The following is a 202467-nucleotide window of genomic DNA, read 5'->3' on the forward strand; positions in this document are numbered from 1 at the left end:
AGCGCCCATGAGCCACAACTACTGAGCCCAAGTCCCACAACTACTGAAGCCTGCGTGCCTAGAGCCCGTGCTCTGCAACAACAGAAGCCACCCAATGAGAAGCCCATGCACCGCAATGAAGAGTAGCCCCCACTCGCTGCAACTAGAGAAAGCCCGCGCACGGCAACAAAGACCCAACACAGCCAAAAATAAAAGTAAATAAAATAAATAAATTTATTTTTAAAATGAATATGCATCCTCTTTTTAAATAGGAAGTAATTATCCCTACTCTTAGCTCCCCGGCCTTTAAAATATTTATTCAGGAATAACATGGAATTAATAAGTTTTACATAGATTACTAGAAGCCTGGTGAATCTTCTAGATGGTTAGAAAAGACCATTCCTAACTTCCTTTATTTTATACACGGCATCTTAGTCCAAAATATATTTTGGAAAGAGTATGTGCAAATCAGGAGTCAGATTAGGCAAACCTTGAAAGCAGATTTATAAATGCTCCCACCTTGTCTTTAACAACCAGTGCTTCACGTGAGCCATCCATGCCTTCATTCTCTGGGAGACCATCTAAAACCATTCCAACAGTCAGAAAGCCTTAAAAAGAAAGAAAGAAAATGCTTTTAAAACAACAAAGGGCATCATGCATATTAATATATAGCAAATGACGTTTCTTGTTACCCAAGTCTAGCTATCACGTCTGAGAGAGGAACTTGTCTTTTATCCAACCATGTTGAGTTTATCTGTATAAAAGAAATAGACCTCTTCCATGAAACGAGAGTATTAAAATACATAAAACACACACACACATACACACACACACACACACACACACACACACACACACAGTCCATATCACGCCCAGTAAGTTTTCTGTTGTGTGAGAAATCAGATGTCAGAACTATAGGTTATTTTATCTTAAGAATGTAATTTTTTAATCAGAAAAGTATAATCTAGCTACATAGTCTTTTTCTGCATTTTTATTACAGTTTTATTATTCATTAGAGCCAATTTCTCTTTTCCACAAAGGATCTTTTTCTCATTTTGTACATGTTTAAAAGGAATATACATCAGACAAAATTTATTGTTTAGAAAAAAACTTTTATGAGCACACTATTTTTAAAAAGTATAATATACCTTATGGGGCAATCAGTCACCTCTGGAATACTGTGGAACTTTTCACCCTGTAGGGTCAAAATTGAGCTAATAGTAAAAAGGAATTCTAAAGTCTTATATACCAATATTCAGCATTGATATGTGATTTTATAATAATATTTTACTACAGTTCTTTGATGTCCCAAGAGTTCACAAAACTGCAAAAAAAAAAAAAAAAAGAAAGAAAGAAAGAAAGCAAAAGAAAACTCAGGGTAAAATCCAGATTTGGCGAGGCCAAAAAACTGACTGCAATCCCCACCTCAGCCCTCACTGATGTGACATACAGGGTCTGTCTGAAATAGGGAGAGTAACTCAGTAATTTCTTTCCCCCAAAAGGTAAGGCGAGTATACACCAATAAAAAGCTGAGAGTAAGACATGTGTGCTGCAATAAACTACCCTCGAGTATATGGAATGCTAAATATTCTTTTTTTACTGAATAATCTGGTTTCTTTCCCAACTATATAGGGAAATATGTGAAAGAAAGTGGGCAAAGAACAGACTAAGATCATGTTTCCATTACCCTCATAGTCTTGCTTCATTTTCCTTGAGATAAAGCTAACAAGTAAATACTTTTCAGAAGTTACACTTTCTCATCCAAGGTAACCACCTGACTTTATTTTTCTCCAAAATTGTTTTGAGCCCCCATTTGCCCATCCGTGCTCAAGCTAGTTTTCCAAAAAGATTTTAAGAAGAGTTCCTGTTTGTTCTTAAAGCTAATTGCAATTTTCAAGTATTCTTATCAACCAAATGTTATTGAAAAGTACCGTGCTAATCTCAATAAGTAGAGGTAGTGTTATAATTTATTAAGCCACCCTCCCAATCCCCCCCTCCAAGAAGAAGATAAGGAGGGAAGATTTAATTACGGAGCTTCCACTACAAAAGGAGAATGCGTACTGATCTTTATTCATTTTTGGTTTTTTTTAATATTTACAGAAGGATGACTATATCATTGTGTTAAGGGATTTCTATTCTTGGACTTTACTTTTCAACACTTTTGTGCACATGTTGTTTAATATCTTTTATTTGCCAAAAGACACTACATTGAGTAACCCATTTTCTGCTCCCACAATCCCAAAATATTATCTTAAATGATGTGTAAAGTTCTCCCCTCAAGGACAGTAGCTATTTTTTTTAAGGATGAAAGAAAATACAAGAATTACAGTACAGTACAACCCTCTGATTCCTTGAAGACTCTAAGCAGGACCCTTGGCATACCTGAGTCAGTAGAGTTTCTAGTGGCGTTCAGCCTACAGAACCATCAGTACACCATCTTCAGGAATCTCCACAGTGAGAAGTCTGCCAGGATGCTTCTCTATGTAGTATATCAGGCAAAAAGAAAAATATGTTCATTCACCTTCACTGTGCAAACTCCTTTAGCAAGATTTACATATGAAACACTAGATGTTTTTTAATTACCACCTCTGAACTCAATAACTTACTACTTTTTATTTTGGGATATTGGATTGAAACCTAACTAGAAGCGTTACCAGGTCATTAGGTTTCTTCCCAGCTACAACTACTCTTCTTAAAATGAATGATAAATAGCATAATTTATTTCCCCTAATTCAAGCACCCGACTTTCCACAAAACTTGGGTTCATTTAACAGGTTTCTTACATTTGTGAGCCCAGATAAAAGCTCACATGATAAACTTGGTACAAGTAGCTTAAAGAGAAATCTTAAGACTGCAAGAAAAGCTTCCTTCAGTAGGAAAAGAATATCCTTTCTTAAGGGTAAATTGAAATTCCTAAGACCAATGTAATCCACAGTTAAAACAATAAAAGGTTAGAAGTTGGCACTGAGAATGTTTCTTTTGTATATGTGTAGAACACACACATACAGAAAAAAAAATATTGAGATAGCCTAATTTGGACTTTTTTGCTGAATTGGGCTATTCTCAGTCTGAGTGAGTTAGCACTTGTTGATCAGTGTAGTGCAGGTGCCTACATTACCACTGCAGTGTGTACATCTACCAGAAGAACTTCTGGATTTACACACGTCGTGGGGCAGAAACAATGTGCACTAAATTTTTAAGCCGCCATCTGCTGACTCTTCACCGACAGAGGTCTGACTGGTTTTTCTTCCTTTCAATTTCTTTCCCCGCATCAGGTTTGTTTCCTGATTTACCTGCACTCTAGAGCTGGACCATAGAGGTCAACTCTGGGTCCGCTTTCTACCTAAACCCAAACTTCTTCTACAGCATCTCTGATGAGTGGTCAGCCAGTCTTTGGTATTAGGGCATTGGTAGAAAATTAGAAAGAATGATAGCATGAAGGCCAGTTTGGGGACGAGAGAGAAAGTATGAAATGGGAAGAGGGAAAAGTGTATATTGAAGAGGAGGAAAACTACTGACTTAAGAAGGGAAAGCAGTCAAGTAACACACTGGCTGAGGGGTTGCACATCCCTGCAATGTAAAGATTCTAACCTAGCTTCTCGCAGCAAATCCACTGTGTGTGTGTGTGTTTTGTTTTTGTTTTTATTTACTTGGCTGCATCAGGTCTTAGTTGTGACGCTCAGGCTATAAATCGCGCGGGCTTAGTTGCCCCTGGGCATACGGGATCGTAGGTCCCCGACCAGAGGTTGAACCCACGTCCCCTCCATTGGAAGGCGGGTTCTTAACCACTGGACCACCAGGGAAGTCCCACATGTGTGTGTTTTTCAAGTACATCAAGGATGCCACTGAATGAGGTTTGTCTCTGTATGCTCTCTTCCACTTTCTGATTCCAAGCCAAAATGCTGGGCTTTTAAAGGCATACAAAATGCCGAGGAATTCCACAACTCTAAGTCCAGACATCACTGGTGAGTCCATTTCACCCTCTAGGAAAAGGTCCTTAAAAAGCTAATAATTTACTTCAGTAATGGCAGAAAGTGGTCCAGAGGCTGAGATGAAGTCCAGATGGAGGGGAACTTAGGAATTACTTAAGATATATTAACCAATTATTTGGAGCTTATTTGGATCCTGATTCAAACAAACTAAACAAAACTAGAGCGGGAGACATTTGGAAATTTAAATACTGACCAGATGTTTGATGTTATTTCTATGTGTTTGCTCTTTTTCATAATATGGTTGTTTGAAATGGCATCTTTCCATTACTGCATGCTGTTTCCAGTAACAACACAAGAGAAGAGAACGAAAAGAATGTGAAGGCTTGGGTGGGTCACAAACGATGGACATGCAGAGTCTGAAAGGCAGGCTGAAAAGCCAGGTGCCCAAACCTTGACATTTATCCAAGTGCTACTAAGGATGGGCCTGAGGAGTTTCTCGGGAGAGGGGTTGCTAGACCATAATGCGAGAAACTGGAGTTGCTAGTTAGGAGGCAGGGCAGGATCTGTGAGAGGGAATGAGGGCATGCTTGGGGGTGGGGGGCTTTCTAATCAGGTCACAAGAGGAATGAGAAGAGGATACTGCTTTCTCTCTGCATACGAAAGTGACAGATCAATTAAAATGATCTTCACTTATTCGTTGAGATAGGTTTGTTAAACCAACTTAACTTCATTATCTTAATCGCTAGCTGCTGCAGATGAGTGCATGTGAAGGAATATAAAAGATTTTCATTAAAAAGTGTTGAAAACTTCTAAGGTAAAATGGTGTGTTGAGTCAGAACACAGAATCTTTTGAGATAAATAAAAATAAAAGAATTACATTATGAATTTTAAAAAGTGACAGATTATCAAGAATATATTGAAAGGCAACTGTGTGCCTACCACACTCCTGGGCATTATGGAACATTCCAGAGAAATACAAATCCCAGAATTTAGCTCATGAATCAGCATCAGAACATAATCGCCTGAGTAAACTATTCACGTAAAGTAGTTAGTTTGGTGACAACAGTTGACAAAAAAAAAAAATCCACTTCTGGTAAAGTCAATAGTTACTGTTTGAAGAATCATAAATATACAGGGGTAGACAGGTTGTGTAACATCTCCAAGATACCTAAAGAAAGTGAAGAATGGGTGAAAGCAAAGGAGGAAACATGACATCAAACAAAAGAGAGAGAAAGATGCAGACGACAAAGGACAAACCAAACCAAAACTAACCTCGACAAACACTTGCCCTCCCCCAGGTCCTTCTTCCTCGACCCCAAAACACCTAAAATGACGCAAGGCGAAGGAGAAGGAGCCGACCTCGCCCTGGTTCCGCCTCAATCCGGTTACCGTTCAGCAGTCCCGGAGCGGAGGCCCAGGCCCCGCCCGCGCTTGGTCCCCGGCGTCCCCGCGCTGCGACGCGGGCTCTCCATCCACACGGAGCGGCGCGGGCCTGTCCCCCGGGGAAGCCGGGATCCCGGCCGGCGCGCCGGGAGAGCCCCTCCCGGGCTGGGATCAGCCCCCGGGGCGACGCGCTCCGTCCCCGCGGTCGGCTTCCCGGGCGGGCGCTCTGTGGGCAGGGCTGCTGGGGGCGCGCTGCGCTGGGACCCCGCGCTCCGCCCGGTCGTTCGCGCTCCCAGGCGCCGCGCCAGCGCGACCTCGGCCTGCAGGCCTCCGGCGTTTCAGACTCACCGGCCCTCGGCGGGATCTGCCGTAGTCCACCCAGAGCCTCTGTCTCGTGCTGAGACCCCCCAGCCCAAGGCCGTGCCATTTCCCTGCTTTGCCCACTGTTCGCGCAAAAGGTCAGGATGGCCTTCGTGTCCTCCGCATCCTTCACCCTCCTAACGCCGGCAAGGGCCGTGGTTTTTACCTCTTTTGCGCCCTTTCTTCTCAGGCCTTTTACTCCGTTTCTGTTGCAGCTGCCTGATCCCAGGCCACCGTCCCTACTGATCACCCTCCTCCGGTCTCAAATCACCGCAAAGCCACGCCAGGATGCAGTGACCCAACGTAAACGCGACTCTGATCGCCTTCTTCCCAGCTTAAAACCTTTTGGTGGCTCCTGGTGGCCAGCAGCATTAAAGGCCACCCCCCTTGCGTGGTTTCAAGGCCCCTCAAGATCTGACCCCTGTGCTCTCCGCAATCTCACCCCTCCTTCTCCTCGCGCGCTCCAGAAGAATTCCAGACTCCTTCTCTGCGATGTTCCCCACCCCCAATGCCTACCAGGCTTATCTGGCTAATTTACCACCTTTGTGTTAAAAAGTCGCCTCTAACATCACGTCCTCCAGGACTGCCATCCCAGCCAGCAGGGTGAGACGACCCTCAGAGCACCTGCATGTTTCTCTCCATTGTAGCAAACATCGCTACTCCAGTTACGTAGTTACCGGTTTTCCCCACCCCACTCCCAGCAGTTCATCACCTGCTACTTTGTACCAGGCACGGGGCTAAGCAGGTGTTATGAATTATTTAATACTTACAACCACCCTATGAAAGAGCTTCTGTTATTCCCATCATACACATGCAGCATAGGCTAAGAGCTGAAGAAATGTGTCTCATCTCGCATGGCCAGGATGCAGGGGACTCAGGCGTCCATATTTTTTAAACTTACACTCCCGGTGATTCCCGTATGCAGCCATGATTGAGAATCCCTGTGTGGCTTGTGAGGTCTTTTAGGACAAGGGGGCCATCCATGCTTCTGGACCTAGCACAGTGACTGAGACGCAGTAGGTGTTTGTGGAATGAATGGAGGTTTTATTTGATCCTCTACACCAGTGTAGGAGGCAGGGCCATTCAGAAATCGTAACTGCCTTGTTTTTAGATGTGCAAAGAGATCCAGAAAGTCGAGTGACTTTACAGTTCATAAATGGCAGTGCATGTTCCAGACTAGGAACATCTGACTCCCCTGGGCTCTTTTCACCATCGTAGCTTTTTCTGGGACAGCCTCCCAAAGAAAGATTTCCTTTTGATTCTTCCTGGAAAACTTTGGTGATAAGAGATTCATTTTCACCTCTGATCAGATTTAGAGCATCTGTAGTGCCAGAGTACAAAGGGACAGGGTAGGTTCTGCTGCCAGAAAGAAAGAGGAGTAGCAACCTGAGCAACGTCGCTCTTTGATGTTTATCCTTAAAAGGAATTGCTTCAGTTACTGGAGTTATCTCGAGATCATTCCAGGTCATCTGGAATATTATTCCAGGTGGTTCTGCTAAGCCTCTAGGTTGAAGGATTTTTAAGTGAAAGAGTAACATCAGAATTGGATTTACTGAACACACACACATACGCACACACACACACACACACGCACACCACCAGCAACAGTGCAGGGGATGGGTTGTCAAGGGACAAAAGCAAACACAGGAAATGATGTCCATAGCAGGGTTGTTAATAACAACAAAAGGCTGGAAACAACCACCATGTCTAATGGCAAACAGAATGGTTCAATTGTGATGTTCACACAATAAATATTATACATAAGTGGAAATGAGTGAGTTATACCTTGTGTAAAACATGAGTAAATCTTGGAAGTATTACAGAATTACAGTCGTATGAATAAACAGCCAAAGAATGTAGGAAGAAAGCAGCCACCAAAAATGTAGGAATAAAAGATATTAGAGAGCATTCAGGCTCCTTATTTGTTAAACAAAAATGTGATATCCATGTATACGCTTGCATACAATATATGCAATCTATTTCACAGATATTTGGATGTTTATAACTCACAATGCCGCTACGAGCACATGTATATGCATCCTATATAAGCACATTATACAACTGGTGTACAATGGACTGTGAAACATGATTGATGGCACAAATGTTATTACTATGGAGGTGATTGCATCTTTAAAATAGAGTTTAGCAGTATGGAGCTTCCTCAAAAAATTAAAAACAGAACTACCACGTGTTCCAGAAATCCCACTTCTGGGTATATATCCAAAGGAAATGAAATTATTATCTCAAAGAGATATCTGCACCCCCCCATGTTAATTGCAGTATTATTCACAATAGCCAAGATATGGAAACAGCGTAAGTGCCCATCAACGGATGGATAAAGCAAATATGGTACCTATATACCAGGGGCTATTATTCAGCCACCAAAAAGAAGGAAATCCTGCCATTTGTGACAACATGGATGAAACTGGCGGACATTATGCTAAGTGAAATAAGACAGAGGAAGAAAGATAAATACTGTATGATCTCACTTATTACATGTGGAATCTAAAAACGTCAAACTCAGACAGTCGAGTGGTGGTTTCCAGGAGCTGGGGAGGAGGTGGGAATGGGGAGAGGTTGGTCAAAGGGTACAAACTTTCATTTATGAGATGAATAAGTTCTGGGGACCTCACATACAGCATGGTGGTTCTACTTAATAATATTGTGTTGTATACTTGAAATTTGCTAAGAGAGTAGATCTTTACTGTTCTCACCACACCAAAAACAAAGAAAGAAAAAGATAACTATGTGAGGTGATGGATGTATGAGCAAATTTGTGGTAATCATTTCACAGTGTGTATATCAAACTATCATGTTGTACACCTTAAATATATATAATTTTTATTTGTTAATTATACTTTAATAAGTCTGGGGAAAATAAAAGAATTTAAAATAAAAAATAAAATAGAGTTTAAAGATAAAATAGATCAAAAAGTGATGAGAATGACTTAGTTAAATGAAATGGCCCCTTCTTTTTTCTAGCAACATTTCAATGAGTTCTGTCAAACGAGTAAAAAAATAGCATTTCTTAGATTTGGGGGGAAAAAAACTGACATTAGGTAAAATAGTAAGTAAAATAGGGAGAAGTAAATAGGAAGTGAGCAGATGATATAACCTTATGTCTTTTGACATTTTCCAGCTGCTCCTTAGTGACAAAAGTTAAAATCTATATTTGTAACTGTAACAATATATACTATGCCAAAAAGCCTGAGTCATATGAAATGTCCCCAAATAAAATTTCATTTGTAATATAAGACATTTTAACCATTCTTCTAAATGAAAAGAAACTTGATTTAATTAGAGATCAACTAATTAATATATTTGTTATCTAACTCCTAGGTAATTTCTAGGAGAAATTACCTAGGAGAAATTACCTAGGAGAATTACTCCTAGGTAATTTCTCTTACAAGTAAGAGAGACTTATTGTTCTCAAAATTCAAGGAAAATTGTGTCTCTCTTAACTTTCCTCTCAAATAACAAGAATTATGAAAAGGGTGACCCAGAGGGTAGCTTCTTTTAAAGTTTTGACTGAAATGAATGTTAAGTTTATAGATAAGCCATTATCTGAGTTTTGGTATTGCCAATATCCAGCACATTAAAGTTATTTATTATAAGCCTTCATGTTTCCAAAATAAAATGTCTGGCTTTTGCACACCACAGCAGGCATCCACACTGAGTGAAAATAATAATAATAATAATGTTTCTCAGGCTGAAAAGCTCTGTTTATGAAGTTGGAAGCTGATATTTCTGTTTTATGTTCAGTGGCGCCACTTTGCCTACATTGCCTGTCTGCAGTCTTCTGGTTGAGGACCTCTTTCATGTAAAAAATTAATTCAAGGCAACACCCCTAACGATGTCAAAGCTTGCTGTGAAATATGGCATATATAGAACTACTTTCAAGATTTTCAGTGAATCACCCATTACCTATCTGTGATAATGGAAAACTCTCTTACCAGGTGATTATGACATTTGGCTTCAGAAGCTGAATACATTTTATTGGTACCAATTAATTCTAACAATTAGGTTACAGTTTTCATAGCTTAGCTATTATTGGCAGAATTGTCGTCATGCTCCACATTTCCTTCCGTAGGATCATATAGATCCTTGTATACTGGGTCGCATATCATGCATTAAAAACAACTGAGATAGGCAGAGAAAATTATTCAGGGACGGCCGGTCAGCATTCCTAACAATGTATACATCAAGCGATTAGAATCAGTGGCAATCATGTAAGCAGAAGTGTTACCTTGACCTCATGATTAAAATAAAGCCCCAAACTCTTAAGCATGTCATGGTAGCCATGAGAATGGGGCTTGAAGAACTCCATCTACAGGGAACCTAGACCGGAGCCCCAGCAGCTGCACTCTGAATTCCATCGCTGCATTTGTGCCGTGGATTCACACTTCCCTGGGCAACTTTGACACAAGGACTTCCCATTTGTCCAGCTGAACCTTTCTTAGACAGCACGGCAGTTGGGATGCTTTCACCCCACCTTACTTCCCTTTCTGCTTCACTGGGGTCAGACTTACACTGCAGTCTGATGGATCTCCCAGCCTCTTCTGCCTCCTTCCCAGTTTTCTTTCATAGCACTTCCTTATTCACATCCTTGTATGTTTAATCCCAACCTGTCATCTCTTTCTTGGAAGACCTGGACATATGTCTAGAAATATCTGTTGGGTATTCAATTAAAAGTGTAATAGTGAAGAACATTTGTATTCTATTACAAGTTAATCACTAAAGAGATGTTGCCTATATGCTTAAATTACACATCGTGACCCGTATCTGGGAACCCTGCCTCCCAGGTAATGAGCATTAAGCTAAAATACCTTTGTTTAGCTCACAGCAAACATCCTGACCAGGCCCACCTGTGAATGACTGCAGGGAGGAAGAACTAAACACATCACATGTGGAGGCTGATGGGAACCAGGAAATGTTTGACTTTTCTCCCTCCCCTTTTGGTATAAAAGATGCCTGAATTCTAACGCAGGCAAGATGGTTCTTTGAGACGTGACTGCGTCTGCTAGCTGTCTGATGAAAGTTGCTATATTCCTTTGCCTCAAAAAGGAATAATGTCAACTCATCTCTCAATTTATTGGCCTGTCCTGCGGCAAGCAGTACCAGCTTGGACTTGGTAACAAATGTTGGCAAAGCCAGCTAGAAGCCTTGCTACTCAGGGCCAGACAGCCCCAGTTAGGGAATTTTGGGGTAAGGCCCAAGCAGCTCCCAGGACCACTTGTCCTGTGGATCTTCCCTTCAAAATTCCCCAAAGTGCCACCGGCTGCCCCAGCACTTGGCAGTGGGAGCAAAGAGTTGTCATCTGGGAGCTGACGAGTTCCATACAGTAGGGTAAGTTACTCCAGTGTGTACAGCCAGAAACTTTGTGTCCTCTCCATTTGGGTTTTTTTCTCCAGAATAAGTCAATTTTTCCCTAATTTCAGCAGGTTACCCTGTTACAGAGAGGAAATAGTTGCTGGACTTTTACCCAGTTTGTGTACCAGTTTGTTTGTTTCTTTGGATGCTAGCATTTGTGTGTGCCTTTTTGTTTGTTTGTTTGTCCTGTATTTGTGTCTTTAAAAAATGGGGAATGTTTCAATATCCCTGAAGAAAGTCCTTTGAGGCCCATTTTGGATAAGTGATCTGATTACAGCTACGAACTGATGAGTGAGAGGAAGATGATGTTTTATTGTAAGATTGTGTGGCCACAGTACTTGTTAGGGTCTCCACAAGGGGTTTAGGCAGGGTTATCTTGGGACCCTGTGTGCCGTGTACCGTCAGCCTTGCTGTGTTAATTACGTCATCTGTGGCTTCCTGTGTCGTTTGTATATGTAAAACCCCAAGACCAAACTTGAGGATTTATTTAGGGTTTCCTGTTTGTCCTTTGGGTATTTTGTTCCATTTTGTTTTGGACCATTTCTCCAGTTACAGCCAAGTCAGTTTTATGATGTTTAAAACTTCTACTGATGTCAAATGGAGGAAAGGAACAGGACAAAAACAAAAAAACAACCCAAAAAACCTGTCCTTGTTTGTTTCTTTTCCCAGGGAGAAAAGAAAGATTCCGCTAGGCTCCTAAGATCAATAAAAGCCCCATCCCAGAATTCAGCCCGGTTTGTTGATGGCAAGGCAAAAAGGCACACTTCGAATAGTTAGAGATGACCAGTTGCTATTTGTGGTTTTCCAGTGGCTTTTGAATGGCTCTATAGCTATTCTGTGAAGAGGTGGAGAAGAATGATGAAATCCTTTATGTGCAAGCTTTTGTGCCGTTACATCAGGGAAAATAAGAAAGGGAAGGGAATGGGAGTGAGGATATATCGCTTCAGACCTTAACTCCTCCAGCCGAGCTGACTGTCTCAGCTGCTCTGGCCGCTGTGCCAATATATCTACCCCTTGCACCACCTCCCCTTCCTATCCAGCCCCAATTCCTGATACTGGGGCTCAGGACTCCACTCTCCTTCTAGGGAACAATTAGAAAAGCCTGTGTTAATTTCTGGGGCACAGGGACCTGATCTGGTATTGCCACCATCTAAGATCCAACAGGGCACCCAATTTGGGCCAGGAGCCACTCCCAAAGCAGGCCAATTTCCCTTACACTGTTATCTCCTAGGGGGCTTAATGTAAATGGGCAGCTGGCTGGTTTTCTCAGGCTTCTTTAATTGGGAGAGTTGCAACACTCCTTATAGACAGGATCCTCTACACCTGAAGCTCACTTGGCAGTACACACAGCTGAACCAAATTGGGACCTCAGGGAGGGAACAATGCCCTTATTAGAGCCTTACTTGTTAGTTGGCAGGGCTTTGAAAGGGGGAACCAAAGCAAAAGAGTTTGAAAAAAATTCAAGGAATTCAGCAAAATAAAATGAATACCCCTCTGAATTTTTGGAAAAGATCTGTCGTGTCTAGACATTATACCAGTGCAGATCCTGAGGCCCCTGAACATACTAAAATGGTAAATTTGACCTTTTTGGAGGGCAAAGCGCCTCAGATATCAGGAAAAAGTTGCGACAATTAGATGCTGCTTTTGGAATGAACCCTTATCAGTTGGTAGATGCTGCTTTTAAAGTGTTCAACAGAGAACAACAACAGAATAAAGAAGATGTCAAATGAAAGGACACTTTTCTGGCAGCATCATTGGATTCCTGGAAGGCAAGTAACCCATTGGGGAGGGAACACTGTAAGGAAGAAGGGAATTGGAAAAAAGATCTCCCTAGGCTAAAACATAAGAAGAAACAAAAAGAGAAAGACAGGAGCCTCTCATTCTGGTGAATGAACAGACCCAGGGGCTTCCTTGGGCTTGAGGTGCCCAATTTCAATTTCCCCACAGGAGCCCCCAGTAAAATTGACAGTGGGGAATGAGCTGATTAACTTTCTGATAGACATCACCCTGAAACATAGTTTCTTCTTTTTTTTTTTTTTTTTTTTTTTTTTTTTGGTACGCAGGCCTCTCCCTGTTGAGGCCTCTCCCTGTTGAGGCCTCTCCCGTTGTGGAGCACAGGCTCCGGACGCGCAGGCTCAGCGGCCGTAGCTCATGGGCCCAGCCGCTCCGCGGCATGAGGGATCTTCCCGGACCGAGGCACGAACCCGCGTCCCCTGCGTCGGCAGGTGGACTCTCAACCACTGCGCCACCAGGTAAGGCCTGTCCAGTTTTTGTTGTTGTTGTTTTGGGTTTTTTTTTTTTGCGGTACGCGGGCCTCTCACTGTTGTGGCCTCTCCCGTTGCGGAGCACAGGCTCCGGACGCGCAGGCTCAGCGGCCATGGTTCACGGGCCCAGCCGCTCCGCGGCATGTGGGATCTTCCCGGACCGGAGCATGAACCCGCGTCCCCTACATCGGCAGGAGGACTCTCAACCACTGTGCCACCAGGGAAGCCCCATAGTTTCTTATATATGCCAGAATGTCCAATCCCTCTTTGGGGCCAAGATCTCCTTTGTAAATTAAATGCTCAAGTAATAGAATACACATGTTCTTCCCTATTACAGTTCCCCACTGTCAGTGATCTATTCCACAAGTCTGTGGGAAGGGGGATGAAGGCCCTACTCTGGCTACTTCCTGTTGAAAGGGGGCAACAAATATTCCTTAGAATCTTTAGTCAATAGTACAATCCTTTTTCTTTTTTTATCTACAACTACTTTAACCTGATGAAATCCCTGAGCATTTTGTTGTCTAGTTTCTAATCTCGGGGTTTGGGTTCCAGTTCCCAATACATATACTAAATTCCTGTGCTATTTATTTGGACAAAATTAAATAGGTCGACCCTTCTCCAGCTACATTACCATCTCAGTATGTTTAAGCAACCTTAAGTCTTAATAGGTTCACAAGCCCATTTTTCCCCAGGCCTCTCGGGAGTTGAGTCATTTTCTGATGATGGTGGTGCTGCTTTAGTCCATGGCTTCAACCCAGCTAACTTGACAGATGAGAGCATGGTAAGTAATACCACATGTGGTCCTGTCCACCTTGCAGTCAGCTGATGTTCAGGCCCTTTTTCTCTCCCGGTTTTCAGGAGGACTCAGTCTCCAGGTCGGAAAGGATGTAAGGCTGCTTCAGTTGGATAGGCAGATCTGCTGGAGGCAAACTCATGAACAGAGATTGGTATAGTGTCCAGAGTTTTAACATAATTGGCAACTGCTAGGTCTTTTGAAGACTTTATAGATTCTCCTGCCCAGGCAGACACCTGGAATGGCCTACCATACAATATTTCAAAGAGGCTTAATTTAAGCCTGCTTCTGGGAGCCACTCTGATCCATAGCAGGGCAACTGGCAAGGCCTTATCCCAAGTTAAATTAGTCTCTTGACATATTTTAGCAATGCTCCTTTTTATTTTTATATAAAGTTATTTATTTTTGGCTGTGTTGGGTCTTCGTTGCTGGGCGTGGGCTTTGTCTAGTTGCAGCGAGCGGGGGCTATTCTTCGTCGCAGTGCATGGGCTTCTCATTGCGGTGACGTCTTATTGCGGAGCATGGGCTCTAGGCACGTGGGCTTCAGTAGTTGTGGCATGCAGGCTCAGTAGTTGTGGCACATGGGCTTAGTTGCTCCGCGGCATGTGGGATCTTCCCAGACCAGGGATCAAACCCATGTACCCTGCATTGGCAGGTGGGCTCTCAACCACTGCACCACCAGGGAAGTCCAGCAATGCTCCTGTTTAATGTATGATTCATTTTCTCAGTTTTTCCTGTGGAATGCGGTCTCCAGGATGAATGTAGTTTCAATGCCTTAATGCAAATCAGGGGATAATTTCCTTAAGGAAGAGCTTTAGCCTCTTCAGAGACTTTCTGTCTGGTGGCATATGCTTCCACCCATCCTGAAAAAGTGTCCCTATATCAGGCATTTGAGTAAAGTCTATTTGCCAGTCGTTGGTGGGGCAGCTTGCTTTGTGTTGAGTCCCCCTCTGGGGAGGTCTGATGGCAGTCTTTGGGTTATTTTAGCCCTAGAGTTTGAATTTATCACCAGTTGTTCTTTCATGAACATACAATTTGAAATGTTTCTTTAAATCTGGCAGTCCCCAAACCAGGGCCCAGGCTAATTTTGTTTTTATTGTTTCAAAAGGTGTTTGGTGTTCTTTAGCTCAAGTAAGGGACTCAAGATCATGTCCCTTTTAAAGCCTTATAGAGGGGCTTTACCATGAGCCCATATTTCAGGATCCAAATCCGACAGAATCCTGCCATTCCCAGAAACCCGCTCAGTTGTCTGTGGGTCTTGGGTGTTCCCAAGCCCGCAATCTCCTTTTTTCTGTCAGGCAAAATATCCCACTGTCCCTGGCACAGGACAAAGCCCAGATATGTGGCTTGTTGCTTATGTATCTGGATCCTTTTCTGGGAGACCTTATATTCACGATAGTTCAGGGTTCTGATGGTATTTTGTAGACATTTATCATATGTAGGACTCAGAATCCTTCATTCAATATGAAATTTCTAAGGTCCCTAGCCAACACTTCCCCAAACACGGTAGGGGAATTCTTAAATCCTTGAGGCAGGACTGTCCAACAATACTGTTGGGCTACCAGTGTTTCTGGGTCCTGCCATGCAAAAGCAAACAGCTGCTGGGATTCTTCTGCAGTAGGAATGCAGAAAAAAACATCTTTCAAGTCCAGAACTGAGAACCAGCTGCACTCTCCTGTAATAGTTGTGAGCACAGTATACAGATTAGGCACCACAGGTGCAAGTCTTGGACGACTTCATTAATAACCCTCAAGTCTTGGACAAAATGATACTCTACTGAGTTTGGCTTTTTGTGCTGCACAGGGACCTGCATTGTTTAATCAGTCCTGTTTTCAAAAACTTTAAGAATTGGCTGAATTCCCTTTTGGGCCTCTTGCCTCGGAGGCTGTTGTTTTAGATCAGGTGTCCCAGTGTCCCTTTATTTATCTATCTATCTATGTATTTATTTATTTTTGCGGTACGCAGGCCTCTCATCGTTATGGCCTCTCCCATTGCGGAGCACAGGCTCCGGACGCGCAGGCTCAGTGGCCATGGCTCACGGGCCCAACCGCTCCACGGCATGTGGGATCTTCCCGGACTGGGGCACGAACCCACATCGCCTGCATTGGCAGGCGGACTCCCAACCACTGTGCCACCAGGGAAGCCCCCAGTGTCCCTTTTTAAATGCGATCCGTGTTGGCCTTCCTTGGAGTGCTGTCACCACACACTTCTGGACTTAACATTTCCTAGGCCTTGGGGTTGGAGGGGGGGGGAAGATATGTATATATCTGTCTCCTTTTCTGGGGATTTCATGGGCACCATCTGTAGGCTTACCTCATGTTCTAGTGGACTCTGATGTCAAGCTGTACTGGCGAGCAGTACCAGCTTGGATTTGGTAACAAGAGTAAAGTGATTGGGCTTCCCTGGTGGCGCAGTGGTTGAGAATCCGCCTGCCGATGCAGGGGACACGGGTTCGTGCCCCGGTCCGGGAAGATCCCACGTGCCGCAGAGCAGCTGGGCCCGTGAGCCATGGCCGCTGAGCCTGCGCGTCCGCAGCCTGTGCTCCGCAACGGGAGAGGCCGCGACAGTGAGAGGCCCGCGTACCAAAAAAAAAAAAAAAAAAAAAAAAGAGAGAGAGAGTAAAGTGATCTATGCCAGACTGGTGAAGTTTGTTAAATCCTAGTTATCAGAAAATGATTATGGGTAGTCCAAAAAGGTCTTTGTGGTGGTCGGTATACTGGCCTTTTATAATAAGACCCAACCTTAGGCAGAATTGCCTTTAGAACCAATATTATAAATCATATATGGAAATCACTCATTAATCCAGTCAATTCATTTGGTGGGGGGGGGGTGCAAATTACTTAATATCTGGGTGTTTAGTTTCTCCTAATTTAACATAGGAATAATAATTGTACCTACCTCACAGTTGTGCATTCTAAATGAACTAATATATATATAAATAATGTATATTGACCCAAGGGTTTAATCGCCACATGTTAACCATCATTATTAATAGCAGCATGAGCTTGGCACTTGAGAACATGTAGTTTGCAAAGACAGCTAGGATAGAAAATTTACACTTAAGTGAACAAAGAGTCAGAAAAGAAATGGTCAGAGTGTTTAGAAAAGCTAAAATTGTTTATTCAATGGCATATCTGAAAAGGGGGAGGAGAAACTTGTTCCATTTGCTCCAAGTTTTACACTATTTTTATGTAGCAAACTTTATTGTAGCTTGGTGTCCAGTGAAATAACTAATATCACTTATTTTGTAAAACAATATGGCTACTCTGACCACTATGAGAACTTATTAGCATTCAATTGGTTCCTTAATAATAGTAAGAGAAATATATTCCAGATGATCTTTCAAGTGGTCTTAGTAAGTGAGGGGACTGGTTAAGGTTAAAGAGGAAATAGGTTGCCATGGGGATTAGCAAAATTAGTGACTCATCTGAAAAAACAAAACTGGGGCCTCAGAGTCTTTAGGATACAGCTGTAACCAGGAGCAAAGTGGGCATATATGTTCATTATTTCTCTGGGATAAATATGGCCTCTATGGTTTAATAGGGGTGCCCTTATATTATGAGAACACCAGAAAGTTTGATGAAATTATTTGTTTCACAAGTCTTTGGGTGTGGGAGTTTCAGCTGAGTATATGAAGTCCTTTTCATATGACTTTTAAGATTTTGCTTAAAGATTTCACATTAAGTGAAGTTACAGGTTAACTTTTAGATTTTGTCCAGTAGAGTTAAATATCATTTCTGTTCAATGGAAAACAGAACTACAAAGTTGTGGTATTGCTCTGTTAAACATTAACCAGTTTTGTATCTAACCCAGCAATTTTATTTTCCTGTGAGTGGGCCATATTTTCTTACTTTTCATGCCTCAATTTTTGTTGAAAATTGGACATTTTGAATATTCTAATCTAGTAACTGGAAATCAGATTCTTCCCCCCAGCTCCCGGGGTTTTTTGTTTCTGTTTGTTGAATGTCATAGTTGTTTGTTTAGTTAGTTTTTTAAACTATTTTTGTAAAGACTGTATTCTTTGTCATGTGTGGCCACCGAAATCTCCGTTCCATTAATTTAGGGGTCAGCTATTGATCTGACAGATTTTCTTAAACAATTAGGGCCCTCACTCTCCCCCACAAGATGTACCTCCCAGATTAGCTTTGTGTTGGGACATGGACTCATGATTTAGGCAGCCTGTTCACAATTCTGCCATAGCCTTTACTTTCTGTTGTGAGGAGCCTAAAGGTCAGACACAGGTGAAAGTTTAGCATCTTCTCAGGTCCTCTCTGAGCATGCATGTGGCCCTGGCATGCATATTACCTCCTAGACCATCTAGTATACATAGAAGTTTTTCAAAGCCTTTATACTCCCATGTATTATCTTCCTTCCAAGCTTTTCAGTCTGCCTGCTGCTTACCCCATCTGTTCTGCCTTGTTTCAGGCAGCTGTGGTTAGTACATTTTTCTTTAAATCCTTTTGACAAACGCCACCCAGGGGGCCACTTCAGCCCTGCGAAAGTTCAGAGGTAGCTGAAACAAAGGCAAGCCCCTGACCTGATCCTTCCAGGAGCCACTAGACCAGTCAAAACACACAACTGCAATTTTTTTAGACACCACATTACAGGGGCCCTCTCAGTGAGCCCTGAGGGAACTCAGGATGGAAACAAAGAATGCCTGCCATCTAGCAGTCAACTGCTGCAGCCACCCCAGATGGCGTATCCTGAGGTGACTCAGGATGAGAAAACATATGATACTGGCCCCAGATAGCTGAGATGCATGTAGAAGGAATGATTTCAGTGAGGCCAGACTCTTGCATCTTCTGATGCATAAGATATCTGGTTTTGTTTTACTAACAGTAATCTTTTGATGTTCCGACTACCTGGTCTTTTGTTGCAAAAACTCCTATATATCCAGGCTCCCCCCTTGTCTCTTCCGAGCAGTCTCTCAGAGTTATCTGAGATGCAGTGTCCAGGGCTTAAGTCCTCAATTTTGTCCACTGAATAAAACATAACTCAACTTTTAGGTTGTGCATTTTTTTTTGGTCAAAGGTTTTGGTGACTAATTATGAAGGGACTCAGAGAGGACTTCTCCCCTTTGCCTGAACTCTATGGGGATCTGGAGCCTTGGTACCAGCAGAGGCCTCTTGTGCCCATCCACCTCCGTAGAGGTGAGTTCGTGTGAGTTTGTCCTGGTTCTAGCATCTCCCATTATTGGTTGGTAATCCTAAGTTTTATTTGGTGGTGTTAAACTCCTCTCTGGAGGAGTAGGTTATCCTTGAAACTTAGTTTCAAGAAGAGGTACCTGGGTTATCCTCAGTGAAAGGCACTGGGAAGATTTCACTCAGTTTAGACACTGAGTGGTTTATCCTCAGTTGAAGGACTGGGAACACTTTGCTCAGTTAAACACTGAGTAGGGTTGGACTGAGTTATTAGAGGGAAGACGGGCCTCTTCTTTTTCCTTGAATTGACTACACTAGCGATTTTATTTTGACAAACCAACCTCTGAATGGGGAATAAAACTTTCAAAACAAAAGAAAAAGGAGCGACATATTGCCAGCCTCCAATTAATACCCCAGCCAAATTTATGTATGTACAAAACCTTCGAGTACTGGGCTTCCCTGGTGGTGCAGTGGTTGAGAGTTCGCCTGCCGATGGAGGGGACACGGGTTCATGCCCCGGTCCGGGAGGATCCCACATGCCGCAAAGCGGCTGGGCCCGTGGGCCATGGCTGCTGAGCCTGCGCATCCGGAGCCTGTGCTCCACAACGGGAGAGGCCACAACAGTGAGAGGCCCGCGTACCACAAAAAACAAAAAACACCCAAACTTTCGAGTACTTACTTAATTGGAAATTAAAGGAAATCTCACTCTGAAAATAAGGGAGCTCTTTTATTGCATATACAGTTAAATTTAGAAAGCCAGCTTGATAAAAATATCTTTTCAGATTTCTGACCTTAAACAAAAGCCTTGTAGGGGGACCTTGCCTTTCTCCTCCTGTGTCTTTGAGATGTAAATGTTCTACCTGATCTTGTGTGTGCGCGCGCGTGTGTGTATTGAAACCTCGACCTCTGCCATATTATTTTTGGGAGTAAACTTTCTGGGTCTTATTTAGGTGGTATCCTCCCCACTGTCTTATGGGGAAGCCTCTTGCATCCTATTGGTTTGAATCACTATGAATATATATCTCATTAATAGCCAAATGATGGATCCTTTAAATTGGAGAAACTTCTAAATTTGTAAATTTTTAAAGAGCTCTCATTATAAACAGCAGCTTTATTGGTACCTATAAAAAATCAAATTAAAGGTGGAAAAAAGAAATCTAATGGTTAACCTAAGAATTTCCTTAGTTTAACACAAATTTTAAAAAACTGGTTTGGGAAGCTTTACTTGCAGTCTTTGCTTTCCCTCAATGGGTATTACAGATGCTAATAAAAACATTAAAATAATTAATGTTAACAGGAAAAAAAAAAGTAAGGAGGGCTTCCCTGGTGGCGCAGTGGTTGAGAGTCCGCCTGCCGATGCAGGGGACACGGGTTCGTGCCCCGGTCTGGGAAGATCCCACATGCCGCAAAGCGGCTGGGCCTGTGAGCCATGGCTGCTGAGCCTGCGCGTCCAGAGCCTGTGCTCCGCAACGGGAGAGGCCACAACAGTGAGAGGGCTGCGTACCGCAAAAAAAAAAAAAAAAAATGTAAGGAAAGCCTAGATATTTTTTTCCCAACAATGTAGAAATTTTAAAAAGATTTATCCCAAACAGATAAAGAAATCTTTAGATGGTTATTTGAAATGGGATAAATAAAATGAACATTTATGGGATTAAAAAACCAAGGTTTTGATACTACAGCACCTAAGGGTAAATGAGCCAAAAGGGATCCCCTACTGGTCCCCAACATTAAAGGCCAAACAAGTCTGCTCTATTTACCCCAGTTTAATATATAAAATTCTTATAAGTAAATTAAATGCAAATAAGAAGAGCTTTTGGGTGAACTCTTTCAAAATAATTATGTTTTAAACATGTCTACTTAAAATGATCTCTCCAGATACTTGGTAACTTAAAATTCTAGAGTTACACTAATTTAAGTTAAATGATGGAAGTTTATTGAACAGCTAGATCATTTCCCCAAAATATAAAATACTGAGACATCAGTTACTAAACAGAGAAACTAAAGGTATTTCAGACTACTAATGAATATGTTTGGTGCTATACTGAGGTGTTCTCTATAAGAAAGCAAATGTTTTTAGAAATTGTCACTGGTATTATGTTCACAATCTACAGAATGCTAATGTAAAAGAGTTAATAATTGCTTGCTTCTTAGTTTTCACTAGAAATTAAGGTTTGTAAGAGTTGAAGATTCTAATTTAAACATGTAATTAAAGCTAATAGAAATAATAAGGAAACATTTCAGTACACAGTAGGAAAGTAGGATGTGTGTCTTCAGTATAGAAGGTATGAGGAACAGAATTGCATTTTATTAAGGGAAAAGAAAGTAAGTTTAGACCTGTTTGTTTTTGAATGGAAAAATAAGGGACAAACTAATGGTTACAGAAAATGATGGAAGGTTGTGGAAAGGGACCCTGAGAAAGTTTTAAGCATGGTCAGGATTAGCTAAATTTAGATTGAATTTAAATTAGTAAATGGATCTTGTTAAAGGTAAGCTAGTAAAAGACTGGTATTTGATTTCTCTCTTGTTTAGGAGAACAAAGTTTCTTGAGTGTTCCTATTTGATAACAGATTGAGCTTCCATGCCCTTAAGTGATTTGTATTTGATTTTTGAAATCTTTTTATTATTTTGGTTAAATGAATAAGTATTGTTTCACAGTGTCCTATGATCCTATTGTGTTTTAAAACTTTTTAAACAAAACTTCCCAAATATCAAATTCTAACTAAAGTTCTTTTAGCCTCCAACTTAACTCTAGGATGCTTTGAAGGAACCCTGAGACATCTCAGAGAGGAATGTTAAATTAAATAGGCTTATTTGATATGTTAAATTACTTGAAAAACATTGCCAAGTGATTGGAGGTGAATCTTAGTTTATAGTGTATGGATAAATGTCATTAATATAGATATTCCAAAATTTATATGGAACTCCTAAAATCTCATATATCTTGAAATAATGTAATCTTAAAATGTTGTATGTCACAGAAATATCCAAGTTTCTTGCCAATTTTATTGTAGTCAAATCTTTAACTATGCCATTTTAAGGTTTGACCTTTATAGACAATCATTATTTTACACTGATGCTTTAAAAAATGAAGATCTTCAAGAAGACTCATAAAAGCGCTTTTAAACAAATATAAGTTTCTGATAGCCTTTAGATAATACCACTGAACTAAATAACAAATGACAAAACTCTAAGGGAAAACCTGATGACTTCATTCAGATACATAGGAATTAATTACATGGGACTAAATGAACTGATAAATATGATTTGTAACTTTGTGACTCTTGAGAAATACACTAGTTTTTAATCTCTGATTTTCAGAAAAAACTTTCTTCTTCTGCTATGACCTACAACAAGTTGATAAAGTATACCTTTGTAAACAAAGATGGAACGTTTATCTTTTTCTCTCTACCTGATCCTTCCAGAATTTGGATTCTCCAGCTGGCTCTCCTGTGGGCTTCATGGCTTCTTGCAACTGGATTACAACTAGTTATATTAATCATTGTTTTAATTTTTTCTTTGTTTTCAAATTGTTTATGCTTTGTGTCTCCTAGCCTCACTATGATTTTATTTAATGTTACTAGCGGTATTACTTATATCTTATTTTATAAGGTTATCTCTTACATTACACAATGTGTAAATAGGCCTCCAACAAAATTAATGATGGCTAAACATCTTGAGGAAATAGATCATATGTATGACTCATAAAATAATCATAATAGTGTGATTCTAGGTATGGGAAGAAGCGACAGGGGAAAATATTTCCTGGATAACAATATACTAGTAAGACAGGAACCAGAGAATTTTTTTTATTGGAGTATAGTTGATTTACAATGTTGTTAGTTTCTGCTGTGCAGTAAAGTGAGTCAGTTATACATACACATATATCCACTTTTTTTTAGATTCTATTCCTATATAGGTCATTACAGAGTATTGAATAGAGTTCCCTGTGCTATTCAGTAGGTTCTTTTAATTATCTATTCTATATATAGTACTGTGTATATGTCAATCCCAATCTCCCAATTTATCCTTCCCTCCTCCTTCCCCCCGCCCTGTAACCATAAGTTTGTTTTCTAGGTCTGTGACACAATTTCTATTTTGTAAATAGGTTCATTTGTACAATTTCTTTCAATCTCTAGGTCCATCCATGTCACTGAAAATGACATGATTTCATTCTTTTTTATGGCTGAGTAATAGTCCATTGTATATATGTATCACATTTTCTTTATCCATTCCTCTGTTGATGGACATTTAGGTTGCTTTCAAGTCCTGGCTATTGTAAATAGTGCTGCAATGAACATTGGGGTGCATGTATCTTTTTGAAATTATGGTTTTCTCCAGATACATGCCCAAGAATGGGATTGCTGGATCATATGGCAGCTCTATTTTTAGTTTTAAAAGGAATCTCCATACTGTTCTCCATAATGGCTGTACCAGTTTACATTCCCACCACTGTCCAGGAGAGTTCCCTTTTCTCTACACCTTCTCTGGCATTTATTGTTTGTAGACTTTTTGATGATGGCCATTCTAACTGGTTGAGGTGATACTGCATTGTAGTTTTGATTTGTATTTCTCTAATTATTAGTGATGTTGAGCATGTTTTCATGTGCCTCTTGGCCATCTGTATGTCTTCTTTGGAGAAATGTTTATTTAGAACTTCTGCCCATTTTTTGATTGGGTTATTTTTTCTTTTGATATTGAGCTGCATGAGCTGTTTGAATATTTTGGAGCTTAATCCCTTGTCGGTCGCTTCATTCGCAAATATTTTCTCCCATTCTGTGGATTTTCTTTTCATTTTGTTGATGGTTTCCTTTGCTATGCAAAAGCTACTAAGTTTAATTAGATCCCATTTGTTTATTTTTGTTTTATTTTCATTACTCTAGGAGGTGGATCAAAAAAGATCTCACTGTGATTTTTGTCAGAGAGTGTTCTGCTTATGTTTTCCTCTAAGAGTTTTATAGTATCCAGTCTTACATTTAGGTCTTTAACCCATTTTGAGCTTATTTTTGTGTATGGTGTTAGAGAATGTTCTAATTCATTCTTTTACATGTAGCTATTCAGTTTTCCCAGCACCACTTATTGAAGAAACTGTCTTTTACCCATTGTATATTCTTCCCTCCTTTGTCATAGTCTAGGTAATCATAGGTGCATGGGTTTATCTCTGGGCTTTCTATCCTGTTCCATTGATCTATACTTCTGTTTTTGTGCCAGTACCATACTGTTTTGACTACTGTAGCTTTGTAATATAGTCTGAAATCAGGGAGCCTGATTCCTCCAGCTCCATTTTTCTTAAGATTGCCTTGGGTATTCAGGGTCTTTTGTATTTCCATACAAATTGTAAATTTTTTTTGTTCTAGTTCTGTGAAAAATGCTATTGGTAATTTGATAGGGATTGCATTGTATCTGTAGATTACTCTAGGTAGTATAATCATTTTCACAATATTGATTCTTCCAATCCAAGAACACGGTATATCTCTCCAACTGTTGTGTCATCTTTTATTTGTTTCACCACCATCTTATAGCTTTCTGAGTATAGGTCTTTTGCATCCTTAGGTAGATTTATTCCTAGGTATTTTATTCTTTTTATTGTGGTGGTAAATAGGATTGTTTCCTTAATTTCTATTTCTGATCTTTCATTGTTAGTGTATAGGAATGCAAGATATTTTTGTGTACTAATTTTGTATCCTGCAACTTTACTGAATTCATTGATGAGCTCTAGTCGTTTTCTGGTAGCATCTTTAGGGTTTTCTATGTATAGTATCATGTCATCTGCAAACAGTGACGGTTTTACTTCTTCTTTTCCAATTTGGATTCCTTTTATTTGTTTTTCTTCTCTACTATGTTGAATAAAAGACGAGAGGGTGGATATCCTTGTTGTTCCTGATCTTAGAGGAAATGCTTTCCGTTTTTCACCATTGAGAATGATGTTTGCTGTGGGTTTGTCATATATGGCCTTTATTATGTTGAGGTGTGTTCCCTCTACGCCCACTTTCTGGAGAATTTTTATCATAAATGGATGTTGAATTTTGTCAAAAGCTTTTTCTGCATCTAATTGAGATGATCATGTGGTTTTTATTCTTCAGTTTGTTAATGTGGTGTATCATATTGATTGATTTATGTATGTTGAAGAATTCTTGCATCCCTGGGATAAATCCCACTTGATCATGGTGTATGATCCTTTTAATGTGCTGTTGGATTCAGTTTGCTAGTATTTTGTTGAGGATTTTTGCATCTATGTTCATCAGTGATATTGTCCTGTACTTTTCTTTTTTTGAGATATATTTGTCTGGTTTTGGTATCAGGGTTATGGTAGCCTCATAGAATGAGCTTGAGAGTGTTCCTTCCTCTGTAATTTTTTGGAATTTTTTGAGAAGGATGGGTGTTAGCTCTTCTCTAAATGTTTGGTAGAATTATGTGAAGCCATCTGGGCCTGGGCTTTTGTTTGCTGGCAGTTTTTTTAATCACAGTTTCAATAGCAGTACTTCTGATTTGACTCTCCATATTTTCTATTTCTTCCTGAAATAGAAAAGAAACCCTCCTGAAACGTTGAACCTTTCTAAGAATTTGTCCATTTCTTTCAGGTTGTCCATTTTATTGGCATGTAGTTGCTTGTAGTAGTCTCTTATGATCCTTTGTATTTCTGTGGTGTCAATTGTAACTTCTCCCTTTTCATTTCTAATTTTATTGATTTGAGTCCTCTCCCTTTTTTTCTTGATGAGTCTGGATAAAGGTTTATCAATTTTGTTGATCTTCTCAAAGAACCAGCTTTTAGTTTCATTAGTCTTTGCTATTGTTTTCTTTGTCTCTATTTCAATTTATTTCTGCTCTGATATTTATGATTTCTTTCCTTCTACTAACTTTAGGTTTTGTTTGTTCTTCTTTCTCTAGTTGCTTTAGGTGTAAGGTTAGGTTGTTTATTTGATATTTTTCTTGTTTTCTGAGGTAAAATGGTATTGCTATAAAATTCCCTCTTAGAACTGATTTTGCTGCATCACATACGTTTTGGGTTGTCATGTTTTTGTTGTCATTTGTCTCTAGATATTTTTTGATTTCCTCTTTGATTTCTTCAGTGATCCATTGGTTGTTTAATAACATATTGTTTAGCTTCCATGTGTTTGTGGTTTTTTACAGTTTTTTTCCCCTGTAATTGATTTCTAATCTCATAGCATTGTGGTTGGAAAAGATGCTTGATATGATTTCAATTTTCTTAAATTTACCAAGGCTTGATTTTTGGCCCAAGATGTGATCTATCCTGGAGAATATTCCATGTGCACTTGATAAGAAAGTGTACTCTGCTGCTTTTGGATGGAATGTCCTATAAATATCAATTAAGTCTATCTGGTCTAATATGTCATTTAAGGCTTGTGTTTCCTTATGAATTTTCTGTCTGGATGATCTGTCCATTGGTGCAAGTGCTGTAAAGTCCCCCACTCTTATTGTGTTACTGTCGATTTCCCTTTTTATGGCTGTTAGCGTTTGCCTTATATATTGAGATGCTCCTATGTTGGGAGCATATATATTTGTAATTGTTATATCTTCCTTTTGGATTGATCCCTTGATCATTACATAGTGTCCTTCCTTGTTCTTGTAACTGTCTTTATTTTAAAGTCTATTTTGTCTGATATGAGAATTGCTACTCCAGCTTTCTTTTGATTTCCATTTGCATGGAATATATTTTTCCATCCCCTCACTTTCAGTATGTATGTGTCCCTAGATCTGAAGTGGGTCTCTTTTAGACAGCATATATATGGGTCATCTTTTTGTATCCATTCAGCGAGTCTGTGTCTTTTGGTGGGAGCATTTAATCCATTTACATTTAAGGTAATTATCGATATGTATGTTTCTATTGCCATTTTCTTAATCGTTTTGGGTTTGTTTTTGTAAGTCATTTTTCTTCCCTTCCTCTTTTGTTCTCTTGTGGTTTGATGACCATTTTTAGTGTTGTGTTTGTGTTGCTTTTACTTTTTTGTGTGTATCTATTGTAGTTTTTGGGTTTGCTGTTCCCAAGAGGTTTTGATTTAGCAGTCTATATGTATACAGAAGTGTTTTAAGTTGCTGGTCTCTTTCCCACCTAGAGAAGTTTCTTTAGCATTTGTTGTGAAGTTGGTTTGGTGGTGCTGAATTCTGTTAGCTTTTGGTTGTCTGTAAAGTTTTTGATTTCTCCACCAAATCTGAATAAGAGCCTTGCTGGGTATTCTTGGTTGTAGGTTTTCCCCTTTCATCACTTGAAATATATTGTGACACTCCCTTCTCACCTGCAGAGTTTCTGCTGAAAACTCAGTTGATAACATTATGGAGATTTCCTTGGATGTTATTTGTTGCTTTTCCCTTGTTGCTTTTATATTTTAAATTTATTTATTATTTATTTGGCTGCACCACATGGTATGTGGCATCTTAGTTCTCCAACCAGGGATTGAACTCATGCAGTGGAAGCACAGAGTCCCAACAACTGGACCACCAGGGAAGTCCCCCCTTGTTGCTTTTACTATTTTTTCTTTGTCTTTAATTTTGGTCAGTTTGATTAATATGTATATTGACATGTTCTTCCTTGGGTTCATCCTGTGTGGGATTCTCTGCTCTTTCTGGACTTGAGTGTTTCCTTTCTCATGTTAGGGACGTTTTCTTTATTATATCTTCAAATATTTTCTCAGGACTTTTCTCTTTCTCTTCTCCTTCTGGGATCTCTATAATGCAAATGTTGATGCATTTAATATTGTCTGAGAGGTCTCTGAGACTGTTTCCATTTCTTTTCATTCTTTTTTCTTTATTCTGTTGTGTGGCAGTGATTTCCATCACTCTGTCTTCCAGTTCACTTATTCGTTCTTCTGCCTCAGTTATTCTGCTGTTGATTCTTTCCAGTGTATTTCATCATTTATTGTATTGTTCATCTCTGTTCTCTAAATCTTCTAGCTTCTTGTTAAACATTTCTTGTACTTTCTTGATCTGTGCCTCCACTCTTTTTCCGAGACTTTGGATCATCTTTATTATCATTACTCTGAATTCTTTTTCAGGTAGATTGCCTATCTCCTCTTCATTTAGTTGTTCTTGTGAGTTTTTATCTTTTTCCTTCATTTGTAACATATTTCTTTTTGTGTCTCACTTTCTGCGTTTGTGGTCTCCTTTCCACAGGCTGCAGGCTTGTAGTTCTTGCTTCTGGTGTCTGCTCCCTAGTGGGCAAGGTTGGTCCAGGGGCTTGTGTAGGCTTCCTGGTGGGAGGGACAGGTGCCTGCCCTCTCGTGGGTTAAGCTGGGTCTTGTCCCTCTAATGGGCAGGGCCTTGTCAAGGGGTGTGTTTTGAGATGGCTGTGAGCTCAGTATGACTTTAGGCAGCCTGTCTTCTGATACTTGGGGTTTGCAGCGAGAAGAGGTACAGGAAGAAGCCCAGCACCCAGACACTGTGCAGACAGTAGGTCCTCATGTCTCCACCACCCAGAGAATTTTAAATTATCAACCGGGCCTAATCCAGAAATTAGCCCCTGGAATGGCATATCAACAAAATCTTCGGGGACTTCCCCAGCGGTCCAGTGGTTAAGATTCCACCTTCCAATGCAGGGGGCCTGGGTTTGATCCCTGGTTGGGGAACTAAGATCCCACATGGATCTAAGATCCCATGTGCCGCATAGTGCGGAAAAAAAAAAAATCTTTGCCTGATCTGGGATGAATTTCTCAGTGCCATGGGACAAAAATTGTTCATGAAATGCCTCCCAAACATTGGTTGATTTTATGATCATGAGGGAGCACTGTGAACTAAGAATGCCACCTGCCATATCAGTAAACAAAGGCAGCCATTAAGCCACCACATTACAGCTGCCCTGGCAGTGAGCCCTGAGGGAACTCAGGATGGAGGCAGCATGCCCCCCCATCTAGCAGTCGACTGCTGCAGCCACCCCGACGGTGTACCCTGAGGAGACTCAGGGTGAGAAAGCACAGGATCCTGGCCCCAGATAGCTGAGATGCATATCAAAGGAATGATTTCAGAGAGCCCAGACTCTTGCATCTTCCCATACGTAGAAAAGCACTAAATTCTGAAACTTGCGATGTCTGGTTTTCTTTAATCTTTTGATGCTCTGACTACCTGGTTTTTGTTGCAAAAACTCCTATATATTCTGGCTCCTCCCTTACCTCTTCTGAGCAGTTTCTCAGCTGAGATCCTGTGTCCTAGGCTTAAGTCCTCAGTTTTGTCCACTGAACAGAACACCGTTCTCAACTTTTAGGTTGTGCTTTTTATTTTTTTTCAGTTGACAGCGTTTATGTTTGACTTGTTACTGACTAAAGTTGTAGAAATGAAGCTATAAGATCTGTGTTTCTGTCTGTAACCAACCAAAGCCTCTACTCTCTTAAGTATGAAATGGTTTCCTACTACCAGAAAGTATTAATAAATTGAACTGAAGCATCTCTTAAAGGACTTCAAAGGAGCTCTCTTCTGATTGGTTTATAGAGATAAATGTGTTTTTATAAACAATATTTCCCAAATTCACAGAAAATAGAGAAACTAAATTTCTAGTATTTTAAGTAAGAGACATTAAAAAGTCTTACAGAAGCAACAAGCTCACAAATATTTTAAGAATTTCAATTATATAATTAAGATGAATCTTTGGACAAATTAAACTTATTTAGTAACTTTGGTTTTAAAAAAATGGCTGTCTTTTCTATATAAATATGGAGTATAATGCAAGAATATTTTGCTTTTTTTTTTTTTTTTTTTTCCCCAGTATGCAGGCCTCTCACTGTTGTGGCCTCTGCCGTTGCAGAGCACAGGCTCCGGACGCGCAGGCTCAGCGGCCATGGCTCACGGGCCCAGCCGCTCCGTGGCATGTGGGATCTTCCCGGACTGGGGCACGAACCCGTGTCCCCCGCATCGGCAGGCGGACTCTCAACCACTGCGCCACCAGGGAAGCCCTATTTTGCTTTTTTTAAAAATGAAAACTGGGTCTGCTATCTCAAGAAGAGACAAGTTAATCTGAAGCCCCTGAATTTCTCATGCTGGTCTACTGACTAGATAAGCTAACACTATTCTTACATAATATTTGGAAGAGCTAAAAACATAAAATATGTGTTCAAATTAATTGAATCATAATTCTGACAAATGTTTTTGTAACAGTAATTATGTTCTGTAGTATGTCAGCTTGAACGTAATTTCCAAGATCTTCAGGTAACTTAAAACTTTGGACTAATATTAAACGGAATTAATGGTTAATCATTGGGTACCTATTTAATTATAAAATTCAATACTGAAATATTGCTAAGCATAATTTCAAGTTTATATACTTCTTATATTTATATACTATGGAGTGGCTATATTTGGGTCATGTATTTAATGAACATGTTTATTTTTGCAATTTTAATATTTAGAAGTTATGTGTATTCATGAGTTTGTTATTCTACAAAAATGCTTGCACCTGACAGTTTTCAAATTACTTTCCTTCCAATTTTCTCTGAAATCGAATTTACTTTGGTTGAAATTTGTAATTCATGTAGGTAGTTGAGACCAAGAACAAATAGTGACAGAGAAATAAAACTGAGTATCAGGATAATGGAATGAGTTTTTCTAGGACAAAGAGTTTTGTCCTGAAGTGTCTATTTGTTCCAAAATATGAAAAACAAGTATGTACACGTAGCAGAGAGAATTAAGAGCCTGAAAAGAAACTATAAAGTGCGTTAAAAATTTGACAGTTACCCTCCCTTTGATGCACTTATTCAGGTGAAGAGGGGGAGGGAAGAGCTTGTAAAACCTTTATTGCTAAGTATTATGTCAATACCAAAGTAGAATTTGGTTTTCTGTTACAATAATCTTGTTTTCAAAGAGCTTGAAAGAAGACTGAGTTGCTCTTTAACTTCTAAATAATCTGCTCAGATTCCCCATATCTCATCAGAGTAATTTGCTTTGCTTTGACTTTATGTCCTTTTTATTAAAACAAAGGCCAAAACAAGGAACAAACGTTTTCCACTTGCCAAAGATCTAAGTTTTCTTAAAATAGTTCTGCCTTCTATATTTAAATATTTTATTTCATTTTTAATTAAATGGGAAACCAACTATTATTCTCAGGCACCCATGATTAAATTTTCTCAAACTCTTTTGGCTTTGCTTTCCCAAGACTGGACCTTAAATAAAAATTTCAGGATGTGTTTTACACTAAAACTATCCTTGAGATTCTTTAGAGGGCCCTTGGGAAAATCACAAACTTTAGTACTTTTTATTACCAGTAAACAAATATTTCAACTCAACTCACAATTTATAGTGTGTTGCAACAGCACAGTTGTAACTAAGGGTTCAGAAGATCTCATAACTACAATCAGGTCATGGCCACAAGGCACAGGTTGCCTGAAAGCTACACATTAAATGGTATATTTTCTTTAGGGACTAAATAGAAAAGCCAAGATTGAGTCATGAGTGAAGACAATATACACATGAGAAATAATCATAAATCATTTGAATTGAATTGGACATTGCAGATTAATCAATTTTTTTAACTTTACAGATGAGGAAAGTGAAACTCAGAGATGAAATGACTCAACTCCACAACCCCAGTTCATCCTGTTACACTGTGTTGTCAACATGTCTAATATATTAGACAGAAAGGTACTAAATGAATCTTTTCCACTATTTTTTCCCCAAACAAAACCAAAAAGAATAATCTATATATGGTAAAACATGTTAAATGCAAAAAGATTACAAATACAAGGTATTCTATTGCAAAAACAGACATTTTGAGCTTTGGCTTTTAATCTTATTGTTCTCAAATAATGGAAACGCTTAGCCTAGAAGATAAAGTTGATGTTATTACAAAAGAGAAACTAGTAAAAAGTGGTTGCTAAAAATAATTTTTTTCTTTGCTGGTTCTCCTAAGTATAAACTAGGTATTAGTATCAGCATACTTTAGAAAGAAAAAAGGTACCTGGGAATGCTTACCTGCTTTCCTCAACTTAGAAATTTATTTTATACAAAGTCATTTAAACAAATTTCTTAAGGAGAAATGATCACTAATAGCTACAAATTCACAAATTATCTCATGTGCTTAATTGGAGTTTTCATTTATCGTAGCCTTATGCACTCTTTATACTAAAATTGAGATTCTCAGGATGTCAATAAAAATGTATACCAATCTGAACAAATTTCTAGAAAAACAGCAATAGCCTTATGAATCTCATTTTGTATAACTGCGTAACAAATGAAACGTTTTCATCGTTCTTCCATTTAATTTTCCCAGAAATTTCACTTCACACTTTTGAGAAAATACTTATGTAAACTGTTTCTTTGAAATATATCTTAGAGAAGTCTGAATATTGAAGTATTATACCCAGTACAGTAACTTATGCATAGCAGCAAATCAATATAGTTTTTAAGTGTACACATTGAAAAGCAAATGACATTTTTAACCTTTGGTTATTTTGGACTTGAGTTACATTAGGGTACCCACAATCCTTTAATTAGCTAATGTATTTCAACATTTTGCCAAGTAGACAGGGCACTGGAGACACTACTGTACCACCATTTACATAATACCTCTTGAAATTATGTACTTAGTGCTTTATGTGTTACCAAAAAACATAAAGAAATCATGAGGCTCTACAAAATAGCTTAGAAAAACAAGTTTTCTATTTATTTAAAAATAAGTTTGTAGTTACTACATTGCAGGGACAGGAATTCTTACACATACATTCTAGTTTGTATAAAAGGATTCAAAGAATTATGCTTCAAAACTAACATAGAAAGTGTCCACCTAACAGTAAAGAAAGGTCCAATCAATATGTACAAAAACAAAGGGCACTGCTATTCTGGTGTGAGACTGCCGTTTATAACATGATACTCCAGGTTTCCAGAAAGAAAAAAACCAAAAACCTCAATAAAGCTAAATAATTAATTTGTTTTTAAACTCTGTTACTTATTACATACAACAGATTTGCTTGTGTTTAACATTGTTTTCTGTACAAAATAAGCATTTTAATTTGCAAATGTGTCAGTTTCAACATTAACTCTCTAGGTCAGTTACTTTTTAAAATTGAGCTACATTCTACACGTCTAAATATCGTGTGACAGGATTTAACAGTTTTCTAAAAGATCTTTAAATAAGACCCCATCTTCTTGCAGTTTTAATATGGTCCAAAAATGTAACTTTGTATTTTGTCGCAATTTGTAGCCTTTCAATCAACACGCACAATCTTAACAGTAACAAGCGTGTGTGCATCTGCCTCATAGGTGTGTGTACTATATATCGTCTCAAACCTATTTTCTTAGCTCCTTAAATGTAGAAACTCATAGCCACCCACTATTATGTATTTGGTTTGTGCCATATAAGGTTAATTTCCTGATGATTTTATCTGCATTAAAAAAGTATTTCAACACAGAGCTATCAAAACTAAAAATAATATATATTTATAGCTCATAATATTTTCTAATTGTTTTATTACAGTGTGTACAAGGTTTATATCTGGAGCGTCAAAAGCGGTACTTACAGTCTTCTGACTCAATGTGACCTCTTCTTGGGTATTGTACATAGTACAAAATGACCTTCCATCTGGAGTCCTTAGCTCAGTATAATTAAGAACAAAAATAGCTTCTTAGTAAATGTAATATTTAGTTCAAATCACTTGGAAATTTGGGAAATGAGGGGAACTGCAAGGAGGGAAGTGAGGAAAAGGTATATTTTCTGACTTTAGTAGGAAAATAAATTGTCGCCTAAGTTTAACTAAACCACTTCTCAACCTGTTTAAAAACAAAACCAAAAAAAACAACTAAATATGGGTGTAATTCACAGAACATAAAAGTACTTCCCCTATTATGACTTTTAAAATCATATATTTCCTGCATATGAGAAAAATTATAGCCCTTTTAAACACTCAAGTATCTTGGTCCTTTCAACCTACTCAACAGTAAATTTCAGGTGGACAAAAACATTCAGAATAACAATTTGTTTTCATTAGGTAGAAAACAGTCAAAATTGCTTCCAGTTGACATCTGAGAGAGAGGTATGTTTGCATGTATAAAATGGAATGCTAGAATTAAACGCTATAAACTGGAGAAACTAATTTATATTACAAATCATATTTCAAAACATGTAAATGTTGCTAATATATAAGGTAAAAATGTTATTTGAATACTTTTGTTAAAATGTCTGATTAATCTACTGCACTGCAGATAAGGGACAGTTCTAGATGTTAACATACATGCTGCACAAGGATCTTTTTGCTGATCAGTGTATATTACATCATTTCCAAGTGATACTAGATTCAACCAAACTTCGTGTCTCAGATGTGACCTAAACATGCTCACAAATATTCTATACAATTATTCTACTTAAGGAGGAAGATCGTTGTTACAATGCTACCAAATAGTCTTCAAATTTGTGATGTTGTACAATAATAAAAACAATGAAAGCAAGGCCAAATCTTTAGTTCATGAATATATGCAGAGAACAGTCCAATGCCACAATAGCAGATTGCAAAGAATAAAATTTTTAAGAAGTATGTCTACTGCCCAGAGTTACGAGATTGTAATTAGACTGACTGTTTAATCTGCTGATTTGCAACATTTTGTAATTTTATAAGATTTGATTGGGACTTGAGAATGTTGGGGTGGAGGGAGAGAATATTAGGGTTAGGTACTTAAAAATACATAAACTGATTTACATTTTCTACGAATGTAATAACAAGTTATATTTCTGAAACTTTCAGGAAACTTAAATTCTTTTATTGCTCACCTAAAACAACTGCCAACATTTCCTTTTGACCTATAAACAGTATATATATGGTGTTACTGTCTCAAAGAAGGTATTTTCCAAGTGGTAGAACAAAACTATGTTGATGACTTAAATTTCTCAATGCAACTTTTGCAACGTATAGAAGCTAAATTATAAAAAAATAAAATCTAGATATATCTGGTTATTACTAATACATTTTTAAGTGTTTCAATTATAAAGAATCTGATCCAAGTCATTTCTGCCTTACTAAGTAACCAGTGTCTAATAATATCCAAATAAGGTCATAAATATATAGTGTCTTTAGAACAGGAACAATACATTTACTTGTTGCAGGTAAGATGGTAAATACTCATTTTTTTGCTCATGAGTTAGAATTAATACACCCTACTAGCGGTATATTTCACTCTTAAGACTGTGTACGCTCTTCCTTTTCCTGTACACACCTTAAAACTGTACACATACTTTTTTTTTTACAAAAATGGATTTTATAGTCTTATTTTCTAACACAATGCAGATAACATCAGGAAATTACATGTTTCAAATAGACTGCCTTCAAAAGCAACATATTAATGACTTAAATTTCAAACATACACACTATTATTTTCAATACTGGTGTAGCTGAGAGACTCATTTTACTATACAACCAAGCCATCCATTTCTGCATTATGAAGAGTTTAACTATTGAATTTTAATTATATAGTTAAATATATTTGTTAGAAAAAAATAAATATACAAAAAACCTGAAAAATTTGAAATTATTTTCAACTGCAAAATCACAGCAATCCAGTTAAGATCTGGAAAATGGTTTACTTAATTCCATAGGAGGATTTCTGTACAAATTTAGTTACAAACAATCTAAAAAGCCCAAATGCATCACTTTCCATCCTTTTTCAAGACAATCAGATGACAGCTAACATTTATCCCTACCAGAAATATTATAGAAATAATTATGTAATGTATTTTGCCAAGGTTCAATTAAAGACTTTATTTTTCTATATCAGGGTCATGCTGATACATATATTCCCCAGCCTCGCTTTTTAAAAATGTAGTATCCGAAAATTTTGGCTACATTTTTGTACCATACCAGTCCTCACAAAATACTACATTCTTTAAACTTCTTTAAAAAAAAATGGACAATAATCTTTAAACAATAGAAATGGTATTTATGTTGGTTTTTAAGGTATAAAATAACTAACTGTACCATAAACAAATAAATAACTGCTTTCCTTTTCCACAGCAGTACATATAGCAATACATTCTCCTAAGTCATATAGTTATCATTTACAATAGACAACTTAATTTTACTAATGATGCAAAAAATAATAGAATACAAGGCACAATCATTAAATGGAATTTTTCTTTAGGGTGTATACTGACATACCAGCGTGATAAGGATACCGTAAAAAGTGCAGAAAAAACACAATGTGCAATGAGACCACTGTATAAAACATGATTGCATAAAAAGTGATTTGGCCTATTTTTAAACCTTTAATAATTGAAAATAACCAATCTTCCCCTTAAAATTAAACTATAAAGTATGACATTTTAAAATTATTTTTATTCTACCACTATCTAAAAAATCCTGAAAAAAGAATTTATACCTGGGTAATAGTATATAAGTATGTGTTTGTATATATATTTAATTATACCCATTTATCAATATATACACATACACACACAGACACATTTCTTTGTAAGTCATTTTAGCCTATTAGATATGTCTAAAGTTTAGAAATGACATTAATCCGGATTAACAAGTAAACATCAAATCCCATACCTTTTTCCTGTATTTTCCTTGAATCCTTTAACCACTTAAACATTTTCTCTAAAACATCTCTGTCAAAGGACCCACCAGTGCATTATTTTCTACTATTAGTACCAAAAAAAGATACACCTCAGCATAACTCTTTAATAACTTGCTCTTTAGAATAATATATAGCCTTTCCAATATTGAAAAAGTGTATGCTGTCCTGACAGTCAAAAACAGGCTTTCCACTGCACTGATTCTCAGTCTTTGGCACAATAAACAGAGATTGAGTGATTGACATAAGAATCAAGGTCTGAAAAATTAGACAGTCAAATGTTTTCCAATGTGGATATGTTTCCTTTGCATCAGTACATTTTCTCTTAAGTTTGGCAGAAATGGAATACAGCAAAAGCCTCCTCTAGATTCTTTGTAGATGAACATTCTATAATTAAAATTAAACTTTTCAGGGTATCAAATGGTGGGAATTTTATATTTACCTTTAGAGGAAACACATTTCTTAATTTACTGCTACTCTGGTAACATCTGTTCTCCTAGGGACAAGACTTCTGTATCAACAGAAATGTACCTGGCTTGGTCAAAAATAATTCATTTTAACATAAAATGCTCTATCACTAGGAATATTATGCTCCTTAAGAGTATAGCAGAACTGTCTTCTTCAGAAATAAATTGGGAATTCATTATAGAGCCTCAATTTCCTTTGTTTTGAACAGTAAATGAAATGAATGTTGAAATGCATAACCTATCTAAGGGCAATAAATAGCAAACATTTAAAATATATATGTATATATTTATATATATATATATATTCATTTAAAGAAGTGAAGTGTCTTGTAAGTTTGTTTGTTTTTTTTGCAAATCAAATCATAACATTCCCTAATCCGTCATAGCAGCAAGGAAGCAGAAGCCATAGTTCTACATACTCCTTAACTGTACCTGCTTTATAGATTTTGAAGTAAAATATTTTGGTGCAAGTTACCAACCAATTAAGTTAGCTTTTGCTTTTTCAGTCAACTTTCGGACTCGTCCTCTACTAGAAGTTCCAAAAGTCAAAGAAGTGTCTTCAAACAACAGCTGCCTTTGCTCCTCTTCAGAGTCATCCTCGTTATAGAAGGCTGTCCTTCGACCTTGGTTTCTAGTTCTCATGTGAGGTTCAGAGCCTTTAAGTTCCTCAAACTCTTCTTCCTCATCCAGGGGATCGTCTGTCTTTTTTCGGTTACTTCTCCTTAGCATTTTAACACTTGTAGGAACTATGAGATCTGAGTCTAGTTTTTGTGTCTTCATCTTCCTTTTGGGTTTTCTGCCTCCACGACTCTTTTTCTGTAACAAATCCTCCTTTACAATATTAGTTTCAGAAAGAAAATTGCAGGTTGAAGAAGGAACTACTTCATCTCTGATGGGATGCATGCTATTTTGCTCCGAATCTTCGGGCTTTGCATACTGTAGCTTTTTGGGCTTCCTACCCCTCTTCTTGTGTGTAACTTCACCACTGCTGGTATTAACATCCACCTTAGGTTTCCTTCCAGGTCCTCTCTTCACAAGCTTGGACGGCTGCCCTCCGTGGCCATTTACTTGAATGCTTCCGGGTACAAGAGCATTGTTTTTACAATCTGCTGAAAGGGAACAACAGTGCACTTAATATATGGAACTGCTTTTTTATTTGACCCTCAAACCAATCAATAAGTCCACTGCTATACTTATACGTAATGACATAATCCTAAATTTTTTTTTTTTTTTTTTTTTGGTGGTACGCTGGCCTCTCACTGCCGTGGCCTCCCCCGCCGCGGAGCACAGGCTCCGGACACGCAGGCCCAGCAGACATGGCTCACAGGCCCAGTTGCTTTGCGGCATGTGGGATCCTCCCGGACCGGGGCAGGAACCCGTGTCCCCTGCATCGGCAGGCGGACTCCCAACCACTGCGCCACCAAGGAAGCCCATAATCCTAATTGTTTTTTAACTAATATGAGAAAAAGAACTGACAAAAGGCTAACGGTTTAATGATATTATTTATCTTCTATTTAAAACTCACAGAGGAGAAGCATCCTTAATGAAGTCACTGATGACTTGACAGGAGGGAAATGAAACTCAGAGCAAATAAATTACTTGTCTAAATTAATACTGTAAATTATGACAGAGCTGGGATTAGCCAAGGTTTCTTATTCCTAGTACCTTTACTACACATTCTAATGTACGAGCATTGTTTTCATTACACAAAATGACCCTGTTTACTCGTATGGAACTTCACCACCACAAAGCACTTTGTTTCCCTCATTAACACAGAATTTTTCTGTCTTCCTACCTTCAAGCAGCTCCATCATGGAAAATAATCTTAGCATAAAATCCATGACCTTTAAACTTGGTAATCGGAATAAATAAGCATTATCATCCCCCTCTACTTTCCTCTAATCATTTTTTTCTATTACAGATGGAGGAAATAGGGACTATCAAGACTGGAATGATTCTAACTCTTATTTAATCCTCTCTTGGATGTGATGATGATCATGACCTTTCTGATATCAGAGAAGAATTTATAGTCTAAATATTTCCTTATGTTCCTCAGAAGTAAAAAGGATCTCCTTTCCTACTAACTCCTATGCAAGGGGTTTGGAAGTACATCTACTGGAATAATTTATAACAGTTCTCCATAAACACTACCATGGCTTTGATATTCTTCATCTATCCTTTTTACAAGAGTAGAAATAAGTTACTCTTGGTCACAGAATTTTTAAAAAAGGGTTAAAATAAAAAAGCAACTAAATGGCAGTTTTCTTCACAGGCTCTTTTTGGAACAGTCCTATCTCCTTATGTAACTGAATGGCAAATGACTGATTTATAATCATAAGCAATACTGACTGCACATATCAATCAAATCCACTATGTGTGCAACTATTATCAGGATTAAAATCCCATTATAACAAACTCCACGATAAAGACCATTATGCTTTATTAAAAAATAAAAAAATTCTGAAGATTAAATTCCAAATCTGTACAATCTGGACATCATGATGAACTGCCTTTCTATGGTTTAAAAAAAAAAAAAAAGCCATTACCCTTTCAGATGACGAAAAAGATGACAAACACGCATTACCACTAACTTTTTTTTTTTTTTTTTTTTGCGGTGCACGGGCCTCTCACTGCTGTGGCCTCCCCTGTTGCAGAGCACAGGCTCTGGACGCACAGGCTCAGCAGCCATGGCTCACGGGTCTAGCCGCTCCGCGGCACGTGGGATCTTCCCGGACCGGGGCATGAACCTGTGTCCCCTGCATCGGCAGGCGGACTCTCAATCACTGCGCCACCAGGGAAGCCCACCACTAACTTTTTCCTCCAAAATTCTGAAGTTTTTTGTTTTGGTTGTGATGGGAGATCTGCAATGCAGTATTTTACAGGAAATCCATAAAGAGATGGAAAGTGCTGTTAAAGAGAATGCTTCTCAGAGAAGGAGTCTCTGAGCCAATAGCAGAGGAAGAAGGCAAAGCCCTCATTTCCTGACCCCACAGTACAAATGACTTTCTTCAGATTAGTGGTTTTGAATAATGACGAGGGGAGGGGTGCAGGGGAGAAACATGTCTGTGCATAAAGTAGTAAAAGTATTTTCTAACAAACAAGTACCCTTAACCTGCCTGAGGATTCTGTAAGATTCTGTATATCTTTGAATTTGTTTCACATTAAGACTACTGGCAAATAAACATCCAGTTCATATACCCTACAAAAGTTCCACAGACTGGCTTCAAGGACTCCAGGAGCTCCTTGAAATGGTCCAAAGTTTGTGTGGATATGCCTACGTGCATTTTTTTAGGGGAAAAAAACTACAGGGTTGGCCAACTTTACAAAGCAATATATAACCTAAAAAGGTTCAGAACTAATGCAGTTCTTTTAAAAAGGAACTCGAGTTAAAAAGAAGTTTTAAAAATCACTCATCTGGACCTGTACTATCCAATGAGGCCACTACTAACCACATGACCACTGAGCACCTGAAATGTAACTAAGCGATTGAGGAATTCAAGTTTTAATTAAGTTTAAATTTGAATATGAAGAAGTGTACATTTTGAAACACTGATGACACACTTGAAATAGTATTTTGGATATAAAGGAGTAAATAAAATACAGTATTAAAACTGATAATTTCACCTGTTTGCTGTTACGACATGTAGCTACTAGAACATATGTCACTTGTAGTATATTTCAATTGCACAGCACTGCTCGTTTCTGATAGTTAATTCAAGTGCCAATATTTATGATAAGTCATCATTAATGGGTTACATAGTAGCTTATTATATTTCTATACTGTACTGGTATTCCTATGTATTTGTAATACTCAAAAACTATGAATCAAATTGGCTATTGGACCTCCCCTATCATAATGCCAGAACCAATTCTCTATATACATTTGATTTCTCTAGGATTCAGGACTAACAGAAGCAAGGCCAATATACCATTCAAAACTTTGAATTCAGTTCAGAAAGGAAGCAAATGTAAAACACTCACATACAAAATTATTTACTTATTTATTCAAACACTGATTGTCCACTATATACTAAGTATAGGCAATTAAAAAATGAGCATGGGCAAGCACAAGAGCTCAGATTCTACTGGAGATAGACAACATAAAAAAAGAATAGTTCTATCAACATTATAAGGGCCACAAAAGGCAATGAACAGGAAACTATTAAACTAGTAGGAAAAAAGAAATTCCAAAGAAGGAAGAAAGGACAACAATATTTAGGGACTTCCAAGTGGTTCAGGATGGCTGGGACATCAAAGGGAGACAGAAAAGTAAGGACAGCTGAATGTTAGACAACAGCCAAGCAATGAAGAGTCTTGTATAACAGGCAAAAACATTCAACTCTGATTCCACGTATGATTCAAAGGCAGGGAAGGATCTTAATTCTCTCTGTGTGTTTGTCTGTGTGCACGTGATCAGAAAGGTCACTTTGACTTAAATGTGGAAGATGGACTGAATAAGGTAGAGTTGAGAACTGAGGCAGGGAGACCAGTTAGGAGAGTGCGACAGTCCATGGAAGTGAGAATGGAGAGGAGGAAATGGATCTCAGAGATGTTAAGGAGGCAGAAAGAAATAAGTAGATTTGGATGATGATTTTAAACTTATAGAGGTGGGAAGATCCCAATATCATTAATCAAAATGAGGTCATTTCAGTAGAAAAATTAAATTGTGAGAGGTTTCTGGGGGGAATACTGAAAAGGAAATGGTCTAGACACTCTGGAAGTCATGACGAAAAATGCTTATTCTTGAGCTGTCTGCTGTCAAGAAGCCATAATTATTTTAACATGTCGTAGGGTGTATTTCATCAGTTACTTGCTTCATCTTTCAAACAGAAAACTTTTACAATGAAAATGTGAAGACAAAAGAACTTTGGAAGCATAACTCTAAGGGGTCAAAAGTTGTATGCTAGAATAGATATCTGGCTATAGACAATCCTAATTATTATTTAAAGGTCAGTGTGTTGAATTTTGTGATATAAAAACAACTCAAAAATTTTTCTAAAGAAGTGCTATACTGCGTTAAAACTAAATTCAACTTTATTTAAACTTCTTGGATATACTTTTCTAGGTTTTGTAATACTGAAGTTAAAAACTACTAAATTTATATCATAAAAGCCTCTGATTTTAGAATATGCTTTTATTTTTCATAGGACAGAAAATGCTTTTATTTTTCATAGGGCAAGTTTTTCTTGGCTTCTAAAATTTAGTAACAATACAGTTTGCTTTTGGCACAAAGCTGCATATCAGAAGATGTCTCAGTAAATATATCAACTAATACAGAATGTGTGACTTTTAAATGAGCAACCTAAAAAGTGGATATAAATAATATTTCCAATAGAACCACCATTTGTTAAGATCTACGGTACCTTGCTCGATGACAGCTGATGACTTTGAGAGAGCGGATGTCTTTGAGAGCACAGACGATTTCATTTTACGTTTGGCTGGCTTTTCCTTTTCCATGTTTTCTTTTGTAGAATTATTCCTAGTGGCATGACTAAAATTGGACTGACCAGGACTTGAAAGAGTACTCAAGGTTTTGGAATGTTTCATGGAATTCTCTAGAACTAAAACACACATACAAAAGATTAAAAGCTAAGAGTTAAATTATTTAACCTTAAAACAAGCAAGAAGGTTGGGATTACTTCTAAAGTGAATTGTTTGAATTAGCCAACAGGATAAAACCTGGGGCGATGCTTAAAGCTTCCGTAAGAAATCTACTTTCAAAAAGGAAAAAGGCGTACATAATAGTTTCAGACCTTTCAGAAGCTGTCCAGTCACTGCAAGATTATGAAGGGAAGTGCTGGCAAACTGCTAGCAAGTCTGGGTTCTACGATTTAAATTTAGGCAGTTTGGATCAGAGTTGCCATTTTTGAGCATTATCCTATACTGACATTCCTAAACCTCAATATTCTTTTCCTTATCAAAAAAAATTAAAAGAAAAACGGGCAAAAACAATAAAGAAAAGCAAAACCAACAGTGTCTGATGGAATTTACTAAATCTAATATATTCCATTTGGCAAAGTAAATGCTTAAATTACAAAAGTCATTATATATATATTTCAATTTAGAAACTGTAGCTGATTCTTACTTGTTTTCCCTGGCACTGCAGATGTGTTAGCTTTCGAAATAAAAGTCTTCGCTGCTGAAGAAGTGGATGGTTGCTCACTGGTAACTAGATCCGCAGCCACTCGATTGCTTCTGGTTCGAACTACAGAACTGGATTCCGTTTTACCATTTATCTGAGCAGCACTGTGCCTTGGTGGTATTGATCGTGTAGGTGCAGAGAATGGAGAGGTAGCAATATCTGACTTTAACTGGGGTTTTAAGATCCTTTTTTTCCGTTCAGGGCTGAAAATAAAATAGTATCATTAGTCATTCTTTTAGCTCTATGTGGATGAATAAAACAGTCTTATAATACTGTTGGATTCAATATTTGTACTGTTATGAAATATGTTAAAATATGAGATTTGTAGTGGATTTCATATGGTTGTGAGCCTTTGAAAAGTGAATATTTAGTGAAGGATCGCTGTAAATGCTATAGTTATATGACAGAAAGCATGATGCCATCACTATCCTAAAAATGCTGTTTTACTGTACAGATTTAGCAGTTTGAATTTAAGCACTTACACTAGTATAGCTTTAGTTAAAAGATTAAAAATCCTCCACATCATAGGAACTTGCATGTCAAATATATCATTCTGCAATATAGGGAATAGTAAAGGAAGTATTAAAAAACACCAAGTTCCATCATTTAGATGACAAACTTATAGATCAGTTGATGATATTTAAAAGAAATCAAATACCTTGATGCAGCACTACTGGAAACAGAGCTGCTTCTATTTCTTTTCCTCCTCCGTTTGGTTATTGTACTTCTTTTATGAAAACGAAGGGCAGATTTATAATCTGATAAAACTGAACTAATGTGTTCTTCAAAGAAAGCGGACAAGCGCAAACTCATGCTGTAAATCTATGGAAAGAAAAAAAACTGTTCAAACATTCCTGAAAGGAAATGCCTGTTCCTTTGAGATAATAATTTAAATATTTTTCTAACAAAAAGTTTTTAGAATTTAAAACATTGCTTTTTCTCAATCTCTTTTGACAAAGACTAAAACTGAAACATTATTACAATTAAATTATTTTTGTATTTCTTGGACAAAGAAAGGTAAATGATATTTATAGTTTTACTCATTTTTATGACTCGTATGAGCATTATATGGAAAAAAATGCTCCTTTCCACTAATGCAGAAAACAGCTGGAAAAGTTAAGCACACGTACCTCTAACACATATCAGGACAATGTGTACGTGATGTCTATTCAACTACACTACCTTCAAGAAAAGTAACCATTCCTAAACATTAGTGACATTAGTGTTTTTTCATAGAAGGAATAAAACAGAAAGATGTGAATTCCTTTTTCCACTAGAATACCATTAAGAACCTAATAGAAAGTTTATCAATTTTGTTTTAAATTTTAAATAAAAGCAGCATTTAGTTACTCCACATACTTTTCTACTAATTTCATTTCATTTAAACAGAAAAGAAAGCAATTCAATTATATACCCTTGATCTTTTGCTTGGTGTATATGCTTTGGAATTACTAAAAATAAGTCTGACATCTTTACATAACTCCATTGGTGACTCATAATTCCCAGCCTCTAAAGTCTCTCTAACGGTAGCAAAATCCATTGGAGTGTCAATGATGTCTCTGTAGTCCTAAGAGAGGGAAAACAGGTCATATTAATAATATAATAATAATAGTGCATTACTTCTCATAACAGGGATTCACATTCAATTTCTGTGATGACTGCAAGTCCTAGAACTATTAATAATCATTCCTCGTTTCCCTCATCAAGGCTCCCTTTATTCCCGAAGTCATTTTTATTTTTTTCATGTCCTCTACCTTTTACTGCAATCAACACAGGATTTCTCTCATTCAGGAACCTATAAATTCTGCTTTTTTTTCCTTCAGAAAGAGGTAAAGGGTAGAGTTGTGTTTGAAAAAGGAGATTAAAAGAATATCGAAAAAACTCAGTTCCACAACTACAAGTTTGATATAAAAAACCCAAAACTTTATACTACCCATGAACTCTAAAGGCTGCTAATTCATTGAAACATAATTGTACCTTTAAAATTAAGAGATAAAAACAATAAAAATATGTTAACATCCCATGTACGTGAAGGTCTGAATTCTAGTAACCTCAACTGCAGTACTACAATTACTATAATTGGGAACTCTGTAGTAATCAAGAATTATGAATGTAAGTATCTGTCACAAAGCCTTTGCAGTTCATTCCACGGAGGAAAAGTGCAGTCACCCAAAGTCTCCACCTAATCAATTGTATATTGTATATACAATTGTATAAGATAAAGCAATAAAAACAGGCAAATGAAAGGAGAAAAAAGCAACAGAATAGGATAAAATGATCCAAATATGGTATCTTTAAAGGAGTAAATAATACTATACCTTTTCCATAGCCCCAGAGTATGTAACTGTATTTTTCGAAATACAATAACTTGACTTTGCCCCATCAAGTTTAAATTATGATCAAATATGTTTGACCATAAAGCAAACAGTATTACTGCCTTTGACAAATAGGGACAGTTTTATTTCTTCCATAACAATCTGCAATGCCCTTTATTTCCTTTTCTTGTCTTGCTGCACTGGCTAGAATTTGCAGTACTATGTTAAATAGCAGCTGTGAGGATGGACATTTTTGCTCCACTCCCAATCTTAGGGGGAAAGCATTCAGTTTTTCATGATTAAGCATGATGTTAGCTATAGGTTTTTAAACAGATGTTCTTTATCAAGTTACAGAAGATCCCCTTTATTCCTAGTCTTCTTAAGTCTGTTTTTATTATTAGTGGTGTTCTGTTTTCTTAGATTATGTATTTGTCTTTTTGGCATCCACTCAGCACAGGGCCAACTATATTAATTTTCTTATTTTTGTATTCTTGATACTGTGGCATTTTGGGGACCAAACAGACCTAAGGAGAGACTGCCCCCTTCCAAGGGCTTAGGCAATTCTTAGAGATGGCAAAGGGTTGTACTGGGAATACAGCTTTCATATGTAAACCAATCATGCCCTTAAGCAACCCTCACACACCAAGCCAGTATTTCCTCTGCCATGAATCATCCCAGGGTCAGGTATCAGACAACCAGAGACCACCCCTATGCCCCAAAACCAACTGGAGTAATTCAAAGTAGCCAGTCTTAAGCTGTTGACTATGCCCTGCCTTGCCTTTCTCATGGAAACCTCAGTAAAGGCTCTGGCCCAAGCTTGTCCTTTGCCCCTGGGTTTTTTGGCTGTGTTGGGTCTTCGTTGCTGTGCGAGGGTTTTCTCTAGTTGTGGCGAGCGGGGGCTACTCTTCGTTGCGGTGCGCGGGCTTCACTGTGGTGGCTTCTCTTGTCGTGAAGCACGGGCTCTAGATGCGCGGGCTTCAGTAGTTGTGGCTTGCGAGCTCTAGAGTGCAGGCTCAGTAGCTGCGGCACACAGGCTAGTTGCTCCGCGGCATGTGGGATCTTCCCGGACCGGGGATCAGACCTGTGTCCCCTGCTTTGGTATGCTGATTCTTAACCACTGCGCCACCAGGGAAGCCCCCGCTCCTGTCTTCTGCAACGTACCTAAGACCCTGTGCTTTCCCCTGTGGCCCTAAGTGGTATTTGGTGAACCCCTCTCTGGGACCTTAAGTGTAATACATTTCTTTCTTCCAAGACTCATTCTTGTTTCCTCCTGTGGCCACAATGATTACCACACCATACCCAACATGTACATTCTTTAAAGAAATGAGTACTGAATTCTGTCAAATGCCTTTTCTGCACTGATATGATCATGTGATTTTTCTTCTTTAGCAATGAATTATTGACATATTGACTGATTTCTGAATACTGAACCAGCCTTATATCCCTGGGAAAAAACCCACTTGGTCAGGGTACAAAATCATTTTCATATATTGCTGAATTCTATTTGCTGATATTAAGAATTTTTGCACTTTCTTCTTTTGTACTGTTTTGTCTGGTTTTGACATCAGGGTAACACTGGCTTCATAGAATCAGTGTAGAAGCATTCTTTATCTTGAGGAAGAGACTGTGTAGAATTTGTGTTAGTTCTTTAAACATCTGGTAGAAGTTTCCAGTGAAGACTCCTGGGCTTAGAGATTAAAAATAACATACTTGGGCTTGCAAGAAACAAAAGGAAATCCACACGTTTCAAAAACAAAGAGAAATGAAAACCAGAGCACTTTAGCATTAGCTCAGTTCTTCTAAGAGGTTTTTTGGATGGTAGGGTTTGAATTAGTCCTGTTTATCACACTGCTGGAATTAAACATTTATCTTCTACATTTAAGATTACATGTTTCTTGATTTTTAAAATGACAAGTCATTTATGATATTTATCTATTGATGAAATTTCTCTATTTTCATCATTGCAAATTAGAACACATACATAAAAAAACAGATAATAAAGACTTTGGTGATACCACATCCAGGTCATGATCTCTTATAAAACGTTTAATTTTAATTGCAAACCATGAATGTTATCTGATATACAATCTTTAGTAACTGAAAAAAGGAATAAAAAAAAATCACTTGAAGTGAAATTTAGATTGCTAAGACTGCACGCAAAAATAAATACTTGTAACATGTTTACTCAAACTTTTTACCACGAATTCCATAAAGATCATAAATTGGCATAACCTACATATATAGTAGTGCCACCTTACATTTATATATAGTGCTTCAGTGTAAAAACTATTTTAATGTTGAATAAATAACTAGTAATATTCTCATTCCACTTCTATAACCCTGTAAGGAAGGTTAGAGACAGGTATAATTATTCTTGCTTCCCAAATAATTTCCATAGTAAATTCACAGAATTAGTGTGGAAAAGAAAATAGTAAATATATACTCAGATATAAAAACTAAATAACTTGCTCAAAACTGCAGAACTGGTAAGAGGCAGAGCTGGGACAATAACCCAATTCTTTGGAGTCTTAGTTCAGGGTTACTTCTTTTCTACCACACTGTTCAATTTAGATGCTCTATGTAGCCAAATGGATAATGAGAAGGTGTATGAAATAAAAAGAAATAAACTATAATCATAAAAATAAATAGTAAACTGTCATGTATAAGAGATGTATATGTATTTATATATATATATCAAAATCAAACTGACAAATAAAGAAAGTATTTTCAAAAATACTTACTGGGGGACTTCCCTGGTGGCGCAGTGGTTAAGAATGCGCCTGCCAATGCAGGGGACATGGGTTCTCGAGCCCTGGCCTGGGAAGATCCCACACGCTGAGGAGCAACTAAGCCCGTGTGCCACAACTACTGAGCCTGCACTCTAGAGCCAGTGCGCCACAACTACTGAGCCTGCGCTCTAGAGCCTGTGCGCCACAACTACTGAGCCTGCGCTCTAGAGCCTGTGCTCCACAACCAGTGAGCCTGCACTCTAGAGCCCGTGAGCCACAACTACTGAGACTGCGCTCTAGAGCCCGTGAGCCACAACTACTGAGCCTGCGCTCTAGAGCCCGTGAGCCACAACTACTGAGCCCGCACACCTAGAGCTGGTGCTTCACAACAAGCGAATGAGAAACCTGCACCTTGCAACGAAGAGTAGTCCCCGCCTGCCGCAACTAGAGAAAGCCTGCGCGCAGCAACGAAGACCCAACGTAGCCAAAAATAAATAAATAAATTTAAAAAAAAATCTATGTGCAAACACATTAAAAAAAAAATACTTACTGGATATTCAAGAAGATCTACTGGCTGGCGGAAAGGCTCAGAATCTTCACACTGAAATATGAGATTTAACAATTCTTGACACTGTTTCTTCCATGCTTGAATATCATAAGACTGTGCTCTGTTACGTAATCTTCTTCTAGGCTGATGGTCCTAAAATTAAAATGTTCAAATAATATTAATAATACATATAATAAAATTTTTATTTTTAATCTTGGATAATTAGGTAATATACAGTGATTCAAATAAAAGAAAACATCATTCACCTAGTTCTGAAAACCATGCATTGTTGTGATGGAAACTGATTTGGAAGTTAATACTTAATCTGTCTTTAAAAATAGTAAGAGTAAAAAAAAATGCTTAATACATTTTAATTCATATAAGGCACTTCTGTTAAAACAAAGAACTTAGTACCTTCCTCTTCCGGGTAGAAGTTCCTGGCACATCAGTGTCTTCTTTTTCTTCTTCCTTTGAAGAAAGAATTTATCAGATTCATAAAATATTCTAGGTTTCACTATATTCTATAGTTTTTTAATACCAATTATCTCCTTTACATTTTGGAAAACCCATAGTATATATGATGCTGGAACACTTTACTGACTCATTAAAAAGTCTCCCTCCACCCACCGTTTAAAAAAAATTATAACAATTCTGAATCATTTTTTTTTAAAAAGTTAGCAACAGCATTAGGCAAAAATAATTTTCATAACAGCATTCACCTGAAAACTACTGTGTGTAAATTTCTTTTTATATATGGAACATAACCAATGTAGTAATAATCATAATGAAATATTAAATACCTCAGAGTCAGACAAAACTTTCTTCTTCATTGAATTGTAGAGTGGAATTATGTTATAACAAGTCTGATCCCTAAATAACAAAGAAATGTTAGTATACAAGACTGGAGTCATGAGATTTTTGTCCTTTAAACCTGTTAGTAAAACAAGATTTTAAGATAAAACTTGAAGCTGAAGGCTTCTTCATCAGTTGACTCCAAAACCCTATGGCACACACATCTGCCCCTGCCCCTCCACTCTATGTGAAGCCTCCACTCTGGCCTATTTCATTACACCAAGCCCAATTCCCATCTCCCAGGTTTTGCTCAGTTCACTACTGGGCCTGGAATGCCTTCCTTCATTCTTCAGTCTACAAGGAATAGCCAGTATACCTCCTGTCTTCTAATTCCTTCTTCCTTTTATTGTTAAATGTAGGCATTCCCTAAAATTTTGTCTTTAGCCATCATCTTCTATACCTTTTGACCAGATAATCTTATATATCTGCAGTTTATCTGTGTTAGTGAACTCCAAATTCCTATAATTTGGTCTGACTCTTCTCCTGAGATTCCTGACACCATCTAAAATTCTGCATGTCTAAACCTGTTGTTTTCCACTTTCTCCCTTTTCTTTTTAACTTTTTTTTCAACCATTCTTACAGTAATGCATGGTTTTTCACTATTCCTTCCCTTGCCTCCTCCTTATAAACCCAATCATTGGACAAGTTCTGTGATTCTACCTTCAAAATCTCTTGGCATCTGCCTCTTTCTCACTTCCATAAAGTAAGCCTCCATCACCTCTTACTTGGTCAGCTGTAGAAGTCAATCTGCAGTCAGTTTAATATTTTTAGGGCAATTTGCATCATGTTATTCTCATGTTAAAAACATTTCAACAGTCCCTTGCCTTTTGTCTCCTCCCTATCTGTTAACATTAGACACTGCAGTCAAATTAATATTTTTAAGGCATAGCAAGCACCATGCTATTCTCAGGTACAAATATTTTCGATAGCTCCTTGCTCCCTGTGCTCATATTTTAAGTATAGTTCCTCAGATCAGCATTCGAGGTCCTCCACGATATGGTCCAAACTCGAGTTTAGCACACTGTATCCCTATTACTTCAGCTCATGTACTCTCTACTTCACCTGATTTCAGTTACTCGATTCCCTTAACAAATATTTACCTTCCTCCATCATGCCATTCCTCATCCCTGAACTGCTTTCCTTTCATCTAACTTCTGAATCAGTATCTACCTTGTCCAGAACATCTTAACATACTTCTCCCTGTACCTGAAATCCCACCCTTATAGCCAGAAGTGACCCTATCCCTCATCTAAGCATTCATACAAACTCCTTTTACTTTTTCCTTATATTATAGTTACAGATTTATCTACCCTACAAAACTGTATTAAGAGGATAATTATGCATTTCTTTCTATCTCCAAGTATCTATTACAACACTTTGAATATAACCATTGCTTGAAATTTGGCCAAATAACTTAATTAAAAAGTACCATTACCAAAATTTCAAGATATACTAGACATCTTGAAAAGTAACACTAGCTAAAAATGGTTCTTAACAAATTGTATACCTCTAAAAAATGCCAGGGATTTACTTTTAGATATATACAATGTAAATGTTTTATTATTTTATTTTAATCTGTTCTTATAAGGCATTTCAAAGTAACTATTTGAAAGAAATACAATTTCACAGATTATTCCAAATGTAAAAATAATTGTTTCATCTAAATTATTTCACTAAAATATGAATTTACTCTATCATGTGATTCTATTGATTCCTATCTCTTTGGAAAAATAGATGTACATAACATATATAAAACACAAAATTACAGATTAAAAACTTTATAGTTAAGATACTATAAACTTTTACAACCAAGTATATAAATAGTTTTCTGAGGATAACTAATTTTTATTATCTTATTAATTCTTGATTATCAATTTTACTGAAAAGCAGCAAAAGCTTAGCAATAACAGCCCCGAAACCAGTTGGAAGGCAACAGTTTTCTTTAGAGAAATAAGGTCGAGGAAGGGCATAAAGTTTACCTTACGAATTTTCTTTGGTGGTTTATTTATATTGCAATTACCTACATTCCTTAGCAAAACAAACAAACAAAAACAAACTCACCTAATACCAAGAAAAGGGACCCTATGATTATGCTGAGTAATGAGAATGAAGCTGGAGGTGTTTAAAAAAAAAAAGCCTCAATAATCCCTTCATGTAAAAATGAAAGCTGAAAATAGGTGAATACTTAAATTATAAAATACCCAATTCTCTTAATGAGAAAAAATTATCCAATATAAATAAACTTCGTATGAATTCAGAGCTGTATTTCGTAGAAAATATACATATGATTCATTCCTCTGGCTTCAATTTAGAAGACTCAATTCATTCTATGAATGCATAAAATCCTAAGACAAGGAAGTAAAAGTCCTGCTGTCTTAAGAAGTAGTTATCATCACTCTTGGTATGGGATTAATGAACGAGGAAGTAAACTTGACTTTGAAGAAGAAAAACCTTGAAAGTTAAATTCATTTTCCTGCTGATGTATTTGAATACTTGTTCCAAAACTTGATAGGGGCAATACAATGTTAAGATGAAAGGTTCTCAAATCAAATGGCAGACACTCATTTACTGTGAAAATTAAACAAGTTAACCTCTAAAAGATTCAATTTCCTTAACTGTAAATTCCAGATAATGATCTCTCCCACCTGTAAGATTTTTATCTGACTTAGAAGAGCTAATTTAGGTAAAACATTATACATTCAGTAAAAGCTTGCTATTATTATTATTATCGAACATTGGATTTAGAGAAAGATCCCTATTTTCTTACTTGAATTGCAGAACACAACTGTAACACAATCTCTTTGACTCTGTAATTATTATCAGCCAGTGAACTAAACGCTGCTTCTTTAGACAGACATACGCTTCCTATTTTGAGTGGAACTATGCTTATAGCACAGCACGTGACATGATGTATAATAAAAAATGATTGTACTCTACGTTTTGGCATTTTACATTTTAAAATACTGCCATTAGTTATTACAGTAATATAATTAAGTGTGGAAAAATACTCACTTTATAAAATGTAGAAGAAGATCAGTCACAAATTTAGCAGATTTCACAATAGGGCTTCCAGGCTCATTAAACGTTCGTGTATTATGCTCTATATACCGAACTTCCCACATTAAGGAAGAAACCCGCCTTTAAACAAACAAAATGCATAAGTCTTATTAATCTCTTTATACTTAGAAATACACACACACATTTTAAAACCAAGACATTCAGACTTTTTTAATTGCAGTCTTAAATCAATTACAAAACTCACACCTTAAAAAGCTGTTTTCAAAAAAACAGAACGTCATTTGTGTTGGGCGGGTGGAAAAGAGTAGTAACATTATGTACTGGCATAGAAAATGTCTGAATTTGACACATTAGTCTATCAACAGGGCCTTCTTTTAGGGAGAAAGACTATAAGGAGAGTAGCAGGAGGAGAGAAACAGTGGAGTTTTAGCTTTACATAGTCCTTTCATGTATGGTGTAATTTTTTGGTAATAAGCATATCTGACTTTTACTTAAAAAAGGAAACCAAGCAATTTCAATCTAATTCTATTACTGGTAATCAAATGACATTTAAAAATGAAAAGCTAACAGCATGCTTATGAGATACAAAAATATACAAATATGGTGAACATGTTAGTTTACTAAGAAACCTAACGAAATGAAAATTAATTTTTTTTTTACACTAAATAGACAATGCAGTTGATCCTTGAACAATGGGGGAGTTAGGGGCACTGGCCCTCCTTGAAGTCTAAAATCCGAATACAACTTTAGAGTTGGCTCTCCGTATCCAAGGTTCCGCATCCATGGATTTAATCAACCATGGATCATGTAGTACTACAGGTACGTATTTATTGAAAAAACAATCCGTGTATAAGTGGACCCGTGCAGTTCAAACCCATGCTGTTCAAGAGTCAACTGTACTAAAATTTTGGTGTTTTATTATTTTATTTCAGTAACTAAAGAAAAATCCAAAGGCAGATTCTAGAATATCATCCAACTTAAAATGATACGGAAGAAAATACTCAGGAAATGTTACTGATTTTTGAACAGAAAACAATTATATGGAATTTTTAAAGAATTATATATAATTGTGGATACAGAAGCATATAGAAAAGCTTCTGTGCATTTCCAATAGCATTCACAAGGCTCATTCTAATAAAAGAATCACAGGCCATTTTCAGAGTACCCTATAGAAACTGTGTGTAAGATAAGGCATGAGGATTTAATATCAGTAGGGCAAACTGACAGCGGTTTAAGACTGAACTAGAAGTATCAAAGAGGAAAACTACAAACTGTAAGAAGCCTGAAGCCAATGAGCAGAGGAGAAGCAAAAAAGCTCGAAACAGTGAAATAGCACATGCAGGCATCATTATTATGAAATAAGAACATAACTCAGGTCTACAACTACATTATTTAGTTAAAAATCAGGCAGTTTCTAATTTATGTAAGGACTCTGTTCCAAAAGATTTTTTTCCTAAGTTGGTTAAGTTGGCTAAGCTAGGCTAATGCCAAAAAGCCTAATTAAGCTGTAATGTATATTGAAATACAGTACACCTTAGCAATTCTCATGTTGAGCAGTATTTCTATGAGAAAGTATATTTTTAACAATGGTGAGAGATGGCAGAAGTTTATCTTTCTAGATGTAGTCCAACTATTAGTGTGTAGAAAACAGTTCTTTCTCTCCCTTTTATTCTCCCACGTCTTGTTCCATCTCTGAAGCCCGGGGTGTAACTCCTAAGGTTTAACAACTTAGGAGCTTAGAGAGAAATAAGGATATAGTTAAGAATTTCTTCTCCATTTCCTGTCTTAAAACCTTTAACGTTGAAAATGATTTACTTAAAGAAGTGTGCTTCGAGAGGAAGATGGCTGGGAGGCACAAATCACAGGTGATTTCCTCCTCATCTCAATGCTTTTGACAAATATTAATGAAGCAGCAGCAGAAATACCTAACGAGATCAGAACGTCAAGTCCAATGCCTTAGTTTTCTTTATTCCAAGTGTTTCTCGGTGAAGTGACTCCGCCCAGCAGGAGACATTTGGCAGTGTCTAGAGACATTTTTGGTTTTTACAACTAGGGGCTGCTATTGGCACTTAAGGGTAGAGGCAAAGGATAGCCCCTCATAATGAAGAATTTTCCAGCCCTAAATGTCCGTAATGCTTTTGTTGAGAAACACTACCTTAGTCAGTAAGGAATAACAAATGGTGTTTTCAGCACCAGGCACACACAGTATCAAATTAGAATTACAATCTAAGTATTAAAAAGAACTAAAGGCACATTTTACACAGAAAAATATGAATACAAAATATGATTAAAAACTTCCCTAAGGGGCTTCCCTGGTGGCGCAGTGGTTAAGAGTCTGCCTGCCGATGCAGGGGACACGGGTTCGTGCCCCGGTCCGGGAAGGTCCCACATGCTGCGGAGCGGCTGGGCCTGTGAGCCATGGCCGCTGAGCCTGCGCGTCCGGAGCACAGGCTCCGCAACGGGAGAGGCCACAACAGTGAGAGGCCCGTGTACCGCAAACAAACAAACAAACAAACAAAAGCTTCCCTAAGTTAAAATAAATAGTAATGTAAAGAACTGCAGTACTATAAAACTGATCACAAAAATAAAGTTTTAATGCAATTATTATTTAAGTTAAAATGTTGGCCTGCTAATAAGCAAAAGTCATAAGAAATGTGAAAGCTAAAAGTCTGATTTCATTACGTGAAAACAATGGACTTAACCTCACTTTTTGATAAGACATTTTAGGCAATAAACCTACAAAGCCTGCCCAACATTAGAACTCAATGTTTACAAAAATTGTTAACCAGCATACGCAAATTAACTGAAATTGCATCTTTATAAAACTCTAGTTATATTTCAAACTAAGCTACAACTATAAAAAGTACCCAAAATTTTCTTAATTTCATTCTTCAGAAGTATTCATAAGCTAAATAAATAAGAGAACACACAATTTTTAATATTATTCTATGAAAAAATCCATGAACAAATATTTCAATGGGATATCTAGGAGAAAATAAAATATGTTGGATTGTTTCATAAAATATAATACAAAGACAGTGACCATCAATTCATATTTGTCTCTAAGTGTGGTCTATAGACCAGCAGCACCAGCATCACTGGGAACTTGTGAGAAACGCAATCTCAGGTCCTACTCTAAACCTACTACCAGATTCTACATTTTAACAAGATGCCCAAGGTGATTTGCATGCACACTGAAGTTTGAGAAACACGGCTAGAGAGGATCAGTAAAAGGGTGAAAGAATCACTTAGCTTTCTTTTGTTAGTAGCTACAGCAAATGGTTCTAACCTGTAAAACCTGTTTTCCAGTCTTTGTTTAATTGTACTTAAATCCGTTGGATATGCCACTACAGTGCAATACATGGGATAGGCTTGCAGATCCACAGGAGCCACAAATGCTGAAGCAATATCTAAGATAAACAAACAAATACGTTTATAAATTTATTTTTGTATTGCTTAAAATATTTCAAAATTCTGCTTGAATTAAGCCTTAAGTTCTAATCCACATAACCATTAGTCTACCACTATCTTCTGATAGAAAATATATACAGTTTAGCTAACACATAGTCTCACTTTTTATTATGTCTACATTTATACTGCAAAATTCTAGGAGTATTTATTTATGGACTCCTTAGAAGAAAAGAGATGACAGACAATATATAAAACTGACTTATTAAAGAACATCTACATGTATTTCTATAATTAAAACCAGGCCATTCCTGAATCTATGTTATGTGTTTGACAGTAATTGTTTTGACATAATTACTAAAATTACCTAAGATAGTATCTGAGACAATAATTAAGTGTTGCCCATATTTTAAAAGACTTCAGATGAAAATATCATCCAACATGTGTCTCCAATATCTTCAGCTCTTATTCATGTTAATTTCTCCCTTAGACTCTTTAAAGCTCATTCCTTACTGAAAGTCTAGGTTAATACAAACCACCACACTAGTTTAGAGTTATTTTGGGCACCAAAAGTTCAGATAATCATGCTTTGTGGTCATTGTTCTTTTTCTGTTTTTTTTAAATAAAGCAAAGCAGTTCATATACCTTCTCCCTTCCCTTTACAAATATTCTATTGTGTATACGTATATCAAGTTAAGAGGAAAACTGGTACAGTTACCCATATAATTCAGCTTTCAGCCCTCCTCTTTCAAGTCGCATCATGTCAGCGTGAGTATGTGAAGGATTTTAAAATTAGGTTCTGGAGGATCTAGGTTTTTCAACGGTACCCCTGGTGTTTCTGGGGTCCCTTACTCTGAAATTCAGCTAGAGCAACCTCATTTATAACTGTTTTAGATATTTAAGCCCTGCGTAAAATCGCATTGAAAAAAAAATACCAGTTAAAAATGTTTGAAAACAATGACATGGTATTATGGAAAAAAGTTTTGCTTGAATAATAGTATTTTTCCTTTGCTTTCTGGCAACATCTTCTATCTATATTCATGTGTTACTATTATTTACCTAGTGTCATCAACTGGTTTATTCCTGTAACAATTCTTTCACATTCTTCATCCCTGGGATTGGAACCCCATTCACCATCAAGAGGCTTATAAATCAATGATCTGCATTCAACATCAGTTAAAGGAACACTGGTACCTAGTTCTTCAGGAAATACAGCTGAAATACAAAGAAAGAAAACAGATTTAGTGAAAATATGTGGTAATTTACTAATATTTAGGTTACCTTTAGAAATCAGAGTTAATATTGTTATAAAGTATAATTTTGTAAATGGTAAGTATATTCTTTATTTTCATTAAAGGAAAGTATGTTTCAAGGGTCAATAAAATTTATTCTTTAAAACATTAATTTCATAATTCTCTAGATAAGCATATAATTACTTCTCCAAAATTATACCTGACAACTTGCTCTATTATCAGTTACAGGTGAAGGAGAAAGTATTCCTATAAAATGATGCAAATTTAAAAGTTTTCTGAATCATTTCATAATGTATAATCTCCATGTTTACTTTGATAAAACACACAGGTGAAACTGAGCAAAAGTGGTATTCTTTCAGAAATGCTTCAATCAAAGGCTCAGTTTTTTAAAATGTGGGAACAGAGAGAATTATGAATACTGACAGATGATTCTTACACTTTTTGCTCTTAAATGATGAAGGTATGCTTTCTGCATGCCTGAATCTTTAACAGAATCATTAGGGGGTCGTGGTGACATAAAATCTACAAATCTGTCAAGCAATTTTTTCTTTGAACTAGACTTCATGAGAGAAACATTTTGAAATATGCTATTATTTGTTTACAAAATTTCTCCTCCTCCCAAAATGTAATTAAACTCTATAAGTGCCTATGTACGTGTATCCAAATAGAACAAAAACAACAAAAATCACCCCCTCCACATAGCAATATATTCAGGTAGGAGACAAGTAGTATATTACTGTCACTAATTCATTTCAAGAAATACCCCAGGCATTACAACATCGATTAGCTTCATTTCTCTCATATTCACAATAGTCTGATGTGACTTCAAATTCAAACCTTCACAAAGGAGAGAACTAAAACCAGAAGAAAAGCCATGTAACACATTTACAAGTTGATTAAGATATTTTAAACAGCTCTAATTTAGCAATGAGATGAAAAAGACATTATTGGTATTGGTATCGCAAAGTGATAATTTCTAGAAAGTACTAGTTTTGAACAAAATCAGCATGACCATTTTCTCATTTCTAAGATTTACCAGATTGGGCTTAGTTTTCCCACATTGTCTTTTCTCTGCTTTTTTAGAATACAATAACTAGTGAGGAACTCCATTTATAAATGACTATTTCTACTATGTTACAAGTCAGGCTTTTTTTCTTTTTGTTTTTTAAAATCTTTATTCTTACATGATAGTAAAAGTAACATACTATTAAAAAAATCAAACAATACAGAATAATGTAAAAGATAATTTGTGGAAGTCCTCATATCCCCACGCTTTATAAATGACCATTATTAATAATCTGGTATATATCCTTTTAAACCTTTTTAGGCATATACAATTGTGTGTGTTGTATTTTTTTAAAACTGAAACAAACATGGACAATGAAATAGAAAGAAAATGCAATCTCCAGGCTTCAGCCACATTGGTCTTTTCTCAGTTCCAGGAAGATGTCATATTCACTGCCTAAGGCTAACTCCCAAATCCTAAGGCAATGCATCAGGCCATATGCAAGATGATGGTTATTATTATTAATTATAATTACCTACTCACTGAACCCTTACATGTGTCAGGCTCTATAATAAGTACTTTACACATATGATATCATTTAATCCTAATAGCAGCCCTATAAGGAAAGTATTAGTTTACATAGTTTCAAAAGCTGAATCCTAAGAATCTGGAGTTTTGAGATTTAAAGGAACTTGTCAAGATGGCATAGATAAAAGACAGCAGAGCTAGGATAGGAATCTAAGTCTTACTCAAAAGCGTGAACTTTAAGTATTACACTGTATTCTATGTATTCTGCTTGGAGTTACAAAAATATCTTTGATCCCAAGTGCTCATCTTCTAGAACAGCGGTCCCCAAACTTTTCGGCACCAGGGACCAGTTTCATAGAAGACAATTTTTCCACGGATGGGAGGTGGGGTTGGGGGGTTGGGGGGGGACTGGGATATGGCTCAGGCAGTGATGCGAGCGATGGGGAGCGGCAGATTAAGCTTTGGGCCTCGCCTGCCACTCACCTCCTGCTGTGCGGCCCGGTTCCTAACAGGCCACGGACCAGTAGCGGTCCGCTGCCCGGGGGTTGGGGACCCCTGTTCTAGAGTGAATAATAATTAACAAATCAGTATCATATTTTGCTGTAATTATTTTCAACCTTCCCTGTTAAATTACAAATTCCAAGTGGGCAAGGATTATGTCTAATTTTTTCACTGTTATGCCTCCCCTACCTCCAGGGTCAATAATAGGTAATAAATATTTGTGGAATGAATACTTTCTACTTGGTCTTCATTAAGAACTCTTTGTAGTTGCAAGTTAGCAAATCAGATTTTTATTTAAGAAACTAATTCCATAATACAGATGCAAAAAGCTTAACATACACTTACCATTGTTAGGTATAAGCTCCATATCCCAAGGACTCATCTTTTCTGTATCTCCATTGTCCCAGCTTAAAGGAAGGAAAACCTTTATATTAAAAAATCTAAATATTGCATTGCAATTTTAATAAAATCACCTTGTAAAAGTAATTACTTCAGTGTTTAAAAGTAGTATCTTTATCATTTTATTAATAGGCGGGGAAAACATTCAAAACAAGTTAGGCTGAACAAAAATACAATACTTCCTTACCAAACATTATAACACTGAAACAAACTATCAGGGTACTCAGGCTGAAGAGGTTCCTGGCTTTCAATTGTTCCAAACCACCAGGCATCATCTATGACTGATCTGAAACGGTCACCTGGACAAGAATAAAAGCCATCTCATTACTCTGAAGTGAAACACTGTTGTTGTTACTCCTCTTTCCTTTAAGATACTTAAATTGCCTGTATGATTTTAAAAGACCTACGAAAAATGACCTACACACTCCAAAATAAATAAGTAAATATATAAAATCAGCAATACTGAGGGAAAAAGTTATTTAATAAGCACACCTGAAGTGTGACTGACTTTTCAGCACCATTTTTTACATTTTATTATGGTAAGGAGAAATTCACTCTTATCTTAAACATTTTTACCAATCTAGCACATCATTAGGACTATGCACAAATTTTTCATTCAAATAAAACCACAGATAATTTCTTCCCCCCAAATATTTATAGTCTATCTTGAATTCTTACTTTCTGTAGGGAAGTTCCTCTAACCAACAATTAAGAGTCCAGCCTAAAAACAAACCAAACAACAACAATCCAACCTGCTTTCCTTTGACTCAATCACCCTTAAGTTACTAACACTTATCTGTACACTCACTTTCCCTTTCCTATAGAAACAAATAAAAAAGAAACGAAAACAACTAATCTTTGTAATAGTTTTGATCCAAGACTGGTTGAATCTGTGGAGGCAGAACCCATGGATACGGAGGGCCAACTATATAGCATAAAATGTATTTAAAAAAAGAAAAGAAATTTAATGACAGAAAGCTGGAGTCGGGCTAAATTAACAGAACACAACTGCATGTTGTTGAGTTATATATATGTGTATATATATACTCCGAGTGGGTATGCACTGGGATCAAATTTAGATTCAAATTCAAGCATTCTAACGGCCAATGTTAAGAGGGAAACATGATCTATTACTAGACTAAGAGTAATTGCTCCTCAGATGCATATTAGTGACACTACCCTTAGTGAGAAGCTAATACATAATTTAATAAACAGCATTACTGACACCTCCGACACCTTACAGTAAACATAATAATGAGTTTCATGAAGCTATTTCTTACAATCCTATTGTACCTAGACTGATGACAGTACGCTGAAGAGGAAGAACTGGATAATGTGTGCCTGACCACAATGAACGATACTGCAGGCTAATGACAATAAAGTTAAGCAAGGAATAGAGTCTACCAGAGCAAGCCTTAAACATACCTGAGGACAAGCTGAAGTAATTATTATTGATGTAATTTTAAATGGCAGTTGGTAGATACATGTAAATATCTTCAGAAATAGAAGACTAACTAGTATTAACTTTAGAAGAAATAGTAATCTATAAATTTAGGGGAGAAAAATGATAAGATCCAAATGATAACATTCTGATGTACATCCATTTGAAATATCTCTCTGATTTGTCCAATACTTGCCGTATTTCTTTGCTTAGATTGTCAGTGCATTTCTAGAATGTTCTCCTGGACTCTGACTGCTAATATTTGTATTGGCGGATGCGTGTCCTCAAAAATAACAGATGAAATTGATCTTATCAACTAACACATGTAAATAATTTAAAAAATCATATGTACCAAAGGCTTACATCTAAAACCAAGAAGAACTTTTAACTCTTTCTTCTTGAATTTACTTACGGTTTTCTAAATACTGAGTATATAGCTATTTCTTCACTCATCAATTTTAGACATTAAGTATTGGTCTCTCTCCATATAATTGTATATAAAGGGTATGTGCATTTAATTTAATTTAATTTAATTCAGTTTTCCTCTGTCATGACTACACTGTATAAATATTGTTTGCTAATGAGCCAAATAGCACACAATTCCTTTCCTATATAATTTTGTATAACTGCTTCATTTTCTTATGGTTGCTTTTCTCTGAATTTATGATTATGTCTTCCCACATTCTCTAATAGCTCAAACTATAAAACACTCTTCAATATATAATTTCCCACAAAGTCAAACATCTTATACAATTTATCCAATTTCACTTTTTTTTCCCTGATGATTTCACTCTTAGAGGACAATGTTTTCTGGACTGTTTGTTTTACAGACTTGCTAAACAGATGCTATCCTGAGACTTCTGTTGACTGTTATTTGGGAATTCCTTTTGTTGCTTTCCTGTTCTGAATTTCCTGTCTCCTGCAGAGATTCCGTGTCTTTTTCTTTTCTCCCTTATTTGATGGAACACATCTTTCAAAGCTTCCAGAGAAACGGTACATGCGATGTAAATTTTTTTCTGTAACTTGCATGTCCCTAATTTTAATGACTTGCATTTCCATAATTTTTCTTTTTACAGCACACATGTAAATCTCTACGTTTACCAAGACCAAACAAGAGACAACAAATCACCACACAAAGGCCTTCCAATGGCACTGGAAGAGGGATGAAATGCCACGTCAACTGATGTGCTTTTTCAAGCCAAATAAGCCATAGGGGCACCAGAGTCTACTCCAAGATGACACAGTGGTCCTGTCTGAAATTTTTAAAAGGAATACTCTAGAAAATAGCACATCCATCTGAACATAAATTAATGCACCTTAAATGCCTGGAGACTTCTAAGGATTTTAGAAGTTTTTCTGAGTCTTGATTACAATATTAGCTTTAATTTTAACAGAGTTAACCAATAAAAGAAAAATGTCAGTTCAGTTTTAGTCCCAGTCCAAATTATTAAACATTTTGAACTGGAAGACTACTTTTGCTTCAAGTTTGAATTCTGTCATTAATTCCTTTGGATAAGAATTTAATTCAGCACATAAAACAGCAGAAGGAATAGCTATAAACAATCTTATACATAGTTAAGAAATATAAGAGAGAAAATGTCTGGAATTTCAGCATCACCTAAATTAGAAGTATTTTCATTCTTAAAAATAAATAAATTCCTGACACAATATCTTACTTTCTTATTAACATCCCTGCAAATGGCAATATTTCTGATTATCTTTACCTAAATTATGAAAAATAGTAAGTCACTTATTAGATAAAGCAAACATTACAGCTTCTAAATAAATTACCCACCTATATTCCACCGCCTATATTTTGCATCATCAAATTGTTGTCTCAAGACTAGGAAATCTATAACATCAGGCATATCATGGTACCTAAGTACAAACAGAAACACACTGATTAGGTCATATACTTACAAATATCTAAAAGGCATTCAAATTTATCTGGATTTTGAAAAATAATCTACAATACTAAGAAACTATTGCCTCTTTCAACAGTCCTTACTTCATGGTAAATGATCCACCGGTCAGTTTACCAGTATCAGGATCCAGAAAAGCAAGTTTAAGGCAGCAAAGGGTAGGCAATCCCACTTCATACTTTATGCCAACTATTTTCATCAGTTCTTGTTCCTGAGGAAGATACAGAAAATAAGAAACCATCTTCACAAAATAAACTGCTAAACATAATAAAAAAAGTTATCCATTTTAATATTGATCTAGGTGATTACTCTGTATGTATATGTAAAAATCCACTGAGCTGTGTACTTATCGGTGTACTTTATAGTATGCAAGTTATATGTCAATTTAAAAAAGAGAAAACAAAAGAAAGAGAAAAAAGAAAAAGGAAAACTTTATCGAAATAAGAGTTTTCTAACACAGTTCCAAGGACATGGAAATAATTTTAAACTACTGCTGATAAACCCAGAAATACTTCCAAATTTACAAAGATGAAGTTTGCCTTAGATGTTAATGTTGTCCAGTTCTCACCATAATTACATTTTATTCCCAATTTATAAACTACTGGAATATGTAAATTCAATCTTATGTTTCTTTAGAAATTAAACACCTTCTACTCCCCAGATTGTTCCAATTAGAAAAGGTATCTTCATGATACAGTTTCTTATAGTGAAAATAGTAACACTCAATACAATTTCCTCTATAATCGCATCTTTTTGGACTATTAAATTATAAACACCATACCCGTAGTTCCATTTTATGCCATGGCTGTTTTTTGGGATTGATACTATAAATTTTATTTTTCCGGGCCATTTCAACATACGCTTCATGTCCTTGTCGGAAATAATAAACCTAAAAAGTAAATAAAATCACAATTTTAAAACTTGTATGTGTTTCCTTTGACGCAAGATGCACGGTATCAGCTGAAACTGCAGAGGGAATTTAATGTCCCTTAAACTAAAAAAAATTCTAGTATTTTGATTTTTTTTTTCCCTTCTTTTCCTCAAGCTGTCCTACTGTCACTTAATCATAACCATAGTGTTCTAAATAACATTAAGAGGTTAGGATAAGCAGTTATTTTTTGGCTTTTTGGTTTCACCATTTTATTTTTGGATTCAAAATAAGTTAATTTATGTTGCATAATAAAGTCAGTTGTAACTAGGGGTCATGTTTAGTTGATTATTCACCTACTTTTATAGCAAGCAGTTTGTACAAATGCAGGAAACTTTAAAATGAAAAATATATTTTCATATATATTTTCACATATATTTTGTCATTATAAAGAGAGCAAGGCATATATTTATCCTCATTTATGGAGGTCAAATTTAAGTGACTCCTGACTACCACGCTGGAGAACCGGTATGTGAATACAGCAGTCTGACCCCAAGTGTTCTTCCCATGACACTTCCCACGATAAATAGTTGAGCTTGTTAAAAAATGCTGCTGGAATTTCAAAAAATGCTATTAAGTTCTTAGCAATATTTTGCGATACCCATTAGCTTATACACATTCATTCTATTCATTAATATCATTATTGCTCCAGCTGCCTGGAACTTTAGAGTTACTTATTACTCTTGCATTAAAAAGGTTTTGTTTTCCTTTTTTTTTAAAACTGTCAACTGCCACCTGTCACTTTCTACTGTTAGTGTGCTCTGCTAAAGAAGCCTCTATTTTAACTCCTAACTTATTACTATGAATCTACTGAACACCAGATAACCCTGCCTCTTAACATTTACGCATAAAACAAGGAGACATGAACTCCTGAGTGGAAAAGTTTGGTCTAATCTTACATTTTCATTTCAAATTCACAAGAACATAGTCCAAAATGATGGCCAACCACCATATTTTCTTAAAAATGAAATGATATTTCGAATATAATAGATTTTAAGATCTAAGGAACATATTATGAACATTATAGTTATTTAAATAAAATACTTCTATGAAATAAAATTAAAAATAAAAGGCTGAATTTTGTTTTTCCTTTACCATATAAATATATTTTAGGAAAAAGAAAACTGGCCATAAAATCCTCTTATTAAAAAATATGTATTAGCTTTTAAAATGTCAACGAAACCTCTATTCTCTTACAATATTTAATTTGCTATTGCTATTTTTACAGTAGCCTCAAAAAAGATTATCAGTAAAGCTTTCCTCCTAATTTTCCTTTTTCCATATACAGCTACAAATATGTAAAATGAGATACTTTATAAAACTGCTGCAATTTTCTGGAGTTCTGTTTCAAGAGCTATAAAAAGTATTTAAAGTTACTTGAATGAAACAAAGGTATTTTTTAAAAGCTAAAAAATACCTCATCACCCATTTGTGGCACAAATGGACATCTTCGGGGGAGAGTATCTGTAATCCATGTTGAAGGTAACCATTCTTCTAATGTCAAACCATTTTCCGTTAGTTCTCCCACAGCCAATCTCTAAGTGTAAAACAATATAAAGTAATATTATCATGAAAGCATTAATCTATCAATCTGCCCTTTAAAATAACTACAAAGGTAGTTTGAAAAATAAAAGGGGAAGGGATCTTTGTACAAAAATGTGTATTAAGTATTAAAAAGCTTACTCTGGGAAGATGGCAGCAGTGGCAGTATAGTTATATTCGATTTCTCCAAATCACTCCATAAAAAAAGAACTAGATAAACCAAAGCTCTACAGACAATATTCAAAACAAAACTAGGTGACAAGATATTCCCATAAACACCAAAGTATAAGCTCTGTCTCCTTTCTTTCCTCTCAAAATTCTAGCAGTTTCATCAACACTCCATGTAACAGACTGAAGCATATTCGATATTTTATTTTAAAAAATCCTAGTCATAAGCGTGTTAGTAAGAACTAACTAAGATATTCTCATATGGGCTGAGCAGTGCCAAGATACAGAAGGCTAACTGCTTCCATGGGCTGGGCATTATACTTCCCCATAGCCCAAGAACATTCCTTTACTCCTTTTAAAGTAGCCATTTCACACACAAGGTTCTAAAAAAAATTTTTTTTCAGATTTTTTTTTTTTTTCAAACAGAATGCTGTCAAGCCAGGTTTCTTACTTTTGTGAATAGGCCTTTGCGAAAAATTTAAAATTTTCCGGTCACCTACAGGTGGCCATCATAGCCTGGATATTGTTACCTTAGACTTTGGAAAAATGGACTTTGAGCTGAAACCTAACATATGTAAGTAGAGACAGAAACTTCATGCAGCTGATTAAAAATGTTTTGGTTCAGTGTTTGTAAACTAAGATTTCTAAATTTTATTCTCTTGCGTTTGTTTAAAAAAAAAAAAGGTGGTTATAAGGTAGTTATCACTGTGAGTTAATGAAAGTTCATGAAAAGGAAAAAGGTCATAATGGGTGTCGAGAACACCATCTGCAGCAGGTATGCTATAGTTGCTACTTAATACTCATTTTCCTATTAACTCTCCTTCCTATTAACCACCTTTGTATTTCTCAGTTAAGCACATCAGGAGAACTCTCTCTGGAGAGTAAGGGAGGAGTAAAGGACTTTGGCATTTACTATACGTGAGATGGATCCATTGGAGAATTTTAGGCAGAAGAGTGATAGGATCTGACATATTTTAAAAGGATCACTCTGGATGCATCACAGCAGGCATCTGCAAATTATGGCCCATGGTCCAAGTCCAGCCCACTATCTTCTTTTATAAATCAAATTTTACTAGAACAAAGCCATACCCATTCGTTTATGTATTGTCTGGGGCTGCTTTTAGGCTACAATGGTGGAGTAGCTGGCCCTCTACAGAAAAAGTTTGTTGATCCCTGCTTTAGAAAACAGAGGCTAGGGGGATGAGGGAAGAGAGATGGAAAGCTACTGCAGTAATACAAGTGAGAGTTCACGGTAGCTGACACTAGCATGATAGCAAAAGTGGTGAAAACAGTCAAGTGCTGAATGTATTTAGAAGACAGAGCCATGATAATAATTCCCTGATGGACTGAATGTGGAATGAGAGAAAAAGGAGAATTACAGGGTTTTGGTGTAAACAACTGGAGTTGTCACTGCTGAGATGAGGAAGGCTGAAGTGCAGCATGTTAGAGGGGAAAGCTTAGAAAATAAATTTTGCTATGTGTTAGATTTGAGATGTTAAGCCACATGACATGTGAACAGTTATTTTATCTACATGTAGTTACTGAGTAGCCACTACTGTTATGCACTGAGCACATCACAGAGTGAGATCCACAGATCATATCAGTCTTACATATGATGAGGTGTTCAGTTAAAGTGCTTGAAAAAGGTTTCCTTTGACTTAGTAAAAAAGGAAAAAAGGTAGGAAAAGTCTAAAAATTACTTATTCCAGCCTCAATATGAACTATTAATACACTAAGGCAAGCATTTCTTCCCAGAATGTCGATTAGGATAGCTAACAACTCTTACCTGAAGCCAGGTAAGTTGGATATTAAATAGAAGTAATCATATTTATAACTGTAAGACTGTGGCATAGACAAGAATCATTATGATAAACATTATGACAATTCCTCAACAATTCTTGGGGGACCTAGAAGTTTGGTTAAAGTAGATTTCTGTCAGTTAGTACTTACAACCACTTAGGGGATAAAATGCATTGACATGTCTCTAAATTTCCAGCCTCATGAATTGCGATTTCTTTAATTTTGGAGATACAGGTAACTGATTTATTTCCTTTCTATCCATGGATATTCTTCTAGGCCCATCTAAAATCTTATTTCTTCTGGAAAGCTTATGTGAAACTCTAAGATAAGATGGCCCCATTTGGTTTCTGAGTTATTATCTATAAAATTACTTTGCCAATCAAACATATTTTATCATGTGATATTTATTCCATTTTTTGGGGGGGGCGGGATTCAAATAACTTGTTAGTCACACATTGTTTCTGGAGCAAGTACTACGTCTTACACTTCTTTTTATCCACTGTATTGCTTTATAAACTGCAGGCACTAGATAAAAATTCATCGCTCTGATTTCCAGAGTTCCTAACAGCATAAGGGATATATGTCAGATAATATCTGAGATAACTTTACTGTATCTCTCGAGAATTCTATTTTTTAATAAGCATTTTCTATATTTGCCTAACTGGGTTGTTTCTTCTTCTTTTTTGCTTAATTCAAACAATCATATGGAAAATATTTTCATTTTTTTCATAGACGCAATAAATATCAACTAATTAATGATGTCTCAGTTACTTTTCAGCCCTACAACTCTATGCGTAAGAAGGGAAGTATTGTGTTTACTTGAGATAAGACGACTAAGGAATAAGAACAATTCTATCTACTGTTAGATTCACTGATAGGCTGACAACAAACCATGTGAACAAAAACCAAATTACAGGGAGTAGCCTGTAACATCCTAACCTTATGCTTTTTAAAATCTGTCCCACATAAGTTTAGTGGCAGACAGACCCTGGGGTAATACTTTAAGCAAAACAGTGAAATGAAAATATGCCAAACAGTAACAGTGGATCCAAATGTAGCATGTGTGAAGGAGCCTGAGGTATTAGTTTATGGATAATCATCAAATAAAAGGGGACCAGGTGAAGTAAACTGCACTCCTGGGATAAAAGAATTACGTGAGGCAGCACTGCAAACCTCAAAAGTTCATCAAAACTGTCTTGAGATGAAAAAAAAGTTTACCTCATTAGCCAGATACATGACTAAATCGGTTTTACCTGTCTACTATGTAAAGTAATAGGTCAGACTACATTTATCATCACTGACAAGGAAGAAGAGAAATATTGTGGCTAATGTGTGGTACTCTCTTTGGTAAATATCCCCTAGACAAAGGCAAAGGAGGTGACAAAAAGGATAGTAGGCTGAGGAATGCAGATTAAAGTAATCCATAATTATAAAGCTGAAACAAACAAGTGCTCAATGGATGCAGATAAAATAAACACTTAAGACAGAAGTAGTCCTAAAATTTTTCAAAGCTCTCTAAAGATAAAGACCCTACTGTCTCCCTAGTATAGTATTTAATTCTACAGATAACAACTTCTATTTGATTCTAAAAATGGCAGAGGTTTTAAAAAAATCTCCATTTGTTTAACCAAATGTGCCTCGAATTTATAATCTTCTGGGGAATACAAAACGTGTCCCTTGTATTTCATTTACTTTAGAGCAAAATTTAAAAAGTTCTTGTTTTTAAAGAATTCCGACTCCGTAACAGCTAACAGATATTATTCGCATAACATTCATCTCTTGCTTTTTCTGATCTGTCTCAAAGTATCCAGACTAAAGACGTAGTAATCAAACCAGTACTACTGACCTAAGGACTAGTGATGGCTCACATGCTCTGTAAATTAATGAAGGCTTGTTACCACAGCAGTATGCAGTAACAGTTAGTAAGGATGGTTGAAAAGTAAAGGCAATTAAAAGACTAATAAACTGTGTGTTTTGTAGCATTATTTTTTTTACATAAACAAATCCCACTGAAGTCTCAAGAAAAATATCTGCTCATGTTATACGATTAAGTGCTCAATATTTACAATATGGTAATTCTACAAGTAAATACTCTCACATGCTAAACATTTAAAAACTTGAGGAAACTAAAGAGATCTTAATATATTTTATTTTACTACTGCGTACTTCTGAGTTTTTTCTATTGCTCTTACACCTGAAAAATGTTTATGTTCATCAGCTGCACTTTTAAAATGCGTGCTTTGTTTTTATAGAAAACATATATATATATAAATCAACCTTTTGTTTTCTTTCTTTGGGCTTCTTTTTCTTTGGTGATACTGGTCCATCTTTTTCTTCATTTACTTTCTTTCTTTCCTTTTTAATCTGTTTTTGCTTCTGTTTTTCAGATTCTTCTTCTTCATCTGAACTGCTTTCTGCTTTCTTGGTTTTATGCTTAGGAATTTTCTTTGGTGGCTGCAGATTAATTCCTGCATCTGCTGTCCAGTCAGAATAATCACTGGAGTAGTCACTAGAAGGAAAGAAAAGATTTAAAAAATACACAGACAAGATACACTTTTAAGACTTTGTTGTATGAAAACGTAAAGAAAGATCATCATAAAAAGTAATGACAGAACAGTACATACTAAATGAACTAAAAATATTTCCTAACTTTCAACTCATCTTCTAAATAGTTTCTTAGAAGTCTGTAGGCTTAATTTACTTAAGTATCTCCAAAAATTTTTAAGATAAATAAGGTCGTAGTGCTAGTTAAACAATGAACTTAAGTACCTTCTATGATTTTAGCAAACATACAGATTTCTGAGTGCTGCACGTGTTCAAAATATTGTGGAGTATACAAAAATGAGGAGCACAGCATCACTTTCCTCAATTCTAGCAACAACAGAAAGATAGCCCTAGATAGCACAGGAGGTACTGTCACTGAGGAAGAAGCATAGGGATTCCTTTTTGAGGGGAGGTGGGCCCCCTGACACGGGAACGCCCATGGTAGAGCCCTGATGCCTTCATGGTAGCTAGATACCGAACTGACAGGGCCAGAAGTCCTCCTACCCAGCGGGAAGACTGATCCTGCCAACTTCGCACGGCATCTCCAGTGTACACCCTAAGTGTATCTTATGCCTCAAAGCAAAGTAAGATTCAGAAAAATACAGGCCTAATATTTTATGTATCACTACCAATCGTGTTTGCCATTGGCTGTATCTCACTGGAAACTCAAGCTTTCTTTTCAGTTCACCTTCAACAGACCTAAGTTTTACTAAACTGATGTTGCAAAAATAAAGAATCCAATTATGTTATCTTCTGTTTTAATTTTAGTACATGAGAATATTTCATTACTTGATTTTATAGTTTTATAAATATAATTACCTTAATGGAATCTAAATTATACTGTGTTAAAATCAATAATCAGGTTGCCTAGATTTACTGATGTATATCCTCACTCCTCTAAACATATTGCTGATAACACTGAAGGCATATTTTTCTGGAGTTTTATTCTACTACCTTGTCCCTCTGGTCCAAGTGTCCTTTATGGGTAATTTACCCATTATCTCCCTAAGAATAATCATCACAGATAAGAATCAAATAATTAAGGTGTTTTCTAGTATGATTTCATGACTTCATTTTAAAACTTAAAATGATTTTGAAGAACTTAAATAAAAAATATTTCTGACACTACTCTGGATATGTGGGAACACATCTGCAGGGCAAATAGCCACCTAGGCTATCCTCAACTTAGGAGCATTTATTTACTCTAACCCCAGCCATGGTCACTGTAAATGGCACTCGCCAAATACTCACTGTTGTTACTCTCTGGAGCACTCAGCTCTTACAGAAAATCTGCTGCCACCAGCATGGACTACAAACCCCAGAGGTCTATGTACTTTACAACAATTTCGCCAACTGCTGAAGCCAACACTGCTTTTTCAAAACAAGAACCTCTATGTTGTTTCATGGTCTGAGATACAGGCATACCTTGTTTTTACTGTGCTTCATAGACACTGTGTTTTTTACAAATCGAAGGTTTGTGGCAACTCTGTGGCAACAAGTCTATCGGTGCCACTTTCCCAATAGTATTATTTTCAGATTAATGCTGTTTTTAAATGTTTAATTATTTTTTTTAGACGTAATGCCACTGCACACCTAACAGACTACAGTATAGTGTAAACATAACTTTTATATGCACTGGGAAAACAAAAATTCACATGACTTGCTTTACTGCAATATTCTCTTCATTGTGGTGGTCTGGAGTCAAACCTGAGATATCACCAATGTATGCCTATACTCTATTTCCACTGCTGAGCCAAAAGAAAGTGAGCTTTTCTTCTACTGTCTTCTTTCAAATACAGAAAACCACCAGACATAACAATGAACACTTGCATATCATTACTGGGAGCAACTACTGTGGAAATAGGGAAGTCCATGACAAAAAGAGGTAAAGAATTCTTAAATACAGGCTCTTGGTTTCTTTGGCAATGTTAAGAGCTAGTTCTGCCAGGGAATAACTATCAGGGGCTAAACATAATTACCATTCCCAAAGGCTCTACTTCTTGCTACTGAGACCTCGCCAAGGTCAGCCAAGGCCATTAAGCCCTGTAACAATGTGAATCACCAGTAAGTAGAAGGAGCTGAAGGAATTCTCGCTTACGTGATCAAATGGGGTGGGAACAACAGGAATAAGGGAAAGTTTATTCTCATTGCTGGAAGAAAATATTATTAGCATTCAACAAATTCCATTAAAAAAAGTTAACTCTACAAAATCTCATTACTTTCATAATTTAATGCATAAATCTTTCTCAAAGCCAGTAATGAAGCTAGCTTGTGGTTCAGTATTACAAATATAACAGCATTCAGAAGATAAAATATCAACTAAGAAAAAGTTAAAAGCATCATTTTGTAGATCCAGTTACAATATCCAAAAATTTTTTTCTACTAGCGAAAACATGTCAAAGGAAATCTAAATTTTGGACAACTACAAAAAAACTCTGAAGAAAGATCAACTTTAAAACCAAAGGGACTCTGAAATATGTTTCTCATAGAAAAGAATTTAACATTAAGAATCAAGGCAGCTTTCTAAAGAATTTACATTACATTTGGAAGAATAAAAATTCATTAAATTACCTAGAACTGCCATCACTATGCCATGCTCTCTCTTCCTCTTCGGACGTTCCACCACTGACAGCAACAACTTCACCTTCCTAAGAGATAGTTAATACATATTTTATTGTATAGCTTTACAGAATAACATTCTATGATTACAGAAAATATCAGTGATATCTAACAGTATGAATCATATTAGGATATTTATATTAAAACCTGATTTAAGTTAGTTGCAAAACACAGGCCTCATATTTCTATACAAAAATTATTGAATGTATCCAAATATTAAGTGTATCCAAAGATAAAATACTTACTAATACTGGATTCAGAGCAATCTCTTGGGTGGATTAACATTTTTTAAAAAAGCCTCATAACACATCTTCTAGACTGGGTGATACCAAATTAATATTTGATATCAACTTTACTTCTTGGGTTTTTTTTAAAATTTAAGTTTTCTTTTTCTATAGATGCATTGAGAAACTTAAATTCAGGAACTTTTATGTTTTTATTATTATTATTAAAATAGCTTTATCATATAAAAAAAGGATATTCCAACTCAGGTATTATTTTATACAAATGGAGAGGATTAAAAACTACCCAAACACTCTGATTTCTCTTTAGTAAATATTCACTGGTTAACACAGGATACTACCTGTGAAGCCATTTTCTTTATAAAAATTGGTTTTTTTTGGGGGGGGGGGCACAAAATCTTGCTCCAATAAAAATACCAGCTCACATTAATTAAGCTTTTAGTATATGTCAGAAACTGTTCTAAGCACTTTGTATATATCATCCCATTTGATCTAGACAAACAGTGCTGGTGATAAGAATCAGTCATTTAAATAAAAGAAACTAAAGCTTAAACAGGCTAAGAAATTTACTCAAGGCAGAACAATTAATAAGCAGCAAAGCCTATTTTGAACTCATGTCATTTTACTTCAAAGGTTAGACCCCACTCTACACAAGAACGGTTCAGTGTTACTAACTGCTGGGCACATCCAGATCATTTTTCACAAGGATAATGAAATGTATTTTTTTACTAATTAAATGTTATATCTTGGGGAGAAATTTTTTCCTGTTTTGATGGCTTAAAAATGAAGAATGTATTACATAACTATTCCACAGGGCTTTGAAAACTAGGCAAATATGAAAAGATCAAAATCCAGAGTAAATTTTATTTAGCAAATTTAATCTTTGCTCAATATAACTGAAAAAAAAAAATCTAAACAAGTGATCTGATTATTCCCACTCTTAGTATATTACTTCTTTAAAGGGGGAGAACAGAAACATAATTCTACATTCCAAATACAAAATAAAAAGGTACTATATGGAAGTACAAATTATTTGAACCAAAAACCCAGGATTCTTTCTTTTTTTTTTTTTTTTGCAGTACGTGGGCCTCTCACTGTTGTGGCCTCTCCCGTTGCAGAGCACAGGCTCCGGACGCGCAGGCTCAGCGGCCATGGCTCATGGGCCTAGCCGCTCCGCGGCATGTGGGATCTTCCCGGACCGGGGCACGAACCCATGTCCCCTGCATCGGCAGGCGGACTCTCAACCACTGCGCCACCAAGGAAGCCCGGATTCTTTCATTTTTAACTAATATATTGTGCCAAAGGTGATATTCTTTTCTTATTATTCTCCTCTACAAATTTAAGGCATAAACAAATTAGTTTTGAAGACAAATCAAAGAATTAGTAGAATTTTCTTACGTAACAGACGTACCTGGAAATACATTTTGAGCTGAATTAATATTTTTAAAATTTTATAGAAACTTAATATTTAAAAGAGTAATATTATAAATCTTTCAAAAATAAATATTTTATAATGCAAATAGATAGCACACATATATTTTACATTCTGTGGCATATCTAAATTGTTATGTGTCAAGTTTATATAATGAGTATATTTTATCTTTTTTTGCCAGATTGAATATATCGTTTTGTTCTGGCCATACAAGGATCTGAAAACACTGGAGACTTACTTTTAAATTATGGTTAGAATACTCTCGATTTGTGCTAATATTGCCCTGTCCATAGAGAATATATGTGGAGAATCCCCACACGTGTCTAACACTGCAAAACGTAACATGACTTCAAAAATGTGTAGCTGTCAACATCTCAGATCATAGAGTCTCTGACTTAACTGTGAGTGAAGGGGTAATAGGGAGAGTGCGACAGGGGAAGGAAGACCATTGTAATTGCTAAATAAGACTGATCTGTGACTGCAAATGGATTCCCTTCGCTGAAAGAATATATAATTTAGTAGGGACAATGATATTTATGGAAATAATTATACATAAGGAATATTTTAAAAATTTACATTGAGAAAGCTATAAATTGGTACAGAGATTAAAAACTAACCAAAATTGTCAAATGTCTATTGATCAGTTATAGTTACAGACTAGAGCTTCATGGTACCATTTCAAAAACTTGGTTTTGGAGTGAAAGGAACGTGCGTTTAATCCCTGCTCTACCATTTAATAGTTAGGTAAATGTGTAATCTAAACATCTTTGAACTTCAGAGCCCTCAAAATGGGAATAATTAATTCACATGCATTTGTTTTGTGGACTTGAGGTTATGAATATCTGTGCCATGCCCAGAACACACACTACGGTCCTACAACTATCACTATCATTTTAAGACCTAGACAAACCATGTTTGAGCTACATCTCTAAATATAACAATGAATGCAAAGAATAAAAGTTACATTAAAAAAAACAAGTAAAAATGGAAACAGAAATCTATGAGTGTGCTGAGCTCTCACATCTGAAGAACTAGTGCCATTTTCTATCTCTTCTGAAGGTCTGGGAGTCTCTTCCAATGCAGATCTCGTACGATAATTGTGTTGGTTTGCTTGCTGCTTTTTGGATTCTCCAAGATCCAGGAAATGTTCATGAGTATGATTCTGGAAAAAAGTAAATTAAATTTATCTGGAGTATGCTTAAAGAACACCTTTTACTTTAAAAGTTGTATTTTTTTTTTTTTTTTTTTTTTTGCGGTACGCGGGCCTCTCACTGTTGTGGCCTCTCCCATTGCGGAGCACAGGCTCCGGACACGCAGGCTCAGCGGCCATGGCTCACGGGCCCAGCCGCTCCGCAGCATATGGGATCTTCCTGGACCGGGGCACGAACCTGCGTCCCCTGCATCAGCAGGCGGACTCTCAACCACTGCGCCACCAGGGAAGCCCTAAAAGTTGTATTTTTTAATGATAAAAAACCCATTCATATTTAAGATATCCCATAAGTAGACTAAACTATAGTACCAGCTCAAATATCTTAACATTAAGTTAAAACACAGGTTTATGATATGTTGAAATTCACTTGGTGATTGACAGGTTATAAAAACTTTTTTTTTCTGATGAGGATTCATAATAACAGACTAAGCCTAACACTGAACTCTCCTCTACCTACGCCAAACCTATAGAACAGATATAAGAAAGAGGACCACAGACTGGGAGGCATACATAATAAGGCAGAGGCAAACTAGAAAACAAAATGGTGATCACAAAGCTAACCAATCACTATGAGACTTGGACACCAGGTGACTAGCTCTCTTCTGCTGCAGGCAAATGGGAGAAAAAAGTCTTCTTCAGCAGATGAGAAAACAACTAAGACTGATCAAAATAACTGAAAGTCTAACATGGTTACATGATGGAAAAAACTAAACAAAAAGAAGAATTTACACCTGAAAAAAAAACCCCAACTTGTGAATATAAAAAAATAGAAGGAAAATACTAAAAATTACCTTTGAAAAAAGAGACTGACATCAGACTTATATATACAAGATATCATGCAATAAATCATACAATAAGAAAAAGGAACACTATCTTTGAAGTGTGGACAGAAAATAATTTTGAACCTATTAGTTATATCCTCAGTCCTTTGAACCTATAGTTATATCCTCACTTTTTTTTTTTTCTCTCTTCTCATTAACTTTGTTTTAATGGATCTCAAAATTCTGTGACAGATTTCTGGTCAAGTTGTTTCCATTAAAAAGTACTGATTTAAAAACTAGTAAGTTAAAACTGCCACATACAGAAAAACAAATGGTCCACAAAACATTCTCTGCTTCTTCAAGGTTTTATGATGCATTGTTATCAATCAGTCTTTTACTATTCAGCTTAAATGGCTGATCGAGACAAACAGTCCTGAGACAGTTCTTCCACCACTGGTTAAGACTGGGGTGCCCGGTACTGGCGATAATATTCATTTAGCCTTCTGAGCTTTCTGGGCAGACGTGGTGACCTTGCCAGCTCCAGCTGCCTTCTTGTCCACTGATCTGACGACACCGATAGCAACTGCCTGTCTCATGTCACGAACAGCAAAGCGACAGTCAGAGGAGCTCTCAACACACAAGGGGGCTTGCCAGGAACCAATCAACGGCAGGCAGCACCACCACCTTTCAAGAATTTGAGGCCATCTTCCAGAAGCCCCTTCCCAGAACAGTGACCAATCTTCTCCTTCAGGTCAGCAACCTTGCAAGCTGTGTGAGCTGAGCTGTGGTACAATCCAGAACGGGTGCACAGCCAGCACTGACTTAGCTTGGATGGCTCAGGATAATCGTTTGAGCTGTGAAGCTGGCTGCTTCCATCATTCATGGGTTATTTTTGCTGTCAAGAACCACAAAGCTATTATGGCTAGCAGCTCTGACAGACACGTTCTTGACACTGAGGTCTACATTGTCTCAGAAGAGCTTCACCCAAGGCTTCACGTGCACTTCAACAGACTGTTTTTTTTTTAAACTTCAGCTGTAATGACGACTGAAGCAAAGGTGATCACATGCCAGATTTGAGAACCCCAATCTGCAACTGGCCCACAGGGACAGTACCAATACTACCCGGAGGGGCAGGCACCAAGGGCTTGTCCATTAGACAAGTCGGTGGCAGGATGCCATTCAGAGTTTTAAAGCAGCATGGTTCCACTGGCAGTGCCATCCTTACGGGTGACTTTCCATCCCTTGAACCCCGCACGTTAGCACTTGGCTCCAGCACGTTGTCACCATTCCAGTAAGAAATCAGCAAAAACATGACTGTGTTGGGGTTGCAGACAATTTTCCTAATGTGGGTGTTGATTCTTTAATTTCCTCTTAACTCTTCTGGCTGTAGGGTGCTCAGTGGAATCCATTTTGTTAACAACAAACAAAAAGTGTAATATCAGTCAAATTAAAGTTCATGTGGTTCCCTTCTTCCCTCCAGAAACTTTCAGAATACTCTCTGTTTTAGATATCTTCAAATCTTCCTATAATGTGCTTAACTGAGGTTTTAATTCTTTAATTCTGTGTTCTTTTTTTCCTTATTCTAAGTTGGCACGCTACGCATTTGCTCAGCTAGAGATTAATTCTAGGAAATTCTGGATCATTTTTCCAACTCTTTTCTCCCTCTGTATATTTTTTCTTCTTTGAAGACTCTTACCAAATAAAGCTTTTTTTTTTTTTTACTATGTACTTCTAATCTCTCTGTGTATACAACATACACATTACATAAACATACACATATGTTTTTCACATTTCCCTCATTCTCTCCATCAATTTATCCCTTGTTGATGCATTCTGAAGAGTTCTTCAACTTGACATTCCAGCTTGTTAACTTATTTCTCAGTGTTTTGTATTCCTCTATTCAATCCATCCATTGAGTTCTCCATTTCAAAGACAAGATGTTTCATCCCAATTTCTCCAACAGAACCCTCTCCAAAACAGCTTGCTGCTACATCATGTTTCCAATATCCTCTCTTATCTCTCTCAGAATAATATGCTGTGTTGAATATCTGAGTATGTTTGGCTCTGGTTTCACAAGTGTATTGGGTGGCACTTGGGAAGGGAGGGAAAAAGAAAAAATCTAGGTATTGCCCTGTCTCCTAAAAAAGATTCTGTATGTGTATGGGGGGATGGGGCTGTGTACCTCAAGACCTATAATACTGCAAACCTGAGTTCAACCAGTCTCTGTCTCTCCATCACCTCCACTCTCCAGTTCCCTCCCCACAGTCCTGTCACTTCTTCCCTGCACTTTACCTCTACTCTTGCTGGGGCTGTTAACTTGTAAAAGCCAACTGAAATAAAAGACATTTTCACATACAAGGATACAAGATTTACTCCACACAGATTCTCTCTAAAAGAATTACTGAAGGGTTCTGTAATTTTGCAAAAATTTGGGAAAATATGTAAAAAAGGAAATAATATTCAACTATAATCTCATAAGCTTTGAGTAATTTATTGTTAAGAATGTAATGGATCTTGCTTCTTTCATTTAAATATTATTTATCTACACAAATCTATTTCATTAAAAATTGCTTTTTTTCCATTTTGTAAAGCTTTATCCACAATTTTGCATTTCATTAGAATAAATTCCAAGTCAAAGAACATGTTTTTAATGCCTTAATATATAATGTGTAAGAAAAAGCTGGTTGTCAACCAACATCTGTTCCCCGCTTCTTGCACAGAAAATGAAATTTTCATTGTCAGAATTTCATGTGACTAAATTCTGGTCAATGGGATATCTGGCACAATGTTGCAGAACAACTTCAAAAAACCTTCCTCAGGAGAGCATATGTATGTACCCTCCGCACCTTCCTCACTGATATGATCTTCCATCTTGCAGCCTTATATGAAAATGCTGACATCTTGAGGCATGAAGTCAAATTCAAACATAAGAAAATCAGAAATATTTAAAGAGCTTCAGTTCTCAACACAGAGGGCATCAAACCAGATCTTGACCACCTACCGAGGTTTTTAAATCTGAGAGAAATACATTTCCCTCAAGGGGAATAAATAAATATTTAAGAGAAATTAAGTAAATTTAAGGCACTGTAATTTGGGGACCAAACCTATTATCAAAAATCAACTTTATAATTGCTTTCTAACCAGTTTTTTTTGTATTAATTTATACAACCCCCCTGCACAGTTAGTACCCTCTACTATTAGAGGAAAAAAAATAATGCAACTCTGAGATGAAAGGTAGCATCTCATAACTTGTACATCTGTGATTATCAACAGGAGGTGCTTTCAAACCTTTCTCCAGTCTCATAAAATTTGAAAAGCAAATGTATTTTGTATGTTATAAACACTACTGTCCCACTTGCTTTTTTTCACTTAACAAATACATCATGAACATTTCTCCAAGGCAACGGAGTGAGCTCTAACTCATTTCTTTAAAAAGCTGTAGAGTATTCCATGGGTATATATATGTCATGACATCCTACCTTTCGTCCACCAATAAACACTGAAGTTATTCCAGTTTTTGCCACCAGAGACACTATAAATATCTGCATGCACACACACGTATATACATTCACATCAATTCTTTTCTTTCTAAAAAAACAGTCTTCGAAGTACCACTACTGGATTAAAAGATAAGCACATCCTTTTAATTTTTACAGATATTACCATATTCCATCCATAAAAGTGGCAGCCAATAGAAGCTCACAATCATTATATGAATTATGTCCCCACATCCTTGGATTCAGAGCAAAGGATACCAAAAAAAGGGTATGCTTTCCAGCCACCATGAAAAAAACCACCACCACCACCACCAACAAAAACCTAAAAATGAAAAGATTATTTCAGATTATACTAACGGAAACTGTAGCAGTGTAGGGTCCTACTGATGCCAAGGTATGATACCCTTAGTAAAGGAAAACATAAAATAATTGCAAAGGACTACTTGAGTCCTTTGAAGAGTCACAAAACAGAAAAGGTAGCTGTAATAAAGGAAACTACTTTAGAAGGTCTGAGGAACTCAAATAAGAGGAAGGAGCACAAAGCTGGGTCTAGAGACCCGTCAACCCTTGACACTCAAGAAGGTTAAGTACATATCTCTCCCAGATTAGGGCATAACCAGTTGAAATCCACTGGACTGAAAAGTTTTTCCAGAGTAGGATGACAGACAAACCAACAGGGCAAACTAGTAGGGACAATTTACCTATCTTAATGGAGAAAATGAGAACTATTATTTATAGCAGCACAGCTGTCTTAATTACCTGCAATAACAAATAGGTGCAAAACAGTAAAAAAAAAAAAAAAAAAAAAGTGTAGGACAAAAAAAAAACCAGAACACTGTTTTACAGTGTGCCACCAATGGCAGAACTAAAAAAAAGATCTTGCTTAGGCTTAAGGTGTAATTTATTAGATTTAACAGGCATATTACAATTGGCATTTGGGGAAAAGGTATGCTAGAAAGTAGGAAATGTAATATTAAAGATTTAAAGATAATCCAAAGATAATCGAGAATTAGCTATGTTAACTTTATTTCATTAGTTAAATATCCTGTCTATAATATTAACATGTTTAATTACAAACAGGCCTTTAATTACAAAATAGTCACTGTACTTATGAAGCAAATATTAAACATCAAAGTAATTACTATTTACCTTGGAGACAGTGGGCATTTTATTCTCTTTTGGAACTGTGAAGTGTTTTCTTTTCTCTTCTGATCTGTAAGTCTTTATTTCTTCTTCTCCCTTCGCAGTTCTCCATTCTTCTTGCCTACTGAACGAGAATTAAAAGCCACATATAATCTGTAATGTTTATAACTGATTTCTCCCCAAAGGGAATGTTAGGTATCAGTGAGGGGATGTTACTCCTGATGCCTTCTTTTCAGATGAGGCATGTGATAAAGATTTCTGAGTTTAATTTCATAGATTGTGAGCTCTGGACATTGAGCATTAAATGACTGGAATACTGGAAAGACAAACTCTGTCCACTTGAACTAGATACTACTGTTTCTACTATAGTCTTTGGCAAATAAAGTTTTAGGATCTGGGAACACGGTTACTCTTAAGGTAACTGCTCCAAGGATTAAAAACAGAATTTATTTATTCTTCAAAACTTATGTCAGTGTTGGGCTTATGCTGTGATAATCTTATGTGCAATACAGATAGCTGGAATTTAAAAAAAAAAAAAAATAAGGCACAACAGACCCTTGAGGTAGAACTAACATTAACTCCCGAAGCCCTGAAAGAACTACATTCTCTCCAGTGAAAGGCAGGTCAGGCTTCAGCCACTGAAAAAACTTCAACTCTATCCAGGTATCAAGCTGAATTTGAGCAACAGAAGTTTTGAGGAACATTAACTGTGAACTTTAACTTCATGGAACCTGGACTCACAAGGACAAGAGAATTCTTTAAAAATTTTAATTCCTTAAAACTTTAAGGTTTTTGCACTGGAAGGGTATTTAATCTCTGAACTTTAATTTTTCCCTGGAGATATCACAGTTGGAAGGGAGTTAATATTCGAACCTGGAAGAGCTCTATAATGTTGACATTTTATTACTTGGGTATACTTGGGTCATTTTATACTTAATTGCAGAATCTCTAATGAGGCTGGTCAAGATTCTGAATGGAAATGAGTGAACTTGAATCTTGTGAAAAGAATGCCCTTGGATTTAATTTTGTTTGTTAATTTGTTTTTTTTTTAATTAAACTTTTTTATTGAGATAACTGTAGGTTCACATACAGTTCTAAGAAATAATACAAAGAGGTTCCTTGTATCCTTTACCTAGCTTTCCCCAATGGTAATATCTTGCAAAACTATAGTACAACATCATAACCTGGATCTGGATATTGATACTACCCACTGATATTCAGAGCTCCCCAGTTTTACTTCCACTCATGTGTGTGTGTTTGTATTTAGTTCTGTCCGAGTTTATCACATGTGTACGTTTGTGTATCCATTGGCCCAGTGATACAGAAAGAACATATCCATTACCACAAAGGTCCCTTGCGGTGCCCTTTTAATGATCATAGCCACCTTCTTCTTCTCCTCAGCCCTTCCTCTTCACAATGTCTAGCAACCACTAATCTGTTCTCCATCTCTATACTTTTGTCATTTCAAGAGTAGTCCACAAATGGATTAATACATAACCTTTGAGACTGGTTGCTCACCGTAATTCCCTGAAGATTCAATCAAGTTGTGTATCAACAGGTTGTTCCTGTTTAATGCAGTCTTATTCTATGGTGTGGATATACCATAGTTTGTTTAATCATACACCCACTGAAGGACATCTGGGTTGTTTCTAGGTTTTGGCTATTACGAATAAAGCTGCTACACATTTGTGTACAGGTTTTTGTGTGAAAATAAGTTTAATTTCTTTGGGATAAATCCCCAAACAGTGCAATCAATGGATCATATGATAGTCCTATGTTTAGGTTTTTAAAAAAATGCCAAACTGTTTTCCGGAGTGGCTGCACCATTTTACATTCCCACCAGCAATGCATGAGGGATCCAGTTTCTCCACACCCTTCCCAGCATTTGGTGCTGTCATTGTATTTCAGCCATTCTGATAGGTACATAGATTATTTCACTGAAGTTTTAATTTGCGTTTCACTAATGGCTAATGATGTTGAGTATCTTTTCATGTGCTTATTTGCCATCTGTATATACTCTTTGATGAAATGTCTGTTCATAGCTTTTGCCCAATTTTCTAATTGGATTGCTTTGTTTTCTGCTGACTTTTGAGAGTTCTTTATATATAATAGATATTAATCCTTTGTTGGCTATGGGATTGGATTTAATTTTAATGCAAAGCTCCAGGAAGGCCGAATACCCTTTGAAGTAATGGCCACAGCCTCGCTGGACCATACGCTCAATGGTCAAGCTCAAAGAAAGAGAGATAAAAAGGTGACAAATATCTGGAGAGAAACAAATCTTCCCCACTGTTCCATGTGCAGGGACCTCCACCACCAACGAGCAACCCACTCCTGGACACTTTTCACCTCCTTACTCATTCTTGACTAGGGGAGGAGGAGTGAACTAATTAATTAGGATGCTCTAGAAGGAAAATCCAGCTTAGCATGGCCCAGTTCTATGCCCTGTTTGCCATGTATACATTCTTCTCTGCACTTCAAAGAAGCAAACCAGCTGCCTCACATGGGGAGAAATACCGTGGCCCAGTGGTACCTTTCGTTGGGGTTCAGTATTAGGAAGCACACGTTCATGCAGATAAAAGTCACGTTCTTCACAGCCGTATGAATAATAAAATATGCTCATTTCCTGTCTTACTCTTTTGTGTTATTTTTTACTCCTTTAGAACTATTTTTAAAATGATGGGTATTATTTATTGCACCCTCTTCAAACCTTAACATTAGAATTAAAAAGTAGACAGGAACACAGCTAAAGAACATCTGGATATATTTGTCATCAGATAAAGTTATGGTTCAAATTCAAGCTTTAGGTGTATAATCCTAAAACCTAACACAAATTTGAGTGTTGTCCAATCAAAAAAGCATAATAAACATTCAGATTACAAATATTTCTAATCATATAATTACTCTTATCTTTTAAGAACTAGGAAATCCTAAAATCAAATTTGATCTTCCTATGTTTTTTGTTATAGTACAGTATTATAATTATATAGTCAGTATTAGTTGGGGCTCATATGGACCTCATCCATGAGTATTTCATTAATAAAGAATCAAAAGGAATTGGATATAAACGTCCCTCATAGCAATGACCTTTAGAATAGGATTACATAAAATCAATACTTTTTAATTTACATATGTATACTTTTAAGTATAAAAAAGATTTAAAATTCTTATATAATCTATTACCAATAAATAATGTATTTTCACTATGCCTCTGAATGATGCAGTATGAATGATTCGTAAAATCCACAGAAAAATAAATTATAACAAACCATGAATGTGTTTTAAGATACAGTTAAACAAGACAAACTAAGATTTAAATATGCTACTCAGTAAAATCTCATATTTGTTCAAGCCAAATTTATAATTCCCCCCCCATTCACCTTAACACTCCCCCCATATCATTTACATGAATCATCCTAGAAAGGGACATATACTGAAATTTAACTTTTCTCCAGAGTCATGAATAGTTTAAAACATTAGCTCTGCAGATAAATTTAAAACAAATTAGAGCTAAAAAGGTACTCTGAAGACTGTAATTCAAAATGAATACAAACAACTGTGGTACATAAAAATTCATAATTCCCCTTCCTTACCTGGCTACACCAGCTGATAGCTCAGGTACTACCACCCTTCGACTCCAAGCTACAAGATCCCGCTCTGTGGCTATTTCACTTCTTGGTGCATTACTATGCATTTGCCGTACACCTTCGATTTGACCACTACGCCTTAGTCCTACATTAGGTGGTGAATGAACCTCTGAGGTAGAACTTGTAGAGCCTAAGTGAAAAAATTAATACAGTAAGTTCTATTTAGACACACTTCTCCATTAGCTTCTAACAGGAAACACACACACACACACACACACACACACACACACACACACACACACACCCGGGGGGGGGGAATCCATACTGTCTTCCACATGAAACTTCATAGTGCTGTGGCAAATAATCAGTAAGTAAGTAAGTAAGTTCTATTTAGAGACACTTCTCCATTAGTTTCTAACAGGAAACACACACACACACACACACACACACCAGGGGGAAAAAAATCCATACTGTCTTCCACATGAAACTTCATAGTGCTGTGGCAGATAATCACATCACCAAATTAGGAGCTAAACCACAAGCAAAAGCTTAATGAAAACAGAACATGGCTATTCAGTTGACTAGATAAGTTAATGAATCATGACTATGGACTGTTAAGCTCCAAAGATGTAAAACCTAATATTACTTAAAAAAAATTGCCCACTGTGTATTTTTGGGAAAACTATATAAGAAGCAAAAACAGACACAAACCCAAGGACATTTATGGTTCATAAATTTTCTCTAAAGTTTAATAATACACAACATTAAGGATGGTGAGATGTTCGAGAATGTGGCTTTGAATGTATTCCATAAATTATTGAAAAAATTTATTTTTAACATTTTTCTAAATTATTCATGTTTATTATAGGAGATTTGGAAGAATATATACATTAATAAACTCATTGTCCATAGTGTGAAACCTTATATTAAGAATATTTTTTTAGGTCATTAAATATTCTTCAAAACCATGATCATTTTGGCAGCCTAATATTTCACATAATGGATTTACCATATTTGTTTAATTGCTTCTCTACTGCTGTAGGTTTAGACTGCTTCAATTTTTTAAATATTTCACTTAAGAATCACTGCTTACCTCTACTTAAACGGCTGGTATTACTGATACCTGCTTCACCAGAACGTCTCAGGTCTTGCTCCTGTTGTAGTCTTTGAATCATACTGTCCAGTGGGCTGATCTCCTGGTTTGCTTGCTGACTTAAAACTTGGTTCAGTCCTATGTAAACCACAAAAATGCTAAGGATATTTCAAACCATGTTACTTACCAACCTCACTTTGAGTCCACAATTAAACATTAATTTTGCTTGAGTAAAAGACCTAAAATGAGCAACTGTGAATGACGGGAAAGAGAGAGAGAAAAAAAAAGGAAACATGCCCCCTTCAATCTTCATTAAAAATAACGATAATGATGATGACATAACTTTTACTTAGTGTTTACCATGATTCAGGTACTCATATAATCATTATAACACCACAATCCCATGGGTATTATTAATTCTATTTTATAGATAAGAAAATCAAAACAACTATTCAAAGTCATATATCTAGTAAGTGGCAAAAGAAGGATTTCATCTTAGATCTTCTTTTAAAAAAGGCAAATCTGATTACCCACTTTCTCAAAAAGCTTTACTGCTTTATTCAACAAATTCTTGAGTGCCCATTATGTATTAGGAACTACACCAAGAAACTGAGGATCCAGTGGTGAACAAGATACATCACGGTCCCTGACCATCAGGGAGCTAACATTCTAATGGGGAAACTGAATGATAAACCCATACACAAATGAAGATTGGGAAAAAATGTTGTCAACATAAAGAAGGTGATGAGATAGAGAAAATGGGGAAGGAGAGAAATGGGAACTACCTATGGTGAGTCAGAAAAGTCAAAAGAGCCCACTTTGAAAAGCATTTGAGTGAGACTTGAAGAAAAAAAAGAATTAGTCACCCATGTGAAGAGCTAGAAATACACTCTGGACAGAAGGTAACAGCTAATACAAAAGCTCTGAAGTAGGGAGGAACTTGGTGTATTTTAACCCATCCTGCTTTTCCAACATCAATTCTCACCCACACCAGTGATATGAGACTACCTGACTCTTTTACTCTCGTAATAGGATATACACCTTTATGCTTTGGAGCTTCTGACCACTTCAAGTACAAATGTGATAAATGCTAACATCCTTCAAGCACCAAGAGAAATGGCATCTCCATATTTCCTATGTGAAATCTTTCCAGACTACCCCTGAAACACCTAATACAATGCTATGTAATAGCAAATGCTATGTAAATAGTTCCCTGCAAGTAGCAAATTCAAGTTTAGCTTTTTGGAACTTTCTGGGGTTTTCTTCCCGAATATCTTCTATACGGGGTTGGTTGACTCCACAGATGTTGAATCCAGGAATACGGAGGACTGACTGTGTACATACCTTAGTACTCAGCCCAATATAGAAAGGAAGCCCACTACTTATTAGTTCTTCAAAAGCATGAATTTTCTTATCCATCTTAATATTCTAATCCTAAATCTAGAACAATGCTAGGCATATAAAGATGCTCAATCCTGCTGAACAAATAAGAAAATGTTATGTTACGAGATATATGAAAGGCATTGCCACAAGAGGAGAGAAAACAGCAATTAATATCGGGTGTGTGGGAATGTAAGCAAGGACTTGATGCGATCAGACTTTTAGAGTGGGTTAGTAAGATACAAAGTATATTCTGAAATGAAGTAGTAGTAGTATGAAGGTATAAGAAAAGAGGAAATTACATGTATTAAGCACATAAGGTTATTTCATTTTATAAGAGAAAACTAAAATTCAATGAGATAAAATAACTTGACCAAGGTCACAAAGCTACAAAGTGGTAAAAGTGAACAGAGGTAAAAATTAAAATGCCTATGGACGCCTCTTTCCTGGTATACTGGTGAGAAAACATCTCATGTTTGAATCTGACACAGCTCAAGTTTACAACTGAGAAAACATTTAAAGTGTATTGTTCAGTGTAGATATAACAAAACTGCACTCAAACCAACTTATTACAATATCCAACATGTATGTTTACCTAACTCTATTTCCCCAAATAAATTTTACTACAGATCCAGATTTGAAAATAGAAACATAATTAGAAATGATGCTAAAATTTTTTCAAAAAGTATTTTTCTTTTGTTCTATTTTTGTACCTGGCAAGTCTAAAATAACGAAGGAAATGATATTTACCCTGAATTCTGTGAGCTACTAGAACACTTAAAAATTCTGTGACTCACTGTGAAGCCATAATTATTGCTCTGGGTTCTCTTGTAGCCCAATACTATAACTGGTGTCTATTTCATTTTCAAGATCAAGTCCACTTGTTACTCTAAGGGCAGCTTGGCATGGAAGAAAGAACAATGGACTGGGAGTCAGAGCTGGATGTGAGTCCCTACGATTCCGTGTACTTTAACTTGAACAAGACATAATGTTGTTAAATTTTCATTTTCTCAATTTTTAGAATTGGGACACCACAGATAAAAGGATTAAATGAGTGTTATTTATGAAAGCCCTTTAAAAACTGTTAAATGAAGGGAAGAATAATCACGATAATTAAATAGCACTGATATTTTAATAAATGAGTCCTTTTCTTATTTCCCTGTGCCTGAAATCCCAGCCTAGGTACCTGACTAGACCTGGGAAAGATCTGATTCTTGCCAGTTCCCCACTAAGGGAATGAAGACATTTATCTTAATTTCAGTCCTATGACCAAGACTTCTCTAACAATTGTGAATTCTCTAATCTGAATGCCTGCCTAGATTTCTCAAATCCTGCCTTTTCTTGGATTGAGTTCATGCTGTGTCCACGTACTGAAACATTTTAGTTTCACATACTCTAGATTCTTTATTATAATTTCACATGCCCAACCCTTTAAGAAAATAAGAGATGATTGATTTTTCTGTGCTGCTTACAGATTCTAAATTCATTATTTAAAAGTTAACTCATTATATATTACATCCCATAATGTCCTTCATATCTACTTAGAAGTTTTGTCCATTTATGCTAGTTGAGAACCTAAACTGTTTTCATAAACATTTTTCTAGTCTAAAATATAACAAAGATTCATAATTGCAAAACTGGTTTAACTTTCTTTACAGTCCTTCCATTTATTTTCACTTAATAAATTAGTGCTGTTCTTCTTGCCAAAAGCAGGGAAGAAGCCTGTAGACCTTGTCTCCATTTCAACTCCCATTCGATTCTTCAACTAATTCAACTTTCACCCTCCATTACTTCACCCTCCAAAACAGCAACACTTTTCATTCCTATCTTAAATTTCTTCAACTTTTAAAAGTTGATCACTTCTTAAAACAATCGTTAACGTGAACAGGCTATCTAGTCTTTTATTTATTTTTAATATTTATTTATTTATTTGGCTGTGCCAGGTCTTAGTTGCGGCATGCAGGATGGGATCTTCGTTTGTCGCATGCAGGAGCTTTCAGTTGCCACATGCGAACTCTTAGTTGTGGCATGTGGGATCTAATTCCCTGACCAGGGATTGAACCCAGGCCCCCTGCATTGGGAACGCAGAGTCTTAGCCACTGGACCACCAGGGAAGTCCCCTAGGCTATCTAGTCTTATTCTCTCTCTCACATCATACTATTATTTGCTTTAATAATTATTCATAATTTTTAACTATGTATTTGTTTATAACTGTTTACTAATCTAACTCACTCCACAAGAGCAAGGATTGCATTTGTTTAGTTCACTGCTGAATACCACAGCTTAGCAAGTGTCAGTGACAGAGGAGATTCACAATGTATGTTACTGAATGAATAAATAAATGAACTGACTCATCTCATACCAAATATAGACTTACCCTATTAGTCCTCAGAAGGTTATAAATAGATATAGACCAAAATTATTGCTTTAAACCTCCAATGCTTCTTAACTGTCTTGCAATACTTAAGCATTATTCAAAGAACTTTAAAGAATTATAAAAATCATTTTACTTCTCATCTGTTCAAAACAATTAAAAACAAAGTTCTACCCAATTATCAATTTTATAAGATTTCAATAGGAAAAGGAAAATTTAGCATGGAATTAAAATGAGCATTTACCTGAGGAAGTTACCCCCATCTGAGGGATGAGTTGCTCCTCCCTGCAATTTTCACGACCAGGAACTAATCTCTGATATCTTGATGGATGAGGGTTACCATCGACATCAACCAAAAAAGGCGGCGGCATCAGATGAGGTGCTTGCTGTGTCTGTTCATCTAATACAAAATTGTTGGCATCACGGATAAGGGGCCGATAATCACTGTGAAAGAACATTTGATCTGCTATCTATAAAAAGAAAGGCCCATAGAAGAATGGACAAAGAAAAATTTATCATTATAGATTTCTAATGGAAGGCAAACATTTTAATATAAATCATGGTATTAAACAATAATATAAAAGAATATTATTTTCTTGAATTAACTGTAAATAAATCTTTGTATGTTCTATATTAAATTTTACGATTAGAAAAGTAGCTGCTTTGACTTGAGGATACAGGGTGGGGGAAGGGTAAACTGGGACAAAGTGAGAGAGTGGCATGGACATACATACACTACCAAATGTAAAATAGCTAGTGGGAAGCAGCCGCATAGCACAGGGAGATCACATAGAGGGGTGGGGTAGGGCGGGTGGGAGGGAGGGAGATGCAAGAGGGAAGAGATATGGGGATATATGTATATGTATAACTGATTCACTTCGTTATAAAGCAGAAACTAACACACCATTGTAAAGCAATTATACTCCAATAAAGATGTTAAAAAAAAAAAAGTAGCTGCTTTAAAGTTTCCCTGGAATAGAAAGAGACTGTATTCATAAAAAAAAATTAAAAATAAGTTACATAATTTCAAATTAAATGGTAAAATTAAATCTAGGCATAAATCTTTCAGCAGTACTTTTACTTTCCCAGGGCTATCATGCTTTATCTTATCTTTAAAATTATTAAATATGGTAATTATTTGTTTTAGCACTTTGCAACGAGAAATCAATTTATTCTCTGAATTAAACTCTTTAATGAAACCACTCATACAATTTAAGAAAATCCGTAAGTATACAGTAAGCATGGTTTATATAATAATAATATAAAAAATTAACGACATGATTTTCTAGGAGAATAAGCATTTTCTCTAAAATTTCTGAATATAAAAATGATTAACATGAACTCATACCTGACACATCTGTAACTTTAAATTTTATCATTTACTTTGGAATTTCTTAAACCTGAACGCTTCAGTTTTTACTATGATAACCTTTTAAACAACTCTACCACAGATAAACAATTTAAATCTTTTAGTCACTAATCTCAGATAGGGCCTTTAATATTTAAAAATATTAACTACCATCACAGTAGGTCATACATTTTTTACTTTTTTTTTTTTTTTTTTTCTTTTGCTGCAGTACACGGGCCTCTCACTGCTGTGGCCTCTCCCGTTGCAGAGCACAGGTTCCGGACGCGCAGGCTCAGCGGCCATGGCTCATGGGCCAAGCCGCTCCACGGCATGTGGGATCTTCCCGGACCGGGGCACGAACCCATGTCCCCTGTATCGGCAGGAGGACTCTCAACCACTGCGCCACCAGGGAAGCCCAGGCCATACATTTTTTTGAGAACCACATAAAAGCCACAGAATTGTACCGCAGACAAATGCATATTCTCCATATAAGTAAAACATTTTACAGAATTTCAACAAATCCCTCTATGGACATCTCCAACACCCATCTTATATACCCCAACCTAAGAACTGCAATCTAGACCTTTCTAGCAGGCTAAGTAAAACGTTATTTCTTCTGAAATATAAAATTATCACTTCCCTCCCCAAAATACAACCCCTAAACATCTATGGATTTAAAAACAAACAAACAAACAACTATAAGGAGTAGATATACAGTCATAGTACTCTACCTTGTCATATTTGCTACTGGAGCCAAAGCCAAAAATTAAAAGATGTCCATGAGAGTCTGTGCATGCAAAATGCTGCCCATCAGGAGAGCATTTGCAGTCAAATACTGCACCATGTCCTTGGCCTTCAATCTGAAATGTATTTAACCAACAATCAGAAAACTGCCATTAAAATATAAAGAACTGGCTGGTCACTATTGTTACTAAAATTCTATGATAAAAGATATGTAAGTATATATCCTAATGAAGTGAAGATATAACAAACACAGTATAGTAACAAAATTTGTGAATATTCATGAAAAGTGCCAGATTAAAAGCCTTGAAAAACAACGTATTATCTTTATCCATAGACCAGACACAAGTCAGGAAATAAAACACCACCATTCTCCCCCACCCATAGTTCTGCTTCATGTCTGTAACCCGGATTTAAAATGAAATTGCACCTTACAGTCCATCTCATCTGCATTTAATCAAGCCCTTTCAGCAAAGGCTGACAATGTGGAGTAACTGTAGCAATTTTTTGGTAACTCTTGAAGTAATAGCCAGAGATCACTGCTCACAAGACACTAAATTTTTCTTCTTGGTAATAAATTCCCTTGATGGTCTGACTCATTTTTTAAATGGTGAATTTCAAAGGTTAAAGAAAAGGTTTTTTTTACCTGATAATTGTTTTCTGTTTTCCAGTTCCATTAATCCAGAACGAATGGGTTTCTCCCTGCAACCTGTCAATCAAACAGAGGTGGCCAATCACCACTCTGAATTTTTTTGCTCTCAGTGCTTCTTCAGACTATGTTCCAGTTGAAAACTTCTTTAGCAGTGTTCTGAAAGAGGTAAAAATTCTACCCTATCTAAAGCACAACTAGGGACTGAATTTCAGAAAACAACTAAAATAGGGAGTTGACTCCCTAACAAATAACAACTAAGGATGATTTTCAACAAATGTGACTGGATTTCTGGATTAGCAGAATCGGAACACACACACATTATCAGGTAAGAAATACCTCCTCTCTGTTCCGGTATCCACTGATCTAGAACAAATTGGTTTTATTAGTAATATCCCAATATCCCAGTAAATGCTTGGAAAAGAGAGAAGTGGTAATTTTCTTTCTTTAGTGTTAAAAATATGGCACAGGGATGAATGTACAGTTCACCAAGTACAGAAGTGAAATTAAAATTTTGAAGAATAGTTGATTTTTCAAGGAAGGTTTGCATTTTGGTCAAAAGAGAAAATATTGTTCTAAAAGAAAGGGCTCTGCCTAAGAAGTTTATATAGTACCACAAATGGGATTACCTCAAAAAGAAAACTAATTTTTCCTTTGGCTTGTTGAAAAGAAGGAATGAGCACACAGGTGTTTATTAATGCTGTTTTGAACGGTGATAATAATGGAAAATAAGAATAAATTTCCTTAAAATTTAATCACATGAAAGAAAACTGGTGAAGTAATCTAACGTCTAATACACTAAAAGACATAACATAAAAGCAAGAAAATGAGTAAGTGAAACAGGATCATTTCTGGTTGTGAAGAAAGTTGGAGGATAAGATAACAGAGAAAGGGAACTGATTCGAAGTCTACTTTAAAACTGTTCAAAAATAAGAAAGAACTACTTCTCTAGATTAACCTAAGGGCATTACTAGCTATATAGCTTCGTATTTTCCAAAAACGAAAGAATATAAGCGAAATGTCAGGATTCACATCTCTATTTTTCAGTGTTGTCTAGGGAAATAAAAAGTTACATGAACTGTTATAATACCTAATCACACGAACAAAGTTTAGCTCTATACAGAATTTTACATAAAAAACTCAAGACCAAAGAATTAAAAGTGTCTTGGCCATGTGTTGTTAGATGTTTTATTTACCTCAATTCACTCAAAATTTCACAAAAGGCAGAGAAAAAAAAACAAAAAAACCCCAACTACTTTATAAATCTAATATAATAAATGCTCCCAGAACTGTAATACTATTCTAAGTTTACAATTCTAAGTATACGGTAGAACAGAGGAAGAGATCTGAGAGTCTGACTCAGCAATGCCAAAGTATGTCTGATGGATGTTCATAAGCATGGTATCCTTTATATAATGTTTAGACCATCTTGCTCTACATTCTTCTTTTGGGGAGGTGGCGGGGGGGGGGAGTGGTGGTGAGGATTAATCAACCCTATACCCATGCTACCTACCAATGTTGCCACATTTACTGTTGGTAGAAGATCTCTGAGAGAATACTTGGGAGAGGCAGAACTTCTAAAGCTCTAAAAAAGCAAAGAAAAAATAGCAATCCTATTGAAGATCACTGTGTTGCTATACAATAACACATGCCACTGTGAGTATGGCAGGATGGTACAAATTCTCGTGGTATAAGCCATCTGTATAACTCCAGAGTGACTTTTATATGGAGAATATGAAAGTGTATTTCAAAACTACATTATTTGGATTAACTATTAAAGAAGACAATGGATCTGCTTTACTTACAAACCAACTAGAAAAGGTGCCCATAACCTTACTATGTAAAATGCCAAATTTATCTTCAGAAAAAGCTCCTCAGATAATAAACAGCCCTAACTACAAAATGCCATCTAGCCTTTCCAGTTGATCAAAGTAGGAAAATATTTTACTTTCCTATACAGCTAAATATACCCTAGCTATTTTTATGATTTATGCTATAATTAACTAAGCCAACCATTTAAAAATAGTTAAATACTTCTCTCTGAAAGGGATTTCATCTTCTTAAACCAGGGTCAGAATATTTATGACTAAGAATTCTTAAAGAAAAAATTTAATAATGAAGGCACTATTTGAGTATGCATGTGTAACTAAAAAGCAATGAGGTCTACATTCAAAAACTAAAAGGAAGAAAACATCCTTTCTATTCATATTAAAGTTACATGAACGTATATATTATAAATCAACTACACTTCAATTAAAAATACATTTAGATAAAAAGGTATATGAACCTATCATAAAATTAAATGCTCAATAGAAAAAGTCAACATAAAATTTAACATTGTACATAACTTATGCTAGTACTTATAGCATGCTCTAGTAAGTTTAAAAACAGAAAGAAATGAATAATAACAAATTTTCAAAATCAGTGAATTTTAGATGAACTATTCCCCTAATAATATCAAGTATGCTTGCTAAACATTATTTGGGACATATGAAAACAAAGACCACATAATAAAACTCATACTTGCTAAACCACAGTAAGGAAAGCTGAGAAAATCCATGAGGTAATATTCACTAATAAGTGTAAAAATTTCTAGAAAAATAGGAGTTAAAAGAAAACAGAAAAATACATTCAGTGACTATGATAAGGTTATTTTGTTTTGTTTTTTAAAGTAAGGGATGAAAAGACCAGACAAGTTAAAATAATGACTCCTTTGTAGGAAAATTCTCATACTGACTAAAGAATTCTAGAAATATTTCCAAGAAATGAGCAGCACAATCTTGTTAGTTTAGAAGTTTACACTGAACTTGGAAAAAATTAAATCAATGCAAAAACTTATGAATTAAAGAGCTTTGATGATGACAGAATTGTCATACTTAATGAAGAATACTAGTACCCTTTTCAAGGCAGAATACAATCCACAACTTCTAATATAATTCTTGTGAAATAGAAAGATGAATAATTAAAGGAGACAGAAGACTGACGCCTAAGACTGAAGAGACCTCTCCTCTAGTAATCGGTAAATCACTTAATATCTCTGCTAAATGATAAAGGTCATTTAAATGATCACTAGAGTCCTACCCACTTCTAAAATCCTAACACCTAATATTCAGGAAGCCTTTTTTGGAAAAACTGGACAATCTGAAAATGAGGTATGCTAAAAGCACCAGAATACAGACTAAAATTATAGGGTCTAAATTACATCAATTGTGAGGAACACACAGAGATGAATATGAGAAGTATGTACTCCTAAAGGAACTCAACACAAATCAGGATGCTTAAAAAATTGGCTTTCTTAGGCAGAATCATCCTTTTATGGAATTATTCCAAGTCTATGACCACAGTCAATTTGGGGGTCTCATTCATTTTTTAAAATATACCATTGATTAGAAGGGAGTAAGTATCTCACCTAGAAAATACTCCACAATTTCAAATTAGGAACCTTTCAAAATATCCTAATAATTTTATGGGATAGATTCATATTCCAAGAATAAAAGAGCTGAGAAACTAAATTTATGCTAAGAATTACCCTTAGAAAGTCTTATGTATAAAGAACCTTTAAAGCTATCAACCTGGGGGAAAATAAACTTAATTAAGAATGTACCCTAGATACTGGAGATAGACATTGTCATACCTATGATTAAAATATGCTTAGGTCACCTTCTAATTACTACTATAGTAACAGTGTAAACCAAGAATATATCTTAAGGGAAGCTATCCACACTCCAACAGTCCAGGTGTCATCAAGTTACTTTAAAAGATTATTCCTAAATAAATGTTTACTTTAACATTGAAAATTCTTTAATTAATGGTAACATTATTACATATGAATTAAAGATAGCTATTTAAAATAAATGGTGCCAAGATAAATAAGTTTATATAAAAAAGGAAACTGTTGTAACTGACTTAATAAAACCAGTAGATATATTAAAGTGATTCTGAAGAATCAACTCTAATGTTCATCAAAAGAAAAATGTACTACTAAAATAAATAACTCATCTTCAAATTTAACACCATTTTGTTTACCCATATTCTGATTTCTCTGAGGGAAGTAATACTATTAATCAAGTCCTCCTTGAAACTGATTCTCCTCCTTTGGCCTCTCTGACATAGCATGGTGTCTTCCCAACACACTTTCTGGAGATTGTAATCTCCTCTCCATTCTGCTAAACATGACTAAGGTTGACCCTTAAATGATGAAGGAGGTTAGGAGCGCCAACCCTTTGCACAGTCAAAAATATACATATAACTATATAGCCAGCCCTCCATATATACGCAGTTCCTCTGTATCGACGGTCTGCATCCCGTGGATTCAACCAACCGCGGACTGGGTAGTACTATAGTATTTACTATTGAAAAAATCCGCATGTAAGTGGACCTGCACAACTCAAGCCAATGTTGTTAGAGGGTCAACTGTATTTCTAAATGTTTAGTTTTAAGCCCTCTACACTGTCCTCTCTATCTCCATGACATCTTTCTACACAGAAGACTACACTTCTTTCTCTCTACAACTAGCCTCTCCAAGTAGTCTATCTCCAAGTGCTGGCTGTCCATTTCCACAAAAAGTCCAACACTACGTCACAATAAACATATTAAAAAAATCCGTTTTCTTTCACATCTCTCATATTTCCATTAAGAGTATCACTGTTGTCAAGATCACCTAGGCTCAATACTCTTAACACATTTATTAAATTTTCTGTCACTCTCTAGCTCTAATCCTTCTATCATCACAGAACACCAAGTCCTACGTATGTTTTTCTTTCACAAATTTACTACCTGTTGCTACAATGTTTCATCATGACTTCACTGATGAAAGCAGATCTCCCCCACCTATCCAATTTCATACCTGAAACACTACCACTGGCAACCAAAATATTTTTCTCTTAAGTTTCTAGAATATAAAGTAATTCACCAAAACCCCCACTAGGTTAGCTATTCTTTATGTTTACAAGTAATTTGAGGGCACCAACAAGCCACTTCAATTTATGCTTTTCATTTTATCACTGATTTTTCAAAGTCTATTCCAGAAAAACTTTCCAAATTACTCTATGAACATGTCTTAACATTTCTTATTTGGCTATTTATATAATATTCCTCTTACTTATAAAATTATCTTCTGACACAACTGTTATTTATCTTTCAAGGCATAATTCCAATTCTTCCTCCTCTGACCATCCACCCTGAAGTTATCCTTACATTTTTAGATATACCAATTATCTTTTCTCATATGCCACACTACCACTTCAAACTATTTAGCCATACTTAGCTTTTCAGGTATATTTTATCTCCCCAACTTAACTGCAAGCTGGATTAAAAACAAAAACAAAAGAAGGACCACGTCCTACTCTTCCCATATTCTGTGTTTATGTACAAAATCACTCAAGTGTCTGCTAATCAAAATGTTTTCACCTGCATGTTTACATTCTGTAATTTTACATACTTTCCCTTATAACTATCAAATCTCAAAATATCCTTGTGATAGCAACTCATGGAACATGTCAAAATTACTACATAAAAAAAAGTAATTCACCAAATATAATATAGTATGACAAGCTCACATTCATGGCAACAAATATTAAGATATGTTTTTGATATCAAGATACAGAATGAGAAAGAGACAGAATCTAAAGAACCCCAGAAACCTGAAAGAAAATGACAATAACTGAAGTTTATAATCAGAAGATTGAAGGTAATTTCTTATGCAGAGAGGCTGAAACAAAGAATGGAAGTATCAGAAAAATCCTTTTAACAAACAGAGTACAGGTATATGACATCCTGTTAGATGATGATAGATAGGTAATGAGATAAAAGGGAAGGAACAAAAGAGGGAAGGAAGGAGAAAAAGAAAGGAGAAAGAGAGATGGAGGAAGAGAGAGGAAGAGAAAGAAAGGTCTTGAAATCTTGATTCACAAGAGAACACGATATGAGATACACCTATTTCAAGCTTCTTTCTCCCTTTCCTAGATACATGCAGCTACAATTGTCCAAAACTAAACTAGAGGTCACACTGAGAACATGTTAATGTCAGAAGTATGCATGTGCAAAAATTCTGAGTGGTGGATTGGCAGCCTCTGCTTGTTTGGAACGTTGCAAGGAGAAATATATTGTTCTGGATTAGTGGACACTGGAACATTTTTTTAAAATCTCAAGTAAAAGAAAGGTTAACAATTATAAAAAATAAGGAAAATTTAATCAAATAAATGAAAACTGTTATTTGGAATTTACCCATGAAACAACAAAAGCAAAGCAAAAATCAAATTCAGTAAAATTGCTTTCTAGCCAGAGACACTGTACTCTTCAATTAAAATCGAAACCAGACAAAAGGCAACAAACTAGAGCTTTGAATAACATTACAGAAATAGAACGATATGGAGAGAAAGAGACAGACAGACAGACACAGCTAGAACAATAGAAATAGAGAAAAGAGAGCAGAAAAGATAAAGCAAAAGTGCCAGAGACATGAGGAAAGCTACAAATCCCCCTCCAAACATCTTTATTTTCTACCTAATAATAAAATGGCCTAGTACTAAGAAATTTCAAAGTCACTTTTCATATCTTTTCAAATTAAGTTAATACTCATTTCATTAAACTTGTAGTTAAAACTTAGCTGTACTATGATAAATTTAAAGGGGAAAAAGGCTATAAAAAACAACTTTGTATTTTAGGAACATTTATGGGTGTATTAAACTTCTAAACTTGCCTACCTCTTTTGGGGGAATGGGGAATATAATACAAAAACCCTCAACTTTAGTTCAGAGAGTTTGCACACATTTTCAAGTTATTCTGCGAAATAATTTATCTGCCTCTTAGCATTTAATAGGAGTTTACAGCCTTTTAACTAGAATTTAGAACAACTGTTATCAAAACAAGATGCCTCCTGTCACATCCAAAGACAGAACATGGGCTTGCTCAACTATACATCAATAGTTTGAAATATTCTTAATATACACTATCAGTCTTCAATAAAATATCCCAAAATACTCAACTTTTGCCCTGAATACTCAAGCTGTATAGGATCTATTCAGCTGAAACATGAATAATTGACAGTTAGTAGACGAATGTAAGTAAGTATAGCTTAAGGCCTAGAATTTAGGTTTTTTAAAGAATAAAGTTATCTTATGTTCACAACGTTCTCTACAATATTCTCTTTAGCTTCTTTCTCTGGTTCATTAAAAAAGAGGAAAGAAAGGCTCTAGCCTTCCACCTTACATATTATGCTTTTCCAACAAATGCTTTTAGAAGTTTACATTATTTTATTTTTAGTTAAAGATGAAACAACAGAGGGGCAGGGGAGTGCAAGGAGCATGTATTGTCTATCCCATTTGATACCCTGAGTTATACCATATCATCATACACTTCTTACAAGTAACAAAAACAAACCCAGCACCCACCCCCAACTGCTTTTATCATTCAGATCCTCTATTAAGAGGAAAGCTAGCAATAAAAATGAGGAAAATAACCCCATCAGTTTGTCTAGACACCACCACCAGCAAGTTGAGAATTTATAAGATTTTGAAATGAAATGAATTAGGGGATTATGTAAGCATACAAGAAATTAAATATTTTTATCTCAACTCTCAATCTTAAATCTTTTAATCTGTTTACAGATTTAGGTGGTGCTAAAATATTTTAAAAACTGTACTTGATACAGGAAAAAGAAAAAAGGAATTAGAAAATTTATCTGAATGATGAATATCACGTGCCATACTATAATAAAATGTTAATGTTTCAAAATATTTTAAAATTTATTAACTTTATTAATAAATCTATTAAAATGCAATTACCATACGTCAAACATGGACTTTTAAAACATTCAACCTTTGAAACCACTGAAGATATATTTTTTATTCTAAAAATGTTTTAAAGATTTTTAACTTCCGTAATAGGTAAGAAAAGTGCAGTAAAATGCTGATTAACATAAAATAATTATTTGTTACATGGTTTCATTACTTTTCGCAAAGCATTATAAATTTCAAGTAGAAAATTCAATTATCATAAAAAGACTAATATTAAAGCAGTACTCTCAAAATACACTTGATAAAAACCTGCATTTTTAAGAATTTGTATATAGAATTTTTGCTCTTTTAAAGGTACAGTTTACATTCCTTATTTTCTGGCCATAGGTGTAATAGTGAATTTATTCAATACTTCTAAGCTTCAATCTAAAAACTCAAATGAAATATTACTTAATCTCAATACTTTGTGTAAACTTTTACAATTTCTAGTCTAGAAATGGGGTATATTCCACTAGAATTATTCATCTTTAAATCATCCAAGATACTATAAGGAATCCCTCTACATGGTGATCAAAAGGTATTTATTAAATTGAACTTATGATTACTAGTACAATCTAATATCATGGATTGAATTTGTACTTGATCAACTTCTATGTTATTTTAGTAACTCAAAACCTTACTGATTAGCTACACACAACCAAATAGTTATAACTATAGCCAAAACTCAACATTCATGATAGCAGACAGTGAACACAAGCTTCTACTTCTCCCTCAAATGGTTTTTATTTTCTTAATAGCAATGCTGAATGCCTTATCTTCTATCTGCCTATAGATTAAAAACAAAAAATGAAGTGAACAAAGGAGTGAAGAGCAAAAAGTAGGGCACTTAGGCAACTTGTAAATTCAGAGACAGAAAAATCATCAAGCTACATAATAAGATCTCAAAAGATCTACTCAAAGTTACTATCACTATGAAAACATTTCCCCCCTGGACATATCACTAACTGGACACAGCTGGGGAATTAGCTATGTAATGACCAACCACAGCTAGAGATAGCATTAAGAATACATTAGCAGGGGACAAAAATCATGGGTTTAAACCCCAAATGCCCGTATGATAGCTTTGTGATTTACGTAAACCAGGGCAAATCACTTCATCTCTGTACGGTTTCTGCATTCATAAAACCAGTAACAATAAAATCTACCCTAATTATATTACAAGGTTTTCATGAGACCCAAATGAGGTATTAAGTATTTTCGAAGTAGAAGAATTTTGGAAGCTATTAAAAAGCATGCAAAAAATTAAAGTATCTATATTTTAATGTGATGAGGGATAGTTTATGTTCCAGCTTTTTAAATGCAAGGTATATTTTTAATCCTTTTTAGTCTATGTTTTGTTTTTCTCAGTTTGAAGATTCAATAGACACCCATCCAGTTCTACTATTACAAAAATTGGTTTCTTCCACCCTTTAGAGGCTTTTCCCTCTCTTATTCATAGAAAGAACAGGAAAATAGCTTTATCTAAAACTCTTATTAAGCAAATAATACTTTTTGAGGCAGTAATGTAACTAATTCCTTACCTAATTTCAAAGAGCATACAACATAATATGGCTGACTTCTACTCCTGGTTATATCACTAATTTTTATTGGTCTAAGAGCAAGTCACTTCAATCTCAAGGTGCTGCAATTTTTATATCTACTGATATGTGGAATATTAGTGTGATCAACTTACCTGATGAGGAAAAATTCACCTTTATAACTTAAAGGTGAAAGCAATATTCAAGTATGAGAGAACACTTTCCCTCCAAACACTCTACTAATACATCAATGACTTTTGAAAATATGAAACTAACATGTATAGCCCACAATTTGTGTTCTTTTGAAGCTATAAAGGCAAACTGAGATATGACTTATTTTCTTATTCAGCAGAGATGTTCCAAAAAGAAGCAAATCAGAAACACAAGGACAGAGGAGGAGAAAAGAAAAAATTCTTTACGAGCATATTTAAAGATTCGTTTTTTAAAAATTCTTCTCTATACAAATAATCACTAAGGAAATCCATCTATCACTAACACTTGTACCCCAAATAATTAACACTGTCTTTTTAGAAAAATAAGAATTTGACCAATTGTATCTTACCTTATGTACACTAAGGCATATCCACAACAGCTAAAGTTAATTTCTTCACTAATAAAAATTCCTTTTATATTCTGCTTGCTTACTACATAAAAGTCACTTTATTATGATTATCAATCAAGTAGTGTCACTTTTATGAAATTTTTCACAAGCCATTACATTTTACAAATGACTTTTTTGTCTAATAGTTTTTTTTGCAAAATAATTCTGGCCACACACTATTAATTGTATTGCTTTATGATTTATTGCTAGAGGTTTTTATAATTGATTTTTAATTTAAAAATGCTGAAATAGTAGAAACACATGCCTTCCTTTTTGTTTTCTTTGTTGAAAGGCAGCCCTGATATACAGGAAGTAGACAAAAAAAGTATGCCTAGATACACAACAGCAGCATTTGAGGAGCGGAGCGCTTTTGCCTTCATACACTAGTTAGAGGAGTGGAAACTGCATGAGTTGTGTGTGATATTAAACCATTGCAATTCAAATACTCAGCAAAATATGCTAAATATCTATACAAGAAACAAAATGTGGAGGCAAAAGGGCTTAACCCAAATAAATACCTAATGTACCATAACTTGATAAAAATCAAGAATATCTGTTGTTTTGGCTTTAATTTTAAAATGGATATATTTGAAGCAAATTCTGTTGCACTGGAGGACTGCTGACGAAATACAATAACACAATATAAATATTTATTTATAATTTCTTCACATGGTTTTCCAAACATTTTTCTTCTCTATATTGTCTTTTCATACTTGTGAGTTTCTCATAAAAGTTTCACTATTAGAAGTATTTTAAAAACTAAACTAGTTATCACAATATACAGGATTTGAAATACACATATCAATTTTCTTTTAAATTTAGTATCTCAATAGAAGTATGGAATAAATAATAACTCTTTTTTAAAACTTAAAGTGGAAACAATGTCTGAACCGTTTCTTCAATGGATTTCCTTTGTGATATGCAGGGGACCTGTGTCAAGAACTCCCCAGGTCTTTAAGAGCCATAAAATGAAGAGACTGATAATTACCATATTGAAATAAGATCGAATTTTGACGCCTCTTGCCAGATCCCACACTATCACGTTTCCATCATGACCAGCAGAAAAGAGAACTCTTGGATCGAACGGGTGTGGCTCAAGAACAAATACCTCATCTTCATGACCCTGAAATATTTTTTAAGTGGCAAAGCATTACAAATATTAAAAGATAAAAAGAAAACTCAAACACCAACAGGACAACATTTCTAAAATATGAGTTTTAAGAATTATTAAAGTGGTAAAAATCTTCAAATTTAGCGATGTATAATAACAAAGCTGAGCTAGTATCACTGTCCAGGGATTTGCTATCATTTGGTGAAACCTGAGAATATTATTTACTGATCCAGCCCTACATACTAAAAAAATAGCAAGATGTATATTTCTAAGGCAAACCTGTTTAAGTGCATTTTAAGATTATTTCCATTCTCCCACAAAGACCTGTTACCCAGCCAACAAGAGATCTCAGATAATACAAAAGACTTTATTTCTTAATGAAAATATTCTATTCTACAATCAGCTTCAGTTTATACCAAATAAAAATTAGTCTTTTTTCCTCACCATCAGGACATGAATTAGTTGACCGGTGTAAGAATTCCAAACTTTCAGAGTCATGTTATTAACTGCAGTTATAACTGTATTGTCATGCCGATCCCATGCTACCATAGTTACTTTCATTTTTGTGATTTTATCTTCTATCCCTTGAAGGTTTTGGCTGAAAGTGATGGAGGCAGTATTTGTTTACACTGATATTATTTATTAAAATACCAATATGACAAAAACCTAAATGTATTTTCTTATAGGTTACATTTATTAACATGGATAACTAACTACTGTTTAACATGGTAATTAAGAATAGTTTGAACCAACAAAGAACGATGGCAAAAATCACTGCACGGAGTCAGCAAAATCAGGATTCCAGCACTCCTAAGTCCTTAGTAATAGATGACCTTGAGTAAATATTACTGGCTTTAACTCTTTCTGGATCCAGGAACTCTGAGCCATGCTGCTCACTCACCATCTTTTACTGTTGCTGTCATGCCCTGCTAACTACTTTGCTCTCCCTTCCGGGACTACTACACACAAATACAAACAGAAAAATTATAAAATATTAAAACCAAAATAACAGTTACAACATGTAGTATAATTTCTCTTGGCTGGAGACAACCAGTGGATATAGCACATCATCCCTGTATCAGACGGAACATTATATGTTCTGCTTTCTGAAAAAAACTAGTAAAACTTGCAGCTATTCTTACAGTACTATCATCCTCCTCTTAACAAAACTGAACTGAAAGGAATCATTAATGCAGCAGGTCTTCTCAAACAGGGCAAAAACTCATTTTATAAAAATCAACATCTTCATCTCCAAAAGCACCTCTAGTTGTTACAGAAAAGTAATCATTTTAACATGGTTTATGATACATACACTTACAGGCTGAGAGTCACACCAACCTGTAATATAGCTTTACAACTTTAAACGTTCTAGCTATATCTACGTAATATTTCAAATTTCATCTCTTACCCTGCTGGACGAGTAGCCATATCCAGCAAAATACTCTTCCATTCTCTTCGTTTAAATTGCCAAATACGTGCTGTCCCATCACGACTGCCACTTACAAACCTGCAAAGGAGCCCACCCCCCAAATAAAAAAATCATATGTGCTCTACCAAAGTGCACTTTCCAATAGAGTTATGTTTTTGAAAATGCTAAAAAAGACAGCATTCATCTTTACTTACACAGCATTCTAATATAATAGAAATTACTCTATCTGATATTCTCTGCAAATCTAAGAATTTCTGAAACTTCATGGGCTTTAAATATTTTAAATACATATACACATTCTAATGTGCACAGCTAGGTCTCACAAATAACATTCAAAAGTGATTCAAGGCCACTATTTATTACCTTAGAAAGAGAATTGATATTTTCCAATGGAAAAACACAGATTTTCCTTTCAACATTAAAGAACCTGACTCATCCTAATCAGGCGTAGAAATATCTTTTTAAAATTTAAAACAAGAACATGAGAAAACTTATACAATGTCATCTAAGCTTATCATCCATAAACAGTTCTGCCTCAAATACTACATTATGATACATTTCCAATCTCTACTAAGTTTCTTTACACTGATATGTATAGAAAATACGTAGGATGGATAAAAGTCCCTATTATTAAAAAAACAGTGGCCAAATAAACCAACATTATTACAGATAAAACATAAAGCCGTGTTCACAGGCATGTGAAGGCTATATTGACTTTTCATTATAACTAGTCAAGATCTTTATTTTAGGTGGCTAATTAATATACAAATCTAACTAAAACCTGACCATAAGAATTGTCTTTATTTCATAATTTAAAAACTGGAATTAAATTTGACAAACAAAAATAATTATTTTACCTGTTACTAGTGTTGGAAAACTGGATACTGTCAACTTTGTCCTATATATAAACAGATGAACAAAAAAGAGGATCCTGAATATAAACCGTTAGACTCATTTAAATTGTACTCATCTAACTCTTTTCAGCAATACTTACAGTATGAAACTCCAATTCTGATATTTTCTCGGGCTGACCTGATCCAAAAAAATAAACCCTAATAATATGATCTGTGCTCCCTGTGGCCAGAAACATTCCACCTGAGGAATAACACCAAACATTTATGAGTGAGACACAATGTCAGAATCTCTGGGAATTAAATAATAAATGCAAGCAACATTATCATAATATATGTTGAATGACTAATATTTCATTCTAAAACTATTCATACTTATCCTAATGTATATAATACATCTAACCTGAAATTAAGAAAGTTTGCTAACATAAGCTTTGCCTGGGAAGAATTTTTCAATATTTATAGAAGCTTTCTTGTAACAAATGATTTCACCAAGTAACTACATAATCATGTTAAAATTATCAGTCACCATTACTAGAAAACATGCCTTTTAATTCTGAAATCCCTCTCTTGCCTCATTTCCCATCTGTTAAAATCCTATCAAATTTTTAGGGCCCAGCACCTTCACTACAGGCTTTACAGACTTGCAATCAAATACGCCTGCTCTCCTCTGAACTCTCACTCAGACTTTGTCCTGTAGCAAATACATTCTACTCTGCATTACAGTTATTTGTATATGCAATTTACTCTCTCTTGGAATCAATACCCTCCCATAGTGCTGAAGACAGTGCTATATATAATTGCATCTAGAGTATTCTGAAGCATATGTAGTGCCTATAATTATGTTACTACTAGAAGTAAAACTGTCTTCATGGCAGTAGCAGTGGAAATCTAGAAGCTAGTAATTAAAGATGTTTAGATATTAGTATGGCAAAAATAGATTCATGTCCTCAGTTTGCAATCTCTTATCTCAGGTACTACTGCTCTCCACAATTATGAAAGGAAAAGAAAAGGTAAAACCGGAAATAAACGTGGAAGGAACTGGTATTAGGAACATTAATTCGTGTTTCATTTTCTCATCAATTCGCTTAAAATCTCCGGATCATAATTTGTTTAAAAAGACTCTAATATCCATTCAAAATGCTGCTACATAAACTCAAAACATAATTGGAATCTTAGCATTGCTATACTGCTACTTTTTAAAGAGCGAATAAGAATAATCTGGAGCAAAGTAATTAATAAAGATGTACAAATATCTATCAACCTATTTTACTTCGCTATGTGTGACTCCAAAATCCATAAAAATATAAAACAGATTTAAAACTACTTTTCTTTCAAAGAGATAACTATTCAAAGATTTATTCTTTAACAGTCAATTTTGAAACTATTTTATCCCTCCTACCAAAGAATTATGGTCTTCTTAAAGAAAAATCTTAATCATTTATACACTCAACCAAATGAGTATATAAGCTAAACTTGAGCTAAGTTCAAATACTTATAAACTAATTTACGATCATCCCCTGGTATGCGCATGAGAATATGATTTATATTACAACAGCAAGTATTTTCCAAAATTTTATGTGTTCCACTAGAACCCTTTAAGTGGAGAATACAACTTATACAACTTTAAGTGGAGAATTAGGAAGAAAAAAAATCTTACCAGCACTAAAAGAAGAACAGATCATTTGAACTCCAGGCCGAGGGCGCTCTGTAAATTTTGCAGGTCTCGGACTGTAATACAAAAAATAACCAATTAAAAATATCTCAAAGGGACCAGCAACACCAGAACTCAGCTGTCTCCAAAAATAACTACAAAAGGACAAAATTAAATAAGAAGCAACAGAGGGCTCCCTTCCTAAAAACAAGTTCAAAATCATTATATGTCATGATCAGCAGGATCTTGTGGAAACTTTAGATACAGGTTTTGCAGAAGCTCCTGATTATACAACAATCCACACATGAAACAAAGCCACTGTCACACCTGGCATGTAGTTATTGGTTACACTCACTTCTAATCATCTAATCCAATTTAACAGGTTCTCAGTTTTACACAGCAGAATAGCAATGCACAAATATATAAGGAAATACAGGTCATTTGTAAACATGAACAAACTAGCAAAATAGGTGCTGTCTCATTGGCATATATACACCATCAATCAATAAACGTTTTCAATATTAGTGTTAATTAAACATCTCCCTCTGTTTACTTTCTATAAAATATGCCCTTTAAGACTCCAAAAATTAAGAATCTTACATTCTAGTGAAAATCTGAAGACTATTTGACTCTCACATCAACTATAATGCTCATTTAAAATAGTGATCTATAGGGCTACCCTGGTGGCACAATGGTTGAGAGTCCACCTGCTGATGTAGGGGACACGGGTTCGTGCCCCGGTCCGGGAAGATCCCACATACCGCAGAGCGGCTGGGCTCGTGAGCCATGGCCGCTGGGCCTGCGCGTCTGGAGCCTGTGCTCCGCAACGGGAGAGGCCACAACAGTGAGAAGCCCGTGTACCACACACACAAAAAAAAAGTGATCTATAGAAAATAGGTCACACTCAACTATACTTACATTAATTGTATAATTATATTACAGATTATATGTTTTATATTAATGCTATTGACATTAATACTTAGTGCCAACTATACTAAAGAAAATTAAATTACAGATTTTACCCATACCAGCTCCAATATATGTACAATGTATACGTAATGTTCCAATACAGTGATCATATTTAAAGCCCTTCTTAACATATATTTTGACCAAGTTTTTCCTCAGAATATTAGGAGAGAGAACTAAAAAATAATTAGAGCCTTCAACCAGAGTGCACTGCATAACTTTCACAATCCACAACTACTGAACACAGAACGGTTTCCGTCTTGTGGTCATTTAGGGAAAAAAAGTACAAAATACTTCTGATCTATCAATTATATATTCTGAACAACAGAACACAACAAAAACTATTTTCTAAAATTTTAAAAAATAAATTTGTAAATTTTCTTAATATTCACAGGCTCTGATACAGCTGAGCATAACTGATATGGAGAAAGAGAAACTTACTAAAACACTTAAAACCTAAACATTTATTCAGATGAAAATTAACTCTAAGTAAATTTATCTGAAACTATAAAGGCAACTAAATGCACTACTTCCATTAGTACCTTGTAGACTGTGGAGCTGCATTTTTATTAAGTTTTGGCACAACTGCTCATACATGTGCCAAACAACCAGTTAGTTAGCACTCATAACCAGAACATGCAAATAATCATACAGATTGTCATTTCAAACGAATGTTAATATTTTTAAAGAGAAAAAAACAGATAAGCAGGTACACATAATTTTTAAATGTACATTTGAGGAAATATTTTGAGACAAGGCCTAGAACTCAAGATTCTCTGAGTTCAGTTCCCAGTTTTGCCACTTATTTGTGTGACCTTAGGCAAGTTAACGTTTCTGTACCTCAGTCTTCTAATCTGTAAAATGGGGGGTAAATATGAGAACATATCTCAGAGTCCCAGAGAGAATTAGATGAGTTTAATGCACATAAAGTGCTTAGTTCTGTGCCCAGCACACTCAGTAAATTATTATTAGCATTATTAGTATTTTAGTAGGTTCAACCAGTTCAAGATGGTCCATCAAGAAATAACTGCTATTTGGTTCGGCCTAGTGGTTAAGAGGAGGTCCTGACAGTGCACTTCCAGTATTTGCCTCAGTTTTCTCTCCTATCTGTCCTGAAGATAATAATTATACCTTCCTCATAGGGGTGTCATAAGAATTAATGAGATAACAGTTATAGAGTGCCTAATACTAGGCTTGACAGACTAAGTGCTTAATAAAAATTTGTAATCATTATTATCATTTGCACATTTTAGGATTCCAATTCTTTTCTCACATCTGTCTAGGCTTGGACACCTTCCTCCTACTCAGAGATCTCTTGAGCCAGTTTTCGAGTCAACCAGCCACTCAAATTACTCATCTAAGAAGCAGCGTCTTTACTAGTGGGAGTTGTTACCATACACATAAACCCTATATAAAAGTGAATTTATTAAGAGATTTGGGTTTCCAAAACAGATTTCATTTACTGATAGAACTGATTCTTTCAATTAATGCAGACTGGGTTGCTGAAGTCACTTACCCCAAAGATTATTCAAAAGCATTACCGTTCAATACGATTTTTGCCTCTGATTAGTAATTAAGGCCACATTTTTGGGCAGTTATCAACCATGTACACATAAAGAAAGGAAAACAGGCATCTCAAAGTCTGCATGTGAGGAAAATTACTCTTACTTTTATGCCTGAACTCAAGCTAAAAGTTTTCATGGGACAATTATAATAACAAATAGAAAAGAATATTACTTATAAGTAACTAGAAAAAAACTTTTATGTCCAAAAATAGGAAAATCACTAAGCAAAGTATGGAACAGCTCAATGGAATATAATGCAGTTATTAAAATTATGTGAAAAAAATTGTTAGGGTAGTGGGTTTATGGGTGAATCTACATAAAGGTTCTGAAAAAAATCATTTATATGGAATACATCACTTCTCACTTCCAAATAAATATTACTGTACTTAGCAATGTAATCCTCCAGAAGCACAAAGTGAGAGCTTAATTTTGTAAACACATTTTTTCTTCCTATGTTGATTCGAAAATTGCTGATCACTTTTTCTTCAAAAACAAGACAGGACAAGACGAAGGTATCAAAATCAGATCATAAGGAGGTAAAGAATACTCAAAGGAGAAAACAATTAACTACTGCTATTGTCCATACTCGAGTGAAACATTTCAACTTTTACCTAAATGCCTACAGAAAGCCTTTACTATTCTAAATATTAAGAATGCAACTAAAGTGAAATCAGCCTGCTTTCTCCCAAGAGCCAAGTCTTTGATCACAATCCTTTCTGCAAAAGAAGTACAGTTTGCTGTATTATGCTACCCATGCTGCCACAGCCCCCTAAATGCCCTGCCATAAGAGGCACTATTCAGGAATGTTCACACATATGAGGTTTATCTAAACATTACTGTTTTGAAATAACAAAGACATACACAAATTATTTTATTAAATAACTCAATTTGGGTTGATAGTTTATAAACAGATGTCAGAAACAATTATTGAGATATATCTAATCTAAATGACTTTTTACCTTGAGAGCTCAGAGATGGTCATTTCAACACTATGGAAGCACTGTATGTACTACCTCCCCATTCACAGATTTCCATGGGGTAAATACAGCATTTCTCCCACTATATCCACTTAAGAGGTGGCATGACACAGCACAGAACCAGAGGGCAGGGAACTGTTACAGTCCTGGCCTTGCCATTTTTAAAAACTTTTAACTGTGGGAAAGTTGTTTAACTTTTCTTTGCCTCAGTGTCCTTAATCTAAACATAATATTGTGCAGACAACTTATTTTGATAAACCAAGATATTATTATAGGTGAAAGCACAAATGCAAAATGCTATTATGGGGCAGAGGGAAGGGTGCATCTATCTACCTTGATGTAGTTTAGTGAAAATTTAATGATTGCATTTTCCTAAATTCCCCTAGATCTACAATAAAATCCAGTCTATAGATGCGATAACAGAAATAATTACAATTCTTCTATAGAACTAGGACTCTGAAGATTATGTTCTCAGTACCAAAAGGAGTTACTGATATGTAACTGCAGCATACAAAACAGAAGTGGTAATAAGACAGGTATATTCTGAAAGAGCTAGGGCTAGGAAAAAAGATAAGAGAAAAAAGAAATAAACATGTTAACAAAAATCTTTCTTTAAAGCATGAAAACAAAAAGGAAAGCATAAAAATGAAAGAGGTCAGTGAAGAGACAAAATGAATTTGTTACTTACTCAAGGAGAAAAAAAGTAAAATTATTCCTATTGTTGACTACTTCATACTTTTGTGATTTCAACCATTAAATTATACACATTTATTCTATGAAATAGAAGAGCAACTGACTTTATTTTAAGGGTTCCAGCATCCCACAGCCAAAAACAAATAGTGCCATCTGCCCCAGTAGAAGACAGATATCTCTTTGAGCCACTGCACAATGGTGAGAACTGAAAAACAAAGAAAAAAAAATTTTTACAAGAAGAGTAACACAGTCCAAATAATAAACCCATCTTGACCATACAAACAGCAACTAACACTAACAGTGAGAGAACACTCAGAATTGACGAAGGTCATGGCTACCATGTTATTTAAAGTCCATGTATTTATAAAGAAAAGAGAAATACTCCTTTTTTCATTTTAGTTGGCTTTATACAATGGATTATAAAAGTGACTTCTTAAAATTTACTTTAAATTATAACAAGGATTTTGCAGAGATTAAAATGATTACCTGTAGTGACGTTATAGATGCACTGTGGCCCTGAAGAACAGCCAAAGGCGCGCATGTTCGCAGACACCAGACTCGGATCATTTTATCACAACTTCCAGCTGCTATCATTGTATTCTCATAGTTTACAGCCATGTCTGATATTTCAGCAGCATGGCCTCTTAAAGTAGCTAATAATCTCCCATCATCTGTTGCCCAGATTTTCACAAGACAGTCATCAGAACCCTTAAAATAAAAATGGATATTAATAGAATTAACTCTAAATTTTAATTGGAATTCTTAACACAGATTAAAAAAAATCATATCTGTTACATCCACTTCCCAACAATTATAATTTTAAGTACTAAAAAGTGTTAAATACTTGTGTTATGAATTTTCCTCTACATAAGATTACTTTATTAAATTATTCACTTATAAAGAATACTCATGTGCCCATCATCTAACAGGAAAAGTAGGATGTTAGCAATAGCTAACATTTACCTATGGTCCCCTTCCCACTACCTATATGGTACCCTCTATATAGAACCTTGTAAAAGAATCTGAACATCTAAAATAACAAAATTATAACTGCAAAACAAATGTAATACACAACAGTGACTAATCCTATCTATGTTAATATAAAAATGAAAGGAAGCATATTTGAGGCTTTTTCTCCTAAGAAGCCAAAATCTATGATACATGAGTTTCCCATCACTGATCTTCAGCTAAATACATTACATATAGAATCACCCGTCAGTTATAAGAAAAAAATTAATTTTATCTGTATGAAGTCAATAAAAAATATATATATATATTACTCGTTTGTTGCAGCAGCATAAGCTCAGGAAGAAAATGTAAAGAATACAGAGTTTCCTATGAATTCCTATATTTACAAATAAACATTTCAATTTCACTTAGCCAAAGCAGCAGTAAGACCTTTTAGACATTTTTTTTGTTCTCTAATTTTCCTTATTCATCCTATAGCTCAAAGTTTACTCTTTTACCAACCTCTATTTCCCCCTAGTTTTTATTATTAAAAAGTTTTAAACATACAAAAAGTAGAGAATATTACCGTTAACCTCATATAACCATTCCCCAGATTCAAAATTTATCAAAAGATTGCAAAGATTGTAGTTTAGAATTCTTTACAATCTTCCAATCTAATTTATTAAAAAATACACACAATTTTATCTGATATTAGAAAGTACTTAGAGGATCTACAAAAGCAAGTGACACAGAGAAGTATCCGCTTCATACTGATGACAGACATAACATATAAATGATCACAAACACAGTATTAACAGCATATGTTAAATTCTGTACCTTAAACCACATTCTGCCAACACTACCTAGAGCACTCTCAATTAACTATAAAACCAGTTCTTCTGACTGACCTTTGAAGCAAATTAAATGGGTTACCAACCACGGAAGACTAGTAATAAAACTTAACTTTGGTGAATTATTCACATTAAAATCTGGTATTCCCATCACGTTCACTTAATCTCAAGCTCTTCATCTATAAAATAAGGAAGTTAAATTGGATGATCTCCAAGGTTCCTTTTTAAAATTCAGTGATTCATGCATTCATTTATCCATTTGCCTTGCGATTAAATATGTGCCAAACACTGGAGATTCAAGGGTGATGAATAAAGACGTAGTATTCCTGTCCTTATGAAGCAAGGCAGAAGAATATAAATGCAATAACATGTCCTAAGTCCTATACTGTTAATCAGTAGAGATCTAAAAGGAGAGCAGTCTGTTTTTCCTCAAACGTGGAGAGGTAGAATCTGGAAAGGAATCCAGAAGCAGTGATGCTTGGACAGTCAATACAATGTAGTAGCTTAAGAGCACAGACTCTAGAGGTCAAGAAAAAAAATGGTTAAAAGATCAATAAGAGAATTTAAAATTACATCAAAAATGTCTCTCTGGGCTTCCCTGGTGGCACAGTGGTTGAGAGTCCGCCTGCCGATGCAGGGGACACGGGTTCGTGCCCCGGTCCGGGAAGATCCCACATGCCACGGAGCGGCTCGGCCCGTGAGCCATGGCCGCTGAGCCTGCACGTCCGGAGCCTGTGCTCCGCAACAGGAGAGGCCACAACAGTGAGAGGCCCACGTACCGCAAAAACAAACAAACAAAACAAAAATGTCTCTCTAACACAAGTCAGTAAAAGAGAAGCAGAAGAACAAAAAAGAGATGGCACAAATAGAAACTATTAGTAAAAAGGCAGAAGTAAATCCAACCGTATCTAGAATTCCATTAAGTGAGAGAATGGGACCTGGTGCAACCACTTTCTACACGTTTGACCTCGGAAGAATTACATGTACCTTCTTTGCCTCATTCTTCTAATCTACACCTACCTCTCATAGGGTTGTCGCAAAAAAGAAATGAGTAAATGAAGGCGGAGCGCCTGGCATAGACTAAAAGCTATATATATACATATTTTTATATATATGTGGACTATCTACTATTACTGCTTTTGTTGCTGGTAGTATTCTTATTCTTACTTTAATAATATTCTTATTATTTTAAAAAGAACAAATACTCCAGATGGCAACTAGAGAGAAAAGTATGATCAAAGGCATGAAAATGTGAGAAGTTCAGGGAACTGCAAGTAGTCTGTAAGCTAACAAAGTATGAGGTGAAGGCGAGAGGATGAAGTCAGGGAAGAACTGTGCAGGCCCTTTTATGGGATACGAAGGCGTATGGTATGTAATGGGGATCACTTAAGGAGATCAAGCCGGTGAATATCAGGATCAGATTTGTTTTCCAAAGATCATCCTGGCATCAGTATGGATTAGGCAAGAAAGTAGGAGGCCAGATGAAAGTCGTTAAAATAGTACAGGCAGGAGAGAATGGTAATATTGTTATTATAGAAGAGAAGGATCAGAAGAGATGGCTACAATAGGTATTTGGGGGAACAAAAAGGATGAGGATTACATCCCTGCCAACTGTGGGAAATGAAGAAGGAGCCTGTGTGTAGACTGTGATTTCCAGAAAGCTGGTCTACAATACCACCTGGCATTGTAGAAAGAAGTGCACTAGGCACTTGTTGGACAACCAAAAAAGGCTTTAAAACATTCATTCAACCCTCAATTTCTCTAAATTCCACAAATTAAGTCAATTTATTCACCTCATTTGCTTACCTTCTAAAAACTAAGGCAATATTTGCCTCTGACCTACATTCACAACAAAAATAAAATTTTAAGCATGCTAATACAGGCAGAATATATGAAAAGAGTAAAATCATGTCATCTCATTATTTCTTATGTATCTGAATTAAGAGTCTGCTGTATATTCTACTATGGAAGGTGTATCACATATTTTCCATGTTAACAGAAAAAACAAACAAACAAAACCCACACATCTTTTTGACCAAAATGCCAGCTTTCAATGAAAAGGACAGGGGCAACCTGTTATCTAAACTCAGCTTCCAGTGACTTTTCACTAATTAAAATTGAACAAAAAGCCCCACTATATTCTTATTGAGTTTATTAAGTTCACTAATTTAATATTACTTTATAATTCTGCTTTATTTAGACAAGTACTAAAAAACCCCCACAAAACCAAAACTTTTGTTTTAAAAAAACCCACTGTACACAATTCCCCCTAGTGTGTAGTATCCCAACTAACCTTTCTTTTCTTCCATTAAATTGCAGGAGAGAAATTTTTCATCGTACTTTCACTCTCTTCACTATCCTCTTTTATGATATAAAGTAGTATACTGTCCCCAACCCTTATCCCTGCTCACAGAACTCCTGGCAGAATTTCAAACCAAACCCTAAAGCATCCTCAGGCAACTTCTATTTCATCATTCATTACTTGTGATCATTCATCTGTTTTTATGGAAATGTGAAACTAAATATGATTTGACAAAATTCAACTAAGTTCTTTTAAAATGACTATCAGAAATACAAGTACACATAAATAATTGTTTGAAAAGGACTGCAGACAAGAAGAAAAATCAAATTTACTGGGAAAACATTTTTTAAAGCACCATAAATGTGTTTAAGTTGAATGTGGAAGGATGAACTAAACTTTGATAAAACTACTCTTTTTAAAAGACCAAAATGCAGAGAATTTGAACAAATGATCTTTCTTCCCAGAAGCCTACCTCAAATGTTAGTAAAGTCAATAATAAACCGAAAAGTAGGACATTATAAGTTTTCAATCAAAACTTTAAAGACAGTATGGACATTAAAGCAAAAGTAGTGTTATTTAAATGGTGAAAAGAAAGAGATGGACAACACAGGCACAGGGGTCAGCCTTGGTAGGAGGGACACATAGACTCCTAGGCTTCACGAAGGGGGAAGAGGTATGGTGGAGATAGCAATTTTAAAGCAAGCAGCAAAGAAATTAGATGATTCTAACCTTAGCAAGTAAGATAAATATCTGAAGATTATTTCCTTCAAGTGGAGAAGGGGAAAACAAAGAAGGAACCAAAAAAAGGTGAGCAAAGTTTGGAAATGTGGTGGAATTTTAAGAGCAATAAGAAAAAGGGAAAAAACCTGGAAGCAACAGTGAACTTCCTGCTAAAATTATATAGCATGATTTTAGAAAAATATCTCAACTGACAAGTTTTTTAAGCAAAGTTCTAATGCCTAGGGGAAAATGAAGTATTCATTTATTTTCAGTAACATCTAGATGTTGCTGCTAGGACTGGGAATTTGGCAAGGTGAGAAAAGTTGGGAGTACGAAGTGTAAGTGGGAAACTAGAAACAAAAATTAAGCTGGAAAGGTTTTATCTGAGGAAGGTAATAGAAGGTAGGGGTTTTAAATGCCTGTTAGGGAGTTTGAATTTAACCTGGTGAGGAAGCTACTGAAGAATTTTAAGCAGACAAGGCATAGTCACTATAATATTTTAACCACGATAAGTTTTAAGAAATACACGAACTGGTGAAAACTGAAGATGCTTTTATGGCATTCATTTTTTAATCAAATTATAATATTAAGCTAGTGGTTAATGCCAAGCAAATATAAGACAGTAGTGGATCATTAATGTCACTTTTCAATAATGTAAAATTGTCATAATTACCATGAAAGAGTACTCATTAATGTTATCATTTGTCTGTTTACATCAAACCTAGTATAAAGATAACAAAAAGAACAAGTAGCTTTGGCTTACATAAATCCCCAAACAAATGAGATATACCAAATTTACATTGCTTTCTCTTAAATGTCAAGACATCTCATCAATGCAAAGATAAAGCCAAGAAAGCTGAAAGAGCACCTTATCTCTATCCTGAATAAACAACAATGTAGATATTATTTGTGAAAAGGCTTGATAAAGGGTGGAACTTAAACAAAATTTAGATTTGCCTAAACTTACGAATTTAAAGTACCCTATAAATTTTCTTATTCCACAGCCACACCTAAAGCCACACACACAAAATGATTAAGGCAAGTGCCTTTAAAACTGTCAACATACTCTGTAGCTTAGGACAAGAGGAAGGAAACGGAATCAGACATTTACTCTGAAATCATTATTTCTTTAATACTTTTAAGTAGACTGTTGGCACTAATGACCCTTCCAGCGTACAACTAGATCTCTTACACTGCAGGTAATTCTCATTTTATGTCTATCTAAAAGAGGTTCCTATTTTGTGAATCCCTTTTGGAAACTCAAAGTTTCTTCAAAATAAAAAGTGTGAGAGGCAAATTTCAGATAAATAAAAACAAATGCTGACATTCTCTATAGTTAAGCCCAGGCAATAAATGTATTGTACACATTTGCTTTTGGTATTCTGGTAAAGGAAAAGGAAGTTCGACAGGTCTCTGTGATGTGGCTTTCTACTTTGTCATGCGCTTGGGTATTAAAATGCTCCTTAAAATCTACAAAAAATGTCCTACCTATTGATATGAAAATTTTATGAAACAACTTCAGACACAGGGCCTTCTTCAATCACTTAAATTCTATGTAAAAACTAAAGCAGAACCTAAGGTCAAATTTAAAGTTTCTGGAAGACAAGTTTTAAAGAGCTTAATTGAACTATTTATGTATATATGTATTTATTTATTTAAACTAAAGCTAGAAGATTAGAGGTAATAACTATGTGAACCATTCAATGATGAAGAAAACTACTTTACAGGATGGAACAGTAAGTGACAAAGAATTGTGGACTTCTGTGAGCAGAAAACCGCACACATTTGGAAACAGTACAGCAGGTTGATTCTGCTCAGACGACCTTAAAATTAAAAAGTAGATCTGTAAACCTTTCCCTGCTAAAAGAGAAGCATCAATTGAAGAGATCAACCAAAGATTACTACTTTGACATAAAGATAAATTAGGTGATTTTTAATCTTATAGGGTCTTGGAGAACTTGGCAGTCCTTGGCAGAACCAACAAAGATAATTCTCATTTCTTGCTACTGCTGCACAGCTTATGAGTCAGATTTCACCTCTTGATGTCATTAGAACAAACAGAATTAAATGTTAAAACACCGTGTATATGGTTATGCATACTATAATGTCATTTTCTTTTCAAGCTAAAAAGTAGCCTATTCAGGCAGCTAAAAGTGCTTGTAATTTAAATTTAGTTAGTTTTTTTAGTTAGTTTTTTTTGAAAAGAGGCTATTGATTTTCTTTCTTACCCATCTATCAGACCCCTATTTCATTTCCCTTACAAATTACCCTAAACTTCAGTGTCAATCATTTCAACACACCAAATTTTCTCACTCCCTTGTCCACCTAAACCACCAATGACTAACCCTGTATCAATGTAATCATCACTTGCTCTTATCCTGCTCCCAGATGCCAAGTACCTTTATGGAAAAGAAGACAAGACAAGGACACTAAATCTGCAACGCTGCAAATTCATAACTCCTGTTTGTTTGGAAGGCTAAGGTTAATCAGCAATCCTTTTCCCCCATTCATCACTCTTTCCTTATCACCAGGTTTGATCACTCATCTCTAGAACCCAGTCCCACTCCCTAACCAAGACTCTTATCAGGTAAAATATTTCACTTTGAAAAGCAGAATCGGTTCATTGTAACCCTAATTATCTATCTTTCTAAGCAGTCCAAATAGACTGCTCTGTATCTATTTCTTCATTTACCTACCCTCCATAAAGACCACTGTACATCAAGTACCTCCTCTTATATCTGTGCTCCTAGTTCCTTACCCTTGACCCAGTTTTTCAAAAATTTACCTTCCTATAAATTACTGTACTCTAGCTCTCCTTTCCATTACTACCAAACTTACTGAATATACAGTAACATCCCTACGCTACCTCCCACATACTTTTAAAAAGTAATTTTGCATTTCAAACTTACAAAAGTTTCAAGAGCAGTACCAATGTCTTCCATCACTCAGATTCATCAACTATTAACAATCCACTGCATCAGCTCCATCACCACCTTTCTTTCCTTTCTCTCCATATAACACACACACACACACACACACACACACACACACACCCATTAGTCTTTTTCTGCACCAGTTAATAGTAGGCTGCAGACCTGACGCCCCGTCACTTCTAAATATCCCAGTGTGCCTTCCTCTAAAACAAAGACACACGTCTACCTACGTTGGGAAATCAATATTGATAAAACTGCCATCCAATCCACAGGCCCCATTCAAATTCTGTCAACTATCCCGATAATGTTCCCTTTTCCTTTTTGGCCTAGGACCCCATACAGCAACATGTTAAATTTTAGTTGTATTGTCACTTAAGTCTCGTCAATCTGGAGTATTTCCCTGAGGCTTTCTCTGTGTTTCATGTCTTCAGAAGTTCATAAAGAATACAGACCTTACATCTATAGGATGACCCGGAACCTCAGTCTGTCTAATGTTCATTAATGACCAGACCCAGATCATACTGTCTTAGTAGGAATCCCACAGACAAGATGCTGTGTTTTCCTCAGTGTACCACTTCAGAGGATACACAATGTCAACCCATCCCACCACTAGTAAAGTTAATAACTTTGTCTTGTTAATGTTTCCCATGTTTCTCCCCTGGAAAGTTGCACTTTTTCCCCTTTTAATTAATTAACTTGGTATCTTGGGGGAACATATACAAGATTACGGTAAGATCTTCAAACCAGCATCTACCAGTCTTAGCCTCCCGCAATGACACACAAATGAATCAACCACCACTATGACAGTCGCCAAACCACCATTCTTTCTACAATTATCAGTTGGCATTCCACTGTAAATAGGAGTTTTCCCTTCTTTCTCACTTATTTATTTACTTATTTACATCAGTATAACCCACGGATGCCTACTTTAATCAGTGGTCATAAACAACTCAGTCAAGGTCCTATCCGTCCTCATGGAGCTTATTAATAAGAAAATACAATAAAAGCTCATTTAAAAAAATAAGTTTCACACAGTGACAGATATTATAAGAAAAATATAGTAAGGTAATGTGATAGACAATGATGGAATATGAGGAAGGAAGGTAGTCAGGGAAAAGTCGCTAAGAAAGCAGTGTTTGAACAGAACTGCTAAAAAAGGAATCAGCCACAGGAATATTTTGGAGAAGACAATTCCAGGCAAAGGGAATAGCCAGTACAAAGGCTCTAGGCCATAAATCGGCTTTGTGAGTTTGAAACACAGAAAAAGACCAGTGTAAATGAAGCACAGTAGAAGAAGGGAATTTGTCTTACAGACATTTTTGTATATATCTTCCCTAACAGAAGTTTCTTACAAGAAAGGACATTATTCACTTCTGTATCTCTAACTGACTGGTTCATTCATTCATCTTTTTGTTGTTTGCCTACTGTATGCACCAGATACTCTGTAAAGCACTGCAGACCTAAAAATGTTTAAGGAAAAGGCTTTGTTGTTAGGAAGCTCACAACTTAATAGAGACAGACGTCTAAACAAATTCACTGCAACACAGAGGACAATACAATACAATAAAAGTATGTTCAGTGGTAATACACCACATTCAGAAAATTGCCTATTTTTTTTAGTTGTCAAGTTTTGAAAGATTAATCTATACCGTCTCTAATTCTTCAATGCCCAAACCTTCCTTTGTGCAGTGCATTGCAATCTCACTTCTACCCCTAAAACTAAAATAAAACATTTTTTCTTAAGTTCATTAATAGCCTTGCCAAATCCAAAAGATGTCTTTCAGTTCTAATTTTACTTTAGGTTTTTCTACCTTTCGTGAAATACTAATCCTTTGGCTTTTAAGACACCACTTCTTTTTCTATTTTTCTCCCGGCCTCTTAGGCAGCTCTTTCTCAGTCTTAATTATTGACTCCTCTCCTCTTCTTTAGTTTGCTTTAAAGTTGAAGTTTCAGCCTTTGTACATTACACATATGAGGTAAAAAAATCAATTTCCATATTCAACGATTCCCCAGTTCAATCTTCTAGCCTAGATCTCTCTCCTGAGCTCTCACAACCTGTTGAGCATTTCTATTTAGCAATCTATATGTATCTCAAATTCAACATGTCCCAACCTTCACAAACTTCTCCACTTGAATCCTTACCACATTAAGTGACACGACTTTCTAACCAGTCACACAAGTTAAAAAACATGTCATTCCATACTATTCCCTCTCAATTCCTCCCTACATTCAAACGAACCTTTTAAATCCTAAAGATTCTATTTTTAATCTGTTAATTCCATCCCTACTTCCACTGTGAATCTTTCATGGATCACTGCTACAACCTTTTCACCAATACCTCCGTATAAAGACTTAGTTTCAATCCATCCTCTACAATAATGCCAAAGAGGTCATTAAAAAGAGAAATTCTGCTCACTCCTCTGTCTAAATCCATCACTTTTGCTCCATGCCCTCAGGAAAGACATCCCTTCATGTCACAAAAGAAACTTAATGATTTTGTCCTCCAACAACATCTCTAGCTCTTGCTTAGCAGTGGTCCATATTTATTCTTTGCCATGTCCAATAATACACAATTGCATGTTAACGTTCTCCCAATGACTGTAAATGCCTTTCCCTAACTCTGGAATACCTAGCTCAGTCGAGGTGTCACTTCTCTAGGAATTTTCTCTTACCATCTCCTACCACACACTGAATTAGGTACCTCTCTCCTATAGTACACCCCAGCATCTTGTGCTGCCTCTAGCAAGCTTATCACATTGTATCAATATTGTGTGTTGACTCTCTGTGAACACACAGAGTGGCAGATCTATGCCACTATCTATCTCCAGTGGCAGATACTATGTCTGTCATTTCTATATCCTAAGCTTTTAGAACAGTCCGCCTCCTAAAAGACTGAAGTTCATTAAAGGAGTGCATAAACTCAGTCTTTATAAATTACTGAATTTATATAACCAGTTTATGCTCTTTTGCCTTAATCTGAAGAGGTACATTTTATGTTTCTGAAAAAAGAGGGGAAATCTTTTTGTATGGTCCTCAACATACTTCTATGAGTGAATGGCTTACTACTGAGAGAATTCATTAACTCTGCTTTTCTTTGGCAAATATTATTTGACGCAATGATTCTGAAATCAAGTAAAAAAATTTTAGAAAACTAAGAAAGAGAGAGAATTAGGGAGTAGTCTGACTTGCTAATTATGCTACCTTCCTCCCTGGGTTCTTCTCATTATTCTACTGGGAAATGTCCATTACTAAAATATTCTACTACAAAATACTGGAAATTTTTCCTAACACAGAATTTCACTTATCAATCACAATGATTTCAATCTCGTACAGCATTTATAAATAAGATTTTAGTTAGGTAAGAAAATAAAGTGGAACAAATTCATTTAAATGCATCTATAAAATTAAAAGCAGCAAGTGAAACTTAGTAACTGCTTCCTGTATATCTTGTTCTATACTAACTGCATGCATCATTTCATGCAATCCCACAAAAATCCAGTGGGATTGGTACTACTATTATCTATTTCCCCTCTTTTTTTAACAGCTGAGAACACTGTAGATTAAAAGGGTGAGGTAATCTTTGTAAGCTGCACTGCTAGGAAGTGGTAAAGCTGTGAGTTGAACTAAAAGCCCCCTAATGCCAGAGCTGATGCTGTTAACCACAGGACTATACTGCCTCTAGCTGTGCCTACCCAGAAAGGACTCAAAAGTCCCTTGGAATGAGTCCCTTGGAAAAAGCTTTCACATATATCTAACACTAGGACTTAATAATAATTGTATAATGTCTTCAGATACTGAATACATAAAAAGGAAATATTGAGCTGTCCATTACTGAATTGTTATTCCAATAAACAACAACAGTGTGTCACTCTCTCACAGGAATCTTTCATTGTTCAGTCATAATCTACTATCCTAAAGTCTTATCCTATCAGTTTTCAAGACTGGTTTTCAAAGCATTAGTTAGTGGCTAATGTGTTCCCAGTGGAATAAAATAACATGAATAGTAAACACATATGTACTCTAACTCGAGGTGATAATCATAAAAATACAAAGAAATTTTAAGTAACAGTGATCTCATATCTTTGCATTTCTTGTCACAAGGCAACATTTTGGAATTTGTAACTGCAAATCACCAGTAAAAAATTACAAATGAGAATATAAGTTTGGCACAATTAGCAGATTATATCACATACATAAAACATCAACATTTTTAGACTCTTGATAAGACCACATAAAATAGTACAGTGATAATTTTCTGCCTTTATTTATGTATCTTCAACTAAAGGAAAACAATCAGAAAATTGCTTCCCTCTTCACATATCATTCAATGCTCTTAAAAGTAGGAATTAAATATCTAGAACAAGGGCTGCAATTTTTTTCTGTACAGGACCAGATAACAATTATCTTAGGTTTTGCAGGCCATACAGTCTCTGTCGTAACTACTCAACTCTGCTGTTGTGGTACAAAAGCAACCACTGAGCGTGCCTGTGTTTGAATAAAATTTTATTTACAAAAAAAAGGTGGCAAGCAGGATTTGACCCACAAGCAGTAGTTTACTAACCCCTGGTTCAGAGTGCTCACCCAACTCTATGCCTATTACTCTACTAAATTCATGAGCCAGCAACAGTGTATTGTCTCACTGCATTTTTTCCCTCAAAAAGTTGTAGGAGATTATGTGTCTAATTCAAATCAACACATACACAGTGCTTCATAAAGTACGACAATCAAATGCTTACCATTCCTCTCATTTTCAAAGAAAGAATTCCCACAAGGTACTTTACAGACATCAAAAATTAAGTAAGAAGTTATATATTTTTTATAATCTCAGTGCAACGGCATAACTTAATACTCACCAAAATGAAGTATAAACACAATGTAATGTGTCTTTCTCATTCTTCCAATTTATTATTATTTTTGAAAGAATCCTTTTGAACATTAGAGATGCCAAAATTACTTTATGTTTTGAGAGCTAAATTTAAATGATAATATACTGAACTCAAAAAGGCTGTAAGTAATTTTCCATTACCATCTGAGAGCAAATTACTGTTGCAGGTATATGAAGGACTTTAGCCAATACAGGGATAACTATTCCCCACTCTAAAAACCATCACCCATCAGAAAATTTTTTAAATTTCAGTTTTATTCTGCTTCACAGAGAACAGCAGAGATAAAAGAGAAGGTGAAAGGGAGAATACTAATGCAGGAAATAATCTGCAAACGTCTGAAGTGGATTCTAGAACCGGGGAAAAGATATGTATGGAAATCCTTTCCCACACCCTGCCATTTAGCTGTTTTATAGAGGACTGGGTGAACGGGTAAAGGAGAGAAAGTAGACATAAATAAATCTCAGTTTACAAGCGTATTTACTTAAAAGAGGAATCTATAATTGTTGTGACTGTATAAAATTCGCAGCTGCTCTCTTCGAAGACAGAGATAGAATTTCCATGTTAACTTCCATTTCCCATTTAAAATTAGGAATCCTGTGAATGAGTGTATACCTTCAGCAGAGTATTTAATATAAGTAGTATTTAATGGTAAGTACAACCATAATAGTGTAGTAAGTATTACCCTTAGTGGATATAATAGTTAAGGCACCTAAAAATAAATTGAAATATTTCCAAAAGGAATTTTCTCCCTTAAAGCTGAAAAGCTCTGTTTTCTCTGTTAATAAAAGAAACAGTAACAAACAAACCTAAGAGACTGAACACATGAGATACATTGAAGAATGAGGTGCTAAGGATAAAAGGTAAAGGGAGAAAATGTTACATATGCTCAGAATTTTTTTTTTTTTTTTAACCAGAATTTTTTCTATCACTGCTTTAAGGGAAATTTCTCAGAGTCCCCTAATTTGCTTAACACACTTTGGGTGAAATGTCCTTGGTTTAGAATTAAAACTACTGTATGACATTTTTAAAAAGGTCACACTGCATTATTTCATATAATGTTGGAAATTACACTTATCCACGAGGACCATAATATAACTGTAACTGTGCTACAACATGTCTTTCAAGAATGTTCCAAACTTGAAGTCCAACCTTAAGTAAAACCTTCTGTTACAGTAAGCTAATTTACCTGAATTTCTAGTTTTTCATTAAAAGAAAAAACAAAGGTTTTATTTCTAAGTTCAACTTTAAGCAATGTTTCTGCAATTCCATATATGAATTAAGATAATACTTTAAAAACTACTTACAGTGGGCTTCCCTGGTGGCACAGTGGTTGGGAGTCCGCCTGCTGATGCAGGGGACACGGGTTCGTGCCCCGGTCCGGGAGGATCCCACATGCCACAGAGTCGCTGGGCCCATGAGCCATGGCTGCTGAGCCTGCGCGTCCAGAGCCTGTGCTCCGCGGCGGGAGAGGCCCCAACAGTGAGAGGCCCGAGTACCGCAAAAAAAAAAAAAAACTACTTACAGTAAATATCCGTCTGCCAGTTCGATCAAAAGTTACACAGTACACAGACGACAAGTGTCCAAGAATTCTTTTATGCATTTTCATGTGCTGATACACTGCAGTGGGAACCAGTCGCTCAAGCCTGTATTTTCCATTCAGCTTCCTTGAAAACAAAGTATCCGCTACCAAGAAAAGGGGGGGAAATAAGTATAATTCAGAAATTAATTTTCTTAATCATCCTCTTTTATGAATTCACATATTTCAGTTTCTCATATGTTGGTAAAAATAAAGATGCTTTCTAAGGTATACGGCTCCTAGTTAAAAGTCTTCAAAGTAGTCCATAAGAGCCCATTATTTCACCTGAAATAAGTCAGGCACTATTATCTTCACTTTACAAACAAGTAAATTCAGTTAAACGACCTGTCTGAAGTCACAAAGTAAGGCATGAAGCTAGGATTAAAATGGCTAGTGCTTTTTAAAAACCAGAATCACTTTATATGACATTATTTGTTTCAAAGGCCCCTATGAGATAGGTTTTCTTACAAAAGCAGTTAAAACTGGATCCAGTGATTTTTACTTTTCATCAACCATCAATTCGTGAACACTCTAAATATGACACACTGAATGATGTTTTGAAAAACTCTGCAACAAATGAAGACAGAGGAATAATCTGTTGCATTATTTTAAAAAAATAATTAAACTGGGGATCTTGCCAAAGACCTGCATAATGATTCCTTTTCTAAAACCTAGAGCTCTCTTTTTTCACCTCACCCATTTCAACCATCTTTCAAGACATGACTGAAATTTATCTTCTGTCCCAAAGCCTGAGATGCTGACTCCAGCCCAAAATGTTCTTTTCCATCTAAATTACTACTGTACTTATTTTCTATACCAATAATTATAGACAAAGAAGGCACTCAATAAATACATGTTGACTGATCTGCAGGCACATTATTCACCTGTAGATTATCTTTAACTACAAGGCTTTCTTTCTGACTGTGACTGCCATCTACATTGGACAGAATAAACACTGGTTTCTCACTTAAATTTAGTCCCAAAGAAAACTAAATATATGTACAAAGTACTATTTAACCTAGGTTTAGAGCCTACAATTATGCCCTAAAGTTGATGAAATACGAATATCTCAGACGTATCATAAAGAATCTCAGTGCTTATTATTTTATTTACATACAATAAATGTTTGGCTTACACTACATTTGCAAGCAAAAAGGAAAATCTTGGGGACTGGTGAGGAGATACGTAGAAGAATACTTTGCAGGTTCTAAAGCAATAATAATTCAAGGAATAATTACATTATGCTTATATGTTCTTTTACTACATCAATCATTTTATATTCTGATAGAGTACATCTCTTGCTGTTAACAGCATACAAGTCCTATGATACAATCTATTTCAACATCTGCAATATCTAAGACAAATGTTGAAAGTTGTTAATTAGCATATTTAGGCTTAAACTAGTTATATAATAACAGTGATTCAATAAGTTTCTAATAAACCCTGATACATTTTTCCTTATGCATAGAAATGGCCTGGTGAAAGACATCCTCCTGTGCTTTGGCTCCAAACTGATTTGGAGCAAAGATCACACAAAACCACAGGCATCAACTGTCCTGCCAAACGAGAACTCAAATGATCTTATCCAAACACTAAGGATCAATGAATGACATCTCACTTATTGTCTGTTTTATAAGAAAGTAAGTGATGACATGTAACACAAATGTTGACAGTGCTGCATTACCAAGACGTACTTTAATTCCCTGCATACAAAATTTACAAAATTCTCAAAATATCAAATTTTAAAAAAATATTTAACACTGTTCAGGAATAAAAATGATTATTGGAGATAACCACAAAATCAAAACCATTATTTTAATGATGATCAGGCACTTTTACATATGTCAGATTTTTTTAGATGAATTTGTTATAAACACTATTTATAATTCAGAGTTGATAAAGCAAAAAATACTTCCTTCAAGAGAAAATGTTACTACTCTCTTAAACATAGTTTTTACTGAATCTTTACCTAAACTCGGATTAAATCTTTATTTTCATTTTAAGAATCGACTGAGAAAAGGAACATCCCTTTCGAAAAGTTACTTTACAGTCAACGTTTCAAGTAAAACTTTTCAGAAACAACATTAAGTGAAATACATTTATAGTTAAAACTATATTCCACGCTACCCTATATTTGGTTACCAATTAACTACTAGATATCTATACTATGACTGCATAATAAGGAAAAAGGTACCTAGCAGAGTCCTTGCTCTCAACCAATTTACAAACTTGTACAACAGTACCAAAAGATATGACATACAGTATGTAGAGTTCCCAGGTAATAAGTTGGTGGTTCAAACTTGATACAGGGATTTAGAGAAGAAAATATAAGTATGGTTCAATAGTTGAAGTTCAACTGAGGAGACTGGATTTGAAGATGGCCTGACCAGGTCAAATAGGTAGAGAATTTTTATAAAGGAAGAGAGGAGGATGTTGTAGGACTCCCATGCAATGAACTCACATTTTCTTTTACTATACCATTTGCATAATGTCTTATCTCCCCTACCAGATCTTAAGTACCTTAAGGGCAGAAACTGTCTTCTTTGTATTTCCTACAACTGAGTGTAGAGCCTTTTAAATAAAAAAGTATATAAATGAATCTTAGTTAATAATAAGAAACACAAGATGGTTCAATTAAATTTACAGTTTTATGGCAGAAAGGCAAATGGCAATCATTTACTTTCAAAAGAAACTCTTAATAGACTAATTGGATTTTTGAGTGAAAAGGAAATGTCTCTTGGATTATAGGAACTCCTTAAATTTTATTAAACTAGAACATCAATTTTTAAAACGAGCATGGTTAAACAGATATAAGAGGTCATAAAGGAATAAGTTCTTTATATGACATTATTATACTTTTAACCTTAAATCAAGTAACATGTATGACTTTGGTTTAAAAGTACATTTATTTTCTTAAGCATGGTGATGTGAAATATTGTTAAATTAAGCCTGCCAAAGCAAATCTCTACCTTCTTCACTTAGCAAATTCTTTCTTACCCTCCAGGGCCAGTTTAAATGTCATCTCCTCTATTAAGGAGTGAATCTTAATTTTAAACTTAAAAATTTTAATTTTAAAAGCGACCTAACCGGTTGCCCTATAGTATCACTCCTGTGTTCAAAACTGCAATGTCCTTCACTTGATTCAGAATAAACACCAAATTCCTTATGCATCAGCCTACCAAGACCCTGCATAATCTTGTCCCCCATTACAACCTCTCTGACCCCTTTACTTGGTCTGCTCCAACCATTCTAATCTCCCCCATTCTTCCAACACATCAGGTATGCTCCTGACTTGGGGTCTTTGCACCCCCTGTTCCCCCCCCCCCCCGCCAGAAAACTCTTCCCACATAGAGCTAACTCCTTGACCTTCAAATCTGTCCTCAGATGTCTGTCACCTTCTCAATGAAGCAGAACCTGATCAGCCTCTTGAAAATTACAACCCACCCCCAACCACCACCCATTACTCCTGACCCCCCTCTATGTAGCTTAGTATTTGTTCTTTTTCCATCACTTATCACCTTTTATTTGCTAATTACGTTCACTGTTTATTTCCTGCCCCCTCCACTACAACGTAATAAACTCCACATGGGCAGGATTTTTAATCTGTTTTGTTCTTTGATTGGCCTAAAAGCTGACAACGGTGGCTGGCCCTTCGCTGATAATATATAGTTGGTGGATTTAATAAATTAATTACACATCAATAAAACAATTTGGTTTAGGAAATAAAACAAAAATGGATTTCTTTATTGGACAGATTATAGATTCAAAGTATCTTGAAACAGTTCTTCATTTCAACTGCCCTGCTAAATTTACTTAATTTGGAGGCAAAGGGATAGGTAAAAATATTTACTCAATGTCTTCTGAGGGAACAGACCAGTAAAGTGAAATAAAACTTCCAGAAATCACTGTTATCCATTTGAAGTATTATTCTCTCTGAAGAGAGAAAAGGAGCAAAATTGTGAACAGTGTCATTTGTAGCAAATCACTCAGAACAGTCTTTGAAACAAAGTCTATGTGCAGAAGTCTATAGAACTAATTACTGAAGATAAACAAAAGGCCCACGATTTCTTAAAGTCAGGTGTAACTACTGTATATAACTAGATATATCTAGCCAGTAGGGTCTTAACTGTTACTTCTGTGGATACATTCTAGGTAATAAAATGATAAATAAAATTCCCCCACAAGCCATTTCTTCCTAGTTCACACCAAATTATTTTTCAAGAATTGATTTATTTCTTTAATCATAATACTAATAAATACTCAATGTAGAAAATAAGAACATAAAGTCTACATCACTCTACCACCTAAAGCAATCACATAAAATTTTGCAGAGACTTCCCTCATAAACAGCATTTTAATAGCTACTCCATATTCCTTAATGAAATAAAAGCTAGGCTTTAAGTTTGACAGACTTGTATTTAAATTTGACACTGTGGAGATTTTAAGCAAGTTATTCTCTCTCTACTTCGACTTCTCAAGTTATACTTCCAGAAACATTTTCCACAAATATACTTGGTTTTCATATTATGCTATTCTGTGACATCTCACGATTTCACACTTACATAGCCAATTCTATCAATATTTTTCTTTTCTTCTGTAACTTGTTCTAGTACTTTAATATGAAGGTTCTTCTATCAGCCAATGGTACAATAAATACCCATTTACTTTTACTTTTATGTGGTTTAAATTTCTCACTTAACTACTTAATGTATTTGGAGTTTTAGTATGTTACTAGGTGAGTCTCTAAAGATTCCCCTCATCAACTATTTGTTCCAGTCTTTTCACTAACTAATCCTTCTCTATTCTATTAAATTATCTTATATACATTTCTGTGCTAGGTTGCTGATGACGTCTATTTATATGCCACTGCCAAAATTTTTAATTTATAATTAATGGCATTTTAGCTTTTATCTGGCTATTCTTCTTCATGTGTCCTTTTAAAAAAATCTTACTCCTGATTTATTATTATCTAATTTGAAGATGACTGAAAAGTTTAAAAAAAAACTAATTTGTTGGAAATATAAGTTTAATTTCATTCACTTATAAACAACTGACATCTGTTTATCCAGGAACACGGTACTTTGGTCCTATAGCTGGGCCGAAATTTTCAATGCAGATGATTTTAGAAAAAGATAAACATAAGCAGATTTACTTCAGTTTTCCTCATTATACAAATCTGTATCATTTGAACCAAGTTTCACGGGGGAAAAAATGGGTAGCTGCCAGAAAAGAGCATCTGCAATAACCTTAGTGACTACATTTCTGAGCATATTAGAAAAATAAGTGACAAAATCTCTGCAAATAAGAAAGAACTAAAGCAGAAATACTATCACCTCCCTCCAAAAGGTTTCCTCCTTCTGACAGGTACTTTTTTTTCTTCCATTTTTTAAAGTTGAAGTAACTTGTTATGCAATATTATATGTCACAGGTGTACAATACAGTGATTCACAATTTTTAAAGGCTATATTCCAGTTAACAGTTATCATAAATATTGGCTATATTCCCTGTGTTGTACAATATATCCTATAACTTACTTTATGCATAAGCTTGTACCTCTTAATTCCTTACCCCTACATTGCCCCTCCCCCTCCCTCTCCCCACTGGTAACCACTAGTTTATTCTATCTGTGAGTCTACGTTTTTTTTGTTATATTCACTAGTTTGTTGAATTATTTTAGATTCCACATATAAGTGACATCATACAGTATCTGTCTTTCTCTGATTTACTTCACTTAGCATAATACCCTCCAAGACCATCCTGCTAAGTACTTTAAAAAATGGAGGAGTTCCCTGGTGGCCCAGTGATTAGGACTCCAATCTCTCACTGCTGAGGGCCCAGGTTCAATCCCTGGTCGGGGAACTAAAATCCCACAAGCCGCATGGCGTGGCCAATCAATCAATCAATAAACAAAAATTGACAAGGGCACATGGTGCAACTGTAATAAATTACCCAAGATCAAAATTAGTCATTGTTAAAAAAGATGAATTGGGAAAAAATACTAAAATTACTATGAATTAACAAAAATGCACAAGTTAGGGTTTTTTGCTGTTGTTGTTTTAACTCTTATGAACAACATAACATGCTATACAATATCTAGACCAGTAGAAAAGCTGTTCCGCCTTAACAATCAGAACTGGAGGGCCCAGGACTAGTGCCTACAACTTTTGCCAGCACATGAAAGCAGAGCCCAGCTGGCAGCATAATGAATGCAAGGAGAGGCATGTGGCTGTAGACGCCAAAACCTGGAGAATTAATGTTTGTGGCAGTAGAAGAATCAAATGAGGAGGCAAAAAGAAAGAGTATGTAATTTCAGAAGGTGCAACCTCGACCCTTTTCTGATAACAGAAAAAAGGGTACTCAGATAGGAAACATCAGAGTATTTTACTAGAAGATTTTAATTTTTTAAAAAAAAATTTTATTAGATTCATTTTTGTACTATATTTTGGCCAATTTTATTCTCTGATTCTGGTTAAAGAAAACACCTGGAAAGCTCCCAGAGTTTCTGTAAATAAAATGCAAAAGTAGTTGTAACTTGTAATTAATAACCATATAAACAGTTCCTAAATTAAAGTACAAAAGAGAATGGGGCTTCCCTGGTGGCGCGGTGGTTGAGGGTCCGCCTGTCGATGCAGGGGACGCAGGTTCGTGCCCCGGTCCAGGAAGATCCCACATGCCGCGGAGCGGCTGGGCCCGTGAGCCATGGCCGCTGAGCCTGCGCGTCCGGAGCCTGTGCTCCGCAACGGGAGAGGCCACAACAGTGAGAGACCCGCGTACCAGCAAAAAAAAAAAAAAAAAAAGAGTGGACTCTGGATAATCAGTACTTAGATTTTATTTTAATCTCCACAATCTGTGTTAATAAAGGCTCTCCAAACTTTGGAAACCTACAGAACTAAAGTGAACTACAAACATTTTACTGTGCTTTGCTTTATTGCACTTTGCAGATACTGCTGCGTTTTATTTCTGTTTACAAATTGAAGGTTTGTGGCAACCCTGCATTGAGCAAGTCTACTGGCACCATTTTTCCAACAGCATTATTTTCTAAGACGTCGACATTTTTTTCCAGACATAATGCTATTGCACAATTAATAGACTACAGTACAGAGTAAACATAACTTTTATATGCATTGGGAAAACAAAAAATTTGTGTGACTTGCTTTACTGTGATATTCACTTTATCACGGTGGTCTAGAACCCAACCCGTAAATATCTCTGAAGTATGCCTGTACAAAAATAATGATAAACAGGTAAGCAAGACCATGTGAAAACAAATTCTAAAATGATTTACCTCTTTAGACAATAATTAGTTTTCCCAACAAAATAATGCTACATATAACCATGATCAGGCACTCAGAGGGCAATTTCATAGAAATAACCTTCCAAATTCACTATGAGTCCAAAAAGTTGTCTCTACATGGTGTTGGTGATTTCCATTAAATAAAGTATTGTGTGGTATAAGGTATTTGCTAACGCGTGAAATTACGTAACATTTTATTTTTGTTAAAGAATCACAAAAATGTTGGAATGAAAAGGAGATGATGCAACCGTGCAGATCACAAAAAAACAGCTATATAATTTTCTAAAAAAGAAGTTATGCTAAAGCCAAGAATCACCTATCTTGAGAAAATGCATATAAAGGAAGACAAAAGTCACCAGGGACTGAAGCTAGAGAGAGAGGTTCTTACTGGGACTTCAAGAATCTGATAGAAAAGAAGTCTTATCTGCTGTGCTTGTGGTGGGGAGAAAAAAAAGCTGTGGAAAACTATTATGATGTGTAGCAGATCTGGAAAATAATAGCTAATATTTACTGAGTACTTTACTACATGCCAGGCAGTGTTCAAGGAACTTTACATATATTCTCATTTAATCCTCACACATCTTTTAACATGGCTACTACTATTACCTCCTTACTGGGGATATTCCTTACCAATAACAGAACTGAAGGACAAAACGTAACTTTCCCAGAGGTGAAGCCCAGGTTTGAATTCAGGCTGTTTGGTTCCAAAGAGTGCACTCTTACCATGCTGGCTAGGTAGACAAATATTAGAAAAAAAGACTGAGAGGAAACATGCAAAAGTATTAATAACAGACAACCAGTGAGACTGGTTAATTTTTGAGCTGTTCTATTTCCAAGTTTTCTCTATTGAGCATATATACATCCTGATTAATTTTTTATTAAATAAAGTATAGCTCAATCTACCTCGAGGAGGTCAAAAGAGCAATATGAAAAATATGAACTATCTAAGGAGATTAACTTAAATTCAAGACTGATAAAAACAGGTCCAGGGATAAAGATGCAAGGAATTCAAACTCATTTAATCATAAAAAAAAAAAGACTAAGTATATTAAAGTATTTGAAAGTATACTACACTACAGAGAATAACCATTGCCTATTTGACCATGGACTGAATGACATGCTACAAAGAATTCACATCTAGTCTGATTCGAAAGCCATAAAATACAAAGGGCCATCAATTTTGTTTATAAGTTTTGTTTCTAAAATCTTTCCCATTAATTTTTTTTTTTTTTTTTTTTTTTTTTTGCAGTATGCGGGTTTTTTTTTTTTTTTTTGCAGTATGCGGGCCTCTCACTGTTGTGGCCTCTCCCGTTGCAGAGCACAGGCTCCGGAAGCGCAGGCTCAGCGGCCATGGCTCACAGGCCTAGCCGCTCCGCGGCCTGTGGGATCCTCCCGGACCGGGGCACGAACCCATGTCCCCTGCATCAGCAGGCAGACTCTCAACCACTGCACCACCAGGGAAGCCCTCCCATTAAGTTTTTAAAGTAAAAGATGTCAAAGGTAGTTTAGGTTCAATTTTATTTGGGAAGGAATCGTATAAGGAGGAACTTCTAACATTTAATTCTCTTTAGAGCCACAACTGAAAAGTTCGCCACAATAATTCTTCTGGGGTTACTAATATAGATATTAGTAGGAAATTACAACCAAATATTCATAATTTGAGGGCCAGAGATAATCTGGGAAATAATTCAACACAGGTTGGTTAATTTCTACAGCACCATCTGGTCTCTTTATCATACTACACCAGTAACTAGTAAGGAAGCAACATATGAACAAGACAAATAAAATGCTGAAACGGTAACTATAATGAACAAAAAGTCCCAACTTTAAAGTACAAGGGATTGCAACATTTGAAGGAAAATCCTGTAATTAGCTTTTCTGTACACAAAATAAGGGGGGGGGGGGAGGCAAGAGAGAATGCAAGAGTAAAGGGAAATAATTACCTGGGTGACATAACGCCCAAGAGAGCCTCTCTCCTTATTTTACAACTGTATCTAAAATAATTAGTATGCACAGGAGCTGCCCTCCAAATCTCTACATATTCAATTCAATGTTTAGCTGTAACTCCCATTTGAAAGACACCGTGTTTCTTAAGATTTAGCGGGTATCACAAATAAGAATAATGTCTGAAAAGGAGAACTCAAATAGTAACTGAAATAAAATACAGAAAGTGAAAAAATGATTTCAAGAGTTAAGCAAAAAATATCATAAACCAAATACCAAAATAAGCACTAAAAAAAAACCAAACAAAAAACCAGACATTACAATTACTAGGATGGTAATTTACTAGAATTTTACAATTGCTTGATTTGTATTATTCTTCCTCCTCATTTCTTTCCTGGAAACTAGTGTGATGATACAGAAAATACTACAATGGTATAATATTTTCAGTTTTAAATATTTTAAAATATTTTAATAGTTATTTCAATAAAAATTCATTTTTTAAAAAGTTAGTTTTGTTTTTTTCTCCCCAAACATTTTAATCATTCAATTTTGAGTCAACGAACATTTATAGAGCACCTACATGGGCCAAGTATGAGCTAAAGGATATAACAGAAAAAGAAAAGACAGAACTTACCATCATGGAGATTGCAGTTTAGCAGGGAAGAAAGACATGAAACAAGGACTTATAACAATGATAAGTGTCATCAAATAGAAGGTACAGGGAAATCCTGAAATATACAGCAGAGGGTCCTAAACATATAGGGCAGGAGGATATCAGGGAGTCAGGGTAGACTTCTCTAAAACACTGACATTTAAACTAAGACCTGAAAAATGAACAGCCAGAGAATGTTGGTGGGAGGGGAGAATATTCTACCTAGGTGGAGGGAAGAGCATGTGCAATGGTCCGAGGCTGCAAAGAGCATAACACTCAAGCTACATAAAGAAGTCGGGTGTGACAAGCCCACGGAGCACAAAGGGGCAAGGCGTCAAAGAGAGACCTTCTTGGAGAGACCAAGAAGGTCGAAGGCGGACTGCAAAGTGCTTTCTAAGCTATGCGAGGCATTTTGGGCTATTTCCCGAGGACAGTAAGTTGAAGTTTTTTAGGGAGAAAGAAGTGGGAGTAATATAGTAAAAGATTTGCTTTGGGATAACTGCAGTTTTATCTCTTGACTACAAAAAGAAAAGATCAGAAGGTATATAACTAAAAGCAAAAGGTGATTTTACAAAAGAAATCAGAGGGTTCCAAAAACAAAATTTCATTTTAGAAAAACTTAAATCAGTGCGCCAACAAGATTACAAAGGTTTTCTCACGGAACTATTTTCTCTCAAATTTAAGTATTTATCTGGCAAGATATAAACTTGAGAGAACACACCATGTTTTATTGTTTCTAGAGTTCTTATACTGGGGCATAATTCAAAAGGCTCCTATCCCAAATCAACAAATGGACACAGGTGGTAACAAGACTAATGGATAAAGAATTTCACAGGGCTTCCCTGGTGGCGCAGTGGTTGAGAGTCCACCTGCCGATGCAAGGGACACGGGTTCGTGCCCCGGTCTGGGAAGGTCCCACATGCCGCGGAGCGGCTGGGCCCGTGAGCCATGGCCGCTGAGCCTGCGTGTCCAGAGCCTATGCTCCGCAACGGGAGAGACCACAACAGTGAGAGGCCCGCGTACCGCAAAAAAAAAAAAGAATTTCACAGAACAGGTAAAAAGGTGCTATATAAATGTGATATAAAGTTCAATGCATAAGAAGATCAGAAACAAAATAACCAGGGATATAACTCAGTTAGTTACTACCTCTCTTAAGTTTCAGTTTTCTCATTAATAAAGTAGGGGTATCTTGCAGAGTTACTATGAAAAGCAAATAAAACAAAACGTTTTGTAAACTCAAAGGTACTATGTACTAACATCTATATTTACTGTCCTTAAACAGTCAAATCGTCAGATGTTATAAATGCAAATTTTATTGAACAGTTTTTCTTTTATTTTAAAGACTTTTGTGGGAGATCATTTTTCCCCTACATCTCCCTTAAGGAGATGAACAAATTGCTGCTGTTTATGTAAGTATCTACTCAGCCTAATCATGGACTTCCCAGTTTTCAAGATGTCTAGGAAGATGTTTAATCCTTAACTTCAAAGGTTCCCTGAAGGAATTCAAAATAAACAGAGACTTTATGACGAAAATATAATAACTTGCTTCACTTACAAACCCAATAATCAATCTGGAAAAATATATGATGCAAACTAAAAAAGGCAATGGCTAGTGCTTCCTAATTACTACTGAAATTACTTGCCAGACACATCACAAGGGGGGGAGGGGGGGGGAGGGGGAGAAGACCTCTCATCACATCTATAACCTAAAAACAAATTTCATCTTATGACTTACAAAAGAAAATAAAACACAGCTACAAGAGCAACAATTTAAACTCACCCAAGGAAACTGTCATTCTTCAAAGTGCCTTCCCTTTTTTGGTCAATCATAATTTGAAAAGAAATTTAAGCAAAAGAAAAAAATGTAAATAATAATGTCTATTTTATATATTTGGTATTTTGGCATAATAAACATTAGCTTTATTTCCCTTAAAAACCAAAAATGCAAATACATTTTAGTAGTCTCTCACAGCTACCTGTTCTTAGGAAGCAAAGAAAAGAAGAGGTGGGCAGGGGAGGGGGTAGGGAGAAGAGAGTTAACAAAACAAAAACCTGTGACAAGTGAAAACCTGAATGTCATTAACTTTTCTCGTTCCACCCCAGTTCATCAATTACAGCAATTACATACTGCCTCTTTATTTTTTACTAATGCTGATGAGCTGGGTCTATAAAGAACAATAAAATGTAACCTCTACCCTCCAGACCCTAAAAGTAGTCAGGAAAACAAATGTAAATAAATGCGTATCATACAGGGGACAGATTAAAAAACAAAAACCAAGACCCTCTCCCACCCCCCAAAAAATATATATATATATACATATATAGCTAAATCAGAAATTGTTAAAGAACAACACAAATTATAAAACTATATAACTAGAAAAGCAGAAGACTAAAATCGCAGAAGAAAATGAGTTCTGGAAGAAAAAATGATTACTGAGAAAATAACAGATTGAAAAAAATATATTCAAATAAGTGATGAGTAGAACACCTAACTAAGGATTAACGTATGGATCGTGCAGAAGGCAGGAAAAGGAACAAGACTGAATAGGAAATATTAGGGAAAGAATAAATGAACAGGAAAGAGGCCACAGATTATTAGAATCTTATGCTTTACTGAATTATATGCCAAATATTAAATTAGACATTATATGCTGAAGCTCAAAGGTTTATAATAACATAAAACAATCTTTCTAATAGTTTTGTAAGAAATATAGTCACATAAGTAAAAAATTAACCCTGCAACTCCAGATCCTAGCTCAGTGCCAGATATGTTAAGAAATTAGCAGCTGCAGAGTTAAGTCAAATACAATATTGGAAATACGGCAAAATATAACAGTGAAAATGAGAAGGGAAAAGAACCTTCTCTTTAAAAACGTACTCAAGCTTTATCAGCAAAATAATTCATTTTGCTAAATGATAATTACAGAAAGAAAGGGCAGAAAGTAACATTTATTGTTACCTGCTTTGTGCCTCACTTTGCTAACTCATTTAAGCCTCCAAATAACTGGATATGGTAGATATTATCTCCGTTTTACAGATGAGAAGGTTGAGAGGCTGAAAAGTTAAACAATTTGCCTAAGGCCACACATGTTGAACACAGTCAAGATTCATACCTAATTTTAAGTGAACATTTGCTGCCTTTGTTCAAACTACTTTCCTCAGAGAAAACCAGAAATGTGGACAAGCTTTAAAACTCCTTTTAATGTACAGTACTCCCCCCCTTATTCATGGTTTCTCTTTCCATGGTTTTAGTTACCTGTAGTCAATCATGGTCCGAAAATATTAAATGGAAAATTCCTGAAATAAACAATTCCTAAGTTTTAAATTGCACACCACTTTGAGTAGCATGATGAAAAACTTTTCGCCCTCCAGGTCCATGCTACCCAGGATGTAATCATCCCTTTACCCAGTATCCTGGCCATTTAGTCACTTAGTAACCATTTGAGTTATCAGATCCTGTGGGCTATCAGATTGACTGTCCCTGGTATTGCAGTGCTTATGTTCAAGTATCCCTTATTTTACTATTAATGGCTTAAAGCGCAAGAGTAGTAATGCAGGCAATTCGGATAAGTCAAAGAGAAGCTGTAAAGTGCTTCCTTTAAGTGAAAAGGTGAAAATTCTCAAGTGAGTAAGGAAAGAAAAACAAAAAAATCCTGGGAATTCCCTGGCAGTCCAGTGGTTAGGACTCGGTGCTCTCACTGCCAGGGCCTGGCTAAGATCCTGCAAACCCAAGTGGCATGGGCAAAAAAAAAAAAAAGAAAGAAAGAAAAAATCCTATGCTGAGGTTGCTAAAATCTACAGTAACAATATTCTATCCGTGAAATCGTGAAGAAGGAAAAAGAAATTTGTGCTAGTTTTGCTGTTGCACTTCAAACCACAAAAATTATAGCCACACTGTGTGATAAGTGCTTGGTTGAGGTTAAAAAAAAAAGGCATTAAATTTGTACAATAAGATATTTTGAGAAAGAGAGACCACATTCACAAAACTCATTACATTATAGGTGACCACTGAACAACATGGATTCACTTATATTAGGATTTTTTCAACAAATATTTACTATAGTATTACGTAATTGCAGGGGATGGAGATGCCAGAGCCCCTAACCCCTGCACTGTTCAAGGGTCAACTGTATATTGTTGTAACTGTTCTATTTTATCATTAGTTATTGTTGCTAATCTCTTACTGTGCCTAATTTATAAATTAAACTTTATCAGGTATGTATGTATAGGAAAAAACATAGTATATATAGGGATCGGTACTATCTGAGGTTTCATGTAACCACTGGAGGGTTTAGAACATATCCACCATGGATAAAGGGGAACTACTGTATAGGCTTTTTAGCATTAATTGGATGTTTGTGTAGGAAAGCTGTTTTTCAAGGCAAAGCTGTTTCCTCACACGCATACATTTTTAAGAAGCAGGTTCCCTAATACTCCTTATTTCCACTCACCAAGACTGCAACCGTGCTGCAGAAGCAACAAGTAAAATAACAAACATATGGAAGTACCTAGGCAAAACAACATAAAAGATGAAAACTGGAAAATCTAGAGAGAAAAAGTTTACTTTGCTAACATGGTAAACCTAAGAAAAGTGCAAACAAGGCAATTAGCAAATGACTGCTTTAATTTAATACAATCCTTTCCACAAGATAAACATGCATTAAATGAATCTCCACATTTAACTTTAAAAACAGACTTAATGTATCTAGGTATCTCCTTTCCTATTTTCTCCCCCCACCATGTCACTTACTATTGAAGTAGGGTTGTTTATCACAGGCAAATAAATACAGAATAAACTATATCTGAGAACAGGCATAATACGGGGAAGGATGTAAGAAAGGACAGTACCAGAGATCTGTTAGTACCTTTGAAAATAAACGTGGCCATGCCAAGTACACATTCACAAATCTTCCATAGAAAATTGAAACTAGTGATAACAACGGACTAGTAGTATCTTTTGGTTTTCTTGCTTTCGAAAACATTATTAAAGGAGGTTGTAAAGGGCTGGAAAGGAGCCAACCACTTTGGTTCTCCTGCCCTGAGACTGAATTCCAGTTCAATTTTCACAATTTACATCAAATAATAGGAGGTACAAAGTAGTCAGGATTTATAAACAGGTAACAAAATACAACAGGATAAGAAAGCACTGAGATAAACTCAAGAGTTGGTTTTGAAATTATACAGGTATGGGTTTTAATATTCCAAGTGTAATGAATCGATAACCCAGTTCACTAATAAACCTTGATTTCCTAAAAATCAGTGTCTGGGGGTTTTGCTTACCTCAAAGCTATCCTTGGACCAAGTCTCTCTTCTTCCAACCACCTATTCTGTTTTTTACCTCCTACCACTTCTGAACTTTTCTTGTCCCACTGCAGTTCACCAATTACATCAATTACCTATTGCCTCTTCATTTAATACTAATGCTGAGGAGTTGGGTGTACACAGAGCACTAAAACGTAATTTCCAACCTCCAGAAACTAACAGTATAGTAGGAAAAAAAAGGTAAATAAATAGCCATGACTATGTGATAAAAGCTACAGTAGAGATTTGTATAAGCACTTAATCCTACCTGGTTACATTTAGGTTTTAAAGGATGAATAGATAAATGTTCATAGAATGAGGGACATTGCAGAGAGAAAGGGATCAAGACAAATGGCTGATTTTAAGAACTGCCCAATAGTTATACAAAGCTATAGCACAAAGTATAGGTGAGGAAAAGGTGGGAAAAGGTCAGTTTTGTGAGCCACATTACAGAGTTGAGACTATTCAAAGTCACTGGGGAAAAGGAGGCATGACATGATCACATTTGCATTTTAGAAAGTTCAGGGCAGTGGTTCTCAACTGGAGGCAATTTTACCCCAGGGTCATTTGGGAATGTGTGGAGACATTTTTGCTTGTCAAGATTTCAGGAAAGGAATTGCTACTAGCATTTAATGGATACAGGCAGGGATGCTGATAAACACCCTACAATGCACAAGACAGCCGATTACAAAAAAGAATATGTGGCCCAAAATGTAAACAGTGCTGAGGTTAAGAAACCCTGGTTTAGAGCTAAGTCCTAGGGTAGAGGAACAAGACTGGAGGCAGTAGATCAGGTAACCTGTAAGTTCTAGGAAAGCAGAGCCCATGTTCTTCTTTATCCTGCAACTCCAGATCTAACCCAGTATCAGATATAATGTAGGGACTCAATATTTACTTGCTAAGTGAATGAATGACGTAGAGCTCCAAGCAAAAAGTACCAAGGCCCAACAATGTGGCTATGGCAATGGTAATGGAAAACAGATTCAAAAGACGGGAACAGAATATATAGGCCTTACAGGAAAAAAAATCTAAGAAAGGAAAATCCAATTTACCATCACCCTGAACTTAAATGATCTTCTGAGTTACAGCAAAAAGTTCAATTAAAAAAACTGAGCAAACCCTAAGTGCAGTATGGTATTCTGGACTGGATCCTGGAACAAAAAAAGGTAATTAGTGGAAAAATGTGATGAGATATGAATAAGGTCTGGCGTTTAGTTAATAATAACGTACCAATGTTGGTGGAGTAGTTTTAAGAAATATCAGGTAATATAGGTCTATAACATTAGGGAAAACTGCGTAAGGGGTATACAGGAGCTCTTTGTGCAACGTTTCAGCAACTAATTTCTTATTTCAAAATTAAAAGTTTGTTAAACAAAACCCTATTTCCCAAATGTATCAAAACTTAAATATCTGAATCTACATTAAACATTTCAACCCATATTTTATGAAAAACTACAAAGCTAAGGTTTTTTTCTTATTTACATTGATCCTTGGTAATACTACATTGGCCAAGGAAAGAGCAAGGAAAATTTTTAGAGGTAGCCAGACAGAAAATGGCAGAGCAATCAACAAAATAAGATACAAACGTTCATATTAAAAAAAAAAAATCTTCTGACTCATACTCTGTGATAACTTGAAACGATACACTGTATCACTATGCAGGCAAACTATTCTGCCAAAAAGCCTACTGAATTTTTCTTTCCATTACCATCTAGTCAAACTTTTATAGCAATGACAGGACATCCAAGATTGTCACCAAGGTGAACTGACGAGACATGACACTAAACTATGACTATTAATAAGTAGAGTCGTTTTGATTAGTCCAGCTTCTCTTTAGAGATGTCAAAAACTATGTGTGAGTATAAAACAAGAAAGCAGGTAAAACTGGCATTCTAGTACAGGTGTTTTTTTAAATATAAAGAACACTTCCCTGAAAATTTGAATGGGAAGAAAATTTATCATAAACTTTAAAAATGAAATAAAACTCTTTCAGAAAGGTACAATTACCTGCCTGGTAATTAATTCTACTACCTCAATATATTACCTCAATATACCAGTTGTGTCACTCTGATGTGACACAAAACTCAAGATATTTTTGCCATATTTACATCCCCTATATCCATGTCAGCAATATTTACTGATCTGACTATAAATGACCTGGCCTAAAATTTTTTATCTGACTTTATAAATATTTGGTATCTTTTTCCAAAAAGTGACTAATACCAACTTTCTTGAGTAGCCAAGTGTTACTATTAGCTAACTGAGAATAAGGCATAGCATGATGGGAGTCACTGTGGCTTCACGACTCACTAAATGTGTAACCTTGGTCAAGTCACCAAACCTTTTCATGCCTCAATTTCCTTCTCTGTAAAGTAAGAATATTTCCTACCTACAGACCATTTAAGGTTTTAAAAAAGAAAATAAATGGAAAATGGTTAGAATAGTGACTAGAACAGAGTAATTACTCACATAGCAAATGTTAAGAGGGAAGTTATTTACTATCAACCATTTTTGCACTTTCATTGCCTACCACAGGGCTGCTTGACAATGCGTTGAAAGAACAACGTAACATATTCCCCTTATTATATGCATTTTTTCAAAAAGAGGATAAACTTTTCCCTAGAGGGGAAGTTCCTATTAAATTTACCTTCCCCTTCTTTCAAGAAAACTGTTCAACCTCCTAGCATAATGTTCCAAGTGAAAATAAACTCTAGTGTCTCAAATCCTTTGTTGTTTTAATAGTTGTTCGTTATAGTAAGACTATACAGAAATCATTATTTAACCAGGACAATTGTATGTTGGAAAAAAAACATCATCCATGATTACCCACCATACAAACATAGCATACCTTTGGAAAACAGGTTAAAGAAAACTATCCAGAATGCATCAGAGAAAAAGATGTAAATCGTAAAAGAGAGGGTAAGAGAGAAGAAAAAGTGGGAAAGTCTAGCATCTGTTTAACTGGAGTCCCAGAGGAGAGAACAGAGAATGAAGCAGACATGATATTTTAAAAGATAATGGCTGACAATTTTCCAATGCCAACAAAAGACATTACAGATTCTAGAAGCCTAATAAATCTCAAGCCTGATAAATAGAAAAAACTGACACTAAGACACAGCACAGTCAAACTGCAGAAAACCAACGAGAGACAGAAAATCTTAAAAGCAGCCAGAGAAAAAGAGATCATCTTCCCAGCAACAGTTAGATTTAAACCCAAATATATCAATAATTGCAATATGAAGGACAAAATGTCCCAGGTGAAACACAAAATTTGTCATATTGTATTTTTAAAAAACAACTTCTACGCTATTTTTTAAGATATGGAAAATAAAAGGATACAAAAGGGTTGAAAATAAAACAACAGAAAAAGATATTCTATATAAACATTAAATGAAAGTTATACAAAACTGTAATACTGATGAATTATAAAACAGTAATACTGACTGTAATTATCCAGATAAGGAAGAAATAAGTATAATTTGGCTAGGTGGAAGAAAGAGGGAGAATAACGTTTCTGGCTAGGCAGGAGGGTAGGGATAGGAGAGGAGGCTATGATTAAAACATGAAGGTCTCTGAAAGTCAGAAGTATAGACTTGGTGGTAGAGGAACTGCAACACCATTAAAATAGCATAAGCTACCTCATATACCACCTTGAGCAGAAGAGTGACATATTAAATAAGATTAAAATTACAGTGTTATGCAGTATGACCTGAAAGGGAGAGAGGGAGAAGACACCGGAAGCAATACTAGTTTGAAGGATGCTATAGTAATTCGGGAAAGACAAGGGCCTTTTCATGGTAGAGGTAAAAGGGATGAATCTAGAGGCCACTTCAAGAGGAAGACCTATCTGCATCAGTTTTCCTCCTTTGAAATTTTAAAGCCAAAAAAAAAAACATGACTACTCATAAAAATAACAAAACTATTTTTGTTTTCCATCAGTACAACTAATCTGTATTATGGTAACAGTTGCCCATTAAATCAGCCTAATGATATACATCTTAATAAACAATTTTTTGTAAAAATACCAATGAACTAATTAGCTTAGATAGGTACAATATATACAATCCATAATTACACATTATTATGACTTCTTCACTATAGATTACTATCATAAGAAAAAAATTCTGAGAGCTTTTTCCTCTTTGAACGCTAACGTACATAATATGAAATTCTCTGACTTCGCAGCAAGTAAAAACATTTTTATTTTCAAAAGCTCTTTACCGAGAGGATATCAACTTGGTAATGAACTCAAACAACTCACCAATGCTGGGTGGGCTACCATAGTTAATTGGTGACTCTGGTGGTCTTCCACAATGCAATGCCGCCAGAGCAGATCCTTTCCACACAACATGCTTGCAGCCTATTAAACACATACATTTTTAATGGATACAAAGATAAGACACAAAGACGAAAAGTGAGGAAAAAAAATCTAAATTCTAATAGAAATTTTTCATACTTTTATTTGTGCGTAGCAAGGACTGTCTTCCAGCTCCTAATAAAGTTTGTACTCCAGGAACACTTTGTGGAATTTCTTGCTCAAGAAGAGGTCCTAGTCGATGACATATTTGCAGCAAGTGATCAGGTGCTAAATGTCTGTAATACTTCACCTATTATGTGAAAGACATATAAAATATTTGCTAAATAAAGTGATACAATTCTTTACAGTAAATAAACTTTAAAAAATATGGTAATTATTTCTGGCTAGTCAACATTTCATTTTACTTGGGGGAAAAGTTCACATTTATTCTGTGAAACCACTTGACTCACAGAATAAAACAGCTACCCAACCATGATTTGCCCCACTGAGGAGGAAAAATGCTAAAGAATTAATGTTACCTAAATACAGCAAGTTATAAATTAACAGATGCTAGTCAAAGCAAATACTGAACAATGAAAAAACCTACAGCATTATACCCTAAAATGGTATGTTTCAGTTTAACAATTTTCAAAAACTTCAAACAACAAAAAATCACCTAACTACAAATATAATAAACGTTTTGTATTTTCGACATTATTTTTTAAAAATCTCCAGAATAGTTCAGGATTAAAGAAACTTGATAGTTCATGTTCTCATTATAAAATCTAAAAACACTTACATGATTTCTATGCTGAATTTTATAATTTATTTATACCAAAAACCTCACAGAGAGAAAGGCCAAATTCCAACTGTTAAATGAAACAAGTTTTGACTATAAATCTACCGACTACAAAGTTTGAGCACTTTTTGGAACAACTTCAAAGTACTGCTTAATTTATGCTAACATTCAAAACCAAGATATAAAATGCTGTATTTTTATTATCCATCCTGGAAGTCTTTAGTAAATAGACAATATTTGCATAATAATGTAAAGAGAATTACATCAGAAAAAAAAGTACACTATTTTTTCACTTATATTTAGGCTATCAAGTTACAAAAAATTTCTCAGTGTAGCACCGAAATATTCCAGTTCAGCCGTTTTCAAAGTGTGTTCTGTGGACCCCTAGGGATTTTTCAGGTAAAAATTATGAATAGGGACTTCCCTGGCAGTCCAGTGGTTAAGATTCCGCACTTCCACTGCAGGGGACATGGGTTCAATCCCTGGTCGGGGGCACTAAGATCCTGCATGCCACGCGGTGCGGCCAAAAAATTTAAAAAAAAATTATGAATAATATGAAGACGTTATTTGCTTTTTCACTCTCATTTTCTCATGAGTGTACTGTGAGTTTTTCAGAGGCCACATGACATGTGATGTTCCAACAGACTGAATGTAGATGTGGATGTAAGAATCTGCCTTCTATTAAACCAGACGCTAAACATCCCCAAAAGTGTAAAACAATACCACTCTTCTCACAAATTTGGTTTGTTTAGGAACATAATTATGTTATAAAAAAATTTTACTTATATGGAATGAGTTTATTATATTTAAATGAATAAAAATATTTTAAAATTTGTTTTAATTTTTAAATGTTAAATATGAATAGATTAGAATCCACATAAACAAAGAGACTGCAATAATTTTTACTAATGTGAAGAGGTGCTGAGGTGAAGAAGTTTGAGAACTGCTACTCAAATTCACTTAGATTCTTTTTTAAAAAATAACTGGAAGCTTGTACCTTTTGACTCCCTTTACACATTTCGTCCACTCCCATGGATGAAGGGAGTTAAAAGGTACAAAACTTCCCAGTTATAAAACATTCAAGCCACCATGAAGAGCACGGCGATTATAGGTAATAATAGTGTATTGCATAATTGAAAGTTGCTAAGAGAGAAGATCTTAAAAGTTCTCATGACGAGAAAAAAATGCTTGAAGTATATATGGTGACAGACATTAACTAGTGTGGTGGTGATCATTTCACAATATATACAAATATCAAATCATTATGTTGTGCACCTGAAACTAAAATAATGTTGTATGTCAATTTCACCTCAATTAAAAATAAATAAATAAATAACAAGGAAAGTCTGAGAAAATTTCATAGCCAAGAATAGCCTAAAAAAGACACGACAACTTAAAAGAAAAGTCCACTTAGTAATGGCAATTTTAGTATGAATTCCTTATGGTAAGACAGATTTGGGGGGAAGTGAGGGATTAAATCATTCCATCTTGCAGTATCTGTTATACTCTAACTGCAAAAGACTGTGAATGATATTTTTTAAAGAATTAGCTGATATTCATTCTTCTAAGCTCAAGCCAATTAAGAGGAACCTACCTTACTTTTTATCATAATATACTATCACAGAGACAATATGTAGCCATATTGCCACACTTCGAAAAGATAATTTAAAATAATAGTCTCACACATAGCAGATGGTCAATAATTATTGGTAGAATGAATACTTCTGGAAAAGAAGTTCTAATACAAATTATACATACTACGTCTCTTTGGAGAACGCTTCTCTTTGGAGAAGCTTTGGAGAGTCACAAAAGCACAATGACATTAAAGCCTCTGAAAAATCTTGATATATCTTTTCAATTTTGTTTATTTCACAAACTCCTTTAGTTACAGAATCCTTTTTTCCCTAATATTATCATCTTGAATCAAAACATACTTTTTCAAACACTAATATGATTAAACAGAAAAAGCATTCAGAAGAAAATACAGCAGAATAGAAAATTTTACAATTGTATTTATACTGTAATCTTCCCTAAAATAATTTACTTAAAAATTTAAAGTAAAAGTCTACAATATTTATAGGGTCCCTTCGACTTTCAAACTTGTACATGATAATTATTCTAATGTGACTTTTTTAAATTGATTGGAATTCTTTTTAAAGTGTTTAACGAGAAAGTTCATTACTTGTTAACTTTAGTTTTGTGATGATCCTGTTTTAGGGTCTTCTTGCAAAATACAATTCAGGTAGTGAACCTGAAAATCTTCACTGCAGAACTGTATCTTTTTAATAAAATATTATGAATCCACTTTTTCCAACTAAATCTTTCCTTGATTATCTAGTATATTTCAATTGTTCAAAATCAACTTTCATTTTAAAGTTAGGAGAGAGAATTTTATGCTTTCTGGCTTTGAGACCTTGTGCAAACTGACCCCTCTGCTAGAAATTTTTACCCTGCAGCTCCACACCTCACTCTCCTTCATGTCAGTCTATGCCTCACTGTCTTCCATGACCTGCCTCTGCCTCTTCTTTGGGGACATTCTATCTTTGTGTTTCCACAGCACATTAAACTCCTTCCCAAACATTCCTTTACCCCACTCCCCGGAACTCTGTAGTACTTATCATACCATATTAAGTGTTCTTAATATATTTTGATACCTAGACCTCAGGAGGAATCTAATGATAGCTATGATGCCCTTCCCCTCCCCCCCAAAACACATATAGGCCCTACCACTACTATGCCCTGTTTTGGGGTTCATAAGACCCTGCACTATACTAAAATTGCCAATTTACTTTATCCATGTCCTACCTAAGAACACACGGGATTAGAACTTGTTTACCTGTCTACCCAGTACCTAACATAGTACTTACAGGTAAGTGCTTAATTATTAGATAAATGAATATATGAAAATATGCAGAAAAAAACTGACTTCTCTATCTAGCCATTAAAGGGTGAGGTTCTTTAAGGTCTGAGATCCAAGAGCCCAGTTCCAGACCCTCTCTTATTCTCACTCTACACTCTCTCCCTGAACAATCTTTATGCAAAGCTTCCCAAATTTTATCTATAGCCTAGGCTTGCACATCAGATTTTCTTAAAAGACTCCCCTCCTTGGCGTCCCAAAGCCTCCTCAACTCAACATATCCAAAAGTAAACTCATGATGCTCATGCCAACCCACCACCACCAAAAAAGGTCCCTACGGTGGTGACTGGCAACACCATCTAACCAACCTAAAATCAAGAAGTCACGTTTTTCACACTGTTCATTCCTCCCTCCCACCTCATTCCAAATATCCAAGCAGTCACCAACTCCAAATGAATTTTTCCTTCCTAGCCTTAAACCCATCTACCCGTTTCTATCTCCATAATAACAATCCAAGTTCAAATCATCTTTGCTATAAACTCTCATCTTTCCCACATCCACTCATGCCTTCTACAACCTCATTCAAATCTATACTCTATATTGCAATTAGAATGCTCTTTCCAAAACAGAGATCTGGTCAGGTCACCTCTACCTAAAGCACTCCAGAGGCTTTCCTTGCTCTCTGGAGATCCAAATCCTTAACATGGTCTACAAGCCCTGAAGTACATGTACAGTCCATTACTATTTCTCTGCCTCATCTGGCACATTCCCAGCCCTACACTCTCCAGACCCCACTTCTTTCCACATTTAGACACACTGGCTTTCTTTCAGGTTCTTTACCTGCACTCTCTCCTGTCAGGCTTTTCCATGTGGTATATACTCTCAGCATTTCCCCACATCCCCTTGCCCAGATAACTCTTCTATTTGCTTCAGATCTTCCCTTCAATGAACTTCCTTTGTTTTCCTTCACCCTATTCAGTTTAGGTACATTATCTTAGGTGAACAGTCTTTGGTGACTTTTCCTTAATTCATGTACCAGTTCGTGATTATACCTTTAACAATGTAATGATTTAATGTTTTTCTTCTCCACTTTACCGTAAACTACATGAGAACAGGGACCATCAGCTTTCATTCCTAGATGCATCATATATATACACACATCCCCAATACATAATTTAAAAAATGAATAAAAATTATTTTTTGGTACTATCTTTTTCTCAACATTATTCTTCATGAATATTAATCCATGTATTTATGGTCAATATTTAAAATGTAAAAACAAAAACAAATTTTAAAAAATTAAAATAGCTCATTCATGGCTATACATATGTGATTTTTAATTTTCAAATTATTAAGAACCCTGTATCTTTAATATTAACTTAAGCTTTTTAGTCTGAATGAACTTTTAATTTACTAGGAAATAATTAAAAGGTAAAGTCAAAACAATATTGTAATAAAATCCCTTATCCAAAAATGTCTATATCTGGATTTTCAGTAATTGTCCATACACTATTATTAAGGAAAAACAAAACAAAACTTGACATTCTCAATTCTAATATGTCCATTACTTTTCAGGACCAGAGCTGGTTTCAAGCTCTTAAAGATATTCAACACAAAAAAGTATGACCAAATGGTAAAGTGTGATGAATATTAATAATACTAACATAGCTAACACATACTGGCTGCACACTAAATGCTAGGCCTTGTGGTAATTGTTGTGTTACATGAAAAAGCTGAGTTAATGATTTTAATATCCGTAAGAGGTATGTTCTATTATTATTCCCATTATAAAGAAATGATGGCACAAAAAGATAAAAGAACCCTCCCAAGGTCACACACATTTAGTGGATGGCAGAGATGAGACAAACCAAGGCAATCTAACTCCAGAGCCACAATCATACAGCCCGTCCCCCAAAGTACCTATTGCCTCAAATATATGTATATATCAATGTGCAAGCAAGCTATAAATTAGACATTTTGAATAGTTTTCAACATATGCATTAAAGTGAGCCAGAAAGAAATGTTTTAGAAGTTGACCTTTCATGTTGAAAAAAAATCCTTCTAGACCTAAACAGAGAAAAAAAACCTGGATATCTTTTTAAGGACCTTTTAAAAGTGAGCTTAGATCAATATATTCATTCCAACTACTTGATTTACCTGTGAGACCTAGAAATGCCAGTCCTTCCTCTAGGATGTAATTAAGAAGTCCTAATGAAAATAAGATCCACCTAATGTTTGGCACCAAAACGATCTGATTTGACCAGGCTCTTTACTTTATCCCTAGGTCCCAAACACCTGACTGGTTCTAAAACAGTTTTTCAGATCTCCCACATCTGTTTTCTCACAATTTTTTTCAGATTTGATAGGCTAGTTGCTTCTGCTTCCTACTATGGTTCTGAGCTCTAAAAGGTCAGCTTCATGGAATATAGTTCTTATTTTTAGGTCTATTCTAGCATATAAACAAAATCATAAATTTTTAAAAACACTATTCACTGTTTAATCACTCTATAAGGCCTATTACTAAAATCCAGTCCCTAAAATTCTCAAAACTTCTAAACTTACAATTTATAAATCTGTTACCATTATTACAAAGTGTAGGTTAAATTATATCTACACTTTTTAAAACAAGTTTACATTTTCTGAGCATTTTTTTAAAACTGTAATAGTTTTTCCACATAGGAAAAAAATATGGAATACTTACTCTGTGCCAAGTATGCTCAAAATTTATTTATCTTCACAAGCAAATAAGGTTAAGTATTTTCCTCATTTCACAGGTAAAGAAAACTGAGGCCCAAAGGTTAAGGTCACACATTTAGAAAGTAGGAGAAACAGTAATCAAACCGAGGTCTTCTGATTCCGAGTTTAGTGTTATTTCTATAACACTATAGTTTCCTTCTCTCAACTTTAGTTTCCCCCACACAGTCAAACAGGCTCTATGATTACCAAACTTAAATAAAACCCATGTAACCATTTTTCAAGTCAAATCTTCTAAGCTGGGTAACAATTCTTAGGACTCTTACAAGCTTATGACTTATTTGTACTTAGAGTATAATAAAATTAATATAGAATCTTACTAAGTCTCAAAATTAATCTTGGTGGTCTATTTACTCTTAATAACTATGAATAAACATGCTCAAAGGACTGTCTTATATTCAGAATTTGGTCAACCACCTAAGAATTCATTTAGATAATAATTCAGTTAGAATTATCAATGCAATTATCAATACATATTTGTCAAATAAATAAAATGCAATATTGCTCTTCCAAATTTTATTCATTACAATTTGACTATATTTGTTTAAAAAAAAACCCAAAACTCTATCCAGAATTAAGGTTTCCACAAACCACAAAGTAAAGATGCTCTATAAAAAATAATTTAAAACACAACAAAATGACAAAGTTTAACTTTATAAAATAACATTTTGAAGTTGTTTTTAAATCAAGTCGAATTTGCTAAGCAAAATCTGTGCAATAAGAAATCTTCTTTAAAACATTATTTTACTTAAAGTATAATTTAAAACTTAAACCTATGATTCTGTTGAAAAAGTTATTGTCTATTAATTTTAAGATTAAAAATTCTTAAACTGTTTATTCTTAAAACGCCAAATAATCTTAAGAGAACAATCAGTTTCATTTTTAGTAATGTTTCAGTTTCAAACACCATACTCAAAATAACTAACATCACACATATAACGGCAGTGTAAAGTTGTTTCAGAAAATGCGTATTTCTCCAAGTTGACTAGAATTTAGTACTTCCACACCCCAAAACTAAACCAGAATCAAGTGACACAAGTAAAGGTAAGTATTTTTTGCATTTATACTATAACCTCTGCCAAGACAGGCTATGTGCCTGTTCTTTATCCAGACAGAGACCAAACGGGTCATGCTACTGTGACCACAGCCATCTGGAGCCCAGAATAAACGGATTCCTTATGTGCTTCCTTTGCAGCAGGCTGCTATCACCCATGTTGCCATGAATAACTTAAGCCTTATACTACAAATCTCTCTCCTCTTACAATTTAAATGAGTTTTAACTAAAGCAGAAACTGCATTACACCAATGTTGCTACCCCAATTTTCCTAATATCAAAAACTTCTCATCCAACCATCCTTTTCATTATCTGTGATCCCTGAGCTTAAATAAGGCCGCTTTTGTGTATGTGCATATACGTGTGTACATGTGTGTGAGGCAAATAACTAAAGGTGGACCGGCTTCACATCTAATGTCTCCCTGCTCCGTAGTGACCAAAGGTTCTCAAACTTTTGTATTTCAATACCACAATTTTTTATTTTTAGTACCCTGAATTCTCAAATGCCATAATGAAAAAAAAATTTTCATTTTCCCTAACCTGTTATAAAATGCTTACCCTCCTCTATATTCCATATACTCAACAACGTATTTATTAATTCCAAAATAATTTGTTTTCACAAATTACTCATATGTCAACAACAGAGGTTCTCACAAACAAGACAGAAGCTTTACAGATTTAAAACTTCCAGAATTTTCAATTTGGTTCCTATTATATAATAGTCTTTATCACTTTTAAGTACAATTACAAAAGCAACTGAAGTATTCTAAACAAATTTGCTGTTAAAATCTTTTCCTCTAATACACTCATTTTAACGCTTGACTTTCTTTCCTGAAAGGGAAGTACATTAAAATACGAAATTATTCTAAATGTATATACTTAGTACTCTGTTAACTAAAGGCCACTTTGCTTAGTACTAGGGATATTTTTCTATGAATTCTAAAACTTCTATGTGGAAACTACTAGTAAGAATGAAATTCACCTACCTGGTATTGTCCAAAATAAGTTGGGTAAAATACAATTTTATTTGCTATAATTCTGTAGTGATATGATAGATAACCACAAAATTGAGGAAAAAGAAGAATGGCTGCAAGAGGTGAGAAAAGTTTCTAGACAAAAGAAACAAAAAACTCGTCTATCTGACAAAGAAATTCTGTATGGACTAAAAGACTGACATTCATAGGATTTATTTAACCAAATACTCACTTAAGAATAAATTCAAAACGGTCCTTTTAAAACTCTGCTTAAAACAGAAATACCTTTAAGCCACATTACAAAACAAAGTATCTCCTCCTATTTCCAAAACCACAAACTATTGTGATAATTTTAAATTACAAAAATCTCTGTACAGAAGGAACCAGATGCAACAGCCAAGCTCCCTTCACATATTCCTAAGTGCCATCTGATCATTACCAAAAGAAAGAGCTTCATATATCCTCTAATCAATTCTGCATATTTCAACCACCCAAACATTTCTTAATGTTAACTGTTCCACAAATACAGTCATAGTTAGAATCACTATACAGACCAACAAAACTTTTCTAGAAATCTACCCACAATGTTTTAAAAATGATTTATTTTTGATATTTACTATACTTTTTTCTTTGTATCTTAGGCTTAATTATTTTGTACTTGAATCTACAAAGTAACTATACTACTAGTACCTTCTAAAGTTTTAAGCAGCCAGTTTTATACGGCAACTACTATATTCAGAAAGTTATGCATACTTGTTTCTGAAATAAAAATGTTTTTTCTTAAATTTTTATAAAATGTTAGAAAGCTATAGTAGGAACAACCTTTCTACTACTACTAAAGTTCTGATAATAGCAAACACAAACCCTTACATAGTATTTGATTTGTACCAGTCAGTTTTTACTCTCATAATCTTACAAAGTAGGAGCTATTATTAACCCATTGTACAGATCGGGAAACAGACTCCAACAGTACTTTTCTGCCTCATAACAATCATAAAACACCACTGTGCAGTTTGGGAGGGGATAATCCAACTCCCCCTTTATATTCATGCCACTTTACAATTATTCAGGAGTATTAAGAATTTAACAGGTATTTATTTTAAAATTTTTGTAAATGCCTCAAACTCTTTAAAATAATGGTATAAGTATCAATAGAATAATTGCATGTATAAGAAAGGATGAAGATTTGCCTACTTCAGCCCATCAATATGTACTATCCCCTTCACGCCTAACATTTTTTCTTCATTATAATGATTATGAGACACGAAAACCGTGTTATGGAGACTACCAAGCAAAGCTTACTATTTCACTGATACTCTATTAAAAAAGGAAATGATAAGTCTACTACACATTTAATTCATTATATGCCACCCCCCTCCAAAATTGATACTGGTTAAATTTTGACAGTACTATGTTATCTTTAATGGCAATGGGAATCCCTGATTCAAAAACATTTAATATGTTATCTTTTTTTTTTTCTAAAACTGGTCTCCTAGGTTTTATACCTTAACTTTCACATTAATCAGCATACTCTAAATAAACACTGAAGAAAATCCTATTTATGGTTCCTATTCATCTCTGAATTTAAGACGGCCAATAATTTATGAAAACCAGTACTTAAACCATGGTGAAAACATATTAATTATAAAGAGGTAGTCTACAAAGTGGTTGTGTCTCAAAAATCTTCCTCTTTTCAAGGAGAAATGATTCTACAAACTAAGAACAGCACTACAAAAAGCATTTATACAATTTACTAAAATGCATGATTTGTCTAAGTCTACTTTTCTGTGTTTTAGATAATGAAACTCCAAAATGAAAAAGTTGAGCTCTTAGAAACAATGCATTGCGACTTCTAGTCAAAAATCAGATTTCAATTCGCTTATCTGACAAGAAAGAGATAACAGGGGCCCAGAGAAATTCCTGACTTGCCAGAGGTTAACCTGCAGGCTAACTGTAGGCAGGGCTAAGATCACAACCCGCAGTCTCCTGATTCCCAATCCTTTCCCTTGAATACAAAGATTTCTAATAAAGTGCAATCATTTTTTAAAAAGCAAACACCACTACAAAAAATAATAATTATTATATCATAACAGATTAGCAAAACAAGAACACAGTTTTGGAAAATAATGCCTCGTAGGCAAGAAATGTAATCAGAGTCCCAAATCTGGCAAAAAACGCTTATAAATTCCGCCTCAAGATCTCATAAATATGCAACTTAAATTATGTTGCCACTACTTAAGGTGACAACTAGAGAGCGAAACTTAATAAACCAACTAATTTCACTATTCAAACTAAGAAATAAATAAATGACAAAGCTTTCTCTTTGTCCAAAAATTAGTTGTTTTCTTATTCTGTAAAGTTGCCTCCTTACGCTTGACTCCTTTTAAAAAAATAAGAGTTCTAATGAAAGCTTAAAAAATGCCCTTTTACTTTAAAAGCAACCTCATACTTTTTAAAAATAGAAAATCTGATTAAACATATACCACTGAGCCAGAAGAAATTTTTAAACCCTTTAACTTCCTATCAAATTCCATCCACTTTTAAAAATGTTTTAAGTCTTAAGATAGACAGCAATAACCATAATCCTGTTTAACAATACCTTTACCAATGACACTTAAAAAAAATAATAATACGTTTATTTCAACTCTGTAAACTTTTAAACTGCTCTTAAAACTCCACTTTCTGCTTGGTCAAAACTCAACCACTGTGATTTTATCTGCAGCCTGACTGCAGATGCTGATCTATGCTTGTTTTAAGCTCACAAATACAAATATTATACCCCATCCTAAATAGCTGTAATTTGAGGTTCTCTAAAAATTTCAATTTGACATACAAATTCTCCCATTTAAAACCATTTAAAATATTACCCAATTTATCGGTTAACGTAAGCAACAAAATTTCCAGGTAGAGGTAAACACTACTGAAACTACAAACAATAGTTATTACTTTGGCTTCACTCACCAAAATAATCTTCAAACTTTGGCTTCACTCACCAAAATAATCTTCAAACCAACATTATGTAAATTAAATTTAATAGGACACAAAACTTTTTTTCAGTCTCAGGAATAAATTAAGGCAACAGAGAATGATGTACAAGAGACTTTGCATGTGCTCACCTAGCTCACCATAAAATTTCAAAATCCTACTATTAAACAAAAACGTACTTAAATACCTAGTGTTCTAAAATATCTTTAGGGCTAACTAAATGTCAACCAAAAGTCAAACAAAATTAAACCAAATACCACACACCTCGATATATAGTTCGATGGGTATGAAAGTACCTCAAATGGTGCCTCGGATCCAGCTGATACAGAGTGAGTAATATGCTGAACGAACGAAATGAGAAAATGAGCCAGAGAACCCTGAAGTCTAATGAGAATTCTTAACTATCTCATGAGCGTGCCAACATGACTGCTCTGGTAAAAAGGTCTGAAAACACTCTAAGCAAGAAAAGACACTTCCATACAAAATAGGTGGATTTTGATAAATAACACACTGATAAAGACACTGCTTATGGTATCCTAAGTCAAGTCTGATAAAGAGACTAGGAATATAAACTCATTTTACTAATATTTGAGAGGTAATAAACTCGCTCAAAAAAAGCTGAAAAACACTGGTAACCCTGTTTTTATTGGAAAACAAAATGATATTCCTACAAGGACTAGACATTTTCATAATTTGGCCAGATACCATTGGCCGCTTCATTTAAAAGACATAAAAATAGCGTTACCAATAGTCTCCACATTAAAAAGAACACAGCAACCTTTAGTGACTTGGGGTTTGTGGGGTTTTATAAAACGCAAAGATGGGTGTGGTTAAAAGAGAGGCAAAGATAAGTTCTGTCTGTCCAGTTCTTAAAAATGGAATATTATCTTTATGATAATTCTTTAAATAACAAGAAATACATGGAAATCCACTTAAGATTTTGTCAAATATTTACAAACCTAAAAATTAAACATTGCTGTTATTGAATCTTGGAGTTTGCTTCAAACTCCATTCATTTTAGCCAAGTACTGAATAAGACTAGTTGAAATCACTACGTACTTGAAAAACTAACAGTATGGAAATGAATGCGCTGTTAACTCTCTATTCATTTAACTAAACCTAAGTACGCTTGCTTATTTCAATAGCTGTGAGCACTTACCAACAACCTATACTAAATCATAACACATTTAGACACAAAAGTTAGATGTTCTATATGCAAATGAAACAGGAGCCATCAAAAATCATGTCATGCCTTCCTCAATCTCGCTGAAGGCGTTCAAAGCTAGCTGAAACTTCCTGATGCTTTCAGAAGCCCTCTTGAAGTAACATTATAACTATCTTAAAACATCAGCTGCAAACATGTCTCCGAAAAATCAATGCACTGCATAAATTTCAAAGGCTCGATGTGCCCCAGTGACTGCTTTAACACACACATCACACACATACGCATACAACCTAAATCAGAGGAGGAGGAGAAATTAACACGAAAAGCAGAACTCCCGAATACAAATACCCCACTGTTCCATTCACAACACTCAAGGGGTCAGGACCACTTTTAGAAATCAATTTTCAGAAATGACTAAAATACTCAATTCGGAAACCCACAAAATTAAGAGAGGTATTTTTCAAGCGACTAACAAAATACATCCCACTGTAAAACTGAAAAACTTTTACTTGCCAATCGCCACTCCACAGTAAGTGTACGTGTAAAAAAATCAACACGCTTCAGGGGCCTCCAATAGCAGCTTTTAATTTAACGAGGGGCCTAACGCGAAAATTAGCAAAATGAAAAAAAGCCTGTTAAACTTCTGGCTTTAGGGTGTTACACGCTTTACACTTCTGCGAAAAAAGCTTCCGTAGATGCAAGATGCGCCCGCTGGCCAACGACCATCAGCCGGCCGAACCCCTCCGACGGAAAAAAAAAAAAAAAAAAAAAAAAAAAAAACCTAGCTCTGAAGGTAAAGGAAAGCCACAGAAACGGAAGAGGAAAAAAAATAACGTCTTGCCACGGTTCCGCAGAGGCTGAATAGGCGGCTTGTGAAATGCTAATGCCACTTCGGAGCAGTTAGTCACCAGCTATTGTGTGCGGCAGGAGAAAGCCGAGCCGAGCGCGCGTGCAGAGCGAGCAGGCGAGCGAGCGCGCCCTCCTTCCTCGCGCCGCCGCCGCCGCCGCCGCCGCCTCGCGCGCGCCCCCGCGCCCGCACGGACGCGCGCGCCGGCCCCTCCTCCTCCGGCCTTGCACTGCACAACACTCATGACGTATCTTTATTTCTAGCACATTAACAAAATATCACAAATAAATTGTCGGCAGCCCCTGCGGCCCCGGGGTGCGGGTCTCCCCGGCCACTGCCCCCCGCAACCCCCGCGCCGGCCTCCCAACCCTCCCCGTGGCCTTCGGAGCTTTCAGGTTCTGGGGCCAAGTTTTTGTCTCTGTAAAAAAATTGCGGGAAATTCAATTTTTATTCGACTCGGGGAAAAGTTTCTTTGCTCCGCGACGTGAATGTCTCACCAGATTCTGGTAGGTCCTGGGATGCTCCTTCCCGGTCCAGTCGGTGCGCCGGGGCAGCAGCTGCGGGGAGAGGACGCCCCGTGAGCCCGGCCCCCGGCCCCGGCCCGCCCGCGCCCCTCCCCCGCCCTCCCCGCGCCCCGCCTGGGACCCCGAGCCCCGCGCCCCGCGCCCCGGCGGCGGCGGCGGCGGCGCAGCGGCCCAGGGGCGGCCGCGCGGCGGCGGGACGCGGCGGGCCGCCGCCGCCCTTACCTCCTTCTCGGCCACCTCACGGATCAGCACCTGCAACAACAAAGCGGGGAGAGCTGAGCCCCGCGCCCCGGGCCGCGGCCCCGCCGCAGCCGCCAACGCCGCCGCCGCCGCCGCCCTCCCCCACGCCCGCGAGCGGCGAGCGCCGGCCCGGCCCGCGCCGCGCGCCGCCGTACCTGAGCCGCCTGCTGACAGGGTCCATCTTCCAGGAACCGGGCGATGAGGAAGTAGAGCTCTGCGCGGGAGAGAGGGACGGGGAGACACACAGGCTGAGCGGCCGGGCGGCGGGGGGCGGGGGACCGCGGGCGGAATCGCCCGGTGCCAGCGGCCCCGGCAGCCCCCCGACTTACCCGATCGCAGCTCCGAGAGGCCTTTCCTCTCACAAGACATGTTTATGGGTCACTTCGGGGCCGCCGGCGGGACACCCCGCCGCCGAGTGGAAGCGGGGATGGTGCCGCCGCCTGCCCTATAGCTGTCACTGTGTGTTCACGAGCCGAGCCTCGGCTCCACCATTCAAGCAACGGCGGCGGAGGCGGAGGAGGAGGAGGAGGAAACAACAACTCTCAGGCAGCGGCTACAGGCGCCGCCGCCGCCTCCGCCGCGGATCCCTCCGCCGCAGAAAGGAGTCCGCCGCCTTCGCGGCCCCGGGCTCGGCCTGTCCTCGGCCCGCGCCCGCGCCCCCGCCCCCGCCCCCGGCGCAGAAAAAGGAGTGCCTCCGACCCCGCGGCCCCGGCGCCCCCGCAGCCGGCGCGGCGAGACCCCCGCCCGCGGCTCCCCGACCGAAGGTGCGATTTATTTATTTATTTTCAGTCGAAGATGTCGGAGCCGGAGCCACCGGTTGGCTGGAAGGCGCTTTCTCTGTGGAGGCCGACCTCGGGAGGGAGGGGGCCGGGGACGGCTCCGCGGAGGGATCTGACGCACACGGAGCCGCAGCACAGGCTCTATTCAGCGGCGCTGGCTGGGGCTGAGATGGAAGTTAGTTTCTATGTAGCAGAAATACGAAACAAATGAAGCAAAACTGCCCAAAGAGGGGAAATGCCCCGAGGATGGGTCTCACTCTCACGCGCGCGCACAGACACACACGCAGAGAGCACTCTCACGCTGGGCAAACTCGGGATCGCGCTACCCTGCCCGAGTTGAATGATAGTGTTTGGTTTCTCTCTTGCCATGTGCATGTGTATAAATGCTGCGGATTGGCATCTGTGTAAGTCTTGTCCTGCGTTATTTCTGCAGCCTATGCAAAGTGTTGTGTAATTTATTGGAGTGCTGTATATTGCAATAGAGGTTCAGGCGCTTTTTGTTGAGCACTTGCGTTTGCAAGCCCGTTATTTGCTGAAGCCACCTCTTCGTGTCTTTTATTACTGCCATTGCCTTAAGCGTACATTTTAAAAATGTTTTTCATTGTTATATGGGCAAAGCGAACTCCTGATCTGTACTTCAGATACTCTTTTTCCTCGTTACAAAAAGGCTAGTAATAGCTAATTAGGGATTTGGGATTAAAGAACCTTAAAGCTTTTCTAAGTGTTTACAAGAAGGAATAATGTAAACCTGAGCGAAAGGAAAGAACGTTAATATTTATCTCTAACTGATCTAGAGGTAATATACTGACAGATCAATAACGTACCGAAGGATAACGAAAGAGTATAGTACGCTTTTAGCCAAGGTGATTGGTGATTAAATAATTTAAATTATCTGTGTATATTGCAGTTGACTTCGTCATGCTAATTAATGGCTTCTAATTTGAGGTGTAAACCATTCCTGTTTACAGTTGATCACGGGAAGACTTCTTGGAGACTGACGAAAAGAGAAAAAAATTAATCTTTCATAAATTAGTATGTAATTACCGGTTTTATATGCTAAATCATACATCTGTCTTTTGCTGATGAGGATAAGGGCCTTGTTTTTTAAAAAACGAATATGGGTGAAATTAATGGAAACAATGGAAAAAGCCATTTGTTAGGAAACAAGGACACCAAGTGATATTTATCTCCAGAGGATTTAAGCACTTTTCAAAAAGACTTGAGAGTTGATTTTTTTTTTAAGGATTGCATTTTAAAGGGAACTAGGATAGTCGTTCTTTTGTTAACATTTAACAAAAGAGTCTCCTTAAAAAATTTAGATAATAAACTGCATTTTATGGACGTGGTCTAAAAAAGTTATTTATGGGGAAAGGACCAACAAGCTGCATTGTGGTTTTCTAGATTGCTTCCTCAACCCTTGTACCCTCCTAGCTCCTTACATTCCTAGTGGGAAATACTTGCTGCAACTGCCTCGGGCTGCATTGCAAGACTGCACCGGTGTGATGCCTTGTACTGAAACAGCCAGAAATCACCGTACATGTGAGAAAGAGGAAAAAAACACCTAAACCTATTTGGAGTAATAGGATGTAAAAATTGCCTTTTATAACAATCTTAACCAAATTTTTTTAAAAAGGGAAGTTACCATGACTTGTCCTATTGCTGTAGGGTTATCAGAGTCATTGTTATTTATTGAAATGGCTATCCTTCAAGTACTAAAAATATTTGCATTTTTAAAGACATTAGTTCTATTGTAACTATGATAGGTAAAGTAGCTTGCTTCTAGATGGTTAGGTTTGAAAAGATGGACATTTAATATGCCTTTTTGCAATTCTGTTTATTTCCGTGACACATGCTTTCTATTTTATCTTAACTTTTAAAAAAGTATCATATTCTTCAAATAATTGTGATGTTTTTACATTACGATGTTCTTCAAATAAACAGATTTTTTAGGAACTAAACATTATAGTTAGAATTTTGTGATTTTTAAAATGTTTGCATTAGTCTGATTCTTACTAATAGATGTTTATCCTTGCTAAGGAAAAGAAACCAAATTATGACATGGAATATAATATTACTCTGGGTAAAGTTTTCTATATATATCTTGTGAGTAGTATGGAAATATGGAAAGCTAGTATGAATATCTCATGTATGCTTTTCATTTAGAAGCTTTTCCTAAGTATGCTACTAGTACTTAGCTCCTAAAAAATTTTTAAGGAAAAATTTCCTTCTAAATTTTCTGAATATGATGTTCCTGTCATTTTGACTAACCTTTGACAATGTTTATAGTTTCTTTTTCAAAGACCTAATTTGAAGATAGTTGTGAGCCTGCCTTTGAACTAATTTATAGCTATCAGTCTGTTATAAGAAAATGTAGGTTACCTGCTAAAAATTAAAACTTCTTTTCAGCCAAATAAATTATTTGTTTTTAACAATAGATGTTAATTTGAATTCTACTTAGTTCTTCAAATGTGACAAATACTCCTTTATAACATTTTAATTTCTTTAAACGTAAAACATTTCTGGAATCTGACATCATCAGTTAACTATAGGGTTTATTATGTCATGTATTGTGCATGTGTACACAAAAAGTCAGCACATATCAAATAGGAAGAAAATCTTACTTTGAAGTCCTAAATTTTAGTTCCCAGGGCAGTGGCATTCTCAGCTAACTTTTGCACATAAGGATAGTTCAAATTTCATCTATATCCATTTCTATTTGTTTATTTTAACTTTTTCATGGACCTCAAAAATAAAATGTCAATTTTAAAAGATTTTCATACCTTTTTTTTTATAAGAAGGCTAAAAAAATAGTAAAAGTTTGGAAAGCCAACAACTACTGTTTTTGTATAATACAGTGTCTAGGAGATTACAAACTTCGTGAAATGTAAAAGCTCCTGTGCAATTCATTGCTTCACTTGGCAACACATGAAACAAGATAAACATTTAACAGAAAGTCTGTCTTGATTGTGATAAGTTACTATTCTAATGAAATAATCAAATGCTGCCATTCAAGTTCTTTCTGGAACAAGATGGGATAGTTTATAAATAAAAAGATTCAACCACATTTATGAAATTTAGTTTGCTCCCACTAGTATGGTGAACTCAAAAAAACTTTACAATTACAACTTTTAAGATTATATATTAAATCTTTTGTGTGTGTGATATTATGCTTTTTTTTAATAGCAAAAGCTTTGTCCTATAAAGTGTAGAAATGGAAAAGTAGAAAACACTCTTCTTCAAAAACCACATTCTTTTTTAATCCTCATCTGCCCTAACAACAAAATACAATTGTCAAAAGAGTGTTGTTTTACACACCACTTTCCTCCTTCTGGATTGCTCCCCAATATTGGTTTTGTCCATGTTGGTCTGACTTTCTCCCTCTCAACACACATATTCTTCTTCCTTCACAAAGCTTGAATATGTATCAGATTTGAACCATGTAAGTAGATATACTATTTGGCTGCTACAGAAAGAATAGAGAGAACCAACTTCAGTAAGCCAACTCATTATTTAACACTTTGTATTGTCTCCCTTATATCTCACTGAGAAACCTTTTAATCTGTAACAAAGATTAGCTGGTTATCAACAATCATATAATCCCTTACTTATTTAAATGTTATTAGTAATTTACCACTCAACTTTTTTTCCTCCAAATTAAATTATTCTAGTAGCTTAGATTTTTAAATGTCTTAGTTTGCATGATAAGGAGAAATACATATCTTCGTTGAAAAAAAAACATGTATATATAGACACACACATACACACCCATCACTTCATGAGTTCACAGTACGGCTACAAAGATTAAAGGAGAAAAACAATTTTAGAACACATTCCCCCAAGATTTGGAGCAACACGGTGGATGAAGTAGAAAGAGCTGTTCCGGATGGCAGGAAACTTAAAGGAGAAGTCTGTAGGCATGTTCTATTATATGATGATGTCTAATGGATTGAGAGTGGGCTTTATCGAACAGGGAACAGTGGAAGAAGTGAAGGTAGACTCAGGAGAAGGGATGCAGAGACTTGAAAAGTTGCTAGTGGTGGTGTATTAAATAAAGCATATATGATCAATGTGATTCTAAGATGGAATTTGAGGACAGAAAGTGTAGCCACTTGCATTCATATGTACCTGAATTCATAAACTTTGAGAACCCCCAAGAAGAAAAATTATTTTATTCATGGAAAGGGAGAAGTTTGTCTGTCGAGTTAGTGAGGAACTTCTACATAATCAGAATCAAGGACACCAAAGCAGACACTGTTGGTGAAGAAAGAGAATGGTTGTTTAAAAGAATAAGATCTGACCACCAGAGTGCCCACAAGGCTGCCTTGAGATTCAAATATGAGAATAAGACGTACAAAAAGTAAGATCCAACTCAAAATTGAGAATGAAGCCAATTTAGATTTAAGCTGACTTTGTAATCAAAAATGGTGTTTCCATTTTCTAAATTCCTATAGAAAGGCATGTCTCATTATACCACCTTATTTGTAAATTGCCTTCATTTATATATATATATATATATGTATATACGTATACGTATATATGCATATATACACACATACTTGGCAAAGATCCCCTTGACTCATGCATCTGTTGCTTTATTTCCTTCAATGGATATAATCATACCTATTTGTTGAAATGGTGATTAGCTAACTAGCCCAAAGAATGAGTTCTGTTACACATTTATAAAATTAAAAATAATATTGATACCAAGTAGATCTTTCAAATGAGATGTGTGTGTTAAAAATTTAAGAGAAAAAAGAGAACCTTTGAATATGATTTTGAGATTACACCTACAAATTCCATTGCATTCAAAGTTTTCATGCTTACATTTGAACACGTACAAATAAAGGTGCATATTAAGTGGTTATAGTGGAATTTTTCATGCTTATCCAAACTTCCAACTGACAGTGATTTATAGAAAAACTAATATAGCCTTTAAATGGAATCTCCTGGTAAGAACATATGTATTATTTCCTCTCAACAGTTATTAGAAGTGTTGTCACTGAATATCATTAAGAAACATCTTTCTTAAGAATATTGAGTAAGTGGTATCATATGAGAACGAAGAAATATGTTGCCTTTTTGTCTTACCATCCTCACCTCTCTGGTTTGCACATGTTACACTTTATACTTGTTTTGTCATTCATTGTTTTGGGGGTTGGGGTAAGTGTATGTATAAGAGTTTCACCTTTCCCTGCTTCCTCACCTTTTCAGTTTTTTCAGCATCTCTATAAAATTTTCCTTCTCTTCCATCATTGAAACTTTCGTTCTAATGGTAAACCAAATATAGGAATTAAGATATATAATTAATTTGGATATACCCTAAAAGCTCTAAAAATATGAAGATGAATCTATTCTTCATTTCTTATAGTTGAAACTGTTGCACACTAAAATCTTCCACCTCTCTTATTTTCAGCCTCCTGGTTATTTTACAAAAGACTAGAGAAACAATTTACACACCTGGTGTGAAAAGGAGGGAAGAAAAAGCCTTCCTTTACTTTTTCATAAGGAAAGAAACAAAGTGCCAAGCAGTAAGCATTTTCTGTTTGTGAAGTATATATACAATTTTGTGTTACAAAATTTTTCCTATTTCTGTATTTTTTGCCAAAGTCAAGGTAAGTGTGGCCTCTTTAGACATTAGATTTTCTGAGTTAGAGGAATTACTAATTTTTTTAGAAGTTATTTTTGAAGTAATTAATGCATCTTTCTGACTCTAGCTTGTGAAGTTTCCAGTCTAATAGTGACTGAAGAGGACTGCCATTGACTCGAAGCACTCTCTGGTGCTGCATAACTTCACCTCTTTGAAATATTTAGGTCAGAAATTCACTTCATTTTCAGAGCCAGATCCCATCATGCCCATAAAAATGTTCGAAAAAGAAATCCGGGATGAACACACAATGGCAAATTTCCACGGCACAACAACGGTAAGATATTTTTCCCTAATGCCTGTGAATATTGCATTCTTTTATTAGGATAATAATTACAAAGGTCATTTCCCCTTTCAATCAGCCAGTTTCTCATGTGGCCTCTTCTTTTTCTTTTTATTACTAAGAGAATATTTTAATAGAAATTTATTTTTTTAAATATGAAAAAGAAACAGGAACTTCAGTCACAAGTTCCAGTGACCTGTACTACTTCTGTGAAGCCATCTTCCTGTTCCCTGGGCAAAAATTTTTGAGTTGACGTAAGGACCCAAAGTCTACCTTTAATATCTCTCCCTTGTCTCCATGTGCCATTTCTACTGCTGTAGTATCCTCATTGCAGCATTCTGTGCATCAGCTGAAGAATCATCATTTAAACACTGGCTTACAGCTTGACCCTCATTGTGTACTTTTAGTCCAACACATGGAGATGCCCTGTTCACTAGAGGCTGACAGTAGAGATGAGAGCTAATCTGAAGCAGCTGAGACCCCCACTGATGGCTACACCTGGAAAGCAGAGGTTTCTGTGATAGTCTGGCCAATCTCCAGATATTATCAGTTATTAAAACCTGACTTTATTTAGCAGCAATAACAATTTATTGAATGGACTACAAGAGATATGAATCAATGGCTATACCTACCATTCAGATTTTAACTACAAGGAATTCACATTCCTGAAATAAAAACGAACAGCACTTATAGACTGTTTTTGTGTTTTAACCTAATTGCTTTTAGTATAAAAGATTCATATTTGATGAATACTAGCAGGATTAAATTCCACTGTTATTTTTAGTAATACAAAGTAACATAAAATTTTGTGAAATAATCAAGGGTGATATAGATAAATGTGAAAGCATTTTTGGAAACACCTTTTGAAATGAGTGTATGATTTCCATCTTTTTTAAAAGTTTAACTAATTTCTGACAGATTAGTTTCAGTTCTACAATATAAACTATGAAGAGATTTGAGTCAAGAAGATCTCAAGTCAAAATTAGATTGAAAATTTACAAACCTAGGGTCAAGAATTGCATTGATGCCAAAAATCTGTATAGTGCTGCAGGATACATACATATATTATCATTCTTTAAAAATTTGATTCTTTTTAACTAATGTATTTATGTATCAACACATTAATGTTTGAAGTCTAGAAATCAAGTCTCCTTAACTCGGGAGAAGTTTTTAAACCTCTTTGTGGTGGAAAAATATCAAACATTCCAAAAAAGTAAAGAAAATGGCAGTATGATCCCCAGGTACCAGATTCCCAGCATTCATAATTATCCACATTTGGACAATCCTCTACTATCTATCCTCCAGCCACCCCCTTTCCTGCTTTAAAGTAAATGCCATCATTACCCCTGTAAATAATTTGGTATGTAGTCTAGAAACAAATTCTGACTAGCTTAATTCTTTCATTGATTGATTCATTCATTTATTTACCACCTCATATTTTAAACATTTGTAGAACATCTACCATATTCTAGATGCCATATTAAGCCCTGGAAATTGATTGGCTGGATATGGTCATTTGGGACCATTTCTAAGAAGTTCTCTTATAACTGGAAATGTATGCTGTTAAGAAATCAGATCATACCATTCAACTGCTTAAACCCCATCCAATGATGTATCATGAACTCCTGGACAACCCTTAACATGACATGTGTGATCTCTCATAATCTAACCCCCTCAACCTGTCCACACTCACCTTTACCCACTGGACCAGGAATACTCTAAACTCCTGTATGAAAATATTTTCCCCAATATGCCTTTCTTTCATTTTCTTGTACATGCTGGTCCCTCTTTCTGAAATCTTGATCTCAAAATGAGACCAATTGTGACGCAGTTTTCAAGACACCCCCAATCATCACTTCTTTGAGTAACCCTGTATACCTCTCCTCCAAGAAAACAAACCTCTAGGTGTTCATCCTCTATTGTAGCACGGAACGTCTTCTGTGTGTCGCTATTGTAGCACAGCTTTCAGGTATATCATAGTTTTATGTTGCTCTGACTAGGCTAAGAATTTTTAGGACAGGCTCTGAATTTTGGATTTCTGTATCCCCATTATATGCAACAATCAGAATATACAACAGGTACTTAATAAATTCAGTGGTTTTTTTCTTGGAATGTGTTTATCAGATAAACAAACTATGGTCATTTCTGGAGGTATATTAAGATGGATCCCAACAATGACCCCAGTTCACCATGACTTCACAGGGCTAGCAGAGGCCCATGGAACCACTGATAGTTTTCCCACTGAAAGGAAGCAAACAAAATAGGTGCTGTATTTAAAGAAACACCAGAATATCATGTGATATTTGGATATCAGCTCTGCCCTTTCAGAATGTTTAGTACAGTATTACTTGAATGTAAAATGAAGGGATAAAATGGTCACTAAAAGAAGGTCACACAATATGAAAATAATGACAAAAAGAAAAAAGAAAACGAAAGCCTAACCTAAAGTGAATGACTTTAGGTCATTCCCCTCCTTGCCACTTAACTTTAACTTGTCTTTTTTAGTACATTTTTCTTACGTATCTTTTGTCTCCATCTTATATCTTGTGCCCTAAAGAATCAGATGGAAAACAAACATACATGTAAATAAGATATCAAATAAATGGAATAGTGCCTCAGCAGGGCCCCTATAGCAAATGGAAAAGAGGGTCTGTGTTACTACATCCATAATTATGGCAATGCCGTATGTAGGATCACTGAATTTTAGAGCTGGAAGAACCCTAGAGATTATCTAGTCCTAATACCTTTTCAAAGATTAAATGATTTATCCAAACTCACACCTCCTTTTCAAATTTCAGTCAGCCTTGCAATCTTTCTGAGGTTATTGGTGAAAGGGTAGGATAACTGAATAGCGAAAAGAGAATAATTTAACATGGAGGAGTCAACATGATTTCTGCACTAGAAATGATGTTTGTTGGTTTTACTAGAGTTGTTTGAGGGGATAAATAAGCGTGACTAAGGAGATTTAAAGAGAAAATTTATATTTAAACTTTCAAAAAGCCTTGTGACAAGTTCCTATATCAGACTATTTAAACAACCCCCATAAGAAATTGGCTTGGAGAGAAATAAGGAGAAATTTGAGAGTTAATATCATTGATAAAGAATCAAGTCCTATTTCTGGCTTTTACTGAGTGTTTTGCCTCACTTATCATCATTTTCCCACAAATAATATAAGAAAAGTGATTTCACTTAACTCACTGAGCTACTGTGAGGATTGAATGAGATAATAATACTGTTTATAACAAAAGCTAACATATATTAAGTACAATTTCTTAAGTAATAACAAATTTTATTTCACTTAGCCCTCACAAGGAAAATACCGTTGTTATCTTATGACTTTAAAGATGAGAGAACTGAGGCACAGAGTAAAGAAGTAACTTGTCCTGAGTCCTGAAGCTAATTATTGGTAAAGCCAGGAATTGAACCCAGGAAGGCTGGTTCTAGAGCGCTTACTCTTAGCCAGTCTCCTGCCTCTTGTGCTATTAGTATGCACAAATCCCTTTTCACGCACAGCCTAGGTACATAATAAGGGCTTAGTAAGTTTAGTTATTACTATTTTTATACTTTATCAGACGGAAGAAGAAAAGGAGGCCTAATATTGACTGAAGACCTACTTTAAGTGTAATGCATTCTCTTTACAACCAGCCTGGGAGGCCATAGATGCCCTTAGAGGTATCATGGTTCAACCAGTCAGAACTGGGATTCGGGGGGACGTTGGTCTTGTTCCAAAGCCCATGTTCTTTTTACTACATTCCAGCCTGTACTGTTACTTGTTATTCCTCTTGTACCAAAAACACACTTAGGTGTATGGGTAGGTATGTACCCAAGATGTAAGGCACATATACACATAAAATCAATGTTTTATTTGACTTACAGGTGAGTAAATTTTAGTAAGGAAGAAACAAAGAGTAGCAAAGGAAGAATTTAGTAAGTTTCTGAAGAGCAGACCTAATGGCTGCTGTCCCCAGAGTCAACACTGGAGCTAGTCAAGTTTTATTTTTAGAGCGTGATGGGGCATACAAATACACATAAAAATTGATTAATTTTCAGTTGATAGTAAGCTTTTATGGGGAGAAAAGGGCCAAGCCAATGATATCAAATGGCAGGATCCTAAAATGGACTGCTAGACAGGGGATCTATTGTCATTTTAGGTTATTCCCTGTAAAACATTGTCCAAAAGAGCTTTTGTACCAAACACTCATGCAAAGTGCTGCAAGGAAGAGTATCAGAAAGCATTATCCATGGTACTGCATGTTGGCATTAGAAATATTGTGTGGTTCTAGTCGCCATACCTCAAGGAAGACATAAGGCCATAAGGTTAGAAACCATCTAAAGAAAGATAATTAAAATGACATAAAGATACAGAAAATTTGCTGCGAGAAAATCGACTAAAAATATTAATACCTTTGAAAACTGAAAAGGGACATAATATAATAAAGTCAGGATGAAAATGAGTAGTATGAACACAAACTTATTCAACAATTCTAGAATTCCAGAACCAGCAAGTACCTTGTTGCTGTTGTTAACCCCTGAATTCTTCAGAATGAATCTCCCAAGTGAAAGGGAATTTCCTGCAGGATCACATGTATTAATCGCACTTAGGAAATTTAACATTAGTACTATAATATAGCATAATACACACATATCCAGATTTCTCCAATTGTCCCAATAATCTTCTTTATAGCTTGCCCGTCTTCCGTCCCTGCCTCCCTTTCTTCCTTCCTTTCTCTTTTTTTTTTTTTTTGATCTAGAGTCCAATCAGATATCTCACATTGCATTTATGTAATGTAACTCTCAACTCTCCTCTAATCTGGAACAGTCACTAACGCCATTACCCCCAACCCCTGGCAACCACTGATCTTTTTACTGCCTCCATAGTTTTGACTGTCCTAGACTGTCATATAGTCAGAAGCATACAGTATGTAGCTTTTACAGGTTGGCTTCTTTCACTTAGTAAATATGTACTTAAGGTTCCTGCATGTCTTTTTGTGGCTTGATATTTCATTTTTTAAAAACACTGAATAATAGTCTATTAACTGGATGTACCACAATTTATTTATCTATTCACCTACTGAAGGACATCTTGGTTGCTTCCAAGTTTTGACAATCATGAATAAAGCTGCTACAAACATCCGTGTGCCTACTTTTGTGTGGAAATAGGTTTTCAAATTTTTTGATTAATTTTGAGTGCAATGACAGGATCATATAATAAGAGTATATTTAGTTTTGTAAGACACCTTCAAACTGTCTTCCAAAGTGGCTGTACCATCTTGCATTCTCAGTATCAATGAATGAGAGTTCCTGTTTCCCCACATCCTCACCAGCATTTGGCGTTCTTAGTGTTCTGGATTTTGGCCATGCTAATAGATTTATAGTGGCATCTCATTGTGGTTCTAATTTTCATCTACTTGATGACTTATAATGTTGAGCATTTTTTCATATGCTTATCTGTCATCTATATATCTTCTTTGGCGAGGTGTCCGTTAAGGTCTTTGGCCCTTTAATTGGGTTGTGTGGTTTTTTTGTTGAGTTTTAAGAGTTCTTTGTATATTTTGGGTAACAATCCTTTATCAGATTGTGTTTTGTAAATATTTTCTCCCAGCCCATGGCTTGTCTTTTCATTCTCTTAACATTGTCTTCCACGGAGCAAACACATTGTAATTGTAAAGAAGTCCAGCTTATCAATTATTTCTTTCATGAATCGTGCCTTTGGTGTTGTATCTAAGAAGTCATCTCCAAACTCAAGGTTATCTAGACTTCCTCCTACGTTATCTTCTAAGATTTTTAGGTTTTATAATTTACATTTAGGTCTATGATCCATTTTGATTAATTTAGTAAAGGATGTAAGATCTGTATGTAGATTCAATTTTTTGCATGTGGAAGTTCAGTTGTTCCCGCAACATTTGTTGAAAAGACTATCTTTGCTCCACTGGATTGCTTTTGCTCCTTTGTCAAAGATCCGTTGACTATGTTTGTGAGAGCTGTGTAGGGGAAGGGTGGTTCTGAGCTCTCCATTCTGTTCCATCCATCTATTTGTCTATTCTTTCACCAATACCATACTGTTTTAATTACTGTTGCTTTATGGTAAGTATTGAAGGTGGGTAGTGTCAATTTCTTGGCCTTCATTATTGTGTTGGCTATTCTGGGTCTTTTGCCTCTTTGTATAAACTTTAGAATCAGTTTGTCAATATTCACAAATAACTGTTGGGATTTCAACTGGGATTGCATTGAATTTATAGATCAAGTTGGGAAGGACAGACAGCTTGACAATATTGAGTCTTTCTGTCCATAAACATGGAATGTCTCTCCATTTCCTTAGTTCTTTGATTTTTTTCATTAGAATTTTGTAGTTTTCCTCATTAGATCATGTACATATTTTATTAATTTATACCTACATATTTTGTGTTTTGGGGCGCTATATAAATTGTATTGTGTTTTTAATCTCAAATTCCACTTGTTCATTATTGGTACATAGGAAATAATATTTTGATAGAGATCTTTTCATCTATGTTCATTAAGGATACTGGTCTGTCGTTTTCTTACAATGTCTGGTTTTGGTAAAGGGTAATGTTGGCCTCATATTTTAAGTTAGGAAGTATTTTCTCTGCTTCTTGGAAGAGACTGCAGACCAGTGGCATAATTTCTTCCTTAAATGTTTGGTAGAGTTCACCAGTGAAGGCTGGTGTTTTCTGTTTTGGAAAGTTATCAATTATGGATTCAATTTCTTTACTAGATATAGGCCTAGTCAGATTGTCTATTTCTTGTATGAGTTTTGGCAAATTTTCTTTCAAGGAATTGGTCCATTTCATCTAGTTTGTCAAATTCATGAGCATAGAGTTACTCATAGTATTCCTCTATTATCCTTTTAATGTCTATAGGATCTATAGTGATGTCCTCTCTTTCATTTCTTATATTAGTGATTTATGTCCTATCTTTTTCAAAGAACCAGCTTTTGATTTTGTTGACTTTCTCTACTGAACTCCTGTTTTCAGTTTCCTTGATTTCTGCTCTAATTCTCATTATTTCTTTTCTTCTGCTTACTTTGGATTTAATTTGCTCTTCTTTTTCTAGTTTCCTAAGGTGAAAACTTAGGTTATTGATTTTAGCTCTTTTTTACTGTCTAATGCCTGCACTCAATATCATAAATTTCCCTCTAAGCACTACTTCCACTGCGTCCCACAATTTTTAAGTTATGTGTTTCATTTTCCTTTAGTTCAAAATATTTTAAAATTTCTCCTGAGATTTCTTCTTTGACTCCTATGTTATTTACGTTGTTTAATCTTCACATATTTTGGGAATTTCCAGTTATATTTCAGTTATTGATTTCTAGTTTAATTTCATTGTGGTCTGAGAGCAGACATTGTTTGATTTCTATTGTTTTAAATTAGGGTATGTTTTATGGCTCATAATATGAACTCTTTTGGTGAATGTTCCATGTGAGCTTGAGAAGAATGTGTAGTGTGCTGTTGTTGGATGAAGCAGTATATAGGTGTCAGTTATACACAGTTGATTTTTGGTGTTGTTGAGTTCAACTATATCCTTCTGATTTTCTGCCTGCTGATATGTCCACTTCTGATAGAGGGCTGTTCAAATCTCCAACTGTGATAGTGAATGGATCTATTTCTCCTTGAAGTTCTGTCAATTTTGCCTCATGTATTAATACTTTGACACTATGCTGTTAGGTAAATACACGTTAAGGATTTTGGTTTTTGAGAATTGACTCCTTTATCATCATGTAATGCCCATCTTTATCTCTGATAACTTTCCATGCTTTGAAGTCTGCTCTGAAATTAATGCAGCTGCTCCTATTTTCTTTTTTTAAATAAATAAATGTATTTATTTTTGGCTGTGTTGGGCTCTAGGCACGTGGGCTTCAGTAATTATGGCATGTGGGCTCAGTAGTTGTGGCTCACGGGCTCTAGAGCGAAGGCTCAGTAGTTGTGGCGCACGGGCTTAGTTGCTCCACGGCATGTGGGATCTTCCTAGACCAGGGCTCGAACCTGTGTTCTCTGCATTGGCAGGTGGATTCTTAACCACTGTGCCACTAGGGAAGTCCCTTCTATTTTCTTTTGATTCGCGTTAGCATGGTATATTTTTCTCCATCCATTTACTTTTAATCTATGTGTATCTTTATATTGAAAGTGGGTTTCTTGTGTACATTATATAGTTAGGTCTTATTTCTTGATCTACTCTATCTCTGTCTTTTAATTGGTGCATTTAGACCATTGATATTCAAAGTGATTGTTGATATAGTTGGATTAATGTCTACCATATTTGTTGTCTTCTATTTGTTGCCCTTGTTCTTTGTTCCTATTTTTTTCTTCCACTCTTTTTCTGCCTTTTGTGGTCCTAACTGAACATTTTATATGATTCCATTTTCTCTCTTTTCTTTATGCATATCAATTATACATCTTTTTAATTTTTTTTAGTGGTTGCCCTGAAGTTTGAAATATACATTTTCAACTAATCCAAGTCCAAATAACTACACTACTTCATGGGTAGTGTGAATACCTTTTAATAACAAAATAATCCTAATAATCCTAATTCCTCCCTCTTGTCCCTTGTATCATTACTAACATTCATTTCACTCATATATTAGCATAAAAAAAGGCAGGTCTACTGGCAACAAATATCCTCAATATCAGTTTATTTGAGAAAGTTTTTATTTCTCCTTCACTTTTGAAAGACAATTTCACAGGGTACCGAACTCTGGGTTGATGGTTTTTTTCTCTTTATACTTTAAATATTGTACTGTACTCTGTTCTTGCTTGGTTTCTGAGGAGAGGTCAGATGTAATTATAATTCCTTTTCCTTTATAGGTAAGGTTTTTTTCCCCTCTGATTTCTTGTGGCATCTTTCCTTTATCTTTGATTGCTGTAGTTTCAAAATGATATGCCTAACTTTAGTTTTGTTTTTTTTTTTTTAATTGTTTGTTTCAGTTGCTCCACATTCTCAACAAAACTTGGTATGGTCGTTATTTTTAATTTTAACCTTTTGAATAGGCACAGAGTGGTATCTTATAGTTTTAATTTGCATTTCCCTAAAGACTAATGACATTGAGCACCATTCATGTATTTATTTTCTATCCTTATATCTTTTTTGGTGGAGGGTCTATTGAAATCTTTCAGCCATTTAAAAAATTGTATTATTTGTTTTCTTATTAATGAGACCTGAGAGATGTTTTTCTAAATATCTGGATATAAATTTTTATGAGATATATATAATGATTACTTGCAAATACTTTTTCCCAATCTGTGGCTCGTCTCTTCATTCTCTTAACAGTGTCTTCTGAAGAGCAATTTTGAATTTTGATGAAGCTCAATTTTTTCTTTCATGGACCATGCTTTTGGAATCATATCTATAAAACCTTTGCCTAACTCAAGATTTTCTAGTCTGTTTTTTCTAGAAGTTGTATAGTTTTAGATTTTATTAAGTACTCTGATCCATTTTGAATTAATTTTTGTATATGATGTGAGATGCTGATCAAATTTACTTTTTGCACATGCATATCCAAATTTTCTATTATCATTTGTTGAAAAGATAATCCTTTCTCCACTGAATTGCCTTTGCTTCTTTGTCAAAATTTTTTTCAATTTTTCATTTTTCATTGCTAGCATACAGAAAAACAATTGAATTTTGTATAATGATCTTGTATGCTTCAAACTCACTAAGCTCTAATAGTTCTAAAACATTTTATGTGATTCCATAAAATTTTCCTGATAGGAAAGTCATGTTGCCTATGAATTAAGGCAGTTTTACTTTATTTTTAAATTCCATACGTTTTATTTCTTTTGCTTACCCTAGCCTCCAATGAAATGGTGAATAGAGATATTGAGAGCTAACATACTTGCCTTGTTGTTGACATTATGGGACAAGCATTCAGTCTTTCACCGATAAGTCTGATGTTAGCTGTGGGCTTTTCATAAATGCCCTTTATTGGATTAAGGAAGTTTCCTTTTTTCCTAGTTTGTGGAGAGGTTTTGTTTTGTTTTTTTAAATCAGGAATGGATGTGGATTTTGTTCAATGCTTTTCTGCACCAGCTGAGATGATCATGTGGTTTTCCTTGTTAGTCTGTTAATGTGATGAATTACATTGATAGATTTTTAAATGTTAAGCCAACCTTGCATTCCTGAGGGGAAAAAAACCCACTTGGAACCCACTTTTTGCTTCAAATTACTAAAATTTTGTTGAGAATTTTTGCATCTGTGTTATGAGAAATATTAGCCTGTAGTTTTTTTCCTGTAAAGTCTTGGTCTGTTTTTCATATCTGAGTAAAGCTGGTCTCATAGAATAAGTTGGAAAGTATTTTTTTTTCTTTTTACTTTTCTGAGAGAGCTTTTATAAGATTGTTATCTTTTAAAAAATATTTGGGTAGAATTCACCAATAGAGCCATCTGGACTTGGGGTTTTCTCTATAAAAATTCCATATCTTTAATAGATAGATGACCATTAAAATGATCTATTTCTTCTTGAGTGAGCTTTGTTAGTATGTGTAGGATATCTCCGTTTATAAAGTTCTCTCCTCTGTGCCCTGCAAACTCTAGCAGCCTTGGCCTCCCTGGACTCCAACTATGCTTTCTGAACTCAGAGAGACTACCCGGTATCCACCTGAATTCTTCCAATCTGTGCCACGATCTAGAAACTGTTTGTAGGCAATAAACTGAGACCATCTTCGTGCTCATCTCATTTGTTTCCTGTTTTTTAGAATCACTATCACTCATTTCATGATGTCCAGTTTCTTAAAAACCAATGATGCATATGTTTTATTCAGTTTTTCATTTGTTTCGGTCAGGAAAGTAAATCTAGTCCCTACTATTCCATCTTGGCTGAAAGCAGAAGTCCATTCTTCAACTTTTAAAATATTTAACTCACCCAAATTTGACTAACTTATCTCTCTTACTTTATGCTAATTTTTAAGTAATATTTTAAAACTTTGATGCTGTAAAAAACGTGACTTTTCCCCAAGGGGGAAAAAAGCTTGTCACTTTTGTATTCATCTTGGTGCTTGACTTATATAATTTTCACCCATCAGTTTCATAAAAGGTGTTCAGTGTAAGCTATTGGGATCAATTTGACAGTAAGACTTTGTATGATGAGTGCATCCTCTAATTGTGAAAAAAAAAAATCTAAGCAAGAGATTTAACTGCTGTGGCTAATTCTTCTTCATCACTGCACTATTCTTTGCAGAAAAGCTTGGAAACCAGCCATACTCTTTTTTGTGTCCTTTTTTTTTGGCCCCTAGGGTTAGTTAGTTGTTGGAATGTCATAAAGACATATTTTTTTAACCATTTAAAAGAAGAAAAATATAAATTATTCTACAGTTACTTATATAAAGCATACGTTTGTCTATCAAATCTACCATAAAATCAAGAGCTAAACTTTGAGCCTTAGACAAATTTGAGGTTTGACTTCTTTGGGGCTGTCAGTGACGACAGACTGTCTAATATTTAAGGCTTGTTCATTCCTTTTGTGTACTGGTGTGCACCCCTCTGGAGTTTACTACTGTTAGACAAAGCTCTTCTTCTTTGCTGTTCTATTCTCAAGCAAGCATTTTACCTACTGGCAGGCGAGACTATCATATTATGGAAGTTATATAGACTTCAGTGGCAGAGGAAAGGCTGTGCTTACAGCAAGTTCATAGCATACGTGACATTGCAAAATAGTTTCTTAACCTGGAATCAGGTACACAGAGCTTTGGAATCTGTGAACATCTTGTAACTGTGTGCACATGTTTGTATATGTGTTCATATTTTCTGTACATGGAATCTGTAACTTATATTTGATACACAGAGAGTTTTTAAATGAGTCCTCCATGTACTTGCATAGCAGAGTAGAACAGAACAATCAGACCCGTTGTAAAAGCACAGGAGAAAGATATCCCCATAAAATTACCCTCTGAGGATAAATTAGGAATCTAGATCACTCAGGCCTCAGAGTGGGCCTCAGGCCTCACATCATTCTTTCTCACAGTAAACCATTTCTTTGCTACTTTCCTCTTTTCAGTCAAGCAACACTAGGTCTCAGGATGTAGACTAGTCATTTTAATCATTCTAGAATAATTCACTCTATCTTGATTTATATATAGGGGAAGTGTAATTATTTCTATGTCATTTCTAACAATTCAGAACCTCCAAAACATTATGTTCATGAGAAAGTCCATTTCCTTACTTTTTAATTATGCTTATTAAGCACCATCTTTTGATCTAAAGCTCCCTTGAGTTTCATTTTTCATACCTAGGAATGTTCCTCTGGTGAAAAGAATCATTAACAATGAAGTCATACTTTAAAAATATTTTCCATCATCCGTTCACCTTTTTATTTTCCTGTCATGTCTCAGACTCAACTTATACTCAGTTCTCCCTTTGTCGGTTTCTCATTTTGGTTTCTTCAATTCAAGAATTAAGCAGTGTATATCTAAAAAGCAGTTCACCCATAACAACAGAGTCAGTAATATACCAAAATAAAATTTATTTAAAGAGGGAAGTGCTTTCTTTGATCACTGAAGCATCTTCTGCATTAATATTTGAGGCTATATCTAACTTGCCAATTATCCAATATAATAAATAGAGCTATATATTCTGAGTTTTTCTACTAAGTCTTTCTCTCTCTCTCTTTTTTTTTGGTAAGAACTACATTTAAAAAAATTTTTTTAATATAATGAGTAAATATTGATTTTTTAAAAAATACCAAGTCTTTTTTTGTAAATGAAAACCCACCTTTCATAGATGTTCTTTCTATAGTTATTAATTTAAATCATTATGTAAGTTTGTCCATTGTACCCATTGTGTTGGATAAAGTATTTTTCTCCCTGGAAGGAAATGATCATTTACCTATGCAATACTGATATAAAATGTGGCAGCTGAAAAGCAGCTAAATCTAATACAAGCAGTTGTAATCTCAAAGGTAATATATGATTGTAGGAAATGCTTTGAATGTATTCACTTAACTTATGGACTATAATAACAATGATAAAGATCATGAAGTCTGGTCATGCCTGCACGTGGCTTCCCTCGAACAATGGTGGGCAGTTGGTGGCACAGGTGGAAAAAGCGACAAGTTTTTTAAAGCAGTATCTTAGCATGATATGGAGACTATTTCAAGATCCATGCCTGTGGAAATCCAAGCCGATCAAAGGCACTGAATCTCATCTGTTAGTATCAAGCGACAATAACCCACACTGCTTTTTACTAGGGCCCTGATAAACAAAGGTATTCAATTACTTAAAAAAAAAATTAAACATCTTTACATAATGAAATTTGCTTTACAAAAGGGCGTATTAACATTAACACATCAGACACATATTCATAAAACAAGAATATGAAAGATCTAAGAAAGCTATGTATTCTGGACATAGACCACAGATTCTAGATAGGCTATAGAATTCAATTAAGTGAGAGATTCTACAATAAAAAGTCTCAACACTTTTGCAACTCTGAGCTAAAGATCACTTAAATATTCTGTCAGGTCCATTGATACTGAAAGAAAAGCGAGGGTATATAAGACCTAGTGCATGGCCAGCTATATTTACTATTTGCCTTACTAATGATCACTCCATCTCAGTTATCACTAGCCTCAAAGTAAGTATACAGTTTTCTGTTTTCTTTCAGAGCCAGGTCATTCAAATGATTTGAGGCTGGAGATCAATTCTTGTTTCAATCCCAATTAATTCCAATCTCTGTGAGAGTTTAAAAAGAATTCCTAAAGTAGCAATGAAACATTTAATCATCACCAATTGTTTTCAGTAAACTTCCTGGTGAAAACCTCTCATAAAAAATTTTCCAACTTTTTCTAAAAAAGATAATTTAAAAAATATGGTAGTAGAAACTTACAAAACCTTCAAGCTTCAGTGTATATTAACTAATGATGTCCTGAAAGTTTTAGAAGATGAAGAGAATAAAATTATTTGTTAAGCAATTACAATTGGAGCTGGGTGTATTTATTTCAACGACATTTTTTTTTAGACCCACGTATTTGAAAAACAGATACTCGAGTCACAACTAGCAATCTGTTAGAAACACAGAAAAAAATACATGAATCCCTCAATTATAAGTTGCCACCTCACCCATTTTACAGTAGCTTTCAAGGGGGAAAAAAACTATATTAAATAAAAATAGTTTATTTTAACTTGCCAATAATATCATTCTTTTATCCACATATTTACATGTTTTCCTTCAGCAGCAAATCAGAATTTGAGAGTAAATCTTCTGCATGGCTGACATCTAAGAGGTCTGCATTGGTGACCCACTACATTTCATAGTTCGTGCTCAAACCTTTACCTCTTTAACATCTTAAGACTTGACGGGAGAATTTATAGGCATGTTGAGGAATACCAGTGTTTTTCCTGCACTTTCTATTTCAGTAAAATCGCAGGGTTTTTATGTAAATGAAAAGTTACCTCTCTTAGAAGCCAGCTGGGAGCTTTTGACAGATAAATGTCCAATGCTTTAGTGAAAGGCTTTCACTTCACAAAAAGAAGATCCCCATTTAACTTAAAATTCAATAGTAAATAACAAGTTGAACAGATTCCTTCGAAACACACGTTTGCACATACGCAGACAATGACAAGACAACGTACTTTTTTTTTTTTTCTTCCCTGATGACTGGCGGGTTTTAAGAAATTATCACTGTAAAATACATTCCAACTCTAGACACATTAAATGTGAAGAGAGAAAAGACTAGAACTGAGAAAATATGGTATGTTTCAGCTTCTTTCTTTTCTACTGTGTATGTCAGTCTGAGTCCTCATACCTTCTATTTTCCTGTCACACTTTTTAATATTAGCTATGGCAGCACATTGAAACAGTTAAAGACTTGAAGCAAAGCTAAAGTGAGCAACAATTACAACACAGTCAATGGCAACTGTATAATAATATCTCACAGTGTCTATAAAAGCAGAGACAGTTATCAGACAGTTCACTTGATGTTCTTTCAATACTATGTTGGTGATGCCCTGACTGTGTACTCTTTAATACTCACTAGGTAAAGTTTTTACATGTTCCCATGCTGCGTGATTTTTTCTTTGTTGCCAGCTTAATGTTACTTTCTATTCTACATATTTCCACATGACCAGCTCAGCTCAGCATCCCATCTGACAGACAGCACCTCAACCATGTAAACATTAGTTGTAGCAGATATTAGTTGGATGGTGAAAGAGGTATCCGTTTTTACCACATTAAGACAAAAGAAAAAATAAACTGGCTCATGTAATCCAAGGAAGTATTGAATAACCGAATCATAAGTAAGTCAGTAATCACTGACTCTGGAAACTTTGGAAACATGGACAGAGGCTCTGGACCAATTATGTGGATGAAAAGAGGGACTTTTCTAGAAGTGGAGTGTTAATCAGATACTTCCAGAAATTCCCTACATAGCAAGAAATAAAGTTTACACATTGTTTATAATTGTGAAGACTTTGTGACTCTAGTTGGGAAAATCTGGTGTATAACTACTACAATTCTGTTCAATAAAGTATTGCAATAGTGGATCATTGACACGTTCTGAGGTTTTGCTCTCCAACACTAACTTTTAAAGGTTTAAAGAGTCATGAGACTCGCATAAGTTACATGATATTAATTATTTTTCCCTCAATGCCTGTGGTCATTTGCTCCCTCTTTTACTGCTTCAAAACCCACAAATATAAAGGAGCACAAATATCTATTGCTTTTCATTTTTTGTCCATAGTCAATTAATATTTTGAGGCTGATTTTGTAATCTAAGGAAGGACAAAAGTGTCAGAGTGAATGTGTTTCTTAGTTCCCAATTTTGTCAATAAATATCTAAAATACAAGAGGAGCAACGGAATGTTGCTCCAGGTGCAAAGGGAAGAAAAACCAAACAACTGATAACATCAAAAGACCATATTTTCAAGAAGAATTAAACTGGTGATGTGGGAACAGAGAAGAAAAGGAAAATTACCTTGGAATAACTTCTTAAAAAGAAGAAAAGGAAAGTTATTTTGGAATAGCTTCTTAAAGCAGATGTATTCAAATCATCAGAACAAAGAAAACATGAAAAATCAAAGTTTAGAGACTTCCTTGTGGCACAGTGGTTAAGAATCTGTCTGCCAGTGCAGGGGACACAGTTTTGATCCCTGGCCCGGGAAGATCCCACATGCCGCAGAGCAACTAAGCCCGCGCGCCACAACTACTGAGCCTGCACTCTAGAGCCCACGAGCCACAACTACTGAGCCCACGTGCCACAATTACTGAAGCCCGCGCGCCTTGAGCCTATGCTCCACAAGAGAAGCCACCACAATGAGAAGCCGGCACACCGCAACGAAGAGTAGCCCCCGCTAGCCGCAACTAGAGAAAAGCCCGCGTGCAGCGATGAAGACCCAATGCAGCCAAAAATAAACAAATACATAAATTTATAAAACCAAACAAACAAAAAGTTTATAGAGTGCACCTTAACCATAATGTTCACATCAACCCTATTATTATCCCTGTCTGGTCACACCATTGCCCGTGGCAGAGCTGGAGTCTCAATCCAAGTCCTCTGGCAACAAATTAATGTTCTTTCTCTTGCTCTGTACTGCCTCCCATTCGAGCTCTTCACAGGCTTGAAATCAAGCTTGCTTCCTAGATGCTTAGAATCAGAAGTCCTACCTCCAACGCCTAAGAGCTCAGTGACCTCAGGCAAGTTACTTTAACCTCTTTGCACTTTACATTACTCATCTATGCAGTGAGAATCGTGACATCTTTCCTGTCATTATAGAGTTGTTGGAAGACCAAATTAGACAGTTCTTTGTAACAATAACATTTATACATGTAAGGAATTGTTATAATTAAAATGCATAAAGAAAAAGGTTGATGAGATCTCCCAGCCACTAGTTATTATCTTTAAGGACTCCTGGTAGCAATAGTTGGAAATAATTTCTCTCTCAATTAGTCACACATTGGGCCATTGTGGAGTTAGTATTGCATTCAGTTTATGTCTCCTTACCTTGACGATGCTGTGAAGTGGAGAAGTTTGGAGTAGTTTAATAATATGATTAAAGTGGTGAATAAATAAGACCCAAGAGGACAGGTAGAAGGGGTTGAAATTAATTAGTCTGGAGACAATAATACCTCCTAAGACATGAGGCATTATCATAAGGAAAATGTAGACCAACTTTTATCCATCTTCTCTGAGAACTAACTGGAAAGTAACTGTGAAAATACAGTACAGAGATAAGAAGGAATTTCCTGAGAGGGTTGTTTGTTAAATATTAAAACAGGCTATTAAAAGAAGATGTGGAGTCTCCTTTGTTGATGACTTTTCCAAAGAAGAATAGACACAAATCAATTTGGTATGGTCGGGCAATAGATATACTGGCAATCTGGGAACTAGAAAAGCTTTTACTGAGATCTTCTTTCAGCTCTCAAGAATTCTACAGCTCTCTGGCTAATCTTCCTGATTAATCATAAAATTGGTAGGTAGCAAGTTTTTCGAATTATCCTTGTCCAAATATGCAGACTATGTGAATTTGTTACCATCCTATGATGTGTATAGTTTTCTTTCTTGTCTTTTTTAGAGGAGGGGGGGATACATGCAGAGGGTGAATTAATCTTATTCTTTGGCTCACGGCACAGTATCATCATTGATTTAGTCAAGGCAAAAAAAGCAATTTTAAATGGATTTCCTCCTATTATCAAATTCCTCACTCCCATCCTCCCCTCCCCAACAGGTAACTGCTCTGATGTGTTTAATGTATACTCTTAAGTGTAAACGCATCTTTGGAAATATGTAGTGTCATTTTGTGTGTATGTACTTTAAACGTACATAAATATATCTCACTCTTTTTCTTCCATTTTCACCAAGCATTATGTTTCTACGAGCTACGCTGTTTCTTTTTTTTTTTCTTTTTTGACAACCCTCCACCCCATATTTTTTTTAATATATATTTCTTTCTTTGTAGAAACTGGATTATTTCTTCTAAATTATTTCCCACATTTTGTCTTTTGGCTGATTGTGTCCGTGAGGTATCATTTAAAATGTTTCTTGTTTAACCTAGTGGTTAGATTTAAAGGCTTGGTTTGATTCATTTGTTTGTTTGTTTTCTTGGTAAGAATACTTCATGAATAGTACCATGTATTTCCTAGTGTAACATAATGGGAGGCACATGATATTCCTTTGGTTAGATTAATCAGTGCATTCAGATGATGCTGGCCTGACTTGCTAATTATGATAAGTTCCTCATCCACCTCTCACCTCATGGTTTAGGGACCATTGAAGATAGTTGTCTATAGATCTATTATTTCAGTGTAGGATGGAAAATAGAGATTTTATCATTCTTTTCTCCTATTGCATTTATTAATTGTGATTTTCTATAAAGAACTTTCTTTCACCAACTATTTGATTACCTTCAAATACAGTTTGTGCAGGAATGTCTAGATAAATGCTGGATTCTTTACCTTTATAGCAAATTTAAGAATTATGAGTTGACACCCTAATAATCTCCAAAGAGATTTCTTTTGGGTGGGGAAGAGTGAAGGAGGCTTATCATTTCTAATCCATGTATTTCTTTACATCTTTATTAAGGTGTAATTGACAGAAAAGAGACTGTACGTATGTAAAGTCTACAATTTGATAAGTTTGGGCATATGCATATACCCATGAAACCATCAACACAATCAAGATGCTGTTTCTAACTGCTGTGTCATCTTCAGGAATGTGCACCCACAGCTTTCTTCCTCTGGTGGTGGACAACAAGGTTGTTTCCAATTCCCTGCTTCCACAATGTTGTGAAAAACATATTCTCTTACGTGCTTTTTCTGGTAAGGATTCTCCCTTTTTTCCTTTAGGAGTGTGATTGGATAATCTTACATAATTGGTATATGTGCAACTACTGTGCCAGATTGTCCTCCAAAATGGCAGTGTTCAAGTGTGAAAGAATTCTTGTTTCCCCATCAACACTTAGCATTATAGAACTGGGCAATTTTCCCTTGTCTGATGGGTGTAAAGTAGTATCTCATTGATTTTCTTCTTTACTTACTGAGATAATATACTTGTTATTTATTCATATATATTTCCATCTCTCTAGGGTTTTCAGTCTTGTTGATTCTAGGAGTTCCCTTTATACAATAGTATAGCTATAGCTATTATTTCTTTATTCTTATGTCTATTCCATTAATCTATTTGTCTGTTACAACTGACATTTGGATTGGGACTGAGAGTAATTCAGGGAGAGTAGACAGTTTTACACTGTCAAGTCACTCCATCTATATGCATGGGTAGCTCTCCATTTATTCAGATCTTTAATGCCATTTGGTAGAGTTTTAAATTTTCTCCTTTCTCCAAATTGGCATTATTAACTAATTTAATGTACATGTTCACTACTGGCCCTGTTTATGCCCTTTATGTCTGTAGTGTTTATAAACTCCTCAAGACAAAATCTGTTTAACTTCATCTGTGCAGTGTCTACACAGCTCCATGTAAAGATAGATATTGATATGTACTTTTTTTAAATATATTTTTTAATATATTTATTTATTTTTGGTTGTGTTGGGTCTTCACTGCTGTGTGCAGGCTTTCTCTAGTTGCGGTGAGCAGGGGATTCTTTTCGTTGTGATGCGCAGGCTTCTCATTGCTGTGGCTTCTCTTGTTTTGGAGCTTGGGCTCTAGGCGCACGGGCTTCAGTAGTCGTGGCATGTGGGCTCAGTAGTTGTGGCTTGCGGGCTCTAGAGTGCAGGCTCAGTAGTTGTGGCACACTCCGTGACACGTGGGATCTTCCCAGACGAGGGATCAAACCCGTGTCCCCTGCATTGGCAGACGGATTCTTAACCACTGCGCCACCAGGGAAGTCCTTGATGGGTACTTTTGATTAAATGATTCCTTATTTTTTCCCTTATAAAATGCCTCAAAAATGATAAATTCTAAGGCCTAATTATTTTTAGAATAAAGAGTTGCTGAACCAATAATAATGGATGCTAGTAGAATTATCGAGTCCCTCATTTATATTAAAAATTTTTATTAAAACTTCCTACCATTATGTGATCTGGTATCACGTGTTCTGCTGTGATCTGTGGATCCCTATGTCCCTGAGACCCTTCCAAGAGGTCTGTGAGATAAGATTATATTCATAACAATTCTAAGATTTATTTGCTTTTTGCACTCTGTTTACATTTACATGGATGGTACAAAAGCAATAGTGGGTAAAACTGCTGGAGTCTTAGCATGAATCAAGGCAGTAGCACAAAAGTGTGCACAGTCATTGTGTTCCTCACTAACATGCATTCATAGTGAAAAAATTAAAAAACAGCAGTTATATTAAGAATCTCCTTGCTGAGGCAATAATATTATTAATTTTGTCAGATCTAACCCTTGAAGATATTTTTTAATATTTTGTGATAAAGTGGAAAGTATGCATACTGAAGTGCAATGGTCATCTTGAGGAAGAGGACTTTTGCTGTTATTTAAAAACTGAATTAGTTTTTTCATGGAACATCATTAATAATTGAAAAAATGGCTGACAAACTATGATGATCAGAATTGGGCATTTGGCAAATCTTTTCTCAAAAATGTGAAAAGTATTTCATTTGAAAAGAAGCAGTAGATGATGCTAATAAAAAACTAAAACTTCCAAATAAAAATCAGAATTTTGCAGAATTTTTATCCACCACCATGGGCTTGATGGCTCCCCAATATTTAAAGACTTTTCTGATGAGGTTAGAAAAAATGTGATTTTTTTGATATTGCCTAATAAAATGTGTCAACACTTGAAAAATCTGCATAAACTAGTTACCAAATGACAAATGCATGAAGTTACAAAACCATGCAAAGGCACTGATCCGTTCAACTTTCAAAATAGACCAATGAATTTCAGTGCACAGTGAAAAATTTAATTGATATGATTTCAGATTCCATGTTGCAACTAGCCTTTAAGGAACTTCTTTAAACATATACAGATGGTCCTCAACTTTTGATGGTTCAATTTACAATTTCTCAACTTTATGATGGTGCAAAGTGATACACAAGTAGAAACTGTACTTCGAATTTTGGATTTTTATCTTTTCCTGGGCCAGTGATATGCCCTATAATAACTCTCTAGATAGGCTGGGCAGCTGCAGCTCCTAGTCAGGCACACGATCACCAGGGCAAACAATCAATACATTTACAACCATTCTGTACCCAGACAACCATTCCATTTTTCACTTTCAGTACAGTATTCAATAAATTACATGAGGTATTCAAACTTTATTATAAAATAGGCTTTGTGTTAGATGATTATGCTCAACTGTGGGCTACTGTAAGTGTTCTGCCCACATCTAAGGTGGGCCAGGCTAAACTATGATGTTTGATAGGTCAGGTGTAGTAAATGCATCTTCGATTTACGATATTTTCAATTTACGATGGGTTCCTCGGGTCATAACCCCATTGTAAGCTGAGGAAGATCTGTACACAGGTATCTGAAAAGTCTGTAAAATATTCTTCCCTTTCCAATTACATGTCAGTGTAAGGACAGATTTTCTTCATATATCTCAACCAAAACAATGTATCACAACAGATTGAATGCAGAAAGAGATATGAGAATCCACTTTACTTTTCTTAAACCAGACATTAAAGATATTTGCAAAAATGAAGAATAATACCACTCTTCTCACTATTTTTTCTGTTCTAGAAAATAGAATTATAAAATGTTATTTTCATAAAAATGTTATTTGTGTTAACATGTAATAGATTTATTATTATTTATTTTTAACATCCTTATTGGAGTATAATTGCTTTACAATGGTGTGTTAGTTTCTGCTTTATAACAAAGTGAATCAGCTATACATATACATATATCCCCATATCTCCTCCCTCTTGTATTATTATTTTAAAATAAAGGAATAAAATATGTAAATATTTTCTAAATTTATCAGTTTTAATTTCTGGTATATAGTAGATAATAATAGATGTAAGTCACATATACTAAAGCTGCTCAGATTCCTGAATGCTTTTTTTTTTTTTTTTTTTGCGTTACGCGGGCCTCTCACTGTTGTGGCCTCTCCCGTTGCGGAGCACAGGCTCCAGAAGCACAGGCTCAGCGGCCATGGGTCACGGGCCCAGCCGCTCCGCGGCATGTGGGATCCTCCCGGACCGGGGCACGAACCCGTGTCCCCTGCATTGGCAGGCAGACCCTCAACCACTGCGCCACCAGGGAAGCCCCTGAATGCTTTTTAAGAGTGTAAATTCCCTGAGATGAATAAGTTTGAGAACCACTGCTCTAAGACTAGGCAGGAGAGTAGAGAGACAGAGTCCGCGACTTCATTCTAGTTGGGGTGTGCAGGTGAGCAAATGTATAAACATGATTTCAGATGTGTAAGGCTCTAAAACAAACGAGGTGATGTGATACATCATGGGTAAAAGAGCTTTTAATACGAAGCTCAGGGAAGTCTTCTCTGAGAAAGTTATAATTAGATCTGAGACTTGAAGAATGAGTAAGAGTGACCAATTAACGAGTCAGAGGAAGAGCATTTCAGGTAGAGTGAGAAATTTTCATCAATCTGAGACAAAAAGAGTGTGCATGTTTGAGGACCAGAGATGAGGCCAGTGTGGCTGGAATAGAGCAGTCATCAGAGAAAGCAGCTCTAGAAGAGGCTGGAGAACTGGGCAGAGGAGGAAAGACCCTGGTGGCCACCTTTGGCTTAAAACAGAAGTCCAGTGGGAAGTCACTAAAGGCTGCAATAAGGGACTGTATAATCTGATGAAGATCTTAGAAGGTGACTCTGGCTGCCGTGTGGAGGATGGATTGCTGGGTAGTAAGAAATGAGGCAGGTAGACCAGTTAGACAGCCAAGACCCTGGCACCGAAAGGAGGCAAGTGGCTAAGCCAAGGTGCTGACCATGGGGATTGAGAAAAAGTGATAGATGCCAGTTATATACTGGAAGTAACAATAGGACCTGCTGACGGAATGGTTGTGGGGAATGAAAAAAGGGAAGAATCAAAGTTGACGCCTATGTCTTAGTATAGAAAAACCAAGTGATTAAGAGTGCATTTGCTGAGATGGCGCATCACTGTATAACCAGCACATTGCCACACCTTCAGCTCCCTTGCACCTCTCCATCAAATTTTCCTGGCAAAACCTCAAACCTGGTGAATATATCTCCATTGACTCTTCCTCTGCACCTGAGCAATGAAACATGGATGGAGAAAAAGCACGTGCACAAGCTGGCTGATCTCGCTTCAGGACCTCAAACTTCAAGTGGGCCTTTGTCCTGCCATGCAATCCTACTATAATTTCCTAGGTAATTCACCGTCCTGCTCTCCTCGGTAAAATATTTTATACGTTCTTCTCTCTCCTTTAACCTCCATTACTTCTTTTTTTTTTTAACATCTTTATTGGAGTATAATTGCTTTATAATGTTGTGTTCATTTCTGCTCTATAACACAGTGAATCAGCTATATGTATACATATATCCCCATATCCCCTCCCTCTTGCATCTCCCTCCCACCCTCCCTATCCCATGCCTCTAGGTGGTCACAAAGCACCGAGCTGGTCTCCCTGTGCTATGCAGCTGCTTCCCACTAGCTATCTATTTTACATTTGGTAGCGTATATATGTCAATGCTACTCTCTGACTTCGTCGCAGCTTACCCTTCCCCCTCCCCATGTCCTCAAGTCCATTTCCTATGTCTGCATCTTTATTCCTGTCCTGCCCTTAGGTTCATCAGAACCATTACTTTTTTTAGATTCCATATATATGTGTTAGCATATGGTATTTGTTTTTCTCTTTCTGACTTGCTTCACTCTGTATGACAGACTCTAGGTCTATCAACCTCACTACAAATAGTTCAATTTCGTTTCTTTTTATGGCTAATATTCCACTGTATATATGTGCCACATCTTTATCCATTCAGCTGTTGATGGACACTTAGGTTGCTTCCATGTCCTGGCTATTGTAAATAGAGCTGCAATGAACATTGTGGTACATGACTCTTTTTGAATTATGGTTTTCTCAGGGTATATGCCCAGTAGTGGGATTGCTCGGTCGTATGGTAGTTCTATTTTTAGTATTTTAAGGAACCTCCATACTGTGCATTAATTTTGTATCCTGCTACTTTACCAAATTCATTCATTAGCTCTAGTAGTTTTCTGGTAGAGTCTTTAGGATTCTCTATGTATAGTATCACGTCATCTGCAAACAGTGACAGTTTTACTTCTTCTCTTCCGATTTGGATTCCTTTTATTTCTTTTTCTTCTCTGGTTGCTGTGGCTAAACTTCCAAAACTATGTTGAATAATAGTGGTGAGAGTGGACAACCTTGTCTTGTTCCTCATCTTAGAGGAAATGGTTTCAGTTTTTCACCATTGAGAATGATGTTTGCTGTGGGTTTGTCATATATGGCCTTTAATATGTTGAGGTAGGTTCCCGGTATGCCTACTTTCTGGAGAGTTTTTATCATAAATGGGTGTTGAATTTGTTGAAAGATTTTTCTGCATCTATTGAGATTATCATATGGTTTTTATCCTTCAATTTGTTAATATGGTTTATCACATTGATTGATTTGCATATATTGAAGAATCCTTGCATTCCTGGGATAAACCCCACTTGATCATGGTGTATGATCCTTTTAATGTGCTGTTGGATTCTGTTTGCTAGTATTTTTTTGAGGATTTTTGCATCTGTATTCATCAGTGATATTGGCCTGTAGTTTTCTTTTTTTGTGACATCTTTGTCTGGTTTTGGTATCAGGGCGATGGTGGCCTTGTAGAATGAGTTTGGGAATGTTCCTCCCTCTGCTATAGTTTGGAAGAGTTTGAGAAGGATAGGTGTTAGCTCTTCTCTAAATGTTTGACAGAATTCGCCTGTGAAGCCATCTGGTCCTGGGCTTTTGTTTGTTGGAAGATTTTTAATCACAGTTTCAATTTCAGTGCTTGTAAGTAGTCTGTTTATATTTTCTATTTCTTCCTGGTTCAGTCTTGGAAGGTTGTGCTTTTCTAAGAATTTGTCCATTTCTTCCAGGTTATCCATTTTATTGGCATATAGTTGCTTGTAGTAACCTCTCATGATTCTTTGTATTTCTGCAGTGTCAGTTGTTACTTCTCCTTTTACATTTCTAATTCTGTTGATTTGAGTCTTCTCCCTTTTTTTCTTGATGAGTCTGGCTAATGGTTTAGCAATTCTGTTTATCTTCTCAAACAACCAGCTTTTAGTTTTATTGATCTTGCTATTGTTTCCTTCATTTCTTTTTCATGTATTTCTGATCTGATCTTTATGACTTCTTTCCTTCTGCTAACCTTGGGGTTTTTTGTTCTTCTTTCTCTAATTGCTTTAGGTGTAAGGTTGTTTATCTGAGATTTTTCTTGTTTCTTGAAGTAGGATTGTATTGTTATAAACTTCCCTCTTAGAACTGCTTTTGCTGCATCCCATAGGTTTTGGTTCACCGTGTTTTCATTGTCATTTGTTTCTCTTTGATTTCTTCAGTGATCTCTTGGTTATTGAGTAGCATATTGTTTAGCCTCCATGTGTTTGTATTTTTTACAGATTATTTTCCTGTAATTGATAATCTAGTCTCATAGCATTGTGGTCGGAAATGATACTTGATACGATTTCAATTTTCTTAAATTTACCAAGGCTTGACTTGTGACCCAAGATATGGTCTAACCTGGAGAATGTTCCATGAACACTTGGGAAGAAATTGTATTCTGTTGTTTTTGGATGGAATGTCCTATAAATATCTATTAAGTCCATCTTGTCTAATGTGTCATTTAAAGCTTGTGTTTATTTATTTTCATTTTGGATGATCTCTCCATTGGTGAAAGTGGGGTGTTCAAGTCCCATACTATTATTGTGTTACTGTCAATTTCCCCTTTTATGGCTGTTAGCATTTGCCTTAGGTATTGAGGTGCTCCTATGTTGGGTGCATAAATATTTACAATTGTTATATCTTCTTCTTTGATTGATCCCTTGATCATTATGTAGTGTCCTTCTTTGTCTCTTGTAATAATCTTTATTTTAAAGTCTATTTTGTCTGAGATGACAATTGCTACTCCAGCTTTCTTTTGATTTCCATTTGCATGGAATATCTTTTTCCATCCCCTCACTTTCAGTCTGTATGTGTCCCTAGGTCTGAAGTGGGTGTCTTGTAGACAGCATATATATAGGTCTTGTTTTTGTATCCATTCAGCCAGTCTATGTCTTTTGGTTGGAGCATTTAATCCAGTTACATTTAAGGTAATTATCGATATATATGTTCCTATTACCATTTTCTTAATTGTTTTGGTTTTGTTTTGTATGTCTTTTCCTTCTCTTGTGTTTCCTGCCTATAAAAGTTCCTTTAGCATTTGTTGTAATGCTGGTTTGGTGGTGCTGAATTCTCTTTAACTTTTGCTTATCTGTAAAGGTTTTAATTTTTCCATCGAATCTGAATGAGATCGTTGCTGCATAGAGTAATCTTGGTTGCAGGTTTTTCTCCTTCATCACTGTAAATATGTCCTGCCACTCCCTCTGGCTTTCAGAGTTTCTGCTGAAAGATCAGCTGTTAACTTTATGGGGATTCCCTTGTATGTTATTTGCTGCTTTTCCCTTGCTGCTTTCAATATTTTTCTTTGTATTTAATTTTTGATAGTTTGATTAATATATGTCTTGGCATGTTTCTCCATAGATTTTTCCTATATGGGACTCCCTGCGCTTCCTGGACTTGACTATTTCCTTTCCCATGTTAGAGAAGTTATTAACAATAATCTCTTCAAATATTTTCTCAGTCCCTTTCTTTTTCTCTTCTTCTGGGACCCCTATAATTCAAATGTTGGTGTGTTTAATGTTGTCCCAGAGGTCTCTGAGACTGTCTTCAGTCCTTTTCATTCTTTTTTCTTTACTCTGCTCTGCAGTAGTTATTTCCACTTTTTTATCTTCCAGGTCACTTATCCGTTCTTCTGCCTCAGTTATTCTTCTATTGATTCCTTCTAGAGTATTTTTAATTTCATTTATTGTGTTGTTCATCATTGTTTGTTTGCTCTTTAGTTCTTCTAGATCCTTGTTAAACGTTTCTTGTCTTTTCTCCATTCTATTTCCAAGAATTTGGATCATCTTTACTATCATTACTCTGAATTCTTTTTCAGGTAGACTGCCTATTTTGTCTTCATTTGTTAGGTCTGGTGGGTTTTTACCTTGCTCCTTCATCTGCTGCATATTTCTCTGTCTTCTCATTTTGTTTAACTTACTTTGTTTGGGGCCTCCTTTTTGCAGGCTGCAGGTTTATAGTTCCCGTTGTTTTTGGTGTCTGCCCCCAGTGGGTGAGGTTGGTTCAGTGGGTTGTGTAGGCTTCCTGGTGGAGGGGACTGGTGCCTGTGTTCTTGGGTGGGGCTGGATCTTATCTTTCTGGTGGGCAGGACTGCGTCCGGTGGTGTGTTTTGGGGTGTCTGTGAACTTAGTATGACTTTAGACAGCCTCTCTGCTAATGGGTGGGGTTGTGTTCCTGTCTTGCTAGTTGTTTGGCATGGGGCGTCCAGCATTGGAGCTTGCTTGCCGTTGGGTGGAGCTTGGTCTTAGCGCTGAGACAGATCTCTGGGAGAGCTCTCGCCAGTTGATATTATGTGTGGCCGGGAGGTCTCTGGTGGTCCAATGTCCTGAATTCAGCTCTCCTACGTTAGAGGCTCAGGCCTGACACCAGGCCAGAGCACCAAGACCCTGTCAGCCACGCAGCCAGGTATGTGGAGATTTTCTTGCCTTTGGGAAAGTGTGAGGTCTTCTGCCAGCATTCAGTAAGTGTTCTGTAGGAGTTGTTCCATATGTAGATGTATTTTTGATATATTTGTGGGGAGGAAGGTGATCTCTATGTCTTACTCCTCCACCATCTTGAAGATCCCTCTTTTGTTTTTTTCTTTTCCTTTGTGCTTTGTCTAGTTTCACTTGTTCACAGGGTGCTTCATGCAGAGGCCTCACACCCGGCACTTCAGATCAGAGTGCCCAGTGAGAAATGGCTGCACTGACACCTCAGCTCTGCGGGCCGGGCAGTGTCTAACCTCCATTAATTCTCCATTCTCTGTCTTCTCATCTAATCATGACCTTGCTTTCTAGTTCAATGAAAAGTGAGTTTTCATGCCTCTGGATACATCTGCCAACCTACTTAAAATGACCCTTTCTGCCCTTCCTCCAACTACCATGGATGAACTGTCTGGTCTTCCACCTAAGCCCACCATCTCCATTTAAACTCTGGATCCCGTCTTTCTTGCCTAATTATGAGCGTTGCTCCAAAAGGTAACAGCTGTCTTTCCTGTGTCATCAGTCAGCATCTGCAGCACTCTACTTAAGCTTCCACTCCCTCAGTTCCACTGAAATTATCATTGTCAGGGTCATCAGTAACCTCCACACTGTTCATCAAATGATCATTTTTCAGACTTCATATTATTCAACTTCTTAGCAGATTTAACAGAGTCCACTACTTGCTTCTTGAAACACCTTCATTTCTCCTCCAGGCACCATCCTCTCTTCGTTCTCCTGTCTCACTGGCCGCTCTTTCCTCTGTCTCCTCAATGAGTTCTTGCTCACCTTCACAGTCAGTAAATGTGGAACCCCTCTGATCTCAATCACTGAAGCTCTTCACTTTTTCTATCCATACTCCCTCCCTTGTTGATCTAATCAAGTCTTGTGGCTTTAAATACTATTCATACACTGATGAGCCTTAATCAGTATCTTCCACCTGACTGCTCCCTCAAACCCTATACTGGTATATCCAGCAGCCACTTGACATCACCATTTGGTTGTATAAGAGTTATCTCAAATTTATCATGTCCAACTGAGCTCCTGTCCCCCTGACCTCAACCCCCCAAATATTTTTTCCACCTATAGCCATCTCCATTTCAGTGACACTATAATTCCATTTGTTCACGTCAAAAACCTTGGAATATGCTTGAATCTTCTGTTGCCCAATCCAGCAGTAAAATTCTATTGGCTCTAACTTCAAAGCATATCCAGAATCCTACCACTTCTCACCACGAAAATGGCCAACATTCTAGCTCAAGTCATTATCATCTCTTGCCGATACACTCCTAATTGATGTCTCTGTTTCTGCCTTCATTTCCCCACAGGATATTGTACAGCAGCTACAGTGATTTATTTAAAACATAATTTAATATTGTCTGCTTAAAATCATCCAAGGCCTTCCCACTTCCTTCTGAATAAAACTCAGAATTCATACATGGCCTCCAATAAACGATCCGGCCCCTTGCCATCTCTCTAGCCTCCTTTGCTAATCATCTTCCCTCTCCACCCTACCTCTCAATTCTGCTCCGGCAACAGTAGGTTCCTTGCTGTTCCTTGAGCACATTAAGCACACTCCCACGTTAGGACCTTTCTCACTTGCAACTGCCTCCATCTGGAATGCTCTTTTTTTAGATGGCTACATGGCTTACTTCCTCACTGCTTTCAGGTTTCGGCTTGAATATCATTTTCTCATAAATACATTCCCTTTACACTCTGAATCTTCTAAGTGAAGATGGAGGATTGAACACATGCATTTCCTTCAGTACTTTCTTCAAACTCCACTAAATAGCAGTTAATGACTGTATTTTAAGCCCATGGAGTCGCAAAGACAAAAAGAGCAAAAGAGACGACATTAATGACAACATTTTGGAAGCTGGAAAGAAGAGAGAACAGAAAACACACACAAAGACCATCCATTCTGCTTGCATAGCTTTATTTTTCTCAATAGCACTTAACCTAGATAAATGTAAGTAAATAGAAACACAAGATACATATTTTCTGTTGTCTCCTCCTCCTTCCTCCACGCCTGCAACCTGGAGGAGGTAAGCTGCATGATAGCATTCTTTTCAGTTTGGTTTAGTGTCGTATTCTCAGGCTTTGGAATCTATAGGTATTTAATACAAATTTTTGACTGAATATCTGGTGGCCTGGGCAAGGTGCAGTCTGCGGAGGGTGTGGGGTTGTGGCAATCAAGATCTTTGATTTGGATGTTAAATTTGAGGTACCTATTAGATTAGCGATTTTCTTCCTGCCTCTTAAAAGGGCATCTGGATTTCTGGAGCTGAATGCAGAGGTCAAGGCTAAACATACACATTTTGGAGTCACTGACATTTGGACTAGGTAAGATCACCTGGGGGAGTAGGAACACAAAAAGAGGAAAATGCCAAGCTCTGAATCCTGGAGGACTCCAGCATTTAGAGGCCAATCAGAGCAGTGGTTTTCAAACTTTTATCTCATATCATTATCCATAAGAAGAAGAAAAAATAATTGAAATTAAGCAATGAGACAGTAGATTTTTATTTATAAATGATATATGTATTATTGTACAAATATATTACGTGCATTACAAAAACCCCCACACATATAATACTAAAAAACAATGAGCTGAAGGACTTCCAGTGAAAGAGGAAGTATTGAACACATGCATTTTTCAGCTCCCTTCTTAAGACCACTACAGTGAAGGTAAATGGATTTTTAAAAAGAAGCTATAAACCCGCAAGGACAAAGAGAACAAGAGTAAAACAATAGCACCAGAATATGGGAAGCTGAAAGAAGACAGATGAATGGCAACTAACTTATTAGACCCAGGAGAGCTGAGGCTGCTGTGGGGAGAAGCCAAGAGGCAGCCTGATTTAGGAGGACTCAGAATCCCCCAGCCCCCCCCCCCCGCCCCGAAGGCACAGGAATTGGTGTCTGGCACCTCTGATAGAGGAGGTAAGTGCTGGGCAACAACAGACTGGCTGAGAGTCTGCTTGAGAGGCAGTTACACCCAGAGCACACTCACCACTCTGCACTGCAGGTGATTAACCTTCTCCTACATGGCAACAGACTGGAGGTTTTATTTTCTGGAGAGGATTAAAGAGAGGGTCTTGACTGGAGAACAAGAGGCACCCTTGAAGATGAGAATTCCAACAGGTAGATTGTCAAAATTAACATCAGAATGCTTAAAGCTGAAGTATCAAGAAGGTGCTCTGCATGTTTCTTAGGGATACGGAGGCACATAACAAAAAGAACATTATTTTGATGTGTAGCAATGATTGCCAATGGCATTCGCCTACATAGAGGGAACTTCAAAAAATGAATGCTATATAAAATTTTCGTTACTCCTTAGAGCCATTTCAAATATTTATTTCTATTTCTTTTAAAGTGCATGGATTGTCTGAACATTATTTTGGTACATGAATGCAGACATTTTAAGTAATTGCCTTTGTTGTATCCTGGATTGGAAGCAGGCATAAATATTGACTTTTTTTCTGTTCTATGTAAATAATGACACCGAGTCTACTTTGAGTACCATGGCATCACCAAAAGTTATTTATATATTTCATATGGCATATATGTCTAGAGAATCAATCCTTGAAGATACAATAATATCTTGCTTTTATATTACACTTTGATATTTATATACCTTGATTATCCAGCATATTCTTTTTTTAAAATTTATTTATTTTTTGGCTGCGTTGGGTCTTCATTGCTGCACAAGGGCTTTCTCTAGTTGCAGTGAGCGGGGGCTACTCTTTGTTGTGGTGCATGGGCTTCTCATTGCAGTGGCTTCTCTTGTGGAGCACAGGCTCTAGGCGTGTGGGCTTCAGTAGTTGTGGCACATGGGCTCAGTAGTTGTGGCACGCAGGCTCAGTAGTTGTGGTTCACAGGCTCTAGAGCACAGGCTCAGTAGTTGTGGTGCAAGGGCTTAGTTGCTCTGCGGCATGTGAGATCTTCCTGGACCAGGGCTCGAACCCATGTCCCCTGCATTGGCAGGTGGATTCTTAACCACTGCGCCACCCGGGAAGTCCCTATCCAGCATATTCTGCACTCATCCACAGTGATTTTCTTCCTGGAAATCACTATGCTTTGATTATTCTTTTCCTGCAATGTTCTTTCCTTCCTTATCTGCCTGAAAAACTTTCACCTACTATTTAAGAACTGCCTCAAATATACCTCTTCTTTAAGTTTTTCCTTGACTCCCTTCAGCTGTTTTTGCTCCATTATTTATATAATACAGCACCTTGTTTGTACTTTCATTATGGCACTTCCTGTATTGTTTTTATAGCTATATTTATAAGTCTGTTAACTCTTTTAGCCCAGGTACTATGTCTTGTTTATATTTTCAGTCTTTAACCTACCATAGTGCTGGGCATACAGTGTTATTCAATAAATGTTTAAATGGATGTTTGAAAACGATTTTGTGTTCATTATATCATTTGATTTTCCCAGATTCAACCAGTCACTACACCCCATTACTCTAAATAATTATTATATCCATCACTTCTTACACCTACCAATGTCTACTGCCAAGAATTCATACTCTTGCTGTCTGTTGTTCGGACTACTAGCATCTTAACCTGATTTGGTCCCTAGTCTCACTGTCCTCCAATTAATACTTTATTTGCCCACCAGAGTGACTTAACTATACATTTTCCCATGTTCTCTATGCCTTTAAGTTGGCTACATCTACTTCTAGACATGATAGAGCAAAAGAGTATATTAATTTCCACTTTAAACAATTAGAAACTGAAAAAACAATTTTTAGACATTTAGACAACAGGCAGTGCAGGACATTGATCCCTAAGAGAAGGCAGACTATTAAAGTGAGTCCTTTGATTGCCCCAGCTAACTGCCTAGAAAGAGTGAGAGACAGCCTGGCAGTCTTGCTCAGTTGAAGAGACACAGTTTAGAGTCCAGAGATGAAGGTGGCTAGAATTTGTGAAGAAAAATGCTAAAGAGATTGGAGAACTTTTTTGGTGGGGAGGTAGCTACAGAGATCTTTCAGGGGTTCCCCACAAGTCTTGAGGCTGAATACTGATCTGTGAATATATGAAAGGAACTGTCTGAGACTGAAGAAAAATACTCTAAGGAAGGAATAGGCTAAACAGTCCTTAAGCTCACACAGGCAGGCAATAGTTTGTGTTCTAACTAGCCAGAGTGAAACAACCTCCTAATATATGGGCATTAAGTAGAGTCCTCAGAAAGAAGATGCCTCAGTAATGGGAACACATTAGCCTAGACTGCTTCACAAAGCTTAAAAGCAAATCTTTAAAGGATCAATCTGATTTCAAGCAACAAAGTCCAGCAATATTTGAGTACTACAAAATTCAGCATCTAACAATGTAGAAATTAGTACTGTCAGCATCCAATCAAATATTTCCAAACATGCAAAGAAGTAGAAAATGCAACCCATAACCAGGAGAAAAATCAATCATAGATACAGACCCAGAGATGAGAAGATAGTAGAATTGACTGACAAGGATGTTTAAGCAGCTATTATGAACATATGCTATATGTTTAAGAAGGTAAAGAAAATATGAACATGAAGATGAGAGATATGGAAGGTATTAAAGAAAAACAATTTGAATTTCTAGGTATGAAAAAATACATGATCTGAAATGAAAAGTAACTGAATGAGATTAATAGTATTTACATACTGCAGAAAAAAAGACTAGTGAACTTGACACAGCAAGAGAAACTATCTAAAATGAAATAAAGAGAAAGAAAAAAATATTTTAATAAACATAAGATTAATGAGCCGTGTGACAATACCAAACAATCTAATAATATATGTATAATTGGAGTACCAGAAAGAGCAAAACAGAAAACATATTTTAGAAAACAATGGCCACAATTTCTCCAACTCTGATGAAAATTATACATCCAGAGATCCAGGAATCTCAATGAGCTTCAATTAGCACAAACATGAAGAAAAGTACATCAAGACACATTATAATCAAACTACTAAAAATCAGTGATAAGATAAATATTTCAAAAGCATCCAGAGATAAAGGATACATTCCATTCAAAGAAATGAAGATAAAAATGACAGCAGACTTCTAATCAGAAACCATGCAGGCCAGAAGATAATGGAGGAACTTCATCAAATAAATGAAACCAAAAGAAAACAAAAAATTTTAACCTATATTTCTTTTTTTTTTAAATTATTTATTTATTTATTTTTGCTGTGTTGGGTCTTCGTTTCTGTGCAAGGGCTTTCTCTAGTTGCGGCGAGCGGGGGCCACCCTTCATCACGGTGCGCAGGCCTCTCACTATCACAGCCTCTCCTGTTGCGGAGCACAGGCTCCAGACGCGCAGGCTCAGTAGTTGTGGCTCACGGGCCCAGTTGCTCCGCGGCATGTGGGATCTTCCCAGACCAGTGCTCGAACCCATGTCCCCTCCATTGGCAGGTGGATTCTCAACCACTGCACCACCAGGGAAGCCCTAACCTATATTTCTATACCCAGAAAAAGTCTTTTAATTTTTTATGTGGCTGGGAGCTACCTTACTGGACAGTGCAGTTCCAATTAACTACACATGTTGAAAGACAGAGATTTTTCTAATTAGATTAGAAAGCAAGACTTGACTAAATGCTATTTACAAGAAACCCACTTTAAATATAAACACATAGGTAAGTTAAAACAAAAAAGGATGAAAAAAACCCTAAAAGAATGGAAAAATATGCTATGAAAAAAACCGGTCAAAAGAAGCTGAATTTACTACACTAGAATCTGTCGTACAGAGTGAAGTAAGCCAGAAAGAGAAAAACAAATATCGTCTACTAACGCATATATGTGGCATCTAGAAAAATGGTACAGATGAACCTATTTGCAGGGCAGGAATAGAGATGTAGACGTAGAGAATGGACATGTGGACATGGTGGGGAAGGGGAGGGTGGGACGAATTGGGAGATTAGGATTGACATATATACACTACCATGCGTAAAATAGATAGCTGGCGGGAACATGCTATAAAGCACAGGAAGCTCAGCTGGATGCTCTGTGATGACTTAGTAGGGTGGGATATGGTGGGGGAGGGAGGTCCAAGAGGGAGGGGATATAGGTATACATAGAGCTGATTCACATCATTGTACAGCAGAAATTAACACAACATTGTAAAGCAATTATACCCCAATTTAAAAAAAAAGCAAAATAGACATTACATAATGATAAGGAGCCAGTTTACTAATAACAGCTTCAAATGCATAGAGCAAAAATTGATAGAATTGAAAGGGGAAACAGAGAAAATTGCAATTATAGTTAGACATTTAAACAATCTTTTCTCAGTAATTGATAGAAAAATTAGAGAGTGAATCACTCATGATATAGAAGACCTGAACGACACTACTAACCAACCTGACTTAATCAACATTTTTAGAGCACTCCATCCCAAAACAGCAGAACACAAACTCTTTTCAAGTGCACATGGAACATTCACCAAAATAGAGCATATTTTAGGTGATAAAACAGCCTCAGTATATTTAAAAGAATTGAAATCATGCAAAATATGATCTCTAACCACAATGGAATTAAGCTAAAAACCAGTAAAAAGAAAGCTATCTGGAAAATTCTCATGTACCTGAAACTTACACAGCATACTTATAAATATCAGTCAAAGAGAAAGTCACAAAGGGAATTAGCAAATACTTTGTACTGAATGTAAGTGAACATACAACATATCAAGATTTGTGGGACCTAGTGAAAGCAGTGTTTAAAGGGAAATTTATAGCATTAAATGTTCGTATTAGAAATGAGGTAAGTTCTTAAATCAATGATCTAAGCTTTCAACTTGAGAAAATAGCAAGAGAAGAGCGAATTTAACCCAAAGCAAGTAGAAGAAAGGAAATAATATACTTAACAGTATAAATTAATAAAATAGAAAACAGAAAAACAATTTAAGAAGTCAATGAAGGCAAAAGCTGATTCTTCGGGAAAATTAATAAAATTGATTAACTTCTCTAGCCAGGCTGATCAAGAAGAGAGAAAAGACAAAACTAACAATATCAGGAATATGAAAATGGACACCATACAGATCCTACCTATATTAAAAGTATAATAAGTACCTATGAACAATTGTATGCCTATCAATTAGGGAACTTAAATGAAATGGACAAATTCCTTGAAAGACACAAAATAAGCTTTCTCATGAAGATATAAATAACTGGAATAGCCAGTGTTTATTAAAGAAAATGAATTTATAGCTAAAAACCTGCACATAAAACTCCAGGTCCAGGTGACTTTACTGTCAATTTATATCAAGTACTGAAAGATGAAATCATACAAACTCTATACAAATTCTTCCGAAAAATGGAGAAGAGGGACCACCTTCTAACCTATTTTATAAGGCTAGCAGTATTATCCTGGTAACAAAATGTGACAAAGACATAACAAGGGGGAAAAATACACACCGGTATCTCTCAAGGATATAGATGCAAAAACTCCTCATCACAATATTAGCAAATTGAATACAGTTATATACATATATAAAAAGGCAATGCATCAGGACCAAGTGTAGTTTTTCTTAGGAATGCAAGGTTGGTTCAGCATTAGAAAATCAATCAATGTAATTCACTGTATTAAGAAACTAAAAAGAAAAATGATATGACCTTCTTAATAGATGAAGACAAAAGCATTTGACAAAATTAAACACCCAGTCATTATAAAGTTCCCCGAAAATTAGGAATTAAAGGAAATTTCCTCCATCTTATAAAGGGCAACTACAAAAAACCCTACAGCTAATAAT

At 35.9% G+C, this 202467-nt stretch overlaps 1 protein-coding gene across 3 annotated transcripts; it reads right to left on the reverse strand.

Annotated features, from left to right (window-relative positions):
• Positions 1-32797: 32797 nt before the first annotated feature.
• Positions 32798-159896, reverse strand: PHIP (PHIP subunit of CUL4-Ring ligase complex). 3 transcript variants are annotated; one of them, XM_019929328.3, is made up of 40 exons: positions 159697-159896; positions 159523-159581; positions 159350-159379; positions 159101-159160; positions 145328-145478; positions 145133-145231; positions 125627-125787; positions 111951-112172; positions 111569-111669; positions 107270-107340; positions 105753-105853; positions 105616-105656; positions 104738-104836; positions 103774-103927; positions 103207-103341; positions 91646-91774; positions 89811-90036; positions 85813-85950; positions 84726-84909; positions 81139-81253; positions 75543-75683; positions 72800-72876; positions 69962-70193; positions 65592-65711; positions 64028-64135; positions 63333-63457; positions 63120-63202; positions 60071-60182; positions 59830-59891; positions 57256-57411; positions 56078-56198; positions 52783-52908; positions 49719-49788; positions 49333-49386; positions 48922-49071; positions 44742-44894; positions 43986-44149; positions 43271-43530; positions 42549-42746; positions 32798-38294 (listed from the first exon to the last, which is right to left on the reverse strand). In XM_019929328.3, the coding sequence occupies exons 1-40, from the start codon at positions 159734-159736 to the stop codon at positions 37657-37659; spliced, it is 5466 nt and encodes a 1821-aa protein (XP_019784887.1). In that variant the 5' UTR covers positions 159737-159896; the 3' UTR covers positions 32798-37656. The 3 variants fall into 3 exon arrangements, with proteins under 3 accessions (XP_019784887.1, XP_019784885.1, XP_019784884.1); XM_019929326.3 differs by having other exon boundaries at positions 32798-38291; positions 81139-81256; positions 159697-159895; XM_019929325.3 differs by having other exon boundaries at positions 81139-81256; positions 159697-159895.
• Between the last annotated feature and the right edge of the window lie 42571 nt (positions 159897-202467).

This window comes from Tursiops truncatus, chromosome 12 (assembly GCF_011762595.2).
Source record: "Tursiops truncatus isolate mTurTru1 chromosome 12, mTurTru1.mat.Y, whole genome shotgun sequence".
Taxonomy (NCBI): Eukaryota; Metazoa; Chordata; class Mammalia; order Artiodactyla; family Delphinidae; genus Tursiops; species Tursiops truncatus.

Excerpts from the sequence above, each read along its gene's own strand:
- PHIP (XM_019929325.3), bottom strand. The coding sequence starts at position 159,736 with ATGTCTTGTGAGAGGAAAGGCCTCTCGGAGCTGCGATCGG. Across the intron at positions 159,582-159,696 it reads CCTCTCGGAGCTGCGATCGG|AGCTCTACTTCCTCATCGCC; the intron begins GTAAGTCGGGGG and ends TCTCCCGCGCAG. Across the intron at positions 125,788-145,132 it reads TGGTAGCCCACCCAGCATTG|CGGATACTTTGTTTTCAAGG; the intron begins GTGAGTTGTTTG and ends TTTTCTTGGTAG.